The 223,201-nt window shown below is 41.8% G+C and overlaps 2 protein-coding genes across 14 annotated transcripts; one reads left to right on the top strand and one right to left on the bottom strand.

Annotated features, from left to right (window-relative positions):
• Nucleotides 1-4,298: 4,298 nt before the first annotated feature.
• Nucleotides 4,299-141,010, top strand: NDST2 (N-deacetylase and N-sulfotransferase 2). 11 transcript variants are annotated; one of them, XR_006165303.1, is made up of 17 exons: nucleotides 4,299-4,470; nucleotides 56,975-57,048; nucleotides 87,644-87,704; nucleotides 115,197-116,595; nucleotides 123,921-124,008; nucleotides 124,208-124,362; nucleotides 125,775-125,960; nucleotides 126,364-126,492; nucleotides 131,622-131,804; nucleotides 132,593-132,689; nucleotides 134,003-134,126; nucleotides 135,622-135,796; nucleotides 136,038-136,208; nucleotides 137,534-137,643; nucleotides 138,845-138,947; nucleotides 139,107-140,310; nucleotides 140,655-141,010. XR_006165303.1 is itself a non-coding variant. In XM_042792376.1 (17 exons), the coding sequence occupies exons 5-17, from the start codon at nucleotides 115,603-115,605 to the stop codon at nucleotides 139,230-139,232; spliced, it is 2,640 nt and encodes an 879-aa protein (XP_042648310.1). In that variant the 5' UTR covers nucleotides 4,299-4,470; nucleotides 56,975-57,048; nucleotides 87,644-87,704; nucleotides 105,378-105,524; nucleotides 115,197-115,602; the 3' UTR covers nucleotides 139,233-141,010. The 11 variants fall into 11 exon arrangements, 10 of the variants coding, with proteins under 10 accessions (XP_042648310.1, XP_042648300.1, XP_042648291.1 ...); XM_042792376.1 differs by adding an exon at nucleotides 105,378-105,524 and having other exon boundaries at nucleotides 139,107-141,010; XM_042792366.1 differs by adding an exon at nucleotides 81,359-81,571 and having other exon boundaries at nucleotides 139,107-141,010.
• A 7,702-nt stretch (nucleotides 141,011-148,712) lies between these two features.
• On the bottom strand, nucleotides 148,713-214,406 carry ZSWIM8 (zinc finger SWIM-type containing 8). 3 transcript variants are annotated; one of them, XM_009973744.3, is made up of 26 exons: nucleotides 213,262-214,406; nucleotides 189,066-189,219; nucleotides 187,768-187,862; nucleotides 178,849-179,021; nucleotides 176,970-177,077; nucleotides 174,006-174,087; nucleotides 172,779-172,899; nucleotides 172,178-172,379; nucleotides 171,118-171,293; nucleotides 167,709-168,717; nucleotides 166,838-166,969; nucleotides 165,711-165,890; nucleotides 164,231-164,414; nucleotides 163,551-163,649; nucleotides 162,629-162,753; nucleotides 161,115-161,346; nucleotides 160,191-160,343; nucleotides 159,185-159,407; nucleotides 158,702-158,991; nucleotides 157,709-157,932; nucleotides 156,935-157,417; nucleotides 156,159-156,327; nucleotides 153,670-153,843; nucleotides 152,115-152,234; nucleotides 150,973-151,151; nucleotides 148,713-149,715 (listed from the first exon to the last, which is right to left on the bottom strand). In XM_009973744.3, the coding sequence occupies exons 1-26, from the start codon at nucleotides 213,437-213,439 to the stop codon at nucleotides 149,512-149,514; spliced, it is 5,469 nt and encodes a 1,822-aa protein (XP_009972046.3). In that variant the 5' UTR covers nucleotides 213,440-214,406; the 3' UTR covers nucleotides 148,713-149,511. The 3 variants fall into 3 exon arrangements, with proteins under 3 accessions (XP_009972046.3, XP_032837944.2, XP_032837945.2); XM_032982053.2 differs by lacking the exon at nucleotides 153,670-153,843; XM_032982054.2 differs by lacking the exons at nucleotides 152,115-152,234; nucleotides 153,670-153,843.
• Between the last annotated feature and the right edge of the window lie 8,795 nt (nucleotides 214,407-223,201).

Below are 223,201 nucleotides of genomic sequence, written 5' to 3'. Positions count from 1 at the left end.
AAGTTAGTGATGATTTCCCATGCTCTTAGTAGCTCTTTTAACCAGGACAAGGGTGATTTAAACACTTTCTGAAAGCACAATAGTCAGACTAATGATTATGTCAAGAATATTTATGTAGCATATATATGGGGCTTTTCATAGGGTTCCTATGTATGTGCATGACTTAACCATGTTTTAAAAAAGTGATGGTGTTCTATTTAAGCTGCACTGTATGTGCTTTTACCACTTGCAAGTGCTCTGTTAGTCAGTCTTGGGCACTGAAAAATGGGATAGAATCTGCTCCAGAAAGGGTTCATGTCTTATGTTTTCTTACATTTTAGCTGACAAAAGGGATTGGGAATGGTACTTATCTGTAAGGTGACAGCTCAAATATTGAGCTATCAAGCATCAATATTCCCAGAAACTTATTTTCCAGCATGCCATATTTGGTTAAAATCTACTCATCCTACTGGATGGCGTTTTGTCATCTTCGTATCTAAGAGAAGTGTCCAAGCATGGTTTTCTAAGTTCCCTCTCTTTCTCCCAATATATGCACATGCATGCTTGTATGCACAGGTTGATTACTCTGTGGGAGACCTATGATTGATGGTGGCTTTTATTTGTGCCCAAATTAGAATTTCCTTTTAAACTAGGATTGGTTTGTTCTCACCTGCTGGGCTAGCAGCACAAAGTCTGGGAAGATGTTGTTATGCTACAGTATGTATAAGCTGTGGGCAGAAACATAAGCAGAACTAGACCTCGAGTGTTGATATTCTTTCCATTTTATTTTGAAAAGCGTTATCTCTTGACTTATGTGTAACTTATAGACAAAGGGATAGAACATTTGACTCTAGAGGTCAAGAGATTTGTGATCTGTTTCTGGTTTTGCCACGGCTCTGCAAGGTGACTGCAGACAATCCACTTCTGTGCTCTGTGCTTCAGCTTTCCCATTTGTCTGTGCAGATAACGAGATTGACCTCTGTAGAAATGGCTGGAAGAGAGTGATGAACAGTGATGCAGAGCAGCTGGGTGGTATTGCTGCTACACATCACAGATGGCTGCTTTTTTTTTTTTTTTTTTTTTTTTCCCAGAGAATTTAAAAGGTTTGGGACTGTGGATTAATGCACCTGGAATGCTTGTTTATTTGCGTTTGGTATAAATTTATTTTAGACTTGGGAAATGTGGTACTTGGGGGTGCTTAAAGTGGCTTGAGTGGAGGGTTATGAATTCTTCCCTTGAGATCCTTAGTGCCTGAGAACTCCTCACCTGCAGGAATGCCCTGCCTGCTTGTCAAATGAATAGGAATTTACTGGTCGGTGTGTAGTATTATGAGGAACTTTAAGCGAGCAATTTCTTCTGTACTTAACAACTATTAGAAAACAGAAATGCGTGGTTTTGAAGACAACCTGGCCACAGTGAAAGGATGCAAATTAAGGCGATAAAATCTTAGTCTGAAAGTTACTTATGCCACAGTGGAGTCCTCTAAAGCACAGGTGGACGGGAGGAGAAGGAAAGGTTGTTGTCCCTAATCTGTGACAGTTTACATAATTTTACTCACTATAATTATCCATGAATGGATGGGCAGGATGACTTTTATTCACAGAAAACCTTTTTGTTAATGCATCATATGACCGCATATAGGCAGAGCTAGAATTTGGCCAGTTCTTGTTGGGATGAGATACTGTCATGATTTATTTCTTCTTTTTGTTTCTGTGGAGAAGTGTAGTGCTCATACCAACAGAGGATAGCCTGCAAAATGGTGTCAAGACTGTGCTTCAGAGGCCTTGTTTACATTGGAACATCATATAGGTTACATCAGTAGTTATAGCAGTGCTACTGCTGTACATTTGTTCCTGTTCCAGAAAGCAATAACTTATTTGTTTGTTTCTTGCTACATGTTTAAAAGTTCAAAATAAACTGAAAAAAATACTTATACAAGAAGGGCACGTTCTACTTACGTGTCATTTGAAATTGATTGCTCTGGTTTTATCGCATTTTTCTTGTATAAAAAAAGCCCAACTTTGAGAGAGATTGTCTTAAATGTTTTTAAGAATTGTAAACAGATTTCAGCCTTGTACATTCCAAAATAGTATTAATGCTTAAATTATTTTAAATACCATAAGTCAGCAAGTTTTAAACCTTCTAATCAGTTACAGTATCAGTAAAAATCTTCCATACCTACTAGAAATATTTCATTGAGCTTCCACATAAACAGTAACACCTTTAATCTTCTATGCAGCATTGTACTTCAACCTTCCCTTTTGAAAGAAAACAGATCCATTAAAACTTCAATAGAAGTGGGCAACAAAAAATATTCATTCTAACTCATTTTCTTTCTTGAATATCCAGGGAAGGATTGTTTGTTTGTTTATGTAACCTTAAGAAGAATTTGCTTCAGAGAAATGCAATGTTACCAGGAATAGCACGCGCTCAGTGAGATAGGCACAGAGGAATATGATAGTCTGGAAGATGAAAAGGGAGTAATAAGCCAAGCACTCTGAGTAGTTTGGAGTGTGAGAAGGCTGGTGTGGGGAAAGGAGCGGAGATGCAAGGTGAATTTAAAGGTGTCTTGCAAGTGAGTAGAGGAAACTACATACGAGGTAGGTAGAAAGACAGTGATTACAGAGGGATTGAGAGTTGTGAAGTGGTGAAATGAAGAGGAAGTCAGGTGAATTCTGCTCTGGTGGTTTGAGGAGGAAGGAGGAGTTTGGAGGGATGGGGCGTATTTTGGGGTGGTTTCTTGTGTTGCAGATTTAAATGGAATTTTAAGCCAATATTGTTGTATCTGTATGGTGTACTACAGCGTACGATGTACACTCCTGTCAGTGATTCCCCTCCCTCAGTGTAACTGAGATTTGGTTGGACCGGAGGAGAAAGAACTACCAAAACCCCTATTTTTATACCAGAATATTAAGCCGTGGTTTGAAATGGTAAATCCAGTTTCACAAATGTAGTACTGGATCATAAACGGTACAAGCATGTGACACGAAGTGCTGAACTGCCACGGATTCCCTCTGTTGGCTCAGATTTGCTCAGCTGTTTTGGCAAGTGCCAGGTCTGTGGTAGATGGGGTATCACCTGCTCCTGCCGCACTAGCTTTCGGGGTAGCTGCAGGCAGGTGGACAGCATTTAATCTGATGTAATCCCTGAGGCATGTGTTTGGGTTAATTCAACAGAAATGCAATCACATGTTCAAATATGTGCTGCTGGGTATTTTGGCAGCGTGCAGACTGGACCCGGTGTGATGGGACTGCAGCTTTGGTGCAGGTGGTGGGACCAGCTGCCTCGTCAGCCTCTGGCCGGCAGCACCCCCACCTCAGCAGCAGCTGCATGATTGCTCATAGCTTTGTCTGCTTTACCTTGATTATTTGGTTCACCTGCTCAGGTTTAAGAGGCATGGTCAGTGCTTCAGCTACAAAGTGATTAGCTGAAGATGAAAAGCCCTGTATGCGTGTCTGAAAGCAGTGACTTTTGAGCTTTTTCAACTTTTCAATACAGGAACAGGTTCCTGTGCAGGAAATGTACATCTTGCATTGTTTTTTTGAGGGTTTCCTGGGAGTGACCCATGGGATGTCAGTAATTCTCAGCATGCAGGGTGGGAAGTAGTGCTTTGCCAGGACGAGGCCTCATTCCCTGAGCACCTGCGTTCCCTTTGCTTGCTCCTCTTCTGCCACCAGCCAGGTCTGCTGCTTTTGACCACTTGTGCCAAGCAGTCACAATTTATCACTCCTCTGCAGCGTGGTGGGTGCTTTCTGCACTGCAGATTTGAAAGTAGGACGGTGCTAACAACACTCCCCACCTGCTGTCCACTTCTCCATCCTCTGCTGAGGATAAAGGTTGCTGTGGTGTGGGTCCACAGCCCAGCCTGGCTTTTCTACGACAGTTTTCTTTATTTAAGTAGGAAATGGCACCTCGCGTGTTTTTTTCTGGGGCGGGCGCTGCCCCGGGGATGTTTCAGCAGTGTCAATCCCTACCTGCTGCTTTTCGGGGCATCCCACGCCCTCCTCCCAGCCGGGACCTGTAACCCGCCGTCCCCCCGCACAACCGCAGCGAGGGGCCGCGCTTGCAGATGGGCGGGCGACCGGGGGGGGGGTGTGGTGGTGTAACCCGCCGCACCCTATTTCGGTAACGGCGCGCAGCGGCGCGGCTGGCTCTCCACGGACCGGAGCACCCCAGCAAGCGCTCCCGCTTCCCCCCGCCCCCCGCGGGGTCCCGCTGCCAGCGCGCGGGGCGGGCCGGGCCGGGCCGGGGGGCGGCGCCTCCCTCCTCTCCTTTTCCCTCCGCTCCCCTCCGCTCCCCTCCCCCGCACGGAAGATGGCGGCCGGGCGGCGCGGCGGCGGCTCCCCCAGCGGCCGGAGGGGCGCCCAGCGGCCGGGAGCCGGCGGGCCGCGGCCGGCCTGAGAGCTCGCCGCGCTGCGCCGGGGGACGCCTTCCCTCCGGGAGCCGTGCCCTGCCCGCGCTAGCCCGCCTGGCGGGGCCTGCCTGCGGCAGGTGAGGAGGAGGAGGAGGGCGGCAGCGGGGTGGCGGCGGCCCGGCTCGGAGGGCGAGCCGCGCTGGCGGCGCCGGGGCAAGTTGTGTGTCGGCCGGGAGACGGCGGACCCGGGCGGAGGGGGGGAGCGTCTGCGGGGGTCGGCCCCGCACCGGGCCACGGGAGCAGAACGGCTGCGGGCGGGGGCGGGGGGGGGGGGGGGGGGCCGAGCGGCCGAGCCGGGGCGGGCGGCGGGGAGGGCGCTGCCCCCCGCCCCTCAGGCGCTGCGCCGCCCGCCCTGCAGCCACCTGCGCGGCCACGGGGGCCCGGCCGGGCCGGCAGCTGGCCCCGGAGGGGGCACCCGGGCCCCGCCACGCCGGCCCCGCCTGCCGGCGGCGCCCGGGGCCGGAGCGGAGGTTGCACAGTCCTGGTCGGCTGCGCTTCGTGGGCGCTGAACACGCGGCCCGGAGCAGTAACTCGTTGCCCGTGGCAGCTGCCGCGGCTCCCGGCCCTCGCGGCGCAGCCCCCTTCTCCCTGGCCGCCGGCCCGGCGCGCGGTGCTGTGCCGGAGCTGCGCTCCCGGCCTCGCTCCGGCTTTGTTTACCCAACGGCGTTGGGTTTGCGAGCGGCCGCGTTGCTCGGTCTGGCGTTGAGCGCCGCTGAACGAGGCGGCGGGCACCCGGGCGAAGGATGCGCCTGGCCCCCTCGTCCGGCTGCAGCTGGGCTGCGTGTGCTGCACGCGCTTCTGCTGGGGGCTGTGTCAGCGGAGGCCAACAGCGGGTATGGTGGTGCTAGCGTGGAGTCTGGACAAAAAGGATGTTGTGTAGGAAAAGCTGATGGAACGTGAGGAATCGTTCCTGTATTTCTCATCCTTTAGTTGTTAAAACATACTTACAGTGGTAAAGGGATAAATAAAGCGCAAGACACCCGTTTGCTTATGCAAGACTGAATAAATCCTGTGTTGCCTGAATTAGAAGTGGGCAAAGGTCATATATCTGAATTTAACCACAAGTTACACTACTCCACACTGGGATTCTTTGTGACCAACCTTGCCAAAGAAATATTCAGAGTTGTTAATTGTACGTGCATTTCTCATTAGGAAATGTAACCTTGCTCTTTGTGACAAAGACATAAATTAGGAACTCCTGATGAATTTTTCAGGTTTTGTGCAGTCAACTCATTTATCTACAGTAATTGGGCTGGGAAATTTTGCGTGATGGAAGAATCTAGATAGTGCCAGTAGGGTGGGACACCTTGTGTACAAAATCACCCAGAGAGCCAGAAATAATTGCAAGCTCAGCATCAGCCCCGGAGTTTAATGTGCTCACATTGCCCATGTGAGCTGGCTCTGCATCTGCAGCAGCAAGTGGTCCCCAAGCCGAGCCCTGTGGAACTGCTACACGCAGACACCTGAGGCGCTCCACCCACAGGGGCTTTGGGTTGTGCTTCTGCACTGGGTTTCTCGGTGCAGCTGTTTTTGTGGGGCACTTAGATTACTGATGCAGCTCTTGGCAGATTGGACCTAGAAAGGCTTTTTAGTCTGGACTTTACACCACACAAAAGTGGTTGCGCTGTGTTAAGAGCTAGGCTGGTTCCAAAAGCAGCCTGACTCCGCTAGACCAGATTTGAGCCAGTGGAAAAACTCTGTGCTCGAATCTGGCAACCGGTGTAAAATGTTCTAAAACTTTTCCACCGTCAGCAACTGTGAACAAGTACATATCTCTTCGGGTTATTGTCTTGTGCGCTTGCTGCTTTCTTTTTAAAATTTTCTTCCTCATCCCAAATTCCTCTTTTTGTTCGTTCTTCCCTTTTAGTTTTTGGTCTTCCTGAAGTCCATAATACTATTTTCCTTGCTGCTGCTTCTTCCCGAACATGATTTTCTAACATGTCTTTTCTTAGTCTGTTGCAGTGTTTTTTCAGCCCTTGTAAAACTGCTTTTTTGTACGTATTTTGAACTAGGAAGGACTGGAAATTTCAAAAAGCAGTGAAAATGAACTGCAGAGCAAGGACACAGAGCAGAAGTAGCGGTACGTTTGTCAATGTCAAATTTTTTGCTCTCATCACAGAAATTGTTTTTGCTCTTGGGTACATATTGTCAGACCTGTTGTCAGAGAGGAGACCAGGGGCCAGTCGTGCCTCCAGTATTGCTGACTGTGAGGAAAGAGGCATTTTGGGGCATCTGGAGACAAAATGGGATTGGGATACAGAGAAATCAAGAATCATTGTTTTAAGGTATGGAACAATACCTGTGAGTGTTTATCAGGACATGAGTGTGTGCCCTGGCTGTGTGTTTTTCAGCAGTGTCTGGTAGTGCAGTGATGGTGCTATCTGCTGCGTGGTTTTTGTGTAAGGCATGTTTTACTGTTGTGATGCCTAACCCGTCTGATCTGCATCAGAATTCACATAGGTGATCTGGCAAAAAAGCCTGAGCCTGGTTTTGTATTAGCATTTATAATTCCATGATTTCTTAAAAAAAAAAAAATGGGGGGAAGGGTAGCCAAATGCAGTTGAGGCCTTGATGTGTCCTGAACTACAGTGTATCTCATCATTGAGCCTTGTTTCAGGGGTTTAAATGCCTATCTTGGATCTCTCTGGTATATCTGGGATATGCCATGGTACTCTGAGCAGAGCTGCATAGATAAGATAATCCATTTCATTTTAATTGGCAGAGTTGTTTACACATGATCTCTCGCTCATTTTCCTCTTTTAAAGGAATGCATATCCATCCCTGATTACAGCTCAGGTCAAAATCCCTCAGCACTTGTAGCAAATCTCTTTTAATTGGTCTCATTTAGCTCTCATAAGGTTGTGTTTTAATTCTCTCTCTTCCGAATCCTTTTCCCCAGTCTGTAATGTAATTTATTACAGGATATTTTATAGACAAAGGAGCAGCCTCTGGCTGTCAGCAACCTTTGCAGTGTATCAGATTTCCAGCTCAACAGGCAGCTGCAGTGGAGTTTGTGGGTGTAAGACATTGATGCTGCCGCAGCAGCACACGAGCAGTCTGCGGTGGCGGTGCTGGCCATGAGTGCCGGGTCTGCTGTGGATTCTGGAAATAATTGGGGTGAATGCTGCCATTTGCTCTCTCTGCTTCTCTAGCCTTTTTGCAGCCGTTGTCAATGCAAAGGTCTCAGAGTTCAGTTTTTCCCTTTCTAGCTGTCTTTCCAGTCTGTATGATTGAATGCAAATACATCTAAGTTGCTGTTGTTGCGTGGTGACAGGCTTTGAGTAGCACAGGATTGGTAGAAGGCTAATGTTGGGAGAGTGTTTTTAGAAGGCCCAGAGCAACTTTAGCTGTCTTTATAAAATTTCATGTGATTTTCCTGAACACAGTTGCTTTGGTTAATTGAATGTAATGCAAAGAGGTGAAGCTCTGCGTTTCATTATGCCTTCACTGAGGCACATCACCTGTGGCCTGCACCAGCACAGTCTGCAGGCACCGTGTGCTGGTGCAGCTCATGCTGGATCGCTGGGTGCTCTGACATCAGCTCTGGAAGTCTCAAAGGATAGTCTGTTGGTTTGTTTTGTGTTTTTTGTTTGTTTGTTTTTTTTTCTTTGAGCTGTGCCCCTTGCCCTTACACTGGAGATTTTCCCAGTATAGCAAAATCAGAAGGGAATACATGTCTCTGTTTCAGCCACTGGAGTTGAGATCCTGGGCTGTGTGGTACAGTGGCAAAGGTACCTTCTGCTTTGCTGATCCTGCTCTGGTGGCAGGAATCTCCAGCAGAGCTGTGGAGCACGGTTATGTCTTAAATTGCTGCTGAAAGATTTATGGGAGTACGTACATTGGAGTCCTAACTATTCTTTCTGCATAGCAATATTTGAAGGTCTCAGGCCTCTGACAATTGCTGTTTGGGGACTGTTTTTCAATATAGACCAATATCCAAAAAGGAAACTGTATAGATCACTAGATTCAATCCATATGTGCCCCATTGAAAGTGCAGTAGAAATCTTTAGACATGAACGGTGAATTAATCTGCACCAGGAAGATACCTTCCATCACGTCCTTGCCTGCTTTGATATATTTAGTAAGCTAACTGATCTGGCGGTGAATGCGAGGGGATTGATAAGATTGTAAATACAGTTTGGACCTTTTCAGAGTATTTGTGGCTTATGCTGGGCAGTGTCACAAGATCTGTTTCACAGAAGTGGGAATTGGTGTTTGCTTGTTTTTTAAAGCTGCCCAAACTCTCCAAACAAGGAGAGGGATGGTCACAATCTATCTCTATGTATAGACTCAGACTGCTTTTGAATTTGTTGAGTGAAATGAATAGTGCAAAGTAAGCACAACTTCACACAGCACTTGCTTATGTACTAACAACTCCAAGAAGATGTTCATAAATACCTGTCTCTTCCAAGCGTGTTTGTAGCTGTATGTAACTGAAGCTGTTCTTTCTGTTGGGGTTGCAGACACTGAATATCAGCAGTGTTTGCAGCTGCTCTTGGACAGAAATGTTAACATCTTAACTTAGCCTGAAATACTGCACATTTTCTTTCCATGCAATGAATTTAACGTTTGTCATTAAAAAGAAATTATGAAGTTAAGCATTAAAAGTAACAGCGATTAAATACCAACATTTTTTCCCCCTCTCAAATCACAGGAGGGTGAAAAGGAGAGTCACGTTTTGTCCTCTGCCCAGTGTACTGGGGTTGTGCAGGTCATAGTGCTGGTCTCTGTGCTATGTGTGTGTCATGCTGCAGTTACCATCTTCAGCACTTTGGCACGTGTTTTGAATGTGGGATGGGAGGGATGAGGGAGCGTGATCTAGGGTTTTGGTGGGATCCGAATACAGCAGTATTGCACTAGTCTGACCTGTTTTCTCCCTGCACTGCAGTGCATTATCCTGATTTGATTTTTTTTTTTTTTCCTCCTCTTTGAAAGTGTCTGCATTAGTGAAAAATACTGTCTTGGGCATTCCCTGTTAAGTAAGAGACAGCAGAGTTTGTCCCCTCCTTTCCTACCTTCCTGTCCCAGTACTGTAGCTCACACTAGGAGACAGGGGCTCACAGCTCCCTCCTCAGGGAGGAAGTGTTTCCACAACTGGGGAGAGAGTAGGGCATGAAACTGTATGTGTTTAAATGACATGCCAACAAGTCATAGCCCTCTCTGGGGCTAGGGATCACTGCTGCTTTTATTTATTGATGTATGTTGTTCCTCTGTATTCAACAGTTCTCTTGGGAGCTAGGTTGACAAAGCTGATGCGACAAGGAAGGAGGAAAGAGGGACAGCAAAATGACAATTTTATCCCTTAATCTCTTTTTGCAGTTCTGGTCTGCCATCTGGTCAGTCTCTTCGAAAGCATACCACCCCAGCACTCTGCTCTTTCTCCTCTGTTTGTTTCTCCAGTCTTCTACATCCTTCATTTCTGCATCAGAAACTCTCCAAGAATACGGCATTCCTCTGAGTGGTTCATGTTGGGAGGTTCCCATATCAGGACCATTAGATTATGTGATAGAGCAACTTGGTTTTCTTTGATCATGTTTAGTCTTACTGTTCCAGATGATTCCATTAGCCTAGTATTTTATTGGACTTTCAGCTTGTCTCTAATTAATGCTAGTTTGCTTGGCAGTACTTCTGAAGTAAAATCAGAGCTTGCATGTGGATTTTCAGCGCTCCACAACAGACCTTAACTCTTAAATTTTCAATCACTTTGGTGTAAATTCGTCAAGGGAAACAGTGGGATGACAGGCCTTAGCTGTGATAGACTCCAAGTAATAGAGATCAATTTAGAAAAGAAGAGAAACTTGAGATTTACTTCAGAAAGGTTAGAAGAACCCCAGAACATTTTATAAATGTCTATTTTTGTCTTAAGAGCCTCTTATTGAACGGCTTTGTGTTAGCTCTCTAGCCCTACCCAGTGCTTTAAAGCACATGGGAAATAAACAGTCAGTTCTGTCATCTCTTGGATGCTGAGAGTTGGACTCATCTGCCTACGCATGAAGATCTACAACTAAAGTATCCACTTCTGTGCAAGGCACTGTAAGTTTATACTAAGGGTATGTTAGGGCACAATTCATTTCACCCTAAAGCAGATGTCCACATTTTGTCAGGTGAATCACACATTCTGGAAGTTCTTTTTCGTTTTTCCACTGAATATAATGAAAATGGAGGATGTTAGTCCAGATGTAGAAGATGTCATCAGGACAGGTATCTGAGCAGAAGGCAAGCTGAACACCTCCCAGAGTGATACTAACGTGCTCCTAACTGCTGCTTTCAGCGTAGCATTTTTAATACCTTCACTGATAATTGATTTACATAAATTTGTCTCTTCTGATCTTTAACTGTCTTTCCCATCTTTAGAGCACTTTTTCTCTAGATTTTTTGTTTTGTTTTTTAGCTTATGCTGAGGCAGTGATTCAGTGCCACTCACACTTTATTCTGAAAGCTTTTTCAAATATTCAGTGTTATAGCATGCTCTGCAACTGCTGATTGTATTTGCCTTTGACTCTATGGTTAAGTTGTCCAGCAGCCAGGGTTCCCCTGTAACTGGTAACCAGGATCTTTCTGTGGTCCTGGTCAGCCGTGCCTGTCCCAGAGAAAGCAGACCAGTTCATGAGTAGGTCTTCATTCAATTCAAAACCTTAACTGCTGAGATTATAGTTGGCTCTGGAAGCAAGCTGAATGTCAAAACATCAGGTAATGGCCTATGATTTTTCTTTTGTAAAGAGGCAGGCTTCTCTCCTGCATAGTCTCAGTTTTGCACTGCTGGAAGTTTTAATTTTGAACGAATGATGAAGTCAGGCTTGGAGTTGTCCAACACAGTGGCACGTTGTGTTTAGATCCCTGCTTGAGATGAATAATGTAATTTCACAGCAAGTTGAATACCTCTTAATATTTGACGGCCCAAGATGAATGAGGAGCACAGTAAGACTGAGAACTCTGTGCAATCTAATTAAAGGTAGAAATTTTCAGTGGAGAGGAGGTTGGTGTCTTGGCTGACTCGTTAAATTGTTGTCCTCTTCCATCTGTCGTCACCTGCGCATTTGTATTTCTCTTCTGGGCATCACCTGTGTGTGGGTCTGTTTCAAGTGTAGAGATGCCTTTGGAGTGGCATCGTTTGTCTCAGCTGCAGAGCTACAGAACTGAAATCATCGGCACCTTACTGTTGGTGAACTGCTTGTCCTTCCAGTTATTGAGGGCTTCAGAGGTACTAAAAAGAGCAGGCAAAAACTAGGGTAGACATTGCAGTGATCAATGTGGAGCAAGCATGCATGAGGATGGCTGCAGCTCCCTGTTTCATCAGCTGTGGTGAATCCACTTTCAGGAGAATGATGTGACCTATCACAGTGTTGAATCTGTCTTTTCAGTGGGATAAAGTGGGATCCTGGTCCAGTCCGGCAGCCATGAAGAGGCAGATTCATTTCAGCATTGAAGCCTGGCATAAATTGCTGGTCTCCATGTCTGATCTATTGTCCACCTCTGAAACATCAAGCTTCCCCTTGTCCCTTCATTTCAGTCACAAATAATGTATTTTAATTTACTTGTAATTTCATTGTTTTTATTCATTTTTAATTAAATGTTCCGGATTCAATCAGCGATACTTCAGCTCAAATTGCAAGTGCTTTACTTGTGGCTGAGTCATAATCATCTTCCCCATAAGCAGAGATCTGTCACTGTCTCCTGATTTAGTTTTGTCTGCAGACTTTCATCCATATGCTTCCTTTATGTTCCTGTTTCAGATCTGGCAACTTGTATCAAAGCATGATGTGAATAAGCCTACTTCCCTGAGTTAAGGCTACTATGAAAAAGTGCTGTTATCTTGTGTTAGTGTCTGTAGTTTAGTGTCTTGTAACTGTGCATGGAACAGGGTATGTTTTCATGGCCCAAGTCCACATAAACATATAAACACAGAGCTTTCTGCAGGAAAACTTTATTTTCTTCAAACAAAATATTGATGTATGCCTTTCCCAGCATTACTTTAAAATACAAATTCCTCACTAACCACATGTGACAGTACAGTGCCTGTGGTAGCAGGCAGAGCTTGGAAGTCTCTTTTGGTCTTGCATTGTGTATGTGGGCAGTTTAAGAACAAGGTAGTGTTCAGGGATTGTTGTAATTGCAGTTGATGTTGGGTATAATGTTTCTCTGAGGTTGTTACAGTTAATTCTTTTGCACGTTGTAGAGGTACTTTATAGTCTCGGATGTCAGTCCTACCTTTTTCCCATTGCTAAATGAAAACAGGGTGAAGACACCCTTTGAACATATCTCTTGTGGCTTGGCTTTAAGCTGATGCACCCACTGAAGAAAGCAATCCAATCCATTCTCAATATTGGCACAGCCACTCAGCAAGCAGGATCAGGAAGCTGATGTGGAAATTAAAATAAACAAAACAAAACAAATCTCCTTTTTTTGCGGTGTTATCGTTTTCCAGGAGAGAAAAAGTTACTTTTCAGTTGATCAGTAAGAAACCCAGTCAGACTCGAATGCTTTTGTATTGGCACAGCACAGAGTGCTTTGGGGACAGGATGGGTTGGTGAGGTGTCCGGACCATTCTCTCTGGAGAAGAGGTGTGACCACCTAAGCATATGCCAGACAATCCACCTTAAAAGTACAATTTCACATGGTGTAGGCTGAAGAGGAGTCTCACACTACTCTTTGTACCAGTCCAGCAAAATTTTTAAATGTCAAATTTATCTAGGTTAGACTTAACTAACAGTAGTCATGACAAACTCCAAAAGGGTATCAGAAACAGGCAGCATGACTAAGAGCCGAGCTGCATGCTCAGCAGACTGAGAGCCAGTAACTGCAGCCCTTCATTGCTGCCTGTTCTTTTCCACTTTTAATTGAACACTGGATTAATTTTTATATCAGTGATTTCATCTGAGGCGAAAGATTGAAGAAATCATAGTAACGGTCATTTCTAAAAGAGACGCATCCAGGGGAAGAGGAAAGCGGTTGCTTTGATCAAGGTGAGGACCAGACCTGGGGCCACAAGTGCTGCACTGCACTTTTTTGCATCCAACTCCAGGACCCGCCAGCTTCTCTGATGAGCAGTGCTGCATTATCTTTATGTTCCTGTACAATTTACCAGGGAGACATGACATGTTATGTTTCTACAGAATGGTTCTTGGTTTATTTTTTTCCCATACCTTGTTTAAAAAAATAATAAAATGAATATTTCTTTGTTTTCCTCAATATCTTTTCCTAGAACCCTGCCACTGACAGTCTGACCCACGATGCTATTCTGGACAGGTCACTGGGGACTGAAATTGTTGTGAGTGCTCAGGCCCCTTCCCTTTCCTGCAATTATATCTTCCTGAAACACATCCTGTGCAAGGGTGAAGATCAGCAAGAAGCAATGTTGAAAGACAAAGCAGTAGTAATTGATACAGTGTCTGCACTGGAAGTGAGGCTGTTCTTGAAGGATATGTTTGTAAACTGGTCTTAAAGGCTATACTGAGTAATTCTAAAAATGAGCAAACTTTAAAAAATAAAGACAGACAAACACCTCTTCATACAAATGTAGGGTGTAAACCACAAATGCAATATTCCATTTTTTCCCCTGTCATTAGACTTCATCTGGTAAAAATGTTAGGTGGGGATGCAGAGGTTGTTTGGTCTTCATGGGCTAGTGATTTAGAAACCTTACGCTTGCTCTACCAGGATGAAGCTGATGTCACCATGCTTGAAAATGAGTCATGAGAGCTCTACTGGTTTTGTCCTCTCTTCACGACCCTTTGGCACTGGTGTTATAGAGCCTGTGCTACCAGCTCTCGATTGGGACATCTGTAACTTCTCCTGGGGTTGTATGGAGTTCCTTCTTCCTTTGCAGTCACGACCTTTTACCATAGATGTCTTCCAGTGTAGCTGTGAAACTGCTGACACAAGTGGCTGTGAAGCTGGTGAGCACACATGCCAGGACTTTTGTGATGGCCAGAATAAGATGAGGGAACTCAGCCAAATGAAATGGGAATGACCTTGTATGCACAGACGTTAGGATATAATCTAACACTCAGCTGTTAAATTTAGATTTCCTACAGTAGATTATCCTTAGGTAATATTGTATAGGAAAACCTTGCCATCCAACTTGATTTCCACCTGTCTTGAAGGAAAAGGAAGGAGAAGCAGAAAGAAATGTTTTGTTTCATGTAAAGTTATGGGAACAGACTGGCTACTGCACTCAAATCCATCCTGTGAATGTGAGGAGACTTCTCATCCCTTTCTTCTGCCTGTAAGGCTGGACTCATTGAGACTGCCGAGATACAGAGCAGTGGGTAATAATAGAAAGAAGTAGAAATTACTTTTGACTAGTACTGATCTGAATCTAGCTTTGAGTTGGTAATACTGGTGCAAAAGACTCTTTATCCTGTCACTGTGTCCTCAAGAGCATCTTAAACAGGGATGAGGAAGTATTGTATCAAATTCTTAGAAATGTCTGTTAATTTTCATTTGGTTTGGAAATGGCAAATTCTAGGAAGCAGTACATGAGAGCAAGTACAGTAGTTGTTCCCCTGTTGTGGTTGCTCGGATATGGTGTCTCTCTCCTGGGGAGCAAGTCAAACAGTGTGTTTTCTTGGCTTGGCAAACTTCCTGCACAAGGTCATCATTGCTATTATACTGGTAGCACAGCATCATCATGCTTTAAATGTACTAGCTGCAGAGGTTATAAATGACTACTGATTTTTTTGAATGCTGAAATATTTAAGTATTCAGCTTGAAGCATTTTATTGAAGGGGCCTCATTACCAGAGCGAGTGCCAAGTGCTTTAAAAATTCTGTGCCTATTTAATGTAACTCATAATGGACATAACTAATCACTTCTAAGGCTTAAAACCTTTGGTGCATAGTGCATCTGTGAGCAGGTAGCTGTGAGACTGGGCAGAGGAATCCCCTTTCTCTACCCTCTTCAGTAAAAGCTCTTTCTCAGCACAAAGGTCCAATTGCTGCTATTTCTTGTATAGTGTGCAGAGCACAGGAATATGTGGGCAGCAAACTAATGCACAGTGCTCTCCTGTCTAGTGTTTCATTGTTCTTTCTGCCCGAGGCTTTGCAACCTTGGTCTTTTTTAGTTAAAATCTTTAAACAATGGATTATCTGTTTTCACAGGCTTTAGAGGATTTGAAATAGCAGTCACCCTTAGGCATTTGGCTCAAGATTACAGCAATAAATACATTCATCAGAGCCCCCTGGCCCTTCCAAGAGCCAGACAGTCATAAGATTACCTCTACCATATTCTTCTGCTTCTAACTCCAGTGAAGTGTGTCAGCCTCTTAACAATTCAAGGTAAGCCCTGTTTCTGCTGACCATTCGCGCTCAGATGGTTTGTGAGAAAGGGGGGATGTGTGTGGCGAGGTTGAGAACACCTACAATAGGGGATCTTCATTCTTGCTGGGATGTTGGCATTTACTACATTACTGATCTGGATTTTCCAGGAGATCAGAAACCTATTTTGAAAGCCAGCGTTGCTTTTTTTCCCCCCAAAGCCCAGCAGTCTAAAAATTTAATATAGCTTTAAAATTTTCAAATGGGAATGCAACTTTAATCCATATTGATGTTTCTCATCTTTCTGTGCCAGCTACTATTTTTCTGAAAGATGGTGCTGGGACTGGAAGGCCCCGTTAACGGAGATTACAAACCAGTTGCCACCCAGTTGTGATATGTGACGTGGCATTTTCTGTAAGAGCGCTTCCTGATTGTGCTGTTTAAACAGTGAATGTAATGTTTTTCTTCTGTTACCATGAAATCTAAAGTAGTTTACAGATATCAGATATTCTGCAGTGTTGCTTTGGAGAAAGATGTCAGCTGTCAGAAAGAGACCAAAAGTCAGTTCCAATAAAAAGCTACATTTTCTAAAGCAGTTTATTTCTGGTTAGAAGAGCTGTTCATTGTATAACTTTGGATGGGCTGTGCTTTGCACAATGGAACTTAATTTTCTAAAGAGCAGCTTTATCTCAGGAAAGTTCATAACATGGAGAGATCTGTGATGTCCGTGCATCTGAGGTCCTGTGAAGATTTCTACCCCTAACAGATTCTATTGATTTTCAGCAAGTGCTATTTCCCAGACTTCTGAGCTGTTCTTATCACACCACATCATGCTGCTCATCACAGTTAAGCAGCATGTGCTGGTTGGCCACTGGTTTTATCAAAAGACCCTCCCAATACAGGTATGCAGATTGGAAAAGGAGAAAATTCCATTCTCTTTGGAAGGTTTTTGTACTCTGCTTCTTTTTTTTTTTTTTTCTTTCTTTTTTTTCCTTTCCAGTAAGGAATGATAAACATTTACTAAACCACACTTTATGTTTTCAAAGTATATACTACACATTACCTTTGCCTTGGAAAACTTTGAGCTTACTTTTCAGCAAAAGATACAAATATTTAAAGCATTTGTAAATAGACCTGAGTCAACTTCAGCACTTTGCCACATAAATTTTCATCAGAAGATGGTGGAATCATGGAGTTGTCTTTTGGGCTAGTACTTACAATGATTGCAGCATTTTCTACTGTAGTTTTACTCTTTACCACCACTCCTCTATTCCCCTTCCAGGGGAAAAGTAATGTCACTTTTTTTCTTTTAGTAGGTGGATAAGGATTGTGAGAATTGGTAGCTTAACTAAGTAATGTAGCGGGTTTGTGTCTGCACTCTAGAGAATCTGCATATTGAGGCTGGTATCTTCTTCACTAATGTAGGTAGGTGGGATAGGGAAATTAATATGAACTATCATGAACATGAATGATAGTTGTTTTGACTGTCAGAAGAAAGTGTATATACAAAATATATGTAATATGTGGTTATTGATATTGCATTACAGCTAGAATGCTGTCATATTCCCATGAGAATTAGCTGAGAGATACAATGTCAAGGAAATAAATGTAGCTTAAGCATGCTTAAGACTGTAGAGCTGGTTAGAAACTCTGAAGATGGCACCCCCACTGCGCATGTGTGAGCCTGGGGCTGAGTGACCCTGGTTTCTGCCCTGAATTTCAGGTCCCTGCCTGTTGGATATGGTCAGCACGGGAGTGGCACCAGAACTGAGAACCTGTCTGGCAGTCTGGACTCTGCAGTCTCTGTATAGAGAGGATAAGAGGGAGCTCCTGTATGGGGGGTACCCAAGGGTTGTGAGCTGGAGTAGGCCAGTATACAGGCTGATCCTTAAAGGAGATGGAAGCTGAAGCTCTAAGTTTTGGGAAATGAAGACTGGCTGTTGAAAAAAGGTGCCTGATTCTAGGAAATGAAGGGGGTTCATAGAAATGGAGGACATGCTGAGGTTCTAGTAGGCTTTTGGGTGCTAATGAAATGGAAAATATTGCATTAGGAGGTTACTGTATCTGTCAGCTTGTGTTGCCAAAGGGGGAAATGTTAGACTGGGAACTGACAGATGACCAGCAAGGACAGGCAAGTATGGCACGAGGAACATGAGAAGGTTAGATTATAACAGGTTAGGTGGGACAGACCGGCTTTGGAGGAGAAAAGAAGATGAAATAGCTAAGATACAGATAGCAAGAAGTAAATACAAAGGTTTGTAGCACCTTCTTGTGCCTTGAATGGAATCCAGGTCTCTGAATCTGAAGACCCGGTTGTTAGAGAATACCTAAAACATTTTGGCAATGCTGCTTCCATTTTAAAGTTACTCCACACTGAGAACAACCACCTATAGTGGCTGTAATTTATGGCTAGCTCAAGATGCCCCCGTGGCAGATCAGGTGATAGCTCTGTACATGTGATATCATTGGGATGATTATGTAGTGGAATTCATCATTTAGTATTTTGTTTTAACATGGAAATTGGAGACAAGAGGAGAGATACACATGGGGGCACATGTATGGATGTGCACCACCACATTCAGATATTCTGAAGGTTGTGAGGACAAACACTAGTGAGATAGAACCTACCAGAATTAATTTTACTTATACAATCTTAATGTGTCCCCCTTAAATAAAACAATTTCTGACTTACATGGATCATGAGAGTACAAGGGAAAAAAATAATTTTCCCAAACTCATTCTTTTAATTCTGCCACCCATACATGTTCTATTGTAATTACCCTAAGGAAGAAAGCATGCTACCGATTGAAGGGTTTTTTGTATCTACAGGTATGAATTGAACTTTTGGAACCCCCTAAGGTTAGTTAAGCAAGCACTGTATATGTATTAATTCTTCTTACTTGTATTATAGAGTGGTATGTGCAGTTTTCAGCCTTGAAATACTAGATCTTGGGAGCTGAACTTGCTGTGTTCACTTGGACGTTTTTGCCCGTCTTTGAGGAAGAATGAGTTGCAAAGAAAATCATACCTTGAATTACTTCCTGTATTTTGTCCTTTGGTCCTATCTTCTGTGACAATAGCATTAGTGTTTTGGCCTAAATGATAGTGAAGCTTTGCTATCATACAGAGAGAAAACCCCATAAATCTAAGCACTTTTAGGGAAAAAGGAAGTGGAAAGGTTGAGGGTGGGAGGTTCTGTGAAACAGCTTAATATACAGCTTATGAATCAGTAATTTCCTTTCCTTTTGTAGTCATTTTGTCCAGATACAGTATTTTCCTTTTCCTTGTCAGGCCAGCCCCTTTTTCTACCCTATTTGTTTAGGGAAAAAACTGCAAGAGTAACATGCAGTGGCATGGGTGTTTTTTAGGCCATGAAACTTGAAGCAAGGAAACAGGTAGGAATCCACTGCTGGAGCAGCAGATCCCACAGATAGTAGGATAAATGATGAGCAGATCCCTCTCCTAATCTGTCTACTGTGTGCCCTAACAACCCAGATCACTCACCACCTCGAGTTTGTCATACCTGTGAAGAAGTGTGCAGCTTCAGAATGTATTCTAACATAATAGCTAACAGGCAAGGTCTGTAGACAAAAAGTTACTGTGAGTGATTATGAGGAAATTGAGGAAATCCTTTTAGACTCAAGACTGAAGCAATAGTTCAGAGAGGTATGGCTCCCTTTTCATCTCAGTGGCATATTACCACAGAGTTGTTTCAGTAGTTAGACCTTTTCAAGTTTCCTTTTGAGGGGAAAAAAAGTACCACTTTTTATTACTGTGTTCTACATCAAGAATTCCATGTTATTTTTCAGGAGCATGGCTCCTTTTGTCATTTATATATGTAGGAATTTAAATTTGGGGGCTCTTAGTGGAGTTGCTGTGTTTTCTGTAGACTGGAGTATCTTTTATTACATTGGTCTTGTTTGTGTTGCACTTGGTGATGTAGCTGAGCAGTCCTGTGATCTGATATTTCATTCTTAAGCAGTTCTGATCAAGAATCTCTGTGTGATCAGTGGTTCATTAGGCACCATAATTAAAAGACCCATTTTTCAATATTACCTAGTTCAAATCCATGTCTTCACATTGAGGAGACCAAAGAGGTTAACAGTCAGTTGATCACTGTGTTAAAACAAAACAAGAAAATACTTCACCTCTGCTCTATTACAAGGCCACTTTACTGTAAGGCTGCTGCTGGCAACCTGCGTGCAAATTTTGAGATGTCTGCCTTTTTTGTAACTTTGTGGAAATTCATTAGTTCTCAGAGTTGTGATTGGTACTTAAATGGTATTTTTATGTACTTAGCCCTAGGAAATTTCCACCACAGAAGGCAAGAGGCAGTCCTTGCATCCAGAAGCTTACTACTTGCAATAGTCAGCATACAGATTTAGTCAGAAGTACTGGGTGCAGCAGACATTGGTGTTGCTGCCTGCTGACCCATGGCTTGTGGGGTCTTTTCATTTCTGAGGGCCGCTCAGGGCTGCTTGTGAGCCACGTGCCCTTTTTGGGAGGAAGGAGGGCTGGTGGTGGAAGCAGGCATCAGATCTTCTGAAGCAAAAAGTCAGGGTAGGAGACAGTCACAGACTTTACTGATGGATTAAAAAAAAAAAAAAAACAAAAAAAACAACAACAAAAACAAACAGGAAGTGAGTCATGTTAGTCTTCCTTTGTCAGCAACACCCACAGGAAAGTCGCTGGATACATGTTTTTCATATTAAAGAACAAATTTACTGTGCAAGGTGTTGAGGCTTGGAAGAGATATGCAGAAGAGGGAAAATTGATGTGGAGAAGTCCTTTTTAAAATGTTTTTAAAAGTAACTTAAAGGAGATGTTGTTTTGTAATCAGTCTTTTCATTTTGTGCCCAACGTTGAATTCAGCTGTTTTGAAGCTCTCAGTAGTTTGTCTGTGCTAGAAGTTATTTTTTGGCATCAAATGGAAAATGGCATTTGCTTGAGGCCTTTCTGTAAAATGCTCTTGCCTTTTATCTCATCTGCATAACATGCATCTGTGGAAGGTGCCTGCCGTGTCTACTATTGTCTCCTCCCTGCTGCTGCTCCTTCACTAGCAAATATGTTTAGTTATTTGTCAGTGCTATTTCAGAGAAAGGTAGAAACAGGTGAATTGAGTAGAACACAGACTACTCTTTGGAGGTAGTTAAACTGAATTCTCAGTGATGAAAGAGAAACAGGAAAACAGTAGCTTATATGCAGGGCAGGTCTTTGTCGTGTCTTAGTGTTTGTGGGTGCATTATGTACTATTCTTTTATTCTTTCATCAGACCTGTTAAAATTATGGTTTTCCAAGTAGGTGTCACTGGATTGTGTTGCAGATTCAGAAGTGTGTGTAGTAGAAGGGATAGCAGTAGCTGCAGTGTTTATACCTCTGCTGCTTCAGAGGGGGAATAGTCAGGCAAGTGGGACCATCTTCACTTATAGCCTGGGTTGACAAGGAGGAACTCAGCAAATATCCATCATATTTAACTTCTTAGCATTAGATAAGTATGAAAAAACTCATGAAAAATGCTGTTTCACTGATGTTTTGGTGTATGACCAGTTTTAATGTCTCTGGCTCATTCAGATTGAGCATTCTGTCATAGCCCCTCTCTAAAGTGCCAAAAGACCTTTCTTCATATATCCTGAAAACACTATGCCGTTGATGCTTGGTCACTGCCAGTGTCAAATGACTTGAAACCATTGCGTAAACTGTCATTGTTAGGCCTATCAAAGACAACCTTTAATATTTTTAAAACTGTTGAATCATCTGGAATTGTCCTTCTAATAAATGGAGAGATTATTTGACACGGGTGAAGCCCTGATGGCTAACATCAAGGAGGTAATACCAGATCACTATAAGAGTATTTAGATATCCATCCATGTTTTCCAGTTGTCATTACAAGAAAAAGTGAAATCAAGTAAGAGTACCTCTGAAGATGGATAGCAAGATATTTAATCTATTTCAGGGCCACCTGTAATTGCAAGAGATGCATTACTGCTATACGAGGCTCCTTAATTGGGGAGTGGGTCACACGCTTGCTATTATGGTTTTCAGATGATGGAGGGGAGGCTAGCCAGCACACTGGAGGGGGTTTGGCTTCAGCTTCTGTCAGTAGTTCTGGCCAGATCCACTTCATGGCAGTGAAAAGTGTCAGGAAATGCCTTACTCAGCTTGCTCTAACAATCTGGGTGGATGAAGACAACTAATTACTGCATCAGAACCTCCAGGTGGATTGTTTGGTATATTTCCTCCTTTCTGTCAGTTAACTAAGTAACCTCTTTCAGTAATTTTTAGGTATTGTTTGGCTGGTTTTTATATATGTCACTTTCTTAATTCTGTACAGCAGCATCATGAAGGCACTGACTGTTCCAAACTTCACATCCTGCAGGTAGGAATTATGTCTGATGACAAGTTCAGAAGAACAATACTCCAGTGACTAGCTAATTTGTACATCTGTTAGCCTTGTTCCCACCATCAGGGGAGAAGTGTCTCTTTCTCTTATACTAAGGTTGTGCTAATGTGCTCAGAAAACCCAACAGCCCTTTAAAAACTCTGGAATTACCAGCATTCTTCATGATGATGGTATTGCTAGTAGTTTTTTGATGGGACCTTGGTCCTGTTGTTTCTAGGCCTGGATGCTGAGCTGTGAGGGAGGTGCTCTGAGCCCTGCTCTTTAAGCCCTGGTGCAGGGGCACAGAAAGGGTAATGCTGGTAAGAAACATCACCTTGGGTGCAGAAGGTGCAACGTGTAAGTTGTTGGTAGCTTTCATACTGATTACAGCATTTCTGTGAATTATGATCATTGCAGAGTACTTTCTATTTATGAAATAGTTACTCTGTAGAAGAGATATTGACGATTTCTTGTTTTGAGTAGTGATTTTAGGAATAGATAGCTTGCTGTCATCAGAAAGGGAGACTGTCTATGACACTGGCAAGTAACAAATTCATCGCTAGCCAAAGGAAAAATATTTCACTGAGCGCACAAATTAGTTTGTGGAACTCATTGCTGCACTGCATCATTGAGGCTAAAACTTGGTAGGGTCAAAAATAATCTGATATTTATGTGTTAGGAGGGTAGTAATTGTGGTATAGACAAATCCTGCAAATGAAAACAAACTTTTAAGGCCTTTTGAAAAGGACAGACATCTTCCTTGATCTTAAAGTATCCCTAAATGTAAAGGATAAGAAGGACTGCTTCTCCTGATGACTATTTTGCAAATTTGTCTTCAAGGCTTTTTTCTACTAGTCTTTGAAATACCTGGAACTGGACAGTACAGCTAGTAGGATACTGATGCGAATGAGTTTTAGGCCAAATTCAGAATTATATTATTATGTCTTATATAATTTTTGAAGTGTTTTAATTAACTATGGTTCTTAAAAGACCACAAAACAATTACGAATATCCCACTAAAACCAATTTGTTATAATATTACAATGGTGAGAAAATATGAGGTAGAAACATGTTCTGCAATGCAGGCAGGCTACTTAAATGTAGGGTTTTGACGGGATTGAGGAATAACGTAGATTTTTTTTTTTTTTTTTTTTTTCCCCCAGTATCTTCAAGAACTGTATCAGTGAGTAGGCCTATTTGTTATTTGGATGGATCAGGCAGTCAGTGGTGCATCTTTAACCTATTCTCAAATTATGTTCAATTTAAACAAAGTCTAGCGTTATCTCATTTTGGACCGAAGTCTGTCTGCTGTTTTGTTTGTCTAAACCTTTGTCCTTGTGGAGAAACTGAAGAGAGGTTAGAGGCCTTTGCTGGTGTCAGTGCTCCACCCTTGTTCCACAGGAGCATGACTCATAAGTGGGCAGCTGTGTTTCTGTGCTGCTGATACAGATTGGATATGGGTGGGTTGAGAGATGCTCTGACAGCCTGTTGAAGTTGTTTTGCCATTCACACGTAAAAAGGCTGTGTATTATCCAGTCCTATTCTGCCACACCTGAAGTATTGGACCACCACGTTGGTACAGAGCAGCCTGCATTAATTTTGTTTGTAGCGTTGATGCTCCCTTGAGGCATCGGGGCTTGCCAGGGTGACCTGCACCTTTTCTGGCCAGACTGATTCTGAGTGCAATGCCACAAGCTAGACTGAGAAATTGAGTTGGTGGCTCATGGTCACAAACACAGAAGTATTTTAAAAACAGTCATTACCTCTCCTAAATGAGTAGGTTTCTCTTTGTTTTCAAGGCAAAAAAGTAATATTTAGATCCTTATTGGTTCTGTTAGTCCCAGTTTTTTAAAAATTCATTTACTTCACGTATTTGGAATCTACAGTTCAGGAGCAAAAAGACACATCAACAAACGTGTGTGGTTGATGGACAAAATATTGACACTATATTAGGGAGTTATTGTTCGCTATCTGTTCAACCATCAAATGCCAATAAATTAATGATATCAATGTACTGCTGTTGTAGCATGTTTTGCTTTGATTGTGTGAAAACAGAGGAAGACTTGTCAGCAGTAGAAGATCTTAAAAGAAACTGTTTAAAACAATCCAAGCATCATAACTTTGGGCATCTTTTTGCATTTATGTGTTTGGCTTATGCATTTTTACCTATGGACTGGAGTTTCTCCAGCCTGAGCTTCAAACCCTTTTTTATTGTGGTGTCAGATACTGGCCTCAGAGAGGCATGACTGGCCTAATGTGGTATCAGAGTTTATAAATAGTTATAGAAAATTAGGGCATACTCCCAGTTAGGGTCGTGCTCTGTATGTTGGAACTGTGTTGGTGGACCAGGACTGGGGTGGTAAGGGATGCTGCTGCCAGGAGCTGAGGCGAATTGGGAGTGGTTCATGATATAGTAGAGGAGGGAATAGGGAAGAATAAAGAGAGATGAGTGCATTTTAGCCCATGCCTTCAATTTTTTTGTTTTCCTCATTAGCAAGTTCACTCAGTGTGTGTTCATTAGTTTAGATTTTTTGATACCTCATTGACTTGTATTATCTCAAAGTCCCAGTGACATGACGTGAGACATGTTAGATAAAGATTTTTGCATAGAGGCCGATGAAAGAATTCAGTGCAAATGGAGAATCCTTTTCATCAAAGTGCCCAAATAGAATACATTTAGATGCCAAAGGCACCTTTGTGTTAACAGCTGTTACTTAACAATGATGGTTTATTTTATAATGTACTGGAGAGAAATTAATACTACTGAAAAGTTACTTTTTCTGTATAGATCTGTAATATTATCATATCTGTCCTCTTTTAGCATATGGTCATTGTGCATGGTGCTTTATGGCCACTGATCTCTTCTCACCCCACCATTTTCCTTCAAATCCTGTCCTTTGTCCTCGATGCTGAAATGAAAATTTGTTTAATACTGCTAAAACTAGGGATTCTGGTTTTGGTATATTGGAGAATAAATTTGTGGTTGGAATTGTTTTCATCCAAGCTGAAATTTTGTCTGCTTTCCTGCAGTTTTTGTGCTGCAGTTGAAAGGATATTGGCCATGTATTAGTCCATATGTGGCTGGAAAGGATATGTGGAAGTGAGAGGCAGAAGCTGATATTTTCTTTCACTGTGTTTTTTAAGACAGAAACTAAATATAGTGAGTGTTAAACAGATGGCTATGTTGTTGCATAATAAATATTTGAAGAAAATTAAATTATGTCCTGCCTGTTGTTTGCTGACGACAGTTCCAGCCCCCATAGTAACAGCAGTATTAATAATAATAGGAGGATTTACAGTCTAGCTATTTTTTAATACTCAAAGTGAGGTGCCTAGGAAGGTTGTATAAAGAGATTTTTATTAACGTGGGAAAGATCAAGTATGATGTACTTGAGGTCATCCAACACATCAGTGACTCCCTTGAAAGAGCATGCAGATCCCCTTGTCTTCAAGACAATATTTTTCCATTTTAAACCATGCTGACTTGCAAATACTTAGTTGAGCATTTCCTTCAGAACTTCGTTGTTTGATTTTTTTTTTTTCTTAATTCCAACCTAATTGTTAGTAAAAGTTAATTTGCCAAGAGGAGACAATAAAACCAGACTTGCATTCCTGCCCAGTGTACTTGAGCAACAGGCTTGCTATGAAAAACCTGCACTGAAGGTCCTCCTGAGAGTTTTGTTGTGAAGAGGAGAAGGTGATGGATGCCAGAGAGATGATGAAGACTTAGCTGAAATGAGAGGTTTTATTTATACAGCTGAGCTTCATCTTGTGATATTAATAGCGTACAGGCATTTATTTTGGATAGAGGGGATGGATTCTGTATTTAGCTGAGGTCAGTGTGCTGCTCCTTCTGGCATGAGCCGAAAATCCTGTTGCTGTTTAGCTGTTTGCATACATTACCTTATCTTTACTGGGAGGACTCTTTTATTTCCTTCTGTTAATCATTCTGCTGCTAGACTGAAAGCCATGTGTGAGAGATACAGGATGAGAGCAAGAACTGTAATATCTCACTCAGAGGTGAGGAGGTGGGACAGCAGATTGGAGCCACAGAAGCGGAAAGGTTCATCTGGCCCATGGTCCATCCCCTTTTCTCAGGACTCTGCAGAGATGCTGGAAAGCAAGTTGAGGGTTTCATGAATTGTTCTAATTATCCATTTCCTGCCAACTTCTACTGATATATTTCTGTCCTCTGGAAGTAATTGTATCACGTGATAGAAGTGGAATTGGTGCTTATCACATGGTAATATGTGTGATGGGAGTAGTTTGCTGCTGTATTGCAGCAGAGCATATAATCTGGAGTGTGAGTGGGATGTGGTTTTGGTTTTGTTTTAGTTGTTTTTTTTGTTTGGATTTTTTTTTCCAATTTGTGGAGAGAAAGCAAGGCCTGGAATTCTTCACTGCCTCTGTAAAAAAATGCCATCTGCCCCACCTTAAAGATACATTAATGGTATCCTGATCTCTTACATGCATGGTTGGTGCTGTTGCCTGGATACAAACATAAAGTGATTAGAAAGCTATCATTAATATAAAATGAACAAAATAGGTCATAAAAATACCCAGTTAGATGTTTTTCCAGTGTGCCCACCGTGCATGTTGGTACTTGGCTCTTTTGCTTGCTTGTTGCAGATTGTGCTTTGCCATAATACTGCGTTAGGCTTTTCACTAAACTGCAAGTACAACGTCCATGATATTTTCTGCCAGCTCTCTGTGGTTTCTTCCCTGTTCTTTGAAATAAACCCATATCAGTTTTTCTCACATCATTTGTACCCTTCCGTAATCTGTTACCTTTTGTGTGTCTTTGATCAAATACTGTCTTGTCATTTTAACTTCTTTCAGCACACAATTGTATTTTTAGTTTCAATGTGCTGCATTACTCTTCTTGGTAAATATATGCACTGTGTCACATAAAGGAGTGTTAAACACCTCTACAAAAGGCCCTTGTTTTTTAACATGTCCCTAGGGTCTTGTAATGGATTTGTTAGGACTCTGGGGAGATGTCTATTTCTAACCTAGTTTCTGGTTCAGCAGTTCTCTCTTCCATCATTTCCTGCAGCATTTCCAATTTTCTTCCTGAAAATATATGCTCGTTTCTGATGCTGCACTTCCCTCTTTTTGCATGCTTTTTTCGGGTGTAGATGAAAATGTCTGTGACAGTTTGGTTATGTTTCTTCAGTTAATTCTCTATTTCTTAAAGTGTGTTCACATATAGAAGTGCTGTACTTTAGGTGTTATTTTTCTCTTTCCAGCTGTTCTAGTTGCACTCCACGATACTTTTGTTTTCAGAGCAAAGTAACTAAAGCAATTTTTTAGTTCTCATGGCTTAACAACCAACTGCTAGAGGTGGACAGCAGTGACTGAGTTCTTAGTTTGTTTCAGCTGTGAAATAAATTGTTCACGTAAACCCTGCCTGTGTAGGCCTTTGGTATGAACTGGCAAAGAAGGAGAAATGAAAACAGTGATACTGACTTCCTAAATTCAGAATGGTAAAGAATGAAAGTATTCCTTGCTTTCTCTTGGAGAATTGTAACATATTGTTTATCCACCAGTATTACTGTGAATGAGTGCTATGTGTGGGCAACTTCTATCTGTGCTATGTGGTGATTAGGGAAAGCGGTGCGGGAGGACTGTTTTGTGGTTAATATGCTGTAACTGGGATTAAAAAATTTGACCTAGGTCCCTTGCTCTGCTTTTCATGTGAACTTCGGTAGTTCACTTCGTTGCTGCCTCAGTTCTGGTTTTGGCAAATAAGGATAATACTTCTGTTCCAATACTTGTGTGCTATCTTTGTTAGTTTTGAAAAGTATGTGGTACGCGGACTCTCTTTCATTACGCATCCAGAAATCTGATTATATAAACAGATCCAGTTGTGTGCTTGTGTATGTTTTTGGATAGATACATAGTGCATAGCAGTCCTAACCTTGGCTGAAGCCTTTTGGTGTGTGCTGTAATATAAACAGCAGTGCGAATATAGTTGAAACAAATGATATGATGCTTTCTCAACAATTTGGTCACAAAATACAGCTTCCTGTTTTTAGCAGTAGGTGACTTTTTTAGGTCTTGCTGTAAATACTGTATGATAGTGTTCAGAACTCATACGTCAATGCACAAATACATAAAAGAAAAATTTCTGTCCACCATTTCATGACTTTATTTCTTTGATATCATGATTCATTTTATTATAAAACCCATTCTCCTTTTTGGCTTACTTTGTGTCATAAAATGCACTTATGAGAAACAAAAAAAAAGATGATGTGAATGCCATATCCAGTCAGAGACATGGTATCTATAATGTGTTGTTTTCTTTCCAGTAGTTCCTGATGATCAGTTGTTTTGGAGGAACTGATAAAATCTCTACAATGGACAATTACGTAATTATGAGTGAATTTCAGAAACACTTAAGAGATTTAAGCACACACATCTTGCTGATAGGCAAGGAGGTTAAGAAAAACCCAAACTATATAAATGGCTATCTCCTTTGTGTTTGTAGAAACTAAAGATGTTTCTATTTTCATATTAATTGCTAGCTTTTACTAAAATATTGCTCTGATAATAGATTACATGGGTATGCATGGCTGCTTCTCCCTTAATTCCTCCCACTTCAAATGACTTCTATTTTTACTGTGTGTTGTTGCTTAAGGTAAACATCTTGTTTAGACAAAATATATCAGCTGCACAAATACTGAACAGTGAAGGCTAGCTAAATAGTAGGCTTGTGGAAAAGAAGCAGGTGTTGTAGTGGATCATACCTTGTACATGAGTCAACAATGCAAATAATGTTTATTGAAGGAGTCCAACATCTGAGACACGTAGTCTTTCTCTGTGATGTGTACTGGAACTGTAGACTTCTGCAGCTGTATTTGCACACCATACTTGAGGAAAGATGAAGACCAACTGGCAGTAGCTCAGGCGAAAGCAACAGCAGCAAAAATGTGACCTACAAGTAAAGAAGGAAAACAATCGGGATTGCTTAGGCTGGAGAAGTTAAAAGAATTTAAAATTTTTCGTGTGCTGCAAAGAGAAAGAGAAAAACTTCTCTGTGTTTACACAGGGCAAGACTAGAAGTAAAGGGATTAAATTGCAGAATTAGAGTAGACTTCAGGAAAAACTTCTCAACAGCACAAGCAGTTAAGCAGTAGGCTGGATTGCCTAGGGACCTTCTGGACATTCTATGTGGAAGGTGTTAGTGGAGATAACAGGCGAATGTGTTGGGAATGCTTTAGATATCACTGATCTCACCTGAAAGAATTTCTTTCCAAGCCTGTTGATTTCAAGAGTACCAAAATTGCTTCTGTATAGTTTCCCTTCAGTTTTAAGCATATTCTTTTTCCTTGTAATTTTAATTGAATTTTCTTGAGGATTTTTCTTTCTACTAAATAAAGCTTCAGTCAAGGTGGACTTAAACACATTAAAGGGGAAGGATTTGTCTTAAGAAAGTGTATGTTAAAGAATATTAATATATATATATATAATGTCAGTATTGTTTTTTCTAAATGTCTTATTTACTTTTTTACTATGCTGATCCAATGACTATTTTCACTGACACACAGGATAAATTCTTACAGAGTAACTACAGGTAATTTATAGCTCATAATTAAAGACCTCCCTCTCTGTTTTTTCTTTCTTTCTCTCTCATTTTCTTTCTTGCTGTGCCCACAAACTGCCCAACAGTGCTCTCTGCTAGAGTTTTTTAAACTAATCCACATTATTCTGTGTATTCAACCAACCTCACTGAAAGTTGTGTTCAGTTGAAATTTTATTTCAGTTTTTGCTTTCTTTTGCAACTATTTAGTAACAACCTTAAAGAAAATAGATGCTAATCTTCACGAGCTCCACAAATACCCTTCTTCCATGCTCAAAACTGATCAGTGATTCTTGTTTTGTTTCTTTTTGCCAGTTTCCCGCTTGTGACAGTACTTTGTTCTTCTTGCCTGCACAGTGACTTGAGTAGCCCTTTGTGAAGGACTTGACGAAATCTTTTGAGAAAGTTCCAATAAACAATGTGTTCTTGTATTCCTTTACTTCATCGGGTTTTTTTCTAATCCTTAAAAGAATTCAGCTCCTTAACGGATCTACCTTGTGTTCAATTCATCTTGTCCCCTCAACTATGCAGAAATCTTCAGTGTTCACATGCTTAGAAGGATTCTCCTCCCCTCTGTTCTTGAGAAGTCTTTGGGTTTTTGCAGACTTCCCAGTATACAGCATTTCATGTTTACTTTCCTATGCTGAGGTGATGCCTACAAATGGGAATACAGGCCCACAGTATCCCATGGACATTTTTCAGTGGCATAAGTTTTCACACGGTCCTACTCAACTCTTGTCCCTGCATAATCTTGTGCATAGTGCCATTACAGGTATTTATGTAGAAGCATGATGTACTAAATCTAAAATTGAAAAATAGTTGGCTCACCACAGTGTGTGCCAGCATAGGGCAGTGGCAGCATGACAAAGGCAACATGTAGCTAGTTAGTGTGTGGGAGAGGGAGGAAAGGGGATACCTGCTGGCTTCTGACAGTTCTGTTGGCTTAACTCTGTATCATACCTGGTTTAAGATATGTTGGATTGTCTGTATTGATCTCTTCCTTATGCATTAGGCAATTTAGGCTGAGAGTAGGAAATTTTCAACAGAAAGCCACAGAAATGTAATCACAGTAGTGCTGAACAACATAATGTTTAGCCATGATGTTAGCAACCTTGTCTCATTGTATTTTACTGAGAAATGTATGTTTTTAACACCTTTATTACAGCCTGGGGCTTTTTTTAGACTTTGGAGATGCTGAATGTTGAAGGTGAATCAGATGTAGATGAAGACATTAACAGAGAAGAACTAGAGATATTGGAAATAATGAGACTATCAAAATCAGATGTTTCCCATTTGTGTGGAGGCACTGGAGAGAATACAGTCAGAAAACGTTTAACCTGAAATGTGTGTTTTGTTGGTGTGCCAGGCTAAGAGTGAAACTGGAAAAGCAGTAGTGTTTTTCCAAGCACTAGAAGCCTTTGGGGTGATTATCTGTGCAGCTGATAAACCAGTTTGCAGATGTGTCATGGCAGCAAAAACCAAATTAATATGGTTTTGGGTTATATGAATTAAAGAGAAGTTCTTTCTTGAGCAACTGTGAGAGTTAACTTGCCAAGTGTGCAGGCCCAAACATCTTGTTTCTAGACAGATGTAAACCAACTGAAGAGAGTTGAGGAACAACTGACAAATGAGTACACACCAAGGAACCGACAGGCAAACATGCCTGCCTTGGCTATGTGATAACTAGAAGTGTAGCTGAGAGATGTGATAAGAGTCTACAAATATTTGAGAGGCACATACTTGAAAGATAGAAACTAATTAAGTTAGTAAGGTGAGAAGGGGCATAACTAGAAACAAGTGAATGAGATTGTGAAATATATTAAAGGATGGAATAGTCTGGCCAAAGGAAAGGTTGAAAGAACAAATATATAAGACTGGTAGAAAGATTCGGGAAATAATCTAAAGTCAAGGAGTCAGCTTTCTGATGAAAATAGATTGAATAATTTAGTAAGTCTCTTTTACCCATTTAATTTATGTTTGCTTTTGAGGTATTAAGGCAAGTTGGCAGCCTCTTTAACTCTTTAGTTTTGCCTTCCTAATGCTTCCTGCTGATCCAAATCTACATTATTGCATACCAGTCTTAAATGCTGTCTTCCTTTGGAAAAATATTTCAAAAAGGAACAGTTGGGCAAACAATGTAAAAATATACAAGGGGAGAAGAAAGGTGAATAAGCTTTGGGAATGACTCTCAAGAACATTGTTTTGTTTCATTCTGCCTGAAAGCGGTAGCTGCAAATTAATGGGAGTAAACTAATAGCAGAGACAGAGGTCTAGCTGCACTGTTTTGTTCCTGTTTGCATCTAGGTGAATGATGGTGAGGGAGCTCCCAGGCTGTGAGTTATTTGTGTTACATTCAGCTAACCTGCAACTGGTGGGATGGTAAGAGCAGGAGCAGAACGTTTTTAGTGTAGAGGAAGGCAGCACATAATTTTTCCTTAATGAAACAAAGTGCATTTTAAATTGCATACAGAAAGTCAGTTTGACTGCATCTGAGAGGATGGAGAGTAGCACTAAGATAAGATGCTCCATTTGGCTTGTGTGATAGGGTAAATAGTAGAAGGTGTTCAGGTTCAGTGCTACTCTCGGTGGCTTCTTGACTGGCTAGATGCAGGTGCCTGCTAGGCTCTGGGGTGGCGAAGGAATACAATGAGGAGTCGCATCGAGCTGCTGCCAGAGTCGCTGGCTTGTGAGAGGAAAGATGTAGATGTGCTTGGCATTTGCTGGCTGACTCCTGTTGGCTGGAAGGCAGCCCTGGGATTAATTTGAGGAGATGATTTAAAGAATTTGGAAAGTACTAGTTTTGGGGTTTTCCTTTGTAAAGCAACCCTAAACCTTAGTTTTCAAACAGCACTAAAAGAAAGCAAATTTATGATGCTACATTGCATTTTTGTACATGGTCTCTATGTGCAGTCTGTACAAGGATTTAAGCTGTTGTCTAAGCTCCAGTACCAAGGACTTCATCTGAGCCTGTGTTTTAACCTTTTTTCATTATGAGGAAAGGTCTTCATGTGAAATTTAAAGCCCAGTTCTTGGTGCTGTGATGCTTATGGTCGTGGAAGTTTCAACTCTTGATGGGTGGACTGTCAGCTTTTAAAACAAGCCAGGAGGTTCTTAGAATATTCTTCCCCTTCCTGCTTTTCATTTTATATATTTGGGGATCAGTTTCAGTGATTCAGACTTCAGATTTAGTCTTCACTTTCATTTGCTGTGTTTTTAGGGAGGCACAATAGCACGTGCACTGTCTTGTTAGAATAAAGCATTTGTTTGCTCAGCCTGTGTGCAGTGATCTTCATACTTGCATAAAATAAAGTACTCTCTGATCTTTCTTCTCTGTGTATCTCTAATTCAGACCCATTTTACTCTTTCCCCTCCCCCTGCCCCCCCCAGCTGGAGGGTGTGCTTGTGAGCCAGGCGTTGTTGGCTTTCACTCTCTTGCTCTGTGTGCTGGCTTCTGAACAAAGGTGCCGCTGGGAAAGGTGAGTGCTTAACTTCCATCCTCTTTGATGCAGATTTATGTTCAGAGGAACTGATAAATTTAGACTCACCAAACCTGTCACTTTAAACCATGTCTAGGTTTGCAATGGAGAAAATCTAATCTACCAGCTCATAAAATCGTGAGCGTTAGCCGTCAAAGCACTGTTAATTCTGGTTTAGTGTAAATTGTGTGGCATTCTGCAGCACTGCAGATCAGAGAAGCTGAAAGGTAGGCATGTATCAACTCTTGAACAGATCTGAATTTAGAGCTACAGAAATCTCTGAGGCTCTGAAAATTAGTAGTAAAAGTCGATTTTTACCCTATGACCAGCATGGGAAGGGATGGCTGAGAGGAGTGCATGACTACCCATTTCCCACATAGTTGTCTGAATTCTTCATCAAATCTAATGTCTGTCACATCGGCTGTCTTCTGAAAGTAGCTGAGGTAACTGGGCATTAACTGAAAGAAAATAAGCTTTTATGAAATCGAGAAAGCTACTTATGAGATGGGGGCTAAGTTTAATAATATTGCTCTGCTGTCAATACTTAAAGAATTTCTCAAAACCGATCCTTTCAGTCAGTGAAATGCTGAGTGTGCCAGGCATGCAAAGGTGCGGGGGGTGGGGGTGGGGAGGGTGTCGTTTTACAAGTGTTTCCAGTTGGCAGTGAATAGAGTAAAACAATAGAGGATTAGCACAGAAGCGAACTTTTAAAAACATCTAGAGTGCTTTATGGATGAGAAATAATGTTTGTGTTTTATCTGCACATAAACAAAACTTTGTTTATAAGAGAGTATTAGTACTTTAAGGAATGGTAGATGAAAGTATGTGATACTGTGAAGTCTGTATTGGTCTGTTTTCCATGAGGCTGAATTAACCACCAGAAATGGGTATGTCTTGCATAAGATTTGAAGATCATTTTTCAGGAGCATCCATAAAACTTGATGCTGTCAGATATCACATGCGTATTCGTCTTCCGCAGACAATTTTCCTCATGCGCATTCTGTATTTAAAAATACCAGTGTTGTCTACTTCCACCAATAAAATCACTCTGCATTAGAATTATTAGCTTAATATTTTAGGAACCAAAGAGAGTCATGGGTGAAACATTCTAGAATTCTCCAGCTAATAGCCTAAAAAGTCTTTTTATATATAAGAAAGTATGTAAAGTAAATATCTTGAGTTCATGAAGAAAAATATCTTGGTATGCTCAAGATTAAAAGCAAATATTGTATATTCCATTAGAAAGTTGGACTTCTATACTTGATAAAAATTGAGTATGCTGAAATACATAGTTTTATATTTTGTCAGTTACTTTTATTGCTTAATTTTTCCTGTAGTAAAGTTTTTAAGAGATACCACTGAATCGTTAAGACAAATGTGATTATTATAAATATATTCAATAAAATATTAATTACCTAAAAATTATATATCTTATCTTGTAAGAGGCTGTTGTTAGGAGAGAAATGAGTATTTAAATATAAAGAGGTTGGAAGAGCTCCTGTTCTGTAATTGCATTCATGATACACTTGCTGTTGGTCTTATCTGAAGCCTCTTCATCTTGTCTCAGAATATTTGTCTACTGATGTCAGAAGTCCATGCTAACATGCCACTATTGTATCACAATCGTGTTTCCAACCTTACAGGAATATTTCATGGAGTTCAGTGTCTAAAAGGTATCACACTTCTTTATTTAATTTTTTAATATGTTTTTGGTTTTGCTTTTTTGGGGGTTGAGTTACTTTTGGACTTTGGTGATTGAAAGGTATCTGTTAATTTTCAGGGTATATTTTTGGAATCTTGAAAGACAAATTGGGATTCTTTTCCTGGTTTTGTGTATAGATAAAGATGCCTGGTAGAGCAATATCTTGTTCTGTGAATCTCTTGCTCTGTGACACCTATGAGAAAAATCTTTCTGACTAAGGACACTTACAGGCTCTTGACAGGACACTAAATAAGTAATCTACTGCATACAGCTCAAAAACTAGTTCTGTGTCTCAGAAGTACATCCCTGACTGACATTTGGCACAACAGTATGAATTTAATTCAAGTTTCCAGTTGTGTTTGGCATGTTTCTTCTGTCAGGAAGTGGTGAGGAGCAATCATGAGGAATACAATATGCAGAAGGGTTTGCAAGCAAGCAAGGAGCAAGTTTAATAGCATCATGATGCAGGCGACAGGTAGATGTAAGGATCTGGCCTCGAAGAAGTTACAGTTATGAGGTTATAATTTTATTTAATAATCATAAAGAATAATTCTCCGTACCTGGGGGGTTGTAGAGACTAATCATTTCCAATAAGGTTTAATTTAGCAATTACTATGGTACTCTTGAGGCTAAGCATCTTTGGTCTTTTTTACCATTAGCAGCTAAATCATGTGAGACTCAGTGGTACCAAGCATTTTGGAAATAGTATTCTGTTTTTTTTTCTCTAAAAGCAAGCAAAGCTTCTATGTTGTGCAGTTACTGAGGATACTTGTATTTTTGTGGTTGTCCTCTAGAAGGCATGGATTCCTTAAAAAGAAACAAACAAAAACCCCAAACCAATAACTCAAGCAAACTCCCTTAACTTTATTTCCAAATGTGATACTTTTATAAAAGATGGAGTTTTAGGGGTCTGAATTAAGCTGCTGCTTTCCTCTTCATTTCTCTCACCCATTTAAATGGGTTACTGTGTGCCTTCTTTACATACGTGTAATTGGCTGAACTGTAGACATGCAGTAACTTCATGCATCTAACAAAAGTGCAGTATGTAATGCACAAGTCAGACTTGTTAATCAGCCTGATGAAAACAGATACAAAATATTTATTCATTTGGAATATTGTTGGATTTAGCAATGTAATTTTAGGTATCAGAAGAAGTTGATGGCTCATCCCTTAATTTCAACAGTATCCGTTTCTTTGTGTTCCAATGCATGATGGAGGCAGGCTCGAACACCTTCTTCGATACATGTGGAATCTGTACGAGGGATTTTTGGAGTCCTTACGTTAGCGTACTGCATGCTACTCTTCATTTTCCATACCCAGAGAACTGATGGTTTGGATGTGATTGTAAGTGCAGAAGCTTACTGAAGGAAATCTTTCTAAGCCCCCTCTTCAGATCCTCATTCAAACGAGAAATTTGGGCACATGGCAAATATTGAACTGCTGTGTTAGAAACACCAGATTTGAAAATGAAGTGCTTTGCTGCTGAGGAGCTCTGGGCACGTAGGGACGTATTATCAGCAGCTCCCTGAAGCAGACCCATCCTGTTGAGGGATATTTTTCAAGCAGACTGACATCTTCCTCTCCAGTAAGAAGTCGCATCCTTATGATTCCTTTCAGATGTTTTGGGTTTTGTGGACTAGAGTATACGGGGGTAGATATTGCATTGAATTTGGTGTATCTCCCAAGCTGGCAGGATTATTCCCAGCTGTCAGTGACTCACAGTAGCCGAGTTGCTGTTTCAGAGTTCAAGTTAATGGAATTTGCAGTTCAGTTTCCCTTGAATTGTCTGGCAGAGATGAAATTTCCCATGATCTAGGAAGAGTAGGAGAGATTGCACAGCATAGAAGCTTTGAATGCGTGTTGAGTCTGAAAAATTGCTGAGAAGTGCTGTCCTTCCTTGGGATAGCTCCTTGCCAACAATCATGCTTTCAGGTGTTTCATTTTGTTCTAACTTTAGTTACACTGTGCTTACTGCTGAACATCTCCAGTTTCCAGAACTGCATTAAAAACGTGATAAATGTATGTTACATGATTGTCATCTTAATCGTTGTCTACACAGATGGCACTTCATTTGGATTTAGAGTTTCTGTTCTCTCAGCAGGGGTAACTACTTTGTTTATGCCAAAGAAAAGGGGCACAAATGTCATCAATGCAATTAATTAATAGAATTAGTGTATTTATTGAGCAATAAGTTACATTTTATCCTGTATTTTTTGCTACATGTTCATTTTTACCAAACAGGTTGTCTTTGGCCCTGTGTTAGTGTGAAGGGATATTTGAAATAGCTGGGGTATACCGTGTAGAATGGGGACCTGGGTTTACGTGTTGATTTTGACTTCTTCTGCTGGCCTCTTAGAGCTGCATTTGATATAGGCACTGTTAAGTATTGGCTCCTCAACATCTCGGAATCAGTAGAATGCTTTAGATTTTATTTTCTTTGAAGATGTGGCTGTTACGTGGCTAAGAATCACAGTCATTTGCCAAAATAAATAAATCTGAAGCTTATTTGCCTTGGTGCTCTGTTTTAGACTATCAGAATATCTGGAACAAGTTCAGTCTGCTGCAGGTATAGTCAGTACTGACCAGCCCACATTTGTGGCTCGATTATACTGCATGCATGCAAACTTTTTCTGCCTGTGATTTGTACCTGTGAACCTTGGGTATGTGTATAACAACTATCTTCTAGTTCAGAGTGCTGTTTGAAAAATGTATGAAAGGCAAAGAAAATTCCTCAATGTTGCAGCTTTTCCATTGTTATTGATCAATTAAAACAAAACTCCAAGCAGCCAGGGTAAGATGATACTTAGTTCACTAATCAGATAAACAAAGAGGGGAAGAGGTAATGAACACAATTTTATTTTATGGTTATACTAAGCAAGAAGAGTCTGAGAAGATGAAATGCCAGTGTGTTTCAGACTCCAGGTACATTTTTCCATTAAACAGGATTGCCTTCTTCAGTTCTATATTTGCTTCCTTCGTATGCCCTTTTATAAGCAAGACCGATAAATTTTCTCTCTTCTTCAGTGGAATCACAGGTAATGAAACTCCTCTTTTTCAGCACTGGTACTGGTTTACCTTATTGATAACTGCTCATAAAGCTGTTCAGTTTTTTGATATCAATCTCTTATCTTCTAAATATCTGGATATGCTTGGTTTCTTGAGCCTTTAATGCCTGCTGGCCAACTTGAGGGATTTCAGATATGTTTGGTTAAATGTGCAAACATTGTGTTAGACGATTAACTGGCTATACTTCTAGCGGCCCTAAGAAAGGAATATTTCTGACTACTATATACATGATGCATCAGGCTTCAGGGACTACTTCTTTTCTGCACTGAGTATTTCTTCTGAGATAGCTGATAAAATTAACCTTGTCCCTAGTTGCCCAGGTCTTCTTTGCATAATTGGAGTTTAGTTTGCTCTATCCCACTGGAAACCAGGACATCTGGTAAAGTAAATGTTAATTTTTGATACATGCACCATCACAAGAAAATGTTTTCACTTGAAACAGTTCTTCTACCTTGCCCTTTATTTTCTGAAGGTGTGTGGAGGGTGGGAGAGTTTCACCATGTTGACTGCTGAAGACTTCTTTGCATGAATGCATTGAGAAAAGGTAAAAATAACTTTTTAAAGACAGGAAGTCAGTATGTTATAAACTCAAGTACCTTAAATCCTGGTGTAGACTTCTTATTGAGAAAGAAGTTAACCCCAGTATGCTGTTCCTTTATCTTCCTTTCCAAATGCCCAAAGAATAAAAGCTCCCTCTGTGTATGTCAAGGAATTCTGCTAATGATCTCCCCTATTGATCTCAGTGGCATGATTGATCTGGCAGAAGTAATACAGTAAATGCAAAAGTTCATAATGTATATCACTTAGATTTTTCTCAGCTCGGTGTTGTGGCACTCACTTTGGTGGTTGTTCAGAGTCCTAAGAGCAGTCTTTACTAAAGGTCACCTTGTAATTAGAATCACCCTGATTAGAGTAGCCTAATTATGGTCTCAGAATTGTGCTATAGTCTCTTGAAATCCACAATAGATGATAATACTGAAAATGCTGTGTAGATACCGTATTATGACCTGGACTTCAAAGTGCCGTGTTTCATAATTCCTTTAAAGGGCAGGAAAGAATACAAGAGAAAAAGAGGGATAGAGAGGTACATACACAAATGAGAAATAGCATAATACCATGTAAATATGATTTAGAGTTTAAAAATCTGGAGATTTTTGAAGATATGACAAATCTGAATATATTAATATTTTGGAAGTAGTGAATAGTTTAGCACAAGTAATTTTAACCCCCCTTTTTTACATTTCTTTATCTATGCAAGAACAAAGAGTTACTCAGAAGAGCTGAGCAGAAGCAAATGTTAACTGCTAACAGGAGGTACTTTTTATTATGCCCAAATTTGTTCATTTTCCATTGAACTCATGGCCATTCTTGTTATTTATTCCGAGGTGTAAATGGGAATCAGTGGGACTGGGCAGGCATGACTGATGGAAAAGAGGGAAAAAAAAGAGTATGATTCAGTTTACCTTGTCCTCTGTTCTACCTTTCCTCTCAGTTCTGTAACTTGTAACTTCTTTCGTTGTTCCTTACCCTGTTGATTATTGTGCAGAATTCAAAACCCTGCAGTCATTCTCTCCTTGCAGCTCCTGTCTGGATTCATCCCAGCTGACTCATGCAGTCTGATAGAGAGAATCTCAGGCAAAGCATGTGATCTCATATTTTGGACATCAGGAATCAAAAGCATATGTTTCAAGTGCGGAAGGGAGTATCTCCATTTTAGAGTGCCTTAACTGCTGCCGAAGTGGCTAGTCCTGTGGCAAAAAGGCAATAATCTGGTAAATTTCCAACTCATTGAGATATCCAGTCAAAAACATCGGTTTTAAGTCAAGAATACTATAGACTATTCCTTTTACTTAGCCACTTGGGAAAATCTCAATGTAAGGGAGTTTGCTCTATGCGAGTGTAGCATTGAAGGCAGTGGATGTACCAAAGTCCTTCAGCCAAGTCCTAAAGGTAGAGAGCAGCCTTCAGGGCCACCTGTCCAGCACTGACTAGATGGCAAACTGTCTCCCCTACCTGAAGTGGCACCTGAAGCTTACCATTTGCCATGTAATTAGTAAGAAAAATGTACATTTATTCTTTTGACTTCGTGGCTCTTTGAAAGTGCTTCAGAGCTGCATGTCTGTTCCTCTCCTCTCCTGTTACTCTGTGGCTCTAATTTGTGTTTGAGCTGTTTTATTGCTCTTTTTTCTTAAACTGAAATGTTCTATCTTGGCATAAGAAGTCCCTCTTGCTTCTGCTCTTTGGTTTGTAACTTCAGTAGCTGAATTTGAGTTGGAACAGTGGCTTACTTTCTAAGCCAGTGCAGGTGAGGAAAAGCACCAACGTGAAGGGGGCAGGTACATCACAGTAATGTAGTGAGGGGAGAGAAAGAGAGAATAATGGGATGACGAAAGGTAAAACATTCCCTGAAACGAGCTTCTAAAAAAGCATAGAGAGAACGTGTGTGTTGTGGAGCAGTTGTCTCAAAAAGCTGTGTTTGTTCCCTGGAGGCTCCTGTGTGCTATAATTGAGTCAACATGTCAAAGTGAAGTATGTGGCAAGCTTTGGGAGTGGGGGAAAACTGCTTCTTTTGCACATACAGGGCTTGGATGAACTCTGTCTTACAGCGATAATAAGCATTCTGCTTTTGCATTGCTGAAGCCACAACGCAACAGAATAGCTGTCCAACCAAGCTCTACAGCTTATTTGTCTCTAAGAATTGCTTTAAATCTTTGCTTGGGAAGCTAGGAATAATTGGCTTTGACTTTGCTTCTAATGCAGATGTGAATGAAGATGACGAACAGAGGGGCAGATGACTGAATGCATGATAGAGATACAGTCAATGCAAGCTGCAAGGGCCTTCCTTACTTTATTTTTAAATCTCAAGGAAACAAATGTTTGTATGTCTTACAGTATTGCTTATGTTGGTGTGATGTTTTAGGGATGTAGTGACTGTTCTTTAAGTGTCTCATTTTTGTTTTAAATGGACGGAAAAGGGATGATTATACCACTTTGTCCTGGCAGACAGTTGCAGCCTTTGGCTGCATGATTTCATGCGTGATGCTGCACTGGCAGCTTTCTGCTTGGCCATAGCTCACTGCAGCGTTGCCCTAGGAATTCATATGAACTTGAAAATCCTTTAAAGCCAATGTTCCCATGCTATCAAACTAATTTTGTCTTGATTGTTTTTTAGGTAGTCTTCACCTTTGGCGCTTCTGCATTTTATAAATAATCCTTACTGACATATTTGATGTTCTGATTGTTTCCATAGTGACAGCAATGGTAGAAACCTGCAAACGGAAGGTGACAGCATTGTATTTTCAAGATTAACTGTTTTACAGAGGAATGATTTGAGGGGGTGGGAATACAGTAGATTTTTCCAAGCAGTCACAGAACATTTACCAGTATTTACTTGGAGGTCAGAGAAAAAAGGCAGCAGGACAGAAGGATTGGTCTGGTATTTTGGCATTCATTTGTGTGGGGAAGTAGTGAACACAAGGTCAGCCTAGAAATTTGAGATGTTTTCAGCAACATGTCTCCCTTCTTGCTGCTCCATAAGATGATGAAATTTCAAAATGCAGAAAACTGCAACGTACAAATTATCTTCATAGCAGAGGTGGAAGTTAACATGCCTGTGAGACAATGTGTAACATACTGTTGTTTCATAATTTCTCCTTTCCAAATTCATAACCTAAGTGCAGGAAGCTTTTAGCATTAGAAATCAGACACTTACAAAGCCATTAGTGAGCGCTTCAACCTCCTTTTTTTCCTCTGGTAAAATCAGCTGTCTGGTTGTATTTTCTGGGAAGCAAGGCTTTATCCCCTTTCATTACACATCGTATTACCCATGTTTGTCAGTAAGATACCTTGAGAGAATGCAGGTGTTCAATTAGAGTCCATGCTGTAGCAGAGAGGGTTGTTTTAAAGCATTTTGTAGGAGAGACAAGCCTCCCTAATGTGTCCTTTTGTAGTAGGAGTTGATGCTTCTGTCTGCGGTGGGGTCACATGAAGCAGTTGCCTGAATTACCATGTATGCCCACCTTTTTTTATATCAGCACAGACAAGTGGGAAGAGATAATGTGAGAGATGCTTGTAAATTATATTAAATGTTTTCTTCCAGGGACTAACCATTTTCTCTGATGCATTTGATAGCATTCTAAGTGTGTTTTCCCTCCCCACCGCTATCACAGTGCCTAGGATCTGTGGTCAGGTTTGGGACCTTGCACCCAGGTAGTTCTGCCTAGGAAGAGAAAGTCAGCCTGTGCTGTCCATCTCCAGGTGGCAGGCACATCTCCAGCCCTGGGGAAATCAAGCAGGCTGGTAGTAAGACACAGGTGCTACACTCTAATTTAACACATTGTTAAATTCAGATCTCTTATGCCTTCCAGCCAAAATATGGCATTATACTGTAAACTGAGTTTGTGTTACATCTTATTACACTGGGGAAGAGAAGCTGGCAGCTGGGAACTTGTGTTGCCTTGAAAGTTGCAGAAGTTACTTATTTGTCTGTGCCTGAGGCCACTTAAGTCACATCTACATTGGTACCTCAGCTGGTTCTTCCATTATTTTGGTATCTTGGGAGTGGGAGTGTATAAAAATATGTAATTTATGGTTCCTCTTTATATTTATCTGTAATGTTTTGGTCAGCTGGCATGTTGAAAAGTGTTTTCATTCTGGTTTTCCTTTCACCCCACTGAAGGGGAAGTTTCTCTGTTTTGTACCAGCTGGAATCTTTGTGTGTAAGACTGGAAAATGATTTAGAAATCGTGGGAGCAGTTAATTGTAGCAGAAAGGCTGAAGTAAATTGTGCCATCTGCTCTAAATACTGTCCTCTTACTTACAGAATGATACAGAATTAAATTAAATCAGTTTCTTCTTAAGAGACAGGTTCATTTATAGGTAGTTAAGCTGTTGAGATGCTGACTTAGTGGGAAAATAAGATTGGTTAGGATGTGTTCTCTCCACTACCCTCACCCCCCACCTCCAAAAAAAATTCCCCGAACCCATTGTTTTTGCATTATTTACACTGATGGACCTTTAAGACATAGCTTAGTGATGTGCCTTCAGTAGTGTCCTGTGTCTCAAGCATATGTTGGACATCACTTGCATTTCAGTAGCATTATGAAATATATACAGAAATAGACATTTAGACATGCCTCTGTCATATGAAACTTGTATCTGATTTCTTCATCTGTAAAACTCACTTCTTAAAATTTGCAGCATTTTCTGATCCCCCTTAGAATGAAGGGGTAGTGTTTTTCTTTTCTGCACTGTTAGTGATAGCACTGCTAGTGCAGATTTATTTGCATTGACCCACCCTGCTGCTTGCTAAAAGATAGCTTTATTTTCAGAGGTATCACAGTGTTCTTAATTTGGCTTGCAGAATCTTTGTAGCTGTTTTAATCTTACATGAAATAGGTAAAATTCAAGAGGAAATTAGGAATGAAAAAAAAAAAAAAAAAAAAACCAACAAAAACCCCCCAACTATTCACATGTAAATTTACCCATTAAAGCCATAGACCATGTAGATTTGGATAACGTTATATTCAGTTATTGAAGTAGAAGTTTCCCTTATATCTCGGAAAAACATCTGCAAAGAAGAAAGCATTTCTTACACATCTTTTTGCTCCTGGTTCCAATTACAGGCAGCTGTCTGATTTATACTTGATGAAAACAGCTAATTGTGCCCTTGCAAACTTACTCAGTTTAGAGGAACATATATTTATTTACATGAAAATGTTTGCCTGTGAAATACTGAAAACCTTTACTGCAGATACAACATTTCAGAGTTCAAAATATATATGCCTCTAACGCTCTTCTAAATGCTCTTCCTTCACTGTGTGATAGCTTTCACCTCTCCATGTGTCATTAATGTATAGTGCTCTTACAAGTTCTTGGATAACCGAGGTGACTTTGTGTGTGGTGTTTTAAATAGCACTAGCCAAACAAATTGTTAGGACTCTTGTAGTCATGTGCTCTCTGTCTCTTATGAAGCATGAAACTCTTATGATGCAAAGGATTTTGCATTTATTCTTTTGTTTCTGAAGTAATGTGAAGATTGTTTAATTAATGATGTTGAATGTTCCTATTTTACAAAGAGTTTTAAAACACTCTGACTAATTAAAAAAAAAAAAGATTAAAATATGTTAAAATTTCAATCCCATGGGATTCAGAAGATATTTACCCTTATGAGGATAGTCTTAATGAATAATGCTGATTCTTTTGAAGATATTTTTTATTAACCTTTTTTCTCTTTGATTAAGTTTATGGCACACTTGAAGTTGGGAAGCTATGGAGTTAGTATGATTTTGCATACTAGATAAATATGTCTTGATAAAGTTGTATGCATGAAGTCCATCCCTCCCCTTTTGGGGTGGTGTGTCTGCAGTGGGAAATGACTGGTAATTCAGTAGTACAGTGTGTTCTTTTACTGATGTCACGTGTGTTGTGTCACCAGGTCAGCTCGGTCTGTGTGCTCCATATTTGTTCCTACCTTGAAATGACTTGTGTTGAGAATAGCTCAGAGATATTTCAGCCGTAGTTGTCAATTTAAATCAAGATGCTTTGGCTTTTCAGAATACTGTCCAGAATTTTTTGAGGTCTGGACTTGAAAGATTTTTGTGTGCTTTCTAATAATGTTTTTTATCCCCGGAAACCATTTTAATGGATGCTTTGAAAGATTCATGTGTCGTATTTTTACTGTTTTGTCCTCTGAATCTTCATCACTGAGTATCTGTCATTTTTGCTTGTTCTTTCTCACTTCTGCATCTCAGCCAGGTAAACTATGACTTGTATTCTATGATTCTCATGTGTAAATTTGTAGTTCTCTTGCCATGTTTATTAGAAATTGTCTTTTGCTTATCAGAGATGAAATTGGGAATGTCAAACCAAAAAATGAATGCTCCTTTCCCACAGCAACTTCTGACATTGACAGAATCTGCAAAGCTGTTAACCTAAAAACTAGGTAAATTATTTCTGACCTGATATAAAAATGGGTGTTTATTTCTCAGGTGGTGATGATAAGTTAATGTGTTTAATCCTAGAAGTAAAAATTGCCTTAAAAAAGAAAAAAAAAAATCTGAATTATAGCTTCGGAGGTGTAGACGCCCAAGATGTTGCCTTTTTTTGCCCATGTTATTCAGTGGGGTAGCTGTTGGCATGGGTGGAGATCGCTGGACTTGAGTCTTTTGCCCCATCAGCTTGGTAAATGCCCTCTTTCCTTCTCTGCTGTCATTATTCTGGGGCTGAAAGGTTCTGGTTTATAAGAGGGCATTGGGGACCAGAAAAGCATCTTAGTGAACAGTGACTCATGACTACCCTGCCAGTCCCTCCACTGTTCTGACTTTTAGCTAGGAGTTTTTGCTGTTGTGTTAATTTGTGGCGTAGTATCAGACTCTGTAAGTACCTATAGATGATATGGAGTATCCAATTGAGTGAGATTCCTGCAAGGTTGTGAGCTGTAACAGGAGAGTATTTGTTCTCCACTGTTTCCATGTGTCAGGCAAGTCATTCTGAGGCTGGCGTATCTCTCTGTTGTATTAAAACATCTTTCAGGACATCTCTTGGACACTCTAAATTCTGGCTTGGTCTCGGCTATGTTGGTCTGTGGATGGATGCTTCACTCCAAGCTTGGCATATTTGCTAAATTTTAATGTATTTTTCTTTTTAATGTAGAACAGGACTGCTTGTTTCCCTATTTTAATGTGGTACTTCAGGGAATAGCTGTAGTAAAGTGTTCTGCCACTAAATCATTGCATTGTTACAGCATAGTCACCTCACACATTAATTTTCTTGGTAGGCATGGCAAGGTTTTCAGAGCAGGCATCTACTTGAAAAAAAGCAAATTTAGTTCAAGGTTCACAGCTGTGGCAGCAGAAGATGTGTTTGTTCCTTGAGCAGGTGCAGCACAGGCTGTTACGACGTGCCACTGACAATGCCATCCTACTACTGAGGTTCACCACTGGTTCACTTCTCTGTAAAATTGCTGCCAGTTGAGAAGATAGCTGTTGTAACACAAGAGCTGTGTGGAGACCACCAGACTTGATCAGAACCAAAGTCAGCTTCGTTCTCAGCCAGCCCAAAGCTATTGCTCTATTCCAGCTTTTATTATTGCATGACAGACGCGCATGGTGGGCAATCCTTTGAATGTTGGCTGTGCTGTACTGTTCATTCTTCTGTTTTGGGAAGCTGCATAAGACCTTGATTCTGTGTGGGCATGCTTCTCTCCTCACTTCAGTACCTCTCAGTAGGGTGCCTTTTGAGATGCTAGCTTTAGCCAATTCATAATAGATTCATTTCCAAAATGTGTATCTCCTTGGTGAGATACATCTACATTCCCTTTTTCTGGTGGTTGTATGAAAACACACAGTAGCACAGTAGGGTTGGTATGGCTCTATGCTCTTCAAATGCTTTTTGGCACATTTCTGAATATTGGTGACATTGTCAGTGTCTTCCCCCTTGCCTAAAGCATGCTTCTAGAACAAATTTGGGAAAGCTCTCCATTTCTGTGGGTGTAGTTTTTGGATCACAGGAAGACAAGTGGATGATGATAGTAGACGGCAAGTCTTTGAAGTATGTTAGAATCAACTTCATAGAGAAAGAAAATCCCTTCCCTGAGCTACAGATAAACAACAATGCTGTCAAACCTTCGAGAGGATCAAGGTGAAACTCAGTGAACAGCAACCGCAGAGAAGATGATCCTGCTTTGTGACAAGTGGCAAAAATACCTCTTTCTTTTTTGTGCGCCTGTAACAAAGCAAAATAATAAAGTACTCTGAAACTGTTCTATGAAAGAAATATAAAAAGCTTTTTATGTTAAATATCTTCAGCTTAATAGATGTGGGTAGAATATATTTTAAAAGGGATGGAAATACCTCCTTGGAATTCTGAAATATCTTCAAGAATAAGTGGAAATAATCGAATTCATCTGATTGTGTGGATACATTTAACAGCATTTATTTGCTTATTTAGACATGTAGAAGGGTGACATCTAACTGGTTTGTGTCACTCCCAGTTTAGTTGGCTTTTGCTGGGAGAAAGAGAATGGAACAGTCTCATTTATTGTTTTATGGTTAAATTTTTCAGGAAAGAAGGAAAGTATTTCTAAAACATGCACCTTAAGTACATTTCAAAAGGTAAATAATACCTCCCTTTACCTAAGGAAAGACCCCCCTGTCTTGGAAAGATGAGTTGGAGAACAATAGAAAGTGGCTGCAGAAGTGAAGTGACTGTAGGATTGTCCTCTCTGAGGTTCCATTCTGGTTCTTCCATGATTCAGAGTCTTGAAGACAAAGAAGAAAATGTAACACATTTTTTTCAGAGGAGGAAAACAGTTTTCAAAAGGAAGAATGTATTCACATTGCTTTGGTGGTAGAGAAAGGCTGAAGTACAGTGGACAGGGGCATGTATTGACATGCTTTATGGGATGCAATGTCATGAATGGTAAATACATAAGAAATTGAAAGCCAAATGTCCAAAATTCAAATGGAAACAATGAAGAAAAATTGTTAGTTTTTAAAACTTATTTGCTGATACATGAAGACTACTGGGAGAACGCAAAACAACTCTGCAGGTCACGTTTAACACTGTGTAGCTCGCTGTATAGATTAGGCTATAAAAAAAGTACCACACAACAGCATGCCTGATATGCAATACAAGTGAGAACAAACTCAGAATTGAGAGGTGGTGGGTTTAAGTGGGGGAGGGAGGCTTAAATGTGTCCTTCAGGCAAGAATCTGTGTAAAGAATTGAGAAAGAAATAAGATGGCAGTGGCAGCAGCCAGGATTTACAGAGCTTTTTAGTCCTTTGTTTGGTTATCTTGCGTAAGTGCTTTAGCCAGAGACTCTTTCAGTAGATGCATGGGGCCAGCTTGGAACACAAACGTGCATGAATCCAAATGTAATTTCCCTGTTGTGCACATTCTGGCTGTGACAGCTCAAGTTATGAATGTAAAATAGCAGAAAAAAAGTTCAGAAGGTGGCCAGGACTGAAATGTTAATAAGAACTGACTTACCCAGAGCTCCTGTGAGCTTGGCAAAGGTGCTGCCCGAATTTTAAGTCTAGCTGCTTCCACGCTTCATTTTGGTGTGCCTTGTAGAAGAAACACCCTGTTTCTCTGCGCATCTAAGTGATTCAGCATAATAGAAGTAACAAATGTTTACTTCCACGTAAGATGCAAAGCAGGCAAAGAGGCTGATGCTATTTCTCTGCTCCAGTTTGTGGTCAATGCTGGCACACAGACTGAGTTGGCATCAGTGACTTCAATCTGTAGACATGAAGTACTCTACAGGCACTGACAGCATGTTTTTCAGGCAGTTCTGTTTTCTGTGGGGCAATAATCTGCAGTTTTCCCTAATTCCCAGTGTTCAGAAGGCATTTGTCTTTCCTCTGAGGAGGACTGGTGCAGAATAAGGGATTTCCTCTCCCTGCATAAAGTGCACCTCATCATGGCCGTGGGACAGCTTGTTTCAGGGATTGTGCAGGCAAGGAAAGGGCTTTTCCCTCTTCTACATGCAACTTGCACAGCAGAGAGAGTTGCAAAGTTTACAACTTTCCCTGCTTCTTCAAGATCAGATTTTCCTGGGTCTGTCCTCTCTCTTTTTCCATCTCTTGTTACCATGGAGAATGAAATGCCAGTTCCATTCAAGTTGTCGGCTGAATAGGTTTTGAGGTTGATGGATGGTGAGAATCTCTTATCCCTCCTTCTCCAAACACCGCCCCTGCCTGGTTCCTGACATTTCACTTGCCAGAGACTGGCAGTCAGCGAGAGGGAGCTGAAAAGGAGTCTGGCAGTGTCCTGCTGAGATGCTCTTTCAGTTCCATGGATGAAATCATCAGCCGTGAGAAGGTCTTAAGGACTTTGGTGCAGAGCCTTGTCCTCAAGCTGGCTGAGGCATGAATGCTCACTTGAGTGCATGTTCCTGCTTCCCTAAAGCACCCAGGGAAAGAAAGATTCATGTGCGAGACTTGCTCCTGCTTAAGAATTTGTTTCAAGGTGTGATGTAACCTCTGCAATGTAAAGGGAAAGGTAAGGAATTAATGAATACAGTGCATGCTCTGGCATAACCTGTTCCTCTCATATATACTTTTAGCCTTCATCTTAGTGCCACGTCACATGAGAACTGGAATTTCTTTGCTGCAGTCTGCCTTGCCTGGTTTCCTGGCTGCGATTCTGAAGTTCAGCAGGAGAGTCTGTGTTTAGTGGGATTCTAACAGTCCCCGTATGCACTGGTTGCCTACGCGTGGTATTATTAGCACAGTGTCAAAACAGCTCTCTGAATAAGGTACCTTTTAATAAACAAATATGTGGAATTTTGGATCTTGACAGGCCCAAGGATGAAATGTGATATTGGGGATACTGCTGAAATGCATATAAACGGAGCTACAAAGCAGAAAAATCAAAATGATAGCACTATGAAATTACACAGAAAACATTTATTTGTTGTGGTTTATTATTTTTCATGCAAGATAACTGGTTTTAGAGGGGATCTGGAGAATTTTCAGTTTATGCTGTGAAGGGCTTAAGTTTGTAGTTTTTACTGGAGGGGCTGTTTTGACTGATGACCACTTTAATAGATTTTGGGACAAGTGAATACCTGGTATTGTTTGTTAGGTATGCGGATTTCACTTCTGGTTAGTAAATTTTTGTGACTTTAGAATCTGAATTCAGACATTTTTTCCAACTCGGAGCATTCCATGAACATGTACTTGTTGGGAGAGGGAAGGTATTTTTGTGAGCTTAATGCTAAAACCCACTGTGTCAGGACTGTACCAGCATAGGAATTAATACTGATGGTGTACTTTAGCGGGTGGGAGTTCAATTTTTTTTAAGATTATATGTGGAAATTTATTCTACATGCTTCTGAAAAACTGTGCTTGATAAATGATTGTGAACTCTGTCTTTTCAGAGCACTACACTGATAAATATTTCCACACCTTTTCTACGTTCCTAAACTTGCTGAACAAATACACCTTTCCACACTATCACCAACAGCTTTTGCATCTGTCTTAGCTTCTCAAGAGTTTACTTTCCATTTGATGCTTTATGTCCTGTTTGTTGTTGGATTGTTGTCTCCCTGCTGGAGTTTTCCTACTGTGTGGTCGTTTTTCCTGTTGTGCAAGCCAGTTCCAAAATGCTAATATGTTAGCTGTTTGACCACTGGTGTGTTGAAAGGGAATTTTTAATTCCTGCATCAGAAAGGCATGTGGGCATGTCAATACATACAAAATAAAACCAGACATATGTATATGAAATATGTATGAATATGCCATACCATTCCTTAATTAGTTTATTGTAAAGATTGTAGTAGTATTTTTTTCTCCAAAGCTAGGGATTCCCTAGGGGGATGCATGTATAGTGGACCTGATTACCCGTGACTTACCGTGGTAACAGATATATGCAGGACTTTGATTTCCTGATTTGAACCTGGTTGGCTGGGATACTGCAAAAAAACAGATTTTCAAAAATACACCACCGAAGCAGCTTTTTTTTTTTTTTTTTACCATAAATACATCACCTATGTCAGATGGAGTTGAAAGTGATACAAGGGAGGAAAAAAGAGAGGAGGTCCATTGGGACGTGGAATGATACTGTAGTTTGGGATTAGCTTCCTAATAGGCACTCAGCTTCAATGATACCATTTGTAAGGGATAGGGGAGAGGGTGAGCATCTGGTTTAACACGGTGATTTTGAGTGAGCTGAAACAGCATCACCAAGGCTTGTATGTGTATTTCCATTTATTCTGTTAACCTGCTGGGGTTTTTTGATTTAGGTATTACCTTCTGTATGAAAAAAATATAATCCTACCTGCTTATGAGTTTGCATGAGATGAAATCCGCAATCTTTCTCTCCCACTCTGTTTGTGAGAATAGTTATGCTAATAATTTTAGAGGTTGTCAAATTTTTCTGGGTATTTCTGACAGTTTTCAACTTCTGAAAAAATATCTTCCAGTTTTCAACATGGATATATTTAGGTTCACTTTGCCCTCTGAGATGCCGCCTTCTTTTCCCCCCACCAAGATCGACGTTTATGTGATTTTTTTTTTTTTTGATTTGTTGATGTTTTTCCTAATGAGAATTAGACTGACTTAACAACAACAATCAATTTTATTATTAGAACACATCTGGTAGCTTCTCTGCTTCATTCCATCTGGTCTTTGGCTAAATTATTATTGGAAAACTTTTTAATGCCCCACTCAGATTCAGAGTTGTTTGATTCATTTTCCCCTCCTCCCTTCTCATCTGAACAGTAACCAGAGCTTGTAATTTTCTTATCTCACCCTAAAGCCTTCTGGCTGCTATTTAAGTACAGGCAGCTGGAGGAAGACCCAGCTCTAAAACTCCTTCTGTTTGCTAGATGTCTTACTTTACCTTTTTCTCAGTGATCAGCGCCTGGGTTTCTGTTCAGAGCTTTCCCAGGCAGTGCTGCATGGAACTGACCTCATTTGCTTCAGCCCCACTCCAGTCCCAGCTGCCTGGTGCCCCAGTCAGTGAGGATGGGCAAAGCTTTGTTCACTGCAGCTGGGGAAAAAGCCCTGAGCGGAGCAGCAGCCTGAAGCTGTCTGTCCATGGATTTATGAAGGCAGCTCTTCACTGATTTCTACTTTGCAAGTTACCTTTATAACCTTAAAATCTGGAAAATTAATTTCAGTTTAGCATTTGTCAAGGTTTTCTACCTGCTTTGGTCAAGTGACTTTTTAAGCCCTTTATTATAGGCTGGTCTATATGCAAAGAATGAGCATAGTGTTCTCCATTTGCTCATTTTCTTATCTCAAGTGTCATTTACTGGAATCTCTCTACCTTTTGCCTCCTGTAAAATGTAAACTGAATTGCAGGCATATAATTAAATCAACATATTAAGTGTGTGAGGGATGAGAGGCAGTGGGGATTTTGGCCGTATCCACATCCAGAATATTAAAATCTATGATATCAGGTATCTAAGTTATTTTCTAGTGTATTGAGACCATTGGTTGTGTTAGAACATTTTCCAGCTGAGACAAAATGTGTATCTGTGCTAGGTCAGCACAACAGGCGATCATTTCCCCTCACCTGGCAAAGCGGCTGCTCCATAAACCATGTGGCTGCTAGTTAAAAGACTCAGATATGTGGTATTACTGCTCATCAGGGATGGGAGATTTGAATAATTGCTAAATACTCGCGAGGGTTTGACTGGAATAAATGTGACAATTTCAGGTACTGCGCATTTCCTTTTGCCTGTAATCACTGTCCAAGTCACTCTGTTGCATCTGACATACTTTATACTTAAAATTACCTTGGTAAGTGTCTGAGACTGATTTTGTGCCTGAATTTTTTGTGTCTAAACATCGTGCACATAGTATTGATGCTTGCATTATCTGTATATGTAGAACACTGGATTTTCAGAGCTGCGACTTTTCTATTTATTTTGTTTATTATGCATTATGCATAGCAACTGAAGTTCCTGTTGTCTTGCCATAACCCAAATTTGGAGCACAAAATCAAAATTAAAAACTGTAAGCCAAAATATAGCACAGGAGGCATGACAAGAAGTGAGATTAATCTCTTTAATGTAAACAATATTCCCTCTAACCTTGGATTTCTAAATAGATGTTTGATGTTAATTTACCATAAAGACTGGGAATAGCAAACTAGTGTGGGATGGAGTCAAATTCGGTTGCAGCATGAGGGATGTCCCTTTAACTGGGTGGATTTGTATAGTGCATGCCTCAAGGCCAGCTGCTGGCTCTTTCAGATTTGTCCCTGTGAAATCCTCTCCTTTAGTCTTGTTCCAGAGCTGCAGCACTGTATACCAATACATTCCTCCCCACCCAGTCTGGTTATCTTTTGTTGGCTCTGTATTGCTCTTCCCCAGCTGTGATACTGGGTTTTTATTCTATCAGTAAAGCAAAAAGATAGGAGGGAAGTAGGGGAAGAGATATCTGAAAGTGGTATTTGCTTCTGTTTTAAATACAAGTTAACATTTTTTCACAGCAGAGAGACTATAGAAGAAATAGGAGGGGAAACTAGGGAGAGCGTTTGAAAATGCTTCTTGTATTTTACTCTTGTTAAGGGTTTTGACTCTTAGATCATATTAGAAGTTTTATAACATTTTACAGTTTAAAAGTCTAAATGGAAATAACGAGTGTCTCGGCTGCATAGTGATTCTTGATATTTAGGACTAGACACACACACACACGCGTGCAAAAACAAAACCAAAAAAAGGTCTAATGGACTAGGACATTGTCTAGCCAGCCTCCATATCCCCTGCCTTCTCCTCTGGTCTGTATAATAAAGAAACCGTTTTGTGAAAGGTGATCTCAGACTGTGTTGCTCCTGGAAAGGTCAGTGTTGCTCTTGTCTGCCAGTCGTGGCATTTCTGTCTTGCTTCAGTTCCTGCAGTCAGGCAGCCATAGGGTGCACGTGATCAGCTGGTGAATCTAACCAACTGATAATTTTTTGGTGGATTAGTTATTTGGATCAGTGTGCTATGAATAGCCAGGGATGTGAGTCCACCTTTTTTACTGGTAGCCTCTAATGTTGGTTTATGCTTCTTGTGGAACTGTACCCTGAAGCTATTAACCCTCCTCTGCAATATGCTTTTGGATAACCAACCGAGCACAGAGCAGTATCATGTTGCAGATGAGCACAGGACAAGCTGCAGTTTCATCTCCTATAAGCAGTATCTTAATGTAGTATAGTAACTGTCTGTGTAAGTTGTGATGTTCTCTTACGCAGGGGTTTTCTGACTCAGTTGGGCTGAGTATCATCTGCAGGAGTAGCATCGGCTCTGGACCAAGCTGGCGTGGCCATAGGTAGAAGCACGGTTCTGTTGCATCTTCCTCTGTCTTCTCTTGTACTTGCTCTCTCTTGGGATTAGCCGCATAGGACCAGTTACCACTTCCTTATTTCCTGGGAGCTTAAACGTGTGTTTCCATCTGTGTTTTGCAACCCCACAAATCAGGCATTGCTTGAGGTTCATCACAAATGCTAAACCCATGCTCTCATATGTCATCTTGCAATGCCTGTGCTCCTGAGCAATGCTGAGCAGCAGAAGCTGCCTGTACACAAAAAAGTGTGTTAGCGACCTCAGTTAGAAGACATTAACTGGCCTGGCAAAGGTGCTGGCTCCAGTGTTCAGATGAGAACCAACAAGGTGCCATCAGGAGTTGCCATCATGTACTCACTTGGAAATTGTTTTTGAGATTCTTTGCTTTGACAGTTGATCTTCAGAGATAGTATGGATTTCTTATTACCTTCACCCAAATGTGCTTTTTCTTGATCTATGGAGGAGGGATTTAAACAGTAAAGGAGGTGGCTTCTAGTCCCGTCTTCTCATTTCCATATTTTATCCAACACTTGCTTCAGTTATTTTAACGTACATGGTTTTGTTACTCTGGATCACAGATATAAATAAATGGCAGTAGCATGAGGCCTTATCAGCTGTGAGCAGCTGTACTTACCTTTTCATTTTAAATCTAGGCACCTAAAGTGCAGATGAATAACAAAACTTGGTTTTCTGGAAGGTAAAACTTTTAAATTCTTTGGAATTTGTTGAAAGCTGTTGTCTCTGTGCTTTAAGTAAACTAGCATTAACCTTTTTTGGTAAAGCTGTGTTCTGTTTGCTGGAGCTCAGAATTAAGGTTCAGGGGGTGGTAAGTATTAGGGTCTGTAATGGTTTGGTTTGTATGGACAGTTATGCTTAACTAAGGACATTACTTGCATATATTGGACAGCCTAGAGAGTCAAGTCTGATTTCCCTGAGAGTATCATCTCTTTGCAGAAGTGGCTGTCGGGGAATGCCTGAGGGTGCTGGGAAGTGAAGAATAATACACATGGGCAAAACTTCAGAGGACGGGATTTCAAACACTGTATGGGGGATGTTGCAAATAGTCTTTACAAGCAGATAGGTTAATTTTTGACCTCTGAAGTACTGTGTAGGCACTGAAATTAGCCTTTCTTCTATTTAATTTTTATAGCTGATGTTTTACTTTCCATGGGTACATTATGCAGGTAGCAAGTTATCCATACAGAAATCCCAGGCTCAGACCTGGAAGAAGTACATAGGTTTTTGCATGGCTCAGACCCTTAGCTAATTCACCTGCTGAGCCTCTGCCAACTTTGTTCAGAGCCACAGCTGATCGCTCTGCTTTGTGCTCCTGGAATGTGGGACTCCGGGAAGCTGGAGCCAGCTGGGGTCCACAACTTGCAGATTTGGGCTGAAGCTTTGTCTCTACAAGACTTAGAGCAATGGAGCTGCTGATAGCAACAGTACCTGTTACATGTACAGTGATCCCTTCTGCTTTAAGAGATTTGTCAGATGGGGCCTCTTACAGAACTGCCTCTTAGCTTACCCCAGCTAAAAGTCCTTCCAGAGCCTGGAGCACTGCAAAGCATGGTGCAAAGATGCTGAGCTTCTTTTGCCTCTGTGCAGCAGGGTTTATGTGCTCAGGTTTTTCTATCTGGCTATTCCCATCCCCAGCTATCCTGGACAATGGAAAGCTGACTTAATTTGTTAATGCTTGGTTGAAGGCTGTATCAAGTGCTGTCTGACCAAGCTAAGAATAAAGTGTGTAGTTCAGATGTTTTCTCCTGGGATGCTCAATGTTCAGAACATTTATGGAAAAGATCGTGAGAGCAGATAATTCTGTACCTGACTCTGCTGCTAAATCCATCTACCCTTGAATAATGGCTTTCTTCCTAAAACAAACGCACTCAGTTTGAGGTATCTTTTATCTCTGTAGTATGAATGGCAAGCATGCTTTTTTATTTTCCGGTTCTAGGAAAGCCTTTAGGCCTGTGTGGTTTGCATGCACTGAGAAGCTGTATACCAGAGGTATGTTATGAAAAAAAAAGAAGAAATTTTTTTTCTAGTAAAAAGTGCCAGGTTTTTCCCCCTTACATATTATGTTGTCAAATTGTGGAAAGGTGTCCAAAAGGAGCTGTGCATGAATACACTACTGATCGTAATGTAGCCTCCCACAGGAAGCAATGATTTGTTTGTGTCCAAAGAGCAATGAAGCTTATGAAGAATCTAGAGCCCAAGTCTTATGAGGAGAATTGGAGGGTACTGGGGTTGTTCAGCCTGGAGAAAAGGAGACCCAGGGGAGACCCCACCACTCTCTACAACTACCTGAAAGGAGGTTGTAGTGAGGTGGGTGTCAGTCTCTTTTTCCTGGGTAACAAGTGATAGGTAAAGAGGAAATGGGCTCACATTGCACCAGAGAAGGTTTAGACTGGATATTAGGAAAAATTTCTTCACCGAAAGGGTTGTCAGGCATTGGGTCAGGCTGCCCAGGGAAGTGGTAGAGTCGCCATCCCTGGAAGTATTTAAAAGATGTGTAGATGTGGTGCTTAGGGGTGTGGTTTTGTAATGGACTTGACAGTGTTAGGTTAATAGCTGGACTCAATGATCTTAAAGGTGCTAAATGATTCTCTGATGCTAATATTTACTTGTGTTTAACCCTACGGGGTAAAAAAGTATTGTTCTGTCCTTGGGCTGTGGTAGTCTGCAGAGAAAAAATTTACTTAGGTTGTTAGTTGTAAAATCTATTACCATCTTACACTGAAGTTTTTGTTTCTTGCACCTGTTTTTTCAACACTTGTTATGCCAGGTCTTCAGTGGTGTCATGTCATGTTGTGCAAGACATCTTTGCTCACCTAGGAAAGATCCTCACTGTGTGCTGGTTTCCTCCTTTCAGCTGGAATTCCATGGTCTTCTAGTCTTTGGTTTGGCCTTTCTGCTTAACAGGTACAATAATGTGCAACAGACTGAGCAATGGCATGTGGCTGAGCCTCTTCTTTCCTTTGGGAGCTTGTGACCGGAGGCTAGTCAAAGTAACACTCAATAATTCTTATTAACCCAGGAAGAATGAGGAAAACAAAAAAATCTGGCTGCAGAAGATAAAACCAGTTGCCTAATGTACAGTTCTTTTAATCTTTTTATTTTGTGTGCAACTTTGGGTAATTTCTAGTCAGTTTTTATTCCTGTTCCTGGCTGAAGGAATCACTAAAATCAGCACTACTTTAATTTCCTGAGCTGAAAACTGCAGTAGTTCAGATACTGAAATGAATGAGATACTCTGGTTTGGAAAATGCTTGCAGTTTGGAAAATACACACTTACGATTTCAGGTACACATATTTATATGAAACTTCTCTCTCCCCAGGTTCATGGTGTTTTCATTCAGTCTGCGTCTGGTATAACACAGCTCTTTCTGAGACTGCGCTTACATTTCCTGAGGTAAGGAAGAGTTGATACAAAGGATAATTTTGGTCTGGGTAGCATGGTAGACAGACAGTGGGAGAGAATTGTTATTTTGTGGGTTGCTGGTTCAATATCTTGGTAAAACTCGTAAGAAACAAATCTTTGGTGACTTGGGACATTATGTGTACGTTATTATACTTCATACTTTCTTGATTGTGTTACTTACAAAATGCTATAAAATACAAATAATAAGCTGAAGCTGAGTAGTGACTCCTCAGGTTTTCAGGCCTGTATACTCCTTGAGGTGATTTTTCTTCTTGATATTGGCACTGAGTTATAAAAGCATTAGAATCTGTGCTGGGTGTTTAGCCTGTAACACTGTAGAATAGTACTATAGTGAAGTATACCAACATTTACGTATATTTACAGATGGAAAGACTGAGATACAGAATGAAAATTAAGAGTTGACTTATCTTGCTCTTCGACAAAATCTGGGTAGAAAAGGATGTAACGTCCTCACATATTGTATAACTATTGGAATAACTTTAGACCTAATACACTAGGTTGTTCTTTTTAGCTTTTTTGTTTTGTCCAATAGGTTCTTCAAAGATCAACTTTTTGTACCACAGTTATTCAAGGAGTAGGGATATAAAGGTGAAGCAGTAACCTTCTCCAGAGTGCACCAGTAGTTATTTTTGTCACTAGCTTGCTATACTTTCAAAAGTAGAAATGTTCATTTTGCTTCATGTGACTTTATCCTCCAGAGCTTGGTGGGATGATTGTGCACAAGATAGGGAGCTGTCACAAGTTTCATCCTATGGGTTGCTTTGATGTTAGGAGCTGAAGCCAACTCTTTAATAGATTTAATTTCTCATCCTAATGTTCTGGGAACAGTGGTAATAAGAGATTATGACTTGTTGTCTCCCAAGTATTCCATCAAACATGCATCTCTGATAGCTCCTTATCAGCTTCTATGATGGGCTCTCTCTGGTACCAGAAAAGGACGCATCTCTCAGCCCTTTGGGAAGTGTCTACTTCATGTTTCTGTGAATCTTTCCAGTTAATAAAGTTGTTTTGAAAGGGGGAATTTAGAAAGGAAGAGTGGTCATGCTTCTGGGTTTGGTTTATGTGCAGCACTTTGTGTTTAATGTGTCTGCTTGTTTCTGGACTGGGGCTAGTCGCTGAAATGTGGTCCTTGTAACATAAGAGTGTTGCATCACCTGGGACAGGTATTGCAGAGCTCATTGTGATGCAGCTGATACAGTTTTAAGCAGGACATGGCTATCTGTGTTAAATTTCAAAGTTTTATGTTAAACCTGATGTCATTTTTCATCAGGGATAGACTCTTGAATCTTCTTGTGATCATGCTGTAGGGGAGTTACAGGAAGTTACAGTAACATCTGTGCTTGCTGTATAAAGCCGACTGCTGTTTCAGGACCCAGTTTGTACTTTTATCCGGTGTCTTTTAATAGCACAGAGGGTGCAGGCCCTGCACCTTCCTGCAGAAGGCTTTACAGGATGGCAGTAACCACTGGTATTGCAACATGGGGGCCTTGGGACTCCATCACTTCCCACTGACTTGTGAATACTTCTGAGATCCAGAGCACTGTAGAAAAGTTAGGAGGCATGTTGGTTGCAAGTGAGAGAAAGACAGTAGTCTTTGGTAGGTGCTCATAGATGACTGAAGAGGTTGAATCATGGCTTTTGTGAATGGATATTCTGCTTCTGGGAGTATCTTGGAGATTCTCTTGACTCAACCTTCCCACAGAATTGCCGTGTTGAAAGGAGAGGAGCATGATTTCCCTTTACCATTTCCCTCTTTGTTTCTATACTTCTTCCTTTCTTTTTGTTTAAAGAAATAACATAAAACCCCCTTACAGATTTTCATAATTTTAACAAAACAAAAGGGAGGTGCATAGGAGCCTCATTCATCACCTTTTGTCACCAGACTTGATTTGACATCTGAGACTACAGAGAAACTTTGGCAAGTGCAATGGTTTCCCGTGTGGGGGTAATAAGAGAGAAAAAAGCTGTCAGTTGAAAACAGCAGGAGCTGCATTAGCAAATATAAATTAAACAGATGGCTAAGATACTGCAGCTGTCGCATAGAAGCTCCAGGAAGATCTTTAGTTTAGAGCTGCAGGAGGCTATTTTAAAAGGAAAGATGAAAACAACAACAAAGCAAACTTTAGCATGACGAAAGAGACAATAGAGCCATTCAGATGATTATATGAAACTTATGCAGCACTGATTTTTTTTTTTCTTTACCTTTTAAAATCTTAGGACGCTAAAAGTAATTTAGGATCAGCTATTATCAGATCACATTACAGATTTTCATATTGTGTTTGTCTGCTGGTTTAGAAGTACTCTTCTGTACTTCTGTGAGAGACACTGGCTCTGACACATGCTATGAAAGGTGGGGAGAAATGTAATACACATCACAGTTTTGGTCTTCAAATGTTTGTTTTACAGCTGTTTCAAGAAAACTTCTTACAAAAGAATTGTTTGTAAATTAAATGTTTGTGGAAAAGCAGTGTTCAAAGTGTTAACATTTTGATGGAGGAGGCACCTGCATTTAACGGTCTTGCATGCTCAGTCTTAAGGTAGCATTTTTCTGACCCATTTTTAGCTAAAGAGTGATTGCTCTTTTCCTTTGTGAAAGAAGTGATAAAACTGCATCCAAGTATGTTCTCATTATGTTAAAATACAGACATCTATTAAAATGAGAACAAATTGGAATTTAAGTGCTGTTTCTTGGAGGCCAAATGCAGTTTTCTAATTGTTGTCTATAACATATTCTCCTCAATTAGGACTGATGGTTTGTCATAGATACCTTGTGTGTAAGCAGAGATTGTTATGCTGCTGTTATAGTTAGGTGATGATGTGAATTATGAAATAGATGCAGCTGCATTTGAAGCCTGTGTTTTACATTAAAAGAAATAGTGTGCACAAATAGATTCATAGACAGGCTGATTGATTTCCCAGAGTTCTGCTTTTTCTGTTTGTTTGTTTTGTTTTGTTGCTGTTGTTGGGTTTGTTTGTTTTGGTTTTTGATTTTTTTGTTGTTGTTGTTGTTTGTTTGTTTGTTTGTTGTTTTTTTTTTTTTTTTACACTGGAAAAAATACCATGTATTTATGGTTGAGCTTTTAAATGGTACTTAACGTGCAAGAAAGTCTGGATTTTGATTGTACCACAGCTCTTTGTGCAAAATTAGTATATCTTCAGTTCTGCATATTTTTTCCAAATTGTGTTGTTCCTTTACAATAAATATCTTTAGGTGCAGTTAGATCTAATTCTAAACTTCATCTGTACAGATGATTTGAGAGCTACAAAACCTACATATCAAAAAATAAAATCTTTTGTTCCTCTGTATTTATCCTTCCTCCCATCATCCCCATAAAGTTTGAGTACATAAGCCAAGCATGCTCTGAAAGTATGTGAACTTCCATTCTGTTAGAACTAGGAAGTTCATCATTGATATGTAAATGCTTTTTACTGGCTAAATCTTTAACCTGTCCTAGACTATTTCCTGATCTTAGTGGTTCAGGACACAAATTGTGAAGGGCCTCAAAGGTCAAAAGCAACAGCTTGAGCTTATTTGTCTGAGCTTGCTGAAAACATGAAGCCTCAGTCCTCCCATACAGTTCAGGGTGCTTCAGCTTTCTGAGTAGAAGTGAGCTCCTCATTATTTTACTGAAGTTCTTTTCTGGTTGCAGCACTGTGCTTCACTGTAGAACAGAACAGCAGATCATGATGAGTAACTGTTGTTTCTACCCTTTACATTTCATTTATACCCTCGCAGAAACTTTGGAGCATGTATATGTTTCAGAAAACAAAGAGGAAAAAAGCCTCAGCCAGAGTGTATGCTTTTTCTTCCATTTTTGTTTAAGAGAAACAAAGTTGGCCTTGAAGTGTACTTGAAATTGAGAATGATAAATGCGGGATATCGTTGTCAGTGATGGAGGGATGTTTCAGAGTAGGTGACCTTCCACTGGGAAGCCTGGCCTCAGCCTCCATGTATTTGCTCCTAGACTCTTGCTTTAAATGCTTTAGCTAAACTTCACTGTCAAGACGTGCTCAGCAAGGGAACAGTTTTGTGTGGGTAGGACCCAGGGCATACAGCAAGATTATGCACTGAACCCTGCAAATTTCCTGTGAGTTCTCTTCCTGGGAAGAAATGAAGGGATCAGTCAGTGTGATCAGAGGCTAAAGAGAGGTGACAGTTAAGGAAGGAAGGGAAGGAGCTAAGAGAAGTGAGTGGAATGGGAAGAAGCGGAGGCAAGATAGCTTTGCCTTTAAAGGTTGTTAACCTTAAATTTTTCTGCTGAGGTATCCTAAAGGGAAGAATGAACTTTTCCAGATAGAAATGTAGTTACTGTGTAATGGCCATATTCTTTCCTTGATCTTCATGAAAACCTTCTAGTAATACCAATAGAGGATGCCATGGAGGATGGAGGGGTACATGGCAACTGTGCTGTTGGTACAGCAAATTGAGTGCTGTCTGACCTGTGGCACAGAGCTGAGGGGGAAAAACATCTTTGTAGTTTTTGGAAGAAGACTGTGACAAATTTTCATGTTGTATGAAGTGTTAATATCTAACTGTCATTGATTAGGAACAGCTGCTTACATTCAAAAAGTGTGCTAGTGGATAAAGGAAACATGATCCAGCTTTTCTTAATGCTCTTCTGACAAAGTGCTTCTTAACTGGAAGCAAGAAAGCCCAGCCTTTTGGTGCTGTAGCTTTATATAATCGTTTAGGTTGAAAACCCTTAAGATCATTGAGTCCAACCGTTAACCTAACACTGCCAAGTCCACCACTAGACCACATCCCTAAGCGCCACATCTACATGTCTTTTAAAAACCTTCAGGGATGGTGACTGCCACTTCCCTGGGCAGCCTGTTCCAATGCTTGACAACCCTTTTGGTGAAGAAATTTTTCCTAATATCCAATCTAAACCTGCCCTGGTGCAACTTGAGGCCATTGCCTCTTGTCCTTGTTGGTCTCTTCTCCCAAGTCCTTGTTCCTTGGGAGAAGAGATCAACACCCACCTCACTACAACCTCCTTTCAGGTAGTTGTAGAGAGTGGTGGGGTCTCCCCTGAGTCTCCTTTTCTCCAGGCTGAACAACCCCAGTACCCTCAGCTTCTCCTCATAAGGCTTGTGCTCCAGACCCTTCACAAGCTTCTTTGCTCCTGTTTGGACGTGCTCCAGCACCACAGTGTCTTTCTCGTAGTGAGGGGCCAAACACTGAACACAGTATTCAAGGTGCAGCCTCACCAGTGCCGGCTACAGGGGACGATCACTTCCCTAGTCCTTCTGGCTACACAATTTCTGATAGAAGCCAAGATGCTGTTGGCCTTCTTGGACACCTGGGCACATTTTGGTCTATAGCTTAGCCAATCTGCAGAAAGATTTCATGTATTTTGACTCTCATTTGAACCTTGTTCTTTTTAAGCCTAGTCTAGCACTGTCAAGTCTGGTTTTTAGGTCAGTACTGTTCTTCATGCTATACAGACAGGTATATCAGTGACTGAGAGAACATGTAGCAGTTATAAATTACTGCTTATTATTAGGGTTATTTTTTCAGAGGTCACGTAAATAATTCTTAAGTGTAACAAAACAGTGGATCAGGTAGTAGTCCTGGTATGTGGGCTTTGTATTTTACACTGCTATGTTGGTAAATAATAGGTTACTGATGAATTTATGGCAGCTAGTCTTTTTCTAATTTGTCTCAGTAGCAGAGAAGATTGAATTTCATGTTTAGTTTTGCTTTAAAGTAGATTTAGCTTTACTTTTCAGTGGAAAGCAACTGAATACACCTGCTTAAATTTTGGTAATGAAACCATCATTCATATGGAAAACAGGTTTTCCATGTTGTTAAGTAGCTTACTTCCCTTAACTCTGGCAATTTCTGTCATGTGGATTTTGAGCATCATTCCAGATTCAGGCATGTCTGATCTGGATCAGTTTGTGGGAAAATGTTTATCTGGTTTATAACCCACCACACATTTGAAACCTGGCTCTGTCAAAGTCTTACACTGTAGCGTATAGCTTTGGTGTTGTGGGTGTTAGAAAATTGTGTGCTGCTGTAGATGGATGTGGAGAGACACTCTTCTAAAATAAATGCAGGTAGCTGCTGGAGAAAAGCCTTCCGGAGATGTGAAAAAGATGAGTTTCCTTTCCCTGTGTAAGCAAGCCCTTAGGTGGTAAGATTTGCTACAGGCTTCTAGCAAGATGCGGAAATGGTGAAAGACAAAATGTAAATGCACTATTGCTGGTAGCTGCAGGCTGCCACCCAAAGCAGCTCAGAATAAGGCTAAACCCGACTAGGAAAAAATGGCAAGTAGTTGTTTGGGAACTTGGCATGATGGAACCTCTCCACCTTTGTTAGGAGACAAATATCAATTGGATATTTGATGATGTTTTAAACTTGAGTGGAAAAACTGGGATCTAGAGTAGAAAATAATAGCACAGTTAAAAACGACTGTCACATGAACTAGTTTCTTATACCCCAGTGTGTGTTCTTTGCAGCTGTATGAGTAGTTTCTAGGCATTCATTCCAGTGCTGTTTATATTCTGTTCTTTCCTATTTGGCAAACTATATCTGATGAGGGCTTAATCTTAATTGTCTTTATTCCTTTGACTTCTTGCTTCTTAAAGGAAAAAACCCCCAACAATTATTTTGTATAAAAAAAAAGTCAAGTGCATTTGCTGCTAACAGGATCTCTTTACAGAGGGCTCTATTGCTTGTAGCTCATTCACATGAATAAATGAACACAGAGGCTTGGTATTGTGAAAGTAGTAAAATCACATCCTTCATTTGCAATATCCAAAATACGTTGGTCAGAACTGCTCTTCAACATTTTGTCAGCATTAACTGTGTGTTAAGAATCTGCAGCAATCATCCTTAGTTGACATACAATATTTTCTGCTAGATACAGTTAGATACCACCAAAAATGTGCTTCTGCCAATATAGCTTGTTTTTTCAGGGAAGTGGTGTTAGCTGTTCTGGCAAAATAACTTTTTTGCCTGTGTAAACCACATCTTGACTAGGCAGATTTGCTAGTATAGCTATTTTAGCAAAGCCTTTCTACTGTAGAAGAGACCTTATTGATAATACTGTGAGGTTCCCACAGTAGAAGAAAGGCACAATACAAAGGGCTTTACAAACATGAATTAAGCTTCACAACACCCTTGTAAAATAAGTCATTCTTCTAGCTTGCCAGTGTCTAGTTTCTTCTAATATGAGATGTTTTGGGGTGATGAGAAGGAAGGGTAAAAGATTCAGAGTTGGGGGAATTAATGTCTGGTAGCATTGTACTGTTAATTACTAACCTCTTGGAATCCCCTGCCATCTCTGACGTTTAAAATGTCCTAGCAAAATTAGTGGTTTAGGGTATCAAATAGCTACTGATTCCTGGTTTCACCTCATCTTAGATAGTATGAGGAGTCCTAATGCTGACAATTGACAATTCCCTTTTTCCTGAAAACCTGGAGCTGGCTTTTGTGTGCTTGGTGTTCTCATTAATACTGATTTTAACTACAGTGTTCTGACTGATTAGATTCTTGCAGTCTCATACTGTTTGTGTAGTTTGGGGTATGAGCAGCTTACACAGTTAAGGGATCTCAAAAGGATTGGAGGGAGGAACAAAGCTATAGATTTATGCACAAGAATGATTTTAAAGTCACTTGAAAATTAGAGTAGTCTGATATTGAGTTTGCCTATGTGGTCTTAATTCAGACACTTTTGTGTGTTCATTATGATACAGTCTTGAATTACATTATCACGTTCTACTTATTCACTTTCATCTCTTAGAGAACAAGGAACAGAACAGCTCTAGTAAGATGTAGGTTAATTTTCTTCTTTACCATTCACCAGCATTGCTTTTGAATTCAGCCTGTAAACTTTTGGGGCAGGCCCAGGCATTTCTGCAGTCCTCTGTTAAACACCACGTCCTGGATTCTGTATTGCATCTGTCAAGAATTTAAGCAAGCTGTGCAATTTATTGTCTTCCCAGTTCAGGGCCTTCATGGGATGGTAATTGTTTTCACAAACAAGATGCCTTTCCTCACCAAGTGTAGTGAGGGACTCACTTTTGAAAAGCTGTCCCTGATCTTTTGAAATCTGGGTGATGGTGTGATGGTGGAGACATCTGGGCTGACTGTGTTCACTGTCCTATCCCTTCCTGTGTGCTAGGGGAAGTTCCACTAACTGTTCAGCAGTGTGCTTGATCCTCCAAGAGGTACTTGATCTAATTGGAGTATTTTTGTGCTCTGTTTCCATGGCAACAGCATGCTTCCCCCCCCCCAGGTGGCTGTTACTTTGAGAATTAGACCTGTGGAAAAACTTGTCCTTCTTGTCCCTTACTGAGATTTCAGCTTGCACAGGTCAAGAGTGGAAGGAATAGCATGGGAAGAGTGCGACTCTTGGCAGAGACGCTGTGATTTTGAAGTGACAGTGGAAGGAGCAAGTCCTACTTAATTGTGGAGTTTAGTGTTAATAAAATGATGGCGTTGAAAGCCGTGGCTCCTTCTAAGCTCTGCAAACGAAAGACCTGCGACTGGGACATTATCAACAATCTTTTTAGCCCTTTGCATATGCTCTTGTAATCATTTAGGACCGCTGTTCACTTCATGCATGTGTTCATGCACAGTATGAAACCAGATGTATGTTCTTCTGTCTACCTGCACACAGACACTTTTTGTGTGCATGTCACAATAAGAAACCTATTTTTCAGTCACAGCATTCTCTGACAGAGTATGTGGATGTGCTGACTTGCAAAATCAATGAATAATGGATGAAACCACACGATCTAGGGTTATTATGGAAAGACATGTTGTTTATAGACATTTTTACAGTGCTAAGGCCAGAAATTCACTGATGCTTATCCACATAAAATGTAAAATCTTGTTTTAAGTGATTCTATCCTGTTCCGTATTAAGCATCCAAGTCAGAAATGTCATATATGTACAAAAGCCAAAAATTAATTAAAATACCTTTTATTACTTTCTAATTATAACCACATCTGGATGTACTTTTCTTGGTAAAGATCTTGTGTTTAATTCAAAGATCAAGAGCATTCCAGTACTGAACCTTTTTTTAACTTGAAAAAGAAGTTCATGATTCCAAGTCTTACATTGCTTGACTTCAACTCTTTCTGGTTGTGTCTAGCTCTTTTTGACTGCACATGGAAGAAACTGTACAGCTTAGTTTACTCAAGAATTTGTTTATTGAAAGACCAGAGTGTAAAATTCCATGTCTGTTTAACATTCAGTAATTTACCATTAAGCTACTTGACACAAGTTAAAATTTATGTTAATACTGTCTTGATTAAACAGCACTCATTATCACTCACTGTGATTTGGCCAAATCGGTTTCCTAGCAGATGTCTCAATACAGGAGCCATCCTGCTACATGTCCAAATTAAGTTGAGTGTATTGCAGTAATGTTTTCCACTTACATAGTATCTTTCATTTCAAAGCACTTCACACAGTCATGTGTGATATTGAGAAAACTTATTAGGTAATATAATGACCAAAGTAGATTGATACATTTTAAAGAGTTACAGGTAATTTTATAACTTGAACAGATGTCTTGTATTACAGTTTTTAATGTTCAGTACAAAACAGTTGTCAGGTGATTTCTTGCACAGAACTGTTTATAAAGCTTGCAGAAGAACATTTGAGTTAGCCCTCCAAAGGTTGGAACAGATGCCTCTATACATACTAAATATTTCAAACCACAGCTTCAAACTTGTTTTAAGTAATCCTTTCCAGCCAGTCTTAGAATCTTCAGTCCTCTTCAAACCTCTCATCTTTCATTTTCTTTTAATATTGTTTTATCACCACAAAAAATACTTGTGATTTCCCATCCTTCCCTTCAATTATTCTTTGGTGCCTATTTGAAGCATCGCTTAAAACTCCTGTTGTGTGAGCTTTGCCAAACTAAATGAAAACTGAAGTGCAGAGGACTTTTTTTTTGTCTGTATGCAGTGTTAGGTTCATAGCTATGTGTTAAGACATTCCTCTAAGTCCTCACAATTTGTTTTTATGTATTTTGCTACTTCAGTTTATGCATGCAGGGAAAGCTGATACAAATCATAATTGTGTATGTGCAAATCTGAGGATTTTCTACATTCCACTTGTTTGCTTGTAATATGCTTTTCCAGCCTCTCCAGCATTCAGAAATTGTATTATAGTTGCAGTGTAGTGCAAAGCAGGTATCTGACACATGACACCAAACAAGTCTCTGCCTAATTTTTTTCTGTTTAAGAATCGGACTAATCACATTTTGCATTTACTTAATGGTTACGTTTATCGATTGTATTTTACGGATAGCATAACAGAGCAGACGCTGAAGGCAAATTGCCCAATATTCCAGTATTTCCTGTAATTCTGGTTGTGTTTTCCTGATTTGATTTGGAATGATTCAATTAAGAACTATGTGTAATTTCATAGATGTGTGATGTATCAAGTTTGTGGCTCACCAGATAACGTTCAGACTCACCATTTTCCTCTATGCATGCACCTGGTTGGATTTTCTTGTGACCACAACTTATTTTATTGCCAGATTTTCCCAAGCTTAATATGACATGGGCCATCTTGTAAGGTTGATGTCCATGTTATGTTACAAGGTGAATAGTTCAGTTGGATTTCAGCCATACTTGAAAGCAAAAAGTACTTTTTTCCAAATGTTAAAACTTTTTCTTACATTTGTTAGGTCTTTGTATAATTAAAAGGCAATTGAAGCGATTTTACTTAAATCAAGGACGTAGTATGTCAGTGCAGAAGGCAAAAGTTAAAGAAGCTGAGGAGCAACTGACAACAGGCTGAGAAAGTGGAGTAGCTAGTTGGTGTAGCCAGGAGGCTGCAGGGGCCACTCACTCCTCTCCTGGCCCCCTTTGATACTTAAGTCTGTGCAGTCTGTTGGCTTCGTTGCTGGTGGGGTGGTGCTATACGTGAGAGCTTTGAGTTTGATTTAGTGCTGGTACTGTAACCTTTAAAGGAAATGTAGGGTACTGCAAGTGAGAACTGGTGAGAGATCCAGCGAAGGCTGAGGCATTAATGGTCCTGGAAGTGGGGTTCTCTTACATTATTCATGCCCTTTGAGCTTTTAGCCAAGCTGAGCACACTGCACTCAAGTGTGATAGTAGAAGGTAAAAGGAAATTAACCCTGTAGTGATATATTGAGAGTTTGTTGCCAAAGTTATGATTTTGACAGTGGTTTGAGGGGATAGAAGCATGTCTGACAGAGGGGAAAACACATTTCAACTCTGAATTGATATAAGAAAGTACTTGAGTACTCTGCAGTAAAGCGACAGAATCTATATGTAAGTTCTAGGGTCCCTTCCTGCCTTACCCTTCCTCATCAAAGTATATCTTCCAAGTTTAAAAAGAAGATATGTCATAGAGCTGCAAGATGAGCTAGTACTTAAAGCTTTCCAGTGATTCTATGGAAAGCTTTGCTGTAGAAGGCTTCAGCATGTTAAGACTGACTGTAGTAGCCAGGACTTCTCAATGATTTTTAGATCAGGTACCAGAAATCTGTACCTGAACTCCATCTTGAGTCTGTAGATGTTACTGTGTTTGTGATTGTTTCTCTGAACATGTGTACCTACCTTTCCTTAGGTAAACTTCTTATGTTTAGAATTCTTCTTTTTTTTTTTTTCTTTTTCCTTTTTTTCTTTTAATTTTTTCTTCTTTTTTCTTCTTTTTATTCTCTCCCTCCTACCATTTTTAATTTATCCCATCATTACGTACAGTAGGGCTGTGTGCTTGAGGGGACTTTTAGGAAGGATTCAGAAACAGGAGGCTTTTAATGCAGTGGATCTATATTGGTAATTGATCTGGCATATTTGTGCTGGCATGGTCTCTTATATTCAGCTTTTACTCCCTGTCTATGCCCCAGCTCCTCTGAGGTTTCATAGCAAGTATCCAGAATGTAAAACAGATCATTGCAAACTAGTGGAGGATGACCTCGGTCAGAGGCTGAGTTACTTTGGGAAGGGAGTAGAGAAAGTGAGTGTAAATAGAAGTGCTTTGCTGGTGCATAAGTTTACATATGTCTAAACTTCGATTTACCGTATGCACCTTTTGTAGATAGAACTAAAATATATTACTTTGGGAGGCAGGGAAGATAACTCGTGGTAGAAAATTGCAATACCTGTGCCAAGTACTGGTTAACTTGTGAACACAGAACACAGATTTTCCCATGTGCTCACAGACTCTTTATATCCAGATTCCTGCTTTTCTTTCCCACTTACAGAAAAATTATGTTTAAGGGTAATATTTTTAAAAGTAAATTATTACTTAGAAGTACAAAGTCTATGTCTTTTAGGTAAAAGACAATTCTGAAAATTTTACCCTAGGAAGTATATGTCTTATAGGTTGGAGGGAGTTGTTTTGGTTTTGTTGGAGCCAAGAATTTAATGCATTTGCCACTTGACATAAGCCTCATGAATAGTATGATTAAAAGACTGTGCCTTGGAGTCCAGCAGTCTGGAATAAAGAGTCTCAGTGAACAGTGTATTTCTCCATGCTCTGGTTTTTAGGAGAGACTAAAAGTGTTTGGGCCACAGCAGTAAGGACCAGGTGAAAATGATACGTAAAACAGTGATTAGTACTAGTCTGGGCATCATAATTGCACTCTGGACCCTTAAGAGACAGAAAGGAGAAGAGTTTAAAATGAAAATAAAAATAATTCTTGCGAAGATTGTTTCTCTGGGATTGCACTCCTGATTGTGCAGCCTTATAGCTGAGTCTTAAATGAGCTGTTGCAATTCTACCCCTTGGACATTTTTCAGGTTACTAAACATTTCTTTTGCAGGCAGATATCAGCAATACATACTACTGAATGCTCTTGGGATCCAAATGTTACTAATGTCAGCCTTTGAGTGATGATTGAGAAACTGTTGAAATTTTTGCCTTACTTTTAAAGTATGCTAAGCATTTGATAGTTAAGCAGTTACACTCTTTTTGACACTGGTTCACTATGGCATTTCCTTATAACTGTTGCTGATGGCAGATAATTTTCTTCATGTGTTTTTTGCTTCAGTGTCAATCAAGATGTATGATTGTAACAAGTGCAGTGAAAAGATGCTGAAAGTTCCAGGAACTCTATTGATGGGCTTTAGCAGCTCAGGCTTTTCCACCCCTTGCCTGTCATCTTATGAGACAGAGTCTTTTACAATAGCTCTGTTCTAGGTTAATTTTGTGAACAATTGCAAAAATTCTTGTGTTGTTCTGTCCTTCTGTAGGTAATACTTTCAGATTCCTTGTATGCTCTTATTTAAAGAAATGTCTGTAGTGTTACAGCCTCTAAAATGTCACGAGCATGAACCCCTCTGAGCCCCCAGATCAGTCATGTGGTAGCAGGGGTCTCCATTCACCTCCACCGGGTGTACAGCAGTAAAGCCACGCTTGGATTTCAGTAAAGCCCTCTGGTCCCTCCATCAGCAGTCGCAAAGGTGCCTGCAGAGCCTCTGTGTAAGAGTGCAAGCCTGTGACTTGAAACAGAAAACCTATGTGCTTAACCTGCACTGCGGTTAGTAAAAATGGGAAGAGGTGGGGAAATAAAAAGCAGTAGTCCAAGGATGAGAAGGCAGAGAAACATCACTCCTCCCTGTCAGAAGGAGTGTGACAGGAAAGTCCTGCTCTGGAGAACAGGTAAGTGTAGCCTGGGAAATAAGGGGGAGGAACTTCAGAGACCGGTTTCGAATAAAGCATGCTGGCTCCATTTGAGTATTTAACGTGCCTGCTGTGCTTAATAATGTTAGCATTTAAATAGTTTTAAGCAGGCTTTGAAGTTAGAGCCATGTTGAGTTAAGGTAGAGGTCAGTGTGTTGTAACTGTTGGCTGAACAATGATAACAACTTTGTGTACTTTTATATCTTTAAGCTATTTGTCAAAAAAAAAATTAGGAGCATGATTTTTAGTCGAAAATGTAATAATTATGGCAGTTTTGTGTGGCAAAGCCCAACAAATCACAGAAGGCTGTTATTTTTCTGCAGCCGTAGTACTTTCCTTCATGGCCTAATTGAACGTGTGAAATGAAACTCTTGGGCCCAGATTTTTCCTCTAACATGCAGAGAAGAGTGAATTCATGGTTTTAAATTTTGAACCATGCTTGTCAAGTGTTTTAAAGCAAGGAAATCATAGGCAAGAGGGAAATGGCTATCTCTCATTCGAATCTGTGTATAGGCATTATGGCTGTGCCTGGGAAACTGGTACAGAGCAGCACTTCACATTGCAACCCCTGCGGGCACTGGCAGCAGTGAAACAGAGGAAATTTTAAAGAGTATCGGTGTAGACAAGCCCAGTGCTACTTATGTGGAAGGAATTAATCCAGAAGATTTTATCTTCTGTTTAGGTTTGCTGTTCCCTGCTTATGTTACACCTCCTCACTATTCTCTTTCCTTCTCACTTCCAGGACTGCTTTCTCTTGCAGGTGAGGCTCCCCTTCCCTGATCTTTGTTTGAAGAGGGTGTAAGAGACAATAGCAGAGCACTGAAGAAGGGCATGTAGTTGTGTTGCCTGTGTTGTCAAGAGCATTTAGAACACTTGGGATGGTGATTGCTGGAGGCACAATGCTGCTTCAGATCTTTTAAGATGTAGTTAAGTGGAGATTGCAATGGTATAGAGAGGCCAGTATGGGTTGAAAGAGCAATTAGAGGAGAGCATTCCAAGTGCAGGTGAAGTGGGGAAAAAAGTATTTCTCCCCCTACACTGTTTGACGTGAATATGTTTACATAATTAGTAGGAAAACCACTCTCAAATATCTGTAACTCTGTGTATATTCCTATGAGGAAAAATCCTTTCAGAGATCTGTAATTTTGTGCATATTCCCATGGGGACAGTGGAATGTGTGAATATAAACCACCCTTGATATCACATCTTTGGCACATCATCTGTCTGTTCCTTCAGAGATGCACAGCCCTTCCTTGCACTCAGAGGTTGCAGAAACCAGTTAAGCATCAGCCCTGAAGGCACCGATGCCCTGAGAAGCATCATTCCAGACTCCCACTTATACACTATTTTCTCAGGGGTCCAGGAACTGCCCTCAAGCTCAGGCCTGGGCTTTCAGTCCCAGCCCAGGTGGTGTGGTAGGTGTGCCTGTCTCATCTTCTGTCTCCAGCCTTGTTTCGAGAATGGAGCATGAACCTATGTTGTAAATAGTGTGTCTTCTGTCTTGTTCTGTCCCTGGATTCATCTCCTTTTTCTCATAACTGGACCCCTGGACGGCCCTTGGACCTGTTTGATCACTGTCCTTACTTGGGACTGATAGTGGACCTTGTCACCAGCACATAGTTCTGGCTGCCATGTTCAGGTATGGTGGAACTGCATCCTGTAAGTGCCCTGGGGTCTCCTGCTCTTTCTCTCTTGGAGCAGCCAGCCCTTGATGCATCCTGAGACCACAGGATGTCGTACCACCTGAGTAAAACTACCTGCAAGAGCACTGTCTCCTTTTGAAGCTGAAACAGTTGTAAAGGTGAAAACATGAGAGCAAAGGGTTAGAGTGTTTCTTTTCTTGCTGTAGTGGTATTTTAGTTTTTTTTTTTTTATTATTTTTTGAAGCTGTTCCTGCTTGACACCAGCCACCCACAATACTGGTAAACAACACATGGCACATAGAAAAAAATCTCTTTTCTGTCTCCCCATACTTGCTGCAGGACCGACAATGGGAGGTGGCAATGACTCTGGTGGTGGTGGTCACTATGTCTGTCACTGGTAAGAGTTCTTGTAATGAAAGGGATCCTAAAGTGAAGGGATCTGTTTATATAGAAGCAAGCATAAGATCTTGTCCAAAAAAAAAAAAGTAATGTGTCTTCCTTTTGTTGCAGTATATAGCTTCTTTTATCTCAATGATAACAGCTTCCATCCTGTACTTCATAAATTGTCAAAGCATCATTCTCCCATTCTGCCCCTCATATTTAAGAAGATCTCTAGAAATGTTCAAAATATCTACAAAAACCCCCTTGATTTTAAAAAAGTTAGGCCAGTATTGTTGATTACGGTTGTCTTACCTTCTGTTGCAGCCTTGTCTATCCATCTTTCTGTTGTCTCTTTTCTTGATCTTAAACTATAAGATCTTCTTTGTTCTGCATCTGTGTGACACACTTCATAGACTTTATTGCTGTAGCTACCATGATAGAATTTACAACATGTTTTTCCTGCAGAAGAAACCGCTACCAGTATGTCTTCTCCATTGCCTGTGGTGGATCAGAGCATCTGTCCACCAAGATTCAAAGTCCTTCCCCTATCAACAGCAGCTCTGTTTAAGAAAAAATTCTTTAGGAGATTATTATATTACATTTTTCCTAGATGTTTGTGGTTATGTTTTGCCTTGGAACAGGAGTGTTTATGTGCTTTGTGATTTATGTATATAACAATTAATTCAAATATGCTTACTATAAATAGGAATTTTTCGTAATTTTCTTAACATCAGTGTTAATGCCATAGCAAACACTACTGGATAATTGAGTATGATGTGAAACTTTATAATCTCAAATTACCTAGATTTATGGGCCTGAAGTTCATTATCTGTTTCCTTATTCTTTTATTAGGAAACCAAATTTATATTTCGTAATCTGCCCAGTCTCTCCTCTTGACTGTTTTGGTCTTTTTCATGTTCCTTTTAAACCTCCTGTTGGATTGGGGAAAAAAAAATAAAAAAAGAAGAAGAAAAAGAGAAGAAAACCGACAGACTTTGGATCTTTTTCTTTATGTTTGCTTTTTTTTGGTGTTTTGTTTTTTGATTAGCAGTTTCAGTGGAGTAGTACAGTGTTTTTCTGTTGTTTTAGTATAAAGTGCTGAGAACTAAGTATTTCACAGTGGAAAGCACATGTTCTTGGGCTACTCACCTTTTAATTCCTTATACATCTTAATATAATTTAATTTGCATTTTTACTGCATTTTTCACTGTCACTACTTACTGATCGCATGGTGTGCCTTCATGAACATGTATAGTTTTTCCCCTTTTTTGAGTTAGTATTTTATTTAAGACCCTGTTCAAAAAAAAGTATGTGTGGTTATAATTTTCACTGTTTAGTACTTTGCTTAAGTATAATGTATTGTCATGTTTCTTCTTAATTCAATTCTTCTGATGGGAATACATGTATATGAAAATACTGTTTGGATTACAATTTGTTTGTATTGCCAACATGCATAGAGTCCTCATCACAGGCCAGATGCCAGCTGTTTTGGATGTTCCATAAATGCAGCACAAAAACCAGATCCTTCATTTCAACTCATTTGCAAGTAACAGAAGTCAGGTTTATTAATCAAAACTTCACTGCACCACTATTTCTGCTTCTTCAGAGTGCACCACTTGCTACTTCAAACCTTTAAAATCTTCTCCTACTGTTATGTTTGATTAGCTCAAAAAGATATATTTCTGTTCACCACTGTTAGGATTTTATCAGATTTTATTGACAGCTTGATTTATGTCACTGTTACATGCCATTTTTCCTGAATTTGTGTTCTGCATTTTGTACCATGATTTGTATAATATGAAAGTTGTTTCCATAGGAATTGCATTATGTTTTACTCTTAATAGAGCATGTTTTTATTAGACTCTGTGTAATCCTCTGCATATGACAAATCTTTTGCTACCTCACTAATGTGATGTACTCTGATTTATAGCCCACTGTGATCACAGCCTAGTGACTTCTGTCATTCTGCTGTGTTTCAGTTTTGTTTATGTCGTTCTCTTCTTACATGGCAAAGTAATTTTCCTCCTTCTTTATACCATCCTTCATCCTACATCAGCCTCTTGGGTTCCAGATGTTACTGGTCTAAAAATGGGACAGAAATTAACCCTGAACTCAGGAGACCCCAAACACTCTCTTTTAACCACTTCTACAGCCTACTGTGTATGAATGAATCTTGAGGCTTCGCGTGGGGAGAACATTTTGAAAGGGGCCAGGGCTGTATCACAGCGCTGTCATTTCCACATCCTTCTGCTGTGAGGGATACCTGGTGTAACGGTGGTCTGCACAGATAAACCAGTTATCCAGATTCTCCAGCTGTCCTTTTCCTTTACCCCTTACCTTGTGGGCACTATTCCATAGCCAGCCTATACCAGTAGCTGTCTGTTATGTACTCAGTGCTTATCATCCACTTGTCAGCAACTGCACATTATTTCCACACTGTAGCTTCAAAATCTATCCCTGTCTTCAGAGCTCCAGACAGGCCTTGCTTTCTTGTGTTGCCTTGATTATAGAGCTGCCCCATGCTACAAAGGGTATTGGTGAATGGGGGAAAGGAGTATCTGCTGGCAGAGGATGGTTGAGAGAAAAATCCTGGGGAGAGTCCTTTACTAGTAAGCTGGAAGTCTGCGTTTCTTTTCTACCAGCATCTTCAGTTGTCAAAATTTACATGCTGTGTGATGGGGAATTTCCTGACACTTGCTGTAGCAGAGAGACGTAGGATGATGCCTGCGTTTACAGAGGCAAGGTGTATAATGCAAGATGTGGAGACTTTATTTTGCCAGCATTGGGTGCCCACAGGCCTTGTTTGTCAGCATAGCAGTGAGCACGGGTTCTCTGCTGTCCTCTTTAGTTCATCTGTCTCAGAGTGGTTGCCTATGTCTCTGAGTTTTGGTGGGGCCAGGGAAAGTCTAGGTGATGAAGATGATGTAACTTGTATTTTTATTTATACAGGGCCTGGGGAAAGGGCTGCCCAGTTTGTAAGAACTTCATTGTGATGGATTAACTTTCCTCTTGAATGACTGCATATGGTACATCCAAATGGGAGATGGCAAAGCAGGCGTGCAGCCTGAGCAGAGCAATTAAAAGGCCCTACGTGGGCAGGGAGTCGGGAGAGGGCCTGCTCCCTTGGCATGGCCTCCTCCAGTGCGTTGGGCGTCAGGGCCTCCTCTGCTTGCGCTTCCTGCCGCAGCCAGCCCTCCCTCCTCCCCCCTGCTCCAGTAGGTCACTAATGAACCTCAGCAGGAAAAGGCAAAATGCAGTTCATGAATAGCTTTACAGTCCCCTCTCTCCCGCCCACCTCACGGTCTGTCCTGGGAATGTGCTGCCTACACAGTGACCAGAGAGGAATCTGGAGGCATTTGCAAGATAATGCCATATCAGATGTTCTACTCTCACACTGTCTTCGTGCATTTTCAAAATTGTTTACATATTTCCTTTCAGTTTGCATGAATAAGCATATCACTCCAAGACTAGAAAGGGGGAAATGCATTTCCAAGTGTGCAAAGCCACATAACTCTAAAAATTTGTTTTAATTACGAATTACGTATGGTGTGTTTAGTTTCTGGAAGCCTATTGTGCATTTCTGCCTCCAACAAGTAGCCTTTCCTGTGTGCTTGCTGCTGTTTACCAGGCTGGCCATCCTCCCATAGTCATCCTCGTCCAAATTCTTCACTTGACAGATGCTCACCAAGAGCCTTTTTGATCCTGAAATGCTCAGTGTCACTCTGATGTTGCTCTAGCTGACAGCAAAAGGTATAGACCAGGTTTTCTCCCTAGGAATTTGGTGTCTTACCATATTTTAAAGTAATATGGTTTTCATCTGGTTTATGATGTTTTTAGAAAGATAAAAAGTTACAGCTCAAGGCAGAGTTGTCTCACTTGTGAATACAGTTTCAGCCAACTAGTAAGCACAGGTGGAGGTAATCTATATCATATTCCTCTGGCAGCCACAGCTCCTGGGTACTTGAGCAGTGGTGTTATATGCTTTTCTGGAGTTACTGTTTTTTCTGGTAAGTGCCAAGTTTCTTCTATTTTTCTTTCCTTTGCTCTGTTTGGGAGGATTGGGAAGGTGTACTATCAAAGTCTTTTGGCTTCTTTATTTTTGGATGACAAAAGCTACAGAAGCATAATCATGTTATTTTTACTTCTGGCTAAATAATATATCTCACTCTCTTTTCTTGCCCACCATTGCCTGTATTTGACCTGTTGGTTTCTGCATCACTCTAGAAATGAATGTGCATTTTAACTCTTCCACCTTTTGAAGGTAGATAGTTTTGGAGTTACTAAACTTAAGTTATTCCCTACGACAATCAGGAGTGATTTAAGGTGTTACGCAGTATGAGAAAGTCTTACTTTGAAGACTTTCAACTTGAAGTTCAAAAGGAGGTGGCGACGATTAAAGGGAAGCTTTTCTACTTTCTGTTGGTGTTTTTCCTTATCTACAGTGGGAAAAAGCTGTTCCGTACTCTTAGGATTAAATGTAGAGAAGAACTAACGAGAAAATTTTCTCTTCATCTGCAAAGAGATGATTTTTCAGAAGGTTCAGAGTCTATTTAGAGAGCCAAAACAATCCTTCACTTCATAGTGGCCTGTCTGTGCCCATCATACCCCTAGCCTTCTCTGAGGAGCTCCAGCAAAGCCAGCCAGAGTGATCCTAAGTGTCTAGAAAAAACCTTTGTGCAGCCCTTCTCACAGCTGGGAAACAGCATATTCACTTATTCCTCTGCTCATAACTATGTGTGTGTGCAAAAGGGAGATACTTGCTTTCCTGAAACTTTCTCTATAGAAGTTGCTATGCTCTCAGGATATGATGGCCATATTAATGAATTCAGCAGTCACAATAATCTGATTAAATCAGTGGGGGAGAGGGAGCCAGCAGATGAAACAGATAATTTTAAGATATATGAGATACCCAATTAGTGACTGACTAACTAAGCATTTAAATGGAAGTGTTGCACAAGAGATTTACTGGTAACCAATGTAATAAATTATACTATAGGGTTTTTCATCTAAGAGAAAGGCTCGTGTACTGTTACAGAGACCTGTCAACAAAACAGTGTCAAAGTATTACACGTAAGAAATATGAGGTATATATTACTTTTTTAATACGTATGTATGTGCATTTTGCTTAGTAATGGACTAGGATATGGGCAGTACTATGGACAGATTAGCATGGATTTTAAGCCTTGTACAGGCACTTTGGCCAGGACCTGGTGAATGTGATTTCAGGCATATAGGAAACTGAGACTTGAGTAGGGAGGGAGTTGCTTTGTGTCACAGAGGTTTCGAGGGCAATCCCTTAGAGTACAGAGATAATGGAAGGGAAGCTTTCTGTCAGGGAGCATATGTTTTTGTGATGATTACACTGTGTATAGATTAGGACTTCGGGGAGGGAGGGAATGGGAAGATGTGCTTGGAACATAGGACCATCTGCCAGTACCTTGGCATAGTCATTTCATTAATGAGAAGCTTATTAGCTTGAGTCCAGTTGAGATAGACAAGAAAGGCAGCAAAAGGGACAGAAAACTGCTACCCAGCTGCCATTGAAATGGGGAAGAGATGGCTCTGGTAACCTGTAAAATCTGATTTTGTCAAAAGAACTGGTTTTGTTCTGCTTGGTAAGAGGGTATCAGTCGTCTTGTTGCTGAAAAAATATTTTCCTTAATTTTGTGCGGTGTGGGACATCCTTTGGTAGGGGAAATATGTAACAGAGGTTGAGCTGGAATTGACAAAGTGCTAGGAAAAAAAGGAAAGAACAGTGCTTTTTAGTGGGAAATTGTTTTTGTATCAAATGACTGTCTTTTCTCTTTGGTAAGCACTTGAATGTGCCCTATATTGAATGTTGGGTGTTTAATGTTTATGGTGACAAAGGATGACACCTGAAAGACAACCTTGAGAGTGCCACAGTCCCAGCCCTGGCTACGCCAGCAACATCAGAGAGCGCAGAGTCTGGCCTGTGCTCCATGTGAGGCAGAAAAAGAGGGATACTCTGGGCAGGCAGAAAACAGCACTCTAGAGGCAAAAGGGCAGTGGTTAGGAGCCTGTGACCTCTGTTCCTGCGACCACACATTCCTGATTCTGATGCTGATACGGTAAGTGTCCAAGTGTGTGCTCTGTTCTTTGGTTTTGCTGCCCTGTAAATCAGAAGAGTTATACTTAGCCTGTTTTAGGGAGAGCTTTGCTATTACTCTGTTGACACAAGGCTTAAATGCTATTGTATTTAAACAGCTCTGTTTTGACAGTTTAGTCAGACTTGAGTCTGGGTGAGGGTGAGATGGCAGAGCCTTTGCCTGAAGAAAACGGTAGTTAGAAGTACAAAGTGGTTTGAGTGTTGTTATTTGGGAAATTATTTCCCTTTTGTCTGTTTTTGTGTTGTTCAGGTTGGACTAGTAGTTAAGATGGAGGGAAGGAATAAGAAAAAAATGTTTCCATAAAAAGCCCAATAATCTGCAACTGCAACAGGAGTGTGGATGTGTTCAGGACACGATGCAAGGGTTATGCAGTTCACCAACAAGATGGTCTGGTAAAGAAGGCTGGACAAGGACAATTTCTGTTTGCACTGCTAGGATAAAAATGTCATTTTCCCCTGACATTTTTGTTGATTTATGAGGTAACTCAGATGGGGCGTTGTCTCTTGACTTTGTCTATTGTAAATCTGTTGAAACAAAAGGAACATGCATTTTCAGAAAATTAGGAGAAAAACATGGTTTAAGAGTGTAAAAACACCTAAGTGTAGCCTTAACTGAAATAGGTTTGGTTAATCATTCTCTTTGCAAATTCTCTTTTTTGTATTGAGGAGGGGAGATTAGTGAGATGAAGATCTATGTTATTATAGAGATAAGAATGAGTTATGGTTGGGTCCTAAAGGCGAAAGAAGTTTTTTAAATAGTATTAAAAAACCCCAGCCCTTTGCTGTGATTCATGTGTAATGCTTAGACAGTTCCATGCCAAAAAAATTACCATAATACTTTATACCATGGTGTTTATATACATAAATGTATGTACAAATACTGGCAAAACATAAATTTAAATCCTGACCCTGTGCTTGTTGAATTCAGTGGAAATACTTCTGATGGTTGTGACAAGTGTTAGATCAGATTCTCATGCTGACATGTAAATGTGGTCTAAAACTCAAACTGAAGCTTCTGCATTTGCATAATTTTTTTCTACCTGCCTTCAAATGGAGCAGAGTTGATTGAAGGTCTTAAAAAAAATTTGTCCTGCACACCGGAACCTGCTGTGCTTCATCTAGTGAAACACTGTTTTTTAGTATCCTACAGTGATAATATTCAGTTGCCATGTTGCATGCTTTTTAAACTGACAGTTCATGTATTTTCTCTCTCAAGTAGTGGAAGAATATGGTTGGTCCCACAAGGGCATGGTAGGTCAGGGTTTTGGCTCAGTCTACGAGTCTAAAAGGCTTTGCACTTAGTGAAGCCATAAAGAAACCTCCAGCTGGCTGGATGCCTCTCTTAAAAACACAAGTGTGGCCTTATTCCGAAATGATGCTCAGGCAAAGTCGTGTATGCCTCAATCTCTTGGGATGAGAGAGGAGTGGGAGGGGAGCCTTCACTGATGTACCAGTGAAGCCAGGAAAGTCAGATGTTTGCATGAAAACACAGGGAATTTAATCACTGATTGACTCAGAATCACTGCGAAAGGGTGGAATAAGATGGGGGAAGAGAGAAGGAAAGCAGCAGAGAGCTTTTAACTGGAGGCATGAAAATAATTTAAGAAGGGAAGTAGAAATTTTCATTCCATTGCAATCACAAAAGCGCCCTTAACTGTTTGTGAGCTATGAAATTGTGGCGCTCCATGTAGTGTTTTCCTTCCAGCAGCAGAGCACAGAGCTGTGCCTGCGTTGGGAATGTTATGTACAGCTTTGCTTTAGTGCCTTTCTGGGTCAATGACTCTCAAAAAATGCCACACAGAGCTGCTTTAGTTGCGCTTCCGTGAGTCAGTCTGTAAGTACAGAAACTTCTCCCTGATCATAACCCAGTATCCTAGAGAATCTGAGGCTTTTTTGACTACTAATCTCAAAGCATTTATGGTGTTCCTTGAACTCGGGTTGGTTGATCATGTGTACCTTTTTTCAGATGCCATTCTTTCTGGCAGTTCAGCCACAGTCTGTGGCTTTTGTTGACTTCAAAAGACCAAGTGAAAGGATGTGGCCAAGTCCTTGCACCTGTAGCACTGAAAAAACTGATACTCCTCACATTGTTCTGGCACTACTATCTCAGTAGCCACAGTCTGTAGTCTTGTCTCATGGAAAATAAGGAGAAAGAGAACTACTGGTTCATGCAAAGATTTTTTTCCAGGCATAATGAACAATAGGATCAAGCAGCTGCATCATTTATATTCTTTTAAAATGGCTTTGTGTACCAGGTTGTTTTATTTCTGCATCCCAGAAAATAGAAAGGAAGATGGATGGTAGACACAGTTAAAGTAGTGCATTTAAATATTCTTCCAAACAAGCTCATATGGTAGTGGAAGCTTCTGTGGATGGATCAGATATCTATTTCCATTTGTGGCAAGGTTTAGTGACAACTTGAGCATTTCTGTAGCCACCCTTTGTGGCGATTGGGAGTCCCCAGGGAGGAGGGAACAGTCTGTTCAACATTTGTGTGTTCCTCACCAGCTGACTGCACCTGCAGCCTTCACCATCAACGGCTGGGTATAAAGGCATTTTGGAAGGCAGCAGCAGTGAGGAGCAAAGCTTGAGAAAACTGTGGAAAGAGAGAAAACAAATTATCATACCTCAAAGTGTGGAAGAGATCCTGAAGATACATGTCTGCTTCTGAGCATTGGCTGAGCTGAATTTGGGGCTGAACATTGGCTAAGCATGTGAAAGGTAATTGAGTAAAAAGTTTTGATTTCTTTTTTCCCCTCATCCCCCTGAAAGCATGAATTATTTTCACCTGTTTTATCTGTTTCCATATATGCAAATTTCCTCCCTCTCACCTACTGAAAAAGGCAAAATTCACCTAATTACAGATATAGCAAATCTGCTAACAACTCTTACCCTTTCACAATTTGGCTTCAAGGTACCATATTTCTTCTTCTAGATTTGGATTTTATTTGGCTTTGTCTGTTTGCATCCAGGAGGAAGCCCTATATCTGTAATTTTTATTTGGTTTAGTGGCTGGAGTATTTATTCTCATTATGTATCTTCTCTGTACAGCCAGCTGTGTTACGGCCACTTACTGGCCATGGCATCTTGGAAGTTACTACTATGAACCTCAAAGTGCATACAAGGAAAGCTCTTTAAACATCACATTAGAACTGAATTAGGGGAGAAACTCCATTTTCTTTATTGCAGTGTGTCTTTACAGTCATATCAAACGTGTTTTATACCTTTTATTTGAGTATACATTATTGGCTTTATTGGTTATCCCCTTTATAAAAAAATGAACAATGTTAATATTAGTTTAATTAGTTAATATTAGTTTTAATTAGGTTCTTGGTGAGGGTGAATCATAACTTGGAATTGCAGACTCATAATGTTGTAGGCACATTTGTGAGGTTAAGTGAGGAGCTGTTTATATGTTGTTTTTTTCCCCCACATCATCTTAGATATTGGAGGAATCTCCTGTGCAATGTAGAGTGCACTTTGCTTTGTGATAAAAGATAAAGATAAAAGTAAGCATAAGGTGCCTGAAGAGGCAACAGTGCCCGGATCAAATATTGACAATGATAAATGAAAAATGTAGAGAAGGAATTACATGGACTTGAAGTCAGCAGGCTTCTGACTTAATTTGCTTTATTTAATGGAGGAATAAAATAAATAAATGACCCACTTTCTCTTTAAATTCTCCATAGTAGCAGTCCACTGTAAATTAGGGGTCACCATTTAGGCACAAAGCCTTTACATAGCTTCCTACTGACATTAAGTTCATTCCTGTGGGATTTGGGCTCCTAGGTGTTTTCAGGCTGTCTATCTGGAAACGTAACACATGATTGCCTTTCATTAATCTGGTTATTTGTTTGCTATTTTTTTTTTAAATGCTATTTTTCTTAAGATAATCCTGGCTCTATGACTGGGATAGGGGATATAAGGCATGGCTTTGTCTCTGTGAGCCATGGTTTATTAGCACCAGGGAAAGACTAGTACCAAACCAGGTGTCTTCAGTTCTTTTGGATGCTCTTAATTTTGAATGCTTTGGGGAAGAGTAGCCTAAAGAAGCCATGAGCAGAATGGTTTTAAATGATCTGAATGGGGTGAAAGGTTGAAATACAGTGCTGTGCTACTTCAACCCAGTAATTCAGGGAATGCTCAATGCTGTCAACTTAATTACAGCATTGCTATCAGAAGGCGGTGGCTATGTAGCAGGATGGAAATGGAAGTCTTTTAAGATCTATCTGTCTAATATATAACATTATTTTTCCTTCTTCAAGGCGATTCCTTGCTCATTGAGGAACAGTCAGAAACAAAGCAGGGAGGGAAGAGAGAATTGCAGCAATGGAAGCTCATCAGCTGAGAAACCTGTTTCCTTCCTACTTCTGTGATGAGAGCAGAAAGCAAAAGAGAACAAGGAGATAGCTCTTCCTAATATTTTAGCTGTAGTCATTCCCCCTTTATTTCAAATTTCTTCTCACAAAAATGGCATGATTTTAGCTGCTAGGCTGCAGCACTGGGAAGAAGGTTGTGACTGGTTTCTTTTTCCCTGTTGGCCTTCATTGCAATTGGTTTGCTTTTTTGCTTGTTGGGATCTGATAGGAGGGAAAAGGACAAAGACAGATAGCATTATGGTTTTAACACTTCACTGCTTGCGTGGCCTTTTCGAAAAATGGACTGCTGGAGCTGTCAGGGTCATTGGTGCTTCAGAGCAGCATGGTTGTAAGCAAGCACAGTCATGCTAATGGCAGACGGGGTATGTGTCCCATGCCCTCCATGACATGAATAGGCTTATAGGGAGGAATCCTTTCCTTTGTTGTGTGCAGATAAGGTGATGCCACATAAGGACATGCAAGAACTGGAGTAGGGCATTGGCTGAATGATGAACCATGCTCAGCCATTTGCTTTACATTATTGAAGTGATGCTTCTCCTTCCTCAGATGGCTCTGCCTTTATCTTCTGTTGTGAAAGCTGCTCTGGTGAATTGCATTGAAGGCAAGGCATCATACAAGAGGGAGGGGAGGAATTTAAGAGATCATTTCTAGAACTTTAAAAATGAGACTGCTTTCTCTTACCAGAAATACTAATTCAATTAAAAGCTGAACTGGGTCTTGGAAACCGTTTTCCTTCTCAAAGCAGTTCTGCTGGATGCACGTGAATGAGCCATAAAGGAGCTATGTGTGTTAAGGTAATCTGTTTTGATGGCAAATGCCCTTCATTAACAATTTCAAGTATATCCTTGCTGCCTAGTCTCCATTTCTTTCACTTCCTTGGAGATCCTGACAGGGGATTCAGTTTTCTCCATTGTACTTCTTTCTTGAGCATTTGCAGTTTCTGACAGTGACTTTTTCTGGTAATTGTTGCTTGGTTTCACTCTTCCCACGTAGCTCTATGGCTTTTCTCTCCCCCTTCTCTATGTACATTTTCCCATTTTTCTCCTGTTTATTTCTGCAGTCCATTCATCCTTGCTCCCTGTACACACTAAAGTCACTGCTGTCTTTGCTCTGTGTTGTCTTTGTGCAGCCTTGAACTGTAGAGCTACACAGCTCTTTCAGTAGTATTATGAAGTATTTGTTATCCAGGAAGAAATGCTCTCATGCCTGTGGGTTTTATTCTCTGTTCTTTTAAGGAAATTAACTAAAAATCTCCACCATTTACTAAGGAGGGTTTTCTCTTCTCTGTTCATGTGCCTGTAAATCTTTTCATATTTTGACTGTATCAAGCTACCTCCTGTGTTTTTCTAATGTGTGCTTTAGCATTATATATTTTCACTATGCTTCTAATTTGAGCTTTTTAAATCACTATTATTATTTTTAAACTAAGGACTGCCATGTTTCTTTGGTGTCATTACTACAGAGACATATAGAGTAGAATTGTCTGTCTAGTGTGACTTGGATTGTTTGCCCAGACTGAGGATAAGATCTTCATGGGAAAATAGTTCTACTTGGTTGGGTTCCCCTGTGAATACTGTTCTTCTGACTAAGTGGACCCTGTTGTATTTGATTAGTGTAAATATTAAGGTTTTTATGGTTAGAAAAACTAAGCACCCTTCTGATTTTCCTGAAAGCTGTTTTATCTTGTAGTGGTGAAGGGGACCACACAAATGCTTTACTACATGTCCTGGGCATTCCATACGGCATCTGTTACACTCAGGTTTGGGCTTTTTTCTGGAGTAAAAGATAAAGTGAAACTTCCAGTGTGACTGGTGCGTAAAGAAATAAAACTGTCAGGAATACGAATGTCATTGCTTATTGAGTCTCCATATACCACACACCCTGATTTATGTGGCCGGCACTCAAGCTCCTGAGCTCTCCCACTCTACTGTTCTGGCTGGTAAATTTGCAACTAAATACAAGCAGAGGAAAAGATATGATGCTTCTAGAGTTAATGACACCTTTACAAAATCGCTTAATGTTGTGCTAGGCAGAGGTTCATTTCCATTAGTAAAGGCTTTGATGCTTAGAGATAAAACTTGGTTGTTGCCTTCTCTGTTAAGCGTTTGGGAGGAGGTGGTTAGCAGGTGTTGATAATGGTGCTAACGTGCCCTTTGTGCTGAGGGCTTTCCAGGAATAAAAATCTGTTTGCTTCTCATGGACAACATAGGCAGATGAGTTTGTATGGAGGAGGGAAGTGGGAAATTATTAGGCAAGATTTTTGCCACCTCACGTGGCTTTCTGTGGAAATGACAGCAGTGTTACCCCTTAAGTGTTGCTTTAAACCACTCCTTTTGTTTAAGGTTCTTGGAAATAGATCTTGCAGTGAAATCAGATTTGTCCAATTCCAGTCATATTCTACTGATGGAAAAACCTATCTGCTTGATAATATCACTCTGGTTTTTGTGTTTCATCACTGGCTACTTCTCAATCATTGCATTCAGTTTAAATTTCTTGTTCCCCATTCAACTGGGTTAAATTCTACCTCCCCTCTTACCCTGCCCAGTTGTCTTTCTACTTCTATTGATTGTGACACGCCTTAGTGGAAAACCCGTGGGACTGAAAAGAGCAGGAGTCTTTATCTCATTGATCTAACTGTTTCTGAGCTTCTGTAAGTGTGAGCAAGTTCATTTGTAAAAGCTAAAGAGAAAATCATGTTTCTCCTTGTCTTCCCTGCATTTGTAATCTGTTGATTCTTTCAGTTTCTTACAAGTGTGCTGTATTCTTCAAAGTAACACCAACTAGATGAGAATGATACTTCATCTTGGTCCAAGATGCCGCTTTGGTAATAGTTTGCATCAGAAAGAGCAAGATATTTTGCAGTGAAACATTGGGAGAGAGCCAACCCCTGTGGGAAACTTAAGTGCTGTTAGCTGGGTGTTTGTGTGTCTGCTTATGTGGGTCTTAATGACTACCATGGGGGTAGTGGACATGTGAGAGTCTTATCTACTGCCATCTTATAATTCTACTAATAAATAACCTCATAATTTGATTGTTTTTCTCATGGAGTTTCACTGGATTGTCACAGTTCTGTGAAAAACATTTCTGTAGTTGCCTGCTCCTTTTACAGTGACATCAAACATTCAACCCTTTTGTAGTTTAGTTGTTTTGCTGTTGCATCTGGCTGTTTTGATGTTTACCCTGGTGTGTTGGGATCAGTGGAGGCCAGACGTACAAGGCTTCTCATTCTGCCTTCTCAAACTGTTTAGTGAAAAAACATAAGAATTATGGATCAAAATAAAAGAGGGAAGTTGTGTACTGAATAAGGGTATGTGCTTTTTTTCCTAAACTAATCTTTATCTATCCAGGAAAAAGGAAAAGAGGAAATTTTGTTCTTGTAAATTTGCGAGGAGAGGAGGGAGCTGGGTGCCCTTGATTATATTTACAGGCAGTGCAAGTATGGTTCTTATTTGTTTACTAATTGGCTGTAGAGGTATTAAAGATTATTGGAAATTCAAAGGTCAGAGTTTTTGCTGAACTAAGGCCTGTGTGAGCTGGAAAGCTACTGGAGAATACTTGTGTATGTGAGATACAGCTGATGTGGAAGAGCTACCTTTAGAGGCTTCTGACAGGTATAGTAAAATTAGCCTTTTAGCTTTGACATTGTTCTAATCTGTGTCCTACCCCGGTGTTTCCGTGACTCCACTGAGACACTCTCATTGGCAAGCTCTGTGTGTGTGTGTGTGTGTTTCATCTCTGTGATCACTAGCCAGGTAGAGGGGTGGAGGAAGGGTGTAACTCAGTCCTTCAGTGTTTTGCTTTTGTTTCACAGTGTACCTAATGGTCCCGACTCTTAAAAAGCTTTGGCAATAGACTACACATGCTTTGTCACACCACTGAAGTTTTATTGAACTGATTTAGCTGTGGCCAAGACTAAAGAAGGTAGCATCTTACCATCTGCTTTGTTGACTGTTTCAAAGGCAATGATATTAATGAACAGATGTGAGAAAGCCCATTAAGACTCTGCTGGTGTGTCCAGTTCTCTCAGCTCATACCACGTTTGCTTGTTCTGTGAACTTTGTTTTTTTTATATGTGGTTTACCTCTAAATCCAGGTTCCTGGTTTGTTGGTTGGGATTTTTTCCCCCTGCACTTGTCATTTCTCATCTCACCCCACTCTTTTTCACTCTTGCACAATTGAACCTGCCGCAGAGCAACCCTACGTCATCATCTAGTCACTGCCAGCAAGGCTGTTGTCATGGCCTCATTCTGTCCTCATGCCATGGTTAGTGTACTGTAATCATTACCTTGGTTCTGGAGAGCGAAGGTGCTCCTGCTAAGTAAATGTTTACAAACACTGATGTGAAGGCTAACATTAGGGAAAAGAGAGAAGCACTATTTAAAGTCTTGTTTCATTTTTATTTATTTTAAAACAGAACAGTGTTCCCGAGAGAAGCAGCTGATTAGTATTTTTCCTTCACCAGACTGTGATCAGAGGTAAGTGCAGAATCTGGTATTTTTATGGGCTCACATCTTCAGATTTGGTAAGGGGAAGAGCTTACTTAAGTCCTTTTGAATGGTCTCATGTCAAAATAAGGGACAAGGAGACAGGAAGGAGGAGGAGGCGGCTAGACTCATATGCTGCGGTGTGAAGTTGCACTCCTCCTTCCTCCCCTTAGAATGATTTGCAGAGGAAACAGTTCCATGTGTCATGTCTTCAGTTGCACAGTTGTCAGCATGAAGTGGCAGATGAGTTAATTTGGATCACACAAGAATTTCTGATGCAGTTCCTGAGTGAGATCAGACCAGGTGGTTGCTTATTGCTAAATATTACTTCGTTTAAATGGAGTTACTACTTCCATACCTTGTGGGCAAGATTTGGGGCAATATTGTTCAGCATCCATTAACTCTGCCTTTGAAAATGAATGGTAAGGATGTGGGCTAAAAAGCTTTTAAAGTTTTGGATTTTGTATTTCACCAAATCTCTGACCTGTACATAACAGCTGTAAGATCCTTTTGGGAATTACTATATTTATGCTGCTCCCAGCATAGTGGAACTGAATTCATGACTTATACCCACAGGAAATATCATAAATGTAATTAAAAATAGAAATATTGGGTTGGTCTAAATCCTGTGCTGAAGGAAAGGAGTCCTACTTTTTTCCCCTCAATTCTGTCTGGATGAATAGTGAGGGAAGATAATTCTTGTGGAGTTTATTTAGGACATCTGTTTGAATGCTGCACTCCAATGTAGCAAAAAAGCACCAGTCCTGTGGAGGTGCCTGATGCAAAACTTGCAGAGATGAGGTTCCTGTGACATTTATGAATTTCAGGTGCTGCAGTACTTGCAAAAGGCCAATCCTGTCTTAAGCGTGGAAGTTCCTACTTTGAATCAGTGCAGGAAAAGAGGGATGTGGTCAAGTCCTCCCTCCATTAAAAGGTTCTTAGATTCTTTGCTTGTAAAGAACAGAGATTATTTGTTTTTTGTGTGGGTGCTGGACAAGTCTGGTTGAAATACTGTTTCATGCCTGAAGAGTATTCTCAGTTATATGGCTATTTCAGATTGCTTTATACGAGCAAACGGTTACGGCTTCAACTGCGCAGAAAATCAGGACAAAAACAAGGGAGGATGGAACTGTGCACTCTTTATGCAAGTAGACTGGATTTATAAAAAGGAAGTTGCAGGAGCCGGGACTTAATGCATGGTTCCAGTGTACAGAAACTCTGATGGTGAGGAAAGGTGGACATGATAAAATGAGGACTTCAGACTCTTTGAGCCATACACATACTGCAGCTCTAACCTTCTGTCTGTCAACCTGAAGCCGAACTTTAATCCTGATTTTCCTGGAAAGCCATAGACAAGTCCAATACTGCTGCCCAAATGAAAGATTTCTTCCAGAGCCAGTCTCCATGCAGCTCTCTTTTCCCTGGCAGCCCCTTCCCAGCCCAACTCCCACTGCAGCTCTGTGCTTTCTCTCAAATATAGCCCTGAGTTTTCTGGAGACACATTGCGCTGGGTCTGTGTTGAGGGGTTTCTGGTAGCTGGAGGGGGGGGGTACAGTGGTGGCCCCCTGTGAGAAGCTTCTTGAAAGCTCTCCTGGCTCCAGGTTGGAGCTACCTCTGGCCAGGGCAAAACCAATCAGCAATGGTGGCTGCGCCTCTGCGACAATGTATTTAAGAAGGGGAACCTCAGAGGGGGCTGTGACTGGTGAGGAGGAGTTACAAGGACACCTGTGAAAACACCAAGGTCTGCAGAGGGAAGGAGGAGGAAGAGGAGGGTGGTGTGCTGGAGCAGCCTGTATCCTGTGGTGAGATGGCAGGGCTGCCCTCAATGGAGAAACTCTGTGGAGCAGAGATCCACCTGCAGCCCGTGGGGGACCCCACACTAGAGCAGGAGGCTGGGACTCTGAGGGGAGAAGCAGCCTGCACTGTTGTAGTTCGGCGCTGGGAGGACTGCAACACATGGGGGTGACCCATGTCAGGGCAGCACGGGCTTGTCTGCCTCCTGTGGGAAGGAGTAATGTCAGAGAAAGTTCATGGAGGACTGTCTCCTGTGAGAGGGGAGCCACGTGGAGCAGGGGAAGAATATGCGGTGTTTCCCCCTGCCTCCTGAGAAGGAAGGAGTGGTGAGCTGACTATAACACCCTGCCCCCTGCACCCCTGGGGGAGGAGGTAGGGAGATTGGGAGCAGAGCTGAGCCTGGGAAGAAGGGAGGGGTGGGGAGAGGTGTTTTTTGGATGTGGTGGCACTTCTCACTGTCCCATTCTGTCTGTTAAGTGTGGGTTTTGTTAGTGGTTGAATTGAAGTGATGTTCTTTTTCTTCCCTTAATATCTTCTGCCTGTAACTAATGGGTGAGCCACTGCTCCCTGTCCTTACCTCAGTTCCTCAGCCTTTTGCTTTGTTTTTTCCTTCCCAGTGCTGGAGGGAAAAGGCCGTGTGGTGCTCAGCTTCCCTCTGGGCTCAAACCATGACACACATAGAAAAGGGTCCTCAGACATTGGTCAGATAAAGGGATTTTGGAAGGTTGGACAGGGGGCAAGACCTATGTAGGTACTGTGCCTCTGTTTTCCTAACTCATTTTTCTAGTGTGATTCAAATCCTAAGTCTTGACTCCTGTAAACTTTTGGTTGTGAATTTTGCAGGAGCAATTTGCAGAGACTGGGAAATGAGCAAAAATAACTTGAAACACATGATGAAGGTTTTTGTACTTATATTGTTGTGAGGAGTAGAGTGGTAACAGAAGCTAGGGCTACTTTTGCAAACTGAAGAGTAGAAACAGAATAAACAAAAATTTGTGATCGAGTAGGAGTGTAATAACCACATTAGTGTTCTGTCCAGCTTGAATAGTTATGTAATTCCAGAAACACTTTGTGTAATACTCACATAAGAAATTGATAAATATTTGTAATAAGCAAGAGAGTGAAAATATTAATAGAATGCTTCATATATTCTACTAATGTTGATGTATATGTGACATTATGGCTAGAACAGCAAAGGGAGAAGAATGCATTGATTTCAGGTACAGCCACAGTAAATTGCCACCGCACCTTCAATTTCACTGACAGAAATGCTAGGAAGCAGGGAAAGACAGCAAAAATGTAGAAATGGTAGCAGATGAAAAGGGGACCGTGCAGTAGAATATAGCCAGGTAGGCCATACAGAACCCATTTCACTGTATGTGAAAGTAGAGTTATTGAAAACTGCAAGTTTTTGTTACTAGTTTAAAAGCGGACTTTGGGCTTTCCTTGTGCTAACCCATGATTAGTTCATCCTTAGCAATAGTCACTGGTTAATAATGTTTTAATGTTTCCTGCAGTGAGATGCCTGTGCCAATAATATCACAGAGTTAAATAATAGAAAAAGAGAGCAAGCCACAAAATGCCTGTAGCTTACTTTTCAAGAAACCTTTATTTTCCTAAAAGCCTTTTATTTTCCTGTGAGATCTCAACTCTCTTCAGTAATAGCAGAAGTAGAGGGACAAATAACTCTCTTGCTCTCCCATTATATTTTACCTTTTTAATTGTGTCTATTTTGTTCTGTCATTTGGTTCTAATGAGGACTTGTCTACAGGGTATTTCTGTGCAATCACCAGTTCTTCATCTTTTTATCTGGGGCAGGTTATAGTAACCAGTTCCTCTAAAACTTGTGGAATTGATCTAATCGTATCAGTGAGGTCCTGTCATTGAACCATCTCCAGAAGTATGCTGGTTTACTTAGATGGTGTGTCTTCATGACATCATGCTCCATTTATGCAACAGAAATGAATTCTAGTGCTTGGACGGGATTTGGTCTTAAACATTTTAATTACTTTATTGGACTGAAGTTCAAGAGAGCTGGCAAGTTAGTAGTGGATTTTTGCCAATTACTGTTTACATCATTTTTAAGGATTGGCTGCTGCTGAAGATGATCCTGTTGAGTATTAAAGATGAATACAAAAATGAAATGTCTCAAATTGTAGGCACTACTAAGTCTAAAGACTATGTATGACTAGCAACATCTACTAACCTCATTATCCATTCCTCCATATAAGATTACGTTATCCCCAAGTGGGCTTTGGTGATCTTCTGTGAGATAAATGTGAGCACAACTGAACAGAGACAAAAGCTTATTTACAAAGCAGAAGGGCATGACTTAGGGTGCTCTGGCAGGGGCATATTCCTCTCCTCTGAATGTATCATCTGTTTGTCAACTGAATGGCTTAACCTGACCCTTTTCACCTTTCTTTCCATGCATTTTAAATTAATATAATCTTATGGTTGGGGAATGCTCTGTTCAATACACCAAGAGGATTTTTTTTTCTACTTTAACGTGGAAGAGGAAAAGTAACATTACCACTAAGTTTTCTTATATGAATGCAAATATGTCCTTCCTTTCATTCACCTTCTTCCACAACATGATTCATGTGTTTACAGATTACAAAACTCTGTTAGTCTCTCAGATTATATTTACTGTATCTGGCATTAAAGCTGTTGAGCCAAGGCCCTCACCAAACTGCCAAGGTCTGTTCTAAGGCTGTGCTTAAAGGCTTGGAAATCAACTTAGATTGTGATTATGGACAACTTGGAGGGCTTCCCAGAAAGGACTTGTCCAGTCCACAGTTATAAGAGGTAAATATTGTTTCCATTGATTTTTAAATCTATTCCTGCAACCACTATGCACCAGCCTTTTGTTAGGGCACAGCAAGGTTCGGGAGCGGAGGCAAGCCAGGAGGCAAGGGTGACCCCAGTGCAGGCAGTGCCCTCACTGATGGGGCACAGCCCCGCAGGGTTTGATCATGGCAGGCAGAGCCGGGTGCTAGTAGTGGCATCTGTTGACATTCCCAAGCAAGATGGAGTGATGAGGCTCCCTCCATGCAGGAGTTCAAAAGACAGGGCTGAGACAAAGCTACAGAATAGGTCCAAAGTCCACCTGGGATACAGGGCCAAAGACAGGAATGGGTACAAGCTACAGTGTATATACGAGGGGTCTTTCCAGGAGACAAGCTCCCTACAGCCTATGTCAATCCAGGAAGTGTGGCCAGAGACAGGGCTGCAGACAGGTACACCTACAGCAAAGTTCAGGCAAAGAGCAACGGCCCAGGCCTGAGCTCAAGTGGGCATTCTGGACCATAGGGAGTGGGGCTCTGTGGAGGTCCCACATGAGACTGATCTGTGCCCTTAAGGGCTGATGGTGCCCTCCGGGTCCTGACACCTCCAGCTCCTTCGTGGGAGGACGGGGACAGATGAAAACTTGCTTGCTGTGTATGCTGTCATCTCTCACAAGTTTTAATGATATAGCTGGTACCTACAACAAAGCTCCTTTGTTTCACTGGGGAGGAAGAGAAGGGTTTTCCCCCACATGCTTATTCTGGCCCTAGAAATTCTTGTTATTGCTCACAAAGGCACTTAATTCCAAACAGGTAGGATGATGGCTCACTTGTCTCCTGATATAAGAGACAAAGGTATGTTTTTTGAAATAAAAACCTTTTACCATTTTTTGGTTTGTTTCCTCCTGCCTTAATCCCAGCATCTACTGCATCTAGGTCTTTTCAGGAGCCACTTTTGTTTTCTATTTCATTGACAGGGGAAAAAAAAAAAAAGCTAATATGACACAGCTGTCTTTGGATTTCAGGTAGGGTAGATCTCACCAGTGACAACATAAACATTTGAGCCAGTTAGAAATTTACCAAAATCTATGCCAATAAAATGAGTTTATTGGAGCTGAAGAGATTGTACCTACACAAGTCTGCAGAATCCATCTCCTTTCTCAACCCCCTTCCCTGACTCAATTCTGGCAGTGATTCACATGGCTGTTTTTGGGTTTAACTGTAGTCTTCCTTGTGCCATGGAGTGGATCTTTGTTAACCTCAGTTAAAGGGGAAATTCAAGACAGGAAGCTGTTCCTCTGTTAACAGACAGATGCTGACTGTGTTGAATGCATCCTTAAATCTTCTCCTATCCCTTCTGTGGCTGCTAAAGGGAATGAGAAGTTTTCCCTCTTCTCTTGGTGATCCCCAGAAAATCTGCTTTGGGTCCCAGTATCTTTCTGAAAAGAGCTACGGTAATCTAGATTCTTTATCAGTACATGGGTGAGGAAGGATGGAGGAACTCAAAAGAAATCTAATTATTTTCAGATACTTAGTGCAGTATTAAAGTACCTCAGTAGTGACCTATCTTCGATAATATTTATCCAATGAATTTTACATGCAATCATGTTTGGTCTTCATTTGCTCCAACGAGAGTTTCGAGATTCATGTGACTGGCTACAGCATATCCTGTGTGTGTTTTCTCTACCTGTAAAATGTGGTAAAGTGAGTCAGTAAAATGGTGGGCAGAGCCGTGGGGGACAAGATCTGTGCACAGAGAAGGTGGGTGTATGTCTGAGACTGAAGAACTGGGTGAGAAATTCTTGTTTGGCACATTACTCTAAACTGTGCTAGATTTGTTAATGTGTTTTTGTCTGGAGGTTAAGAATTGTTCAGGGGATAGCACTCTCAATGCTGTGCTATGGTGGCTTACAAATAAGGCTTGATCAAGTAAATTTTTCGAAGAATGTAAAGTAAACAAACACATATCTTTCTGTGACTTGGTAGTTCCAGACCATTTAGTCTCTGTCCATTTCTCAAGTACGGTGAGTGTAAATAGGATCCTAAACCTGAGGTATTTTGATAAATGTGTAACAGAGAAGTGTATATGTCCTTGTGACATGGTAGGGCATGAAAAATGTGTTTTGCCTAGCCATTTAAAGTAATTGTAAATGTCCAGGTAAACACCTGTAGTATAGCCCAATAAATGAGAGGCATCATAGAGGATTATCAAGTGTCTTACAGGGTATGAAGCCCAGGATTTCAATATAGGTCTCTTAGCAGATTTGCTTGGGCAGTGGGATTTTGCTTATTTTTTATTTAACTTTTCAAGATCAGGTTATTTACAAACTAAGGCCACTTATTTCAAGCATATTTACCTTGATACCATACACCCTTTTAAGCTACTGATACAAAGCATAGCAAGAGGTTTGAGTGTAACCAACATCCTGGAAATTATGCCATTTCACAGTATGACCCTGGTAAGGAGGAAATACTGCAAATACTGTTAATGCTTTTGTATCAACCACCATTCTTACTTTAGGTATAGACTGAAAGGCCCCTTTCTTTTTCCAAATAGTTGATTGTATTTTTTAGATTGGTTTTACAGATTATAAATACTAGAAGTAGATGAAAGATAAAGGCTGGTCCAGAAATGCTGCAACAGGCATGTGAGTTCAGCCAGTGACAGAGAACAGACTTTTATCTGAATCATGACTAGACATTTTGAGTTTGCTTTTATTTTCCTGGGCATTACCCTAACAAAAGTTACTTTTAAAATCTATATTAATTCACAGATCTACAAAAATTGTCTAATAATGACACTGACACCTTTACAGTGAATTAAAGTTACTGATGATTGGCTTGATTTTCTTAGTAACCTTTCCTTGGACCCCTCAGAAATAGTCTGCTGATCCTGGTGGAAAACCTCTGCTCTGATGTTGTATAATTCTGCAGCTGTGCCTCTGCTCTCACTACAGTGATTAAAATACATGGAGTAGTAAAGACAAAGATTGCATAATGGTATCAGAAAGGCCTTACTGTATATCAGAGCCAGCACAGGGAATGTTCTAGAGAGACCTACATGGTTATCCCAATATTTATGACCAGGGAGGCTGTTTGGGAAGGGGAGACTGTACTTAAAATGTGTAACAATAGAGGCTGTCTCTTAACTGGTAGCAACACCCAGCATTTCCCCCTTTTATTTCCAGGGCGCTTTGGAGACAGTCACCATAAGGTGATATTGAACAGAACTACAGTCTGAGTCATGTCAGGGTAGTTAGGACTGACTGTTTGGGAAAATATCACTGAAATCTCACCATAACTATCTACTGACATGAGGACGTAGTTGAGGTACTTGCCTTTAAGTGATGCTTCGCAGCAACTGAGTGAAATTTTTCTCTGCTTGTCATTGATTTGGGGGACAGTGTGGAATAGCTCTGGGAGTTGGGGGGGAATGGGGAAGTTCAGGAGGTTTGGGTAGGGAGGATAGAGGAGAGGAAATGTAGCCTTTGTGAGAGATACTGAAGTTCTGACTTGAGGCAGTGAGCAAAAGTTAATTGTCTTCATATACATGGAGCTGCAGTAAGTCTTCTCTGTAGCATTTTCTAAGTGAATACATTTGAAAAGACTACCAGCAAGTGTCCAATAAACCTGAATTTCTATAAAACACTGGAGACTGGAGAAAAATGTATTAAGTGTATGGTGAAAATGCATAATGAAAATCTTGGTTATTCTAAAAAGCAGTTCTTTGTTGTGTGGAGTCAGGATTTCCCGTTGTCTTTGTGATTAGTGGAGTATCAAGAGATTTCCAACATCTGCTTTTTGCATACTGCAGCTTGAATGGAGAGGGGAGTGGGAAGCTAACAATTTAAATGGGTTTGTTATATATGAATTATTTTTTTTGTCAGTATCATCCATCTGCAGTTCACAAAGAGGCTTGCAAACTTGCAGTGCTGCATTGTAGCATGACATGTATGTGAGAAGATTTTTTTTAAATGAGGCAGAATAGAGAATTGTCTCCTCTGTTAGACGTGGAAACCACATTTTTTGAAGGTAGTCAACATCCATTTAACTTCTGTTGATTGATTAGGACAGCAGCACTAGCTTCATGTGTGTAATCCTCATCCCTCAGCACCTCTCTTTTATTCACCACTTAGCAATAAATATCTTTATGTCTGTGTGCTTTTCTTTCTGAAAGACTTCAGTGCTTTTTTCAGTTTTCCAAATAAAAAATAATAATTTGTTATGTTTTTGTAATGTGTCTCCTAGGATTAAACAATATTGAGCAAATCATTGTGCTGTTATAGGACAGAAAGAATACGTAATAGTATGCCCATTCTGAATTAGTTTTATTGTTAATTCAAAAGGGAAATCATCTACTCATCATAAACAATTTAAAACGGTTTATACCTTAGCTCTGGAACTTGTTCCTGTCCTGTCAGAACAATGAGACTGTAGAAAATATCTTTGAGACAGACCTTACTGCAGCTACCTGGTCAGTTTAACTGTGAGAAGCTAGATATTCTGCAAAAGCAGGTTAAGCCGTAGTAGGTAACCCCAACAGGCTGATGGCTGACTGTTGTTTTTGATTTTCGTTTTTAGCTTGTAGTGGTCAGGATAAAATTTTACAGAGGTGCTTTGTTCACTTTGTAACAGAGATAGCACCTGAATCATTGAGATTCAGGCCTCTTTCAGGGCATTCTCTAATACCCTGTAATGTTCCATTGCATTAAGTTTTCACTGTCTTATTACAGTAGTGTTTGCTGTGCGCTGTCAGCTCCTGTTAAAATAACTCCTCTAGAGATGTGTGCTAGTGTGTCATCCTGTCTGAAAACCCTCTTCTCCTAAATGCTGACTGGGAAAGGCTACAACTTTGAGCGTACCTAGGGCATTACGTCTTCAAAGAGCAGAGTATGTTGCTTGTTGATGTGGTCAGAAGTGCCTCCTTTCCTTCCTACCTCTCTGCTCTTGTAGGACACAGTTTTCTATTACATTTTAAAGTCGAGCCCCTCTTGTGCCAATCTTTCAGGGGTATAAAAAGAGTTTAGCTCCCCTACCACCACTGTGACCAAACACACACGCTGAGATAGGGACAGAACATAGGCTAAGATTTATGTATTTGTTCTTTTAACATGTTTTGTTGGTTGTTTTTTGGCTTTTTTTTTTTTTTAGTGACACACAAGAAGGTGATTTTTCTGTGTCTCTCTGCAAATTTATTCCAGTCTCCAGACTCCAATAATAGTGCCCGAATATACTTAGCTGGTGTGCTGTTGGGTTGGTTTGCCCCTCCTCCCCCCCACCCCCTGATAATGAGATCAGTTCACTGAGTGAAACTGCAAGGCACATTAGGGCAAGAGAAGCAATTTACTGCTGCTGAATACATTTGCTGAGTGTAGTTTCCCTCAGCTCGTCAGCTTGTCAGTCTGGAGGCATCCATAAACCTGTGACAGCTTCAGGAGACGAACTCCGGCAGCAAGCTGTCAGGGTGCCAGGCTCTGCTCTCTGTGGGCTCCCTTCCTCCCTTCTCCCCCCTTGCCCACCCACTTGCCCTCCCTCTGCCTGCCTGGCTCTCTCTTTATCTCTATCTTTCCCTCTCCCTCCTCTTCCCCCCTGCTCCCCGCCTCCCTTTACCTTATTGATGTGGGTTTAGGTGCTGCTGTTTTCCGTGGCGGTACCTTTTTGGTTTTCTGCTTGATCCTCTTGCCACTGGAACAAAAGGAGAACTGGCTGCCCGTGGTGCAGCACCTGCCCCTGCAGCCTGGGGAGCGAAGGGGAGGAAAGCGGGGCGCTCCGCATCCCCGTCTGCCTGCACCAGCAGGGAGCTTGTTCAGTCACTTGGCTAGAAATGCCTTTGAACTGCTGCCAGATGCCATTGTCTGCTGTGCAAATGGAGTTCAACGCCCTGCCGTGATTAGATGCACAGTGTGGAAAAGGAGGAAGGAATGGAGCTGTATTCCCACCCTGAAGGAGCATCTCAAATCTGCTGTGTGCCATGATAATCCGAGTACTGGACCATGCTTCTCTGCCTTCCTCTGCACACCGTCTTCCTTACTTTCCTCATTGTTCCTGGTATTTCAGGGAGTGATACGGAGGCTTTTCAGAGAAGAGCTGCAAGGCAAGATAGTTTCTGGGGAGAAGAGGACTGTGTTTTGCCCACCACCCACCTGTAGCTGCAGTATGATATATCAGCTAATGGTTAATGGTGCTTATGCTCAGCAGTGATGTGCTCTTTTTTAGCATGAATTTATTTACATTTTTCCATTTGTCTGCACTTAAAATTCCAGCATCCTTAGGCTCACAAAATGATCTGAGAGATTTTGGCAACACTGAGTAAAGGGAAGGCAGCCACTGCTACTAATAATGGCTCATCCATCTACCAACTGTGCAGCCCAGCTGCCCTTCTCCAGAAAGGCCAACTCACTTTGTGTATGATTTTTGTGAAGAGCAGCTCTCAGGCATTCTTGCATTCCCTTTGGCTCCATGTCTTTCCTTGGGTTGCTGACTGTCAGACCCCTTTTGAGGGAGTAACTTCACTTGAGGATTTCGTTTTTAAAGGTAGGAATTTGAATCTTTGTGCTTATCTTCGCTGTTCTTTATCTAATTGTTACCTAGGTTGTTATAAGAAAACACAACACTGTTTTCTTTCATCCTTTGTTACTTGCTTGTTAACCAGTCATCATCTGCAAGGACAATACTTTGAGAGGAGGATGGAGGAGCTGCTCTTCAGTGACTTTATTAGGCAGTGCACAAAGTGGAGTTGGCAGGGTTTGTGTCTTGCACTGATATGCCTGCTATGTTCCTTGCTTATTAAGCTTTGTTAGTTCCTTCTCCTCCTCCTCCCTCTGCTCTCCCTTGCCCTCCCTCATAGGATGTCTCTGCTTCTCACCTTGCTGCTGGGTTAAAGTCAGGTTCTGAAATGTGCTGGAGGAGGATGAAATCTGGCCTGTGAGGAGCTCGTAGCTCACGAATACACTTGAATAGTGCAAGGAAGCTGGTTATAGCTGCATGCCTTCATCTAGGCTACTGCTCACGCTGCGTTATAAATAGATACTCCCTTGACCCTTCATAGTCACTTTATGTCTTGGGCACCTATGTGGAAGATGAACAGTTATCAGCAATATTGGTAACTGATGAAATCACTGTAAAATTAGAGCCATTACAAATAGAACATTTTAAAAATCAGATGATGTCTTGTATGTTCCCAGAGGACTAATGCAACCACATTTTCTAGTGGTTTGTCACACAGCAATCTAAATTCTCATTTGCATCTCAAGAGCTAAAGCTAGTTGTGCTGAGTTAATATTTAGCAGCTTGAAAGCTTAGAAATGTAAATTTTTATAGATATTATTTTTCCTTTCACCACAAACTAGTAAAAGAAGGCCCTTTGGTTAACAGTGTTTGATTTAAATTTTTTAGTTCCTTGGGAAATAAGATTCACTTGGAACACAGAGGATTTTCTGGTCATTAAGAAACTTCTTGATCCTTGAGCTGAAATGTAGCTGCCATTCTCCTGGTCAAGGCACATTAAACAGTATTTGGTTCTTTAAAAATGTTCTTTAATTAACCAGTCAAGTTCGTGCTGATAGTATGGATGCTTCTGCAATGTGGCCAAATGCTGCAGATGTAGTAAGCAAGAGCTTGGCCTGGAGCACAGACCAGAAACTTCTCACAGGGTCTCTTCTCTTAAGGGTCTTTGTTTTTTCCTCTTACAGTAATGGAGGTAGTCAGACGATTAGGCTGCTTTGTTAAGTAACTGTGTAGATGTAGCTCCTGCTATCTAAAACCTTCCCTCTACAATGTGGCTATATGGAAGAGGAGACATAATTTGCAGTTCCCCTCTCTGCCCTCCCTCTTCATTCCCCAGCTTCAGCTCATAAAGAATGAGGAAGGGTGGTGGTCTCTGCTTAAGTGATGTCGTATGTTTCAGGCTAGCTAAAATTGCAGTGATTTTTTTTCCCCATATTGTATTAGAATCTGTTTTTTCTACAGGCTATTCAATTCAAGAATTCCAAAGAGATAATGAAAAGGTGTATATTGATAGGAGTGTTTAACCAACACAGCACTGAAGTAATCTGTCAGAGGTTGACCTGCTGCTAACTCCAGGAATCTTGGGTCTCGCCTCACTGCTGGAATTTTCAGACAACCTCCTATGTGTTTTTTTTTGCTTTTGAAAGAAATTACTAAAAAAAAATACAAATGATCTTTTGATAAAAGCATTCTCCATTGTTTTAAACCATCCAGAAATGATGTAGCAAGTCTGTCTACCTTAGATGAAATATAACAAAAAGTCATTAACTCCACTGCTGTCCTACATCGTGAAACAACCATTTTATGCACTCAGTAAAATGTTATAGAATGTCAGAGGTATTTCACGAGTGGATGCAGCCATTTGCCTGAAACCACAATTAAGGTCTGGTTGCACGAGCTTCCGTTCAGCCTGGTGTTACTGCTTCAGTATGGTCATGTCTCCGTTGTCATACCTCATTCCACACACTTGGACCCTGCTGAAGTTTCCTTCAAGCGGGATGAAAAGACACCTGTAGCGCAGAACTGGACTGGAACAGGTACTAGAGTAGCTATCACTCTGTGGGATGCCTGTTTTCTGATGCTTCGTGATGGAGTCACCTAGTGCAGTAAAAGCTCTTGGATGTGTTTGAAAGCTGGGGACCTTGTTTTAGTCTCTGAAACAGTCTAAAGAAAGTGATGAATTTGGTAAGCTTGTTTCAAGAGAGGCAATTGATAGTGCTCATTTATAAAAAATGTTGCTGGGTTGATGGAAAATAGGAGGGGGAAGAGGTTGAGAAGGAAAGTCAGCAAACTAAGCCTGCTTACACACATTAGGATGAGCCCAGGCATGAAGCGAAAGGAAAACTCAGAGCTCTTTATTATCTAATACTCCCTTAGGGCAATAACAAACTCACTATAGAGCCAGCAAACCAGGCACAGGGGCTGGTGGAGAGAGAGCACACATTGTTCTCAGAATATGGCTGGTGCTGTAATCTTTCACTGCAAATTTGAAGCCATCTTTAATGCAAAATATTCCTCAAAGGGATTTGCTTTTATTGCTTACCATTTCAAAAGCTGCTTTCAATCCAGTGCTATGTCTTCTTCTGAACAAAAGGTTGTAAAGTTAGATATCATACAACAAAGGAAGCATAATCCTGGTTTTGCATACCCCCATATATGAGCTGAGGTTATACAGAGACCCTCCCTTTTGGAACTGAAAAAGACCAAATGGAGAAGTTCACCTCTCTCTGCTTTAGTGTGTTGTAGCTTTTTAGCCTTTCTGTGGTGCTTAGTGGCCACTCCATATTGTGTGCTTCATTTCAGAGTAAGTAATAATTGTTATACTGAAAATTCAAGTGCAGAATATCTTTGTGTAAAGGCCCAATTTTAATTTTTTTGGGGGGGGGGGGGTGAGGCAGAGGGTGGCAGGATGGGGAGTGTGGGTGAGGTGATAGGGTAGTTAGGGATAGAATTCGTGGTGTTGGTTCAGCCAGCGTTACATTAAATTGGTTGCCTACATTAAATTAGTTGATTGACATTAGTCTGTTTAGAATTGTGAAGGAAAGTGGACCTCTCTAATAAAGTAGAGGACTCAAATATCTCCTCTTATTTGTATTCCTAGCATTTGCATAGTGCAAGGTGATTCTTCATATAAGCAATTTGACCTAAAATAAATTCACTCTCTTCCCCCTTCCCACTAAATTAAATGCCATTGCCAGTAGTTTAACCTCTGAGGTGGTCCTTGCTGAATGAGTGTGGCTCCCCTGTTTGACGCAGATATCAGCAGTGAAGAAAAATAAATGGATGGGAGCTTGGCAAATACAGTGATGGGGAAGAGAATTTTCACCTCTTCCATGGAGCAACCATGTAATGGTGTCAGCAAACCAAGCCGAGTTACAATCCTTCTGCTAATTGAGAGCTGCTAGAGGATTTTTCACCTTCTGTCTGTCTCAAATCTCATTCTCTGGAGTGTTTACAGTAGATCAGCAAGTGGTGGCAATCCTACCCTTATCACTCTTTTGAAGTTTGTGTTTTACCCAGGTAATGTCAGGTTACCAATTAATTCCGATACATTCACAAAGTGCTGTTGAGGCATTGGTGCTCAGCATCTTTGTGTAACGTGATACTCATTTTACAGATGGGGTTCTGTATGTGTAACCACATCAAGATAAAAATGGAATAAAGGACTGACCTCAGTCTTACTCTCAGATTCCCTAGCTTTTAGGATGATGTCTCGTTCTGCCAGAGGGTACATGAAGAGCTGTCATTGTCTCAAAGATGGTCTTTGAACGTCTTTCTGATGCTTGCAGACCCAGTGCATAAAGGGGAAGTTGAAGCTTTTAATATCCCACCCTGTCTCATCTCCCGTGATAATGCTGTTCTTCCTTCTGCTAGTTCTGTAACTGTGCAAGGAGAGAAGGAAGTTAGAAGGGGTGCTGAAATTTCCCTGGCAGTTCCCAATGTTGGTCTCCTGAACATGGGGCCCTTGCTTGTGGCTCAGCTGTGGAGTCTTCCTCTCTGAATGCTCTGGAAAATTGGTGTCTGGATGAGAGGACAAAACGGGTCCTCAGTTTATGTGTGCAGGAATGCCTTAGAAAATGATCGCACTGCCTTAACTCTGGCGGACCTGAATGAGGGTGGCATATGGCTTGATAACCCCTATGCACGCCCCTTGGCCCTGCTTGGGAAGAGCTACTGCTGCCAAAGGACTGCCTCACTGAGCAGAGGGACACCAAGGGTTGAAACGAAGCTGTGTCAGTCGGTTTCCTGGAACTGAAATGACCAACACATTTGTCACACCGGCAGCCCTGTGTGGCCAAGGAGGAGAAGGATGTGCAGTTCTGCTCTCCTGGCCAGGGTGGGAGATACTGGTGAATTTACATATTTGCCCATGTCCCCTCAGCTGAGTGGGGAGTCAGACAGCAAAGCCAGTGCCTGGTGAGTGCAGAGGAGACTGTGTTGTGTCCAGCAGCAGGCAAGCTGCCTCGCAATGCTGCCTGGTTGTGTCAGATCGATTGGCTGGGAAAATATAGGCAGGCAAAGGGGAATTTGGGCAAAAAGAAGTATAAAAGCACTGGGACAGGGTTCTTGATACCGGTACCAACATGTCAGCAGGTCCTTTGAATATGTTTTCTATTAACACTTGCAATCGCAGATGTTCTGCAGGCCACTTGGCACTTCATGGGAGAGTGAGGACGAAGTCAAAGTGTTTCGAATTATTGCAGAAACACTAACCCAGATTCATAATGAAGAGTGAATTTTACAATTCAAGTAGAGGCTTTGTTTCTTTGTTGTGCAAGAAAACAGAGCATGACTTCCAGAAAGCTGTAATCTTTATATTCCAGCTACCAAATTAATTATGTGAGAGTTAAGTAGACCAAATAATTAGAGTTAAAATTAACTTGTGTACTTAACTTTAAAATTAATGTCTAAAACTTTAAAATACGTTTATCATGGTATATTTTTTAGTAACATAATTATAGCTCTTCAAGTTGCTGTCTAGCTAAAAATTATTTAGTTCTTGTGTTTTGGCTACAGCAAAGATAAGAAAATTAATTTTGTATATCCAGACTGTCCTTGCTCTCCCCTTTGCAGCAATGTTGACTAGAAAAATAAGAAGAATTCTTGTCTGGAAGTGCAGAGTTAATCTAATCTGGGGCTACTAAAGGCCATTAATTATTTAGTTGTAGTGTTGCTGCAAAGTCAAGTTTGAATTACTTAAATGCTCTAAATGCGGTTGTTTCTTTCCCAGCACATCTGTGCACAAGATTTTAGTGTTAAGTGATCTGAAAACTCTAAAGTATCTGTAATGTCACTGAGATCAATTAGCACATTTGCTTGAGATTTCAACATTAATGATGAAATTTCAGCGTTTATAATATTTTCTTGTGAGTATTCTTTATTGTAGGTAATCTACACTGTCAGCTAGCTAATACCACTTCTGTCTCTGTATGAGAAACGGTTTACAATTGAAAGGGCAGAAAGCACTGTAAGAACGTAGTTGAGGCAACTTTCCTGCCTAATGCAGACCTTGCCTTCTTTTGCCCCTGAATGCTTCTCTCTGGACAAAGGGAAGGGATGAATGCAGTTAGACAGTACTGCAAGAGTATTAGATTTTCACAACCAGACCAGCAGTGGCTTTAGTCAGGATATGGATGAAATAATGCTGTGGTATGTCTGGAATATTGCAGGACATGGTGAATTTTAGTCTTGCAGACTGTATGAGCCCTCCTCCATCAGCATTAAATACATAAGCTGTAAGCACACTAGCGTATTTCTGCCGGAACTTGTCTTTGAAGATGAGCTGTTAAGCCTTTTAGACCCTACTACTTTTGATTATTAAAGAACCTATGTTTTTTAGAAGTAGGCAAGCTAGACCTAATGTCTCAGGCAAATTCTGTCTTTAGGCGCTATGTTTCTGCTTCTTTAAGCAGTGTGAGCTGTCATTTTCTTCTACTCCCCTCTGACTCCCTGTGCACTCCTCCCTTTATCTCTTCCTCCTACTCTCAGCTTTGCATTTTGTTTCATGCTGCCTCCTATTCCTGGAACAGTCTCCCAGTCTCTGCTGCCAAGTCCTCCCTCCCTCTCTGCTCTTGCGAACCTGTTTCTTCCAGCAATCATTCCCAAGTTGTTTACTTGACTAATTGTCTCTCTATATGCTTTCTTCCATATATCTGTTTTGGATCATGTTTCTTGATGTGAGATAGTATGTATGGCAGGGTAAAGGAGTGTATTTGCCACTATTTTGTTGAGCATTGTTTGCATTGCTCTTTCTACAATGATTAGTAATAAATTCCCCTTCTCATTTTGAGTGCAATATTTTTCACTTAGCTCACTATTTCCTGTACGCTATTAAAGAGCAGCCATGTTTTATCTTAAGGTAATTGCTAGGCTGTGGAAAATTGGCGTATGTATTACAGCAAGTGCCATCAGCTAGCCTGTCTGTATAGGCAGTGTTCAGCTGTGTCTATCAACTTGCATTAAATGGTGGTAGAAAACACAGGGCTCTGGGCAAATCTGGTGGTGCTCAGTAATATTACTGTCATTGCACAGCTTCACTACGGTGGTAATTGTTGTGCCTTGGCTGTTATTTTCCTAGTGTGGACAAGCTCGCAGAGGCATGCATGGAGAAGTAACTGCTTACTGTTTATAAAAAAATTTTGTGTCCTTGTTTGTGGAACAAGTCTCACCGCAGAAACATTGCAGAAAAGCACAAGACCCACCATATTAGTAGAACTACATGTTGGTAAGTGGTTATGTTGTACGCAAGTGGTGGATCAAGTTATTGTGTTTTTTGTAATGCATTTTATGGGCTGAGTACCTCCTACGAGGCTAGACCGAGAGAAGTGGGTTCTCTTTCCCACTGAACACCTTACCATACAGACTGATGAATGTTTCTACCTGGAGAGAATTTCACTTTCCGGCAATTCTGTTCTTTATATTCCAACTGAGACAAGGCAATCTGATCATTGATTTTTTAAAAGTTATTGGGATTTTCTGTTTTCAATTCACTTATTTGAACAAAGCTGAAAACTTATTAAGAAAGAAAAAGAAACCCTGAAAACATTAGTGTCTCTTTGGACTGTTTCATAACAGTGTTCGGAATGCTTATATTTTCGTCCCACTTCTGATAATATCTGACTTTGTATCTTAATGTTACATGTGAAACAGTAATAGTTTCGTAATTGTTTAATCATATAAATACTTACACAAACTTGCAAAATGGCACACAAGACTAACCGCGTTCATTTTGATTTGAAGGTTAACCGTATGCTTTTCCATCATCAGAAACTAAAAGTGGACTTCAAAACGAAGCTTCTTAATGGAAAAAAACAATTCAAAACATAAATAGTTTCCATGTTAATAATGAAAAATTAATCCACTTTTCAGTAGTTGAATGCAGTTTATTGGGGATTTTACTACCTGTAAATACTGGAAAAAAGTTGCCAAAACCCATAATTGGGTACCTTGCAGTTTTCAGTACCCGGATCCTTTTTGTTTTTAGTTGCAGTCCCTAATGGAAGATGTACATTTTGCTCAAAATTCTTGAGCTTACCTGACAAAACTTCAGTTTTATCAGAGGGTAGATTTGATTGCAAATATGACAGCTTTTGTTCTTGAGTTTGTACTGTTAATTAGGATGTTAATGAGGTCCTGAATTTACTCTGCATGAAGAAGTATTTTAAAGATGCGGCCTCATAGTAGAAAAAAATTCTACTCATGATCAGTTGACTAATTAAAAATGTAAGAATGTAGCACCCACTTCAGCAATTAAGTCTAGAAAATGGAAGGAAGACTAAGAACTAGTGGCATGTAATTACAGTACTGTTTAAAATTAATTAATATATTTCATGTTTATGTCTTTTGAAATAATAAGTTTTATTTCCGTGTAGATTGTCTAAAACCAAGGTTTCTACAAGGAGGAACAGGAGGTACAGTGTTGAAAGTCTTGTTTTAAAATGGTAGTGAGCATGGCATAGTGTAAATTGTGGTGTGGAAATAAGTGTGCATTGCCTGTGTTGCTCTGATTTTGTAACAATTACAAACAGATGGTTTGAGAAAAAATTAAATAAGTCCACCCACATTAAGACAGGGAAGTCTAACAATAGCCATAACTCTTTATCACCCTGTTTCTCTAGCAGACTCTCCTGCTGTCATTTAAACATCCTTCGTGAAAACTAACTAGTGTGTGAAGCTGCTGCCGAGTCCATTGAGGCCATAAGGACCCCAGGAGGCTGGGGTTGCCCTCACCCACCATGTGTGGGGTCTCCAGCCACCCTCCTCCACCTCGGGCCCAGGGAGCGTCCAACAATATCCAAACCGGACAAGTAGGGGTGGTTTGTGACAGCCACCAGGTTCAACCTAGAGTCCAGTGAGCACCAGATGAGTCCATAGTCATCAGACACGTCCAAAGTCAGGTCAGCAAGGCAGGGCATGCTTGGAATTCGGGTCATGACCTGAGCTCAGGTAGAGCTCCCGGGTCAGTGGAAGGAGGCTGGTGAGGGCATTCAGAGGCTGTTGGTGTATGCAGGGCCCTGACAGTCTTCCCTACAGAGTTCCCCCTCTTGAGAGCTATTTATGCCGTAACGCTTGTGAAAAAACAGATGATTTTCTTTGCACAGGTGGCCATGAAGGCTTAGTGAGGGCAGTAGAGCACTTTGCATTTGTTCCTGTCTTGCAAAACCCAGGCCTCCAAACCACTGTCTCAGCCAGCCTGTGTAGTCTCCATAGACCTCGAGTAATGCCTTTTCCACCCATTCTACTCTTCATCCCTCTTGTTTTTACTCATCTTGCCTTTGCTAGGCCAGATTTATAGCTTGCTTAGATCACTTTTCCTCCCTTCTTCTGAAGTGAGTTTGCACTGTGTTTAAAAGCTGTCTTGCAATAGCCAAGCCGGCAAAACTGTGAGTGTTTTGTTTTCTGAGTCCAATCACGCCAAGGTAATAGAGAACTGGATATTAGAAACTACAAAGGCTGGGAGATATGCCACTAACTTTATACTGGGTGGAGGCCTTGTGAATAGAAGACCTCAGTTAAAGTCAGGCAGGAGGGAGCTGCTCCACATAGCCAGGGAACATGTTTTTTTTACCAGCCCAGCAAGTTCTGTCCCAGTGCATCTTGGTGCAAGTACACAAGAACAGGTAAGCATTAAGAGCTTTCCTGTGGTTTTATGCTTGGTAGGGCATACTTATTCTGGTGTCAGTGTGGATGAACTTTTAGTGTAAAGGTATTAAACCTGTTCCCTACTGCTATGTGTTCCTAGGTAAAATGGATTGGAAAAGATTAGCTCCTATGTGTTACCTGACAGGAGGAAGCAATTGAATATAGAAGATCAGCCTCTTGCTAATTGAGGTGAAATTTTTATAGTATAGCTCAAAGGGAGAATGGTTAGACTGCTTTCAGAGCAATTACAGATAAACTTTTATAATGTACATTTCTATATTAAGGCGCTTAGACTCTGCCTGGCACTGAGTTGTCTTGTTTTTGCCACAGTTTGACTGTGTTTCCCCACTTGATTAAGTTACTTAGGAGAAGACAGCAGAGAAGACATTTTGATTTCTACAACAGGATTGTTTATCTGAGTTGTGATAAGCTGGGCGCGTGAGGGAATGGAAATTAGATCCTTGTCAATATCTAATGCGGAAGGAACCACATTTATTTCCTGTTCTCACAGTTGAGTTCAAGATGTTTTGCCATGATAGAGCATGCATGCTGATTACTGATGTAAGGAGGAGGCTGAGTTGGTGTGTTCCCACCATTTGGAGTGACTACGGTATTCACTTCCCACCTGGGTGGGATTGGAGAGCAGCTTGAAGTGCCCTTGTGTGGCAGGCTCTAACCTGCACTAACTCTGGTTCTCTGTCCCACAGCCCCAAGTGGCTGGCTGCAGAATGGAGCTGGTATCTCATGTTATCACCTGGTTTGGGAAAAGGGTTAGGGTCAGAGCATGCATAGACCTCTATGTCAGGAAAGGCACAGAACAGAAGGAAGGGTAAGGCTGGAATGAAACTGTGCAGTTTTTGTGGTGACCTGACACCCAGATGTTAGGGGTTCAGTAGCACATTAAATAAAGGAGTGGGTATGCCTCTGCGGTTATTTTTGAGGATAGTGCCTTCTTTCTCTGATGTGAGCAGTTGCATTACAGAGACCCGTGCACCCCCAGAGCAGTTACGTCCCCTCAGCTGGTGAAAAGCTCTGACTTCAGAGAGCGCTTCCACTGCCACAATACTTGTAGTCCTTACTTTTTATTCCAGCAAAGGTGCGCAGGTGCCAAGCTACGTATTTTTATTAAGTAGGTAGCACCAACAATTGTTGAAGGCTGGAATTTAGTTTGTTAAACTATTCTTTGGGTTCCTGATTTGCACATCTAATCTTTAGGCAGGCTGAAAAACAAGACAGTACTGTTTTCCCTTCTCAAATTTGTCCTAGGCCAAGACAGTAAAATATGTAGGGGCTTGTGGTGCTGCTATTCAACTTGAGGGAGTACCTCAGTGTAGAAGTTTGAAATTCCCTCGTTTTTGGATATTATTGAGGTCAGTTGTAATAATCCTGAGCAGTCATTGTAGTATGATGAGGAGAAGGCAGGGAGCTGAAAACCAGATTTCCTGGAGGCTTTTTTAAGGAGGATGTTTTTGTTTTCAGAGGAAGGGATCAGTTTACATTGCTAGCAGGTAGTGCTGGGCCATGCCTCTGTCATTGGCATGGAAGGGACTAAACCTCTTGTTCCTTTTTTTGTCCTGTAAAGGAGTAAGAGAACAAAGATCTGCCACAAACTAGGTTGTCAGTGGAAGGGGTATATAATACATCCCAACTGCAGGAACCTTGTAGGAGTCATGGGATCCCTGTGCAGCCCCCCATGGAGCTGGCCTGGCAATGTGAGCCAGCCTCTCTGTGCCTTCATGGTGCCCTCAAACTTCATTGCGCTGGCACAAGGGTAAATTGAAGCTTGCGGTTGGGTTTCTGCAACGCTGGGCTGAGAGCTCATGGGATCTGTCCTCATGCAGAAGGTATGAAGTTACATACCTGTCTGGGGATGATAATAAAATAAAAAAATATTATTACTTCCTCACACAGGTCTTTGTCTCCTATATCAGACTGACACATGTCAAGCTTGCTGGCCAGCTGGCAGCTTTCCGGCTTACTGCAGGTCTGTACCAAAAGAGGCCTATCCCTGCACGGGGACTAGCTGAAGCAGAGCACAGCACTGGCTGGAGACTGCAAGCCTCTGTTGGAGCAGCATGGCCATCATTAGCGGTTCTTGCCTCTGATCTGAGTTTTGTATTCCTTGAGCAGTCACTCACTGTAGGATTTGACTGGCAGTGGGTGCTAGCTGAAACACACGCCCAGACCCCAAAAAAAGACCTTGGTTGGCAATAACACTACAAAATGGCTGTAATTTCCACAGTATTTTTTTTTTTTAATCCAATATGTAGAATACAACCAGCGTTCATTCTCCTGAGGTTCTACTCGTTCTTTCGCCGTGTGACTCACTGTGCTTGGGTGACATTACTTGCCAGGTTCCCCACTTTCATGAGAGACGGGGGCTGTACGTGGAGGCCTGGCAGATACCACCACAGACAAGGGAGGGGCTGTGGTGTCTCACAATCAAGCAGACTAATGAGGAATTTTGTGTCATGATGACACCACTAAAGTGGAATGGGTTGGAAAATCAATCATATTCCTTCTCTGATTACTGAGTAACTCAATTACTGCAGTCCCTGAGGGGCCCAAGGCAACAACCGTCTCACAGGAAGTGCCAAAGAAAGACCTCTGAATTAGAGCTGTTCTGGACAAAGGCAAGATCCTGCTGCTGTGCATTCCAGAAAGAGGGGTTATATTATGAATAATAAAAAGGGCTGGGGAAATGTACTTGAGACACTGGTGTTTTAGGGTGGTAAGACCTTCTGTGGCTCAGCTAGGAAGGAGCTTGTATGACCAAAGTTCTTGATAAAGGTGTCAAATGACACCCATTATCTTCCATATGGGGGTGCCTTAGCATGAATATACCAGCAGCCTCAAATACCTACATTCCGGTCACTGGTTTTCGATAAGAGCTGGTCTTGAGCATTTGTACTGACCCCCACAATAATTTCCAAGCACTGGAAATATCTGGGGATCAGACATTAAAACCACACAATTCTGATTGTTATCTTGCTTTCATATCACATCAGTTGCCATGTGGCTTAGCAGCTGATAATTCACAAAACGGTTTATGTTTCACATTAACGCTGTATATCACTAGGAAGCAGAAGTTAAGTTTTATGAAACGTTTGTGTTAATGCTGGTGATTTGCGAGATAGCCGATCTTACAGCTGATGCTCCGTGATCTAGCGATGCTTTTCTGGCAGGACGGGAGCCTGCTGAGCCTGCGTCCTTGCAACAGTGAAACACTACATCCTTGCTGTGCGTCCTGACTGCTGCCTCCTGAAATTTGCATTCAGGCGGTCCTGACAGGAGTTCAGAATGGACCTCAGGTTATCTATAAACTTGGGGGGTTTGTGGTGTTAGATTCCAAGGAGTTTGAGCTCAAAAGAGGACACAGGTATTTTCTTTTTCTTTAAGAGGGAACAATTTTCAGTGTGATTTTTTTTTTTTTTTTTTTTTTCCCTTCCTTTCTCCAGTGTAGATCTTTCTGGGCTTTGTGTTTTGGATATGGGTGGTTTCTGACAGCTCTCTCATCTTTTAATATAATTTTTGGTTGGTATATTTGTTTTGTTGTTTTTCCTTGTCATTTGAACCTAAACCAGCTGATGTGGTCCCCAAAGAGCTAAATGCATACCATGCCAGCTGGCGTGCCCTCTGGCTGTGAAGCCTTGTTAAAGAGATCGGAGCTGACAGATTCTTGAGCAGAAATCTGATACAGGCCTTTTTTTTTTTTAAATTTGGTTTTTTGAGCTCACCCATGTAACAAATGGGAGCTTGTTTGGGAGCTTCGATAGAGGCTTGAATGGAGTCATTGTTATCAAAACACTGCTGTGATTCAGAAGTGTCCAGCAAAGGGAGTTCCTCTCCCTCTTGCTCCTCAGCTGGGCACTGCAGGTGTGGCAGCCTAGCTTAAACTCTGGCTTCATCCTTATTCTACAGAATAATCCAGTTGTTTTGTGATTTTCATCTTTAAACTGATAACTAAGAAATTGAAACTACAGCTCTGCAAAATAGAGACTCGGTTCAACACTAAAAATGAAATTGGAGAGGTGAGTGAGTGTAACCAGGGAAGAGAAATGTTTTCAAGGTTGATGTTTTGAGGGCATGGATTTGTAATAGTAGTACAGTGCTTTGCCAGGCTTTTGCATAGATATGCCTACTCTTGGTTTTCTTACTGTTACTGTGGTGGTTAGATTACAAATTCTACCCTAGATACGCTTGCAAATTTCTGCAGGCGGCGCATGGGCTCCTGAGCTTGTAAGTCCCTCTTTACATTATTTTCTTCTGCAAAAACAACTTCTTGTCTAATGCATGTTAAGATAGTGAATCTTTGATTCCAAAATAGTCTAATTAGTCTATTTTATCCAATAGGATTAAAAAGCAAAAGGAGGTGAGCTATTTGGGAAGACACTGACTTGCAATTCTCAGTCTTCCCAATCAAAATCGAGTATGTAGGGATCTGAGTTGAGTGTTTTGCATTAATTTGTTGCAGAGAGTAGAATTTGCACAGAGTAGAAAGACCACTTCTCATAGCAGCTGATACGCATGGAGCTGTGTATCTATTGTGTCTTACAGGGAATTCACCTCATAAAAAAGATACAGCATTTATTACATGTTTCTATCTAACATCTCTCTGTCCCCTGCTGAATTCTGCCTCCTCTGGCTCCTGCCTCTCCGCAATTCAATCCAATTTTGGAGCTCTAGTGCCAAGCACAAGGATGGTAACATCCCCAGGGTCTTCCTTGCAGAGTCAGTGGGGTGGGAAAGGCTCACTGTGGAGGTGGAAAGGTAATTTTCCTGGTTGCTTTTGAAAGGTGGCATATGTTTCGGGGTGTTATGCTGATACTCTGGCTGTCCCAGTCACTGGGACTGATCTTGAACTGAAATTACAAGCCATATCCTGCACTCAGTCTGGAGAGTCATGCATTCAAAATCAGTTGTCACTTCAATAACAAAATAAGGAAAAAGCTATCTGAACTCTGTTTTTTACATCTTCCCATAGTAATTTCTCCCCTTCTCTTTCTTGTCCTTTTTCCAATAAAAAGTTAACAGTATGTAGAGACAAAATTGAGAGATGATAGGTCATCTGGGTTGAAGAAAACACAGCTTGTTGTAGCTGACTGAGCTGGATTTCCAAAGCCAGCTCTGTCATTACAGAGGGCCATTCGGGAATGGAGGCTTAATCCATTTGGAGTCTGGGGAACAGAGTTTTTTTTGTTTTGTTTTGTTTTTAAATCTTGATTCATCTGCTGCCTTGCAGTGTGACCTTCAGTAAGATTTGCTGTGTCTCAGATTCTCCAGTGGAAAATTATTTCTGTAACATACTTTACATTTACAGTCTACAGCAATTCTGAAGACCTCATCGGGTCTAAGGTTTCATTGTACATTACCCAAGCCGGTCCCTGCTTTACTGAGCTTATAGCATAAAAGTTACTTGAGATAATGCTTGATGATCATTGTAGCGCTGGTGTAAAGAGCACTCTGACTTTTCCATCTGCTGTCACAAAGTTAGCAATATTATGTCTCTTCATATAAAATCTGCTTGGTTTTTTTTTTTTTTTTTTCCTCTGTTTCAAGCTGTACGAGCAGTTTGGAAAACAGTCTGGTCTTAGAGTGGGACTTTTGGCCTCATCTGTGAACTGATATTTTCCCTGACTCAGAAGGATTTTTTTCTGTTTAGTAATACACATTACAAAATGAGCATCTGTCTTGCAAGTAATTTCTTTTCTGGTGGAGCAAAATAAGCATCTGCCTCACAAGTAGTTTCTTTTCTGGTGGAGCTAGTTGTTAGAACTCTGACTTTACTGTATAAAAACCTTATGTCTGCCTGAAACCCATGGACAAAATAGGCTTCTAATATTCCTTGTTTTATCAGAATGATAGTAGCAAAAAGGCTCAAAAATGAGAGGAATGGAGAAAGGATGAAGAACTGTTTTGATAGTACTTTTTGTTGTTGCTCTTGTGCCTCCTGGTGTTGTAAGCTGTGCCAGTTGAGCAGGTGGTTAGAGGGATTGTATGTGGTGCAGCACATGTCTGCAGGAGTACAGGTAAGAAAGGTTTTTAGAGAAAAAAGTTCCTTTAACTTTTACAGAGAGCTCATTTTGGGCATGACTGACGTGATGAGCAACATCTGGCATTCAGGGTATCCTTGCACTGTGCTGGGAGGGACAGCAGGTGCTCCCCAAAAATGTGCCTGTATCCCAACTAATGCACACCTGGGTGTTGTTGCTGTAGGTAGGTCACACTTCTGGTAAGGGAGAGAAAACTACACAGTGTTTTGATTTTATTTTTAAACCAAGGAGCAATGTAGTTACTTTCCCTGGTGTTTATGTTTTAGATGGCTTGGTATTGGTTGCCTTTGTTGAGCATTTTATCATGGAAAAATAACAACATATGGTGAGATAGTCTGCTGTCATAAACACAAAGCAGGAGGTGAGAGAGCTTTGTAACAAGAAGCTCTCATATATTTGAGACCAACCCAAATTTACATGGTACTGTTGGTGATGTAAAACTGGCCTCATGCTTTTCAGTGACATACGAGGGAAAGTGAGGAAGGTTTCAGGAGCTGTTTCCTCTCCAACTGACTCAGTTGGCAGCAATTAGGTGTGCAGTGTGTGGGCAGCCTGTGTCCCCCAGCTCTGATGTCTGAGGGACAATTCTTCTCCAGAGCTGCGTTTTGAGAGCCCTGGAAGAACGTGAGTTCCCAGGACGAGTCGATCAGCCTCATAGAGAGGGGTGAGAGCCATGGAAATGGGGAGCTGTGGGGCAAGGGAGCTGGTGGGAATTCAAGGCATCGTGCTGGGTTTAGGACAGCCGTATCCTGAGGGCCTTGGAAGTCACTGGCAAGGACTTGGGCATATCATCATTAGTATGAGAACAGGACAAGACAGAGAATGTGAGGGCTCTCTCTTCTTTTTGTTAATTTTGAAATATAGGCTAGAATAAGAGGGGTTCATGTTTTCTGTTCAGTAGCATAAAGAAAAGTGCGAGAAGGCCAGATATGCTGGCCATGTTTGCTGTAGTGTGTGAAAATCTCACCCAAGGCGAATGCTGAGCCCTGTGCACTGTCAGGACCTTTCTCCTAAAGGCCATTACAGTTGTTCTGCCAAGCTCCCGCACAAATGGTGTGCCTCACTTCCCTGGGAATGGGTCTGCCTGCTGACAGACGAGTGATGCTGCCCACCTAGCACCTGCTGGTCCTGCTGTTTCATCTCCAACCCATTAAATACCATGAATCCATACTGAGAATTGACTTTCTCTTTTTAAATTGCAGGATGCAAAGAGAAGGTGCCATCATGTGAATGCGAAACAGCTAAATGAGAAACAGGACACCTGGGAAGGCTGAGCTGAAACTGCTTGTGCCCAGGATGACAGACTGATTTGCTGCTGGAGACAAGATTCAGGAAACCTTGCTCCTCCGAAAGACTTTCCTGAGTGAGAGGAGAGGAACAGGAGGAAGCACACAAAAGAGCGATGGGAATTGAGGGCCATGGTTACTTGAGATAAATGGCAGTTCCCTGGGTGTCTAGCCTTGTAGCTCTTTGCTTTAGCTTTGTCTCGCTCCGCAGCTGCTCCTTCTTTTTTGCGAGCTGCTGCTGGGTATTGCCACGGCGGCACTGGAGATTTCAAGAACGACGTGGGTGCAGAGTGTGAGGAGGGGGTGGGCAGCCCGCCTCACCATGATTCAGTTGTGGAAAGTAGTGCGGCACGTGCGACAGCTGGAGCTCCACAGATTGATCCTGCTGCTCATTGCCTTCAGCCTGATCTCCATGTGCATCCTGGCTTACTACGTCACTAACAGTCCCAAAATCAAGGAGCCGCCACCCCTGCCCTTCAGTGACTGCAGCAACCAGCACCGCATCTTGATCCCACCTCAAGCCAGCTGGAGGCTCACGAAATCCGTGGATACCTCACGCACAGATCCTGTGGTGCTAGTCTTTGTGGAAAGCATTTACTCCCAGTTGGGGCAGGAAATAGTGGCCATCCTGGAGTCTAGCCGATTTAAATACAGGACAGAGATTGCCCCTGGCAAAGGGGATATGCCCACCCTCACAGACAAAGACAGAGGACGCTACGCTCTTATTATCTATGAGAACATCCTTAAATATGTGAACCTAGATGCTTGGAACCGAGAGCTGCTGGACAAATACTGTGTGGAGTACGGAGTGGGGATTATAGGTTTTTTCAAAGCCAATGAGAACAGCCTGCTCAGTGCACAGCTCAAGGGTTTCCCCCTTTTTCTACATTCCAACTTGGGGCTGCGGGACTATCACATCAACCCTAGTGCTCCTCTTCTCTACGTCACCCGGGCGAATGAGGTAGAGCAGGGTCCCCTGCCTGGAGATGACTGGACTGTGTTCCAGTCAAACCACAGCACCTATGAGCCAGTGCTGTTGGCCAGCACAAAGTCCTCGGAGTCCATTCCTCACCTGGCCACCCACAAAGCGTTGCATGCCACTGTGGTGCAGGACCTGGGTCTCCATGATGGGATCCAGCGGGTTCTCTTCGGCAATAACCTCAATTTTTGGCTGCACAAACTCATTTTCGTGGATGCCATTGCCTACTTGACTGGCAAGCGCCTCTGTCTTACACTTGATCGCTATATCCTCGTCGACATTGATGATATATTTGTGGGAAAAGAGGGCACTCGCATGAAGGTGTCTGATGTAGAGGTAAAATCCCCAGAATAACTAGAGGCCCCAGACAAATTTCTAGTGTGTATGGTATGCCAGGAAAGTCAAGGTTGCGTTTAATTTGAGTGAAAGAGTTGATTGCTGCAATTGTTCTCATCTTAAACACAGAAGTAGCCTGCAAAGATGCTGAGGTACCATGTGTGATGCTGTCAACAGTTTTTTGGGTTTAAATGGAGCATTTTTCATTTTGGGACCTGTAGCTAACCTCTCTGAATTTAAGAGGAGGATGCCTGTGGTGGTTGGTCCTGTCTCAACATATGAAACAAGTACATGCGGATTTCTTCTGTCAGCCTATTTGTAGCTGTAAACTCTACCTATCTAAAGAAAAAGCAAGTTGTGTTGGAATAGGATAGAATATTATTTTTTATTATGATATGTATAAACTGTATATATTATATTGCAAAAGTGTAGGCTAGTCCATGTGGTGTAAACTGCTGTAGCCTATGTTTTAGCCATCTAGCTTTTCAGGACATAACCAAATGGGGAAAAGAAAGGTTTTCTCTCACGCTTTGTTACAGCCCACTCATATCGTCCACCAGCAACCCCTATCCCTGGGCAGGGACTATACAAAAATTCACCAGGGAAAACATGCTCAGATCAAACCTTCATGAGAACCATCTCTGTGGCCTCACAATTGGGAAAGAGAGATACCATCTTTGTGGTTTGCTTTCCTTGGCAGTTCCTTGAGTAATACAGTGACCTATTAGGAAACGATATGGGAAAAGCACAGAGAGAGAGATTTTCCAGAGGAGAGGGAAGCGAGACAGGCAAAGGAGAAAACAAGTAGGAAGAAGGTATCAAACTAAGTGCCCCTTCTAATTCTCTGTGTCCTTGAAAGTTTGTGATAAAGTGTTCTCCTAAGTCTGTGATATGTGTACATATGCTGCCTCACGGAGCCAAGGACTTGCCTTTGTACCTTCCCCACCAGCTCTGGTTTGTAGCCATTGAGGTAGGTGCATTGCCTGTCTCTCCAGGTGTGCTGAGGTTGTTCCCAGCGGTATGAGGCTCCAGGCTGTTCCCTCTGGATTCCCATTTAGCGCTTGCCCTTTGATAGGTCCTGGGTGCCAGCTGTGACAATGATAAGCATGTGATAGCAGCTGCCTTAGCATTTTTCCAGAACAACTTCAGGATGAAGCACCCTTTAACCTTTCGATCCAAGGGCACAGAACATTTGAGGCAAATGTATAAAACAAAATACGGTTGTACATATGTGTCCCCTTACCTGAACTGAACCTCATCCATTACATGATCCCAAGAGCACTCTTCTACCTCACTAGGAGTTGTACCACCTTTTTTACGTGTTTTGTGCATCCATGCAAGACGCATCTCGGTTCATCTCCATTTTTTCAGGTCTTTGAGATTTTAAGTTCTGCTTCTGGTCCCAAGTTTAGCTTGGAAAAGGAAACCCTTGCATAATGTTTGAAGCTAGCTTTATCTTTACAATTCATTTCAAGCTGCATGCCTGTAGCACCTCTAATTGAAAGCCATTATTTACTTTACTTGCTTCATCCTTTAATAATTCTTTAGAGCCGCCTTTGACCATAACTCTCTAAGCAAACAGTTTTAGAAAAAGTGTTTCCGAGCAGGCAGGTATAGAAAAATGGAGCAGTTGTATATAATACTTATGTAAAGAAAATGCTAATATTATCTTAATTTCACTGCACTGTTCCTGTGTTTTGAGCATTTCAGCACCTCTGAAAGTTTTTGGGGTTTTTTTGAAGGTTCACAATCTTACCTTGGTCCTTAAGAGGACCTATACTCTCTAGTTCGAACTGGCAGAGATTCTCACCTCTGTAGTGTTTGTGCAAGTTACAGACCCATGTGGGAAAACAGGAGATAGGTGGCCAGAGCTCTTGAAAACAAAGGCTGCTCTAGTGATGTTAAAAACAAACCCAGACAAGATAATTCCAAAAGATGCTTTGTTTGGGTTTTAACAGGGTGAAATGGAGGAATAATCTGTGATCAGTAAGCAGAGAATCTCAGGCAAAGCAGATAAAACCCAGATTTATCCATTTAAAAGAAGCTCTCTGCAGAGCCACGAGAGGTTAATGAATTTTTATTTTTTAAAAGCGAGAAATAACTACATGGATTTGTTGATAGCCTCTCACCGTGGGGAGAGAAGGGGATATAATAGTGACAGAACAGCTGGCATTTTCTTTGGCCTTTTATATGAAAGCTCTGTTTCAGGGCTGTTATCTCAACACACAGGTCCTTATCTTAAAGCTTAGATTACAGTGGTCAGGGTAGTGTTTTGAAGATTGGATGTTGTGTGAAGGTATAAAATTGACTCTGCTGTCCCAGTGAGCCTGTTTGCAGTATGCAGGTCCACGTTGAGAGAGCTTCTCAGAAAAAATGACTAATAAAAGAAAGTGCTGAGTATAATTTGATTGACTGCATGCCCATGGTAGATGTTGTACGTGAGAGGGGAAATGTTTTTATTTCTGATGCTTAAAGGAGAGCTGAATAGCTTGCTTCTTTAACAAAAAAAAAAAAAAAGGAACTGTGCTTGCTTTTACCTTAAAGATGGAGCTTGCAGTCCTCAATTGAAATGAGACAGTTGGAAGTTGCACAAGGAAAATGTTTTTCCCTTGTAAAGTTTAACAGATTTGAGCTGCATATAGCAAACAAAAAATCCCTTCTCAATTATTCCATATTCAGTCCCTCCTAAAAATCATAATCCTCGGAATTTACCAAACCTCTGTGGAACTGGCCAACGAAGATGAGCTGTTTCTAGTGCATAAGGATCTGACTTTTATGATCCTTTCTGGTCATCTTCAGGTATGAAGAAGGAAGATTAAGTGGATGAATTTTTGCCTCTTTTGCTGGTAATCTCTACAAGGGCATAAGTAGTGAGCAGTCATTGCTAGCAAGTCTTAGGGCATGCTAAGTGAAAAGGGCAGTCATTTCATTTTGTGTTATGAATGCTGAAGGTGGGAGAGAAAGAATCTGGAGAGGGTGGCTGTCAGCTGGCTCTTGCCTTTCTAGACTGTAGAGGATGATCTTACCTGAAATGAAAATACTCAGCAGTTTCGAACTCAGTGATTCTAATGTTGTAGGGGAGGTAGAAATACCAGTACCATGAATGCTTTCTCTTTTGACAGTGGTGTTTTGAGCTATGCCAGTGCTACTGCTGAGCAGTGAGAAAACTGCAGAAGATCCTCTTGAGAATGTGCTGCCCAGTATCCACAGGGGCAGTTCCTATGAAGAAGGTGTTTCTGCAACACATTTCTAGTATGCTTTGCATGAGCATTTGAGAAGAGGCTGTCAAAGCGCTCTGCCTCCTTCCTCCATTTTTTATCATCTGTTTCTCTTCATTTGTCCATGTGCTGTTTTCCTAGACTCATTGTATCCTCTCTTCGCAGCATCTGACTCTCAACCTTATCTCCCCCTTTTCTTTTGCATCTTTTTAGAGGGACCTGAGATAGGGGAGGTAATATTTAGGGTTTGTATGAAACAGCTAAGATCTCTGCAAACACTTTCAGTGGTTAAAAATGTATTACTGAAATTCCAAGCACACCATGTTACCTTAGAAGAGGATTAAGTCCTGAAAAAGCATCCTGAAGATGCTACATTCAATCTGCTGTGGCTTCCCCCCATTTCTTCCTCGCTTCTGGAATTTTAATCCCATTAAGAGGGTTTTTGTCTTTCACTGGATGGCATCAAGAGCTTGTAGTGACTGTTGAGTAAATCTTTGCAGATCCATCAGTGAGATTGTATTTTTCAACATGTTGCAACAAACGGCACAATGTTAAACTTTTTCCCCCTAGCAGTTGCTTAGAAGTAAATATTTATCATAATTCAAGATTATAAAAAAGCCTTTTTTAAAGTGATGGGCACCGAACGTCAGACTGAAGCTTAGACCTTTTTTTGCATTGTTTCCAGAAACGCGTGTCAGAATTTAGATGTCTGTCGCTTGATCCTGCATCCTGGCTGCCCCAGTTAAGTAGAAAAGACCTCCAAAAATACAGGTCATGAGTTGCAAGAGAATGTTCTCTGATAGACTCTGACAAGCGTGAAGCAGGTCTGGCCTTGATGTGGCTTATGATTTCTGGTGGCCAGTGCTGTGAATCTCTTGGAGACCCCATCTGTTCCTTCCTGGGGTGAGCCTTGCTGAGCTTCTAGCAGGAGCTTAGCTGGGGAAGGGGCCTTTCTGGCTTGTGGGCTTGGCTGCATCTTGGAAGGATTTTTGGAATGGAAGATAATTAGAAAATAGAAAGCAGAAATACTCGGAGGGATTGGAGGGGCAGTTTTCTAGGGGAAGAAACTTTTCTTTTTAGAGATAGGGGATAGCCAAAATGGTAGCCCTCTGTCCTGTACCACGTGAGGAAGTAAGTTTCTCAAATATGCTCATGAAGATCTGTTTGCATCTGGCTAGCTATTTTATATGTTAATGGATAGCCTACTCCACATTTCTTGATTGCCTTTCATTTAAGAATCTCGGAGCACGTTATGGATATAAATGAAATGGCATTTGAGTCACCTCTAAGACATTTTTAGTACTATCGTATTCATCCTATTTTATAAAACAGAAACAGGGTGCAGAGGTGTCAGAGCAGAGAGAAATGCCATCTTCCCGGCCTGTTCCCACATCTGTATTGTTTCACTTTACTACAGCTCACAGACCTCTTTGAGGCCAGTAAGCTAGGGAACAGTGAATGCATAATTTGTTGAAACAAATTTTCAAATATTTTACTTGGCACCATAGTCTCTTTTATTCTGTGCAGGGAAAGACATTTCTTCAAACCTATGCCATGCCACCGTATGGATTTGGTTGTGAAAAGGACCTGGCACCAACAGAGGGAAGGCACGCGATTAGCAATAAACCTGCCAGGAAAGCAGGACTCCATAGGGCTCCATAGTCTCAGAATTTCTTGAGCCCCCACAGTTCGTCCCTAGCCCCTCCCTTGGACACGAAGGATTGCTGCCTGCTGGAACAGGGCTTTTTGGGATTTATCATCAGACAGATGTGTCGTCATGGTAACCCCAGACAGCCTTTACATCTCCCTCTGTGCAGAGGAATGCTAAGCCTCTTAACAACTGTCCTTCCTCCCTCCACCTTCCTACCCAAGCTTGAGGAACTAGATGATGTGCCTTTCAGGGCAGCAGAGAGTAGTAATGAGGCTTGGGACAGCTCTGGAGACAAGAAAAGAAAGTGGCACTTTCCTGTCTAAGATACTGGGCGATGTGTTCAAGGTGCTGGTCCCAAATGTGCTGCGGTATTGTCCTGCATCTGGGCAGGCAGGTGCTTCTCTGTAGAGATGCGCAGCTCTTAGTCTGTGCTCCCTGATGTGTGGGATGAGTTCCTGTGTCTTATGGGGTTATATGGGGTGAACTGGACCTCCCATTGCCTATTCTGGATCTTGTGCAGCAAAGGAGGTTTCAGCCGTCAGTGCTGCTGGCGTGTCACCTTTTAAAAGCACTGCCGACGTTTGTGATAGGTTCTGGAGATGTCATGTGCCATACATTTCTCAAAACACTATCCTTGGGTGGGGACTGGGATAAGGATGTGGTAGGCATGTGGCCATGGAAGAGTTGGGATCTTTGAAATTTGTCCCGGGCTGCATTTGATGTCACTGTTGTGTGGATGTGGGAAGGAAGAACAGGCAAGCGTGTCCCTACGGAGAAGTCTGAAAGCATGGTTCCCTCAGAGAGAGCCTGCAGCACTGCAGAAATAATCTGTCTGCTTTTCCCACCTTGCTGTGTGTGAGAGGTCATGGGCTGCCTGCCTTGGGAATAAAATTGCTCCAATAAAACTTTGCTCCAAGATGGGTGGGTGATTGAAGTAAATTACAGAAGTCATAATTTTTAAAATAATGTGATGATCAGTGTTTGGTCAACACTGTTTTAAAATGCTAGTGACAGCAGTGATTTGTCAGCATATGCTTAAGTGATAGGTGTCAAGGCTGGTCCCTTCACTGAGTGAGAGTCTGCATTTGTGAATGCACTTTCACCGCCTAGGGAGCAGTGTGCCTGCACAATGCCTACAGAGTGTGAGCCATGTGAAGGCAGCGTTGTCGTTACTGTTCTGTGCTCCTTGGGGCTGGGGAAGGGCACCCGATGCAGAAAGAACTGCCCATCTCCCCTGCACAATTTGAAAATGCTGTACGCTTTCGCCAGTATTACATGACGAGTTGCTTGTGTATTTGCATCTACCCCAAGTCTGCTGTTGAGAGTTCATCACCTTCACCTTGGTGCAGCTGCTGGTCCATTTGTTTCTTAGAAAATCTATTAAAATCTAAATAACTGCATCTCTGTCACCTGCCAGCAGCCTTCCTGCCAAGTCCCTATTTGATTGAGAGCTTCTCCCATAGGGAGTTGCACCAGTGACACTTTCCCCGAAGCACACAGGTAGCAGCAGAGCATGTATCTCAGGGCATCTCTCTCTTTATAGTTTTCCAGAAGAAGAAATTTGACTAGAATTTGTTTGTGTCTTGCCTGTGACATACTGAGCCTCTGTTTTTGTTTTTGTTTTTTTTTTTTTTTTTTTTTTCCTGTCAAGGCTGTCTGTTGTCTTACTCTACACTGCTGGACCTTGGGGTTTGTGGCACAAGGCTCCTTCCCTCTGGCTATAGCAATTACTTTGGACATTTAAAGCAGGCACAAGTGAGCAAGAGAGAATCTGTAGAAGGTGTGATGACTGTGAATGTCAGCTCCCCCAAGTTTTCTTTCCAGAATCCTGGAAACTCCTGATACAAAAGGAATTTGGCACTTGCAAGGGTCACAGAGCCAGGGATATCTCCCAGCTGTGGCAGGACTCCTTGCACGGGTAGTTCTGTGAATCTACCTTTCTTCTCTTAAGTAAAAGCCCCTTCCCTTTGGATCACATAGTTACTGTTCACGTTGTTACTGACTTTTCTTCCTTCTGCTGTGCACCATGTGCTGCTCCATCCTCCTTTTCATTAACATGTAGGCTCAGAGAAAGGGCAGAGGTTCAATAGCAAAGTCCCAGCCAACATGGGAAAGGAAGGGAGCGTTGAGGTTGCGCTTGGAAAGAGTAATGGATCTTTTGCTTGGAAGTGAATTTTACTGTCCCTCTGCCTTAGTATGGACACTATGGGTCCTTCACATTGGAGAGCATCATCTGACTGTGGTTTTAAAGTGGTATCATTTAGTACAGCAGGAGTACTTCAAGTAAAGACTCTGTATGTGGAGCACTTGGCTACTCTGCTTCACTCCACAGACAACAGTGTCTCAGCCCCATCCCCTGTGATACCTCTCCAGACTGAACTGGGCAGCAGTAGAGCACAGAGGAATGTTACAGAGCAACTAAATGTGAACATTTTTTTTTCCTTTCATTCAAACAGGCTTTACTGAGCACCCAGAATAAGCTAAGAACTTTAGTCCCAAATTTCACCTTCAACCTGGGCTTCTCAGGGAAATTCTACCACACAGGTAAGCCCCTAGCACCCCTTTGTCACAGTGCCTCCATACAGGCCCCCATGTTTGTGTGTGTGTGTGCATGTGTAAGGCATTAGAGAGAGCATGGTTCTCTGTTGGAACGAGTCAGCATTGCAGGTGATTAACCACTGCTTTGAAACATTGCGCCCTTCTTCTGCCTTTTGTTTTTGAACTTCCTTTCTGCTCTCTGTAGGTACAGATGAGGAAGATGAAGGGGATGACATGCTGCTCAAACACAGGAAGGAGTTCTGGTGGTTCCCTCACATGTGGAGTCATATGCAGCCTCATCTTTTCCACAATGTCACTGTGCTAGCTGAGCAGATGAAGCTCAACAAACAGTTTGCTGTGGTAAGGAGAATCACAGTTTCTTTATTTTACAGTACAAGTCCTTAAACATTCTTCTCCTGGAATAGCTCTTTGGACCCTGCTGAACCCAAGTACTAGTCAGAAAGTCAGTTCTGAAAGTTTAAATTGGTGTGTGGCTCCTGCTGTCTTCAGGCAAGAAACACCATTCCTGTGCCTGCCTGTGCAGTGGAAGTGTTTCCTGGCCACCTGCATGGCCCCAGGCAGCTCCGCTAAGTTCCAGGGTGCAAATCCCAAGGCTCTTGTTTGCTGAGGTGTGAACTTGTAGCATTACCATCCAAATCCAATTAATTTATAAACTTTGGCAGTGATAAAGCATTTCCTTTTCTATACTTATTCACTGTGGTTTTGTAGGGAAGTCATCTGGTCGGTAGTATAAAATGCTCTATGTGCTAACAGCCCTCCTTCTGGCCTCCCCAGACAATGCTGAAGGAAGTTACTTATCTAGGAAGTCCAGAGGAAATTCCCTGGGTTTTGGCAGAGGAGGGGGAAGCCTTGAACATCCTGCGTTGCTGGAATAATGTCTGATGCTTGCAGCCCAGAGCTGAATATAGTGTAGATGTTTCTCTGAAAATAAATGTCCTCTTCACCTCTAGTTTGGTGCTTTTGACGGTAATCCCCTTGGGAATAGCAGGCTGCTGTTTTGTGTTCCCATGACACACACAGTTTAGGAATGATCTTGAATTCAGAGCACAGTTGCAGCATTATAGAAACAATTTAGGCTCCTCCTTTTCCTGCTTAAATAACAGTACAGTGTTTTGCAGAGAGAGACAAAGCACAGACCACAATTACACATGTTGAACGTGAAACAGGCGAGCAGTGGGAAGGAGAAGGTTGCTGCTGCATTTAAGGGCTCTGGTTTTATTGTACACCACCAGGGCAGAGCTGTCATCATTCATATTGTTACCAGAACCACATAGTGGAATTAAAAACCATGAAATTCAGATATTTCCTGTCATTTTAGTATAGCTCCAGGTCCCATGTCTTTACCCTCAACAGTCTCTTGCTTCATGTCTGCTTTTCTTTGAATTGCTAGAGACAAGACAGAGCCCAGTTGTCATCTTCCTTTCCTTCTATATCAGTTAAGGAAACTTTGTTTTCCTCCTCTAGTGGCTCAGATCTAGGCATTGTGGGAGTGAGATGTGTCAGTTAACAGCACTGATTAGTTTGTAGTAACCAGGGAACCTGACCTGAGGCTTGTGAATCAATCTGATAGAGAATCACCCTTGTATTTCTGTAGATGCATAAAACAAACACAGTATTTCAGGTTTCCCAATCCAGAGAATTTTCACGGTACTCTGTCACCTTGCTCCAACTTGGAGTCTATTGCTAAATATGATACTTATTAAGGATATTAGTTAAATATTGAATGATCAAGCTGCGTATTTTGCTTCCAGGAGCATGGGATTCCCACAGACTTAGGCTATGCTGTAGCCCCCCACCATTCGGGGGTTTATCCTGTCCACACGCAACTCTATGAGGCGTGGAAATCCGTGTGGAGCATCCAAGTAACAAGCACAGAGGAATACCCACACCTACGGCCTGCCCGGTACCGGCGTGGATTCATCCATAATGGAATCATGGTGAGCACAGCTGGGTGAGCAGATCCCACTTTCCTGCCCAAGGGACAGTCTCCTAGTGATCTGCATCAGAGACATTAATATCACCAGTGTTTCCAAAATCATTAAGTCAAGCAAAGAGAAAAAAACATGGCTAAAGCCAGTTTCTGTGTTTCTCAGTACAGTTCAGGGGTTAGTACTGAGTGGAGAGCAAAACCAAGCACAACAAGACTAAATTGAGATCCCACTGACTTGTTTGTGCTGTGATGAGTAAACGGTTGGGAGGAATATCAAAAGAGTCCTCTGAACCTATGTCGCTATGTCCTTTACTCTATATTGATCCACAGAGTGCTGCTTTGACACATTCATGTGTAGATTCTGCTGCATCTGCCTCTTACCTAACTTTGCTTTTCTCTGATATTGCCAGGTTCTGCCTCGACAGACCTGTGGTCTTTTTACTCACACTATATTCTATAATGAGTATCCCGGTGGCTCAAAGGAGTTGGACAAGAGCATTCGTGGTGGTGAACTCTTCCTGACAGTGCTTCTGAACCCAGTAAGCTCATCTGAAAGAGGGGAATCAGTGCACAGGTGTCTTGGCTTATGTGCATGATGTGGGAAAGGACTAGACCTTACGGGAGATTCAGTATAACCACCCATCATGCCGTGGGTGTTTCCACTGAGATGTAAAGGAGGTGTGGAAAAGAGGACCAAGAAAGTACTTGCTAGTTAATGCTGCTTTGCTGTATGCGCTGCCAAGGAAGCATCTGTATTGAGTGCTGACAAGTGCAGCACTCCACAGATAGAAACCAGCCAGGTGACGCGCTGAGCGTGGCCCAACGCAGGGTGGGTGTTACCTAGGCTGCTGTGTCTTCATGAATCAGAAGTGAAATGTGCCTTGGCTCCTTCTGTTCCACGCGCATCTGCCTCCCGTTGGCTTCTCCCCTGGCTCTCTGATGTGTTTTGTTCAGAACCATTGCTTTCTCTGGACGTTTGTTATGAAGTGTTCTCCCCTTTCTTTCACCATGGATACACCTGAAACAATTTCTAGGTGTAGCTGTTGCCCTAAGGCATTTTTGGAAGGTCTGGATCTAACACAGGTTGGTTTTTTTCCCCTTTCAATATTTGATAGTCCCATCAAGCCACCAAGCTAATGTAGTACCTTCCACACCCTGCGCTCCTTCCCAGTTCTTAGCCATGGATGGCAAGGCACATGAGTTTCTCACTTCCCATTGAAGCTGGGAAGATGTACTAGGTGGCAAGAGACACAAGAAAAATACCCTGACATTTTTAGAAAATCCTGAATGGAAGCAATTGGGAGCTGAGGCTTTGTAGCACTCTCCAGCCACACTCCCTCCCATTCCTTCTTGTTGGCTGCAGCACATAGACATACTGCTCTTTTTGACTGTACAGTAACTTTCCCAATTCGCCACCTGAATTTGTTTCTTATTAAAGCTGATTTGGCACCTGTTGTTCTCCCTTTCTGTGAATGGACATTGCCCTGCCAGGTTTAGATAGTGATTTTAGAATGTCTGCCTCTGCCGCCTGAATATAATGATGTTTAATCTCTTCTTTTCTCATGACTTCCAAATGTCTGCGTTCTTTCTTCTCCTTTATACATCTTTTCCACCAGCGCCTGAGTATGAGCAAGAAGCCGTGCAAGCAGATCTGAGAAGTAGGTTGTTTCTCAGTAGCTTCCTAGATGGGAACCCTTGAGTACTGGTCCCAGTCATCGAGTACTTGCTTGTGGGATTTGTCATGTAACATCAGTGGCTCTGTCCACCGTGATGTTTTCTTTCAATCCCTCCTCCTTTTGCATTTGGATTGCCAGTTTGAATACACAGCTTTAGCCACTTCTGGTTGGGACTGTAGAGGCTCACTGAATCAGAAAATCACTCTTTTTCCCTCCATGAGCTTAATGTTTTCTTGTCTTTTGCTTTTCCTAGTGTTTAGTGCCTCTCTACTCCTAGAAGTAGAACTGTGATAGTGAAAAGGCCCTTGCAATGTGCTCTGGGTGCATCACACAGGCAGGTTGTAGTTTACAAAGAGGCTCTGTGCTTCTGAAGGTTAGCCTGTGACCAGCTCTGGCTTGCTGTATGATCTGCAGAAGGTATGGGTCTGTAACAACCCTAGCAAAACAATTGTGGGGGTTCATACTTCCAGGTCTGGTAGCCAACCTTCCATCCCCGAGGTCTGGAAGGCAGCCTTCTGCCTCTGTCATCTGAGACAGAATTGTTATCTTTACACAAAACTACTAAATCTACCTCCTTAATACAAGTCTGTAGTAAGAAGGCTATTCTTTGAATTATCTATGGAGTGATCAGTCAGACGGAAAGAAACTGCTTTCTTCTCTGGTCTTCTCTTAGCATACATTGGGTGAATTTCCCCTTGTCCCACTTCATAATTGTCAGATGTTACAGAATGTCTGCAGAATTAGTGACTGCGAAAATTTAGAGCTCTAGGTTTCTCTTGGAAAACCAGGTGCCAGACTGTAATCCAGAGATCATTGCTGGTCTAGGAGGCTGTGCCAAGGAATTCACAGAAACATAGTTTCTAGAGCTACCCATTAACATTTGCTGATAAGCATGTGACGGTTGAAGCAGCTAGCGGTGATCTGTGATCTAAAAAGTTTAGGAAGATTGTGCTCTGGCACAGGATGAATTTATTTGCCAAATTTACTGTTGGCTCTTTGTGGTGACTTTTAAAACTCTTTTAGGCACCTTCACATGCTTCCAATGTTTACACATTTGCTTCCTTTTGGCAGTGGAGCATTTCTCTCTCTGTGTCAGCAGTGGAGTACTGTGCTCTAAGCTGCTCTTCATTGCTGGTGTTTGCACAGTGACTCAGGCCCTTGCATTCCTCCCCTCGCTGATAGAGCCATCTCAGGGACCTGATAGAAAGCTGGCCAGCCCTGCAGCCCCAGCAGTGATCCACAGCAGACTTGGACCAGGCTCTTTCAGCCCTTTTTGGTGCTTCCAGCTCCCTTTGAATGGATATATGCATGCAGGAGTCTCCAAGGCTGTATGTGTAAGATTAACTCCACAGTGCAAACAGAAGATGTTTGTTCTTCTGACTAGTGAAAAAGGCCTCATGTCAGGAAGGAGAATAGCTGCTGATGTTCAGTGGACAGGCTGATCGCCTCTCACAAACACTTTTGCTCACACTACACAAGCAGGTTACTGCTGTGCCCGCAGCTGCTTGTTACATATTGCAAGGATGCTCATACCCTCCTGGTTTCTATATTCTAGGCTCCCTGTGACCTTTCCCCTCATATTTCCTCAGTGTGAAGGGAGGGAAACCATGACATGCTGACAGGGGACGGGGAAGCGGAGAGGAGGGAGGCATTATTACCAGGAGAGTCCCTGGGGTCACTGGGTGCGGATGGGAGAGAGGGAGAGATGAGACTTGAGTGTAGCTTATGTCAGAAGTAGTGCTCAGAGCTGTTTTGGCAGCAGTAGCTGTGACGAGGCAGAGCAAGCTGCCAGGCCTTGTTAAACAGTGCCTGTATGTTACAGGATGTGACTGCATGCTCAGAAGTACGGGGAAATGGCTCTTCGGTTGGGCTTGTCTCACCATCTTCTAAATCCAGTCGCTTAGTACTGTTTGCAGGTGACAGCATTACTTGTGTAAGCCCCTTTACTGAATGTAGTTGGTCTTGAGACATTTGCTAACTTGGATCACATGCGGGCTATTTTTATTCTGGAAATCTTGAAAGGGCCGCAGGTCCTCCCTGCTGCATTACTGGGTTTATGCCAGTGAACCAGACACTTCATACACCAAATTTTACGTCTGAATGTTTCACTAGCTAGTCAAAGGGAAGAGCCACCCTTTGCTGTCACACCACCTTCGTGGTGTCTCCCAGAAACAGGCAAAATGCAACACGAGACACATGCTTTGTCACCTTATGTGCTCCGTGGTGTGGCCCTGCAGTTACAAAGATCTTTCTGTCCTTTGCTCTGTGTGGTATTTAGCACATTGTTTTTACACAACAGCACCAAGCTCACTCTGCTCTTTGAAGTGTGGGTGCCAGAGCCTGTCTGGCAGGGCCTCTGTGTCAGCTCAGTAGGAAACCAGAAGTGAAAAACTCAGGCAGACAAACGTGACACATCTTTTAACTGCACTTACTTTCCATGTCTCCCAGAGTCCTACAACTTTTTTCTGTTGCCTACTCAAAGACCTGGAGGTGTGAGCACTTCATGGACAGAATTAAATTCATTTCGCAGTGTCTTGGGGATGGCTCAGGCACAAAGAGCTGCTATCAGTACCTCTCGTGGCACTGACACCACTCCGTGGTGACACTGGGCAGAAAGATGAGTTCAGACCTCCCGAGTGCCAGCAAATGTCTTCATCCCAAGACCATCTGTCTCCTGCTTCCCCCCTTTTGCTCTTTTCCTGCTTTGAGAGGGAAAGACATTCCTGTCCTCTGCCAGGGAAGCCTGTTGTTGCCTAATGACCTTACCTGGCATCATCAGGATTCAGCCCTGAACTGTGCAGCAGTGGGTGCCCCTATTGTGACTGAGGTCTCTTCTCCTTCCTGCACTAGCAGATACTGGGTAGGGAGTGCTAAATCATCCACGTAGTCATTCTCCCATTGGCCTTAGTTGTTCTGCTTTTGTTTTGCTAACTTCTAGCTGAGCTGTGGTTTGTGTCTGGCAAAGTGCTGTTGTGTTGCAGGCACTGGGATGCCCAACTCCATGGGACCTGTCAAAGCCACACACCAGAGTCAAGTTGACAGCAGTCTTTTGCACTCTTTTCCAAAAGTTAAAATACTGAAAAACAGACAGGAGGGAAATGTATCTGCTTGAGAGATGACTTGGCAAGGCAAAGGTAGCATACCAGCTCCTGACCACTGCAGTGCTGGGGGGCTCCCGTGGGTGCTCAGTGCCACTTTGCCCAAGTGGTTATATCCTCAGGCTTGGCAGGACAATCTTCAGGGCTGCCTGTGCTGAAGGCTCTTGTGAGCTAAAACCTTATCGGTTGGTGTCCGTTCCTAGGATAACGTCCTAGTGCAATGTCTCTTTGGTGTCCCTGTTCAGATCCCCAGGTACGGTTGTTTGTATGTTAAAGTGTGAATTGCCAGTTGGGTTTTTTTTTTTTTTTTTACACTTGAGATGTTAGCTCCAAAGTGAATGAAAGCTGACGGGCTGTGGGCCAAGAAATAACTCCTGTGAAAACTGTCCCTTGGGCCGCTGTGCCCTGGCCTTCCCCGTGCTGCCCCTCTGCCTGGCCTGCTCCCCTGCTGTAGCAGGCACCGCAGGTAGAGAGGTTGCCCTGGTTGTGCCTCCGAGAGAGGAAGGGAAACTCCCGGTCTCCCATGGAAGAGGCTTTGCAAGGTTTGGACTAGGAGGTGGTCACTAACTAACACTTGTTCCCCTCAATGTCCCAAAGCCACATGAATGGGATTTTGAATCTGTTCTGGACTCGCATCTGGGGCTCAGTTGTCACCCCCACACACACCATGCCCAAGGGTAACTGAGAGGTCTGTGTTCCTCCTGCCTTGCAAGTGCTACATTTCTTTCATTTTTCATCAAGGCAGTGCTGTATCCTGGCAGATGGACATTCATCAACCCAGCCAGCCAGGGCAGTTTGAGATGTGAACAGCCTCTTGCTGACAGTGGATTCAAGCTAGGAGGAAAGAGTACTGTTACCTGATTTACCAATGTCTCATGTCTTTCCTCTTTCTAGATCAGCATCTTCATGACTCACCTGTCCAACTATGGGAATGACCGTCTGGGACTGTACACTTTTGAGAGCCTGGTCAAGTTTGTGCAGTGCTGGACCAACCTTCGCCTGCAAACATTGCCCCCCGTCCAACTTGCAAAAAAGTACTTTGAAATTTTTCCCCAGGAGAAGAATCCCTTGTGGCAGGTGAGAAGGCAGCTTTAACTGCTCCTAGTGGTTTTCCAAGAGGTATGTCCCACATTTAAAGTGTGGCAAGGCTGCTGATCCAGAGCATAGAGTGGTAAGGCATAAAGCTTTTAGGTTTAACCTTTGTGGCTTGAGGCTGCGAGTGGCAAATTACAAGGTGAAAGGGATGGGGAGTAGGAGCAGTAGGATGCGGTCATGGTGTGGCTGTCTTAAGTGACTGAGGGGCAGGCTTGCAGACATTTGGGTCATTAAATGGCTTATATTGGAGCAAGCTGCTGTGAAATGTTAAGCGTGCAAGGAAGAACCGTTTGGTGCTGGAGAAGCTTGCAGGCATGTTAATGTGATTAATCTTAAGGTAATTTCACACTGCAGAGTTCGTGCTCATTAAATAAAAACACGCTTATTCCATTTTATCCCAGTGCAGCAGCCCTCTGCATGGTAATGAGCAGATGGAATTAACTGAAGGTGATAGAGTTGTCTGTCTGCCAGAAGTTCACAGATGCTGAGCTGTACTATCATGGTGGCCCAGCCCAGCGTGGCTACACAGGGCAAGGCCTGTGGTTAACGCTCTCAGAGGGACTTGGGCTTCCGTGTCACTTTGAAGCTTTTGAAACGGTTCCCCTGTGTTTTTACTTAACTTTTCTTGATGCCTAGCAGAGCAGCAGTGTGGCTGTGAAGTGTTCTTCATATGCTAACAGCATTTTCCCCGAGAGGACTGGCCTTCCAGCTTTTCCTCCCCTCTCCATTAGCTCCTGTAGTAATGCTTAATCCCATCACTTGTGCTGCAGAATCCCTGTGATGATAAGAGGCACAAGGATATCTGGTCCAAAGAGAAGACGTGTGACCGACTCCCCAAGTTCCTCATCGTGGGACCTCAGAAAACTGGTAATGTGAATGCTTTATCTAAAGATAGATTGGAGCTTCCATCTCATTCCTCCAGAGAGGAGAGCTGGAAAGGTCTGTGTTGTAGATCTATGTGGGCTGCCCTTTGTGCAAGCTGCCAAATGGCTGCAGAGGACATTTCAGAGAATCTCAGATTCTAACCTAAATGGCAAGTCTGTCAGTACTTTGTACCCTGGCACTTTGCATGGCTCAGTCCCGATTTGCAGAGAAAAGCCCTACCTGCAGAGTTGTGTTTTGGCTTTTCCACATAAGCTCAGAGAAACTGTGACCTTTCTTAGTGTGTCACAAACAGAAGCTGCCGGCAGGACTAAATGCACACGCTTAGCAAAGGTTATGATGAATGCCTCCTAGTGCTTTTATTGTGACAGATCCGTGTACCCACTGCATGCCCCATGTCACTGTCAGTGGGAAGCAGAGATCCTCTTTTGTCTGACCTCTGTCACCACCTCTTAACTGCTGTGGCATTGTGGTTGGCAGTGACACGGCTGTATATACTGTACTGAGGAGTCCCTTCTGGGCTGAAGAGCAAAATCTCTTCAGCCAAAGCCAAGTCTTCAAACCTTGGCTTTCTCTGTAGTGCAGTGGAACAGCAGCTGCCAGCCGTGCACAGCAAGCATTGATCCTGGCCTTGGGAGAAAGCTTGTCCCAGCCAAACTGCTGTCTCCTGCCTGTGTCACTGCGGAGCTCTGTTGGGGTGTGTGCAGCATGAGCCCTCCTGTGTCACAGCCCAAGCTGCTTGCAGTGGCACAGGAAGAAAACCCTTCTCTCAGCTGACTAATTGGCCTGCTGGAGGCCAGCAGCTGGGTGCTGAGCAGGACTGTTAGGTTTGGCTGGGTAAAGGCGAAACACCTGTAGCAGAGGCAGGCCAAGGCATCTCTAGCTGAATTCTCATCCAAGGACAATACGGCTGTCCCCAGCACATCTCCTTCCCAAACACACAGTACTGTCCTGCAGTGCCCGGGCCACCTCTCACGTGGCAGGTACGGGTTGTGCCCCATGACAGTGTGGCTGTGCCACCAGGGAGAAAAAGGTGTGGGGGTAGCTGATATGGGTGACAGCTGCCCTGCTAAGGAGGTGACTTAAATCAGCTGCGTGAGCTCAAACACAGGATTGAACTGCTCAGTCAAGGTGAGTCCCAAAGTGCTCGGTGTCGCTGCTGCTGTAACCTGCATGAGTTCGCCACGCGTGATCGGAGCGTGCCTGTCTGGGGACTGTGTTTTGCAGTGCAGGTAAAGCCTTTCGTTCAGCCCAGCATTAAATGTGAGCCAGGTCCTGTTAACTGGTTCCTCTTGCAGGCACAACAGCTGTGCACTTCTTCTTGACCATGCATCCAGCTGTCACCAGTAACTTCCCAAGTCCATCCACCTTCGAGGAGATCCAGTTTTTTAATGGACCCAACTATCATAAAGGAATCGATTGGTAAGAACCCTGACACGTGTGTTCTTCTGTGATAAGGTGCACCCATGTTGTCTTCTCCCGAGTCTTTCTGTGTGTCCGCCTCCGCCACCTTAGTAGCTTCTCTGTTTCTGAACAGCTGTTTTCATTGCTATTGCTTAATGCATGTTCTCTGTTTTCCTGCTAACCCAGCTGCTTAGTCCCAGGAGCGGGACAGGTAGGTTCTGATTTTACTGACCGGTCACCAGAAAACTTTCAGGCATGATTTAGCTTTAAAAAATGGGAGCCTTTGTTGAATGCACTGTTGTCGTTAAATTTCTTTTCCTTTGACATACAAAACAGACAACAGTGTGCTGATGAAAAAGTTCTTTGTGACTTCCAAGTTAAGACACATACTGTGGAGGGGACGACCTCCCTACTGTTGTTGTGGACTGCTCTAGACGTAGAGCCATCACTGTGTTCCTTGCACTAGCCCCAGTGTCCACATGCATACCTTGGTCTTTACCTGTAAAAGTATGTAATTACAGTAAAGTGTTTCCACCTGGCAGGGAAATTCTGATGTCACTGTGGCACTCATGCCAAGAGGCTTCCAGACAGAGAAATTTTAAAGGTGTTTCTTGCTCGAAGCACCACACGCTCTCACATGTGGCTCTGAGGGACAACTGAGTGGCAGTAAGCCATTCTGCTGTGGACTTTCTTTGCCTGCGAGCCATGGGAGTTTTTGTCTGATCATTTAGAGGACTGTTGAAAAGATATTGGAAGGTGGTTGGTACTTGAGTGAAGTTCACAGGTCGAGCACTACGGAGCAGTTGCACTAGCTGGCAGATAGGCTGGGAAAGCGTAGGCTTTTAGGTGCATCCCCTGGAAAAGTCATCCAACTTGATTTGAGTGTAGCGTCACATGCAAGAGGAGAATCTTTGTGTTTAACATGGAATTTGAGTTTGTTGTACAGCTTAAATTTCAGCAGAGACCAGTCTTCCAGTGCTTTACAGTGTCCTGTCCCCTCATTACCCTCTACGCTACCATTACTCAAATGTCTTACAGTTTCCACATTTATTAATTTGACAGGTCCCTGTGAGGAAGAGCAGAGCTCTTTACTCTGCGTCTCAGCTGTGGGCTGGGGCACAGAGAGACAAATGATTTCGACAGGTTTGAACAAGTGGTCAGTGGCAGAGCCAGCAGCTGATTCTGACCTTACCCTTAGACAAAACCTCTTTTCTGATAGAGCTTGCAACTGGTACTCTACCCTCGGCCTTTTCCTTCCACTGCCCAAGGACTTGGGGACCACACGGTCAGCAAAATACTTTCTTACCCTTCTGTCATCTCCAGCTTTCTATCCTGTGCTCCGCCACCACTTTCCAAGTCATGCCTCTGCCAGCTCGCCATCAGTTTGCCTGTTCGTTGCATTACTGGGGAGGTGCAGTTGTTCTGTGAACGGTGTCTGCTGAAGAGGAGCAAGGGCATCATTTTGTCCTGTGCCGTTTCTTTGTTGCTCACCAGGATCCCATCTGTTTGGCAGGTACATGGAATTCTTTCCCATCCCCTCCAATGCCAGCACAGACTTCATGTTTGAGAAGAGTGCCAACTACTTTGACACAGAGGTGGTACCAAAACGTGGTGCGGCCCTGCTGCCTCGAGCCAAAATCATTAGTGTTCTGATCAACCCTGCTGACCGAGCCTACTCGTGGTACCAGGTAACTGCCCTGCACTGTTCTGTGGGTGTGGGCCAGAGAGATGCTCCAGTGGGGCGAGGCAGAAAGCCCACGGATGCGTTTCCAGAGAGGGGCCAGGGGCCGTGATGCAGGCTGCCTGCAGAGTGTGGACAGTTACCTACAAAGGCATTGGTGGGTGGTTGTGCTGAGTCAGTGGGGTCTGCACAGAGATGGGTCAGGTGGAATTTTGCGTTCCCGCTCCTAAATTCAGCATGTTTTTCAGCACCAGCGTGCTCATAATGACCCTGTGGCGCTCAATTACACCTTCTACCAAGTGATCTCTGCGAAGTCCCAGGCCCCTCAGGAACTGCGCAACCTGCAAAGCCGATGCCTGCTCCCTGGCTGGTATTCAACTCACCTAGAGCGCTGGCTAACGTACTACCCCTCTGGGCAGGTAGGAGGTTTGGCAGTAGAGGCTCTCGTGGAGCCCCACGTGGGTTTAGTGGAGAGGAGAGGAGCACAGATTGTAACACATACACACCCTCACCCAGCCTTGTTTTCATTTAGCCCTTTGTCTTGTCTCTTAGAACAAGAGCCACCGCTTGCTTCCTCCTATTATAAGCTGATAAGAAATCAGGCTTGAGTACTCTGATTTTGCACTTTATTTGTAAAAGTGAGTGAATGCAGGGGGATATGGTGATGTCCCGGAGAGCTCCAGAAGATTGAGAAATGCAGCTAGAACAGCAGTGTTAGCACTCCCTTCCTTTCATCTTGGCAGCCCGCAGCCCAGGGACCCTCTTGAGGCCCAGCAGGTATTCAAGCTACTTGCTGTGGTTTCATTGCTTTAAAGTCTCTTGGGCTCTGAAACTTGTTAGTTCCCATGTTGTTAAAGCCTTTAGCTGTCTGCTGAAGGGAAATTTCACTACAGAGATGTTAGGATTCTGTTTTGTGTATAAATTTGCAAAAAGACAATTAATGGAGAATATAGATCATAACTGTCTAAATTCCCAAGAAATGTATAAACTGTGTGAGTCAGAATAGGTTTTTTCAAGTTCCTTTCTGCTGCTGGGATTATCATCAGGCCGTCTGTAATCCATTAGAGGCTTATAATGCCCATTTAGTCTCTTATTCTGTGCCAGAACAACGGCCTAAACTGTATGTGACAGTTCTGCCAAGACTGAGACAGAGGAAAACATTCTTGGGCTCGTGTCTCATTGCCTTCCTATTCCTGGAGGTTACTGCTCTGAGGAATGATAGAGCCAGACACACCATCCTTGTACTGACTGTGGGTCAGGGTCTCCTACCTTCCCCTGTCTTCAGTTCATGTGACTATTCTTCTGTTCTGTTCTTTGGAATAGGTAGGTAATTAGCACAAATGTTGTTCATTATTGTCTGTCATACATGTAACAGGAGACTAATCATAGGTTACAGAAGAATGCTTAGCACAGTGGCTGCTGCCATCTAAAAAGAATACCTGAGGTTTCCAGAGCCAATCTGCTGGGCCTCAGTGCTTAGCTACAGGGGGTTTGGCCAAAGGCGAGTTTATTAAGCAAAGCCTGTCATGATCTACTGTTTTATAGTACCTGTGGTCTGTCTCTTAACTTCTCTATCTGTGGTGGCAAACAGGCCACGTCTCCCCACTGTGTTGTGTAGCATAAGCGGGGCCTTGGCAGCCTTTGCTCACACACACACAGACCAGGGGCAGTGTTGAGATCCAGGAAGCCCACGGGTGTCGTTCCGCACAAGCTGCAGAGGCTAAGGCAGCTGCTGTCTTTTCAGCTTCTCATTGTGGATGGTCAGGAACTGAGACACAACCCTGCCTCTGTAATGGACAACATTCAGAAGTTCTTGGGAGTTACACCGCTCTTCAACTACACCCAGGCCCTCAGGTAGGGAAATCCTTTGGGGGGGGGGGGGGGGGGAGGGTGTTTTCTTAGCCAGGTGTGGTACTACTACTACGTACCTGATTGGAAGAAAACTTCTATTCTCTGACTACAAGACCTGCCACGGTTTCAGAGGTATGCCTAACCCTAAAATTAGGTTCAGAGAGCATGAGATGCTATGCCAAGACAGAATCATAGCTTAGTCTTTCCAGAAATGATGGAGGAAGGGCTGGTTTTGGCACTGTCATGGAGAAGCGTGAAGCTGCTCACAGCAGTGATTAGGTTTTCCATTTGGTCTCTGTGGTTTCAGAGAAGGGGCTGGAATTATTAGCGCTCCTTATACTTTGTGTTATACCTATATCTGACAGAAAGCACAGGATGTGTGAAAAAAAAAAAAGCGTGACAAATGGCTTGTGTCTTCAACTAGATGGAGATTAGGGACACGTGGCAGAGTTTGAGGTAAAGAGCCTGTTATTACAGAAGGCATGGACCTGCCAGGTGCCCAGAGCAACTACCCTTTAACAGTAAAAAGAGGAAAACCAGTTCAGTTCTCCCTCTACAGTTGTTTTCCAAGGGGGTGGCAAATGGCTCCCCAGGGGAGGGCAGATGTAGAGGAATGTCAAATTACTTGAAAGCTTTACTTGCTGAAGCACATGTGGTGATGGTAAATGGACTATTTCCAGTAGTGGTACTGGCTGGTACCCTTCAGCCAGGGTCAGGAAAGAAATGGTATTGGTCAGCTTGCCTCATAGTTTGGTAGAGGTATGTGCTCAAAGCTCAAGCTCTCCTTTGGTGAATTTGAAGGGACGGGACTGACCAGACCCAGACACGGTTCTCAGCATTTGCCTTGCAAGAAAAATTACACTGACTCTTTAAACAGTTGGGAGATTTTCTAATACATCTCAACTGTAACAAGGAGTTTTAAAAGATTTTGCGTACGCGCACCCTGCCCCCCAAGCTTAACAAATATTGTAACACCACGTTACCTCTGAATTCTGCATAAAGCTGAAACAGTCATGGTTGTAATAGATTTCTTGTCGAAGTAGACAAATGCTAAAAAAAAGGGAGCCAAGACCACAAATAAATAAACCAACCCAACCCCAATTTGTAAAGCATTGAAATGGGAAATACCTATGGAGTGAGTTACTTTCTGCTGCTACTAATTAGGCATGTGGCCATATCTTTTAAAGACAAGTGTCCTTTTCAGATTTGATGAAGCAAAAGGATTTTGGTGCCAGCTGCTAGATGGAGGAAAGACTAAATGCCTAGGAAAAAGTAAAGGAAGAAAATACCCTGATATGGATTCCTCGGTGAGTAACTGTCTCGGATCCATTGTCAGCAAGAGATGTAGAAACTTCCCAGCAAACCAACCTGGATTTTCCTACCATCTGTGTCCCAGATGACCTCTGGAACATGTGCCGAGGGTAACATTTTCTTTCATGCTAATGTGATCTGTATTTTCCACACAGTCACGGCTGTTCCTAAGAGACTTCTACCGGGAGCACAACATTGAATTATCCAAGCTGATGAACAGACTTGGGCAGCCCCTTCCCACCTGGCTCCGAGAGGAACTGCAGAACTCCAGCTGGAGCTGAGAGGGCCCCCTGCCCCCAGTGCCATTGGGATGTGTGGTGCTCCAACACGTGCTATGATGCCATCTCTTGTCAAACCAAAACAAGTGGACACAGGAGCAGGAGCAGAGAACATGCATGCAGAGCCTTTCCCCACCACTGGGAAGGGCTGCTGCCTCTGACACTGCCCTGGGGCACGGAGTGCAAGTCCCATTCTTGAGTATTAATGGTGTGTTACACTTTGACTTTTACTTACAGGAAGGATTTGGAATGCCCACTCTGCATTAAGCAGGGGAGAGAGCACGGTTAACACTTTATGTTTGAATTACTCTTCTCAGTATGCGAAACAAGCACTAGCTGGTTGGTTAATGTGTTGCTCCTCTGAGTCCAGAAGTAAAGCCTTGAGAGGTGAGAGCTATTGAGCCCACTGCTGAGAAGAGAGCAGCCGCTCAGTAAAAGGGGAATCTAGTCCAGTGAACCCCAGCTTTTATCCAGTAGTCTATTTGGCATCAGCAAGGTACAAGAATGCCTTGTTCCTCTCCATGCAGCGTACCGTGGCCATGATCATTACTTACAGTGCCACTGTGTGTAGCTGTTGGGGACTGCACCTTCTTGGAGACAGACGTACTAGACGTAAGATTGTCTCTCCTTACCTGCAGCATTGCTGGTGTGATAGTGTTCAGTGAGTGGTCAGTGGGAGATAAGGCAAAACTGCGGGTATTGACACACAGAATTGATTTGTTATCTCTGGGAAAAGGTTGCCATATATGGCAGCGTGGCAAGGATTCCTCTGCAGGGACTTTTAGACATTTCAAAAGATAACCAAGGAGCTGTATGTCCCCTTAGAGCACTTTGGAGGCAGATGTTAGTGCTGCACGGCAGTTGGGGGGAGGCAAAGCTCAGGTATTGTAAAATAAGGCTGACACAGCTGAAAGCAGACAATTCAGTTCCCCTTGTCCTGAGCAAGTTAAAAAAAAAAAAAAAGCAACACTTTTCTCTTTCTGACAGCTCCAGGACCCCTACCACATATGCTGATAGCTAACACCTGTTTTAATCCCCTGCAATCCAACAATCCAAGGAGAGAAGCAAAAAACAGTTAAGAGTAAGTATTGTTTGGGTATAAAAGGGAAAGCTTGGAGTTCTAGTGGTTTCCTATATCCAAAAGGGGCTGTTTAGTTTACTACTTCTGCACGTAGTCAAGTAAGTACACTAAGATGCTTTGCCTCCTCCTGCAGTTGCTGGATAAATTATTCTCAGAGGATATCCTCCATGGTTGTACATGGTTTCTGTTGCTGACCCATGGGCCTCTGGAATTGTGCAGGCCATTGTCCCTTCCTCTGGGGCAGGCACGGTCCTTGGAGGGTGCTGCAGTTTCAGAGACCAGAGGGGCAGGATCCATATAATGAAACTTCCACAACTGTCACGAGCTCTTTTTCTCCTATCCAGAGAGAAGATGCTTCAACCAAGCTTCTCCATTGAGCCTTAGGTTTTGTGTACTTCTGAACGAATGGTGCATTTACCATTGTATGTAAATGTATATAGTATGCAATATAGTATTTTATTTCATGTGCCCTTGGAAAGGGTTAATTTGTGCAGCCAAGAACAGGACAGAAAGACTAGAAACCCCTCTCTCACTCCTGTTAGAGAGAAGAGCCCGACTTCCTGCACTGGATTCATGTATAGCATCATTCACATTGAATGATAATGAAGAAATTCTTGGCTCTCGAAGCTGAGCACAAGTGTCTGAATAAAGGCTAGAAGTAGTAGTAAGTGGAGATTCAATAAATGTACTACTTATTTTTCTTCTTTGTGATGATTTGGAGTGATGTCATGGACCCTAAGCTGTCAGAAGGTTAAAAAAACCTGAAAAACCTACTCCAGGCCTTACAGCTGATAATTTGGGAGGGTGACAAAAGGTGTTTCACTTACATTTGTAACAACACAGTGTGTCCTGAGGCTTCTTTCTCTGCAGGTGCACCTGTAGCCTTGCAGAAGGTGGCATAGCCCACATCCTCCAGTTAGAGACTCATTCTTACTGGTTTGCACTAGTGAGGACCCCTGGGCCACCCTTAGCTGCTGTGCAGCAGCCACAGCACTGTCCAGCTGTGCACCTCCCGTCCAGGTGTAGCAGCCCTACAGCAATAAGAAGCCTGAGGCTGAACTGGAAGCAAAGCATTTGTTTAAAGAGTCAGGGTTGTGACAGCATCATAAACCAGCCTCACAGCTCTCACTTCACACATCAGTACAGCAGCAGAGCAGCTATTTTTACATGCTGCCAGAGGAGGAGGAGGATCCCAGGCCCAATGCTACTGATGCTCCATTAAACCCTGTTCTTAATCCATTAAAGGTTCTCACTTACACAATTACTTCATGCTTTACCTTGGACAGTGGTACATCTTTGAGGAGATGGATTTAAACATTAAAAAAATAATCAAGGTATCAGGACTAAATGTTGGGAGGGGCTCACTAAATGTCAGGGTTGGTTTACTGGTGATAGTCCTTCACTCAAGGCAGCAAAGGGCTGCTGTTTAGTCTCATTATTTGTTCTTTCCTTCCCCTCCTCCCCCGCTTGCTTTGTTTCTATGCTATGCTTGTTACTTGTTCTTGCTGCTTATGCTAACAGCAAACAAATCACCTGCTGTGGTCACATCCAAATGTTGCAATGTCCTTAACTGATCTGGCTGATGGAGAGTCATGTTCAAATCTGGTACCTCCCTCTGACAGAACCTTGCTGCAGAAGCTGCCCTCTTTCCAGACATGCCTTCAAAGCTGTGGAAACAAATACCCCCTCCTCAGAGAAGCTCTTAGAATATCAACAAGCTAACAAAAACATCTTTTCCAGAGAGATACGCTGGTTACTAGATCCTAACCCATTAGGTGCTTACACATTAGAGACCTCTCACACTTCATTTTGGTAGTGGAATTAAACCTCATCATCTTACCTCACTGCTTAGTAACAAAACTTCACAGTAAGCAGTTCACTCCTAAGATAAGGAAAACAGTAAACACAAACAACATTAACTGAAATGATTTTTTGTAATGTATTAAAAATACTTTTTTAGTCTGATGCATAGGAAACTGACTCATTTAAAAACGAATAATTTGAGCCAGGTATTGGAAAGGCACATGATCATAACAGAACCAGTAGCTGTATCGTGTCACTCTTCAGAACTGCAGGGGTACACAAGAGGAAAAAACAGGCAAAACAAACACTAGGAAACAACTTTTTTTTTTTTTTTTAAAAGCTATCAGAGCATGTATATATATACACCAGCCTCAGCATACGAAGCTGGAACTTCTGCTCACACACAACTTCTGCGGTTCAATCGGGAAGATACTTAAAAGTAGGCTGCTACCTCTTTCTACTAGGCACAGGAAATACCAGCATGAATCTCAGCCGTAGGGTAAAGACCTTTTAAGGGAACTGGGAGAATGCCTCTGTAGGTGGCAGCGTGTATCAACTCTACATGAAAATCTGATCACTGAAAGCTGCACTTTGCACTTGATGACAGCACTGCAAAGGTGCATCTTCCTGGCAGAGGCCCACAGCTCCTGGCAAGCAGACTGAGGAGCGATATGAATCTCCCCAGCAACTGGATCAAACTCAGCCTGTTGTTTTGCAGCCCTCACACTCTGCTGGTAAGAGAATCCTTTGCTTCCTTGATGGTCATTTTGCTGTATCAATAGAATAGTACATGGCAAGAAAGGCACTGACAAACGGGTCTTGAACATGCCAAATGAATCTGAAACAAATGTTCATCCCCACCACCACTTGCTGAATCCTGAGTGTCTCCTGGCTGACACAGTGCACCTGTGAGCAAGACACCAAGTACCTAACACACACAAGTGTTTCAGCAGGCTGCCTCAAACCAGGAATGGTATCTCCCATCAGGCATGAGGACTGTTTGTTTCTATCCCCTTTGTCTTAAAGGCTTGTGGGGGTTAAAAAAAAAGAAAGGTGTTAACACAGAGCATTGTTAAGATTAGGAGATCATTTGAGAAATACTTTGCAAACAGGTTTTGCAACAGAAAAAGGATACCCAACACTAAGCTCCACTAGGGTTGAGAACTATGTAGAAATAATTTATTAATCAATTTTTGGCTTTGAAGAGTGGTTGTCTTCTAAGACTCCATTTCTCCCCGCTCTCATCTATATAGTCTTATCAACTCCCCAGTCTCTCCAAAATGCTTGTAAACCAGCATGTCCATAACAGTGACACTCCCCCAGCAGTCTGAAACCCAGGTCACATACATTTCATTTATGGTAACAGGATCATAAATCAGGCTGGTCTCAGAACCCCTTGAGTCATCAGAAAAGGTGCCTTTCAGGACTTCTGACACCATCGTGTTGACACTACAGCCCTGCACAACAGCTGCCCTTTAGGCCCGAAACTCTCCTGGCTGAATTAAATAAGGCAGAGTAAAGCAGGACATGGAAGGAGGCTGTGGGGACCCAGTCCCCGCTAACTTTGTACAAATACTACATACAATAGACTTCTAATGCATTTCCCCCTTCTTCTAGCTCACATCCCCTTCACAGCGATAAAGTAATTGTGCAGTGCAGCCTGTGCAGTACTAAGTAGCTACAAATGCTGTAACTGTAAGCAGGCAACACCAACAAGAAAAAAAAGTCACTTGCTTACAGAGCACAGCAGCGAAGTTACCTTCTGACACCAGACAAAGCTTGCATTTCAATGTTACCCTGAGAAAAAGCATTGACCAGTCACAGGCTCAAACAAAAGCCGTAGCACCGAGTAGCCCCAAGCTGCGCTTCCAGTTTTCACAGATCAATGCCACTCCTGGACAGGTGCCCCCGCTGCCCTGCCCCAAGTGCAAGTAGCCTCAGAATGGAAATAGGAAGCAGAAATAAGTTCAAAAGCCACACGTGAATAATGCTGGGGGTGGGGGGATAGTGAGAGGGGAGGGAGGTAGAAAAACCAAAACCACAACAATAAACAGTAGTACTATTTAAGAAATACCCTCTTTACCATAATCATGTCACATGGCACAAATTCTGGCACAGAAAGAAAAACCACAAAATATTCCAAACTCTAGTTCAGACCCATTCACTCTAGCAGTAAGGCTTAAAAGAAGTGTCAGTCATACAATAGGCACGGTCATCAACAAATGCTGAGAAGTTCTCACGGCCCAACCTGCCCCTTTAATTTTTTCTGTTTAGTTTAAAAATAAAACAAAAATGCATCAGTAGCAGACTGTGAGCACACTTTTCTGTTTTGGCACACTCTCGCCCCAGGACCACGCTAGACAATTAAGTTTAATACCCTGCCCTTCTCTGAATGTCTAGGTAAGAAAAATACAACTTTCCCAACTCTCATAGAAAACAATTTCAATTTTAAGTCATGTTAAAGCTGGCTGGCTAACTTACACAAGGAGGTGGTGATAAATGTCATGGGTGCTTCAGTGCTTACCCCGTTTCCACTGACTGGTGTTTGCAAGGCCGGTGAGTGCACTCGAGCGCTGTGTAGCAACAGCCAGGCCAACGCTAACAAAGCTGGGAAGGTCAAAGCCTGTATTCTGCTCCAAAATACACCAGTGCTAGGCTCGCTAAAAACCAAAGCCCACACACACAGAATTAAAAAACAGTTTAGGTTCAACAATTCCCCAGGAGGCTATTTCTGAATGGGTTCTTGGAGAAGGAAAATACATATCCCAAATAAATATCAATGACAGTAAACAAAACTATACAGAAACTAGGCACTTTTCAGCTACCTCCAGGTGTACCCCCTGCTAGGCACGTTGCTTCATCAGGTGACGACTCCACCTCAGCTTGTTCGTGGGCTGTAAAGACACTGACATCCAAAGGCAAATACTGATCTGCTAACTCATGTTTCTGGAAAGTGCTTCCAAAGGATAACCTTCACAGGCAAGAAAGATGGTTGTAGGCGAACGTGTCCAGAGAGGGAAGAGGGGAGCCAGCTCCCTCAGCAGTTGGCCTATCTGATCTACATAGGGAACGAGTACCTGCACCACACAATGTGTTCTCAGGAACGAGGCTGGCAATGACTAACACCTTTATTTTATCTGTTCCGTAAGAGCAAAAAATCACATTATTCCTTCCGACAAGCCAGATATCAAAAAATCCAGAAGCAATCTTGGCATGTCCCCTACCAACTACACTAATGCCAAGATTTTACCCCTTAAGATTCAGAAACTATGCAGGGATCAACAGGTTAAGTTCCAGAAATGCTGCTGTCCCAGATACAGGATAAAAGTGCATACAGACAAGGGGTAAAGACACTGTATGGACATGTGAGGCCACTAACATCCTCAGGGAAGGGAAGGTGGAAAAAAGGCCCTTTCACTTACAATACTTCACCTTTATCTTTTCATACCCTCTCCCTTACATTTTTTGATGTATGGCCCCCTCTGCATATATATAAAATGAGGCACAGAGGGAATCTCCACCTTTAAGGAGTTGCTTCTAAGTATCCTAACACTGGAATACCATCTGCTCTTATCTGCATGTATTGATCCTAGGACAGAGCATCAAAACACACATCTATGCACCATGGCCAGATTGCCTATGAGGTTCCCACAGAATGTCAAGTGCGGACAGGGGGTTAATTCCAAGTGCAAGGCTGGCCTTAGCACACTGCCCTAATTAGGACTAATAAGCCTTTTGATCTTCAACACTAGCAGGACAGTGAAAACTGGCCTACACGTATCTTGCAGTAAAGACATCAGCCCCTTCTCAGCTGGTTTCATGTGCACCTGTGCAAATTTGAGTTCTCCAACTCCCCACTGAAGTGAGCTGCTATTTACAGAAACACTAACAGCTAAAAGGGAAAGTATATTTCCCACGGTCACAAGAGGAAACCAATCTGGCACGTGAAAGCAAGTCATTGTGAACAGAGGCACAGGAAGAAGCACAGTCTAAAGACCTTAGTCATCTTACCTTCAAGAAGCAGACAGTGAATTAGACTTCAACAAACGTGACAATAACCCACTGCAAGGTCTCCCATCCCAAAATACCATCTGTCTTCATGCAAGTGGGAGTCAGACCCTATCCAGATAAATACCCGTAGCTATTAGTACTAAATTCAGCATTTGCTGCCCAGTCTGGGAAGAGGCAGTAGCCAACATGGAAAACAGCTTTTCCGCTATCTAAACCCATTTCTGCACTGGAAGAGCTCTACAGCATCCACCTGCCGTGGTAGCTGGCCTTCACTGCAGCCACTTCGTGTATCGCTGGTAAGGGACCTAGAGAGAACATTTAAGTGAAAAAAACACATGGATTAACTGAAAATCAAAGGAAATCTGAGTTGGCTGCAACCTCTGCTTTTTTACAGGTCTTCTGCTGAAATGTCTTTACAGAATTTCTGAGCCCAAGTATTTTCCCCACTCCTTAAATAGTGACCAATCTAACAAGATTGCACTGGGTAATAATTTTTCTGTTTTAATAACAGATTAATGCTTCTTAGGCCACCAGTGCTCATCTCATCTCTTATGAAGGAAAAATACCTCAAAACCCTCCTGGCCACATGGCAAGAAAAAACATCGCCATCTCCCTTCTCACTTTCTCCTGTTCTTGCTCAGATCTTTTTCCATGGGATGTGGCTCAAGAACAACAGATTAACAGATGCAGAGATGCGAGACTGACACCATGTTCCGGAAGGCCTGAGTAAATGAGTGTGCGTGCAGCACCTCCACACAGCTCCCATCTCTCTCTGCTCAGTCTGAGGAATTTTTTCAGAGAAAAGACTGGCAACTTCTGAAACTACTGACCTGTGCCTCATATCACTGAGCTGCTTGTCCAGTCAATGCCAGCCTGAGGTGAGATTCCCTGGCTCTTCCTCTGTTTGGGCTCTGCAGCTGCTAGAAGACAATTCTGACAGGGTCTGCCATATGGAAGCAGTACAATCTGTATGAGGACTAGAATGGGTAAAATAACCAAACAGAGAAAGTTTTGAGCACAGTGCAAGATAATGGGCATTGTGATTTCTTCTCTCTTACAGTCTTTATGAGGACTACACAATGAAAGCAAGTACACTTCCAGGTAAAGTCCATTCTAACCTCACTGTGAGCAGCTTCACTGTATTTTCCCAAAACAAAGACACTGGTGACAGTGCTCTTATGCTCCTGGTGTTCTTTAATTACAGTAGTCTGAAAACTTGACTGCTCAGGGTCTAAATGTAGTCTTCTAATAGATACCACAGATAAGGCTCTGCCATTTCCTTTCCCTATTCAGTCCAAATCCTCAATGCAATAACAGTCACTTCTGCTCCTGATATTTAACACATTCAGCTCTTTTGCCCATTTCCCTTCTGCTTCTTTCCTTCTAGAAGATGCTCCCTTCTCTTCCCCTAATTTCCTCTTATAAGCAACAGAAGAGCAAAAATTAGACTTTATTAGAAAACTAATTTTTCTCCAAACTCCTTTCCCAGTTCTGAACATGCAAGAACCAGAAAACACAGAAAGTGCTCCAGGAACCCAAACCTTCCAGACATTGGGCTGTGCTCTCCACTCCAATCCAGTTTTGCCCAGTAACAGGCAGCTCATAATCAATATGAAGCTTAGTTTAAAAGCCACAAAACTTAACACATTCTTATGAATGTCAGCATTTATCATTGGCATGTAACTGGACACCTTATGGAAGAATACAAGGGGTTGTAAGGAGATCTTTAAACAGACATAGAAGAACCTCAGTCACACTCTGGCCTGTGCAGTACACAAAGTCAAACCAAAGGAGCCTGTTCATCTGTTTTGCTCTATGTCTAAGAGAGTCAGTTCATGTAAGAGTATCATTGAAAATATCAAACAGGCACATATTTCTAGCTTGCCGAAATTAAATGCTCCCCATTGGCATTGCCCAAACACAAGTAAGATGCAAAATACATTACTACTGAGAAATTGGATTCTTAACATCCATCAATCTTCTGACTTCCAGTTTCAAAAGCCCTGAAATTTACATGCTTGTATGCTTACAAACGGCAGTAGCCTTTTAAATCTCCTTGGCATAAAAATAACAGCTTTACAAAATTAATTTTCTGCAATGCTGTCCCTACTGGGTATCTTGCCTAGTCCAGCACAGATCTCTCTAAACACACGGGAGCAGACCACTAGCCGCCTTTAACAATTACATCAATGGTGAGCAGCTATGGTTTTGCACAATACTTTGGAAACACAAAGCTCTGCCTTACCACGCAATATCACTGGTGTCAAGACCACAAAAGGAACCCGGCAGCTGGCAGAGGTGGAGGCAGAACATCCCAGGCTTACCACCAACTCCCCTGGCACCCATCAACGTCCTAGGCTGCACGTACCTTAGCCTCTGCAGAGGCATGTCGTTCTCAGAGCAGTACCACGCAAGAAACCTTTGGCTCACAGCTTGTGTAAAAGTTCCAGCCACCTGCCTTGTGCTGGACCCCTGTTCCCCAAGGCAGGGCAGCTATCTACCAGGGCTCACTGGAGCTCCCACTGACACACAGCCGGCCAGCTCCATCAGACTGTCAACATCATAGCAGAGAGAAGAGAGAGTCAGTCTAAGAAAACGAGTGTTTAATCAGGAAACGAGAAGAGACAAGGGATAAGAAACTGATTACAGGAGAGTAATACCCCAGCCAAAAGAAACATGATTGTACAACTCGGAACGACCGGGATCAAAACATCCTACGAGCCAGCAGTGCCCAGAGAGGGACACTCCCGAGAAAGAGCCCCAGCACTTGTGGCAGTCTCCAGGCAGCTCAGCAGTCACGGACTCTGCCCTCAGCAGCCGCTGCAGGGAGCTGCAGAGCTGGCCCGGGCCCTGCTGCTCCAGCCTCAGCTTCTCTCAGCAGGAGGTGCTGAAAGGAATGGAGGGAGCACTGGCTGTGCACAGCAGTCCCAGCCTCTCCCGACAGGAGATGGTGTGTGGAGAAAGAGAAGCCCATACAAAAAAAAAAAAAAAAAGTTTACATATTTATAAATGCCAAAATAAATATTTAAGACAGAATCCCCCACCCCTCTAACACGTGCGTAACCACACTGCAAACTGCTCGCAGGATAGCCTCCAGGGGCTCAGGGAAAAAAGCGGTGACTACACCACAGGGCAGCCAGCTCAACTTCCTTCTCGTTTCCTGATGTTTCTGAAGCCTGCAGCCCACTGGGAAGGAGGAAGAAGAGCGAGCAAAGCAGAGTGCCAACACGCCACAGTGCTGGAGAGGAATGTCATAGTATAAATACATCAGATCAGTGGTTTCCAACAAGTTAAAACTAAAAAAAGACACCAGAAGGAAGGATGGTGTAAATGGAACTACAACTATGCAGGGCAAAGGGTTGTGTGTCCGTGGAGCTCCACCTGCCGTCACGGTGAGAAGGTGGTCATTTCCAGAGAGACCCTTTGCCACAGCTCCTTTGTCTGCTTGCTGCGCTTTAGGTTCTGGAGGATATCATTGAACTGCATCATGCCCATGGGAGTCAGGCAGAAGGCGCTTCTGGCGCTGCGGATGGCATTCACAAAGTCATCGTAGTCAGCCGGAGTGAGATGGATCAGCCGATGATGGATGTACTGGATGGGAACAGGGAAAGAGCCTTAAGGTATCTGCTCACCACCCTCATGCTGGTGACACTCAGAGGAGGACTCGAGAGGTCTCAAGACTCAGAGCTCTGACAGAGGAGAGCTAGCTCAAAAGACAGCAGTGCTATATCTTACGCCCTCACACAGCCAAGGTAAGTGTGTCCCCTCAGAGCACCAAAACACACCACAGAGCACCAGCAGGTGTTCTCTCTCCTGCATGACCACCAAATTGTGCCACAGTACAGCACAAAAGGGCCAGCCACCACTGCCCCACCACCCACCAGCAGCTAACCCCCACACCATTCATTCTGCAGGTTATACATGAGGACCCAGCATCTTCACTGGACATCTCCTTTGCTAAGGGATATGGAAGGAGTAAGGCTTACACTAAGTTGCTACAGAACACCTCCAAGCTTAGCACTGTCACTTCCATCAGCTTTTCAACTAAGGCCCCAAACTGCAGGTCCAGCTTTTGAGAAATCCGTTTCCCTAAATGGAGCTCAGAAAAAAAAGCTGAAGTGAAGAAGCTGTCATTTTTCAGAAATACCACCTAGGTGATAGGACAGCTAATACAACCTGGAGAGTATATCTACAGAATCTCCCTTCTGGTCATTTACTCAAGAGAAGCAGGTACATGTGGGGTGTCCTGTCAACACTGTTTTAAAGAACAGCCAGCTCTGGTATTCCAGCTGGCTCACTGAAACACGCTTATAAAATAAACGTTTCACTAAATCCTGAAACATCTGATCCCTACCGGTAGCTGACCAAGCCACTTCTACTATCGGTGCCAGGACTGGCACGCCAGCCAGCCATGCCAGGGTTTCATGATGAGAGGAAGACAGGCTACAAACAAGGAAAGCAAAAGAAAAGATAGGCTAGGAAGGTATGTGGACAGGGGGCTTGAAAACATAGCAAAGAAATGTACAGAAGTTAAAAGGTACAGGTAGCATTTGGAGGAAGAAAGAGGACAGGGAACACAGAACCACCCCGTCCTTCGTGGTGAGCACAGGAGGTGAGAGGCCTTGGAAGAAGCAGTACAATGAGCTCCTTTGTATGCAGCCAACATACAAGCAAGCGATGCCTATTCTAGTCCCTGCCGAGGGAGAGGGATGCATCAGGCAATGGATCAGTTCAGCTACCGGTACCCACGGCCCCTTCCCCTCTGCACACTCACACACAGCAGCGGTACCTGCGAGGCAGGCAATGGCCTGGCAGCTTTGACAGGCAAGACGACCGGGCGCAGGTTACCTGAATGTAGGCCTGCTGGCACCTCTGCACCAGCTGGTGGAAGGCTGGGGTGCGCAGGTGGTTGTGCACATGGGCAGGGTTGAGCCTCTGTAGAGCTTCCATGATGATCTCCTGGAGCACAAAAGGGCTCAGCACCCCCTTGGCTGCACCAACGCAAAACTGATGCACGTAGTTTACACCTGCACAGGAAGGAGAAGGCAGAACAACAGTGTTAAGGCAAGAGACACACAGGCAGTCAAGTACTTCTAAGCAAGAACCTGGATTTGGAGCACCTTCTTCTCAGTGTAGTGTATCCTCCAGAAGGTCTAGGGGAGACAGTCTAGCAAACTCATGGGGACAAGAGATCATTCTGATATATTCATCAGGTCTGAGACCAGGTACCACCTCAGTCATTGATATTCCCAGTTCACCTGTTTTTAAAGGGGACGTGAAGGAAAACTGATGTGGCAAGGTAACTACAGAGGCAAGGATACACTGCACCTCCTCCCACTGCTTCTTGCCTGCCCATCTAGGAACCACCTGCAGCCCCAGTACTCGGGTCTTAGGGAGGCTGGTGAGATAGTCAAGCTTCCCCACTGCTGCCTACAGTGGAGCTCCCCCAGCAGCAGCAGGAGAAGCCAGGACACTAGACAGGCTGTTTGTAGACTTTTTTTTAAGTTCCTACTGCTGACGAATGAATTAAAAAAAAATAAAAAAAAAAAAAAAATCCAAGAGCAAAGTGGAAGTAGAAACAAAAACCAAAACTCAAACAATTGGTGGTTTGAGCACCTATTGTTATACAAGGTCTTCACAGAAGGTGTAAATATATGTAAGAAAGAGAAATACCTAAATACCTACAAGATAGTGTAAAGGGAAAAGAAAAAGTTGATATATAATGGAAGAGATACAAGCTCTGAGCCCTGTCCGAACCCCATGCACTTCATCTAGTGCCTCAAAATTCAACAGCATGCCTACAGAACCCAGAAATGGGACAACTGCCTGGATGAAAGAGCAGCAGGGATCTTCTGAAACATTCTCAGAAATGGGATCAGGTATCAGGCTCACCCAATCTCTGAAGTTTCACTCTTTGGAGAGCGCTTTTTCCCACCATGGTCCAAATCCCAGAAAGTAGATTGCTGCTGAAGTACTGCTCTGAGCCTTACCTAACTTCGCAGCTAACCCAAGGAGCCATTTTACATCCTCTGTGTAGGGTGGGCTGCGGGAGAAGTTGTTGGGATGGTCGTTGTGAGCTCTTCGGCCAAGCATCTCCAGAGCCAGCATCCCTGTGAGAAAGGGGCAGCCAGAGTCAAGCAGCACTTCTGCCCAGTAAGACTTAGTCTAGCACTTCACTCACTGCAATACAACCTGACTGGCCTGTCCTCCATCAGCAGAAAATTCCCTAACTGCAAAGAATCCAGAGGGAAACAAAAGGCCCATCTTGGAGCCCATCACCGCAGGAAGTATCTGCAAGAACATCTAGATCTGCTGCTCCAGACTGTGAAATCTGCACAGCTATCACACCTCACTAGAGCTGCAAAAAGACACTCCACTAGCACCTACAGCAGGGTCAAGCAAATAGCCCCAAAGACTGCACTGCAAGAGGTGTCCTGAAAGCAATGCATTTGCTCCAAATTTTACAACAAGAGAAGCTACCAAATCAACTTTTTCAGCTGCAAAGACAACAGGCCAACACTGAGCCTGTCAGTGTTGTCAATCTGCAAACATTTCACTTATTCCATTACAGCTGTTCACACAAATCCTCCCATTTAAAAAGTTTTAAAACACCAACAGGTACTGGGTCTTGATCTTCCAGAACCTCTTCCTCATCCCCACTTCTCTTATTCAGGATATTAAACACCCTTCATAGCTTACCACTTACCACTGCAATGTTTCCAATGACATCTCCTCCCGTTTCTGCCTAACAAGTACTTTCTTCTCTAGTTTTCAACAAAAAAACTCGAGCAACCTCTAGATAGCCTTCCTTCTATTTTCCTGCTGTTTCTCTTCACTTGCTACCCTGTGCTGGCTTTGCTTATCTTATAGTCTCCCTTCTCCCTCCCCAGCTATCCACTGGGTTGGACCATGACTATGTACAAGTAGCTTACTGCAATCTAAGCTCAATCTGCAACCTCAACACTGATAGCCTTGTACCTACGTCAGTTCAAGCAGAGATTCTGTTTCCTCATAACCACTGTGAATGGGAAAGGAGTGCTAATTACATACCCACTCTCTACAAAATATAAAAGTTCTCTCCGTGACAATCTTCAACAACCTGGATGGAAAGGCACAGGGCACATCCCTCTGTGCCTCTGAAGACTCAACTGGTGTTATTAAACTAGAAGTGTGGCTTCACCATTCAGGAGCAGCAGGAGCTGAACTCCATTTTTTCCCACAGTCACAACTTGCACAACCACATCCTCAGAGCCCTATCCAGACTCCTTTATGTACACCTGCTGAAAGGCAAGACTCTTCCCAGCTCTAACCCACTTAGCTTTCTCTTCTACTCTAATGGCTCTCAACAGCAACTGTTCAATCTTCTGTTGCTTTGTCTCCATTTTTAGCCTCCACATATGATCATGAACTGGTTTTCCCCACGTAGCTAAGGTGCCATCACCCCCAACAGATGCAGTAGCAAATTACCAAATGACAGTGAAAACCTGCAGCCCTGCCCTGAATCCCTCTTGAGGGGGCCATAGAAACCCACTTGGCTGTCCTTACCAACTCGGTATGCGGAGTGGAGGTAGTGCAGACCCTGGGGGCTCACAGGCTGACTGTGCTGCTCATCCTCGGCAGGAAAACCCCCTGTAACAAGGGAGTTGGGCTGTGAGGACAGAGTTGTCAAGGAAGCCCCCTGAATCGCTGGGAACGTTGATCCTGCATGGACACTTCCTACTGAAGAGAGCAAAACAGCAGCATTAGGACCCACCATCAGCCTAAAAGAAGTTCTACTTGGGCCATCGACTCCCTCACCTGACCGCCCCCTGCTAACGTATTGTTCTGTTCCCCTAAACAGAACAATACAGCAACCAAACACCAGACTTACAGCTGAAATACAATGGGCTAGGAATCTCTCTATTTTGTTTGCAAGCAGGGCCTGAAGAGGGTCAGTTACATGCTTGTCCATCTATTTCGCAGTATATCCTGAACATGCACATCATTCATGTTTTACATGTAAATACATGTGTTGACTCAAAGGTCTTTGCTATTATTAACTGATATGTCTGGTTCTGATTTCTTGTCCAAGGAAACACGTATGTACATGTCTACACCTGATGAGAAACTGCCGAGGAAAATCACTGAGCAGGAGCAGTACTGAGTCACTCAAAGATCAAGCCCAACATTGTGAGGTTCCACCGCTTCTGCTGTAAGACAGCTATGGCTCCATCCAGCTACCATGCAGGATGAGCGTTACTGGAGGCCAGCCTCCAATCCATCCTCAGAAAGAACAGCCATCGCATACACTGGCAGCACATACCAACAGGAAAAACAGCTAGGAAACTTGAGAAGCTCTGCCACCTTCAGACACTTAACAAGTACGGGCAAAATCAAGGGAAATCACAGAAAAATCCATTACAGTGTACCACCTGAACTTGTACAGACATCAGTTAACCCTGAGCCAATAAAGCCGTACTCTGACAACAGACTCAGGTTTATCTAACTCCCTCTCAAGAAAGGTACAGAGAGGAAAAAGCAAGGTTTGCCTGAGAATTCCAGAGCAGAGATGCCATTAGGTGTGTGCACTTTGTTACCCTTATTTCACAGCTTCTCTGTGGTGCTGCTACACCAGCTTAGGCAATGCTCCAAGTTCCGATTTCTTCTCTTTCCCTGACACCTCCAGCATCTTTCTCAAAATGTTTACTAGTGAATAGTTTAACACCTGAGAACAATGTGCCTCCCAAGAAAGATCTGTCTAACCTCCTCAACCAAGCAGACACACAGTGCCAAACAACCCACAAAGCGAAGGAAAATCCATGCTGCATTTGAAGTCTGGCCAAGGAGAATAAACCCTAAGAATGAGCTGGATTGTTGCCAGAGCTCAAGCATCATCACGTGACTATGTACTCCAGAAACAGTGAAACAGCATTTTAAGAACTGAAGACAGAAGTTTATGCAAGCCATAAACAATGGCAACTGGAAAAGGTGGGGTTGTTTTTCCCTTTCATTACTTTATTTTAAGTGCTCTAGGATGAGTTGGTAGTTCTGGAAGATGTATAACTCTCTGGAGGAGTACAGAAATGGTTTCTCACAGTTAAGAGTCACAGCATCAGCCCAGGACTAAGGCTGTCAGCAAAGGATGCTCTTCAGACCCTGAGGCCTTCAGGACTATTCTAATTGCTTTTGTGGTGTTTTTTTGGCATCAAAATGCAAGATAAAAACAAAAGGAAAAGACTCTCCTGATAACCTAGATATGAAGGAGGCCAACACAGCTCAAGTGTTTTCCCATGTACCAGTCTTCCAGCACCTGGTGAGTTGCAAAGCACTGATAAGCTAATGTATAAAGAGGCAAACATTACAGGCGCTCCAGTGAAGGGACAACAGAGCCTGGGTCAGTCATGACTAACTGGAGCCAAACTCCATGGCAACGAGAGCACATCCACAGTTCAGTTAGCGTGCTGCATGCTACCTGACAGGTCTTCACCACCACTCTAGCCCCAGCACAACATGTAAGCAATCACTCAGATTGCCATTGACACGATCCTGCCAAAACATCTGTTCTCTCTACAGAAGTTTCACATTTCAGGTACTGGCTGAGTCCAGTCCTTTTGGGCAGGAAAGATACCTATTAGTGCTACTATAGCAGAAGTCTGCCTGCTTCCTGCACTCTCTGTTCATCTGACCCAAAGGAACCATAAGAGCCTGATCAAGATTATCTATGCTCACCTTGCCCTAAGGAGAGGGGGAATAAAGCTCTAAGAAGTCAGAAAGACCAGGAAAGGTCCAAGCACACTTTAGTCTGAGGGGCCAGAATAATCTCATACTGTTGAAATTTAACTAAACAGAAAATAAAGCTCCGCTAGCTGAATCGGGCCCCATTATGAATCCCACACCCCTGAGCATGCACAACTTTAGGCTGGGGTAGATTTGGACAGAACTTTTCAGTGCAAGAACCCTGGTTTCACCTGTGGTCAATGAACTTGACTGGGCTACAGCGAGGAGGCACAGTAAACAAGTCTATGCTATGCACAGCCCAGGGCTGTGCCACTTACTCGCTACATTGGAAGACAGTGACAGTCCTGTCTCACTGTGGTAGGGGTGCACCGCAATCTGCGTCATGGATGGGACCGGCACACCAGGGAATGACACTGCAGTAGCTGCCAGTGATGGTGTCGTTACCGAATAAGGGTACTGTGCTCCTATGAATGCTGGATGGACACCCTAAAACAGAAAATAAACAGCAGTCATATCTACTTTGTCTGACCATTTAGAAGTAGTCCAAAACACGATGTCCCCACACAAACCCCAGAGCAGAAGTCCAATCTGACAGTGAGGAGGAAGCATGGGAAGAATCAGCACAGAAACTACATTACACCACATGACCATTACATCTTCTTGCTCCTCCCCTTTTTAAATCTAATCAGTTTGCGGAAAACCATTCCAAGAACTTTAAAAAATAAGCAGAGGTTCAAGTAACCTCTGTTTGGTTTTCCCTCTGTAGTTTCTATTTAGTCTGCAAGCTCTCAAGAAGACAAGCTTTCTGTACAGTGCTTCTGAGAAACTACAGAGCAGTAAAAGTTAAAAACTACTGATGTATTATATTTTGTATTCTTTTGAGATTTTACATGCACCTACAGGAGACTCTTTATAATGCAAAAGCTGAGCTGGGGGGCCAAAGTAACTATTACAAATCAACATGTGAGAGAGCAGAAGCTACAGCTCAAGCCACAGAAGGTCTGAGCCCCACGCTCTCCCCAGTCAGACATACTCCCTCTGGAAGCAGCCACACAGAGTCACCGTAAATGAACAAGGCACAGGTAAAACTCACCTGAGGGTACGCTGAGCCAGGGACTGGGAAGACAGCCGGGCGTGGCATGTGCTGGATAGTGTGTCCAATATACTGGGGATTACAGGGGATGTGAGTCTGAAGGGTGGTGTAAGGGTGGAGGCCCTGTGTGTGTGTATGTGCCATTGCTGGCCCTGCCATCGTATGCTGCTGGTACATGGTCGACCCCACGGAGATCACCGGCATGACTGTTGCTGCCGCAGTTACCGCAGCTGCCACTGTTACAGTGGTTGGCTCAGAGGTCACCCGGTTGTCTGTCAACCCACGTGCTGCTTCTGAGGCAGCCCGTGCACCACTGGCACTGCAGCCAGTGGCACCTTCTCTCTGGGCTGGGGTCCCACCAACAGTCTGTTCATAAAGCCAGTACCACTGGTGAGCTACTTCAAAGAGGACTTCTGGGTACACGCCACCTCCTTTGGCTGCCTCTTCTACTGCCATACAGGCCTTTTCCAGCATCAGATTGTCCTGGGGGCAGTGAAAGCAAAGCAGAAGTGAAGAATACTAAAAACCAGAAACACAAGAAGGTAAAACTAAAACAGGAGAAAAGTATAAGGCACTCTAAAATGACTGACACTATGGGGAACAGACAGATCACCACTACGCAGAATAACCAGAGCTATTCACTAAAGATAAGAGAAATACACAGAACTGGGATTAAGACTGTTCAGTAGCACAGAAGAGCCAATCCCATAAGTAACAGCACATCCCTGATGTCAGAGGTGAGCTTGCGCTAGCCAGCCCCCTTGCGATACTCACCTGCTCCTTACACTGCACCAGAGCCCTCTGGATCTCATTTGGGTTCAGGGCATGGGCATGGGGCAGGCAGCTGAGTGCCAGTTCAGCAGCTGCCCGCACCATGTTGGAGTCTCTGGCTCGTGAAGCTCTGTCTGCCAATGATGCCACCTCTGGAGGAGTCAGATGTCCATCCCAACACTCTACCAAGATGTTCAAGGCAGCACTACCAATCTCCATGGCCTGCCCTAAGAGGAAGAGAGAAGACTCTCACACCTCTGCATGCCCAGCACAGTTCCAGTCAGCCTTCCCTCAACAGGAGGTGCACTCCTTACTTCCTTCAAGAGCAGCGGACGGAGCCCAGTTGCTCTCTTTAGGCTTCAAGTTCAAATTTAGACTCTTCCTCCCAAACCACAGGATGGGCAAGAGCCCTCAATAAGCAAGCACTGAGTGAAGGTACCATAATTAAAGTTGAACTAAAGATGTATTTGAGGCAGTGACAGTAACTTGCTATAGCTAATTTTAGTAGCCACAAACCACAGCCTGGACCATCACTCTATTTCCATCATGTCAAGAAAACATGAATTTCCAAAGTTGTGTTTTTCAGGCTCTAGAAGCCACATGGATACAAACCAGGTAGTAGGTCTGGGTGCAAGCAGAAGGAGGAAGAAAGTGAAATGCTGAACACAGCCAAAGACCATGTTCAAACCTGACAAATGTCTGTCTCTTCAGCAGACCCCTGAAGGAGAAGACCAGTCTCTGTGTGAGAAGTGGCCTATGGCTCTGAAGACTGAAGCATGTTGCAGTACAGACAAAAAGCAACAGGTTGCAAGAACCTTCCAGGCCAAAACAAGCACCACTGTGTAATATCACTGGTGCTCAGATTGTAATGCCAGGTGTGCCAGCAACTTACATGGCTACCACAGCACACCAGCATCGCCATTCTGGGGCATAAGCTTCCCTCCCTCCCCTCCTTCCTGCCCTAAAGCAAGCTTCCCAGTAAAGTTTTGCTGTAACCTGTGATCCAAGAGACATGGGAGGAGTAAGTTCGAGAGAGCCAGTTGGGAGACACAAAGTTGTGCAGCCCTAGTGCATACAGCCCAATCTCAAAGGCGCAGAGGTGAAGGTTGCGGTGTGGTCCCTGGTGCCCACCACTGGAAGAAGGGTGGGTGAAGATGGAGGTACTGCTATTTCCACCTGCTTTGATAAGGACTGTCTTGGCCAATTCAAAGTAGAAGTGAGCAGCTGCCTCTGAGGGCTGGTTTGGGACATGAGGAGCATGGCTCTCCAGTCTCCTTCCTTTATACCTAGAAGAAAAAGATATGAGGAATCTTTCAGACAGCAGCAAGTACCCCAAGTTCACTAGCTGGAGTGCAGAGTTCCTGTCTTTAGGATCCAGAAGAAACAAAGCAAACTCTCCCAAGGAAGTACTTTCTGATGCATACGGTTCCCTGACATCAGGCCTAGAGGTTGCCTCCGTGCATCGGTATTATTCATTACCTGCCAACTTCCACAGTCTTTGCACGGGCTCCCCCACTGGCTCTCCTACTGCCACTGGAAGAGGAAGATCCCAGCGAATCACTTGAAGAACTGCTGATGCTGTCACTGTCCTGTCCTCTGCCCCAAGATGTTGTTGCCCATCCCCCACGTAGCGGACGCCGACTGAGCGTTGGAGAACTGTCAGAGGTGGTTTCAGGAGCGCTGCTGTCAATACTAGCCATGCCTACAACACCAGAACCAACACAGTAATGTCACCAAGGCTGGTAGATGTAATGTGGGTAGCCAAACTCATTCCCACATCACCTACAGTCCCAGCTAAGATCAGTCACATCAGTGACAGCCTTACAGCTGCCAGGCATTCAGCTCTGCAAATTAAGAGAGATTAAATTAGTCAGTCTGGCCGCAGATATCAGTGTCATTTTGCAGTTCTCAGATTAAAGAGCAGAAGAGTCCAAGAATGGTGTTTCTTTATTTCCACCTTAACACCATCCCAGCCCCTCACTGCATCTGCCAAGCTTTGCGGCAGCTTATAACAACAAGAAGCAAATACACATACAGGGTCAAGTTCCCCAGATTGCATGTGTACGAAGAAACCCTTCTGGTATATGTTGCACAATTTACACAAAGGTTCTTCACAACCTCAGCCTCTAACTTATACCCTTCCCAAGAGAAGTGTAGAGAGACAGCAGCTCCTCTGAATTTGTTTCTGGATGCAGGAGCAGAGTGCTCTGCTCCTAGAGTCCAGCAATCATTCAGCTCCATATATCCGATCCATCACCCAGACCACACCTGATGTGAGAAAGGTATGGTAGCTTGCCATACAGAAGAGGGCAGGAAACCTGTGAAGCAAAACCTACTTCTTCATGCCAAAAACCTCAGAGACAATCAACTGCTTCTGTAGTATGGGAAAGGTTGACAAATGGAATGAAAGAGCAAAGGAATTGCTGAGAAGCCAGCAGGCTGCCTAGCACAGCACTAGATGCTGCATCAACCAGTCAGTTCCTACCTGTGTGTTTCTTCTTCTGCCTGACAGGTGAACCCCAGCACCTCCCATTGTATCCACCTCGGTTTCCAAGGGCCAGACGACTGGGGACCTTTCCCTCTTGTTTCAAGACAGTGGCCTCCGCAGATGGCTCACAGGGGGACCTCTGAGAGCTCTCTGCATAAACAGGACAGTGACAAGGTAAACGTTATGATCTGTTTCTGTATCTCTAAAACCAGATGTCACCATTTAAAACATATATAACTGTCAAAAGATGCAGAATTTTTATAAAATGAGTGGTACTTATGAAAAGGATTATCTCAGTTTACTTTCAGTATTAAGCATATAATCGGATACCAGGCCAAGAATCTTAACAACTCAAGATTTGGAAAATTCACTGCAACTGCAGAAAAATTTTAGAATAAAGACGCTCCAGCAGCCCTAACTTTATTGCAGTCATCCTCAGCTAGTATTGATCTCTTTGGGAAGAGTTAAGAGAGCATCTAGTTTCCACCAAATGCTGCTGTATGTGATGTTTGCCACCAACATGGAGGCACAGCTTGAAGAAAGCCACATTTATCTCTAATGTCCCCCAGCAATCTTATTTATTTATCTTGCATGAAGGTACCTGATTCAGTGTGTAACCTTCTGAAATCCTACACCTCTAACACAAACCTAAAAGATGGAGTCACAGTAGTTTTATGTTAATTGGTTATACAACTGACTCAAAACAGGAAAACCTGAAAATTAGCTGGAATTTCTATGCAAGAAGAATGTGTACAGAAATGGATCCAGCCAAACAGTGAGGGAATGACATTCTAGTAACCACCAAGCAGCCAGATGGTAGTATAACCACTCTACTTCCCAACGCACACTAAAATGTACAGTTCCAGTTTTTGCACTGATAACAGAAGGGTTTCTGCACAGCCCTTACAGAGCTCCTCTTACCCTGGGCACTCTTCTCCACGAAGGTCTCAGGACTGCTCTGGACTGCAGTGCTTACAGCAGCTTGCTGAGTAACAGAAGTCCCTGGAAGCTGTTGGATAGCTGCAGTGGACTGGGCAGCATGTTTGGAAGGAGATTTTTGATTTGCTACCGTAGGCTTGCTGGACGAGTAGAAGGAACTCAGAGTCTGTGGTTTGTGAGTTTGACTCTCTCTGTCTAGGAGTTTGTCTAAAATCTTTAACAGCAAGGGAAAAGAAGAAAAAAGAAGATCTTAGCAGAAGGGTAAGAGAACTGGCATTACACTAAGACATAGAGGGAAAGTGCCAAATCAGCTTACTGGTGGGCAATAAATTCCACTTGTCGAAGAAAAAAAAGAAAATGCTTATTCTCTAGAAAGTAGGCATCATCCTCCTGCTCTGAAGATCAGCAATGCACAGCTGAGAGCCATGTGGTCTGTATTACTGAGGAAGGAAAGACTCATTTGTACTCAGTAATATCCCCATTTTCACTTCAAATAGTCACTGACTTTACTTGAAAAACACCCAAAACTCATAATAAAGTAGTAATTTTGGTACATCAAGGACAGAATAGAGGACTCTATATTTAGTTCTGTCAGTTATTAGATGTTCTTGTTTAAATCACCAAAATTCTGTGCTCACCATTCAAAAAATCCTGTCATGCCATTACTAAGAAACTGATAAAGCCACTAGAGAAACTGCCTTCTACCAGCCTACAATATCACTTTCTTGTCCTTATATAGTATGTAACTGGGGAGCAATGCATGACCACATTTTATGGGTTTGTCCGTTTCTACTGTTAATTCTCCACATTACATGAACACAAGTGTGACAGAGCATTTATTTGCAGATGACTGATACCACAGTGTCCCTGTCATTCCCTGGAGAAGAGTACAGCAAAAGTGTTTCTCCTTTAGGAGACAGAAAGACATTAATAGTATTCTTGATGGGTAGAAGGGCTTCTGAGTATAAAAAAATTAATAAAAGCTTTTGTAAAGCTTCAGCAGTTTTGACATTTTTTTCTTCCTTTGGGGTGGAGGGATGGAGTTTTACTATCTTTCTGGCATGGGACATTAAGGTACAGGTGGACTGAACTACTATATCAAAGAGGTGAGAGGTTAAGAAACAAAGGCTTTGCTAGATACACTGTTCTGCAAGCCAACATCCCTGCAGCAAAAGAGAATCAATCCCCAGACCACACACACAGTACACACTGAGACAAAGGACTTGTTTTATCAGGCAGGTAAAAGCATTAAAAGCAGTGAGATCGCATCTCCCAACTGGACCTGAAGAAACTTATGGAAAGAGTGCCCCTTCCAGGGCAGCGCATCCTGCTCAATCAGATTTTGCATCAGTGGAAGAATATAAATGCCACAACATAGCTTGTAAATCATCAGTACATGACACAGCAACTTATGCTCACTGGCAAAACTATCAAATCCATCAAAACCCAAACATGGTTTGCGCTGCATCTCCCTCGCCCCTTTAAGGGAAACTCACCTTCTTCAGCTTAGACTGATCATCTTTGTAAGTAATCATCAGGGCTAATGCCAGATCCCCTTTCTCCCTTCGGGTGCCTTCGCACAACAGAGGATGTTCTGCTTCACTGACAGTTGTTTTCATGCCTGCAGGCCAGGAAAGAGGGGATGAAGAGACAAGTGAGCCCATGGGACTGCACCACATCCTGAGCACTATGTGCTCTCAGACTATTTTATTCACCTCACTGTCACAGGCAAAAGAACAACCAGATCCTAATACACCACAGGAAAAGAATTCAGGCAAGCCCACGACTCCATCTTGAAACAAACTTCATTTCTGCAGATGCTACAAACCAGCACTCCCACATCATAAAGAACTCATCTCCCTCCTTTCAGAGATGAGGCAACAGCGATTAAACAAGGCCTTGTTTAATCCTTTCTATTCTTTTTTGCACGACGGTTTCAAACAGGCATACAGTATTGTCAACATAATATATATAATTACTGCTTTGATGTTGAAGTTGATAAATGAGGCAAGAATCCAGTATTATGCTAAGATCCTGAATTATATGATGCTTGAGAGTACTTCTGCTAGTCTTTCACTATCGTTGTCTAACCTCTTCTGAAATGACTGCCTTTTCTTCTCTGAAACTGTCCATCTCCATTAAAGTCCAGACAATACATCTTCCACAAAAAAAAGCAAGAAGAAAGCTAAAATTCATATTACTACTTTTAATATTCAGTTCTTGCCCCATATTCCCCTTCCATTTTTCACAGCTTTGTAAAGGCAACTCAGCCCTGGCACGTAGAATCCTTCTGCATCTGGTTCTGGTACACTTTCATCTCTGCACCAAACTGGCATGAACTACTAACTCTCACCATCCAAAATGAGGCAGGATGCAGAACATGGATGAAGAAAGTATTTTCTTGCAAAAGATTCTTACCAAGAGCAGCAACAGCTGCCTCAAAACCAAGTTCTTCATCGCCAGGCATTTCATTATTCCAGTTACGGCTTGGAGGTCTAGAGCCTGTAGGAGAAACCACTGGAAGACAGCAACAGAATTAGTGCTCAGCTTTCAAAACTAGGATCTCAGTGCAAAAGCAATTTCTGAGAGCTTTGTGAATTTGCACAGCTTCCTGTGGTCCTATTCCTAGCCTTGTACCAGTTTCAAGACCCACAGCACTGTCTTAGTTTTACTTTTTTTTTTCCCCTTTCTCTCTCTAAACTCAGAAGACTCCAAACTAGGCAAGTATATTTGTCAAGTCAGTCTTCCAAACCCAATTTTTCGTGTTCTTTTTTAAATACTAGATTTGTATTAGCTTCTTCTGAATATAAGCATCATAAGAGTAGAAAAGTCAGTCATTTATAACTATTTTACAAACACACACAGATTGCTGAAATGTGGTAAGTTTCCAGTTGTTTTCAAATGTAAGTAGAAGGTGAGACAGTTCCACTGGGGCACAAAGTACCTCTAAAGCAATATGGAGGAAAGTGCAAGCAACAGTGTATGAAGAATCAAGCTTAGGTGGTTGTTACACAAAAGACAGTTTATCTTTGAAAACCCTTCAAGACTTGGCACCTCAGAACATGCCCTTCGCACACTCAAGCCAATTCAGACAGTACCTGGAGTGCACAGGACATCAAATATAAAGCTAGCCAACATCAGAGGCAAGACAGGACGGTAATCGCATAGTGTCCCCTCTCGCAGTTCTTCAGCTCTTCCTCGAATAGTGTTCATCTCATTAGTGCCCAAGGGAATCTTCTTCAAGAGGGCAACAATCTCAGACTCCTGATATGCCAGCTTCACCTGGTAGTATCCACAAGGAAACAGAAGCAGCTGTCATCAGCACAGGCCCTGTGGGCACTGGACCTTATTTCCCTGTACATAAGGTACAGCAGCAGTTTTTATTGAATCATTAAATTATAGCAACTCTTAGCACCCTAGCCACCTTTACTATTCTCTCCACATTGAACACAGATTTACAACTGTGATACAAGTCTTGCCTCATATTTATACAAATTTTTTTGACTCAAATTATCACTCTTGAGCTACAAACAGGAAAAAAAGCACATCAGGTTTCATAAGAACATCAGAAGCGTTTGATTGGCTAAGCCAGTGAAAAACTTGATTACTCTTAATTGTACAAAAAAGGGTGAGATGTTAAGTAATATACCCAATCAAGACGAGAGAGACTGACTAGCACAGGGTAGCAGCACACATGCCAACAGGATGAAGACCGTTATTTTTACTGCTCTGTGCCATTTCTACATTCTCTCCACTCGTAACATGTGAAAGCGATTGTCTTCTTTTAGGTAGCAAGTGACTGCCAACCTCACAATCTTCTAACCAGACGGTAAGAAGTACCAATTATTAGTGTAATAAGTATAGTTGGTGGATACCTAGCAACAATACACACCTGCACAACTGGGAGTGCACAGCCCTGCAGTGAAAAGCGTCAGCTGCAAATCACACAGACAAGGTCTTAATTGGACACTTCTGCTTTTCTAAACAGGAATCCTAGTAGTAATCAAGCAGTGTCCAAAATAATATGCCTCCACAGTGCATATGTTCACTTGCCAACAAATGAGGTATCAGCAAGAGCAACAATTTTCAAACGTGTAACAATTAAACCTATTCACCCTAAGGAATAAGTTTCAAACCATTCCACCAATGCAAATATGAACAATTCCATTTACAAATGGCTTTATTTTCCCCAGATTAGTCAAGCAAATGGGTAATATATTTAAGGTAAGTAGTAAACTGTGCTAATCAAAATAATATCATAAAAGATTTTGTACTCATTTAAATATTTTCAAGCCTGTAGCTTCATATGAAATCAAAGGCCTGTTAGCACATGAGGTCCGAGCTTCCTATCAATTAAGGTAACGCTACATTAAGTGATATTTCTAATATTTTTTCTGACAGATCAACGTCTGCTAATGGGATGTGCACACAATCCATTTAGTTCCACTGCCATCAATTTTAAGGAAACATATAAAAGCATAACCAAACATCAGGAGTTGAAATGGAAATCACATAGGCAAAAGCGTTCAACCAGAACAATGCTGCTTATGGATACTGCCTTTCTGAGATGCTTCATACCTCCAGAGCCTTTGTGGAGGCAGGTGGTCTCTGCAGCTCCAGAGCAAACATTCCTATTCGGAAGGCCAGGTTGTGGTACTCCAGCCGCTCACTCAACACAGTCAGCAAGAAAGCAGCTTTAGACAAGGTGTTGGTTGCCATCCATGTCTGCTTGCTGGTTGATACCTTGTTCTTTTTGCCCTGTTTGAGGAGGAATTTGTCACAGGACACTTTCCTAAACATCCTAATCGATTCTATGCTTCCACTCTTTGCAATAGTTAGTGGACAGGAGGAAGAATAAAACCTGTTTAAATTTTATTTCCTTTGCTAAGGAATCACAAATCCCAGTGGTTACTGATAAAGATCATTACTTCCCCTCTCTCACCCCAGCACAACACAGTGGAAGAGCTGGCCTGTTGAGAAGACATATGTCCACTATTGGACTGATGCTGTGCAGGCAGATGTTGCATGCCTGTCCCTTCAGAGGGAACCCTTCCACACAACAAACACTGCTTAGTGCCACTACAAGTGATTTTCCAGAAGTTTATGTTTATTTCTTTCCTCTCCAACCCTCTATCCTGAAGCAGCAAAAGTTCTAACATTTCCAGTGGTGCACATTATGAAACAGGAGATTAAGGTTTTGGAGAGAATCACAAGAAACAATGTCACCTGCACAGAGCTGTACAAAAATCAAGACTTATTACGGCTGATGTATAATCTCATAGCACACAGTAGCAGCAGGTATCCCTCAAACAAAATGTCCTTTGAAGTCAATGTTAAATAGGGTATTTTGTTTAATTGATTTAAAATATATTCTTAAAGGAGCTTTAGCTTTTAATAGATAAACTAAGCTTCTCTCTGAAGCATAAGGAAAAGTGAAGAAGCTTGTAACTAAATTCGAGTTTCTGAAGACTCCAAGTCCTGCTGACTGGCCTCTTAATTTCTTTCTCCCTTTTATTCACCCACACACGCGCAATGATCAAGCACATTAATAACATCCAGGGAATTGGATTCAACCCAGAGGAAGCATCAGTGAAGGGCCCTAAACCACAGCAAATGAGAAATGCTTGGAAATGCTGTTGCATCCATCCCATATAATCCTTCTAACTTACTCTCTACCCCCAAAACTAGACAAGCTCTCCCTCTACCTTAGTGGGTGGCTGCTCCACTTTGAGGTCTGGAGGGTTAGCCAGTAGGTCCCTGGCGAGCTCTACGGTTAGGCGGCATGCATCGTTACTGTACCCATGTGCATACAGGGCCTCTGCACAGGCAAACAGGATCTGCAATAAAGAACAGATGGTCATATTCAAGCCACGCTCCCCCAGGCTGGAGCTATCATGCTCAAATCACCTATCGCAAAGACTCTGCAAACACAATTCACAATTAACTTCAGCAGCAGGTGTTCTCACAGTCCTTCTTGCCTCGACCTTCACCATCATCCCTTTAAACATTGCCTTAAAAAGCCTCTTCTTCCACAATTAAGTCCCATTCTCCCTCCAAGTGCTGTAAGAGATCAGAGAATAGCTCAAAAAAACCCTAAAACCCAAACTGACTGACTATAATTATTTCCATGCTTCTCCATTTCAGCTGCTTGCTCATACAGGTACAAGCTCTAAACATATTTTGAGATTATTACAGGAATGTGACACAGTCTATTTAGATTGCCTGTGGCTTTCCAGAGAATTTCTGCCTACATGGTTGGATTTAAATTTTTCCTGCTGGGCATATCTTGGTCTTACTTATTTTGAATTTCAGCTCAATTTTGCCATTTCCAAGAGTGAGACTAGGTAAAAAGCATACACTGTTTTGCCTACATTTGTAAATCCTCAAGTGTGAGATGGGACCAGATAAAACTGGGACACACCTGAAGTTAGCACAGAAATAGGGAGTCAAGCTTGTGGAAAACATAGATGTGTGATACCACTGCATTAAGACTGTAGATACCTTATCATACAATGAGTTATGACAACATTACAATTAAACACTTAATTTAACAATGTTGAACTAGATTCAGCTCACCTCCATCCTGTTCTCCTGCTCCAGAGGCTTTATACCAGCAAATATATCCTGCTCCTCTTCATTTCCCCCTTCAGCTTTGTCATCGTCTTCCTTGGCTACCTCTTGTGGGTTCAGATAGTACACCTGGTAATCATCTTCCTCTTCTCCATCATCCCCTCCCCCTGCTGCACCATTCTCTCCCACTTCTTCTGGCTTCAGGCTCACACCACCGCTGTTCTCATCTGCAGAATGCAGGTCATCATCACCACTACCCATTTCCCCCACAGGATCCTTGGGCAATTTCTTGGCCATGGAACTGGTCCTGACACTGGGCTCAGGTCCCTCAGAGAAGTACACCCCGCCATCCTCCTCAAAGGTATCCCTGTAGCTCCTGCTCAGTGGGCTTTCTGTAAAACTAAATGTGTTGCTGGCTTCTGCCCCCAGAGCCAAGCTGCTGTCATCCAGGCTCATCTCTGCCAAGTCCGGCTCCAGAGAGCTGTCTTCACTGCTCATGCGACGCTTCCCACTATGTTTACTGGTCAAGCCTTTGCTCACTGGCAACTTCGCCTTGCCTACTGCAGTCTTATAGACAGCTTTATCACCTTCTGCTGAAAGTCGTCTCAGAACCCTCTGTGGCGTTTCAGAGACAACCTTCCGCTTTCCAGTAAGTTCCTTTGGACGAACTGCTGGCTCCTGGGGAGAGGGACGCAGCCTGTCCCCAGGCTGCAGACATAGTCCCCCAGGCTCCTGTCCATGGGTTCTACCAGCTTCACAGGCTGTTTCTGCACACTGCAACCGGCAGCTCCTCTGCTGGATGGCCTTTACCCAACAGAAGGAGTTCTTCTTGTCAGTGCTGCTATATGTGATCCCAGAAATGGGATAAGCTTCCTCCCAGTTGAAGTAACAGGCTTCCACAGCTGGTTTGAAACCCTGGAAGAGCTTCTCCAGTGATTTTTTGTGCTGCCCTCTCTTAACATTATCTATGACTTTCAGCTGCCACTGTCTGAGCTGTGAGCAAAGGTCCCTGCGCCTGAGAGAAGAGGAGGACAGGTTAGAAAGCAGACACAAATTCACCTGCTACCTCAACCCACAGAACCCCTCCTCCTTTTGATCAGAAACATATTCTGCTGAAATAAGTATAGTCAGCATCACTAAGAAGACAGACTGAAAAAAGGAAACAGGTGTATTAATAACCAAGTCCTGGACAGGCCCATGATATAGAAACAAAACGTGAACAGTACCAACATGAAAGCACGATACAAACTGGGAGGTTTAAATTTAAATACTGTCTGCCCTGTTTTCTCATCTGCCCGAAATGAGTTATTAGGGATGTGAGCCTCAGCAGTGTGGGACCAGTGAGTACCATGGGGAACTGCTCCTGCAAACATTCATAAAACAGTTTGCAGCAGCTGTGAAACAGCCCTGTGAACAACTTCTGTCAAGACACTCACAAGTACGATCTAAACAGCCTAGCCAGGGAAGAACAACGCCAGACAGGACCACCTAATCTACTTTCCAGGCACTTATCTCTTTATCCTGACATGCCTATCTAGAGCCCAACAATTTAATTTAGGCTTTCGCAAGCTATCCTCATGAGACTGAACTGTTGCAAGCCATAGGCACAGAATAAGCAAGACAAAAATAATTGATGTTCAAGTAACTGAGGAAGGAGCAGGCTGGTAGGGTTATACAAACTTATATTACACAGCAGTTAGTCCCATGCCCCATATTACCATGGGAAGAACAAAGCATTTCTGCATTTCCCAGCTCCAAATCTCACATAAGGTTTAAGCATATGAGCAAGGCAGTCTAAACGGATTACACATTTCGGTGATCTAATCCAATAAGAGGAAAAGACACTTCTAGAAACTGCACCAAGTGTATCAATCAACTGCTATCTTGTTTCTGCCACAGATTTCAGAGATCTGAGGTACAAGCCCAACACTTCAATACTCTCAGATTTCCTATCAAAAGCAAAAGAACAAAGAATCAAATCAAAATCGGGTGACCTAATTTGAGTGCAAAGGGTATTAGGACAAAAGGGGCTAAACAAAATGGACTGCTTCTATTTGTCCACTAAAGAAATTAATTAGCAAGGGAGCAGACTGCTAGGGCTTAATCAAGGAGAGGATTTTCAGAAGGAAAAAGAAGGGGGAACTACTCAGAAAAGGTAACATAAGGATGAGAGTCTGCAATGAATTAGGAATGAGGTACCAAGTCTCCTTATGATTCACTGAAAAGAAAAGCAAGGACAGGTAGAAGAGGGTTCTTCTTGGTGACTACTGTAACGCCATGAGAATTGGTAATCAAGCAGGAGCATTTCAATTATGCATGAGCTCAAGTAGGAGATCTGAGCAAATTTGAACTGCACCAAATAACTCAAACATGAATACACATAGCAAAACTTCATACTTTATTAAAAGCCAAAACCTTTAATGGTTTTTCTACATGATCTGATTGATGTTTGTGTTTATTTTAAGCCTCATTCTCAGTTTCCTACAGTTTTTGATTTGTCTTCACCTCTTGCTTTTATAGCTGCTTCATATTGTAAACTGTACAAGACAGAAACTGCATCCATTTTAATGCCCCTGATGTACCTTACATAGATAGGGCATTTTGTTAATGTTACAAAACAATTCACAGAAATCAAATCCTGTTAATGTGTAATTGTATTGAAAATACCATCCTGTTTTCATTTGTTCTGAAAAACTTTTTCTGAGCATTTATAGCACATTAAACTAATTCAGTACATTTTATACACTATGCTCTGTAGACTAGATGTACAAAACAAATTATTACAGTGTCAACCACAGTATCTCAACACGAGCCCTAAGTACCTCCACTGCTATTCACCTAGTGCTAAATAAAGATGGCAGTGATTTAACAAGGCACAATATGGTTTAGACACCTGAAGAAGCCTCACAATTTTTCCTGAGACAATTGAAAACGCTGACTGAAAATCATACACCAGTGACACTGTTTACCAATACACTGCAGAAAATAAACTCCCTAAGTGCATAAAAAGCAAGAAATGCTTCATGTTGAAATAGACAGCAGTGAATGATTGAGCTAAACAGAAATACATTAAACTGCTGAATAGTTCAATTTATAAAGCATTAAAATTTATTGGTAGCTGGTGTTATCATTCAAAGAAATGTTCTCCACTGGGACACTGAAATGCAGAATTACACTCACATGTAAAAGAGAGCTCTCAGAAAACAAATTATTCACACTACAGGATGTTGCTAAAAGCAAACAGCAATAGCAGCTAAAGTTTAAAGTAATTATAGTGCTCTTGAACCTTAGTCCAAAGGGACTAATGGTTGAACAGGTAAAGGTACAAACACAAGAAATCTACAGGAAGAAACTCTTGAGTGTGCTTGAATATCACAGAAATAAAAGAGAGACTGTGTCTGATTCTGGTGCTCACCTCTGTGGACTAATAGTGGGGTCAAGGACAGCCAGCCTCCAAAGAACCACCATCTCATCACACATACTTGCACAAGCATGAGCAGCTACTTCTGACTGGCCATTGCTGCGTCCTGTGTGCCCGCTAGCACTGCTGTGTGATGCAGATGTTCTCACACTGTACCACCAGCCGGTTATCTGCAGAAGAAAATGTTTACTGGAGCTGTGTTGTGGCCAACATCTCATCCCCTGCTCTCACTTAACCTCATAACCACAAAAAAAAACAGGATCTGTAGCTAGTACCATGTTTTCATTTGACTCCAAAATAACTACAAACATTAAAGCAGTATTGGTTTGGGAGAACCGAGGGCCTCTCAACATTTCTCTGGTTAGAAGGCACATAAGTCTACAGAACAAAACGCTCACGGGAGGTTTTTTTACTAGATGCCTTCCCACTCGGAGGGCAAAAGTGAACAAATCTGATAAATGGAGCATTTCCTTTCCCCTGCTCAAAGTGGAGGTATGTGATAGAACAATTAAGGAAACTTACACTGCAATTTATATTACAGAGTGCGATCAGTGTCCTGAAGTGTCAAAGGGAACCTTTTTTGTAATAGTATTTTTAAAAATATTTTAAAAATATATTACTTAAACCCATCAAAAAGATATCTTCTACAAAAATAACGAAAGAATCTGAGATTGTACCACTCAATGTATATCTTTAGCTTTTATCAAAATGACAGCTTATACGTGAGATACTTTGTTCACAAAAAAAGCATTAAAATAAATCACATTGACTGGGCAGAAATCAAATCAAATATGCTGAATACAAGAGATCAGACTCCATATATTTATGTTAAAAGGACTGAGGTATTTTAGGGATATGGTGTTACCAGGACGTCACTAAATCAGCACAAAAGCAAACTGTAGCATCATTTTAGCGTGGAGAAACACATGTCCATAATGCATACAGACTGTTAAAAAAAATTTATTAAGCCATGGATTGTACAGATACATGGCACCAGTCACTGGCTCAGCCTGGTTCCCAGAATCTTCCCCCCACAGCAAAGAGATTTGAATACCTGCTCATAGTTGAGACACTGGTCAGTCAGAATCTCTAGCAAAGGAGCTGCATTGCTATCCCGTCTCTTAAACATCTCCCGCACAATGGAAAGCAGGTTCCAGATTCCTTCAGGCTCTCTTCCTCGTAGGGGACGCAGGAGACAGGCCCACTCAGCAGCAGCTGGTGGCTCCGTGGAAGAAAGATACATTGAATTCACATCACTGTAGACAAAACAGAAAAGCAGAGAAGAGAAAAAATTAAATCAAGCATAGCCATAAAAAATCCTGAGTATATTCTACATCCAGAAGTATATTTGCACCTTAAATGGGACAGACATGCATAACCTACAAAAGAGGATGTCTAATGAAACTGAGAACACCACACATCAAGGTATTGTGCAAATACAGTGTGCTCTACTGAAATAACATTGGACAAGCTATGCAAAAATACAGTCCAGAAGAATGATCATGAAACTAAGCATCCTTCAGTCCATGACATCACATAAGGGTACAGGCTTGTACGCTTACACTACCCTTACATTACCCTATACCGTGAATGAACTTACAGATTACATGAATATCACCTTTTCCCTTCAACGGGAAACAGGGAAAACAGTTTACCTGAAAACAACAGGAGAGGGTCCACAGAATTTATGAAGCGTTTTCTTTATATTGTCACTCAGAGTAGATTCGTCTAAGTACCAGGTGCTTTGATCTGATGCAGAGGGTCCAGCAGTGGGATCTTTACAAAAGAATAACACATATGCAGTCTTCAGGCTTTGAAGATATTTTCCTCTGTGTCCAACCACAGAGATTATAGGGAGTACACAGGCAGTGTTACTCAGTTTACTTCACCTGTTGCAGAACTCACTATTCAGAACTATCTTAAAATGCTATCATAACATTATATCTTAACCAAATTGGGAGGCATGGCTGGCATGCTGAACGGTAGCACTACAACCAGTGGAACCAGAAGAAATTCAAGGACTGTGCCAACAGAAACCTCATAAAGTTCAGTGAAGAAAAATGTACACTTCTGTACGTGGGACAGAAAACCCCATGCATCAGTACAGATTGAAAACCAAATGGCTGAGTAGCTGATAGGGTTTGGTGAATATAGTGGATGCCAAGCTGAACAGAAACCAGTGTCAAACTTTCACTGGAAACACAAAACAAAACAAAAATAACAACCTGCAACCTGGGCTATATTAAGAAAAGCACAGCTAGCAGATTTAAGGAACTTGTTTTATCCCCCTCTACCTAGCACTGGGAAAGTTACACCTCGAATACTGTATCCAGTTTGGGGTCCTCCAATCCAGGAATAATACTGAGAAACCAGAGAGGATATAGTGGAGGGCTATCAAGATACTTGGGGACACAAAGCAGGTGAACTATGAGATGAGACTGAGGAAGATGGGCTAATTTAATCTAAAAAGGAGAGGGTGAGGGGTGATTACCAGCAGCCTTCTTGGTAGCAGAAGATGATTTTAAAAAAGGGTATTCATACTGGACTTTAGGCTGTTGTCACCTCTACATTATCAGGAGTTGTTCATCTCTCATGCTTCAGGGTCCCTAATACGTATTGACTTTAAAAGATCTTTTGTTAGAAAGGTGCATTGCCTGATGCTCCCCTCCTCTGCATACACTCTGAGGGGTCCATTACACCAGCAAATTGCCTGTTGCTGTGGCATATATACATGCAAGTGCCTGTACTTAGCCCTTTTCTTTGACCTCCACCTGCAGTCCCAGCTACATGGTAACAGACCAGTTTAGAAACTCAAAGCAATGGAAATATATCCACCTCCTCTCTGTGACACAGATGACTGAAATAATATTTATCAAGGTTACCTGGGGCTCCACACACTGTGTTGATGGCAGTAGACTGAGAAGATAACAGCTCATCCAGCAAGCGCTGAGCTGTTGGAAGAATCTGAAAACATGAAGCAAACTTTCAATATCCACAGTATTTCTTATCCCACTATACCCAGCCAAAGATCTGATTAGATTTTCAAGACTGAAGCACTCTCATAATTTCAGAAGTATCAAATACACAGTCATGTTTTCAGATAGGACAATAGAGGGTGCTAAAGATTATATAGTAACAAATCAACTGTTAATACCTTCTCCTCCTTTCTCAAAGCAAACCTGTATGCAAGGCTTACTTCCTGCATTCACATCCTAAGAAGTAAACAAAAGCATCATAAGTTATTAATTCCTTCCTCATTTCTTGAAGAGTAGGAGCCCACAGAGAGTGATACTGCAGCTAATTTTGAGAGATATGGAAGTGACCTGCAGTCAAGGTCACCATTTTCCTGCACTTTGAATGTTCTTTATTTCTTATTCCTAAATAATTCTTCTAAAATCCAAGCTAAAGGGAACAGAGAAGAAAACTATAAATTACAACTGTACGTAACTTTTGGGGCAGATTTTAGCTTATTTACAATCCTGTTAGCAAAGGGGCCATCTATATATTAATTCAGACTTAATAGTAAACTAATGCAATTTCAGCACTAATTATAGCTTCTGGACAGTTAGGAGCATAAGCAGAGAAGGCTCATACCAAACGGCAAAAACCTAAGTAGATACACCCTTAACATGCTCTTTTTGAAAGAAAAATTACAGTAGGAAGTGGCTTTTTTCCCAACTAAGTCTGGGCTGAAACTGTAGATCCAGTTAGCCGTTAGCATGCACACTTACAATAGGTTAGGCATACAGTTAGGATTTAAATGACTTGCAACAGAACATTTGTTATCCCCCCCACCTCTTTCCATACAACAGCTGAGGTTAAAGATCACACTTACTGTAAAGCAAGACACATTCAGTACACCTATATTTGCAAATAATACAGATCCATCTCAAACGGATGGAAGAAAAACAACGCTTCTGAAGGATATTTTGCATTTCAGTCACCTGAAGAAATGAACTCAGCATTAAGTTATTCTTGTACCTTTTTCTAATACTACATGTTTTAAGTCACCACAAAGCAGAAAAGTCAAAGGTCTAGGCAATGTCACACCTTAGGCTGAAGTATCAGGGACCTGCGGTGACTCTCCTTCAGACATTTTTGCCAAGATATTAATATTTAATTGGAATAGGAATACCGTCTTCCTGAAGGGAAATAGCTCTTGGGAGAAGAACTGGGTAATAAATTTCAGCTGCTCAGAATCACTGACATTTTCATAGATATGGGAAACACTTTCTGCAGATATTTTGAAAAACATCTCCTTATCTAGCTGCATTCCTACAGACCACCATCCCTTTACACTTAAAAAGTAATTCAGCATTATATTACTATACCATAATGTCTTTCACAAGTGGGAAATAAGGATAAAATAGAATCATGTGTACAGCCTACTCTAATTCTACATCATGAAGTTCAAGTATGGGGTCCCAAGATATCAGAGTATCTTTCTCCACTCAGAAATCTTGAAGACCATGACTGAGACTGTTGGAAGAGTCTGGGGCATACCTTGCCTTTTTCAAGGGAATGATACAACATGGGTTAAGATGCATCTGACAATAAAACCCAAACTTTTCTGCTGGGCAGCATGCATCAGATTATCTGACAAAATAGCAATAACTAAATTAAATAATCCAGATGTTCCTGGGTGCACAGCTGGTACACTTGACCAAAGGAGAAATATACCCTGCAAAAAGGAGCAGACACATAATATTTGAAAGCAAACGACTCACATACCATTCAGAAAACAACTACCACCACACTGCTAGCCTTTCAAAACCCTCCTTTATTAAGTACCAGACTATGTGACAAAGCTCTGAGTTCTTAAGGAAAAAAGAAAAGCTTTTTCTGTTACGTAATGCAGCAAGAAGCACAAACTATTGGTGCTGAACTGTCAGCAACAATAAAGCTGTATTTTTATATCACTTTCATATTATATTATTTCTCTATTTCCTCTCGTAAGAAGATTAGTATTTCTGTAGGAAATTTAGAGGATGTTTTAGCAATAGGATATCTTAGCGTCCCAAGCATAGCATCATAATATGATTTTTAGGCACATGCTGACAGTAATCTAACTCCTACTTAAGACACTATGCATGCACTACTGAAATGTGACAGACACCCATACAGGTCAGTTTTTCTCAACCTCCTTTGGTTGAACCAGTATAAAAAAGTTGCTAAGCCCTTATATTTTTAAAGCAAATGTTTCACAATCACTTAGGTATTCTTGTGTATTTTGTGCAAGCATTTTAGGCAGATGATATAAATCACCTGACCTTGAAAAACATACATATTTAAGGAATATGAGAGCAGATTGTGCCTTTGACTAACAAAATTTTGTGTCTACTAAATACTTTCCATAACCCAAATGAATCCTATGAATTACCAAGAAGCTACACACTGAGGCAAGTCAAAAGGTCACCAGTTGGGCGCATTAGAAAGTGCCCACCTAAGGCACATACAACACATCCCCTGGGTAGTCTTCTCCACTTAACTAACCAAACACACAAAAAGGAAGCAACCCAATTTGTTCTGACCTAAGTTTTTCACCACCGTGTATTTATTTGATTGTGTTTGATCTTCCAGAAGCTAAACACGTATTAATGCCAAGATGAATAGCCACCACACTTCTTTCCCCTTTTAAGACACTTCTAATCTTTTCCTTGGCACTACAGAATTGTCAAATAATAGAACGGCAAACCTGAAAAGCGCAAGAACTGAAAGTCTTCCCAGCAACTCACAACTGAATAGCATTACTGGTTATCTTGGAACAAAAGACATTATATAAATTGACCCAGAATAAAGATAACGAATTTAACAAAAAGTCAGTCCTTTCAATTGTACCCATTTACCTGTTGTGGAAGTTCACTGATTAGGTACTGAGCAAATTTTTGCAATTGGTCTCTTTGTAGCCGAGACAAGGACTCAGAAACAGGTGCTCGTAAGCATACGGCAGATGCCTGAAGAAAGAAAAGCAGATATAAACTGCCATTAACAGGTCAGACTTAATCAAGCTGCGTCTACTGCATGGATGAAGTGTCATGAACAGTAGCTATGCTGATGCATATCATGCTTGGTGTTGACAGACATTTTTGGTTTTTTCTGTAATTACGTGCTGTGTTGCAGATAAGATGCAAATAAGCTGTCTAGGCTTTATAAAAACTGTTTTTAAGAGTTTCTTTTCAAGGAAACTGCTTTAACAGCTGTGCTTAAGATCTGTTGTTGCTAGCAATTGCACAAATACTGGCAGGGTTTTCACAAACAAACCTCTAAAATAGGACGTTATTCTTTAAGCCTCTGGCAAACCAACCAGCTCTGTGGGGGACTGTTTCACTGAATCACAACCACCTCATTTATCTCATTAGAGGCTTTTTTTCTTCAATCTTAAAAATCAGTCTCTTTCCATATCTTAGAACAACCTCGATGATAATAACACCACCACTACCTTCTTAACCTTTTCCACTCTACAGAACAAAAAATGCCCAAATGGCATCTACCTAAAATGTAACATGAAAACACGCAAGAGCAGTTTGATATTAAAATGCTTCTGATATTGATTTGTCTACATACAGCAATATACTTTGGATTGTAATGTGCTAGTGTCAGCAGTCAGTATATGCAAATATGAAAATCCTTTCACTACCATTTTTCAGGTAGAAGAAAGGATTGGAGGGAAAAATTAATTATTTTTATCTTACACAGGATTGAAACTTTGAGTGTGTAAATAATGTAAATGAAAATTTGTTTCCCATGCTCACTCTTCATACCCACCTTTTAAAAGTGGAATTAATAATTCAAAGCAGAACCCATCTTTTTGCCAACTCTCTAGTCCTAAATATATAAAGTATACCGATATTCCGATGATTTTACAAGAGTACCAATTTAAGCCTATTACAATTGTCCATTGTGAAATATTGACAGGCTTCAGCAGGTTATTAGCACTTATTTAAGAATCCAGGGTTGATCATAAGCATGTTAGCTATAAAATGTTCTGTGACAGCAGAAAATCTTCTGTTCCTTTCAATCGTCTGAGTTTAATCCTTCCTTAAGATGTACTTCTCAGCTTCCCAAAGACTGAGGAAATTAATACGTATGCAAAGACTGAATCCTCAACTTGTATATTTCATGTTAATTCTACACACTTTCACCCGGAGTTCACTGGGATAAGAAACACCTTTTCACTCTATACAAGGCCACACAGAATACAAGCAGTCAAATAAAAATATAAATTTAACTGACTGTTTGAAATCTACAAATCAAAATGACATTCACGTGCCTCAGTATGTGTTAAAATGAAATGATGGACATAAAGGTCAACAGTGATCAAAATTAGTTCTGCACTCTGATCAAACAACCTAAAGAAAGAGCTTTCAAACCCCATATTTACAAAGATTTTTAATAAAAGACTAACTCTTGGTGATCGTCCACTCCTTGCAAAACTGAAGAAATAATGAGTACTTCTAGCATTTAAATGAGAAACAGGAAGGGGCCAAAAAGGACTCTGTATTTACCCTTAACAATTTGCACATTATCAAAGGACATTCTGCAGCTTAGAGCGCCAGACAATTCACTCTGCAGACTGCAACTGTGAGCACACATTTGCACAATCTGTAACCAAAAGGAGTGCCAAGAACAATTTCCCTAAAGAGAGTGAGCATTGCATAAAACTGTAATGAGGAGAGACTCAGAGAAGATGCCTAGGGGAGGGCAGAACTGTATTTAAAGGCCTACATTGTGTATCCGGAAGAGGCAGAGCGCCACGACGTGAGCGCACCACTTGGCCCCAGCTCCGCAGGTACAGCTGCATGACGTGATCCTGCATCGGTCAAACATCACCGCCACATTGTACGCACCTTTGGGTGGCACCATCTGTGGGGGTACCACAGTGGCACTCAGATGGAAACCTGTTAAAATTCCAAAGTCCAAAGTTACTCTTCTGGTACTTGGGAGACAGATCCAGCTCGCACAGAAATCTAGGTGTGTGAGATTTAAACAGCAAACCAACGTGTCTAGCAACAACATCCCTATAGGGATGGATACGGATCTGGTGTCTCCAGCACTTGTTTCTTCCCAATCCGCTACAGCAGAATATTAGCAGAGAGGCATAAAATGTTATAAAAGGTTGAAAAATACTTTTAATATATTTATTTATATATTTATTTCTATTAATATCTGACAAAGAAAAGCAGAACGGGATAAAGCCATCACTGAAAAGTACGGTTTTCTGATCACAGGGTCAAAGCCAGACTATACTTATTTTAGGCATCATTTCTATGATAAGTAACTCTGGCAAAAGCACAGAACAAGTTAGGTGGCTTCTTTAAATTTATTTCCAAGTCAGTCAACTTTCACAGTTTTACAGTGAACTGAAGAAGGCAGTCCTTACACCTGAACACTTACTTTTACTTTGTGGCTTCAGAAGCTACCCATTTCTCTTAAATTATGTACCTCCTTGCAATTTTGCAAATACTCCATTTTTATAAACCACATACACAGAAAACAAAACACTCCTCTTGCTTAGATTAAAATCAATATAAAAGGGAAATTTCAGCAATAACACTTGAATGAATCCAGCCTCATTAATCTGTGATCAAACAAATAAATTATGAATCTCATCTCAGGCACAATGACAAAGAACTTTAATGAGGCTTGGCTTCATGTAAACTCATGTACAATGCATACCAGTTGTACTCATAATGCAGCTTCCTCTACAGATAATGGTTATCCAGAGGCACACATATTACGAGTAAAAGGCCATCAGGAGCATGAATCTTCTACTTGTCTTGAAGGTCCCTATCACCAGTTAATCATCCTCTGCAGTAATGAGTATCAGCCTCAGAACCTATCTGCTAGTCTCAAATTCAGTTTTAATGAAGCATAGAAACGATGAAGGGTATCAAAGCCATAACCAAAATTCAGTCCAAAAATCTATCTTGAGTGAAAAAATATGGCTTGGGACAGATAATTGAAATAGTTTCTCCATCATCAGCATGGGGAAATACATTATAAATCCACACTACTATGTTATTATTATGATATTGTGATATTATAATGATGGTGTTCAGGAGTGCACATGACCTACTAAATCCCATTTAAAACAATGTGCACTATTCCTTCCCCACAATACAATACAAACTTGCTCTTACCTTGCTTAACCTTTCTACTTCTCCTGTTCACCAGAATTCAAATCCCCTTCCTGATGTGGGTGATTATTTTGATTAGTACACATAATGCCACCCAAATTCTTCAGCCATTTTAGCAATTGGAACAGAATCAAAACAAAAGAAGGCATTCACTCAAAATTACTCCACTGCTTATTACTAGCTACAGTTCTAATTTATGTTCCACACTTGGATAATACAACCCAAACAGTTCAGCTAGTCCTTCTGTTATACTAGAAGCATCTCAGACTAATGCCAAAATGCCCTAATTTTCACACAAGCAAATTAAGCATTTCATAAGTTGGAACTCCAGAAATTCTGTTTCACTGAGAAAAATAAGGATTTGAAAGGTGCTAAAGAATAGATCACAGCTATACATTCTTATCATACTCCTACTGTGAAATTTTTATCCGTATACAAAGATGGTTAACTGATTAAACACAAAGATGGAAGAACAGTTATAAAGAGAGACAAAGAAAATTTAAGGGCTTCAGCATGATATATCACAAGCTTCAACTCAAACTGTAGCTTGATGAACACATCTGACACTGCCACTGCTAATTCAGGCAGGTCTGCTTAGTTCTTTTGCACCACCAGTCTTGCTGTACTGAAAAACTGTGGGATGGCACAGGAAACCATAGCAGAAAAAAATTCTGGATTAAATTAATGGTTACTTTTACCAGGAAAAAATACAATTCAGTTCACAGCTTACAAAAGTCTGAGCCTGCAGGGACTGAAAAAGTGACTATGAGGGACAGCTTTAGCCCAACACTACTGTTTAAAGAAATCTGCATCAAATTGTGTTTGTTTACAGTCAAAGTGCAACTATTGTCTTCTCCTGCAGACCACAGCTCTTACCATCCTGCTTAAACGTGAAGACAACAATCACACCTACTACACATCTGAGTGACCCGGTCACCTCATGGAGGCTTCAAGAATGTTCTTCCCTCCCACCTACCCCCTGCTCTCACTACCTGATAATGGCTTATCTACAGCATTCATAACAATTTATTACAAAAAGATGTCCGCACATACCAGCAGCATTCATTCTGCAACTGCATGTGGCCCACCAGAAAAAAAATAAGATCTGTATAGCCTGTTCTTGGCAAGCTTCACTCCCAGGAGACCTCCAGAATGAGCTGCAGGCTAGAGGAACTGCTCTGCCAGGAGTCTCACCCCCCTGGCTACCATTTTTCTTAAACGCACTGTGGGTGCAGAGCAAGCTTAGTGCTTTTGTTAAAGCACTTATGCTTTCTACACAGAAAGTGCATCTTGCACTTCTTATGAGCACCAGATTTACTACTCATGCACAGAACAAATATGACAAGCAGCCAGCACCAATGCCCCTGAGAATGTGTCAGGTACATGCACCATACAACATATTCGCTATGCACAGAGAGCACCAGGAATGATCCACTGCACCCATGAAGTGGGGTGTCGTGGTTTGAGCCTGGTATGCAACCAATCACTGCAGCTGGTCACCCTCCTTCCCCCCTCCCCACCTGGGAATGGGATTAGAGGGGTGAAGGGAGACTCACAGGCTGAGATAGGAACAGTTTAATAATGGTAATAAGATGAGAACAATGACGATAATAGAAAAAATATAAACAGGCAACGCACAATGTAATTGCTCACGACCCGCTGACCAATACCCAGCCCGTTCCCGGCCAGCGACCCCGAGATACCAAGATCCCACAATCGCGATCCCAGAAGCGAGAGAGAGAGAGCCCCTTCCCAACCACCCCTCCTTTATATAGTGAGCACGACGTTCCATGATTTGGAATATTTCATTGGCCAATTTGGGTCTGGTGCTCTGTCCATGCTCCCTCCCTGCTCCCTGTGCCCTTGTGCACGGGCAGGACATGGGGAGTCGGAGAGTCCTTGAAGTCTCGGTAGCAGCTGAAAACATCCGTGTGCTATCAGCATTCTTCTCATACCAAACCCAAAGCTAAATCCAAAACACAGCACTCATCTAGTCCCCAAAAAGGAATATTAACTCTATTTCAGCCCAAACCAGGACATGGGATTTACCATGTAGTGAAGAAGGAGTAACAGCACACTGTCCTCTCTGATACTCTAGAGGCACATGGTTTGATCAAATGTAAAAGTTGGAAATAATCAACTGCTGCCTAGACTAGGTCCTACAAAATAAAGATTGCTTCTGTTTCAGTCCATAACCTATCCTTCTCACTGCTCTACCCCTGAAACTTAATCTTTCAGGAAAAGTATCCAAAAGAAATGTATGGTTCCCAAGGGTTAAAATCCAGTTTTCAGAATTTTAGGATAGCTACATCAGTGTCTTTCACATTTAATATTTATTTTATCATGAAACTCATTTACTCAATTACATGAAATTTCAGGTCTGTTTAGTCATTTTTCTGAAGTCCAATTAGTCCTTATGATTTCAGGTAGAAATGCACAAATCTGAAATACCCCAAACTACTCAGTAAACAACTGGAATGAAAAGATTTAAGTGGCATATGAGTTAACAACATCCTGCTAGGAATGCTTCTTGCAATACAGGTTCCAAGCTTTCCTCATTGATACTGGGTAGTTCTGATGCACCTGTAACAATGACAGCAAACACACCTCTGCATAGTACTCTAATAACTTTTTCTCTGGCTTTCCCAGGACCAATAGAAATGGGAAAATGAAGAGTTGAACAAAATCTTTTAGACTCGACGTCAAGTAAGTTGTTTTAAACAAAGATAGAAGAATCTCTAAAAAACAGAAACTTAGAGACACTATTCAAGGAGATACAAAGTTAGGATCCAGCCTGAACCTGCTTTTGCCTTCCTGAATTGTTAAAAAGAAATTAAGACTATGATAAAAAAAAGTCGCCCCTGAAATCAGCAACTACAACATATGTATTTTGTAGAATCATAGAGTAGTTTAGGTTGGAAGGGGCTAGAAAAGTCATCTCATCCAACGACGCTGCAATGAGCCGGGACATCCTCAACTAGATCAGGTTCCTCAGAGCCTCGTCCAACTTAACCGTGAACGTTTCCAGGGATGGGGCAACTACCACCTCTCTGGGCAACCCATTCCAGTGTTTTACCACCCTCATTGTAAAAAATTTCTTCCTTGTATCTACTCTAAATCTATTCTCTTTTAGTTTAAAACCATTACCCCTTGTCCTATTGCAACAGGCCCTGCTAAAATGTTTGTCTGCATCTTTCTTAAAAGCCCCCTTTAGGTACTGAAAAGCTGCAATAAGGTGTCCCTGGAGCCTTCTCCAAGTTGAATACCCCAATTCTCTCAGCCTTTCTTCATAGGAGAGGTGTTCCATCCCTCTGATATTTTTGTGGCCCTCCTCTGGACCCACTCCAACAGGTCTATGTCTTTCCTGTGCTGAGGGCTCCAAAGCTAGAGACAGTGCTCCTGCTGAGGTCTCACCAGAGCAGAGTAGAGGGCTAGAATCACCTCCCTCAACCTGCTGGCCACAATTCTCTTGAGGCAACCCAGGATATGGTTGGCTTTCTGGGATGCAAGCACAGATTGTCAGTTCATGTCCATCTTTTCATCCACCAGTATACCCAAGTCCTTGTCAGCAGGGCTGTTCTCAATCCTTTCATCCCCCCATATGTATTGATACCAGGTGCTGCCCCAACACAGGTGTATGACCCTGCACTTGGTCTTGTTAAACTTCATGAGGGTCACATGAGTCCACTTCTCAACTTCACGAGGGTCACATGGGTCCACTTCTCAAACTTGTCCAGATCCCTCTGGATGGCATCCCATCCCTCAGTCATGTCAACCGCACCACTCAGGTTGGCATCATCTGCAAGCTTGCTGAGGGTGCACTCAATCCCACTGTCTATGTCACTAATGAAGATACCAAAGAGTACCAGTCCCCATATGGACCCCTGAGGGACATCACTTATCACCAATCTCCATCTGGACATTGAGCCATTGACCACTACCCTCTGGATGCAACCATCCAACCAATTCCTCATCCACTAAACAGTCCACCCATCAAATCCATCTCTCTCCAATTTAGAGAGAAGTATGTTGTGGGGGACCATGTCAAAGGCCTTACAGAAGTCCAGAAAGATGACATCCATAGCTCCTCCCTTACCCACTGATGTAGTCCCTCCATCATAGAAGGCCACTAGGTTGGTCAGGCTGGACTTGCCCTTGGTGAAGCCATGCTTGCTGTCTCAAATCACCTCCCTGTCCTCCGTGTGCCTTAGCATAGCTTCTAGAAGGATCTGTTCCATGATCTTCCCAGGCACAGATGTGAGGCTGACAGGCCTGTAGTTCCCAGGGTCCTCCTTTCCACCCTTTTTAAAAATGGGTGCAATGTTTCCCTTTTTTCAGTCACCAGGGACTTCTCCTGACTGCCATGACTTTTCAAAAATCATGGAGAGTGGCTTGGCAACTACATCAGCCAATTCCCTCAGGTCTCTGGGATGCATCTCATCAGGTCCTATAGACTTATGTATGTTCAGGTTCCTCAGATGGTCACAAACCTGATCTTCTCTTACAGTGGGAGGGAATTTGCTCCTCCAGTCCCCATCTTATGTTCCATCCCCTTGAGAGGTGGGGGAAGAGAGACTGACAGTGAAGACTGAGGCAAAAAAGTTGTTGAGTACCTCAGCCTTCTCCTCATCCACTGCTACCAGTTTGCCAGTCTTGCTCATCTGGGGGGTATGCTTTCTTTGCCCCTCCTTTTCTAGCTGACACACCTGTAGAAGCCCTTATTATTCTTTGCATCTCTTGCCAAGTTCAGCTCCAGCTGTGCCTTGTCCTTCCTGACTCCATTCCTACACAAACAGGCAGTGTTCTTATAGTCTCCCCAGGATGTATGTCCCTGATTCTGCTGCCTGTGCATTTCCTTCTTGCCCTTTAGTTTGACCAGCAGGTCTCAATTCATTCATGCCGGTCTTTTGCCTTCCTTTCCTGATTTCTTACACCTGGGCATTGAGAGATCTTGTGTTGTATTGAAAGCATCCTTAAAGATCTGCAAGCTCTGTTCTGCTCCCATGTCCCTGAGGGCAGTTTCCCAGGGGGTCCTACTGACTAACTCCCTGAAGAGGTGGAAGTTTGCTTTCCTGAAATTCAGGGTCCTGACTCTACTCTTCACCTGACCCATATCCCTTAGGACTGTGAACTCCACCAGTGAATCATCACTGCAGCCCTGGGCGCTTCCGATCTTGACATCATCAATTAGCTCACTTGCATCGGTGACTACCAGGTCCAGCATCGCATCCCCTCTGGCAGGGCTATTACCTGGCTTAAGAAGTTATTTGGGAACAGCAATAATGTCTTCAGTGCAAGGAGGCAGGTATATGACTGTTACAAAGGAAATGTGCAGGAAAAGGTCTACAAAAGCCAAGTTTTTGTGTCTATACAGTAGAACACACTAAAAAAAGTGGGTTTTTGGAATGTGATGAAGAGGTGCTATTTTTCAGAAATTATGGATATGGATTTGCACATGGACAAGATGACTAAGATTACTCATTTATGTTTAAAAAAAATAATAATCTTATACTGCAAAGGGAAATGGGACAAAAAGAGCATAAAGCACATTTCAAGTTTTGTCCTAGTGATCAGAATATCACAATGCACTGCCCAGTGCCCCTCCAAATCAAATCCCCTCTCAAGGGCTGCTTCATTTTCTGCTTTTCCCATTTGTCAGTATATGAAACTCAAAACTGCAACCACACACCTTAAAATCATTCGGAGTAGACAACTGAAATTATAGCAACCCCACCAGTACTGCCCAGCTTCTGGGCTGCTACTCATAGAAAAAAAAAAAAAAATTAAAATTCCACCATTGGATAAAGTTCCTGTACTGCAAAGAAAATAACATTACTGTTTAAACAAAGTTACTTCCTTCCCTTACACACACATAATCCTTTGTCAAGAAGCCCAATTGCTGTATGTGTACTTGAAAAGTTCCTCCCCTGTATCATTCACCACCTCATCTTTTGCCCTCCCCCAAGCACAGGTTTTGCATTAATATTCCCAGCCTTTGTTCATTTACATTGCTTTACACCTCCTCACCTTTTTAATTTATTACTGAAACAAGTTTTGTCTGCCATCTTAGCACTGTATATTAAATATTCTGCTCTTTTTCATTGTGAAAGTCCCAGGGATTACTGAATTTCAGCCAGTTGCATTTTAACTCACTTTGTCTCTCAAACATTTGCCTTCCTGAAGTTCAGCAGATGCCTTAGAGGCCTGTCAGCATTTCAGTCATGCCATCAGGACCTTATGAATGCACTCAAAAATTAGTTTAATCTTATTTAGCTCAATTTCACTGATGTTCCCGAATTACTGTCTGGTCTCACTGACAGCTCAATATACCTTATGTATGAGGAAGTATTTCACTTCCATTCCCAAGAATTCCTGCTATTGTTAGTACAGTAGACAATGGACTAGGTAAAATCTTTTCAGATGTCTTATCTTATATTCAGATAACAGTTCATCAGTCTCTGACAATTTGTGTATCTCAATGACTATCTCCTCCCCTTTTCATTCTCTCCAAACTTTTACAGTATGAGTCCCTTTTATTCCATTTTTGAGAGTCCTTTACCTAAATTTATTCATTCCACTGACCACTGAGAGTTAAGTATTACTGGTACTAAACTAAACAGGCCCACAGAAGCCTCTATCCCTCATCACAGGAAAAAACAGGAACTTTCCTCCTTAATATTATACAACTTTTTATATTAGCATTTTCTCATTACAAGGCTCAGTTCCCACATGCTAACTAATTATGAAGCTTACACTTGCAGGAAAAAAAAAAAAAAAAAAAAAAACAAACAACAAATCTGCATTGGATTGACATGGCCCGCCTTGATATGCTAGCGTCTCAATTTCATATAACGCCTTCCTGTCTAACAGCTGTCACTGTAAAAGCCAGCTCAATATTCTTCTTCATAGGATTTTTTCAGGAAAAATCCTGATTCCAATTTTTTGTTTAAGATATGATTGGTTTCTAAAACCATAAAACATAAAAAGAACAAGATACATGAGAAGTGATAAAACCCAGTGTCCAAGCAACAGGAATTTTCTTCTGCAAAAATACTACATGAGTAACTGTATTATTAATACAACTCTCTTGCTACAAGAATAATTAAGCCTTGCAAACTTCCTCTCTGCCATACATGCACTTTACACAAGGCATTCATCTGATTAGACCAGTAGAAAACCAAGTTCTCTTTATCAATTAGGAATTTAAGCTCTATGGAGACAAAGGCATTCTACACAGTTTTTTCCAAAATCCTGAGACAGATTAAGAATCTAATTCTCAGAACATTCTGGCTTTCCACTCAAGTTTCACAGCTGAGCTGACTGAGGCTGAAATAAATATAGTATAATATTTAGCTCAAGACATTAGGAAGAATACACATGGCCAGGAGTTTAGTCTAGGATGGCAGGAAAGCTCATTTTGAGACACAGTCGTACCACTGCTGTCCCACTCCAGATAAGGTTTTGGGAATCTAAAATATCTAGAGACATGGAGCTGCAATGTTCTTACCTATTTGGAGAGGGTCTTTGACAGCCCTCACCCGGAACAGCTGCTCCCCTCGCTGGAACTCATCTGCACTGCCATTCGCCAAACATGAGTACAATCTGCAAGAGATACACACAGCATATCAAGATCAGTCTGGTTTTGAAAAACTTCACAGTAGTATCCTCTTGCATTCTTTGTTGACATGGCTTTAAAAAAATCCTTACTATCCTCATCTTGAAGATGAAGTCTAGCTCCTTTCTGCCATTTCTGCATTACAGTTCAACCATAAAAATCATTACTCTCTTCCTAACTGGGTTTGTGTATAGCCATAGGCATTTCTAGGAATTTCAACCTAAGGCTCTGAAATACAAATTAGTTCATTGACTAAAATTAAGCTTTTATATACAGTAGAATATCAATTCAAGGTCCAATGTTAGCATTCCACAATAAAAAAATCCTTGTACTCATAGATGAGTTACCTGTATGCTCACATGAGGTTTTTTTACATCTGTGCTCGTCAGAATAATGACTAGGTACAACCAGCTGGCTTGCTCTATTCCCCCACAGGTGATTTTATGAATTACATCAGCACTTCTGACATTACCTCCCCCATCTGATACCAGAACATTAGATGAACGCATTTAAGAACTTTCAGGACAATTCTTTGTAAAAGAGTGTAGTATCACTACTTTGCAACAAAATTCTGAATGCAGTTACATGGGTAGGCCTTCTATAGTATAAAAGCATTAGCAAAAAAATACTTCAGTAAAAGATCTAAAAAGCACAGTTTTTGACTATGTACTCACACAATTTATGTGGAAACATAAGAAATATAGTCATCTCTCTGACTGTATCCACTCTGATCACTGGTGTACTCAGAAAATTATGGTTCTCCTACTTACACCAACAAAAAGTTTGCAAAGCATACTGAGCTAGCCCTCCCTGGCAATTTCTGAGCCCAGTTAAAGCTCTGACTCAAGCAACAGATTTGAACTGGAAAAAATACTGCATAAGACTAACGTAGGGCAAAACTCTACAAACTAGTTACTGTCAAGCAAATTAAAGGGTGCATTTATTCTGCTATTGTTTACATATAGAACCTGCACGTGTACATGCTTTTCCTGGGACAAGTACAGGGCAGCTCACCCTGAAATAAAACCCCGTATCATAGCATATCCCACAGTAATCCATTCACATATTATAAAATGCATGTGAGAACAGCAAAAGCAGCAAACATACAGGACATCAAATGGACAACCATTCTCCTCTAGTGAACAGAACTTTTCCTTCAGCATCAGTGAAACAGAATTAGCATTCATTACCTGATATCTTCCTCATTTTCTGGGAAACTCCAGAAGGCGATTCGAAGCTGCAGTTGCTCAGGCACTGGAGGATAGACTTTCTCCACCACCTCGAATGGAATGTGAAATGCAACCTGTTTTGCAGACAGTTCCACCAATGGGATCACCAGCCCATCTAGAAAGTCAAGAAACAAGATGCAATTAGCCATTCAGAGAGCAAAACTCAAGAGGCTAAAGAAACCAGAGCAGGGAGCTCTTCTACCTCCTCTCTTATCTCACCAAGTTCAAGAACCAATTTGATAGATAGTAAAAGGCAGCACAGAAATTTTCTGAAGAATTGCCTGCCAACTTCATGTTTGCTTTCAGCCCCCTAGAGCATGGGTACACATTCCTCAAAAAAAAAAAAAAAATACAAAAAACAGTCGTTCGTCAGGAGAGCTATATTAGCCTTACAGACACCAGTGACTTGAACTTGGTTTCTTGACAAAACCGAAGTCATTTATCAAGACTTAAGGTAACCTAATATTTTTCACACATTTCTGCTAGAATATGGCACCATCATCCTGTGAACACCAGGTGATTACACATAGAACTATTACCATATATAATATGTATACACAAGACAACAATTAAAAGGTTATCCAGGAACCTTAGTTTTGACTTTTTTGGTAGCATTCAGTATTCAGCTATTTACAAGATTTTAATTTCAATCAGTATTTGTTATTTTATTCCCCTCAGCACCACTTTTCATATGGTATCTGTCTATATTTCAAGTTCTTTACAGAAACAACTGGGAATTCACACATCTGTACAGTGCTGACTACACTGAGACTATGAGGATCTTAACTAAAGGCACCAAAAGCTTTATACAAATATATTTAACTACCATCTTTCTATCAAACTAACTCCACTTTTTATGTTTTTAAGCGCAGATGAAGATTTCTTATCATCAGGCTATGGAAGCCTTATGTTTCTGCTTCGCTCTGAGCTAGATTACACTCTATACAAAATGACAGATTTGTCTTATCTGCAAGCACCTCACTGCTTTACTGAGATGACTTCCTGATCCATCACTACAGCAGCCTTGGTTCCCCCATCTTCCAAACCCTGTTGCCAAGAGCCTAATTGATTCAGTTTCAGATATTCAGTGTTATGTCTCTTCACCTCCTTAACCAGCTTCTAAAACACCACAGGAAGCCAGAATGTAAACCAATCTGGCCCTCAGCTTTCCTTCCCCACCGACCTCCAGGCAACATATCAAAGGAAAACTTAAGCCCTGATATCAGTAAGGCTTTCTCACCCTCTGCCTAGAGACACCCTCCAGTTCAAACAGCTGGGAAACAGATAGGAAAGGAGAGGGCTTTCAAAGTGCATGCACACAGCAAAGCAGACATCTCCCCCAGTACTGAGCAGACCTGTCAAATGGAAGGATTACATAAATATGAAAAGAAAATAGTGTTCAAACATCCACATTTATGATCTTTTGATTGCAGTGAAATTAGATTCATTGGGCAGTATTCCCTTCTCCCAGACAGAGCCAGTCTTTTACTGTCAGGATTGTTTCTCCATCACCAGCAACTTTTACTCTGTGTTACAGACGCAGCCGCTGTTTTACAGTATATTTGTGGATGGGATTATAGCAAACAGACTATAAAATGAACAATGGAAAAGTAGAGCACCCCTTTCTCTACAGCTAGCAGATAAACAAGATTTTGGCAGAAAAGTAATCTCATTTCCACTTTTGACAACCAGAACAGGTGTAAAGCTTTCATCAGGTCACTAAAAAAAATTACTATTTTTAATTTTTGCAGCTTAGTCAACTTAAATATCATTGCTGCTACTACGAATTAGTAGATACCACAGAAGGTCCATACTGAGGTACTTTAATACCTGAAGTTGCTCTGAGCAATAAAGAGAGATATTTCTTGTGGGTTTAACTGCACTTTCTGTATAGAGGCACTTTATTCAAGTCTTTCATTTCACAATACTAGAAAAGAGACAGGCACTTTATTTAAGTCTTTTATTTCACAATACAAGAAAACACAATACTAGAAAAGAGATAACACCTAAACAACCTCTACAAGGTACAAGACTCAAAAAAGACTTCAGTACTGGGTGAAACACCTGCACATTCTTCAAAGAGCTGCAGGCCTGCAGCCTGGATGGTATTCCTTTTTACAAGGATTTGGTGCTCGTTATGAAGGTTAGATTAGAAATGCTAAAGACAGACTGAGTTGACAAAAAAGCAGCAAAGGCAAATGAATTATGCTTATTATTCTATCAGTACATCTCACTTCAAAATATTTTACTTTAATGTTGCAATGGACTAGGAAACATATACAATCAGTTACTAATTCTCAATGGTAATAGTAGAGTAGTACTGGTACTAGAAGCAGTAGTATGAACATTGCAATTAACTTCCAATCTCTCCATTAGATAGCATGACTGTTGTCTTTGAAGCTAAATTAAACTAGCTCAAGAAAAATACTTTGACAAGCATTAGTCAAATTACCTGTTCTGAGAAACCATTTCTTCCAAGTGGGGAGACAACAGGAGCCCTCCTCATCCGCTCCAGTGCAAGTCAGCCAGTTTGACTTTAACAGTTTTACACAGGCTGACTTTGCATTGAACTCATTAACTGATTCATCAGCTGTACTGTGTTAGTAGTAATCACCAGAACACAGGTGGCCAATTATCTGGCATATCATAACCCACAGTCAGATGTTCCCAGCACACAGCTTAGACATTTTCAGAATAAGGTGAAAGCAGTCAGAGTTGGTGGGGAAAAGGCAATAACTTTATCTGTAAGACCATGCATCTTTCTAAAATGCTGAATTTTCTATAAGGAAAAAGAGATGTGGAAAAGAAATAATAGAAGATAACTGGAAAGTAGAAAATAGTTTTTCAATTATACTTTAAGGGCTTGGCACACAATGTAAATATTAAAATTAAGAAGTTGAACTGCCCTAATATTCAAGGGGGTAGTCCCCTATGTAGACAAGGTGAGATGCTTATCTTGAATGTGACTCAGAGCATCAGGGGGTCTTTTCCCAACAGAACTCCTGTAAAGTCAGCTGGACAACCTGAGTTAGGTGCTTAAATCAGACCCTAAATACTCTCATTTGAGTCCTAAACAGAGAGATCCATTCAAAAAATTTATCTCTAGATACACAAATACAGGGTTGATGGACTCATACGTACTTGTATCAAAAGCTATTATCAATAAAACAGCCAAAACGCATTCTCAGGTTCTATAATAAATAGATTTTGAGGAAGAAAAAAAAAGAAAAGTCTGCTAGCAAAGAAAAGGAGAAAGCATCACAGCTTCTGCTCATAAAGTAAAGATGACAGCAAGGAAGACTGCAAATTTAATATATAAAAAAATGATACAGTACTGAAATCAAAGATGTAATACAAAATTGACAAATCTGCAAGATAAATCTATCCAATGGAGAAGATAATTTTAAATTGAGGAGCAAAACTAGCAAGAATGCTTCCTCTTGGGAAGCAGACATGACCCAAGCAGAACAAAGGAACCATTTCAAGTCTTGGAAAAATAGTCACAGGGAAAGCATAAGAAATCTCAAACAATTCTCACTTACAGGTTCAATGACTAGCAAAACTCAGGTCAGGAAGGGTTTCTGAAAGACCATCTAACCTATACCTCCTACCTAAGAAGTAGGATCAAGCATATCTAAGCCATTCTGAATAAATCGTGTCTCATCTATTTACTGCCACATAGAACATGCAGCTTTCATGAGGACTATCCTACTCTTTTTGCTACTGTTTTATGTGAATTACAGATTTGATCTTTATAGCCATTTCGTAACAGCCAAAACTTTAGCACAGACATAATTATTCCTGCTGGAGCAACAACAATAAAAAAAAAAACCTAACTCCAAACAGCCAACCCAAACTATGCACACAAAAATGCATCTTCACCAGCAGAAGCAGATTCTGTGCCAGTAGGCTTCCTGACATAGGGATGCACGTGTAGATACATTACTTAACCTTTCCTACTATAAAGTTGCAGCCAATAGTTAGTCATAAAAACAGATCATGTTCAAACTGGGCTATTATTCCTTCAGTACAATAATTGAATTTCCATGATAGACAAACAGAAAAGAAACTGCTTGAATAATCAGCAAAATAGGGGTCATGAGAATAGCAAAGAGTTATTAAATGCAACTGAAAGAAAAACCTACTGGGCCAAGCACTGAATGTATTTGTTATCTAATTACATTATTTCCATTGGGTTACTTTCATTTGACACACATCTCTAAAAATACACTATACATACAAGTGAATAAATACAAATGCAAATGAACAAATCTCACACCATGCAGTAAGACACCGTGCAAAGACAGGATGCATTGCTTTTGCTATATATACCTTAAGAAAAATGGCATGTTAAGTTGTATTACCTTTTCTGAGATAAACCTATAACTTTGATTTTATAGCTGTCCCTGGTCCCACCTCACAGTTCCTCTCACCTTTCCCACTGGCTTCAGTCCAAAATGTAATATAGCGGAACAAAGTAATACAACTATAGATAGAACAAGGAGATGAAGAAAATTAAGTGAAGCACTTCAAATATCAAAAGCTAAGGTGAGAAGAACAGTAAAACTACCAGGAAATAAGCAGAGCACAATCTTGACCAGTGAAGGAGGTATGTGGGGAGTGTTACAAAACCTGTTTTACAAGCCTCATTTAAAAAAGGGTAAATATTACACTGCTTTTTACAGGATTTGCCATGTAGAAAGATAAATCTGTTATTGTAGAATGCACTTTAAGTATTTCTGCTTCTTTTACTTAAGTGCCTATCAGAAAAATGTCCCTTGACTTAAGTCAGTGATACATTCATTCTCTTGCTGATCCTCCTTAAAAACAAGAAGTGCTGAGAACTCTCAAATATGGGCAAGCAGAGCAAGCACTGCATTTAACCATCAAAACTCTTCAAAAGTATTTTCTTTCTTACTGTTTTCTATTTTTTGTACATTTCCTTCTAAAATTCTGCTGTTGGTTTTACTTTAGTCACTTGTTCTTTTTTCCTTTCTAGAAATTCATTCTCAGAGTTCATGTCTTCAAGAAGTACATGCCAGAGAAATATATTCCTTCAGGTCTCAAACTCTGCAAGAAACATCAGAAAATTTCACCTCTGTCCTGAACTCTGTAATGCTTGAAGATGAATGCTCTGAATGTACTTAAAAAACAGATTTCCAAGGCGAACACTGCAAAATGAAACATGAGCTTTTTAATTAAAAACTTGCTCTTCTTTCAAAATAAATTAAATCCAAGCTATTTAGGCTATTACTTATACTTCTGTACTTGTTATTCTCTTTTACCACATAATCAAAATTCTATAAAACCAACATATGTGTTTTTAAAAACAAACAAAATTCACCTCTGAACTGAGGATAAGACACATGATATGTAACAGAAGCATGCTGCAAAAGTCTGAAAAGAAAATATTTTCTCTTCCTTCAAAATCATTTATCATGCAAAGCTCCATCCATAAGGCTCATTAACTGTAGTTCTCTTTGAAAAGATGCATTCAACTAAGATCAGAACTGATTCAATGGGTCACAGACACACCACCAAGTCAGTTTTCTTTCACATTAACAATTTGCCTAGGTAGTTCCTAGCCCTACAAAGTCATCAGAAAGGGTATATCTTCAGAAGTGTTGAACTAATATACTTGCAGCCTATGCAAGCAGTAAGGGTACATTTCTGTCCGCTTGCTGGTTTGTAGCTTTCAAGCACAAACTTGTAAAATGGGTGGCTAATACCTGTCCCATACAATTTCTCAAACTTCAGGTAGCATTATTTAAAAATACAGCACATCTATAATGCACTAGTACATAATACACAGAAATGGTGGAACATTAAGACCATCCTTGAGTAGTCTTGAGAGTAAATCAGACTAAGCACTGTTAAATGTACGTTTCATGATGCAGTCACAAACAGGATAGCTATGTTTTCAAAGAGGTAAAGGGAAAGTACTCCACCTGAGAAGAAGAGATATTGCAGCTACTCTAGTCTGTGCCTGTAAGACTTGGAACATAGGAAGAACTGAAACACAGCCACCAAGTTCCAGAAGGAAACTATATACTTAACATCAAAAAAAGCAACTGAAATAGCTAATATAATTTTAAATGTAGAGAAGAGAGAGAGATAACATACAAGCACTTGAAATAATAGAAGTATTCACATTTAAACACTCATGCCAAAATAGGCCAAAGTTATGGAAGAGAGAATTTGGGTTAAGAGTTCAAACTAAATTGAACATCATGAGAAACTTCCATTGTAAAGGCTCACAGGTGAACTGCTGGAGCAGCCATGAAGCTATACCATGTAGTAAAAGAAAGATTAGCTACACATATGCCAAGAATAGACTATCTAAAAAAGCACATTAGATAATAAAGAAAAATCTCACCCAAGATGCCCTCTTCCAGGCTCGTATTCCAATTCTTACAATTAGGAACTCATTTCCCTTCAAAAAATCATCACTCTCTGGGTTGCAGATGATCTTTTCAAATCCTGCAGCTGGTCTCAGCGGTGTTCATAGCGAACACACACATACGCACACACATCACAGACTGCTTCAGCACAACTGGAACTAACGGGTGCTCTTACAGCAGCCCAGCAGACATGCCAAGTACTGAACAGGAAGCAAGAATGAACTTTCTTGCCCAAGTACAACACAAGAGAAGAAACCAAGATGGCAAACCGAGGGGTAAAGACCCCAAGACTGAACAAAGACCCCTGCAATGTCAGACCCTGACAGCTGAACAAACAGAAGGAGCTGCCACAGGCACCTAGTCCTGGTCTAGCTTGACTACATGCAGAAGGAAGAATCTGAAAAGCTAAAGACAGTGCAATATTCAAATACTGAGTCCCAGATGTCTTCAATTAGCATTCCTCTGCTTCAGATTAATAATTCTATGCCATTTTATACCAAGGGGGGAAAAACCCCACAACATTCCTTATAAAAAACAAGCAAACCACAGTATCACTAAAAAGTAGTTTATTTTCCTTTTACAGATTAAGGAAATCAGTGTGAAGATATATGTTCCTGGTTCCTCAACTATTCGAAGCAGTGTCAATCTTAAGAAAATAAGCATCTCCTTTACACTGGAACACCCCCTGTGCCAAGTCAGAATAAAGTTTCCACTGTTTGTTTCTCAGATACTACCCACTCCAAACCAATTCCCTGCAAAACACCTCAGCATTCACAACACCAGATGCAACAACAAATGGAGAACAGTAACCCTTGCTGGAACTCATCTGTATGAGTTTTTTCCATATGCTGTGGCAGACCAAGAAGGTTAGATAAGAATAAGGATCTTGTGATGGAGAAAGGATGCTACAAACATTGCTGCTGATTGATTGTTAATCAAGCTTGCTCAGAAAAGATGACTGGAAGGAGCATTCGGACTTGAGGGCTCCTTTGGTTTTGTTTTCTCTCAATGTTTTTATATTTTTTAAAGGACCACATACTCATAAGAGGTTAGCAAGTGCAGCTAAACTGTTGTAGAAAAACAGCCAGGACAGGGCACTGTAATGCAATCATCAGGTATTTCAGGCAACGTTAGCCACAGGAAAAACTCTAAAATATAGCTTTCTCTACTAGGGTTGTATGACAGGATGATATTCTTGCTACACAAGAATGAAAAAATATATATATATACACACACACATATATACATTTTTTTTAATAACTGAAAATATAGCCCTAGAGAGAACTAAGTGATCAATAAACTAGCAAAATGCTCCAGAGAACAAATCAAGATTCAGTTTGAATCACTAGTTCACTGATTTGCTCGCAGGATAAGCCATACAAAAAAGAACTACCAAGATTACTTGGTTATATTTTTCTGTCCATGTCATTCACCTCTTAAATTTGCACATTACCGTTCTTACTGCCTGTAAATAGTGCAGAACTCTCAGAAAGGAGAGTTATCAACTAAATATGGGGGTTTTAAATTTAGAAACAGGTCTGCTTCTCTTGTTCAATGTTTTCTTCCTCCTCCGCTGCTACTACCCCTATAAGCTTACTAACAGTATTAAAATCCTAATGGGATCTGTGTTTACAAGACTCTCTTATACCTGTTTTTTCCTCATCTAGAGTTATACAACTCTATCTGGATCCCATAACCATTTTGCAGCAGTGAGATTACACCAAGAACAATGTCACAGGGTAGCAAAAGCAGAGATACGTAAGACCACATTGAAGGCAAAAAGAAGAATCAGGGAGAGGCCCATATCAGCCCTAAGCCACAGAATGACATTTTTATGTACAAAACAGTTGAGAAGACAACTAAGCAACAGAACTTTTTCATTAGCGTTTACTGGATAAGACTGATGAGATTCATAACCAAAACCCATTAAAATACAAATCCCAGATGGGCCGATTACGGTCCAGAATTGGAAACCTCACTCTTAACTGACAAACTGCAGCAACTATTACTACACAAATTCTGTTACAACCATCACAACAACATTTTAAGAATGGCTTTTTCTTTTTTTAATCCAGTGCAAAAAGGTTTGTTCTATCACAGGAGGGTGTCCAATTCACCCTCAAAGTCTCTGCCACCTACAGCAAAAGTCACATTTCAGCACAATTTGACTTCTGAAAATTGGTTAATACTACATCATAAACAGCTCATACATGTAAGTCAAAATATTTAATCACTCAAGCTATCTTTTTATTGCTGTATTTATATTTCCCTTCAAAATGAGATAAGTATATTATTTGGCTGACTACATAAACATATCCTGACATCATGCCTTCTGCCTCCAAGATTAAGACATTTTAGGAAGCAAGAATTAGTTTCTTCTATAAGGCAAACCTTAAAATACATCAAAATATCAAAAAAATACTACTGATTTCTTATTTGCACACAAGCCCAGTAGATTTGCAGACTACAATACTAAATTACATCATGGATCTAGAGCGGATGAGTAGGGGTTGTTTTTTCAAGTGTCAGTAATTTTAAACCTGTTAAGGCTTGCAGTTGCCCTTCTGGTCATCTGAATTATTAAAAAGCAAACAAACAAACAAACATTTCTGGCAAACCAATTTCACATGATTTTTTACACTCACTCTCTTCATGTGCACTGAGCTAAAAAAAAAAAAAAAAAAAAAAAAACCAACCAAAAAGCACCTGACTTAGCTTTGCTCACCTATGGAAAAATGTCATCACCATCGTGCCAACATCAATCATTGAGACTGCATCCCAAAGAAATGTTTGTTAAAGACACTGAGCACCTAACAAAGGAGGGATCCCACATACTCAGCTCAAGTCCCGCTGTTTTGATATTAGACAATGCTAGAAAATACTTTATGACATTATTTTTAAAGTTACATCTTTTAGGTCATAAGATGTTCAACTATTATGCCAACTGCTGGTGACGCTTTCACAAGATTTCGTGAGGCATAAAAAAGCCCTACAAAAAGAAAGCTAGTGAGGCTTTATAATGCTAAGCAACAACTGATCAAAGAACTAAAATTTGGAATATGGATGATGTGTAACGTCCAAGAGTCCTAACCCACTAAAGCTTAAATCTGTAAGAATACGCCAAAAATCCCACAGCCATGTCTCAACTTTCCCTACGGTTATTCATCATTTCTTCCTATTAACAAAAAGCTTCTACCAGTAGCAAAACCTTCTACTGCTGTATAAATTGGTCATGACCTAACTTCAGAAAGGCTTTCTTTGAGATACTCAAGCTCCCAGTGCCCCTCCTTTTAAAGCTAAAACAATGTTGAAACAAGCAAGCAGACACAGGTGAACAGTAGGGGTTCTTACGTTAGCTTGCATAGCCCACACTAACACATACAATATTTACTTCCCCTGAATTTCTAGAGATTTGTGGGGAATGGTTCCTTTTTCTTTCTGCACTCCCTCCAGATGAGAGTTCTCCCTCGAGAATCAGACCTCCCAGCCCTATACCACACCTGATGAGATCAAGGGGAGCAAGTTTCAGCATCCTGACTGCCAGACCAGCTACTCAGATCACCTTGTCAGACAACCCAAAACCAACTTTGTTTGGAAACTTCCACAAAACTATTCATTCTTTCATTCCAGAAAACATCACTCTCTGCCATACTCCTACTGCAACAACAGCCAGAGGGGATACTCTTGTCACAACTTAATAAATAATAAAAAATTACAATTTAACCAAATAACATAGTACTGGCATTACCAGGGGAAATCTTGGGTGCTTAGTACTGCTGAGTAGACCTATGCCAGAATAAAAAGGCCAATGCTTTCTGATAAAGGGCGTTTTAACAAATAACATAAGAAATACCCCCTCACAGCAAAAGGCTACAATTTACGTGAAGATGGAAGCAAACTTCTCAATACAGCTTCTTGAAGCAGCTGCTTGCTTCTCCCCCTCCCAACTTCATCTGTGGTTTCCTGCATCACCAAGAACACTTTCAGAGGCAAAATATATGAAGGAATCCTCTCTTCAGAGCAGCAGGAGATGTTAATAAGAAAAATAACCACTCCTGTCGTGTTATTTCTCCTTTCACCACTGGTAAACACGACTAAAGAGTTTCAATATGCGCAAGTAAATTTTAATTGCCAAGCAAATAACCTGCTGTGTAATCATCCCTCAAAGATCCTCTTGCAATTAGTAGACAGAGTAAGAGCTGCACATCTGAAAACTTTTTTCTGCACTCCAAAGGTCAGCTGGCTAAAGAACAGATTTCCCTTCTTTCCTTACAATCTTGTCTTCCTTACGTCCTTAAAGCATCATAGCTACAACACTGACTATATTAGAAACCAGATCTGTATCAAAAAACCACCACTTGAATCAAGTCTTCAGAATTTCATGACAAGGCAAAGGTTGAAAGCTAAAGTTGTCTTTAGTAACCAAAAGCATATTTGAGGGGGGAGGGAAATAAAGAAAAAACCAAAATCCATTATTTGGTTTCATGACTCCAGGACAGGAACACCAGCACATTCCTCCATCACTAAACTCAAACTCCTAAGATCCTAGTTACTTAAGTTCTGCCTCACAGATCACATAACATTTCGTTGCAAACGCATACAACACACCTACAGAAAACATCTGCTCTGAGCAAATGTCAGAACCTCTCCAAACACAAGTCAAATGCAGATCAGAAAGGTGTATTTTCCATTTAACTCTATTGCTTCTCCTATGTAGTAACTGTGAAAATCTGCACAGGGCTGTGCTAATGAAACTGGAGTATTTGATGTTATATTGATGCCTTATGCTAGATGAGATCTATTTGTCTCTTCAGAAACTCTGCATCTCAAGAGCAAAATGTTGGTAGGCTCTTTTCTCAACTCTCACCCACTCTAACATGCTTGAGATCCTAAAACTGTAATACCAGCATTAGGCAGGCAATGCAGCATTCACAAGCTGACAACCTCCTCTGGAAATTCAGGCAGGAAAATTCTTAACCCAAACACCCTTCCATTTCCCTCCCTAAAAAATGAATTCACTTCTAAAAAAGAGCAGCCTAGGCAAGCAACCGACAGCTGTTAGAAATGCTAAATGAACAGCAGATTTTTGTAAAGCAAGACAGACAGTGCTACAAAACACTGTACACATGCCAGTGCTGGCCAAGGTTTCATGACAAATTGGGCAGCTTGCATTCAGAATAATTCTACAGCTGATGAAGCAGATCAGCTTCAGGCAAGTCATTTCCCCTGCACTGTTACTCCCTCGCTCTCTCACCCCATGCAGAAAGCATACTGCATAACCAGGATTGTGCATTCAGAGCACAGGCATCAAACAGCTCCCATTTCCTGAAAGCAAGGCTCAGTACTATCAGTTCTTCCCACTTCTGCCCCACGCAAGGTATTTTAAAAGTTCAGAATTCAAAATTATCTCCAGTGGTCTACGACAAAATACAAGCTACTAAGACCAACAGGGACCAGGTATTTTTCTGCATGTAGATGATGGAACATAAACACAAATCAAGAAGTCAGGCTGCATCACAGCTGAGGATCAATCTCTATCAAGAAGTATTGATATGCTTTTAGACATTGAAAGGAAGTCATACAAAACACCAGGCAACCTCTACTATTTAATGTGCTGCTCTCTACCATTAGTATCCATCCTTAAGTATTACATGCAAAATTAATCTCTAACCAGCTTTTTTCCTGTGTCTAAATCCCAGAGCAGTATCACTTGGCCTCCAAACAAATGCACTGGCAAACACTGAAGAGTTGCATTACTGAGCACATCAGAATGAGATCAGGCCAGTTTTATTGGGGTTGATAGGAGTGTTATTGTCTGAAAAGAATAGGTCAAGGATGAGGCATTCTCATATCTAGGGTAAAAAAAAAAATTTAAATAACATCTGTCAGGAACTAAAATAAGATACCACCTCTTAGTATCACCTCTGGATGTTTGAAAATCTGTTTCATAAACAGTTGTCAAAAGAAGTTAGATATCTAAATTATTTCGAAAAAATCTTACCTGACTCCTCTTTTTATCTCCTTTGGCTTTATAAAAATCTCCTCAGGTCTATGGCTTTATGGGAGATTACAAAGCCCATTCAGTGATGTCCTTCAATTCTAGGTTCTCCCACTGCAGCTCAAAGGTGCAGCACATCAGTCCCTGACCAGCCTGAACTGCCGCTGCAAGACACAGGCTTCCAAAGCTGACAGTCCCTAGCCCTCCTCAAGCTCTCACCCCACAGCCATTACGTTTTCTCTCACTGAAAGGCATCCATCTGACCATTCCTTAGCATCCTACTGTTGAAGAAACTTCCTCCCCTAACAAGAAATAAATTCTCTTCCATTTCCCTCATATCACCTACAGAGAGAAAAGAAAGGGGGAGACAAAACTGGGTACCATAGAATATATGAAGCAAGCAGGCAGCTACAGAATGTTTCCAGAGGAGGAATTAATTACAAGCATGTCTATCGTTTTCAGTGCACAAAAATAACAACAAAAGCAGCACTGGAAAACCATGAGGCACTGATTAACTACAGTCCATTGCATGAAGGTGCTTAGGCAAACGCACAGTATCTCCCAAGATCTCTCCAACATCACAAGACTGAAGCCAAGTCAACCATCTTCTGAAAACATCCGCAGAAGCCTTGAAAGACTTGCTGCTCATAGCTAGCCAGGGAAACCTAACTCCCTGTACTAAAGAGGGATAAACAGCTTAGCTGACCGCATGCACTACTGCTTTAAATGCAATCAATTAGTCAATGCAAACTTCCAAAGGCATTCCAGGTCAAATACAACTAACTTCTCTGTGCCAGATCACCTTCTCTTCAAGCCACACATGGAAGCTACATGCAGGTGCAAATAACAAATATTTTCACCTGGAGCTCTGATAAACAAATTTACAGCTGCATTTCCATTTTTCTCCCATCTCAGCATTTACTGACCTAAATATGAGGTAGGAAATGGAAACACATGCAATATGCAGCAGGAACTGTAAACAGCTCGAGAAGATAACTAAATGATGCCCTATAGAGTTCACAAAGGTACTAGATTTTCAAAAAAAGTTGTCTTTTCATTTGTACACCTATTAATTACATACTAACCCACCAGCAGGACTACCATGAAGCTTAAATGTCAAATACTTAGCAATAATTTTTACTTCAGCAAACAGTGTTTCCCAAACGCATGAAACTTGAGCATTCAAACTATTCAATCAGCCTCTAGCATGGATTAACAAGGATGAAACAGATTTAAATTCACCAGGTAAGAATTCCAGTATAGGAATATTGGAGAGAGGGGAGAGAGGGGAGAGAGGGGAGAGAGGGGGGAGAGGGGGGAGAGGGGGGAGAGGGGGGAGAGATCTTGAGAATCACAATTTGTCATCACAGTCAGGCTAATGTGAGCATATATTGAGAACAGTAAATCTGAAGCCCTACAAAGACCAGAAACAAGACATGGACAGCTTCCATAAGATCATACAATACACAATATTCACAGGTTCAGCAAAATTCTCAGTACTTCAAGGAAGAATCTTGTTCTGTCACATACATTGACAAGATGCCAGAAAGAATGGCTTGGCTGCACGTAGGCATTGTTTTAATGAATGCATCTAAAAAATAGTCCAGATGGTAACTTGACTACATTCACTTTAAGGCCGCCTCACTTTTTCTCTAGTTCTGGCTGCAGAGACATGCTCAAACCAGCATCTTTAGAGATCTCAAGTCTGATGAACAGAAAAGCTGCAATTTACTTTTTCCACTAGTTTAGCTAAAAAAAAAAAAACAACAAAAAAAAACAAACCAAAACCAAAAAACCCCACAAGCAAAAAAACAAAAAAGAACCATATTAATTAGATTTTAAAACACTGGTGTTTTCATTTTCAGATCTCCACCAATGAATTACTCATGTTTACCAGTATTTCTGGGTGGCAAATAAGGACAATCATCTGCTTGAATTTTTCATCTCTCTGAACAGAGGAGGAAGCTAGAATTGGTGGCCCAAGTGTTCACCTGCCAGCTGCTTCAGTAAGTCACCTCCCAAGTGTCTTAACTTGGGACAAAAAAGTACAGCTGGATGCCTTCCTGTAAAGATTCTCATTGCTTACAGAAAAATTCTGGGTAATATTTCTTTTATCACACTACTTATTTATATTTTTGTAAAAAATGTGGACTTTTTCTATATTGTTTTTGGTCTCTGACCTCTCTCTTTCTCTTTCTTTCAAGTCTATTCTCCCCTCCAGCATCCAGCTTTTCTCCCACAAAGGGACAGGATTTCTTCTGAGGACACATTTTTTTTTTCTTCCTCCCTCCATCTTATCCATTTATCCTTTCCCTTTCTTCTATATGCCAATCCTTATCCCATATGAAAAAGAGGCTTGAAAGCTCTACTGTATGTCTCACAGTCACAAATAAAACCTAGCAGACAAAAAGAAAGGCATAAAAGCCAGTAAGACATCAAGAAATAACACTCAGGTCCCCCTACTTGCAGCAGCTGAATGAAGATGTTAAGAATTTGTTTAAAGACAGTACTCCTGCAATCTTCTCAGGTTTCCTTCTTCTATGTAAAGAGAATGCCTTAACTTCCAATTTTCTCCAGTGCTAACCACACACCACTAGAGATTTAGGTAAATACAGAAAACACAACACACAGATTTTCCATCTGTATACATCTTAAACATGTTCAACCTTCTCCTATTTGATACTGATAAATAGTGATATTTTCTCCTTTCTTAGGTTTTTATTGCATCAATATAGAAACACTAATAATGAATAATAATAGCAACATTTTATTAAAACCAGATACTTTTCACAGCACCACTTTTCTCAAAATATGCAGTTCCAGAAGATTTTAAGTAGTACGTATATCACAGCCTGACAGATCTCCATTGTTTCATTCTTTTCAAAGATAGTATGTTTCCAGCTGTATGAAAGCAATTATAGATGAACTAAACATAATGAAAACAGCAGAGTTCCCACAAACCTTGCCCATAATGTTTAAAGCACCATCAAGAAATGTGCTCAAACATCATGTTCCGTATTTTCTGTTAAAAATGGTGCACAACTATCCACAGCCTTGACAGAATGCTACTGCCATTCTACAGGCAAAGAAACAAAAAACAAAGGATGCATCAAAAACCACACAAATTATAAGAAGTATGAGAATCTTCTGGTTGGTAACCCTATACTTACTGCTTGAGACTACACAGCTTCAGAGGAGGTAACTTAGAAATGTGTGATATGGTATTTTAAAATAAGAACCAGTATCTTAAATATTTTGTATATTATTCACCACTGCTCTTTAATCTTTTCAAAAAAAAAAAAATCTAGGCCTAGTATTTTAGCTAGTTGACACATACGTGCTTTGAATTTTACGTTTGGAGGGTTTGGAAGGGTATCACAAAACAGGAAGGAAATATATTAATAGAGAAAAAGTGCATTAAAATAAAGTTGAAAAAAGAACTTCTAGACATGACACTTTTAAATTACTCTTATAACTGCTTTGCAGTCTTGCGATTAGATAGCTAACAGAAAATTGTTGGTTTAAAAAGACCAATGAAATCTTAAAGACATTCTTGCACTTCAAGAACTAAAGAATAAAATGGTTTTGAGTCTTTGGAGATGTTACTCAAAAATATCAAAACAAACAAACAAAAACCCCAAATTAATGATAGGTATTCTAAACAGCCAACATTTACTCCAAAAGTTCATTAAAGTATGTAAAATATCTTTTGAAACTGTACGTTCTTTTCTTCCTCTGGAACAAATTACTGTATATTAACCAGAACACCAGACAGTTAAGAAAAGATGGTCTCTGCTCCTGGTTTTAATAACCAGCCTGAGGGACCCTGTTCAAATCACTGATGGCAGTTGCTGTTCCCTCAAAGGTATACTGGGGGAGGAGAAGGCTTTTTTTTGCTTGTTTGTTTAAAAGACTACCTTATGATCCTTGCAATTCCTTTTCTGTTTTGTTTTTGTTTTGGTTTTTTTGTTTGTTTGTTTAATTCTTTATTTCTGGTTTTATTCCTTGTTCTCAACATTTAACTCACTGTGTTATGCTTTACTCAGCATACTAGTAAAAATTATATTGCTCAGCAACCATGGACTATCAAGAGCTTGATATGGACAAGAAAGCTCTCTCCTATTCACTAGACTAACATTAATATGTACACATTTCCCTTCAATTCTATGTGAGCTTAAAAGCATGTAAGGACATCTTTGTTATACTTGGTATCTAGTAGGGCAACAACTAAAAAAAACCTAGACCTCATAACCAAGCAAAGGTTCATAAACTAGGCTATACAAAAAGCAACCTTCTGAGTTACCCTACAAAAATAAAATCCATTTGAGTACTTAAGCCATCTCTAATCCTATACCAACTTTTCACAATAACTGAAATCACGGAATTTACATTTGCTTAAAAATGAACATCATAATTATTACACAAACACTTCAAAACAGACATTGATTGGAGTATGTGTTACTTCAGAGAAGAAAAAAGGGGCTGGGCTACAAGTCAACATGTGAGTTTTATTTCCACAACTCATATACAGAATAATTTTTACTTTGGATGTACTATATTTGAAAACAGTCATTCCTAGGTTTGATCGGTTCACTTCTCACTTCTTTTCTCACTAAAGCCACAAAAAATACAGACTGTACAAAAGGTGCTATTTTTCTGCATATAGATTATGCTATGGCTTTGTTGTTGTTCCTCAAACTGAACTGGAACTCCAAAGTTGTAAACTTGCATACTAAATCACATTTAGCTGATGTCTCTTCAAACATACAGATCATGCCACTACATTGGGACTAGAACCAACACCAAACCAGACCAAGAGGAGCACAGAACTGACAACAGTCCAACACAATTCATGAAACTATTCACAGGAAGATGCCTTCACCTATTGAACAAGTATGCCCAGCTTCTTGAAACTTCCCATTACTCTAAACTCGGCAACTTACAAAAAAAAAATCTCTAATGGTCAAGTGGATAGTCTCAAAGATTCACCCGTGTTGCAGGCCATTAGCAAAAAGCAGACCCAGAAAATGCAGGTTCTGAAATTGAGTGATCTGCCTAGAAATGAAGATGCATCTTGAGAGTAACTAGGCTCTAATTTTAAATCTTCAGGGTTTTCATCAGGGCAGGAACTACATATTCTACTACAGTTTTTATAAGCAAACAGTAAAAAAAAAAATCCAGTCTCTTTTGCTCCTGGCCCTTATCAGCAACACTCCAGAAGCTGCCACAATTTTTTTTCAGCTTCATTCCCCACTGTTTCACTGATGGGTGACCCCAGGTACAGAGAGGGCACAACTCAAAACACAGGGCTCTCTGTAGTGGCTGTAAGACACACAACATTAGTCTCCTGCCTGCTCTTCCTGCTTACAACACTATAGATATCCAAATACATTAATTCAGCAAAGAAAACTTTTGGTGCTAGCATTCGAAGAAGTGACATAAACAATACTTCTAAGCATGAAAAAAGACTTTTAAGCATGAAAAGAAAAAGCTGTTTTAACATGTGTTAGTCTGAGTAAAATAATCAACAAAAGACATTTACATTTCATTGTAGAATTACATTTGCCCAAATAGCCACACACTTCAAACTTGAGGTGTTGCTTGAGAAAATTCCTGAGATGTTTCGTCTTCACTTTGTTTTTACCTCAGGACAGACCTGGTTACCTACCGGTAAAAAATAGATAGATAAGAAGAAATCCTACTTTTTAGCAATGAAGAACAGGTCAAAGAAATAAAAAACAATAAAAAAAAAAAAAGGAGAAATAACGAAAATAAAGAAAGGGATAGGAAACAAAGGGACAGTACAATCCATAGTCTAGATTCAAACCTGAATCCTTATCCTTGCTTCCCCAGAGGTAAACATGCCACAGAGAATAACTCCTGTAGCTTCAATCAGCCTGAAATGCAAATAGAGCATCTGTGATCTCTAGTCATTCAGCAACACAGGGATCTCCTCAAGGTGAAAAGAAGGAGAAAACAAACACAAAAAGAAAAATCCATGGGAATCAGGAAGATGAGAAGAAAGGTAAGACTAGAAAAAATGAGACATTTCCCAGCAGACAAGACGTTTCCCAGTTGAAAGATAAGACATTAAAATAAGGGAAGAATGTGCAAGACTTCTTGTGAGGGGAAGAGAAGCTTATCTAAAGGAAAAGGCCAGAAGACCATGAAAGAGTTAAAACTGGAATGGTCATTTAAAATCTCAGTAGTAAAAAAGCATCTTTTCCTGATAGCTTCTTTATGTGGTTTCTCCGGTACCCATTTCTGAAGAGAGGGGTACACATCTTCAATTATCTCAGACCAGCACAGGAAAATGCAAATGAAGAGTCAAATGTGTGAGAGTCATTCAACTTGTCATCCTTCCAAAAGAAAGCGATATTGTTGCATTATGAAACTACCTTTTTTGTTTAGTAGAAACTTCTAGACAGCTTCCAAAATCTGCATCCCAGCTCTGAAGCAGTGCATTTAATTATGCCAATCAGCCTTGATAAATGACTGTCTCTAGAGCTTCTCTGCGGTGCCTTCAGCTCTAATGAATCAACATCCCTTTTGCACCTTGTATTACAACCTAGTAAGTCCCTTCCTCAACTTGAACTTTTACTTCTGCTATATAGCAAGTCAACACTACCAGCCACTATGTAACAGAGTACAAAAGTAGGTGAAACTAATTTTACTAGGGTGAAAAAACACAGAGAAACCTAATTTCTACTAGCAGCTAAGCCTTCACTTTCACCTTACCTTTACCCTTTGGATACCTGATCTCTGCTTGTTTCAGAAGCATCTGTGCTATCTTATCACCAACATTTATATTTTTAAAATTCTGTTACTTCCATGAAGAAACTCATTAGAAAACTATACAATACTTTTGCTCAACAGTTACTGTTTTGGGGATTTAATGTTTTTAGTGAACTTAGATATATTATAACAGACATATCTGGGCTAAAACAGATTTGTCATGAATTGTACTAAATTAAAAAAAACACAAGACATATTACACTTGTATCTCCATGAAGTGTGAGTTGATAATCTCCCTCTTAATACCAGAGGGTCATAGTTGTAACTTTCTAATACACAGTAATAGTAACAAAACAGCAGGGAACCAGAGTCTTCATTTCCAGCTTCACCAGGCTCAAGGAGCACACATACTTTGGGTGACACCAATATTCTTCTCGCAAAAGAACAAGTCTGAAGAGAACAGGATGAATTTGAAAGAGAGCACATGTTTCTCCTGCTTTTTTCTGCAATTACTGCTTGAGGAAAGGTTAATTTTAATTTATTAGTTACTGGCAATCCTGAGGAAGAAGTGTTTCTCTCTATACAGACAAAGAAGAAATGGCTTGAATTAATGAAAATCACTCTCATTTCACCAGTGTAGACGCTGCTCAGACTTCGATCAGGTTATCTGTCTAAACTGATCATATCCTCACCTCAGGCCCTGTCTATTCTCTGCCAGTGTCTCCCTCTCTACAGCTTGTATTTTTGAGGCACTGTGCCAAGAACTTAACATTGTGGGCACTCTTAACAGTTTGGAATAACAAACTTTCTGGGGCTGAATAATGAGAACATTTTCTAGGAGATCACTGCCTGCATCAATTCTTAGCGAAGTCTGAGGGGGTTTTGCAATACAGTATACAACAGTTCAAGCTTACAGTAAAGGGAAAAAAAAAAAAAAATCAATCTTTCTCACTAGCTGCCTATTGAAAACAGTTTCAACACAACTCATCAGCATACTTCCATCAGAAGCTGGGGTGAATGAATAACTACAAACTGAACAAAAATATTGTGGACACACTATTTAGCAATCCTACAGTATTTATGGCAACTACTTAAGTGTTTGGTAAACATTTATGCTTCAGAAACTGTGAAATAGAAAGGACTACAGGTGGGAAAGAGCTTAGAAGCTTTAAAGAAGAAACAAAGCCACAGTGGGTTTGGAGAGATGAGTGTACTTGAACATTTACTCTTAAGACCTCTGTCACAAAAATCCTTATGTGAAGATAATTGATAACAAAATATTTGCAGAAACACCAGACTTCTTTCAATTATCAATGAAAAATACAACTATTTTAAAAAGTGAGAAGGGAAACGAGAAGATCATAATGGCTCTCACAACGGTTGCTGCGAAAGAAAAGACTGTCCAGAAAAGTGGAGAAAAGGCAAGTGGATGCATTGGTTGGTAGAAAGGTAACAAATTGGTGGAATGTAATTTGATATGGAAGAAAGTGAGTTGGAGCCACAAACCAAATCAGGGATCCAGATAAGGACCTTGTTCTTCCAAAGCTTCCATTCACCTTAACTTCAGAGCTGAATTCGCTGTCTGCCTAGTACAGCCGAAAGCTTCTAATCAATGATGTATACAGGCAATGGCCAAATATCAGTTACAGCATTACCTCATTCAAAATGGAAAAAAAAAAAAAAAAAAAAAGAGGCAAAAACAAGCAATCAAGGCAGTCTAACAAGTCATGCCTAAAATAAGCATTCAAAATTATGACAGGACTCTTGGTATTCCCAAAATTGACATGCTTTGCTGGTTTCCTCTGGGATTTCAGTATGGGTGAATCAGTGGAGACTCAAAGCAGCTTCAAAATCTAAGGCCATCCATAAAGTGGATGCAATGCATTCCTCCTTCACATAAGCAATTCTACATCTAAAGAGAAAACTCCTTTTTGGAAAAGTAATATAAGAGGACCTTACCATAATGAAAATTAAAAGAGGGAAAATCAACCAGTTACAGTCATATTTTTCTGATGTAACTACTCAAGATACCTGATTTTATAAAGAATTCTGTTCCAAGGATCACATTAGAGAAACTCAGACATTCTTCTCCACGTTCCATCACCTTTCTAGCAAGCTGACAGGGTCACTGACAAAAATGTGAATAACTCAACTTCTTGGTGACCCTCTGCAGTGAATACTGTGCACATTTACAACAAGCTACCCCAAGACTTATTGTTAAATTTACAGTAGGGGTAATCATAATATTAAAAATACCCAAGAAAAAAATAAAAATTTGCAAAAAGAAAGCCATAACTGGTGTGTAGGTAGTTTGTTTAAAAAGAGGACTCCCCAGCCAACAGCACTTCCATCAGTCTCAGGGGGGGATTCTCTTTGAACTAATTAATGAAGAATTGGATGTCCACAAGGGCAAACTGAAAACAATTGAAAAAGCTAGAAATCCTTTCTATTACATAATTTGTCCATCTGATTCCAAATCAAAACACAGGCTGAGCTCCAAACTGGAGGAAAAGGCTAACAGAATATAGTTCCTCTTGTTTTCCCTTTGCATTTAACACTGACTCAGTGTCTAACCACATTTTTTTGTTTGCACAGGCAACTACATCACAGAGCACTGCAAAATGGTAAACTGTGGAAACAGAAACACACGGCTCAACTCCGAATTTAGAAGACCCACTACAACAGACAACCTCAGAATCCTGCAAGTTTTCAATACAAACTGTTTTTTTCTGACTACTAAAACACTTGTCAAAAATGGTGTTAAAAATAATTAAATTGGTATGGGAGTTCTCAAATCCAAGGAGATTCCAGATGATGACAGATCCCTTATCAGACCAGATTCGCTGGCAACACACTGTGTACCCTAAAGTACCTGCAAGTGTTCCATGTTGGTAGTATCATATGTGACTTTGTAGAGTGGATAAATAATTATTTAGGCAGCAAATCCATGTTCACATACTTCTCAAAATAGCTCTGACCAGAGCCTGGGAATTGCCAGCAAAGGCCTTAAAGCAGGCAACAGTATCCTTTCAGAATGTCTCTCTTCTCAAAGTAAAATTTTCCTACAAAGGGATTAAGTCTCTCTACAGATAAAACCTAAAAAATTATTAACCAAGTACAAGCAATACAACCCTTCCTTATGCAGGTTTGCAGAACCCAGAACAGCAGCATCTCAATAGGGATTAAATAATTACAATTACCACAACAATAATGTTAGCTATTGTGTTTCTCATGTCAGGAAAGAGACTGAGGATTGCAAATATGCACAATCTACTGAAGCGATTTTTCATTTTAATGCAACAAGTGGATGACAGCAGAGAGAGCAATTGCTGCTTACTTTTAATTCGGTCAAGAGAGCTAAAGAAACTAGGCCAAGACCCAGAAAAACACACAATCATACACTGAACCAGTGGAGAACAGTTGGCTAAAAGCTTCTCAGAGCTGAACAAAATTATCACCTTTTCAAACATCAGTCTGAGTTGTAAATCTGTACAAACCAGTTTCACACACCTCTGCCAAACTAGAGATGTCTTTATTTCCACAGCAGTAAGTTTTCAAAACTTTGGCTCCTTTCCAGCAAGTTAACATATGCAAGAAGACTTAAAGCAAAACATGAAGTTTATATGCTTTGCCTTGTGCCCAATGATTATTTATACATCTAAGGATTCATAGATTTAAAAAACACAATGCTAACACTGTTCCCCTTCTTTGCACCAGTAGAATGTTCCACACTAAAACCAATGTGTCCCAGCAGTAGGATCCAAGAGAGCTATCCAACTTGGACATGTATTCAGCATTTCTCTCTCTCTTTTGTTTAGGGCTGGGGTTTTTTTTATATTTCCATTCTACCCTCAACTCTAATCCTGACTAGTCAGGAGACACAGGTAGTTACATACCTGGGATTAGGGACAGCTCTCAAATTTATTAAAAATTTAAAACTTAAGATGCTCTGGAAAGGCTATGGTTAATCCAAAGTGTACCTTCTGGTCCTAATCCAGTGACAGGTGAACATTTGTCCATAGCATAACACGGCCAAATTTCAGCACAATTCAATATAAATTGCAAGCTCCAGTCATGTAAGGCCAACATTCAGAAGAGAATGTAGTTTTACAGTTCCAGCTAAGGAGATATTAATGAGGCAGGTGATGGTCACAAACCTCAGCAATAAAATTACTGACACTGTATTGAAAGAAAATAAAGGAGATAAAAAGAAGGATAGAAAGGGCTTGTGTAACTTCTGCTAACTGTATGTCTGTCTCTGCTTGGTATAAATACTACCTGAATTCTAGAGTTACGATACATCAGGATAAGAGAAATCATGTTTCACTTAAAAAAAAAAAATCAAGCAAAGAGTTAGTAGCTATATAATTTAAAATATTTTAAAATTGCTAATGTTACCTATTTTCCCGCCTGCTATTAAAAATAAATTACTATCAAAAGAAAGGAAATATAACAACTCTTGAAGCAGACACACTGCGGTTCGATGACTCCTTTGTGACAGTCTTAAGGCCCTCTTGCTCTACTACTGCAAAAGAAAGTCTGCTCATTTACTAGGAAAAAAAAGAAAAACGTAAAGAAACAAATAAGGAAAATAGACTGCTTGATACAATGATGGCTTACGTGACTCTACAGGAATTGTTTTACAGCAGTTACAAAAACCTCTATGAAACCTTAGTGTATTTCCATCCAAGCAAGTGGGAACCTATGTATAGTTATTCCCTGACAAGTCTGTAGTTTGCTTACAGAAAACTGTTTTCAGATTTCCAGGAGCAAGATCACACTGAGAAAAGCAGCACTACAATACTACAGAGCGTACATAGGTGAAAACTCACCCAAAAGATGACTTTGTCTTAAGATCTCCAGTAGATCTTCAGTCTCAATCTTTGGTCAAAAATTATCCTGACACTGATCCTACATGTGACTTCTCATTGCGGCTTTGACATTCCTTCTCACCCACCAGCCTCCCTTGCCCCAAAACTTCCACAAGTCCAAAGAGCATCCCAATGAAACCGGATGACCTCACCTTTCATTTTGACAGTGGGAGAATTGGGTCCAGCCGATTGCTTCCTCCATCCTCTCCAGTTCTGGCAAAGGCTTTCTGCCTCAGAGATGAAGGAACAAAGAGAGTCTTCTTCAAAGCGATCAGAGTCTTCAAATGAAAACCTCTCCCCGTCCTCCCACTCTGCGAACATGAGTTCCATCACATCCGACAGGCAACGTGGGGGGAAAAGAAGAAACAGCACTGCTGACTTTTAACAGGTGGATGGACTTAAGGGCTCCTGCAAGACTTAAAATCTCAATTTTGATTCGAGCCCCGTACTACAGTACCAGGAAGCAGAGAGCCAGCACTATCTGAGGTGGAAGAAGCAGGAAATCAACTAAGGGGAAGCTCGTAAAAATCCCAGGAAAAAAAAAAAAAAAAAAAAAAAACAAACAAACAAAAAAAAACCACAAGTTTTTTAAAAAGTTAAAAAAAACGCTTATGTCCACAAAATATACTTGAGGCGGAGGGAGCTGGTCGGTCTACGAGGGCTGCCCCCGACCGGGACAGGTGCCCGCCGGGCGCACGGAGGGTCCGCGGGTTTCCGACGCCAGTGGCCGCGGCGCCGGCGGGCGAGGGCAGGGGCCGGTTTCGTCCTTCGGGGCTCCCGCGGGGGGAAGGCAGGTATCTGTGCGCAGGGCCGGGTCTCCCTGAGGTTGTGCTTTTCTCACTCTCGGTGCAGGAACCGGAGGGAGGGCGAGGGCGGGAAGGGGCAGCGGAGGGGGAGGGGGGAGGACGACAACTTCCCTCCCGCTCGCCGAGGCTCAGAAACGGCCCGGCGGGGCCGGGGCGCCCGCAGCGGGGGCGGCGCGACCTCCCTCCCGGCGGCTCGTCACCGGCGCCGGCGGGCGGCGGGCAGCGGCTCCGGCCTCATGGGGGCGCGGGTGGCGGCAGGAGGGGAGAGCCCGGCACCGGCTCCGGCCGCCGGCGGGTAGGGGCGGGGGGCAGCCAGTAGCCGCCGCCGCCGCTCCCGTCGCGGTTGGACCCCGCGGCTCTAGGTGCCCATGGCCAGCGGGGCCTCGCGCGCGGACGCCCCCCCGTGCCCGGCCCGACGGCGGTTTGCTGTCCTGGCGCGGCGGCGGCGGCGGCGGCGGCGGCGGCGGGTCGCTGCCCGGCGCGGGCACCAAGATGGCTCCGCGCTTCCCAGCTTCACCTGCGACACCCCCCCCCCGCCAGCTGAGCCCTGCTTCCGCCGCGGCGCTTCCGGCTTCCGCCGCCGGGCGCGCAGAGCATGCTGGGAGAGGCGAGCGCGGCGGGGACGGAGGGATGAGGGGCCGCGGGTTCCCCCGCGGCCCCGGCCCCGGCCCCGGCCGTCCGGGAGCGGCCAGGGAGGGCCGAGCCGAGGAAACGGCTTGTGGAGAAGGGGGTGCCCGGTAGCCGGGTTAGGCTTGCTGTGGAGGCGGGCGTCCCAAAGGAAGGGCTGCCGCTGCTGGGCACTGGCAGGCCGGAGCAGCGGGCTCCAGGGCGGCTCGGCTTTGAAGGGGCTGTGGTAAAACAAAGGCTGGCCTGTTGTACCTGCGCGTACCCCCGGAGGCAACGGGAGAGCACGAGTTACGCTATAATGTGTGATTTTGCCCCCAAAACATACCACAAATAAGTTGCATGAGATAGAGATATCTCAGCTGTCATCACCTGATTGCAGATAAATACTAAATTTCACAGGAACATTTTGCATTAAAAGAAAGAACAGATGCCAGTCAGGGAAAAAAAACGAGGAAAGAACACAAAGGAAATAAAACATGAGGGGAACATGTCTCTTAACAATCATATGCCCCTTTCGAAAATGCCAGTCAAACCACATGGACCTTATTCTGCAGGCTTAGAAAGCCCCATGCTCCAACACAAGCCAGAGGAAAGGAGGCAGTGTCTGGGGAGTTGCCAGAGTCTGAACAACTCCAAAATTTAAAACAGAAAATAACTCGCATGTCAGTTACATAAGGAGTTGCATAGGTTAGGCAAGGTTTTCTTGGGGGGGGGATGTTCTGACATATGTAATGCTTAACTGTTTTTTTTCCTTCAGAAACTTGCATCTGTATACAACTTTATTTCATAGGAAGAGCTCATTTATACTCATGCACAGCTACATCTGGCAAGGCTTGACATCTGATGGGTGATATTATCTTTAATAGTTACACAAAAATATGTATATCAAAGCCTATTAAATCAATTCAGGATCTCTAAAATTCAGACTCTTCCTTGGTGAAAATAAAAGAATTACCTAGAACCTGTTTTTCAGCTAGCAAGGAATACTATTAATTAACAATAGTAGTTGTAATTACCATGTGAGCTAATGACACACAGTCAGGCAATTAGGTAATTACTGTGCTCAGTCCCTTTCTGTAGTGTGCAGGGGCAGGCAGAGAGTGATACTTAGCGGGGCCTGGTAGCTTAGCATCAAGTAGAGAAAAATGCTTTGTCCCTAGTTCTACAAAGTCAAAATGTTCAGACCTTAGTTCCACAAGGATAACAGTGGTAGGATACTTGATATCTACAAAACCACCATAGCAGTATGTCAGTGCTGAGCTGGTGCAAAGTGACTCTACTGACAGAAAGTTCTCCACAGATGTCTGAAGAAGGATCCTCACCAGTGTAACTCTAGCTGGCACCACACCATTCTCCACACTTGGTACATCACTGTCTAGCCCATGGGTTCTTATTTTCCTTTTTTCTGTTGTCAGTGATCTGGGGTTTTTTTCAGGTAGATTTAGTCCTAGTACCCTCTCACCTATGAATTTACCAGAATTGGAGTTTTGTTGACTTTTTACTAAATTACTTGGATTAAGACTATCTCAAAATGCAAAGTAATACCTAACAAAAATTTTGACTTCCTGATCAACTCAAAGTAGCCCAAAGTCACAGGCAAGGTCAAAACAACAGTCTGTCACAGTGTAGCGTGCAAACTTGATGACTGTCTTCATCCTTCTGATAAAGAATAATTTTCCTCAATCATAGCCCACTGCAGTCTTACCAATCAGAGGTACGGAAACTGTCTGCTTTTGGGAGGAGAAAATTTTCATGCACAGGCTGGTAAGAGAATTTGAGAAATGATGCAGTTACCTGAGCACCTGCTCGGGTGCTCATGTGGACACCTCAGTGACCTGAGCCAATGCAGAGTACAAATTTTGACCTGGGCTCACAAGATGACTCAGTAATCAATGCTCCTTGTCAGCAGGGTTTCTGTTCCATGGTTTGAGGGGGATTATCACCTCTTAAACTCATATGCGGAAATAATTCCTAAATTCGGTAGGGATCCTCCAGGGCAGCATTTGGGACTCCCAGTTTGCATCCTCCAATGGAAGAAAAGAAGGTAAGGATAAGAACACCGTGAGATAAGACTGTGGGGAAGCAGGATGATGCTCCCAATGTCAAGCATCTAAATCAAATGCTCCAGGAGGATACCCAGTCTCTAGAAGCTGAAGAGGGAGGCATGAGGGGACACTACTCCAGATAAGAGAGCCTTGCTCAGTGCACTCCTTCATTAATTTGAGATGGTTCTGTTTTGTCTTGATTTGTTTCTGGGTGCTCTGCCAAGTGCCAGGCTCTTTGCCAGGAAGCAGCTCTTGGTCTCTCTGCTCGCACCATTTCTTGTCTGAGTGTGCACTTCTACTGCATGCCAGGCTCCTGGTGTCACAGCCACAGCCCCCCCGCCTGTCCATCTCAGCAGGGTATGCCCGCCACATTGTCTCCCCAGCCTTGGTCTGAGGAGGTGCAGCCCTACCCTACTCCAGGGACTTTGTCCCTTCCTACACCTTCTCCTGCACTCCCTGTGTCTGATGCAGCTGGCAACAACTTTGAAGCAAATGAACAGACATATGCACAGAAAAGACAAATTTCTACAGCGTGCACGAAATTTCATATAGCAAAGTGAGACCCGTTTGCCATGGGGTTGCTGACTGTTCCTCAGTGCTGAATATTGAAAAAAACCAAAGAGGTGAAAATGGCTTTTCGTGTTTCTCGCCACATAAACGGTTGTTTAATGCTAGGCTGCAAATGACATTCTGATGCTGGCTTGGTACTTCTCCCAAGACTTTTTCCCAGGTGGTGGCTAAGGTTGGTACCGGGTTGTTCTTCCAAGCAATCTACCACACATATCCCCACAGTGCTCCAAGGTCAAGGTCCCACAAGGGCACTAAGTGGGCTTAGCAGAGGCCGGACAAAGTGTGAGCCAGGTACAAGGCAATGTGCCATAACACATCATGGCAAAATTCTGTCTCATGTTCTGGCTAATCTCACAGAAAAGTTGTCCTGCATTGATGCCCAACTGGATCACATTTGTGCTGCCAAATGACCTGTTAGTGCACAGCACCATCAGTAATTTGAGAGAGAGACACACCTGGCTGATAATGGGAAATCTGGCAGGTTACATCAACAGCAATCTGGGTCAAAAGCATTGCAGAGAATCTCAGCCACACGAGGAAACAGAAATACATGAAGGTATCACAATGCTTTGTGGAGTGCTGAATGAAAGGAGGGTTTCACCTGCAGGAAAAGTGTTTCCCTGGTGAGGAAAAAATTCTTTAGAAGATTGTAGGAGTCTAAAAGAATACAAAAAGTACAGCTGAAATTTTGAATTGTACTTTGATGGGGAAAAAGGAGATGAAAGAAGAGCAAAATAGGAAACTAAACACATTGCATCCAAGGAATGAAGAGGTACGGTGAGATTCAGCACCCTGGCCTAGACGTTGTGGTACTTGAAATGGCAGAAATGGGCAGGGAGATACAGGTATGGTATAAACCTGGTGCTACTCACCAGTATCTTTTGTCAACATTATGGGCAACATAGCACTGTTAGCTTTTACCAGAATACAGTAGAGAATACACATTACATCAAGAAGGGCAAGAGGAGAGGAGGAATAGTAGAGAGATTTACTAATGTGACATGCTTCAATTATAAGGGGGCTTCAGCACATTATATTTAACTGCATTAAATTGGAGCAATCCACATTCCCATTCATTTTTGGGATACCACAAGTTGTGGAAATTTCAAAAGAAATCTTGCTTTTACTTTCTCAAACACCACAGGCTGAAAGCGTGGAAGAGGTGATGAAGGTAGTGAGGCAAGCACAGCAGGGTGAACATTTGCACTTCTATCTTAAAATGCATTTCAGGAGACTGAATAAATGTGTCTTCTGGCTTGTGCAGATCAGAATTGGGCGTGTTGTTCCCCTGGCCATCATGAGGAAGTGCAGGTGTGATTACTTGCTTCTCCTTGTCCTCAGGGCTATGGCTTGGAAAGGCACAGGAGTTCATAAACATGCATCCATTCTTTTTTTTTTTCACATCCAATTTATTGCATGAGACAGGCATGCATTTTCCCATGTGGATGTCCCAACAGAAAAACTATAGTCACTGCTGAGGAGATCATGAAAAATAGTATCTGGCAATTTCAGCAGTCCTCTGCTAGGAAGAAAGAAATTAAATAAGAAATCCTGCAGAGATGACAATGTTGCCACTAAGATGGTTTCTCCCATACAGGGACATACTTTTTTTTTTTTCCCTCTTATTTCAGAGGAAGGAAATTGCTGTTTGAAATTCCTCTGCCTCTTTTATATACAATTTTCAGAATGCAGCTTTTCATATGAGAGGGATACATGTGAGTGCTCACACACACCCTGAAGCAGAATTGCAACATCTGTATTTGTTTCCTGTCTTAAGCTCTCAGTGGGGACTAAAAATCAAAGAGATTCTGCATTGCACCCCAGAAGTGTCTGCGTTTTACTGGTGAGTCATGTGGTACTCTACAAGTCATATCCAGTGTGGTTTTATTTCTGATCTCATGGAAAGTAAAACACATCCTTGCTATGACTTGAATCTAACACAGACTCAACAACAAAATAAAGCACTCTAGAGATTTTATCACTGCTGATGCACTGGGACCCAGCTGTTCAGCTACATTCTGACTTGGCAAAGGTTTCATTGTCTTTTCACATGCGATAATGCACTCAGAAATGACAATCAAAGGCAGATTTTTAAAGCACACATATGGCTTTGTGTCTGAGTAATACATTGGGTGTGCAGAAGAATAGTTTCTTGTGCTCTGGCACGATGACACTGTGGCAAACTACAGATAATTCTTGTATCTTGAGTTCCTGTTCCTCCTAGAAGATCACTGTTAATAACAGATATTAAACATCTCCAGAGACATTACAACCAACTACCATTGTTACTTATTTCATAACACTGAGCCTGTAGAACAGATGGAGCGAATACTGCATTAGCACCAAAGAAGGGACAGCACGCAGCGCCATCCCCTTGCTCTGCTTCTGCTGGACAAGTGGCTGTGCAAGATGCATGGAGCTTTCCCAGACACTGCGTACTGGGAAGCTGAAAGCAAAGCTGCCCTGAGGAATCACAAGCTCTGGAAAACAAATTTCCTCCATTTGGATTGAGCAGTTTCCAATCTTTGACTAATCCTTTCCCCAGGAGACACTGAACCGATGGTGTCCGAGGTTCTCTCTTTGGAATCTTACAGAATATGAACATATGCCTGATATTAAAGCCTTATTCAAAAGTGAATTCACTGTTTCTCAGATGACTGGTACATACATACATATGTGGAAAATGTAGTCAGTAGGGGAACACATTGCAACAGCTGTTAAAATTACTGTTATTAAGCAGGAGACATCAACTATGGCTAAGACCTCACGTATGAACTACTACTCTTCAGAAAGCATAAGATGCCATTTATAGATAATAACGCCTGCAAAGATTGCTGAGCATGTTTTCTCTGGCATCTTGTATTTCACAGGTTACAAGTATATTTTCCTCTTCCTTTCACAGCAACCTGCAGGAGCATTTGTTTTCTTTTTCACACTTTGTTCTTTCTTCTGCCATTACCAAAGCTGACAGTCTGGCAGGCTCTAACATGCGCTATAAGTTCACAGATAAATTAAAGGAGTAGCATCAAGCTAAAAGGAGCTGCGAAGAGATGTCCTTCATTTCTCAGAGGGAAAAGAAAACAACTGTTACACTGCAAGTCCTCTCTTTTTTCAGCTGATACCACATTTGGAAATTTCCTCAGCTAAAGTGAAGAGATTGTAAAAACAGTATATCTCTCATTTGTCTAGAGCAGGTTGGATACTCCATTTATAGGAACTCAGCAATTGATAACTTGGTTTGTCAAGAGAGCATATTACCCTAACTAGCAATATTATATACTTGAAAGCTTTCTAAATACTCTGAAAAGCCTCTTTTTTTGATTCAAGCATTAAGCAAAACATAGGTTCCTTGGCTTATTTTCAATTTGCCAAAAAATAATCAGGGAAAGTTTCTAAATGTGACATTCCTTCTCTATCAATCTACAGTTTTAGAAATCAAAAATAGTAATCACAGAAAAAAAGGTGCAAGTGCTGCAGTATCTGATTCTGAAGATACTTTTGCTATAGAAGTCAGGTTTCTGTATTTTCTGTTGAGGGTACAGTCAGTTGGTAAGTAAAGGATCACTGTTAGGGAGACATAGGAAGTCCATTCATTCATGTCAAGACCAATATACACTATTCTGCAATATATGTAAGCAGATCTTGCCAAACTCAAGTAATCCAGCAAACTCAGAGGTACCTTGCTCTGCTGTATTTACATGCTTCTCACATCTTCAGGAGCAAAAGCTTTCTACATGTTATGAAACCTGCTCCTTCAGATGAAACTGGCCATAGCAAAATTCACACTATAGCTGTCTTTCAGCACTTCACTCTTTCAAAATATAAAGATTAGGCACCTTAGCACTTAAATATAGGAGTAACAATTTGGTAAGAAAAGGAGATTCTGAAGTGCAAGAACACTGTACAATATTATATGAACAATAAAATAGTCTATGTATTCTGCACAGCCTTTCCTCAGAAAAATAATCTAAACCTTGGAGTTAGGGATGTGAGGGCTTTTCTTTTAAAAATGTAATTAATGCTATCTCCCATCAGAATTCAATGGGAAGTTCAACTGAATTGTCAATTCAACATAAGGCGCTCTCTTACAAAAAGCAGCATTGCTACAACCACACAGCAGTGCTCCATTGAAGAAAACGCACCTTGACAAGTTTTGTGCTCATGAGCATGGGTAAGGGTCAGCGCTTTCCAAGTTACATATATTTAACTGGCCTCTTTTGTGTAAGAAAGGAGACACTAACAAAAATATACTTGTCACAATAATTGAAAATTACCTGGGCTGCCACATACAGAGATAACATCTCTCAGTCACTTCTCTGTTTCTGTAAGAAGCAAGGGAGAAAATATTGTATCTTGCTTTTTTTTTTTTTCAGACCTACTTACTTAAACAAGTAGGACCTATTGCAGAGTGCTCTGTAAAACAAATCTGTTAATCCTTAAAATTATTTGGATGCTTACAGTTAAAGAGTGTTCATCTCATTCTGTTTTACCTGCAGATCTCATATCCCTGAACATGATGCTCCTCCTTTAGGAGATTTAGGGATTCCCAGATTAAATCAGCTGTTTCTATTTTCAGCTCTCCTTTCAAGGTAGCTGACCAGCCCTTAGCAGGAACTGACAGGTGGTTGTTTTGTGAGCTGACTCAAAGGCTACTAGCTTTTTTAGGCAGATCTTAATTTTCGGCCACATGCCTGCCAAATGCTGTGACAAAGTCCTGTAAAACTCGAGATTCAAAGATTGAATGCATTTCCCAAGGTAATTTCCCATGTCTTCTTGGGGAAGAAAATTAGATTTGTGTAATTCTGTCATAACATTTAGTGTTGAATCTAGCAAACTATATTTATTCAGGATGGTTTAATATAATAGTAGGAATTTAGTGAGTAGCGGCACACTCTCTGCTTATTTCTTCAGGCATCTTGTGCGCGGACGCTCCTGCCTCAGCTGAACGGAGGCATCTGATTCAAACAGTGCATCACCCCCAAGTGTCAACAACAAAGTTGCATCAGTTTAAGCAAATTGTTAAACTGGTGTAACTGTGAAGACAAGCCTTGTAGGACAATAAAGATTTCTCAAGTCTTAATCAACCTAGCTGTGGTTTAAATATTTTGGGAGTTAAAGGGTTTCTGTTGACACCTCAATATAATTGTGCTGAATCACAGAATCTCCTTCTCAGTCTTGCTAGAGGTAACAAAATGGTAAACCTGAAGCAAAGGAGCTTTCCTCTGGTGTGTTTGGTTACCAGTTCTAAAAAAACCACAGAGTGTTCTGTAGACTGAATAGTACACTCATCCCCTCTTAAACAGGTCTCCATCCCGCAATCGGAGGTTGTAATCCTACTTTATTTCCAGCAAACCCATATATGCAAGTGGGGAGAGAGAAGGGAGTAAGGAAGGAACTAACCTTTAGAAGCACATTTTCTTCTTTGCATACACCTCAGTTTTAAGCAGAGCAGATTAGTTAAACTGAAAAGAGGAGGGTGGTGTTGGTAGTGTTGTTTGAAGGGGGTTTGTTCTGCTTTTGAGAAGAAAGTAACAGAGAGGTACAAACTTTTGAAGTGGTTTCAGCTGAGTTGTCCAGTTACATTGACATAGTAAATCTCTCCTACATTCCCCGTCTTCACAGCGAGGAGGGCCCACTGTCCAGGCTAGCGCATCAGGCAAACATGACAGCAAGCTGCTGCATGACCTCTTCTCATGGAAACCCTTCACAGGTACCTGCCTCTGGCTCCTGAGCCCCAGGTCTGGCACAGGCTGGGAATCTCAACACGCTCAGCAAACCCTTCCCAGCAGGATTAATTTGCTGCACTTTTAATTCTTGCCCACTTGTTTCTTCTGTTGGGCAGCAACTGAACACGAGTGCAGCATTGAGTCACACCTGTTTCCAGCTCAGCCCTCTGAACCACAGTTGCCCTGATGTCTGTATGAAGGCCAGCACAGATACAAACAGACAGGAGAAATGAGGCCTTTTGCTGGGCTGACATCAGAGCAACACAGCTTCACAGCTTCTTTCTGGTAAAGCTGATGCAAAGGAGTCGTTTCTTCCCT

Source organism: Tyto alba, unplaced genomic scaffold (genome assembly GCF_018691265.1).
Source record: "Tyto alba isolate M040663 unplaced genomic scaffold, T.alba_DEE_v4.0 Super-Scaffold_1, whole genome shotgun sequence".
NCBI classification, from domain to species: domain Eukaryota; kingdom Metazoa; phylum Chordata; class Aves; order Strigiformes; family Tytonidae; genus Tyto; species Tyto alba.
This window is presented reverse-complemented; position numbering and strand designations above follow the sequence as displayed.

Coding starts and splice junctions, on each gene's coding strand:
- NDST2 (XM_042792405.1), top strand. CDS start 115,603: ATGATTCAGTTGTGGAAAGTAGTGCGGCACGTGCGACAGCTGGAGCTC. Junction 125,961..126,363: donor TCATCCATAATGGAATCATG/GTGAGCACAGCT, acceptor TGATATTGCCAG/GTTCTGCCTCGACAGACCTG. Junction 135,797..136,037: donor GAGCCTACTCGTGGTACCAG/GTAACTGCCCTG, acceptor CATGTTTTTCAG/CACCAGCGTGCTCATAATGA.
- ZSWIM8 (XM_009973744.3), bottom strand. CDS start 213,439: ATGGAACTCATGTTCGCAGAGTGGGAGGACGGGGAGAGGTTTTCATTT. Junction 174,088..176,969: donor TCAGTGAACTTCCACAACAG/GTAAATGGGTAC, acceptor TCATGTTTTCAG/ATTCTTCCAACAGCTCAGCG. Junction 163,650..164,230: donor TGATGTCCTGTGCACTCCAG/GTACTGTCTGAA, acceptor GCTGTCTTCCAG/TGGTTTCTCCTACAGGCTCT.